Below are 286,143 nucleotides of genomic sequence, written 5' to 3'. Positions count from 1 at the left end.
AAAGCCGTCACAGTCATTACTTGGTGCCATTCACCCTGCTGTGTTAAAACCATAATACGATTATTTGATCATTAAATTGGTGAAAAATCATTTCTTTGTTAAGCGATAATCCTAAATGGCTTCTGAAAGATTAGATCGAGGCAGACAATGAACAACAACCAGTGAAACAGAGCCTCTGTTTGGCTATATATATATATATATATATATATATATATATATATATATATATATATATTACAGGTGACCCATTTCAAGTCAGATGTTGCAATTGCATAGCATGGATAATCTCAACATGAGTTAAAAATGTTCTGTCTTGTAGAACAAGCATACATTCGTTCATATCACAGCCCACCTAATGATTAATATTAAGTTGCTGTCTGCAGCTGGAGACACTTGTCATCTTGTTGTACTAAATGGGGGGAAAAAACTCACTTTTTTTGTCTTTTTCCATTTAAACACTACTGCAGGCCTTCCCTGTGGCAAAGATCTCCCCCTCACATCCAGCTGGGGACCTGGTGGACACTGCTGTGCGCCTGTCAGCTATAGTGAGCTCGCTGGCTCCTCTTGGTCCCAGACGACCCATTTACACAGTGGCCCTGCCAGCAGGACCAGGGCCAGCCTATTCTACAAGCCCTGACAGCCACAAAATAGATTCCTTGACCCAGAACACTAAAGTATATCCAATATGACAAAGGGATAGATGGAGCAGAGGAGAAACAGATCATACTGTACAGTTGTGTGTGGGTTGAGGATGCAAAGATCCCAGCACTGTAACTGAAACTGTGCTTCAGCTTTCAGATCACGTGTCTATCAATATGCCACAAAGGGTCACAGGAGAAAAAATTATTTTTGCTCTGGCACCTGCCTACATGCTTTTTTTTTAAATTTGTCAAATGCTGACTTCATTTGATGCGCAAAGAAACGATGTCACTTTCACATGCATGGGAAATTTCACATGTTCATGAACCAACACGAGGGGGAAACGCACATGTGCTTTGCATTAACATGTGGGTCTTCATGTGTGAGTCAGCCTATACTACCCTTTACCTTATTAAACATGTCTGTTTGGTACTGCGGGAAACAGCTGGAGAGAAAGAACTCGAGGATCATGCCTGTCGTATTCAATGAGGAATTTTAAATAAATGCGTGTTTTCAGTGGAGGAGAGTGATGATCTTACTCCTCCCCATGCAGCCCCCCTTTTGTTCTACACTCAGCTCGTCGCTCCAGCTGTGCTGCATCCATATAGAAAGTCAGGTGGTTAAAGGGTGTCACAAAATCTTTTTTTTTTTACTTTCACTTGCAGCTGGGAGTGATTAGGTCATCATGCTGTCCTTTTGTTAAGCACCACCAAGTGAGCTGATGGGGATCGTGCTGGGGCCGGGGTAAGCATGCAAACTGATGACATCAGGACCCTGCGAAACAAGATCATTACTACACAATATCATAATCGCAGTGAGTCAGACTGGGAGAGGTGGACTGCACACCTTAACACCACAGCTCTCTGCGCCCCCATCTGTGCCCTCCAACCCGCCAAGTGCACTCAAAATAATCGTGTTATGAAAGAATACATGCCCGTCTATAAAGTTTAATGGAGGGAAAATGACTCACTTAGCTCAGTATTCTGTAAACAAAGGAGTTCGTGGAAGCACTGCCAGATTTTTGGAACTCAAGAGGGCCATTGAGTTGGGGTCCCCTTAGTGTGTGCCGTATATTATGTCATAGTCGTATCCAGGCCACACTAAACTACACCTCTTGTCAATCTGGGGTCAGATTAATTTGGCCTCTGGCATGAAGTCTATTGTTGCCATTCCACAGAGGGCCGGAGAATCTGGGAAGCATTCTGATTTTGGAGGGACCCGCTGACAGCTGCTGTACTACTTGGGCAGAGTCCAGACCCCTATCTTGTGGTCTGTGAAAGCCCCTCCAAAGCCCTAATTGCACTTCAGATGTTCAGTGTTGTTTTCACTCAGCTCTCACCCAACATAAACTCGCCCAGGACCGTCCTAAAAGCCCGTTTACGGAATCACCTCCCCTCCCTCCCTGGTAAAGCTCTCACCGCCTGCAGTCTGCTTTGCCAATTAAAAGAGCGAAGGCATGTGACATAGCTTGATGTTTGAACACGTATGCCCATCTTTATGTGTTGTACGTGTATGCCTGCAGGTCTGAGGGAGTTTTGTGTCTCTTGATGTTTATCCAATTACTGCTGGAAGTCCAAGTAGTCCCATGCTAAAAGACGTAATAAGGGTGCAGCGACAGAAATCATGCTTTGTCTCCCAGGGAAACATTTGCTGCGGGACTCATTCCTCACAATGACTTGTATTATGATCGGACACACACACACATTGATAAGGGAACAACCTCATTGCAGTGTCTGAAAATGTTTGTACAGGAGGCTCTTGATCAAAGTACAATATTAAAATGCAGACAGCTCGGCCGTTCAACTTGTGCAGCTGTGCAGAGAACAAATGCTCTAAGGTAATTATTATCGGAGGTTTTTTGATTTTAGAAAGTTGTCAGTGGCCATAAAATCAGAAAACACTGCATAAGGTTTACGAGGCTATTACTGCATGCCTCTTGAAAGAGACTGGAGAAGCCTGGAAACTTAGAAAATGTGTTGACATACATTTAGGTTGCTGTTTCACAAAACTGTGAATTTATTAATGATTCAGCTAAACACATGGCATAATAGAATCACAGTTTACATAATGTGTCAGTTTGTCTCTTTGTCACTTTCTCAATGTCAGTCTGTTGGTCCACCGTTTCGGTCCAGACAGAAATACCCCAACAACATCGGATGGATTCCCATGATATTTCGTACAGACATTCATGGTCCCCTTGGGACCATTTAATGTGGTGATCCTCCTGACCTTTCCTCTAGTGCGACCATGAGGTTGACATTTGTGGTTTTCAGCGAAATGTCTCAAATGCTATTGGTTAGATTGGCATAAAATGTGCACCCTCATGTTGAACTGTAATAATTTTGTGATGCCTTATCTTTTCGTTTAGTGGCTCATTGTCAGGCCAAAGCTTAGATTTGTCCGATACTTTGTTTAATGGCCACAGACCTGCAAAACTAATGCGTTCTAAAGTCACCATGTTAGCATGACATAGCTCAAAGCTGCACTGTGCCTGAGTACAGCCTCACAGAGCGACGAGCATGCCTGTCGACCACTGACTAGAAAAATGCTCTTTGATGTCACTTTTATGCAATTAAAATATAACTTATTGCTTCAATTTAGGATTACTTTTGTTTTCCACCTCACTGAATTCAATTTTCCTCTCATCATGTCCATGCAACACACCCTCATACCTAGTCCACTGAATAAACCTGACTAAAATGACATATATCATCGTTAGATAGTATCAGCTACAAACGGGTACGATGAAGGCAGACATTTGTTGTACTGCACCTTCATCCTCACATGATTAATTGTAAAAAAAAACCCCATCATGGTGTAAATAAATATGCTGCTGTTTTGCCGTCCATTAAGTTATTTAACTGGTTGAATATTCACTTTTGGTTTCGTGCAGGACAGGAACAGCAGTCTCCATCCATCCACTCCATCTCCCTCCAAATGTAGACTTTCTTGCTGTTTATACTACATCACACAACTTCCTCCTTTGCACCTGTCATAACTACTATGGCCACTAGAGGTTGCAACCTAGCATTAAACATAAATATGGGTTGTAATAACCGGCTTGTACAGTTGACCAATACGGTCGTTTTTCTGTTGAGCATGGGCTCTGTCCATCATTTGTTCTGCAGTGTGTGCTGTACAGCACCATGACAAAGCAGGCTAGAAGGGGCTAAATGGTCTGTGCATTATACAGCTCGCTTTCCATTTGACCACACATGGATATGGCCTTGCAATGAAGACAAGTTCACTGGGCCAAGAAAGTCCACTGGGGTGGGTGCTGAGGGAGAGACAGAGTAAAATGAGAGTTTGAAAGCTCCACAATTAAAGTGTATCTCTTTGAAATCCCAGGCCAGGCTTGGCTACTTCATTCAAGCTTTCCGCTCCCTGTCGGCCTATTATCTGATCTGGAGGGGAAGTGAAGTTTACACTGCTGATAGCCGCTCTGAATGATGCTGCCTGCGCACAACCCAGGAAGGCTGACTCTGATGACCTCAATGACCATCCACTGAGAACACACACATATGCACACACCCACAGCTGTAGTGACTGCTCCATTGAGAAACATGGAATAAGGTCAGCTCACTGAAGATGGTTGCCACATGCTGCAGGTAAACGTGGAGTCCCTTTTTTAAAGCATTCTCCTCGCCACAGGCCGGCACTGACTTCATGGAATCAAATGGCCATTCATTGAGAAACTTGAAATAGTTATTCTTAGTTTGAAATGAAGGGTGTCTGTTACAACCAAACAGTGACTATGACAACCCATTAAAGAGGTAATGCTTTGTTTAAAATTGTATTTGTTGGACATCAAAACACTTTTTTTCCCCAACAGTTTTTACTTGCCTCTGACCCCTGTGCTGTAAAACATGTTTTATGGAGAGTTCTGGGAAAAGGGACTAATGGTGAATGAAAGGCTGTATTTAAAGGAGATTGTGACCTACAGCTGCCCATGTTGCTGTTTTAGATTGTACCCTGAGGAAGAATTTCTAAATAACAAGATGAACATAGGAAGAAAAACAGCTCCTGTGCAAAGGTTAGCAGATTTGGGATAGATTGCGTGGGCTATTCTGAGGACCTCAAGTGTGTGTAATTCATCATAACCACTGATCTCAAATGCTAACATTTCAGTAACTCCTACCTAATTAGTTCCATCATACTGGAAAAGAAGTGCTAACTGGTGCAAAATGCAGGGTGGCTCATGGCTATTTAGTTGCTGTTGTTGGTTTTGTGAGCAGCAAAAGTCATGATTATAAGAGTTGGTGTGAAATTTATTGAAATGATGTTCTCTCTGAAAAATGATTATGACTCTTTGTAACACCACAGGCCTGCACATAGTGACCACAATGACAGGCGACAGATCTGCTTTTGCTCAGTGAGGATGCAGGCAAAAATGTCCTTTCTTTGTGTTTTTGGATATGGGGCTTTTGCTTTAGGTGTGCACCTGCAAATCCAAGTTAGTCTCTGTAATGGCAGTGCGTGTTGATTGCACATAACAAATGAGCTGTAAAGTCATGTGCCAGCTGTTAGCGTTTATCACCACATAAGGTCTTGTGGGGCGGGAAACAACCACAGATGCCTGCAGTGATGTGGCTCCAAGTAGAGTGACGACATGGGGGCCGACTGAGTACAGCTCAGGACGGAGAGGCTGGTGATGCTAATGCACTGCAAAAAAGTTAGTTAGTTCTAGTTTTTAAAATTTAGGTTCTGTGATCAGTTTCACTTTTCAGCAATACATTCTTCATTTGTCAGACTGTGAGTTTGTGAACAGCAAGATAATACTCATAATGCGTGTTTACCAAGCTCGTAATGTGTTAACATTACATTCATTCATTCATTTTTTGAGACCCACTTATAGTAGCATGCAGTGCTCAGAAACTGGGAAAACAGACCCTGTTATTGCAGTGGGGTTACAATTGACCACTTAGTAAACTGCTGCCTTAGACAGTAGTACACAATAGTCTGTCTGTCTGTCTAGGTTCATCTCAGTGATCCAGATAGTACAACATCCATCATAGATCAATTGTCCACTCACCAATCACCCAAGATACATCTTCAGTTGTGTTTGAGCAGAACAATTAGTGTTTGTCCATTTATGGCATGTACATTTTTTAACTGCTTTAGAGTGACTAAAGGGACTTAAAGACAGAATCTGTTAAAATTGTTTTGCACCTATGAAGTAGGGGTATAGACTGTTGCAATATAGCTTCCAGCCACTAGTGGCAGCACTGAGTGCAGTACTGCTGAACAGAGTTTAGGTCAGTGAGTGAAGAAAAAAAACGCGCCATCTTTGATTTGTCATCGTAAAGGGACTCGCCCACCTCTTTTGTGCAGTCAGTGATGTTAGCCATCTGTTTCTGTACATCTACTTAACAGTGTTTTTTTCTCTTTATAAGCCACTAAGAAGACTGTCTACCTTCTGGTAAGTTATTATGTTCTAATTCGTGTAAGAACTGAGTGACTGAAATGTTTGTATTCTGTGATACGGTAATGTTTTGACTGCACTTAATAAGGTCTATGTTGTCTAACGTTAGCTAACCTTAATGTTGCAAGGCTAGCAACTTTCTGTTTGTCCCCAGTGTGTCTGGAAATCACCAAACAGCGCAATATGTTAAAAAAAACTATGTTAAATATTTGATTAATCCAGTTGGTTATTTTATTGATATCAAATATATTACATTGTTGAAATGTAACGTTAATGTAATTTTACATTACACAAATACATCTAGAAACAGTTGTTACAAAAGCAGGTCTCATATATAATAAGGGTAATTTTATGTTCAAGCTAACGTTGGGTATTGTGCATGCCCGTCATCAGCCTGGTTACTGGGACACCTGATTAGAATAGAGCAGTACACCTGTGCTTTCCCTGCGGTGACAGCTGTAAACGTCTGCTGTGGAAAAGGCCTAATATGAGTCAAATTTCCATTGTGCCATGGTAAGGAAAGATGGATATCATTTGTTGAAGTTTTCAAAAATTGGTCAACAGTTGCTTGTATTTCCACGATGTGTTCTAAGTGGGACCTTTTAATCTTCTCAGTGGTCTCTGGTGGACAAACTATGTAATGGCAACACTGTTTCGTCACAGCTTCAAACATATTTCTGTCATTTTTGTCCTGTTGAGTATCGGCCGACATGTACAATGATACTCATATATCTACAATGAGCTAATTAATAGCATTAGAATAGAGTTAGCAGAACCAGTTGCGTGTTCTGTCTGTAGCTCTGTGTGTATGGGTATGGAGTGGGGGGGTGCATGAATGTGGCAGGAGACAGACTGGATAGCCCTCTCTTTGATCCTCCACATAACAAAGGCACCTACAAAGGCTTCTATACAGCCTGTAGCATTGTTCTGCTGAGGAGACTATAGCTCATAAAACCATTACCATTATCCCTACACAATACCTTTTCCAGCATCTACTTAAGACCTCAAATCACTACTGTATGTGGCCACACTGCTTGCCAGTTTGCATTTTGTCACCCTGTGATCCCATGAACTTCTAAGTATACAGCCATGCCCAGATTATCTAGCTTGTGGCCCCAGGGCAGGCATTTCCTATATGGGCCCCACCTCACTGTCATGGTCGCCAATGTGTTCTGCACACTGTGCAGCTGCCCACCCCTCTGAAACCTGATTAACCAAAAACTACTGAAAGTTGAGTCTGTCAGTGTGTATAGCAGTGTATAACAATTCAGTCACCCCATAAATTAAGTCACTTGATTTGGTACTACACTGGGGGCCCTGAGTGTGGACCCTGAAACGGCTGGTGTTAACTCACATCACCAGGCCGAACAGACTTGTGAGCAACCCAGTCACTGATCATATCACATCATCCAAAGTGAACATATGTGACCACTCTTGTCACCGCAGTATATAACGGGAGTGGCTTGGTCGTAGCACCAGTGTACCTTGCCTCGCTGATCCCGCCCCTAGCTGGGGAGAAGCTGGTGCACAGGCTTGCAGCGGAGCCCATCGCAGTTGACTGTTTGAGCAGCCCACCCCTCTCTGCAGTATGCATGTTCGCCAGGGAATCCGCGAAGCGCTCACGTCCCAGCAGTGTACTTCACCCGCCAGAGACCATCTACTCAAGAGTCGAGGATAATAAAATTGGATGTGGCAGGCGGACCGGAGGCGGAAAGCCCGGAGTGACCGGAGGAATACAGTATTACTACAGGAATACAGGCTGCCGCTCTCCTCTGAACGCGGACAATCATGCATGTGCTCTTCTGGGGCTTGGGGTTCCTGCTATTCCCTGATTTCTTGAATGTAGTCGCATCTACGGGGACATTGCTTTTGAATTCAAGCACAGGTAAAGTATGCCGCTCTGACAACCCCCGCATTTTTCCCTCATGGAGCTATTTCCTAACTCTGAGGGCAGAGAATGAATGAGTTTTGATTTCAGCCAAGCACATGAGCTGCAGCGCTTTCTAGTACCTAAAGTTCACTGGTTATCATTTCCTTGCAATGCTGTAAAGCAACTTTTTTTTTTCCAAGAAAAAAAGACATTGATATGTAAATCATAATCTATCGATTAACACGTCCGGGCTCTTTGATTTGTACTGATGCGATTGGGCATCCTGCGTAATCCTTAACTGCATTGTTATTCTTTTGCCTTTATCCCCCAGTAAAAGAGGAGATCGGCGCTTATGAGATTGTAACACCGGTGCGAGTGAATGAAGCCGGTGACAAGTTTCCAACCAGTGTGCACTTCAAGAGGAAACGACGAAGTTTAGACGAGAGCACCGGCAATACTACGGATCACTGGGCCTCGCCAAATATCCACTACAGGATATCTGCATTCGGACAGAACTATCACCTCAACCTCACGCTGGATTCGGGATTTATTGCACCTCTCTACACTGTGACAGTACTTGGAGTACCCCGAGGAGATAACATAACGGATTTTGCAACAGATGGGGAGGTAGAGGAGGAGGAGGAGGAGGAGGACACGGAGTTAAGGCACTGCTTCTATAAGGGACATGTAAATGCACAAGCAGAACATGCCGCGGTCATCAGTTTGTGCTCCGGACTGGTGAGTTTTTACGCACGGTTACACTCGTCGTGCATGTAATGATTTTACGACAGTGTTTGACTTTTTCACCGTGAATTTTTAGGGGCCATTATTGGTTATACAAGTCTTGAAAAGCTGCCTCACCATTGCCTTAGAAAATAATAATAATATTTTTGAACTTTTTGCGCAAACTTTGAACCTAGTTTTTGTATTGATTATGCAAATATCAAACGTAGGCATGCATTATTGCACTTTTAAACATGTTTCTATTCAGAAATGACTGCGCATATCCCAGTAAAGAATAGAGTGTTGTATAAATGATTGGTCACAATCAATTGAAGCTAAACAATGTAAGAAAAGTAGCTTTGCGACAGCATGACTTGTCAAAGCTTTTATTTCTCGGAGGATCCTGTCGTGGGGAGCTCCACAGACTAAATAGCTCTTAAAATAGTGAGTGTGCTCCGTTCCAAGTCCACTGCTTGTAGTCAAGTTTAATGAAGACTCTTCTCTTACTTCCATGCCTCTCTCTGGTCTCCCGGTTGTCGGTGACGTCTTTACGCACGCTCGTACAGCGAGAGTACGGGTGGTACTGACGTCATCACAACTTGGTCCCACTCCCAGGCCTGCTGAAGCATGAGTTTTGGAGTGAAGCAAAAGTGCACTCTGAGTTTATACATACGACCCGCTGCTAGTTGACAGATTTGAGTAAGGGGTCAATTTCTTCCCAAATGATAAATCAAATAAAAAATGCTGTGAATGCTGCAGAGAGTTCTGCAGAGAGCTTCAGGGAGTTGAGCTGACAACTATGGAGCATATGTGGCTATTTATTCAGGACATCAGAGGGCATGTTTATCCTAAAACAGGCAATACTGCTGGTGGCTTCAGTTGCATCTTATTTGTCAATGATTTATGTATGTATGTACATCCTGAAAAAAATTTTTAAGTTACATTTTCTCCCTGCAGAGGAACTTGTAGGAGCTTCCCTTTTGTCTTGCCAGCTCTCCGGGTCAATCAAAGTGCAGGTCTGAGTGTAGTAATAGGAATAGCATCTTACAGGGAGCAGGAAGAACAGTCCAAATTTTGTTCCATGCAGGAGCATAATTTTTTTTTTTTTATTATATTTTTTGTCATACTTTATTATCAGGGATTATGAACATGACATGAGCCAAACATGTATCAGCCCCCAGGGCTGCCATGATGATTCTCCACAGCCAATGAGCAACAATTGAAAAGTGCTTGGGTTGGCGTGTACCTTATCTGGAACCTCATCATAGACCTCCAAGTCAGAAAGTCACACTAGGCATGCAATGTGAAATACATATAAAAGGCTTTCAGCACTCTTGCCAAGAACATACAGTCTCACTGTTCTCCTGATAGGCATCACAGGTCTAACTATTATCCTTTTCCTCCTGTTTGGGAACATTCTTACATGCATGCAAATTCGCTTATTTCACCTTTTAATGAAAGCCATCGGGTCTCTGCATTGCTTATTTTCTCTAATGAATAGTAAATGAGCCACATTCCACTGTTGCGTGCTATAAATACTTTTAAGCAAAACATACATTACATTGTGGTATGGTGGCTCACTGTATGCAGACAAATCTTATATTCCCCATGGTCATGTCTGGATAGACTTTGCAAGTCCCCCCCCATGTTTGCATATGTTGTTGCTGAAAAAAAGTAAGCGTTTGCAGAAAATGGACTAACTGCTATGCATTTTTTTCTGCTATCCAGCTAGGCACTTTCAGGTCTCCAGAGGGGGAGTATTTTGTGGAACCCCTACACAGCTATCAAGGAGAACACTATGAAGAGGAACACACAAAACCTCATGTTGTATACAGGAAGAGTGCACCCAAGAAACAGGCATCAGGGGAGAACTCGCCTTGTGACACTTCAGGTATGGTGCATGACATGACGGGTATGCATGCATACAGTTTACAAAGACAAGGTGTCACAAATATACACACACGTAGGTAACACAAACATACTAAGATACATTCTTGGCGCCTCTGCACATAGGCTTGTACATGCAACCAGTGTTGATTCAGACATCATCCCTGAGGTGCTCTAGCCATTCAGCTGACTTAAAAATCAACCCTCACCCAGTGTCCTCTTTCTCACTTGGCAGCATACTGCTGCCTGTAAGCACAAGTCTGTGTGAAAAGCAATGTATATGTGGTTGGTTCATGTGGGTGTAAATGCTTGCTTCTGTTTTCATGGGATACACGTGGATTGTGAGAATTTGCTGTTTGTGTCTCTTTGTGAATGCGTTATGTGACTGGTAAATGGGTTCCCACCAATGTAAGCAGGCCTAAACACTGCACTACCACCAAAGTCTCCACTATCAGGTGTAACAGGAATGGATTATGTAATAGTAACTGAGCTTATTGACATATTACAGTAATTTTAGCATGCTACTGTTGAATCATAGCAAGCAAAACCTTTGAGTGTGTCTTGATATTGTGCTAGATTTTGACAGGCAAAGATTAAAAAGAAGAAAATGACTTGGCCAGCTGGATTCTTTACTGTAAAATTGTAGAAAGGCGATGTCTTAAAATTACGATTGATTGATTGAATTGTGTGTGTATGTGTGTGTGTGCATAGATTTCTATTCCGGGATATTTATTGAGCTATAGTAATAAAATGTCATTTGGATTTTTTTTTTTTAGTGGGCTACAAATAGAAGCTTAATAATCAAATTTAAGTGAAAGTATGGTGTGGAACTATCTGGGATCATACATCATTTCATAGCCTGCACAGTGCAGCGCCTACAGCTGCAGCACAGTAGCGAGGAAGCCCTCCAACTCTCACACAGGAACAATCATTTGGAAGTTCACCCTTGTATCATCCCATCTTAGTTTACTGGCTGAACTTCCTGTTGACTCTTGTACTTCCTCTGCGTCTTTGATAAGAAAGTTTGGTAGACCCGCCGCCATGAACATGCAGTGTAAATTGTATGATTGCAAAGTCATGCCAACTTTAAACTGTCAAATAATCAAATCTATGAAAACAAATGTGGAAGTATGTTCTCTTTGTCAGACTGCAGATGTTTAGTTTAACCTTGTATGTAAATGTTTGTATGTGCATGCTGTTGTCCTTTGTATTTTGTGTGTGTGCTCTTATGGCCTATTCTGTAATACAGTACGTGTTTGTGTGTGTGTGATATCGTCGCCTGGAGGAACATAAATTTTACTTGGCCAAGAGGGATTCATCCTTATACAACGTTCCATTGTTACCTTGTTTTTTGAAGAAGCGCAAATTGTTCTTTTTGATCCGAGTCACAAATCATGAATACTGAAAGCAGATCCGCCAATCTGCTGTAGTCATGTGCGTTGTACTTAGGTGGTGATGTATTGCTGGTGGTCCAGAGAGGCTGATCTGCATGCAATGAGTCAACAAAAGACTGGCATTCAGCACTTTTGTTGCCATGTCATGATTAAAATCAGACTTAATACCCCCCAGTGTTGAGAAGTTTTGCTGCTCAGTTGTTAAACTGCCTTCTTTTGGTGTGTGCACTGCACTTTGTGCTCCATTTTTTTATGGCTGGGTGCCAGGTTTACCTAGCCTGAACTCTTTGCCCTCCTCTCTCCCCTCGTCTGAAAGAGGAGGGAGAAAGAAATAAAAGGCATTCCAGGCAGTGTTCATTTGTCAACCCGCTCTTTGAGCAACAATAAACAAGAGAGTAAGAGGCAGCAACATATTTTAACAATGCCCACTTGTTCAGGCGTCTCCACCTTAAAGACATGAACCACAAATTGTCATTCATATTTTGTCTGTTTTTCCACGCTGTATGTATTTCCCATCATCCCTCCATCTTTGTATATTTACAAATGCTCCATTTATTCTGACTTCTCTCTCTAGGACACAAACACAGACACAAGAGACACAAGCTTAAGAGAAGGCCAGTGGCTGGGGTGACCGCCGTGTCTAATGCAGCCCCTGTGGTCAGCGCTGGTATATTCAATGACGTGGAGTCACTGAGTGCCGGCCTGGTCAACGATGCTTTGCTCAGATCAGAGAGCGGCGGCAGTGCTAGCGCTAGACCATCAAATGATAGCAGCGGTGACTCAGGACCTCACAGGAGATCAAAGCGCTTCCTCTCCTACCCGCGCTTCGTTGAAGTCATGCTGGTGGCCGACAGCAAAATGGTGGAGCATCATGGCAGCAACCTACAGCACTACATACTCACATTAATGTCCATAGTAAGTTCCACTCCACCAAATGGCATCCTGGCTGCTAGTGGAGAATGTTTGGTAGTTGGCTGGGAGATGAAAGTGTGTTTATGTGTCCTCATAGTATGCACATAAATGGACAGAGTAGCTACATGTGTGCGTATTTGTGTAGTAAATGTATGTACCTGTTCTGCTGTACTGTTCGTGCTGCAAGTCAGTCAGCCAGTCTTCGGAGGAGGGCCGTGGGAGGGAAAAGGGCAGCCTAGGGCAGGGGTAAACACCACTTTCAAACGGCCAGGGGGAAGAGAGGGCAGCTTGAGGTAGAGCCTGCCTGACAGCTTTGATGAATGTTAAAAATAAGCTCAGGTATGTCACATAGACGGCATATTCTCGGCCACTTCAAATACCAAGTTCTGCAGGTGCCTGGGGCCGACAGTCCTCAGGGGGAGGCTGAGATGACCTATATTCTGATCTTGGCAAAGGCTGCCTTCTCCGTGGGGGTTCAGGCCATTATCAACTTGATCTTCCAATCAACCAAATTCCCTGGTACCTGCTTGAGACTGCAGGAAGGCATCCATGATAGAGTTACCAGTAGATATACTGTGTGTCATTTCAGATGGCTTAAGTTAATGAATATACTATCAAGACTAGCGTTTTCATCCAGAGATTTGAGTTCATGTTTTGTTTCCTTCATCCAGGTATCTTCCATCTACAAGGACCCCAGCATTGGCAACCTGATTAACATTGTGATTGTAAAGTTAGTCATAATAAACAACGAGCTGGTAAGAGTCCCAAATTAATTTTCGTCTCCATACTTGTACACTTACAAATAGTATGTACCAATGAGTCTATAAACCTTTGATTATTTCTCTTTGTGTGTTTCTCAGGATGGTCCAGTCATTTCATTTAATGCACAGACCACTTTAAAGAACTTCTGCATTTGGCAGCAGAGCCAGAACATCCTGGATGATAACCACCATTCCCATCACGACACTGCCATCCTAATCACCAGGTGCAAGAAAAATATCAAGTTGTCGAGTTCTTTGCTGCATGCAGTATGCACTTTGAACAGGGCTTAGGACCAAACATGCCGTGAACCAAATCACATTGTAACGAGTGCACATTCTTTGAGAATCACTTGCATTAAAGGCATAGATCAAATGGTTTCCAGATACCCGGTGAGAGGAACTGCTGAAAATGAACCTAAACAAGGAGGATCCCCTGAAGGATCCCCTGAAGGTTGGCGAAGTGTTCTTCTTTTTGTACAGTTCCACTGACTGTGACCCATTATCTGTGTCTTCACCACAGGCAGGACATCTGCAGAGCAAGGGATAAGTGTGACACCTTAGGTAAGTGGATTTGTTTCTAAGTGTGCTGACCCACTTAACAACCATAAACTAATACACGGTATACTGTACTGCACATGCTGATGCTATGATCGCGATGGAAAATGGTGAGCCTCTTTTTTTTCTTCTTTTTAAGGACTTGCAGAGTTGGGGACTGTGTGCGATCCATACAGGAGCTGCAGCATCAGCGAGGACAATGGACTCAGCACTGCATTCACCATCGCCCATGAACTTGGCCATGTGTAAGCATACCATGTTTCCACTGATTGTTTACTGCAAGTACTATCGTCACTCCGAGCAAGTGAAAGTTTTGGTTTCAGTGAGAAGTCTTTCTAAGAATCCACTCATGACTTACCAGCAGATGGAGATCAAGCATTCTTACTAGGACAATCAATGAATATTCTAAATTCAATTATATAATCGAATTGTAAAAAGAAAAACAGCAAACCTTCAACTTTGAAAATTAATATTCAATTTTTAAAAAAAAGGCAGCACTACCACGGCTGTCTGCCTCGCATGTGCCGAGGCTGCTGCGCTGAATGCACTGCATGACGGACAGGACTCACACAACGTCACCTTTATTGAGTGAAAGTGTAATGTAGGTCAAGCTGAAACGAGCGAATAATTCAACAACAGCCATGTGGTAACGATGGAGAGTTCGTAACCCAACTTGCGCTCCAAACAATGTAAAAAGACCTGTTTTGAATTACTTACCAGTGTGAATATTATCTTAATTAGACTACTGAATAACATCAATAACGAGATATTAATTTGATCTGACTCCAAGAGACAGCGCACTCTCAGTTCACAGTGCAGCACCAACCACAGCACAGAGAGAGAGCTAGAGAGAAAGCTGTACACTCCTTAAATTAAGTTTTATGGTGCGTATCTTATATATAGGAGGTATATAAATCTTTCAAAAGACATGTTTATGTTGAAGACAGACAGCTTATATGTCTCTCGTTATTGGTGTGCCCTCTTATGGACATATTACGCAAAAATAGATATTGGAATAGTTCAGACCTGTGTGTTTTTTAGAGGGAATAATGATATAGTTTTGGCCCTAATTCTTGCATACTTGGACAACACAACAGCCGACAGCCATGAGCATTTTCTGATGCTTCTTTATATTTCTGATCACCTCTGCCCATTTTTTTTACCCCTTTGAGAAGAAAGAGATAAAAATGTAAATTGGATTCTCTGAATTTGTTGGTGACTTTCCTTCAGCTAACTTTGCATTGTCCACTGAATCAGCCAGAGCTGGGGGGGGGGTGTTAACCCTCTACAGTGGAGACTGTTACGGACCTTAACAGCCCACTAAACAAAAGGTGGGATTGTTCAATTCTGAGTTTATCCCCATCAAGCGGTGACAACATACTTGACGGCCGCTTAGCCCCAGGGCTCAGTGTTATATGGTACCTGTCTGGTGGGTAGCTCAGAGCGAAGGCGGCAGGCAGCGTGGTGCTGTATCTGTCCACCACCATGAATTTAATACTTCAGGCAGCCAGTACATACGCTCTGCATTATTTTCAACTGCAACCTTGAATGTGTTTCCCAAAGCCAATAACACAGTGACAGCGAAATATAAAATCAGTGTTTAGATTTGAAACATGTGGCCGAACAAATGCAGTTTTCAATTGGAGTCCTGTCTATGTTGGTGTGAGAAACACTAACAAATTAAAACTTCTAAGTCCCAGTCAGAAGCACTATAGTGCTATTCATCACCATAATACTGGCTTTTGTTACATGTATCACAGCCAAAGTTTGGCGTTACAGAGCTGTGCATCTGCAAGGCAGAAACTACAGCAAACAGAATTATTTTGAGAAGAAGGAAGAAAAAAAAAATTCAGTCCTCCATATTTCTCTTGTTAATGGAATATTTTTTTTATGATATCTCAACTTCTTTGTTTTTCTCTGCTAGGTTCAACATGCCTCATGATGACAGTAACAAGTGTAAAGAGGATGGAGTTAAGAATCAGCAGCATGTGATGGCTCCCACACTTAACTACAACACAAACCCTTGGATGTGGTCCAAGTGTAGCAGGAAGTACATCACAGAGTTCCTCGAGTATGTCACACTCTTTTCTTGATGTTTTTCTGCTGTTCAGGAGGAATATTCTGAACAACTCAAACAGCCTGAAATGAAATGATATGCAAAGTAGTCAGGTCAAGTAAAAAGAATTGTACATTTTAACTGATAACTACATTTTTTACATTTGTTTTTACTTCAAAGCTCCGTTCAAATTTAATTTACGGATGATCTATTCACAAAACTGCATCATAAAGATTTCACAAGTATGTTTCCTTAAACATACAAATACACACAGCGGCATAATCATACTGTATAAGCATGCTGTTTATTTTTTTCCACTTTTGGCTGCAACAGACAAATTTTTAGGCTTAAATGTAAATAAACTGTCATAATTTCTCAGGGCTTTTGCAGCCTCGAGTCTTTTCTTTTGCAAACGCTCCACAACCCCCTGAGAAAGAGCAGGGAACCCCTAGACAGAATAAATGAGATACTATCTGGAAACTGTCCAGGATCCCTTTCCATACACCCAACTATCCAGAGTTCTCCCTGCATCCCCCAACTCTTGCTCGACAGCACTTACTACATATAGTTGAGTGAAAATAAACAGAAATCTGTCAAGACACTGAGAAGTATATGTGTAGAGTAGGGGATCTATATATGTACAGAAAAATGACCTCTCCGGCTGTACTGAGTGTGTTTTCTGTCTGTTTGTGTCTCTTGTTTTTTCCTTTTTTCTTTAAGTCATTTCATTTTTTTCTTAATAGCACAGGATATGGTGAGTGCTTGCTTGACGAGCCCGTTTCTAGGCCATACAGTCTCTCGCAGCAGCTGCCTGGACGGATATACAATGTCAATAAACAGTGTGAATTGATATTTGGGCCGGGAACGCAGGTGTGCCCTTATATGGTAAGTGGAGTTGCCGTACGAATCTAAACTGTCATGTTGCACATGTGGGTCTTTAAGGAAACCGCTTGTGTTACGATCATGTGCTGCAGAAGTTCCCAGCTGAATTTGAAGCCTATAAAGTCACTTGCTGTATTGAACAGCGTACTGATTCTTTATAAGATACAAGCAAAAGAAAACAAATTTAACGAATGTGATGTGATATCTGTATACCTATACAGATATATATCTATTGTTGTTAACTCTTTACAACATAAATATGAGGAAAGGTGGACTCAGACTGAAATCATTACATCAAACCATGACATCAGTTGCTGTGCTTTCATCTCGTTCAATTTTAAGTGAATACTGCAGAAAAATATGCATAACACCCTTAAGCACTGTGGAACAGTTTTCTTGGCTCATCCTGGCTTGTTTTCCGCCCAGACATAAAGGTCATGCAAGGCACTGGCAGAGACCCACCTGGCAAATGAGAAAGCTGATACAGCAACTTAGTGTGACACCTTCTGGCATAATGTTTTCTAATGTGCAATAAACTGGATCTCTGCCGACGGGTGTCCATATATTAAGAGTTGACTGCAGTGAGGTTATTTAACATGACAGTTATGTTATGTTATGTCTTGTTCTGATTGTCTCACTGTTCTATCTGGAATCTCAGGATTAACTGTATGTGCGTGTGTATGTGTGTGTGTGTTCCTCAGACCCAGTGTCGGAGGCTGTGGTGCACCAGTCCGGAGGGCGCCCAGCGGGGCTGCAGGACCCAGCACATGCCGTGGGCAGACGGCACTGACTGCTCCCCTGGAAAGGTTAGTGTCATCTGGAAATGAGGACGGATGCGTAGAGTGAGGTGCTGTTTACGAGCATCTGGAAGCAAAAAGTAAAGTTTTTTTCATTTTAAAAAAAGGAGCAAGAAGTAAGAAATTGAACTGTGTTTTAATAATGCCAAGTTAGTGATGAAAGTGTAAATGAAACAACATGCAAAGTGCTCCAATAGTTCATGGAATTGCCACATTTTGATCCATTACATTAGAGCTTAACTCTCATATGGTTCTGTGGTGTGAGCTGACAATCCTCACCCTTCCCTTCTTTTGATCTTACAATATTTCCAGTGACTCATGACCATAAAATTGCTCACAGGCGTTTTAATCTAGAGTGCAAAATGACAAAAGACAACAAGTTTCCTGAAACTTCCCAAAAATAAACTCAGCATTGCAACATATGTAAACTCTTGTAATTGAACATGGCTGACATGTAAGTAGGTGGCATCAATCTGTAAATGATGGAGGTTTCTTCATGACTGTCTTAGTTTAGCTTTTAATTAGGACTTTCTCACTAAGCCCTCACTTCCTGCCACTCAGACTTAAAGAACTTGAAAGCCACAAAAAGTCCAAAAACACACAGATACACACACATGTTGAAACCTTTTCATGTTTACACCAACCTCTCATCCCGTGCCATGCCAGAGTGCACCACATTAAACACGTAAACTGGAGTCTGTTTATTGAACAGCGTAAGATTATCCTCCTGTTATGAGCTGAGATATATTTATTGACTAAGCGTGTGATGTTTTCTTGTCTTCTGTCCAGCCGGACCCAGCCATGAAATGTCTTTTTTGGTTCCTCTTTTTTCCGTGTGCTTCACTGTATAATTTCTCCCAGATTAGCATCAAAGCACGAGAGAGCAGATAGATGTGTTGCCAGTTCCATGGATAATATTTCATGTGCTCACTTTGTTCTTCTCCCTTTTTAAATGTTTCTGTCTTCCACTTATTTTTCTTTCTCTCGCTCACCTCTGATTTCTGTCTTTTCTGTTTGCTTCTCATTGTAGCACTGCAAACATGGCCTGTGTATAGCCAAAGAGCACGACGCCACACCTGTGGAGGGTGCGTGGGGAGTTTGGAGTCCTTTTGGTACCTGTTCGCGGACATGCGGCGGAGGCATCAAGATCGCTGTGCGCGAATGCAACCGGCCCGTGTGAGCAGTCGCTCTCTTTGTAGTCATGCATGCCTAGTGGACCTTGTCTCATATTAGCTGCCAAAGTCAGTGTTCCATAGATCAAGCCTCCTTAAGGGAATTCTTTCCATAGCTAGTGTTCATCAAGACAGGCTGTCTGATGGCAGATCTTACAGGGTTGTTTCATGGTAAAAATAAGATCACTGAGGCTCCTTGGATGTTGTCTTTTATCCTTTTTTAAGGCACAGATAAAAAAAAGAATGAGGCGAGATGTGAATGAGTTTGTAAACAATGCAGATGACATGCTGTACGTGTTTGAATCTGTAGGGGATGCTTGCTAAAGCATCTGCTGAAGATCTTTACTAAATCAAACCAATGATTGACCCATTCGCTCGCTCAATCTTGCTTCCAGGCCCAGGAATGGAGGAATGTATTGTGTGGGTCGCCGAATGAAGTTTCGTTCCTGTAACTCTGAGCCCTGCTCCAAGCAGAAGAAAGACTTCAGGGAGGAACAATGTGCGGCTTTTGATGGGAGGCACTTCAACATCAACGGTCTACCTCCTAATGTTCGCTGGGTGCCCAAGTACAGCGGAAGTGAGAATCCTTTTTTCAGTCACTAGCATCCTGCTTTCTCCTTTTGTCACCCTTGTGCATTAAGCAGATATTGTAAGCTTGACATTGACGTCTATTAGTATTTTTGAAGTTTTTGTCTCTGTCTGCCTCCTGTCAGTCCTGATGAAGGACAGATGTAAGCTGTTCTGCAGGGTGGCAGGCAGCACGGCCTACTATCAGCTCAGGGACAGGGTCATTGATGGCACGCCGTGTGGACCCGATACCAACGACATCTGTGTCCAGGGCCTGTGCAGGGTAAGGTTCCCAACTCTAATTAACTTCAAGACACTCGACTGCACGGTCCAAATGCATCAGTACAGTTTATTCTGTTATCTTAACTAATAGCTTTTAACAGTGACTATTCTTGCACAGCTACTGTGTGGAGCGGATATAATCGTCTATTTCTTTAAAGCAGATATTTTCAAAAAGCATATCAATCCTTTGCCAAACCAGACTGTTTATTCCCCAAACCTGTGACAAATAGTTTTAGTTTGAAAGCTTGATTACTAACATACCAAATACATCAATATGCTTCTTGAAAGACGCAGCGGGTCGCTCCGTGTGTACTCGACACCACACACAGTGTTTTCGTTAGATCGTAGTTCAGTAAGTTTCCTTCCTGGCAATGTCAAGTGGATTTTGATACATGCTGGGGCACTAAAGCTATGCTCCTCATCCTTTAAAGACAATCAAAAATGTCTCTTGCTACAACCAATTACAAGCAGAGCAGCTCATGCCATTTCCAGTGTGGTATTTTGAAGGAAATTTATTTCAGATGGGTGTCAATGTGATATGGCTACAACTCAGTAAGTTCTTATGAAACCATTTTAAGGGTCACAGGGTTTCTTTCATGGTCAGTATTTCACCAAGAAGTAAACAAGTAGAAGTCACGTTAATATTGCAGTGTTGAACTTTTGCCAAGTAACTGGAATTAAAGGGTAAGGAGAAGAAAGTCTTTCTGCTTTTAAAACTTCTCTTTTCCTCTTATTGTCCCTTTCCTACTACTATTTATATTACCTATACATTTTCTTATTTTCTATTTTTTTTATCCTTCCTTCCTTCTCTTCACTGAGCAGCAAGCGGGCTGTGACCATGTATTGAACTCTAAAGCCAGGAGGGACAAGTGTGGCGTGTGCGGAGGTGACAACTCTTCCTGCAAAACTGTGGCAGGCACCTTCAACATCGTCCGCTATGGTGAGCTGCAGCCTTGTTTATTACACTATCATTTCACTTTCAGCAAATGTAAACAACACCTTCTCTTGTTACATTGCGTCAACATAAAATGTTTTTACATGTGCTTAGTTGTCAGAATGAATAGCACTGAGGGAGAGGCTCATTTATTAGGCACAGAATGGAATATACTAATGATCTGAACCATTCGCAGGTTATAATGAAGTAGTGCGAATACCCAGTGGTGCTACAAATATAGATGTGCGTCAACACAGCTACTCAGGGAAACCAGAGGATGACAACTACCTCGGTAAGACATCCAACGTTTTGTTTAAAAGAAACTACTGTTAATTTCATTTCCAGCCATTTCTGAAGCAATGTGTCGTTGAAAGCATCTACTTAAACCTGCATGTGTTTGTCTCTACCTGCTTGTCAATGCAAATGAATATGTTCAGCGTTAAGTGTAAAGTCATGTACTGCAAACCTAAGGAGTTGGCATATAGTGTGCATACTAATATGTTAATGAGGCAGAAGTAGGCCTGTGGGTACCATTCCAGCAGTTGGTTTATAAGCAATCGTGTCTTGTGTGTGTGTGTGCGCGCGCGTGTGTGTGCGCGTGTGCAAGTGTGTGTACATGTCTCGTTGGCATGAACATGCTAATACTTGAGCTCAGATACCCCTCTGGCTACCATTCCATTAAGGTCAATAAGTGTGTGTCTGCATGTATAGTGTGTATATGTCTTCATATTGTTGTTGTTGTGTTTCTGTTATTCTGTGTGTGTATGTATTACATGCCACCATGCAAATATCTGATTGGTTTTTCAGTCGTCACCCTTTATTTTGTGTGTGTGTTTATATGTATTTGTGTACGGGCACAGTCATTAGGGGCCCAAAGTGGAGACGAGTTTGCCGGAATGAGGGCCGCTCTCCACGGTCATATTAGTGTAATGTGTGAAATGGCGAGGAAAGTAAAGGCAGGAAATTAGCTCCATAATCGCATTAGGGTGAATGAGTGCAGCAGACTGGCTGTTGAACAGAACACGACGGCCCTGGATGGGACTTCTCCAGGAACAGAGGATTATTTTACCCCAATAAGGCTTTACTGCTGCCTACTGCATGTGCCTTACTGTAAATGAAAACATTAGCCGCAGTGTTGCTAAGCTGGTCACATGCAAACCCACACCATTTTATTTATTTTTATTTAGCAAGTTAGTTTCATAAGAATCATATTCACAAAAATTCGCATTTTTTCTACACTTGTTATGTGCCAATAATGCAAAGATTTTTTGATATTATATTGGGTACCACTCTTTCTGGCTGTCTGTCTCAGTGGGATCAAGCACAGTGAGTGAGTGTTGTTTTCTCTCCCCCTGCAGCCATATCAAATAGCCGTGGAGAGTTCCTGCTTAATGGAGAGTTTGTGGTCAGCATGTTCAAAAGGGAAATAAAAGTGGGAAATGCCGTCATCGAGTACAGTGGCTCTGACCATGTCATTGAGAGGATCAACTGTACTGACCGCATTGAGGAGGAGATTATTGTCCAGGTAAACTGTCCTTATCATGCTCACAAAGCAAGACTGCTTTAGAAGCAGTGGCATTTGTTAAACATATAAAGACAAAAGATATCTTGAATGCAGGAATGTAAATGCTTCAATGAGCTTGACCTCCAAAAGTATTTACTGTTACTCTGGAAGATGTGCACAATCCCTAATGTTAAAAACCCTTCATCTTACTGTATAATAATAATTACATTACCTGCATTTTCCATAGGTGCTGTCTGTGGGGAATCTTTACAACCCAGATGTCAGGTACTCCTTTAACATCCCCATAGAGGACAAACCTCAGCAGTTCTTCTGGGACGCCTATGGGCCCTGGCAGGAGTGCAGCCGGCTGTGCCAAGGTGAGGGGGAGGCTCAAGGGGTCGGCACAACGAGGTGATGGGAGTGCTCAGTGATAAACAGTGTGGTGAGAGTAGAGATGAGATAGAAAGGAGAGAGGAGACATGGGAACCACTGAGCCAGACGCATAGGAGAGAGAGGATTGTGTGGCTAAACTTGACAGGTTCATGCTAGACATATATAGGTTTGGAACAAGTGATTAAAGTTAGACCTCATAGTATGCTGTGGCAGATTACCTTGTTTGGCATGACTCTGGACATGCCGGAGTATGTGGGCATGCAGGGGTGGATCGCAGGTAAACTCTAAAACCTGTGTTAATGACTCAAACGTTTTTTTCTGAGAATTTCTTTCTCAACTTTTTGACACTGCTCTGCTTGAACAACCAACTGTAAATTCCAATGAGAAACGAATGAGTTCACACAGCAGGATAAGCAGCTAACATTTAATGCTCTCAGCACCTTTTGATTTTCCAGTTTATACAGCATTCTGAGGCACACTAAGCTCCCATAGACTGTGCTGAGCTGCAAAACTTGGTAACATGAGGGACTGATAGAGAATCTATTTCCTGGTGCCACATGCGGTTTAAATCTCTTTGCCCGACTGTATACTTGTTGCTCTGCGGTTCAGTGCAGGGATGTCAACACGAGAGCCAAAGTGAGACACACACACACACACACATTGTTGCTGGTATTCACTGCAGCCCCATGATGATACTTCAGCAAGTTGCTACGCCGCCTCAGACAACTACTTGCAGGATCTTATAGAAGCTGAGGTCAGTCAGGGGAAGGTAGTGGAGTTTCATTTAAGGATGAAGTTCCGTACCCTGTATTGTAACACTAGTCATTACATTTTGCATACTCCTGTTTCCCATCATAGAACAACATACAAATGGAGCAAAATACATTCTCTTTATCCAAAAGCCTAAATATTCAACAAATCTTCTTTAATATCTTAGCAGTTAGTATTGGTAGCTAGCAATTAACATTAACAGTATAGGTGAATCTAGCGTTATTGTCTTCTTCTGTTCCTCTTAGCAGGTAGCGGTTAGCACATAACATTAGCTAAATGGTAGCATCGGAACTGTATTGTCTTCTTCTGTTCTTCCTAGCGGTTAGCAGTAGCATTAGCAATAGTTAAATGGTAGCATCGGTACTGGCCACTACCTGGAGCATCTCTGGGTCAGTTGAACGTGGCGGTGCTGTTTGGATTGTGTAGGAGCAGTGTGAACTGGCACTAGGGGGGGTGACTCTGGGACGCCGGAGTTCACTGCCTAACCTCCTGGAGGTGTAGTGGGACTAAGTAGGCGAAACACTGTTGAAGGGAGGTTTCCACCTGATGACCCCCAGAGACGTGTTAGGAATCACTGCTCTTTGGCAGGTATAGAGGCAGATTAGAGCTCCAAGGTTCTTCACTGAGAATGAATCCTCTTTTTGAGCACAAGTATCTTGTGTTTAAATTAACATGTACATCACAAATGCACATAACAAAAAAAAAATACTCATGGAATAATTATGCTTAGGAGTTATATACTTTTCACTTTTTAAATTTAACTACTATCCAAACTTGTGTCATTGTGTCCTTTGTAGGAGAGCGCAAGCGAAAGATTCTCTGTAGCAGAGAGTCAGACAGGGTGGTGGTGTCAGACCAGAGGTGTCATGGTACAGCTAGACCTGCTGTCATCACTGAGCCCTGCAACGCTGATTGTGAACTCAGGTTTGTATTATGTATTGTATGTACCAGTTTAAACAACCTTTAGCCTACATGAACCGATTAACAGCATTCTTCACCTAGTCCTTTAAAAATACTGACAAGGATTTGCCCGATTAACCTAAATACAGGTGGCATGTGGCTCGTAAGAGTGAATGCACAGCCCAGTGCGGCCTGGGATATCGTACGCTGGAAATATACTGTGCCAAAATCAGCCGTACAGATGGGAAGACCCAGAAGGTTGATGACCGCTACTGTAGTGGTCAGCACAAACCTGATGATAAGGAAGGTTGCCATGGAGACTGTAACCCAGGTGGCTGGGAGTACTCGCCTTGGTCAGAGGTAAGGTTGTTGTAGGAAGCGTGGGGTTTGTGTGTGAGCATAATAATCCAGATGTTAGTCAAAGGTTTTCATAGATGGCACACATGTGTTTCCACTTGCTGATGTTCAAACATTTGTATTGCAGTGCTCCAAGAGCTGTGGTGGGGGCACTCGCCGTAGAGGGGCAGTGTGTCGAAAGGCAGCCGATGCTGGCGGTGATGAGAGCAAATGCAGTCAAAGGGACAAGCTGACCGTCCAACCCTGCAATGAATTCCTCTGTCCACAGTGGAAGACTGGCGACTGGTCTGAGGTCAGTTCAGCTCTAATTGTGTTCTCTTTGCCTGTTGAGGAAAACTAGTTCGATATGTACCGGTCACGTGCAGTGTTCTATGCAAAGGAAGTGGATAGATGGAGGCCATGATAGCATTTAATGTTTACATTAAAATGTTTCTTCTTTCATTTCCAATTATATACATGGAAAAAATTCAGACGAATGATGATGATGTAATTCGAGAGCTCTCTGTCAGGCCATACAGTTAGATAAGTGTATATACATTTATCGACAAGGAAGACATCCCAGTGTTTATGTAGCTGGGTTTAGACAATGTAAAGAGAAAGAGACTCCAGTGTAAATACTTTTACTTTTACTTTTAAGCCAGCAGTGATCTGGGTCAAATGTAAAATCCCAGTGATGATTGTGCATGTCTCAGCTGTGGGAGACTTACTCCCCTCCTTCCACTGTAGTGAGTGTTGGGAAATCGGTGATTGCAGGGTAACTTAACTGCGGCTCGGACTTAACTACTGTACAGTTTGCACACTGTAGAGCGAGGTGCTTGCAAAGCTTTGGGCTGCATTCCAGGAATATTTCAGATCTCCCATGTGGTGCTGCTAAATACAACCATCTACATTACACTGTATACATATGCACTGTCCTCACACATAAATAAACACCCTTACCCTGTCTTTTGGTCCCTTCCCACTGCCATTTGTTTTGTAATCTGCATATCCTGCTTTCCACAACACCAACTGAGCTTCCTCTGCCACGGACTGGAATTCCAACAGGCTCAATGGCTGGGAACAAGCAGTGCTCATGTAATATACTGTGTACTATACTACTGTACCCATCTCTAAACGCTGAAAATATTTCCCTTTCAGTGCCTTGTGACGTGCGGGAAAGGCTATAAGCACCGTCAGACGTGGTGTCAGTTTGGTGAGGACCGTTTAGATGACCGCTTTTGTGGGTCATCTAAACCTGAGTCAGTGCAGACGTGCCAGCAGCAGGAGTGTGCCTCTTGGCAGGTCGGACCCTGGGGACAGGTGAGCATTAACTGTTGTGTATAGTCCGCAGTATACTTTGTTCAAGGTTGGCAACAATTGACACAAATTATCAAAAGGTCATTTTGTGGGGAAAGAGGGTAGGTGCTGATGCAATGGACCTGAAGTTTAGGTGACAAATCAGGGGCATACCTTCTTAATATGTGATGGTAAAAAATCACTTTATATTCCAGACCAGGTGAAACAGCAGGAATTGTGCTCTTACTCTTATCGAGATATCAGGTATTCTTTTCTAAAATTTGCCCATAGACCACATGAGATAAAATTGTGTTTTTCATCTGTGCTTGATACAAGTCTTCATATTGGAAAATGACATGGTGTTTTTTAAGGCATATAAGAGGCTATTCCAGATATCTCAATTCACAGCCAGTGCTTTCATATGTTATATTAATACACAAGTCTATGCAGTTGATGGGAAGCAGCATAGAGGCTGACGTGTACAATTGCTGTTGCGTCTCTGATGAATTCTCCCCAGATGTAAACCAAAGGGAGTACACAGATAGGCTATGCTCATCATTTAGCACTCTCCCCTTTTTGCTTGTCTGTTTAGACACAGAGCACATCCTGCCAAAATAAATATACAAAAGCCATGGATGATCTGGATAGGCGTGTACTTCTGCAAAAGCATTATATAGGCTTATGTATACAGTATGCAGTGTCCGTGTGTGTCTGTGTGTGCAGGCTCACTTGTGTGTGTACACAGAGAGCTGAAAAAATGTGAGATATTTTTGTGCCCCCCATCAGAGGATGTGCCCATGTTAAGGTATATTTGAAGTCGTTTAATGAAGCGTGGTCAAATGGTAGTTGAAGTTGCCGCCACACAAGTTTGACCCTGTTTCACTGGAGGCAGTGAGGCAGAAGAGAGCGTGGGCCAGGGTAGTATCCTCTGACTTCGCTACAGTGGAAAAAAGACAAGTGCAATGTATATGAGCAAAGGTCCTCTTTCTTTTATATGATGTTTGAGACTCCTATCTACTTGGAAACTTGGATCTTAGGATGTTTCTCAGAGGAGTAAAGTGGGAAAAGAAGTCTTTTATTTGCTAAGCCTGGTTTACAGTTCTTTTTTTATTTGTTTGTGTGGGGGGTTGCTTTGTTGGCTCCGATGAACTGTGTTTTTTTTTTTGCTTGCCTTGCTTGCCTCTTTCCCTGTTTTCTCTTTGGCTCACTGTAATGTTCCTCCACCAACCCTTTTTTTCCCTCTTTGAACCCAGTGCACTACCTCGTGTGGGCCAGGCTACCAGATGCGAGCGGTGAAGTGTGTGGTTGGCTCTTATGGTGCTGTCATGGATGACACTGAATGTAATGCCGCCACCCGACCCACTGACACCCAGGTAAGGGGGGCATGATCTTCCTTCCTTCCTTTCCTCTTTTCTCCCTCTCTCTAACATCTTTCTTTTACTTTATGGTCACAGTATCTTTATCCCTTCCTCGCTGTGAGAGGAACAGTTGTTCCATGGTTGAGTTACAAACCGATTCATACTGTTAGGGGAGAAGCATCCACATTGATGCACGCCGATGCCCGACACTCACAGGCAATAAAGCAATGTTGTCTGATCTAGCCTGGTCGAGAGCTAAACGCAGAGGAGGAGGTTAAACTGGCTTCACTATCCCCACGTAGAGACGAACCAAATTCCCTAAAAGAAACCCCAAATGTTGCAGGTTTGCCGGACGGTGCTATTCCTAAGAATACTCTCATCCTCATTTGGTTGTCTTCCTCGTCTTGTCTTCGCTTCAAAACTTCTCTTCGTTGTGACAGCTGTTCTTGGACACCCGACTACAGACCTAAATATATCAGAATTTATAGAGATATCACAAGTTGCATTTAATGGGATGTTCTTCAAATGACTAATGACTAATATTTAAAGCAGGCGAGCTGAAAAGTGATTCTACACTTTCCAACATTTTGCTCTTATCCCCTCTACCCGCAGACTGAGAAAGTGTTTCATTCTCTCAGTTTTACACGTGAAATTGTTTGTGTTGTCTGAATCTCTTTGTGCATGTGTTTGTTAAGTGCACCACACACACAAAGAGACACAGAAACGGCAAAGAAACCTATTTTGAGCTGAATGAGAGTTTTGTTTGGTCAGCGCGGGGCGTAAACCCATTTCAGAGGGCTGAGCATGCAGACTCAGGATGAGGCCCCCCTTTAGTCGCAGTGGCTCTTAATTCCGGTGCCGGGCGGCAGAGCCAGTGACCCTGAAGCAGTCGCCCCACCTCGTTGTGATTCTAACCAGCCAGCCATGAAGTGGGCCACCAGGCCGCCAGTCCCACCACCACCAGCCACCAAGCAGGGCTTAGAAAAAGGGGCACAGATAGATGGATGGAGGTCTGAGTACAAGGAGGATAGAGGCGGAGGCAAGAGATGCCTTGCGCGGTACTTCCACACATAGACTGGAGGAAGGCTGAACAGTTATGAACACTGCTTTGGCTTCTTGTATAGTTTGTGTATAGTTTGTGACAATCTCAAAACTTGTCATATTTTTTATCAGGTTTGTACTGCATTAAATGCCAGCCTGAGAGGAAGTGCACAGAGGTACCCGAAGCGTTGCCATGAGGACTATTTGCTTCCGTTAGGTTTCAGAGTGTGGAATGTGGAGCCTGCTCAGAGCCTGTGCGACCTGATTAAGGCCCTCATTCCTAGATACTGGGGGTCAGAGGGCACCAGAGGGCATGGGGGGAAAAGAGGAAAGGGCGGAAGGTGAGGGACAAGGGGGTGGATTAGGGGTGGAGTTTACAACCACGCCAGCATGGGTATTGGAGCCCTGAATACCACTCCACTATGACCTGTTATGACAGGGATCAGGGCTTTATGCTGAGTGGCTTACTGCCACAATCCATAGTTTGAACTGACGGGGGGGACCCTGTTAATGTTGTTTTGGTAAGGTGGGGGGAAAGGGTTGATGGGAAATACAACTACTCTCAAACGCAAAGCTGAAGGAATATAGTTTAAGTTGTTAATGACTGTCCCATGTTGGAGGAGCTATCTCTGATATTCATGGTATTTTGTGGTCAGGGACAGATGTTGTTACAGTATATTCACTTTGTTAATCACTGCATGAATGGGTGTATGTGTCCTCCCTTCCACAGGACTGTGAACTGGCCCAGTGTCCCAGCAGCCACCCTGTTCCCCCAGGGACCAAAGTCCCCTCCCACCAGGGCCACAAAACCCAGTGGCGGTTTGGTTCCTGGACCCAGGTTGGTTGTTCTGTCAAATCTTCCATCGGAGTGTCTCTTGGTTGGTTTCCAGCCTCTTAACCTTTCTCATCTGTATAACAGTGTAGTGCCAGCTGTGGCAAAGGGACGCGGATGCGCTATGTGAGTTGCCGTGACAACCAGGGTGGTGTGGCAGAGGAGTCAGCGTGTGCCCACCTACCAAAACCCCCTGCCAGAGAAGTTTGCTCCGTAGTGGCCTGCGGACAGTGGAAAGTGCTGGAATGGACAGTGGTAAGAAAGCCACCCGTCATCATCATTTATTATCTCAGAAATGCAGCTGCGCCCACTTTCAGTATATATATTATCCAGTGCTGTAGAGGACAGTTTCAAATAAGTGGACATTCGGGAAAGAGTTTTCCTGCATTTTCCATCAGATCTGCATCTCATTACACTGACAGACAGCATTTGTTTATTAACCTAAATTGTGTGTCGTCAATATCGATGTCCAGATGTTTTTCTTCCTGCAAGTTTTATTTATTTCTGTGTACTCTGCATGATTTTTCACCTACACTTGCAATTAGTGTCTGCACACGCTATGTAGATGTTTGTGTGAGCGAAGATGTGGAGACAAGGTTGCAGCTGGAAGGCAAGTGTGTATTGAGGCTTGGAGGACTGCTGGAATGAGACTAGAGACGGAGTGTGTGTTTGTGTGAGAGAGAGAGAGTGAATTGAAGTTTCTGGAGCTGGGAGATGCAAGGGGCTGCAGTGAGGGGCTCCAGTCCTGTTTACAGATGTTTCTCATCAGAGTCCTGGTGATACAGTACAGCCACACTGCAGGTCTGGTCACCATATACACACATGCATGCATGCACACCCACACATGTACCACCAAGCCAAAGACACTCATTGACCCCCCCACCCCACCCCACCCCACCCCACCCCACCCCAAAAGGAAATAGTTCATCTTAAGGCCAAAAAAGATTTCAGAGTCCTATCCCAGCCACAGACACACACACAAGATTTACTAACCCAAAGCGAAACAGCCTTCTTAATCTTGTAGTGACAGAACACTCCAGTATGACAGAGATTTGTCTTTGTTCTCAGAGCCTTTACAGCTTATAGCATGTTATCCAACAGCTTCATTTAGTATCACATCATATACATCGACTTACTGTATGTTAACCTTCTTACAGTATCTAAAATCATGTGAAGTCCATAACATTATGACAGAGCAGTGTAAACCTCTGGACAGTATAATCCCAGGCGAGGTTTTAGAGTGGACAGCTGTTGCATAAGTGTAATAGATCGCCTTATGCAAGAAAGAAAGTGGACTCTGCTGTGGAGGAGCTGAGAGAGACGCCATTAGTGCTCGGCAGAAGATCTGCCTTGTGTTATTTTCCAAAAAAAGAGAGATGTGTGCTTGGGTCCTTTAAGGATATACTGCATGGTCAGCCAGTGCCAAAGCCAGGGCCAATTGCTTTATGCCATGTGTAACTGGAGTGAGAGCTGTTCCAGCATCATAACACCAAGTCAAGCTTGTTTTCAGTTAGTGGTGACATTGTTTTTGTTGAAAATTTTGGGCAATTTTAAGCTTCACTTTGGCATCAAGATTCCATCTGTTTGCAGTTGGCATAGTTCTGCTCTGGTTTTGGCCTTCAGCGGGCTCTGGAGTGACTTTACAGTGAAGTGTAAATGGGGTCAACACTTCCATAACTTTTAGTAGTTGCTGCCCCCCAGTGAAAGGGTTTAAGTGTCTTGGGGTCTTGAGATCTACAGTTGGATGTATGCCACAGCTGCTGCCGTTCAGGCCTTGTTGGGAGCTGAGCCTGAAAGTGAAGCTCTTCATTTTCCAGTCAAGTGTCACCTGTGGTAACAAACCTGAGTAGTGGCTGAAAAGATGAGATCAAATACAAATGACAGGAATTAGTTTCTTTTGTAAGACCTGTCAATATCTGGTTATGAAGAAAGGAAGGAAGAAATACATCGAAATATTTATTGAAATAAATCACATACAGATTCCAATAGTAATAATTATGAACCTTTCATACAGGAATTGCACCTCAAAGAGCTTTATAACAAAGAAATCACATGCACCAAGTGAATGCTTCACATGGAAGAGACAAAATGGGATAGAACATTTGATGTAAAATAAGATGGAGAATAAAACCAGGGTGCTTTTTTTATCCAGCCACACACATCACTTTCTATGGTGCAGATGCCTAGCCACATGTAGAATGTATTCTAGCCTTGCATGTTTGGAGGATATTCAATCCTCCACAATGCCTTGGAGAGCAGAATTTATGGTTGAGAAGACCAGGGATCACGTTTATTATATCATAACGCTATATTTGTTACAGTAACCCAGGTTCACCCTTTTATTCCAAAGTTCAAACCTTGGTAAAGTGCAGTTTTAAGAGCCATTCACACCAGTAGTGGGTTGGTGTAACTTCTTCACACCATGTCATATCCACTCTTTAGTCAAGTGTATGTTTTTCTGTCTGTTGTTTGTTTGCATCTAGATGCATGTGAGCATATGCATTTCTACTCATGACTGATCTGTTTATCCACTGTACGTCTGTGTTTTCAGTGCTCAGTCACCTGTGGCCAGGGGAAGACAACGCGGCAGGTACTGTGCGTCAACTTCAGTGACCAAGAAGTGAATGCTAGTGAGTGTGACCCAGATGATCGTCCTACCACAGAGCAGGACTGTGCCATGTCTCAATGCCCGTCCCGTTCCAGTGAGTCCCGACCTTTCCCGTCCTCACCGAACGCCAGCGGCAGGAACAACCTGCCCCGCAGCCAATCCCACCAGTGGCGGACTGGACCGTGGGGCGCGGTGAGCCACACGCAGCAGCTTCGCATCACAGTGGTCAACAAACCATTTCTTTGGGGCCTAACATTTGAAGCATTGTGCTTAATCTTGTGCAACCAAACCCTCAGCTTAAACAATAGAAGTCTGGAGAACATTTTAGCAATGATACAGTCGCTGAGTCGAGGCAGCACTGAGATGGCTTTTTTTGTAATGATCCTACCATTAGGAAACTGTTTGTCCACACCAGGAACTATTCAAGGCTTTTCTTTTCGTGCACACAATTGTTCCATGTCAGCTTTCTTTTGTTAGCGAACTAACTTTAGTAACTTTCTCTCCGGCACTGTGAAAGTAAAATAACAAGCACCAGAGGAATGCTCTGTCCAAGTAAAGTCAGACTACAGTCTCACAACACTTAACACAGCCACTGTCCGCATTGAACCAACCGTTGTGTAATATTTAGCCATCTATTGATTGAACCAATGATGAGTCTACACAGGATTAAAGGAGTAGTATGATATTTTGGGAAATGTGCTTATTCACTTTCTTGCTGAGAGTTCGGGATGAGGAGATGGAGACCACTTTCATGTCTGTATGCTGAATATGAAGCTTCAGCCATCAGCTGGTCAGTTTTAGAAATGGATTAAATAAATATGTCGTAACTGTAACGATAACATTAATTAGTAAGCTTTAGAGAGCTTCTTATTGCTAAGCTAAGCTAGCTAGCTTCATATTTACCATACAGACATGAGAGTGGTATAGATCCAAATAAGCATAGTTCCCAAAATGTCTAACTATTCCTTTAAGGTGTGCTAACAACATTTTTCTTCATGATAATGATTTGCTCATTAAGTTCCCTGTGCTGTAGGGGTTGTTTGAGCACTAATGTAAACTACAGTCCAGCAATTTCTTATAGCAGTTTTTGAAGCAGCTATTTTCCTCCTACAGTGAATTTTGTAATCTGATGCAGACTTCGACAAATGCTCATGAAGTGAGGCTCAGTGCTCTGGGTCCTTCACTCTTTTAAGACAAGGCCTCAGCAATTGTGATGTAAGACCAAAGGATAGTGTGAGCCAAGAGCCACAGGTTGCCCCCCCCACCACCATGCATCTCTTTCTTTGTATTGTTCAGCTGTTTTTTAGAAACTGGGTTAGTGATAATCTCAGTCCAAAAATAATTCTGACCTTGAAATAACTCTGGGAAGTGATTGCAGCTATTTCTGGTGAGTCTTCCTTCCTCTGTCCTGAGGATGTGCACTTTAATACAGGCTAGACATGCTCAGTCATTTGACTTGAGATGTCTCTTAGTATTGTTCTCTAATTTTTGGAAGAGTGGGTGTTTTGTGTGCAAACAACATCCTACATCCCATAATACAGTGTACCTCATAGTGCACATTCATTCCAACATGCTCTGTGTACAAGATTTAACAGTTTGCAGTAGTTTTACTTCGGCGGGTGTTTTATGTCATCGTGTCTAAACAACATGTAAATGATATGCAGTATATCCCTCTGGGACTGATTTACACCCCTACACTGAGCATCTATTTGTGAGAACCCTTTATTTGACACTGTGTACTCTTCGCTCTCTGTAACAGTGCTCCAGCACATGTGCAGGAGGTTTCCAGCGGCGTGTAGTAGTGTGCCAGGATGAGAACGGGTACCCTGCCAACAGCTGTGAGGATCGCAGCCGGCCCAGTGAGCAACGATCCTGTGAGTCAGGGCCATGTCCACAGTGGATCTATGGCAACTGGGGAGAGGTAAGACAGACACCACTTTACTGCTGTTTTCATCTTTTACAGCTTACAGATACTGGTCTGGTTTGGAGAGAAAACTGTAATGTCTGGGAAGCTCACATGAATAATTACTTTGACTCACGGAGAAGCTAGTTTGATAATGCATTAGAAATCAGCCAAGAGTCGGGCTCACATTCTCCAGTCTTCACATAAAAAATGGCCCTAGTTTTTGCTTCACACTCGAAAACCTTTTCCCCAAACCCATTTGTAAAACACAACCTCTCCTCCTGCTGTCTTCAGTGCACCAAGCCATGTGGAGGTGGGATAAAGACGAGGCTGGTGGTGTGTCAGCGTCCAAACGGCGAGCGTTTCAATGATCTGAGCTGTGAGATCCATGACAAGCCACCAGATCGTGAGCAGTGCAATACTCAGCCGTGCCCGTCTAGCCCCCACTGGAGCACAGACCCATGGAGCTCGGTACGCTCATAAAAAATACTCTATATTTGTTTTTCAACCTCACATGTTTTCAAATACCTGTCGTCTTCCTCTTTCACAAACAGTCTTAAACGGGCAGGATGACTGTGGTGCTTTTGCACTGGAGAAATCACACTCCCGCTTCTCTGCTTTTACTCTTAACCTCCTCCACTTCCTGCTCCCTGTCTGGTGCCTGTGATTGGTCAACGTTTCCTCAAGACATTCGGAAAGTTAATTTCTGTTGCACTTACATGGCAGAGATACGCTCACTTGCAATAATGCCAAAAAAGTACAACATCGCAAAATACTTCAGTGACAGCTGTGACCATAAGAACATTTTTTTGTCAGTCCTAGTTACCATAAAACTGTTGTTGAGCCTTGTACTAGCATTTGAAAAATTCAGGATCACTTTGTATCACAATCAAAGTTAGTTTTGTAAAATATTGTTTTTAAAGATAATTTATTAAGATATTTTTTCCTTTTTATCTTTTGTATATAGCATTAACTTTAAAAAGTGATTTATTTTGTGTCTTAGCTCTTTGTATTCGCACATTTAGCCAATCGTTGTTCATATGCAAATACTGATGAATGTTTTTGTATATCAGGAATATACAGTACGATGCCTTGTTCTTTATTATCCAAAGAATGGCCCATGATCTCCAAATATGCGGTGCTACACAATGTAGTTGATGTTATGAACATTAGAAGCGCCAGCTTACATAGGGCTGTGTACTATATATACATCTTTGTACTATATACATCTATGAAATGGCTATTGTATCAAGAATTCAATTTGTCTCAAGGCACATGTGGTTTTTTAGAGAAGTTACTAATCTTATTTAGACACTTTATTTTACAGTTTATGTATTTACCCTCTGCTAGGAGACCAACAGTGGTGTTGCCCCAAACATGACATTGACAATGAAGCATGAATATGTTGACTCAAAAGTTCCTGAAACGTCCAGTATCAGTAGTAAACACCAGCAAGCAGCAGCTGTACCAGCGCTGTAAAATAAAGTGTCTCACCGAGTTTGTGGTAATTAGAACTAATAGCCATTGTATTCCAGTTTGGCAGAGGGTTTTGACCCAGATTTCCTTAGTGTGGCCAAAACAATAGGTTTAAATCTCTCTGCTCCAAAGGTGCTTTGATATGAGTGTATTTATATTGTGTTAGTTGATGTTTTCTCTGTACAGTAAGTACTTGGAGTTGCTAAATATGCTATGCTCAACAATACCTCACTTGGAACAAAACACAACTCAACTAGCCATTAAACTATGATAACCTACACTACAGTGGTGCTTTGGCCAAACAAGGGAGATATAAGATAAATATAAAAAAATGAACCATCATATTTTGGTCGGTTAGGTGTGTATTGTGGCACATTGCTTTTTGGTGCTACCTTTTCTGTACTTTTTATTTCTTTCCATGCGCAGTTAGTGGATTGATCAGATTGATCAGCTAAATGCAAAGTGTATCACAGATTTGATGAAATTATGTTGCATTGTCTTCGAATGTACAGCAAACAACTTGCTCGACCTTTAAGAGAATGGGCTGTTAAAATGTCGTACTTTGAACACGTGATTCCTGTGACCACAGGGGAAGTTAATAGTGTTTTGTATCCAGAGCTCTTACTCTGAGCCAACCTAATGTGTCTACCTCAGTCTCTGTTTTGATTGCCCCCCTGCCGTATCTTTCTCTCCCTTGCACTGGAGGGGTTTTGGCTGGCTAAGATTAAGCATGAGTTGTTGAGGCTACCCATTGCAGTTGATGGCCCTAAACACAGATCCAGGGTGTGTGTCATCTCCCACCTTCTAATGCTCACCATCCTGCTGTGGACAGTGAAAACTGATCCAGAATCTGTGGTTAGGGGCAACTTTTGCCTGCAGCCCACCCAGTTGACTCCTCCTGGTCATAAATGTCTGTACTGACATCACACCTTATTTTAAGGGCCTGTTAACACAGCAGTGAGTACATTTTTTACCACACATCATTTACTAATGAGAACTATCGCTCGCAATGAGTCCCACATGTGAGATTGTAAGGCAGCCTAAAATCAAATCGAGGTTGAATCAGTGAAAGTCGAACATGGTATTAACACAGCATATAAACTATTAGTCCTGTTTAGTTTCATTTTTCAGTCTTAGCAGTTTGACTCTTTGTGGGCAACCTCTTGGTTCAAATAGCAGTACAGCTCAAACACCATATCAACAGGCTCTTGAAATAAGTATATTGTATGTCTCTTATTCACAAATGGCAGTATTCTGTAGTCTGTGTTTCAAGAAGATTTCTGTACATTTATGTAATTACTTGTATTTATTGTTTACTTCATTATAATGTTATGTCAATATTTAATTTTTTATGGATTTGTTGGATTTCTGTTCATTTCCAGAAAAGGTTACGATTAAAGTGAAGTAGAGGTACTATCAAAGGCTTTTTTCATTCTTATTGAAACCAAACGTTGTGGTCACTCTTCAGATTACGGCCCACAGTGTACAGCGTGATTCTTCCAAATGCACAGTGCAGTGTGGTGTGTACCGATACACACATGTATGTGCAGTGGAACAAGTGGAGTTAGGGAATAAGGGAGTAACAATCTGGGAACTCGACCAGCAAACGTTGAGGATGGATGCTCGTTTATTTGTTACCTGTGTGTGACACTCACTGATCACGCTTATGTAACCTGTTAGAATAGGTTAAAAAAAACCTACATGTGCCTACGTGTGTGTATTGGTACCTGCTGTACTGGTGCGATGTACAAAAAAAATGACACTGTAATTTGTTCAGACCGTAATCTAAAGCGCTACCAACATTTTTTGTCACATGCAGTAAGCAGGCTGAGGTCAATGCAAACTAAGAAAAAGGGGGCGTAAACAACTGCTTATAGCTTGCTGACAGCTTACATTGACTGGTTGTCCAAAAAAGTCGGAAACAAAGATATATGATGCAAGTACCAGCCTCTAACAACATTCATTACACCAATAGCCTGGCTGCTTGCAACATTGTAGTCCTGTATTAAAATGTTGAACTCCATCTTCATGGCATTTACAGTGTGTTTGAGGATAAGGAAGTGTCCTTTCTTATATGGTGTTTTACGTTTGACTAAGACTAAAAGATTTAAAAAGAAGGGCCTGACAAATAGCTTCTAAAACAGTCCTCCCCACAAGCCTATTCAGCGGGCTGTTTTTTCTGAATGAAAAGGCACAAATCACTGAGCAATATCCTTGTTATTTTATGTGGTCAGGGCCTCTGCTGACCCCTTTGAGCGACCATGCTTTTACCTTCTGCGTCAGAGGTTCAAAGCTATTTCCATCAAGGTAAATCTTTGTCCTGCGTGACAATGCCTCAGTATACCTCCCACTGCATTTACTGTGTTCATTCACTCTCCATGTGCCCGCCCCGGCTTTCTCTGGGACGCCTGGTGACGCGTGTTTGGCCATGAAGTTGCCTGCGTCCTTTGCCCCTTTCTGTCAGCCCCCTCTACTCTGGTCTAATGCGGGTTGATGATAGTGTACCAATGTGGGGGCCAGTGACAGTGACTCGAATGAGGGGGGCCGTCAGCAAGACAATGCAGTGGTGTATTGGTGGGTCAAGGGTCACGTTTGATCTGGGGAGGGGCCCCTTCCCAGTTCATCCCATCAGCACAGACAGACTTCTGGGAAATCGCTGTGATTGGGGGGGGCTGAGTTGAATGAGATTCCCAAAAACGCTGCTGACTGAAAAGTGGTGTATTGCAGGGGGTGGGTGGGGTGATTTCACATGGTGCTGTGCCTTCTGTAATTACCATTTGAACTGCACTTAGAAGTCAGTTCAAACCGATCAGACTGGTTATCGACTGGTTTGAATTCCATGCAGCATTATGGGATGGACTGCACCTTCTATAGCTCCATTCTGCCTTAATGGATTACAATTTGCCTCTCATCCACACACACTCACACACCGATGGCGACGAAGCTGCCACGCAAGGTGCTGGCCCGCCCATCGGGAGCAACTCGTTTCAGTGTCTCCACCAAAGACACGTGTGTGTGGATCGAACTACAAACCCTGTGATTATTAGACAACCTCCACCTGCAAATAAAATTGATGCAAATAAACTTGTTTACATAGTGTATTTATTATCGGACGAAGTAGGAAACGTTGAGTTCAAGTATGTGTGATTGGTGAACAGCTCTGGGTAATTACAGAACCCCTCAGAACTTGTGGGCAAAGTTAATGAAACCTGCATGTGGGGGTTCATGCACTGATAAAACACATGGTGTTTTAATGTGACCCAATTTGCACTGGTTCTCAAGGCATTCTGAGGGCATTTCAGCACAGCGCAACAGCAGGAAAGCCCTTGTAAAAAAGTATATAAAACTTTTGTGGAATGACCCGGCGTTTGAACAGTCTGGAAGACTGAAGGATTGTGGATGCTGTGCTTTAATGATTTGAACCTTTACTGGAAAGCCCAGTTTCACCACTTACTCTCCACAGTGCTTTAGAAACAAATGCGTTACCGTATATTGTGTTCATGTCATGCAACAACATTAAAAATACGACCTCTGTTGTTACAGTCAGTGGTGGTGTTTCATGTCAGACCTGTCAGTGACTTGTTACATCCGCCATGAAGTTAGTCTTCTCCTTTATGCTACAGTTCATCGTGGGTATCCCAAAGATGCACAACACAGTGCCATTTTTATTAATATGCAATCACAATATCAGCACAAGAATCACACAGTGTCAGTATGACTCATTTTCTTTATTTCTTGGCACAAAACAAAACTGAATCATCATTTTTCTGTCTTTACTGAGGAACAAATGAATAATTCCAATAAATCGAGTGCATTGCAGGTCAAAGTGGGATGTGAGGTTTGCCTGGATTTAAAAAGGAGAATAAGCATTTTATTAGCCCCTCCTTTCATGAGCCCTCCTACCCGTCCTCCCCTCTGAATGAGGTGAGGGGTCACGGCATGTTCCTGTCTAGTACAGTCCCTTGCTGATCAGGACAGCAGCACACGCTGGGCCGCGCACTCGTTCAACTCCGAGCCTGTCGCTTCCCATCCATCCTGACATGCAACGCCCTCTTTGATTATCCGAGCACAGTCCAGCCCTTCTCCACTCCCTCCTGTGTGTGTGTGTGTGTGTGTGTGTGTGTGTGTGTGTGTCTGCCTGTCACACCGAGTTAGACTGCCAGTAACTCGGTGAACCCGGAGGTGAAACAAACTGCTGCCGGGGTGATCGGGCGCTCTTTGCCATTGGATTAGCTGCCCACGTGGAACTGTCTCACATCACATTTTTTTCTTTTTTTGAGTCAAAAAAGATCCACAAAATGATCGAATACTTCTTTTTAATTCTTATGGCTGTGTTCTCATCTATTTTACACCATGCAGAATCAATTAAGCCTGACATTCAACACATTATGTGCACTGTGAATCCCCAAAATATCCCTTCATTTCACTAGTTTTGAGTGTGTACAGTTTTAACACAAGACGTACCTTTTGATTTCAATTCACCTCCTTCTTTCCGTTGTCATCTTGCAGTGCACTGCTGCCTGTGGAAAGGGAGTCAAGTCCCGAAAGGTGAGCTGCGTGACCGGGTCTGGCCGTCCGGTCCCGGAGGAAAACTGTCAGTCTCTGTCCCCCAAACCCAGCAAGCAGAGGCGCTGCCGAGGCGGACGATGCCCCAAGTGGAAGACTGGCAACTGGGGAGAGGTAGGACTCTTTGACCCTGCTATAAAACACTCCTCTTCGCTTGTTCTCACGCTGCCAGACATGTTTTTTTTCCCTCTTTTCACTTTAATGCTTCCCAGCTTGCTTGCAAGTATGTGCATATGTGTGAAAACATCTGCAGCTAAACCTGACTGTATTTATGCGCCGTGCCAGGCCACTAACTAAGGCAGGGTGCGTTTACACGTCACATGGCGGTTTGCTTGGACAGGCCTGGGGCGGCTGCTAACAGGGGTTTTCAGATAGTGTCTGCAGGGGCTGCGACCGCAGGAGGGATGTGCACCCCCTCTCTTTGATCTGAGCTTAACTGATGTTAAATCCAGCCAGTGTAAATCTACGCCTCTCACCTCTACATTTTCTCTCCTCTCTGTCCCTTTTATCCTCCTCCTCACTGTTGCTCTGTCCTCCACTGACCACTTTTCTTCCTCTCCTTTCCTCTCTGCCTCCCCAATGGGAACCACATGTTGGTCCTCTCTTTGAATGTACCACGAAAGAGGCTGTCCGCTAACATCGTCACGTCAGACACACTCACAACATGCACCTGGGCTGCTGGAGACCCCTTTACCTCTGCCTCGCTCTCGTTCTTTCTCTTTCCTCGTGTTTTCTTTCTCTGAATTCACTGCACCGACCAGGAGTCCAAGCACAGAGCCACATCTGCGCTCCATACGTCAGAAAGGATGTGTGTCCGTCTGCTCCAAACAGCTGTGGAGCAGGACACATGCCAGGAGGCAATCATGCTCCACGCGAGGCTCTTAGTCAAATATAGCATGATTACGCACGGCAAAGCAGGCTGCCTAGTGGTTCAACTGCTGAACCGACATGGCAGATAATACACAGTGAAATATAGAACATTGTGTCACATACGAAAGGACATGTAAACACGTCTGTGCCAGACTTGGTCTTTAGCTGCCGAACCTCTGGAACACATCCAGTTATCTGATGTCGCCTCAGCTCGACCATCTGGAGAGGTTTAGCACTTCCTGCCTCCTTAACCTGCAAACATATAAGCACTTATGATCGTGGCCTCCATCTCTCTCATATACACGAACACAAGCAGAGAAACGTACCGGTCATACTCTTTTCACAACGTACCCAAAAAACCCTTCAAAGCTGCACAAATGATCTATTATTAGGACTGTATCATGTACTTCATTAGCATTACATGAACATCAGTGCAGTGCAGGTTGTTCAGGATCGTCTGTGTGAAAGCAGAAAAGACCCAAGAGAGCTGCAGTTAAATCATCTCCAGAAGCATGAATGCAAAGTTTTAAATGGAAAAATGTAAATTATTTCATTTACTTAATTATTTATTTATTTAATAAATGCATATCTTAAATCATGTGACTGTCTCAGTTGTCTAACTTTCAAACAGAGTAATTGACAGGAAGCACAGCAGTCTCTCCATCTCATTCTTTGTGTTTTCTGTAGAAATACGAGCTCTATCACAGCAGAAGAGACGCGCTTTCATTGCGTCTGACTGACGCAGTTGCACAAAATCATCCGCTTTGCGGGCTGCAACTTGAATTTCTTCGTGTTTCTGTCGAAAAACATCAGTTTCAATCAGCGTTAATACAAACCACAGAACTTGAATGAATACAAACATGGAGGCAGGCACCTGGTGGCAGCTATTTAAACGGTACATATTTCCTCAACAGTGCTCAATAATATGCCAGTATGTCCTGTGACTGTGAGGAACAGCTCACATGCCCCACAGTTTAGTTAACAAAGAAAATCAAATAACTTGATTTACATCTTTAACATCTAATCCAACATTGATCACATTTAGACAAATGTGAGCACGATGACTAAATCAAAGGTGATATCTAGAAATCAATAGCCACAATAAAATTAAACACAATATAATAATATATGGATATACATAGTGCATAATATATAAAATAACATATTGGTTTTAGTAATGCATATTCCCTTAAATAAATGCTGTGGTCATTCTTCATAAAAATAAAACACCATAACCAGCAGAGTAGAAGCAGCTCACAGTCACAGTATTATTAGTAGCAGAGTGCATTAAAACAGCGCTGTAAACGCTGAACAAACGCTTTCACAGCTCCTACCTGTCCTGTCTGTCAGTGTTCAGCATCGTGTGGCGACGGGGTCCAGCGGCGGGACGTCTCCTGCCAGGCCGGAGACCGACGCAGCCCGCTGCAGACCGGCTGCTCCGAGCGCTCCAGACCGGCGTCCAGCCAGAGCTGCCGGGTCGCCGACTGCCCCTCTCGGTACCGGTGGAGGGAAGGAGAATGGCAGACGGTAAGCCGATGAAAGCCCTGGATGTCTGCGCACATGCAGCTCCGAGCCCTGAAAGCAGAGGATCCACCGCTCCGTGCGCGAGCGGCCGAGCGCGAGTTCGCTCTGTCATATCTGGTGAAGTGTGAGCCGCTGCAGCAGAGAGGCCAGAGGGGAGGAGAGGAGCTGCTGCGCGGCCCTGATGAAAATCAGATGATCAGCATGTTTTTTTTTTCTTTTTCTTTTCTTTCTTTTGTTTTTTTCTTCTTCTTCCCTGCAGGCCGAAGCGCCGTTGTGAAATGGATAACTCCAGTCTTAATGCTGATTGGCTGATGCGCTTTTTTTTTTTTTTTTTTTTTTTTTTTTTAGAAGCAGTTGAAAAGTAAACGCAGGAAGAGTAAAGGCACACCTGTGTGGAGTTAATGAGCCTGCTGCATGTTTACCTGTGCAGCACATTTCATACATAGAGCTCTTTAAGGGCCCTGTTTCCTCAGTCAGCTTCTTCATGTCCTGCATGGACACACACATTATTTTCTGCTTAAGTCAGGACAGTTTGGGATATTATGAGAGATTTCTGTTTTTCTGTTTTTCTTTTCTTTTTGAACCTGTGCTCTTCTGACTGGTATGAAGAGGGTGGATCTCAAGTTATGCCACGTCCAGCTGTGCACCGATCAGGATTTAGCAGCATTTGAGTGAAAATGTGATGGCAGTTCTTCGGTTGTTTTGCTCATTTTGTCAATAATGTTGAACGTTATTGAGATTTTTTTGCAATAGCAATCGAATATAGTAAAACATTGTCTGAATGCTGTTACCTATCTATGATGTCCTCTGAGAAGGACAGTTTAACGTAAGACTGCAGTCATACAGAGGCTATATTTAATGGGTCACATTCAGCAGTCCTCCATAGGCTAGAGGCTACGGATCCTTGTTGAGCTTATTCGAGCAGACAGCTGCAGCAGGAGGTTCATCTTCACTGTGTTCAAGTGATGCTGAATCTGGGTCACTGAGCAGCATGAAATGTCTTCAAGTACATTTACTCAAATTTGAGGCACTCGTCCTTTACTTGAGCATTTTCTTCCCGTGCCTCTTCCTACTTCTACTCCACTACATCAGAGGGAAATGTACTTTTTAACTTCACCACAGTTGTATGACAGCTTCAGTTACAAGTTACTTTCTAAATTCTTGCACACAATGCACAAGAAGAGCTTCTAAAATATGATTTTATGTTCTAAATTAAACTACGAATACAAATACAGCTGAAATGATTAGTTGATGCATCAATTAGTAGATTGACAGAAAAATTAATTGTCAACTATACTTATAATTGTTTCAATTATTTGTCATGCAAGAACATTAAATGGCTCCAGCTTCACAATTGGGAGGATTTGCTGCTTTTCCTTTTAATAATTTCCATTTATTTTGAATGATGATATAAATGTTTTGTTTGTAACTCTGGACTAAGAAGTACTTTATTAAGTCCACCTTCCTGATTATACTCACACTCAAGCAGCATTTTCAACGCAGGACTTGTAACAGAGTATTTTCACTGTGAGGTGTTTTACTTTTACTGAAGTAAAGCAGCTGAATACGTCCTCCACCCCTCATGTCTTCTCAAAAAGGAGGGTCTAATTAGTCTGGAGAAGTGTTTGGAGCTGAGTGTCCCAATTAACAGCTGGAGGTAATTACATCACCTGACAGGCGGGTTTTATACTCTGACACTGACCCCACACATCAGACAAGATGTCTTACACTAACACTTAACTATATTTTCTGTCTTTCAGTGTTCTTAAAACGTACGTAAACTCAGGCAGGGTTAGTTTCAATGCTGCACAGTACAGCAGCACAGCTCACTACAGCTCCAAGTATTTCAGTTGTTTGACATTGTTCAACATTTAAATAGTGATGAAGACCAGCTGGAGTCGGCTGCATTCGTAACAGTACAGTGTTTCTGACGTAAGTGGAAGCCTCTCTGAGCCCCTGTTAAAATGTTCAGTGGTTGAACCACAACTCTCGCAAGCTGGAATGTTGTAATAGTTAAGTTACTACATGTAGTAGTTACTGACCGATACGCCAAAAATTCTGTTTTCAGTGTTGTATGAAAGGTTTCCAGCTTTCTCAGCCATGTATTCTCCTCTTGTAGATCACAGAGGTTAGTTAGTCTAGGCCCTGTTTTGTGATGTTCTTTTGCTTTGGAAGACTGAAGACAGTCGATTGCTGCTTGTGAATTTGGGCTCTGATCGTTCATCAGGCACACTGTTGAACGTTTCAGGAGTTAGAAGTTGTGTGATCTGGTCTCAGGTCTTGGCAACGTCCTCGGCTCAGGTTTCTCTGCTCAACACCAAAGTGCTCTTATCTACTGTTTTGACATCTTTACGCTGCCGTCCCATGTGGTGCTGCTCTCAAGCTGGTCAGGCTGTTCGTCCTCGTTCTTTATTTGCGTCGATGGTTATTGAGAATCCTTACTTTAAAACCTTGTTGCACATGCAGCTTCCTGTTAGCAGCTGGACAAATGTGCATACAGAATTAGATCAAGTTAAATCAAAAGAAAATAGCTTTTTTTCCCCCAAATATCCCCAAATATAGGAATATTGTATGTTTCTCCACTAATACACGATTTGCCATCTTTGAAAAAGGCCGGTCTCCGTCTTGTCTCCACCACAGTGCAGTAAGTCATGTGGAGCGGGCCACCGACGACGAGCCCTGCAATGTGTGGACTACAACCAGCAGGAGGTCCATGAGATGTACTGTGTGAACCAGATCAGACCTCCGGACATAGAGAGCTGTAACACCCATGCCTGTGAGTTAATCTGGATCACAGGGGAATGGACCGAGGTGAGAGCCTTTAAAGGGTGTTGTCCCTCTAAAAGCTTTTAGTGTGTGAATTTTAAAAAGTGGGTCTGCTCTGAACAGACAATGCTTTACTCTTCAAAAAGACCGTTCATGTGAATCACCATCTTCAAATCCAGTGGTGCGGAAATGACAGAAATCACCCATGTTTCCTGTGTGGAATACTGTACCCTCCTCCAGTGTTCAGCCAGCTGTGGTCAGGGCTACCGCCAGCGTCTGATCTCCTGCAGCGAGGTGCATGTGGAGAATGACAACTATGAGTACGGCCATCAGTCTTTGTCCAACTGCCCCGGGACGCCCCCTGAGAGCTACATGCCTTGTAATTTGGACCCGTGCCCGCCTCCACAGGAGTGGAGGGTTGGAGTCTGGGGAGCGGTGAGCCAGTCTGTGCTTCTAAATGTTGTCCAGTCATTTATCAGTATTTTGTCAAGAGGGAGGAGGCATGTTTTTAGTCTTAGCTTCCTAAAATACATTCATGAGTAATGAGATCCATGAGAGAGAAAAAGTGTTATGAAGAAGCAAAGACACGTCAAACTACTTTTCACTGTCATTTGGTAAAAACAGTTGTTGCTGGACTTGATATCAGAAAGTGTGTTTCCATCCACTTGTCTTTATGTGCATTTTAAATTTGTGCATGAAAAACCGAAGCAGAAACACCAAAAATCTTTAAAAAAATCTTTAACCTCATGAAGTGGCCACGTATGCACAAATATAAGTTAGTTCTTGACATTAAGAACATTTTACCGTTGACTTCAACCTGTCATGAATGACAGATGCAGTTTTTGAAGGAGCCGCTTTGAAGATAAAAACTGCTGACAGACTGTCGTCCACGAGTTTTATTCTCACACTGTCACGGTTCTCCTCCTCCCCGGCAGTGTTCAGCGAGCTGTGGCGACGGAGTGATGGAGAGGACGGTGCAGTGCGTGGCGGCAGATGGTCAGGAAAGCAACAGGTGTTCCCGAGACGCCATGCCGGAGGCTAGAAAAGTCTGCAGGAATCCAAGCTGTGAGTACTGCAGGAAAACTGCTGTTCTTTTCACCAAAGGTCACGGCTAGCAGGGTTAAATGCAGGCCAGCAGAGTGCCAGCTTTAGGTCTGGCTTGACCTGAGTTCGGCCTCTAGTGAAATATTTGTGATCCGAGGCAAACATCAAAGATTCACCGTCCAGCCTATTTACTTCCCTACGGTGGGATGGGACTTCAAAGAGCGAGCGGCTTCTCGTTTTCTTTGATTCGATGCAGCGATTTGCCACACTTGACTTAACTCCTGAAATTTTTGTGTGCACGTGTGTGTTTACAGCCTAAGTGCCTGCCCTGCGTTAAATCTTTGCATAATACCATAATACTACAACACACTACTGCACACCTACTGATTTCTATTTCGTCTCCAAGGCCATTTGCCTTCAAGCTGTCAGGACGTCCAGAGTGTGAACGGCCCCCTCCCAGACGGCGAACACTTTCTCAGTATTCAAGGAAAAGCACTGAAGGTAAGATTTTTACCTCACAAATGCACAAAGTGCAGTTTATGAAGCCGTAACAGGTTTTATCTATGAGAGGGACAGTTGAAAAGTAGGTCTCTCTCATGCCGTCTGCACTACTTCTCTACCTTCCTGTCTTTCCTCAACCTTCCTACCACCTCCATCCCTCTTCCTTAACCCTCGGCTCCCTACTCCTCCTCCCTCTTGTTACCACCTCCCTTTTCCTCCCCCTCCTCCTCCACCTTTTTCTCCTCAGGTCTACTGTGCAGGAATGCAGACAGAGACTCCACAGGAGTACATCACCTTGACGACGGGGGAAGGGGAGAATTTTTCAGAGATCTTTGGCTTCAGGTAGACAGCTAAGAGGATAACAATGAGAACAGCCCGTGTCTTTACAAAATCCAGCTGACTCCCGGCAGTGTTTTTTCTCTGTAAACCAAAAAGCTCCATGGAAGTGTGAATTTGAGCTAAGATCTCGTGTGTCTGTGTGTGCATGTGTGTGTGTGTGTGTGTTTCCCAGGCTCAATGACCCCACCCAGTGTCCTGCCAATGGCTCCAGAAGAGAGGACTGTGACTGTCGGAGAGACTACACCGCCGCCGGCATCACCACCTTCTCCAAAGTCCGCCTGGACCTCAGCAAGCTGAGCATCGTCAGTAAGTGGCTCATACACATGCTAAAATCAGATAGCACGCACACACACACACACGCAGCATCCTGTGCCAGTGTAAACTCTACATTACTCTCAAATAAGAACTTCCTTTGCCATTTAATTATGTCCATGCTCATGAGGGTTAATGGGCTCAAGATGTCTTCAAGGTTCTTTTGAGCAACACACAATTACAAGCTGGAGGGGATTAAATGAAACTGCTCTAACTAGATGAAATTATACTGATATTAGACTGACCCTAAAACTAAGGAGAGATTTAGACCAGCTAAATAGCACAAGGCTCATTATGGCAGATGTAAGCTATCATTCTAAAAGTTCATCTGAGGTCCTGAGGCAGCAGATTTGAGGATGCACATTTACATATGCAGTATTCGTCACGTCGCACTTGACGAGCTTGTTGGTTTATCTTGTTGCGTCTTGTTCAGCGACAGATTGGCAGTTCGCTTTCACCCATGAGGGCAAGAATGTTCCATTTGCTACAGCTGGAGACTGCTACAGCGCCGCACGATGTCCACAGGTGAGAACCACAACAGCTGGATCGCAGGAGGGGAAATGGCCTTTTTCACAGCACGCTGTTGAATGGTCAGAGCAGGAAAAGCACAAGTGTAGCTAACAACATTGATGTTCACGTATGTATGTAAGTCATTCATTCAGAAAGAGAGCCTTGGAACAGACACACATAAATATCCAGTTATTAGTGTTATTACAGCTGTGCTCATACTGCTACCCTATGACATGTAAAAATGTATGCCATTAAAAAAAAGTATCCATCCTTTTGGGAATACGCCCAAAACACTGAGCTGCCATTAACTGATGAAGAAATGTTCATATGTGTGGCTTCTTTCAGGGGCGGTTCAGGATCAACCTCTCAGGAACAGGTTTTAAGGTGGCTGAGGACACCTCATGGATCTCCCAGGGCAACTACGCAGTGGCTGATATACAAAAGGCACAGGTATCGGTGACATATGTACACATCTGTAGCCTGGGAAAACTCCCCAAATTACAGCAAGTCTTATAGATTTTGAGTACGCCATTTAAACAGCTCTTTGGTTTATCAGTAGTCTCTTTGTTTTACTGCCTCATCTTCTCTGTTCTGTTCTGTTACCTCTTAAGCTCCCTCCCTGCCTCCCTCCCTCCACTATTTCTCCTCTCCACATGTCCCTTTGGCTTCGGAGCTCCTTAGTGGGCATAGTCCCAAGTGGGTTCTGTATTCCCAGCTCCACGTCTCCACATAAACTCACTGAGAAAGGACCCTTATTGGGCAGCTGCTCTCTCAAGTGCCCCCCCCTACTCCTGCCCCCCTCTGCTTTTGAAATGGAGATCAAGCCGGAGAGTGCTTTTTGGCAAGGCTAAAACAGGAGGCAGTTGTGATGCCAAAAAGTGTACATAGTCTGATATCCACGGCCAGCCGGCCCACTGTGGGCTCTCCAGGCAGCTTAAATAAAGCCAGGTTGTGACGGTGGGACGAAGAGAGCACTCCAGAGGAGATCAGACCAACCACTCAGCTCACGCTGTGGCTTTCATGTCGTGGGATAGTGCTTTTGGTGCACTCGCCTGCTGCAATTTCATTTTTGTCTCTCAGTGTTATGCCGCATGTAAATGATGCTGGTGAAGTGCTGGTGGTTAATTAGCTTGTAATTTTCGCTTGTTGCTGAGAGCGAGTATCCAATTCATACGTGGCGACAACCTGCCTGCGGGCCTCAGCCTTTGTGCGCTTTTTGAAAAGGCAAAACTCGATTCAGAGGCACCAAAACAAACCCGCCACAAATGGCTTTCAAAGTGATGAAAGTCTCAAACTGCTTCGAAGCAGCACAAGCAATTTGTTTTCTTGACAGATCCTTCAAACTAACATCTGTTTCAAGCTCAGATAGGTGACAGGGGGACGTGCTTCAGCAAAAGCTTTCTTGGACACAGGACAAATAAATTCAAGCCAGATGTGATCCTGACAAAATATTCAGCATCTGTTCAACTACATTTAAAAATGTTCTCGTGTTCACAGAACAGAATCACACATAACCAATGTTATTCCCCTTGTGTCCACAGGGTGGCAGCAGAGTGTCAGGAATGTGTGGAGGCTACTGTGGTAAATGTACACCGTCCTCTGGCTCCAGTCTGCCTGTGACAGTGGAATACATCTAATACTATCCAACAGGTGTGGGAAGCTTTCTAAATATGTCAACAATACTTCATGTTCAATTACAAAATCTGTACACAATCTGTAATCCAAATAAAGACAAGAGTTCAGCCTCTCCCCCAAAACTCAAAACACATGACTAAAATCTGCTGTAACTTACAAACTGATGAAGCTTTCATTATATACAAACAACCCAACAACTAATATCTAAGAAAGTATGTATGTTTTAATGGTCATATACAGTGCTGACATATGGCCATCATCAGCCACGTTACAGTGGCACAAGACAGTTCAGACATTTATTAACTAGCAAAGCTTGGCTAACACGTGCATCTACTGTCAGACAAGGCAACGCAAGACAAGTGTAATTTACAGGTAGGACACTAGTCGTTTCTGCCCTCTGGTGGTGAGGAGTATTAATAACTCCTATCAATACAGTGATAACGGGTACGATGGTAGATTCACTGACAGAGAATAGGCCATTAAGATCCAGATTTATAAAGGTTTAGTGTGTGTCACGGATGGAGGAGTGCAGAGATGATGGAGGAGGATCATGTGGGATGCAGGGGGAGAAAGTGGGATAAAGGGATGAGGGTCAAGGGATGAAGGGAATGAGGGATGAAGGGATGAGGGGGATGAAGGGAAGGAGGGATGAAGTGATGAGGGTCGAGGGATGAAGGGAAGGAGGGATGAAGAGATGAGTGGTGAGCGATGAAGGAAAGAGGGTTGAGGGATGGAGGGGTAGGGGAATAAGGGTGAGCGACGAAAGGACGAAGGGAACAATCCGGGTCATGGATGTCATCATTCAATTACTTTTGAGAGAGGAAACTAGACATAGTAACTAATTACTATTAATAATTATTAATTAATTAATTATTTTCTGTACCTTGCACAACGCTGCCCATACAGGATGGCTTACACCAGAAGTGCAGAGGACTAAAACAGGCTTATATTTTAAGTCTGTGAATATGCCTGTAACTTAAGTTACTGCTTTTAACTCCCAGAAACAGCATTATTTCATGTTACAAAGACATACAAGTAAAGTCTGCCCTTCAGTTGACTGAATACATGACTTTACTACAGTTTTTAATGAGTAACTGACTGAGTGTTAATGTTGTCTGCATGTGTGTGTTTGTTTTTTTTTTTAGCATCTGTTTCCAGTGATCTCTGTGCCTGTTTTGTCAAAGACATCCCTCCTCTCTGGTGCTACAGCCAACTCAGAGCTCGAACCCGTCCTTCACATGACCTCTCTAACTCCCACGTGTGTACAGTGTAAATGAATGTGCTGTAAGTACTGTACATAGCAGGATAAAAATGTCTTATTTATTGTACTCTCCAATTATTTTTGTATTGTAATATAATTTAACTGGTTTGTCGTCAATAGCAAACACCGCACAGTTGCCATTTTTCAGATTTTTGCCATAATGTGCTTTCCGATTTGGATATTTGCTTTTTGGACTTTGAAGCACTGTTATTCGCCCATGGTGCACGTGTTACAGCCATTCTGAGACCAATTCAGGAAGTAGTGTTCATTCCAGTGATGTTATTGTTGTGACGGGCCGGTTGTTCATATGCAGTGAGGTGCCTCCAGTCAGTTCGTCCTGTTTTAAACCTTAATCTAATCACTACAGGAAAAATCTGTGTACATATGCACAAATACAACCACAGTTCTGTCTTATACTCTGTGCCACTGAGTGACCTAGTGAAGCACCCAGGTTCTTATTGTGAATATATGTCCCAGTCAGATGTCCCCATTAAGTCCAGAGATCCTTCCTGTTCTAAGCTGTGTGCAGCTGCAGCGTGGTCAGGCTGCCTCACCTGCGTCTCTCCAGCACTTACCTGCAGCTGTGGCTCTTTGTCCAGCTGGGCTTGTGAACTGTACTACATGCTCATTAACTGGCGAGTACCAGGATCAGGTGCAGTGATAACACACTGCAGGAAAAAGCCAGGTGTTGCTGCCATGACAACCACACCTGCATTCTTAAAATGCACCCATATTGATACTGTAATTTGAAGTAGTTTCACTGAATGTGAAAAATCACTAATTTGCTTCATTTTAGTTAGTACAACATATAAGGTGAGACAGTTTCCTGCCAGTATGCGCTCTCTTTTTTCATTAAAATGGAATAAATTAACCTTTTTCTTATCAATGCATCAGCATCGTTTTAAATATGTCTAGATTGAGAAGAAGATCCATTCACGCCTGCAAGTAAAAGATCGCGACCACAGCCTCTCTGACGGCTGGTATGAGAGAGCAACTGTGGCGCATTTCGTGAATGTATTTTGTGAATTTTTCCCAGAATGAAGTGCATTTATGTCATGAAAGGGTGAGTGTGGAGGTGGGATTGACAGGCCAGACCTAAGTGAGACATTTGCCCATGCACGAACACACTGGAGCCCATTACTGGATCATAAAGAGAAGGCTGTGGGTCGAGATTATGCTGCCAGACACCAGAGAGAACCACATTCCTCTGTGTTCCTGCATATCTCTCAGGTAGCGTGCAGTGACCGGAGAGAGCCTTTAGCTTTCACAGAGCAGACAGGTTATCTTATCTGGAGCTACATGAAAGAAAGAGTTCACCTCAGGCCAATAAAATTCCGGCAGACACTCCTGGGATGTAACGCACTGGTCCGGCCCTGGAGACACCTCTCCAGCTGCAGAGCTCGCGGGCCCCGCAGCGCGATTCCTGTCCAGATGCTGCCTGCAAACCGCTGCCTTGTGTACCTCACATTCTTCTCTCCATCTTTGTTTTGAAGCATCTGTCCAAACTGTACATACTGAAATGCTCCCGTTTAGAGCAATCTGACTTGTTGTTTTTTGTGACAATATCAGGGTACTTTCTGTGTATATGTATGTTTTTGTATCTCTTCAGCCAGTCCCATGCAGTTTTGTGAGCAGACTTTTTTTTTTGCAGAAACAGGAAGAAATCAGACAGTCAAGAAGAAAACACAAAAATAAAACATTCTTGAAGCCTTAAGTATGTGTATGTAGAGTACATACTGTCTGCACAACTGATTAATAAGCCATGTTTGCTGTTATAAGCCTTTCTGTATATGGTGCTGCTTCAGTGCCTTGTGTGATAATGTGCACACTTCAGCCGAAGTGTGGGTTTTCTTAGTTTTACTCTGCAACTATTCAAGTAAAGACATGGAGAAGTGAACATTTTGTGTCTTACAAACAGTCGCAACTGATAAATGCACTTCTCATTGTGAATGTCAGATTTAGTTCAGTCAGCCAGACTTCTCAGGTGCCATAAATGAAGGGATTTTTTTTTATGATATTGAAATGTATGTATCTTATTTGACACATTTGCCACATGTTTATCAGATAACTGAAAATGTATTGTTTAACAACATAAAGTGTCATTGTATATGCTTTATTTTATATGCAAATATTTATTTTACCTTTTCTTTATGTGAATGTACATAGGCTTTGGCCATAAGTGACTATGAATTACCATGCAGTATCTCCTTAAAATGAACTGTCTGGCAACACATTTCCTGTTTTGTGAATACATGTATTTATATGTATGTTATATCGGCATAAACTGTGTAGGCAGAGTTTTGGCGCTGCCATATGAAAGCATGATTTATGTATGAGATGAGAAGGAAATAAAAAGCCTGACACATGTCATGCTTGTCTGTCTGCTTCTCACACTAATAAATCATTTTTCAATCAAGACTGTTTTGATGGATCACGCATGGAAGCCCATTTCTGCCAATGTGATGAAGAAATCCTGTAATTCATTATAACAACAAAATGTCTCAGAAAAATGACTCAAAATAAGGACAAGTCATTATTTGAGAACGTTTCTCATTATTCTGCAATGCTAATTCATTATTTTGCAATACTAAGTCAGTATTTTGATATGTCTTTTTTTTGATGAAGTGTCTCATTATAATGACTTACAGGATCTTTTTTCATCACATTGGTGGAAATGGGCTTCCATAATCATGCAACTGCGACACTGGCTGTAGCCTCCATATTCTGCTTAACTATGATTACACACCTTCCACCATAACAGTCTGGCTTGTGACCTGACAGATGGGTTTTATGGATCTAGCCTCTCTCTGTATGCATAATGGTGAATTATTAGGCTATCTACGAGGCACTGGCCTTCCTGGATAGACATAATTCATTGCTGAGCACATTTCAGCAGACAAAAAGGTCAATGATCTTTAGTGACAGCAGATCCAAACCCAATTAACAGTGTACAGCTGACTCTAACATGTCAACCAGCAGCAGTGAACACAACAGCATGTGTGGATTTGGATATAGATTACAAATAGGAGCTTGCACAGGCACAGATCAGCAACATTAACCCTTAGTGCTTTACTTCAGTGTGCTGATGGCTGTTCTTTACCTTAAATAACTGAATCATGTACAATGTCTGACTAAGGGAGTTAGTGTGATGGCCACACAGTGTTTCAGCATTTCAAGAACTATTAAAATCATTTCCCAAATACATTTAAGTGAGAAGATGCAACATTTGAAAGAAGAAATAACACGTTCCTGCTCTCACATATTCAAAGTTGAACTCCTAGTCCTTCTTGGTCTGGTATGACCAGTAACTTATGGTGGATAATTTTAGTAAACTTTTGGTAGATGTTGGACCGCAGATGTTACTGAGCCAGTTCACTGAATTTTGTACTACTTTACACAAGCGTACATGATCTTTTCTTCATGTTGTTTTGGTAATCTCAGGTGAGCCATAGCAACGTGATTCCTCAAACGTCTGTCAGCAGTTTGAATGAGCTGCTGTTTGAGAGCGGCTGTTATACGGGGGGATGAGTACAAGTGTGAAAAGGAAAGAGAGGGAAGGAGGGTCGGGGAGGCGGGGGCTTTCAACAGCTCCAGAGGGCTTGTCTAAACTGAACAACGTGATTCAAAAGTAGATTAGCAAACATCCCGAGGGCTCGGTTTGTAGAAGAACTCTGCGTTTGCCTCTGTCTTTCTTGCTCACACATGAAAGCTGTGAGGCAGCTCGTCTGTCGAGTGGATGGATGACAGCGGCTTGTCAGCAGGTTTGCGTAACATCAGATTTTTCCTGAAGAAGAAACGATAGACTTGCAGGGAAATCTTTTCCTCAGCAGATGTGGCCAAAAGTAATCCAAAGCGCTCCGCCTCGCCGCTCATCAGCAGCTGCATCACTACTGAAGGCCGTGGTGAATTTAACATTACAAAGACAAGTGTCCTCTGGCTGTGATGTCTACCTCTCACTTCAGGTTTTCAGCATCAGATCTGATCACATCAGACGGCGACACTCATACTTCCAAGTCCCACATGCAAACACTGAATTTGGGAAAACTGCTTTTTCACAGTTGTACCTTTAGGTCAGTTTAAAATCACAACTACAAACTACTCCAAGGATCAATGTGACTGTTTTTAACTGTTTTGTTTGCTGTCTCATCAATTATTATTGCGTGTATTCATTCTCTTTTAACTGTCTCGATGTTGTTGGAAATGAGAACATGACCTCAATGATTTGTCGAGGTTTTAAATAAAGGTTGAATGCATAAATGAATCAATGAATAATCACAGGTGAACCAGATCTTGGAGGATATATTCCAGTAATTTCATGTCTCCCATGACAGGAGATAATACAGTGTGGTGAGGAAATAATCTGACACATGTGGTTTATTGTGCAGGTATTGATGCTGACTCAAAGGGTCAGATGGCGCACTGTGTCAGCTGCGATTTAAACAATTGGTGACAGTGAAGCAGTGTGATAAATCAAATCAAAAGCCATTAGATGGACCTTTGCAGCTTTAACATCTATTTCATATCTGTACAATGCGTGTGCATGTGTGTTTATGTGAGTGCGTGTGGATTGTTGTGGGTTTCCATCTCCATGGAGACCTCGCAGAAGCGTGTCTGACAGCAGCTATCAGCACATGCATGCAGACTGGGCGGGTGGTTGAAAGTAGACACATAAATCAAATACTTATCACACCTCAGAGGTACCTGTCCTAACTTAAGACACAACATACCCCCATCCTGCCCACTGGCGTCCCTGAGGTGCATTTTGTCGAGTCTCAGAGGTCTTGTCCGTCTATTTGTTCCTCAGGACCTCATGTCTCTGTTTTCTGTCAAGTGCTCTTTAAAAATACTAATGAATTGGGGTCCTGGCTGCTTTAAAGAGGTTTCTGTCATCTTTAAATGCTGTTTGGTGTGTGTTAGTGTGTGTATAGGCTCGTACCTGTGAGAATGGGGCGGGTGGAGACGGAGAACATTCGACACCAGCGTTCCAAACAATAGCTCAGCAAACTGAGACAGGGGATATCAGATTTTTCAATTGGGACAAAACAGAAACAGAAACACGCACATGCAGGTACTCATACAAACACTTTCCATATTTGCAGTCAGGTGAGCACAGTACGCAGCTTTCCCGTGCTGGTCTCGCAGACCTTCCCACAAGGATTAGACCAGTGGTCTAAGCAGCTGTAGACTTCAGGCTGTGCTGGACATTCCCAACACCTCTGAACGTCATGTCCACCACCTCGCAAGCAACTGCTCATTGAAGCCAAATCAGCCCTGACAGACGTCTGCAGGTATAAAGTTCACTGGCAAGAAATCTGAGATAATGCAGGGTAAAATGTGCAGCATTAAAAGGCTTTTATGAAGACTGTGTTTTTCCACAGTGACAGCAGCAGAAAATCCCAGTACCAGCTCAGTGTACCGCTGACTGTAAACCAAAAAAGGAGCTTTTTCTTGACTTCTTTTTGCATTGCTCCTAGGAATAGCATGCAAGCTGTTTTCAATTCTGCCAACAGTGTTTAGACTCTTAACTTAAGACTTAATGAGGGGAGTTTTAAAGTCCCGAGTCCCCAGGGTCAGCTCCCCCTACCATCATTATCATCATCATTCCTCGAGTAATCTAGGATGACTTTGAACTGAGTCTTAGTAGTAAGCCTCAGGCCCGCATGCACGCACGAATAATGTGGATGCCCAGATACAGTGTGTGTTTATCTGAGTGTGGAATGATTGCATTTGTGTGTGACTACATGTCTGTTTTATGTGTATGTGTAGATTCCAGCATTTGTCCTCTGTTTCCTTCCCGCTCTCTGTCTCGCTGCCATCATTTGACTCCAGACCCCTATTATCCACCAGTGCAACTGCATGTCTCAAGGTTGCCGATCTGTCCTTGAGACAAAGCAGAGGTCTCACTGTTTCTCTGTCTCTGTTCAATTCAGTGAAGGATCATCTTGACACAGCAACACCTGCACTGCTTTGTTCTGTTTATCTCACTCCAGAAAAGTGCAAGAAAGTGAAACAGCAAAGCAAAATGTTGTGCATGGAAAGGCTTTCCTAATTTTCCTTTCTTTCAGAGCCATTTTTCATGAAGAAACATTTCATGATTCCAGCTTTACACTTGTGTGGTTTTGCTGACTTCCCTTATTTTTAATAATTTTGATGTTTGGACTGTTGGTTGGATTAACTGTTGTGACTACATTTCTTGCTAATTTTAGATTTTTTTACAAACCAAATAATCAATTGATTCATGGAGAAAACAATCTGCTGACGAACAATGAACATAATCATTAGTTGCAGTCCAATAATGCTTAAAAACAGGAGAATCCTGCTTCAGTCTGCATAAGTAATAATAAGTACTATTACTATTAAATAGAATTAGATAACAGCCACATGGCCATTTTTCTGCATTCGGTTCTTTTAAGTAACATTTTCATCAATGTGTTGAATTGGGATCAATGTATTTTCAGGAATTCTCATAGACAGCTAGTGTAATTTTGATCATTTATACAATAAATGGCAAAAGTATAGTGGCTCAAAATAATATAGTAACTACCAAGGTGTATCACTATGAACTATTTTAGTTACATTACAGTCCTATTTTAGCATCTGTGCTCTTTGTGTATTTTATGTCTTTCCTCATTTGTACTTGCATGACTTTCTTTATACACATTGTCTGAGCATCGTTGAGAGCAAAGAATTTCATTGCCAATGGTTACTTCCTTGTGATTGTTGTGCATATGACAATAAAAAATAAAAACAAATCGCAGCATCTGCTGGATGTGTCAACAGACAGCTGTTCTCCACCTTACCATTCTTTGATAATATGTCAGCGTTTAGGCTACAGCTCATTTCTGCTGCTCCCTAGTGGCCATAAAATTAGTTATTGCAGTTTTAAAGATTAGAAATGGTATAATACAACTGAAAGCTTCAGAGCAGGAATTGATCTTGTAGTGAGATTGAGAAATCAACAATTTAATGCATCATTGTGCAATGAATTCCCTTCACATACACGCCTTAGCATTGCCAGCTGTCTGTCTGTTTGAAGAGAAATGACTCTAGGGTTTACAGTCATGCTAAAATTCATTTCAGACATACGTTTTTATTCAAACTGTTAACTGATCCTGCTTATTGACAAAAAAATAAAAGTCCTTGTATAATAGGTGGAAGGTACTGTCGAACCACATTTATTCTTAGCGCCCACTCGGCAAAATTCACCTCAGCACAATCCAACATTAAAGCAGGAGAGTGTCTCAAAGGTCTGGACTGTCTATAGGCCACTATAACATTCAAACAAAGTGAGTGCTACTCCATTTAAAAATAACAAGAAAAAAAAACAGGTAGCTGGACGCTGTCCACTTCTGCGCATGGCAACCATCCCACAGCACTGTGCACGCCTGAACTTTAGAGAGGCTGACAGGGCTGCGAACGGCTGTAGAGTCGAGCAGAATGTGCGTCCAGAAATAATAACATAGTTTAAGCACATCTTAGTGAAGAGTGCCTGAGTCAGAGTGAGTCACAGCGAGGCTCTGCAGCTGAGCCTCAAAAGCCTTTTCTCTGGTGATAGATAGCAGGCACTTTCTGGACAGAATCAGCACTGTCAGACCACCGGGAAGAAAAAAAAAAACGCTGCATGGGGCCAGATGAGATGAGCAGAGGTTAGGAAATGCTCCTTCCTGAACAGGTTAGTGGATGCTCAGCGAGAGAGAGGGAGAGAGAGAGAGAGAGAGAGAGAGAGAGAGAGAGAGAGAGAGAGAGACAGAGAGATACTGGCATGAATGTTGTGTTAGCAACAGGGGGAAAGATTATTCTGCTGTCCCTGAGTTGTGCATTATGTTATATTGTGACTCAGTGGCGTTTTGTATTAAGCTGTTATGAATCTCCTGATATAATAACATTTACCTCATTGTCTTGCAATCCATTTAGTGAATAATAGGAAGCTGGTTATATTAAGAAAGGGTGTTTGAAGGAGAATCCAATAAAAACACTTATTTCCTCCATAATTACAGGCTCTGAGCTGTTCTCAGACTGGACGTCAGAACTCATCCACGCTGTCATTTTCCGCCGCATCACTGCTTTTATCCAAGTGTAATCATAGTTTGTCCATTGTTTTTTTAAAAAGTATTTCTCCAGTCCTCCATTGGCTGTGAGGAAACAGGGTGGGGCTGCCATCCGGAACATCGCAGCTCCATTCATTAATGAGGGGGTTAACAGGAGAGGACTGCCTCCAGAGCTCGGCGCGTTTGGAAAAGTCGTGAGGGATTTTTTTATTTGAACAAATACGCGCTGATCTCCGCGCGTCCCTGCGCCTCATTTATCTCGGTACGAGCCGGCGTTTTCTTTACTGTCCTGGGATCAGCCTGTCATGTTCAGTCGCAGCAACAAGAGGAGAGACTCCAGCAGAGCGGTAGGTAGGCAACACAAAGTTGTGGCTTTGGTGCTTTCCATATAGCGCATGTCTCCACTTGCTTTTGCGCACTCATTAGAAAAATACGCATGCCAAATATTGTTGTATGATGAGTTCTTTCTGTTTGTGTCTCTGTCCTGTTGCTACGGGCATCAAGTTCCATCTGCTCTGTTAACATAAAGCCTCATCAACAACACAGCATGAAACATGATCAAAGATGTGTTTTCATATGTGTTTGTTTTATAATCAACTTGGTGCCTGTGAGCTGTAATTGATGCAGGTGGCGTGAAGAAGTTCATTTAAAATGTGAGTTAATGAGCACATTACTACTGTATGTTGTGGTGCTGTGAAAACAACAGAGTCACAGGTATACAGCAGGTGAAGTACACCAGTCACCAGTTAGCCAGCGGTGCTCTGGCATTGTTGTTTAATTGGACGAAAGTACAGCAGTGCAAACGGTGACCCGCCATCTCCTGTTCCTGTTTGTCCCACAGGTTAACCCTGCAGACGAGCCACAGAGAGGACAGCCCTGCGTCACCTGTGGAGAACAGTGTCCTGGCTTCGCCCTGCACAAATGGAGGTACCAGCATCGCTTCACTCCATGCACCGGAGTCACATCGATGGCCACACTGTCAGCATCCTCTCTGATAGGCACATAATTCTGTGCCAAAGGTCACAGTGCATTTGACTACAAACCACTCTTGCAGTCTGATATCAGCTAAAGGATCCATTAGGGAATTTATACACAATGAGGTTTAAGCCATGAAGCGTTTGCCCTGCAATAGCGGCATGTGACCGGGCGATTAATCCAGAAGCAATTTGGCCCATTCTTCATTGTGATATACAGCACAAAAAATAACACTAGGGTTTCTTCCTCTGCATTCAGGAGGAACCCTTTCAGATCTCTGGTACTTTGAATAGAATCAGCCACCCATACCACTGTGAAGAAACCATTGTTCAGCCCCTGCGTGCTCTAAGATAATAGTTTTTACTGTAGAGACCATTCATGCAGCAGGGAGGATTCAAGCCTGCTGCCTTCACGGTCACTCTGTCACCAGTATGGGACAACTGGGAAATGCACTGCGAAACAAACTGTACATTGTGAAAAGAAGCGATCCGACTATTAAGTGCAGGCGGTTCGGGTTAGTGTGTGGAAGAGTGTGACTGACTAATGTGTGCAACTTTAGGAATGCAATACAAATAGCATCACACACGTTCTAGCAGAGCACGGTTAGTTGATCGGTGTCAACTGATTCCTATAACACTTCAGCAACAGACACTCCATTAGCAGCCTGACTTAATAGAGATGTTGTGAGCTATATTAGTGTTTCGCTCGTGTTTCAGTGTGTGGACACAATAAAGCCCAAAGGCACGTTATGTTCTGATTACTGATCCCACATTGTAATCGTGGAACAACAATAAGCTGCTTGAGGATTATTTGGGGAGAAAATGTCCAAAATTATAAGATCAACAAAACTGAGCAGTGTGAAGAAAAAACAATTCAGTTTTAATTTTAATTGCGTCTGGACACTTCTATATGTTCAATCATAAACGGAGAATCAATGGCACAAACTGCAGTATTTTGACAAAACAAAGTCAACCAGGTTGGAGCCAGCTTATTTGAAGTTGACATGGCAGCCGTGGGCTTGTCTGGCATTTTCTTTCTTAATGGGAATCCACAATAGAAGGGGAGGGTCTGAGCCCTAAACACCACCCAGCATGCTTTGCTGCAAAGTAAACTATTACAGGGGCAACAGTAAGCTCAGGAATGCAGCCTTTAATTGCCCGTCTTTGCGGTCTCACAATAAAAAGTCAACTTTTTCCCCGCCGACAAGCTGGAATTAAACGTTGTCAGTGGACACGGACTTGAGGAGCCAGAGTTTGTGTGCGGAGGCAAACGTCTGTTTTACAGCTGCAGCAGGTCTCCGTTCCTGTGGCGAAAACTTGCCAGTTTCACAAAGAATTTCCTGTCTTGTTCTTAAGTTAAAAAAAAGTGTGTTCATGCTAATTTAAGAAGGTATGGTAGTAATAGTGTGTTCTGGAATGTGCTGGACTTTATGTGACCCTGAGGTTAGAGATAGGGAGGTGGAGGATGCAGGTGTGCACGTACTCCATCCTCTGGTTACATACCAGATGTTGTTTGCATGTTGCTTAGTTGACTTAGGCAAAAACACCAGTTTCAAATAGAGTTTTAGTTTTCTAATCTAAATATAAAGAGTTATTTTGGTGCAGCATGCTATCACACTAAACTAAGATAGTGATTGCTTTCAGCGATCTAGACCACCATTAACACACATTCAAGTTTAGGCTTGCAAAATGTTGCGGCTGACAAATTTAAAGAACACCAGCTGCTGACATACATGAGGGTAAAGCAGTGATTCCCAATGTGACCCCCAACAAATTGGTTTAGTTTTGCAGTGTGGACACGAGCCATTAGCAGTTTGACCAAAGTATTTCGTGCCCTGGCCCTCTGGGTTGGGAGCCTTTGTGGTAAAGCATCCCCCTCTGCATGACACTAAAATTTGATGAGTGGAGTTTATGCGCATAATGGAGACAGTAAGTTCTGGCAAGCTTCCTGTGCATTTTCACAGCAGTTTTCCTGTAAAGCAAGCTTTGTGTTGACATTGTTTGATTTCTGAAAGGATTAGTTTCAGAGCACCATTATGAATTTTACTATGGCACGTAATCCATGCATATTCGTGTGTTGTTTGTCGAGGCATATCCAGCAGAATTGAGCTCCTGGAGAATACTGTAAGTTACAGTGAATGGTGCGAGGCTCGGTACACATTCACCACGCTTTTAGCATGTGTTTGTGTCAGAATTCACTAAAATATTGATAAGTTCTCTAAATATTAAACAGATGCATATATAGTCCAGGTACTGTTTTTCTCCCTTTTCCCTCTTCTTCCTCTTCCTCTCCTCTTCCGTACTGCCTCTGTATATGATGTCTCCACTAAGCTAAGCTCCTGGGGTGTTTCAGCCTGGTCCTTTATTGTAAGTTGACTGAGTGTGTTGAGGCATTTCCCATTCAGAGTCAAGAGAGGAGCGTTTGGTATTTAAAATCGCCCAGGCCTACCAACACATTACTCTCAAGAATTTGCTGTAGATGTTATTAGACTCAAATGTGCGGCCTAATAGCCCATGTCTGCAAACTTTAAAGAACAAAAAAGGTTCTCTCCTAGTGATTTAAAAAAATGTGATTGCAGACACAAGTGGCTGAAATTGGGATACTCTGCAGGGTGCACAGTCTCATCCTGTGTGACAGAAGTTTGCTACTTCTTAGTAATGACAGAAGCAAGCTCATGGTTCACGAGTCTGGATGGGTGCCCACTTGCTAACAAAGATTGGTCCACCTAGCATGGAGAGGCATGTTTAAAGGCCTGGCACAAGATTCAGGACAGCGTTCTTCTCTCAGAATCCCTTGAGATCTCTCGGGACGAGGTGGCAGAAATTGCTGTGGAAAAGGACACCTCTGCTCACGATGATGTGGGTAATAAAATGGACAGGTGAAAGAGGAGCCTCTGCTGCCTGGCTGCTTGTGTGTCAGTGGGCTTGTGTAAACTGAGTGGCCTTCTCTGGGCAGGTTTGGAAGAGGAGTAGTTTCTCCTTACACAACATGCTCCTTCTGAATTATTAATAGTTGCCTGTGGCTTGATTGATTTTCTTTGTGCTAATGAGACTCATTACCAGGCTTATTAACATGTTCCCTGAGTGTGAATGTGCTACCTGATCGGCCTGATCACATGACCCTCTTGTGCACCGTGCTGATGTGTTTCAGAGCTGCGTCTAATGCACGTTTAAAAGGTTACACTTGACCTGTTGGAAGGTTTAGGTCGGTCCAGACATGAGTCAGACCACAAAGGAGGATTTATGCTGTGAGATCTTGCCATTTGCTATTCCTTCATTTCCTCTGGCCAAGAGCGCAGCGTAAATAAAACTTCATTTAAAGCAGCGGGTTTAGTTCAGGTTGCCAGAGCTGACTGGCGCTGGACAAAGCCCGTCCTTGTATGCAACAGGGCCTTAGCTGAAACTTAAGCTGGGTAAGCACAGCGGTGAGGGGGCAGAAGAGGAGGAGAAAAGAGGATGGTTGCAGTAGAACAAGAGGGATTGGGGTTGAGTTTTAACCCGGCCCTGAATGGCTTGCTGACGTCTGTCCCCTCGGTAACCCAGTCCGATCTGCATAACACAGGCCGGCCCCGCTATTCACTGTGTTAACAAGGTGGCCTGGCAAATAAAACTGTCAGGGCGCCCAGGCATATGAATGGGCTCTGGCTATTCTGGCAGAGAAGAAGAAGACTCAGTATGAGGTGAGGGGAGGAGAGAAAAGAAGAAGCCATTGGTGGTCGCTGCCACACAATAGAAACTCAGCAGATTTATCACTAAAGCTGTGTCTGTGTATTTGCATGGAGATGGTAAGCCTCTGCGCTCGGTAGTTTCCGGGGTTGAAAACACTCCCGGCCCTGCCGTCCCCTGTCCCTCCCTGGGCTCGCTCGGAGCAGAAACCAGCGGCAACATCTGTGGTAGCACCCGTGTGGGTCAGGAAGCAAATGACTTGTTAAGCTGGGCTTTTTATTGTGTAAATGGTGTTCTGTCTTCGTCATTTCAAGGAGATTTATTTTGAAGGGGTTGTGTTTTGACAAGGCTGCGGGGTCGTGTGATGTATGGCTGATGTTCACAGATAATGTGAACCTGGAGAGCTGTGAAGCCCTGATATAAATCATAGCGTGACCTTTGGTTTCTCAGACAGTGCTGGGCTGAACTTGTCGCCTCCCTATCCCTCTCCTTTCACTCTCTTGGTCGTCCTTCTGCTTCTGCTTTCTCTCGTGTTCTCTCTCCCCCTTCTTCCTGTTTCTTTTCTCCTCATTTTCCCCCAGTCTATCTGCATCAGCCCCCCGCTGCACACAGGTAAATACACAAAGCGCTGCGTTCGACTGGCCTGCGCCGGCACAGTCTCTGTGAAGATTATGCATGGCGGCCACGGGAACAAAGATGGTCTACGCACGCAGTCGGGCGATATCCTGAGGCGCCCGATGGTCAGCTGCTGAATTCCAATGAAATCCCAGCATCAAAATTCAGGAGCCACGCTGACGTGACACCAAAACACACACAGAGGTCGCAGCTAGAGAACGCATTCACGGCTGAATTCCTGTAACATTCCTCACTTCCTCCCTCCCTGTGGTTAAGACTGGCTGGGTTTTTAATAATGAGCGCAGGTAAAGAAACATTTGTTCTAAAGAAAGCGCACAATCCTGAAATATTGGATTATGAGAATATTGAGCCGTTGTCATTTTGAATGCACACAATGTTCACTCCCATTGGCAAGAGAGTACACTGTGATTCCCTGATATAATTGTATTAGATATTCTGAATGTATGCTCAGGCATTGATAACAACCCATTTTATTGCTTTTTCACTTGGAATACTTCATTGTGTCGGCTCTTTTATTGGCTGGCTGTGTATTTGTAGATCCTATCAGCAGAGAGGAAATGGTCCCTCTCATCTGGTCTCGATACAGCTATTAGATACAATTATGCACATGTGACACCTCTGGAGCCAGAGACAAAGACGGTGTGCGTGTGTGTTTAGGTGCAGCATATTTGGTGCGTGTGTTTGTCAGCGTGTTAGAGAAAGATGGATGTGTCATCTCGTCCACCGGGTGGGTTCCTTACGTGTAACAGGAGATCCTGAGAGGTGTTGGGTTGCTCCTGGGCTTTATGCTCGTAGTTGCTTCTGTAACTTTCTGTAGCTCCTGTATTATCAGCAGTACACGGTGTGTTTGACTGCCTGTGCCCCCAGACAGCAGCATAGTGAAGGTGTATTGACTAAAACCACGTTGATTTCCATTTGTCATAGTAGTGCCGTCTGTAAAATGTAGTTCCATTTTCTTTAGCACCACATGAGGTAAAGGAGATGCCAGAGTGAGAGCTCATTCCTCCTCTCGGTGCCTCGGACAGGCCTGATGCCTGCACCCTCACCACTGAGACTCTTTTTTTGGTTCTACTCAAGCTGAGCTATTCAAAGGTCAGTGTGTCAGCCTGGCATTATAATAATAATAAATCATTTAGACTGTGGCAGTTCTGTTTGTTTCAGCTGTATTGTCTTTGTCTTTATTTACCCATGGTCAATCCAGACATCATATTTTCTATCAACTCTTATCATGTTTGTAGATGTCTTGTTTGTAGATACCAGATTTTTAACTGTGGTGAAAAGGATTTCAGGGATTTGATATTTCCAGTGAGGCATCATGAAGATTATTAATATTATCCCAAATTGATACTGAATAATATCTTCTCATTTTCTTTCTAACTGTGTCATTCTTTAAAAAAAGGAGTAGAGTAAGGAAGAGGCTCTCCCAAGCTGTTTCAAGGAATCTCTGCTGCTCAGCGCTCATCTGTTTTCCTCTGAGTCGGTGAAGTACCCAAACTGACCAGCAGGAGGCAAACATGTCCTGCTCAGACAGGCTGAATGCCAGTAGCCACTTTGTTTTCAACAAGGTCACACTGTTGTTCCAAGCTCAAAAACAAGATCAAAACTGAAGTTTAATTTGATCTGCCTGGATTTGATTCCATTTTTGGTGGGTGGGGGGTGGGGGAGTCTTAGATGGCAGTCACTAAACAATCAGTGTAGTGTGCAGTACAGAAAAAGGGAAATGGCAAATAAGAAAGCACATAAATAAAAGGCTCTGTCGGCATATTAAATTGGTGCATCCTCTCTTTCTTTCCTTTTTTCTAATGTAGGTGCCACTATCTCATATGACTACTTAGCAGACAAAAATAGACAAAAATAAGCATCCACATCATGATCCTCATAAAAAAAGAATACATTATCTCCTTAAACAGAGTGCACCACTGTACTTCAGCACTATTGAATAATGCAGTTATCAAATCAAACCCAACACATTCTCTTTCGTATAGTCTTTATAGAGCTTTATTATATAGGACAGCTGTGTAATGTTTTCTGGCAGCTTCTGCAGTGAAGCCAGCAGCTTTACTCTGATCCACATCTCCAGCATTTCTCCCTGCTTCCGTTATCAAGGTCATCTCTAACAGGTGCTCATGCATTTGGATTAAGACTGATAGGCATCAGAAAAGTCCTCTTAGTCACTCGCAGAAGATGGTGTCTGTGTGTGTGTGTTTGGTTGTGTGTGTTTTCAGCATAAGTGAGTGTTATTTAATCTCTCCCCTTTGCCGACTATCTATGAAATCACTCTTATGTCTCACTTATTCAGTTCAAACTTGTACTTCATAGAATAAATTTAAGTATGCAGGCCAATGTCATTATTTAATGTGATTTTTCTTTGATGCTTAAGTGTTTCTGTTCGTGTGAGTCATTCTGCGTGGATGAGAGGTACCCAGTGTTGTTCTGGAGCAAAACTGTGGTGCTGGAAACTCAGTGAATTGATGAAAAGTAGTGCTACCTTACAAATCGCTCATAATCATAAATGCATCAAAGGATGTAACTGACATTTGGTGTAAAAACTCTCTCCGAATTTCAATGCTGTTTTTGCACAATTGTGACGTTATTGCTGTAAATGAATGTAAATTAACACAACCTGGTTGTAGCCTTGTTTGGCTTATAGGTAGTTTTCACCCTTCTCAAATCAGCAGACCCCTGTAATTCCCCCTGACCTGTGCGCTAGCGATGCTAATTCACCCTGATTTTTGCCCTGGTGCTGATCCGTGCTTTAATGAAGGCTTAGCTTGCTAAGCTGCCTTTGAACTGTCACTGGAAATAAAGGGAGGCAGGCTCACTACCGTCATATGCACAGCAAGTTAACATTTACTGTGATCAGGCCTACAGTTCCAACCCGCCCACCCCGGTTGAGAGTTAATTCATGTCATCCTGACTGTTTCCGTGTGAGTTACTCCGTGCACTTTCGCTGGTGAAGTGTTCAGCTTTTGACTTTTTGCTAGCTGATATCATTGCTCTCTAAAGCTTCAAATTGCTCTTTGCTCTTTGTGCTTTGAACAAAAGCACATTTTCCAGCCATTGATGCACTCTGTGTTACTTTTGGTGCAAGCAATGGCAACACACACCATCGCTTCGCCACCTCTTTTCCTATCTCTGTCACCCCCAGTCATCCACACACAATGACTGAGAAAGTTTTCATTTTACGTTAGAATGCACACACACCTGCCCACCTGCTTAATTCTCATTCAGAGAGTCTGCGTTCCCTGTTGTGGAAGCTCGGTGGTCTCCCGTGGGTTGCACTCAGCTCTCAGCGGTCTTTACAGCTGCACACTAACTCACGGGTTGCTTGAAAACACTTAATGGATTAGATTGGTCTCGGAATCATTAAAGCCTCGCTCACATCAAACTCTGATTTCCTTATCGGCTGAATGAATAAGTGGATTTGGCTTGGCTCTGGACACATTGCAGGTGTGTCTGTTTGTAGTAGTGATGGTATGGAGTTGGAGGAGGTGGATGAAGGGCTGCAATTAATAATGAGTTTAATTGTTGATTAAAAGATTAATCTAGAAAATGTCCAAAAAAAGAGAAAGAGAAAAAAAAAACTGTAAAACACATAATACAGAGCCTCAGAGAGGTCATGTCTTCAATTTGCTTATTTTGTGCAACAAATTTTCCAAAGAAATACATTTTTATGCCATTTACATTGATAAGCAATACTGACCCCTAAAATCCACCGGGTGAGTGACTGGGCATGTTCGTCTCCGTCCCAGAAGCGTCTCTTTTTGATGGACATTTGATGGACACATTTGGTAATTAGCACTAAACACAAAGTACATCTGAAAGTGCAACTATCTAAAGTACTGGATAAAGAGACATTTTGACCTGATGATGATGCTAAAGATTAGAAAGATTAAGGTATCAAAACTCTCACTTTTTAAATCATCCTCTGGGCACCATGAACATCTGTACCAAATGTCACGGCAATCCATCCAATAGCTGTCGAGACCTTTCAGTAAAATCCAAAAAAGTCAAAACCTGCAGGTTGCGCTAGAGGAAAAAGTTACTCGTTGGGATTCACCAACGTCTCTTGAATGCATCATCTGGAAACCATGAACAGCAATGCAAAATTTTCAAGACGATCAAGACGATGCTGAGATATAATTGGAGCTTGAGACCTTCTGGGGACCATTAAAATCTTTAGCAAATTCCATGGCCATCCAGCAATCCAACCTCATGGTGGCGCTAAAGAACAAGTCAGGGAATCACCCAAGTTGTTAGGATTCATTATCTGGGAACCGTTAAAGCCTGTACAGACCATCATGGCAATCCATACAATAGTTCCGATGTTGCTGTCCCTCAAGACTTACTTATGGCGTGAAAAAAAAAAGCGAGAGAAATTCAACAAATTTTCACTTTTTATTAACTGGGATCAGCAAGTGTATTGATTTTTGCTTCAAAAATGACTTGAATCTTTTATTAATCAAAATAGTTCACAATTAATTCTGTGGCTGTCGGCTCATCAATGAACTAGCGAATCGCTTCAGCAGTAGATGGGAGAGTGCAGGGAAGACAGGATTGATGGAAAAATGATGAGTAACTGATGGATAGAGTAACTATTTCTTGCTATTATGTGCTTTCTTCTTACTTTTAGTCTGATTCTGACGTGGCCTCTGTATCACCACCTCCACCTCAGCTCGCTTACCCTTCGTCCCAGCGGCCCCCTCTCTCTTCCTCCCTGCATTTATCCATCCATGCATCTCCTCATCTATCCAGTTTCAAGGCCGCCAGCCTAGCGCAGCGAGGTTTAAGCAGTGCACCACTTCAAAGACCTCTTTGATTATCTCCTCCTTATGTTTTATCCCTCCCCGTTCTCTCTGTCCAGCCACCTGTTCCCATCCGGGGGCTGCGTGGAAGAGAAAGCCCTTGATCATGCCAACAGCGTGGTTTGAACACAGGGTCCTCGATGGATTTCACGTATTTGGAGGACTTCCTCAGTGGTGGGTTTTTGGAAGAAGAGTGTTTTATGCTGAAGGTTGCAGCAGCCAATAGAGGTCAGCATTGTACAGTAGTGTGTTTGCGGTTGTCATCTTCGTATCGTGGGCTGATGCACAAGCAAACTGAACAGGAATGAATACTGTAACTGAATGATAACAGATATTTGGAGCTGCAGTGCAACACCGGACAGAGATCATTACTTTGTTTATTAGGCTGACCTCATAAGTTCAGGAGATGCTGACAGCTTCTCTTTGATTCCCATCACTTTAATGACTTGTCCTATTTTCATTACAGACTCCAAATCCCAGTGGAGCTCAGAGCCTCATTTGTCCAAACTGCAAAAGAGGAGCTTGATGACTCTGCAGTGTTAAATTATTTGATTGGTTTATTGATTCAGCGCGCCTACTGATTATTGGTTGTCTTAAGTAGCATATTGGCTCAAGAGAATTGACTGTTGCTGTGTAATATTGAAGAAAGGGCCCAGACAGCCACTCCATCAAACAGGACTGAGCAGAAAACACAGGGCCTACGTGCTGTGTTGATGGATACCTCATGTTGCAAAGAACATACATGTGTGCATTGAATTTTGTTTGTGTGTGTGCTAAATTCCAACTGTTTGTGTTTTTTTGCCCAGTTAAACTCTTTCACCGTCACAGCGTTGACCCTTGTATATTCTTCTCACCCCCCTGTCTCTCTCCATCTCTTTCTCTCTCTTCCTCCCCCTGTCTGTCTCTGTCTGTCTGTGATTTGTCGTCATCTGAGGAGTGGGCGAGGTGTCGTTTTAGTTCTGCTCACAGTTCTGCATGAGTCAAGGCTGAACCTAATAGGCTGGATGAGCTGTGATGCTGTTCCTGCTTCTGTTCAGCTGGTTCACCGACACTTTTTCTCTGCTGTGTGTTTGCTGTTTGTCTTCAGCCTGTGTGTGTGTGTGTTTGTATGTATTAATAGCAAAGAGGCTCTTAAGTGAAGCTTCATGGATGAGAGAGTAGCCTGGCTCTCAGTGCCAAGCTGTACAGGTATCTATCAACTGATCTGAGTGCAGAGGGAATGCAAGGGGGCAGGAAGCAGAAGATGAAAAAAAGGCTCTGAAGCATGGCCAGCTTCCTCTGATAGAGGCCTGAGAGAAGTTACACACTGCTTCTCTGAGACATCAGGTCAGCACACACACACACACACACACACACACACACACACACACACACACACACACACACACACACACACACATCATAGAGACTATTGTAATGATTGTGGTTGTATTAGTGTTCATCGGAAACAATTCATAACCATTTTAGAGATAGATAAATAGGCCACAGTTCTGCTTCTTTGTGGATTTTTAGGCTATTACCAATATCAGTGTTTGAGTTTTAAAAATCTGCTAATGATATATTGCCAGATTTTAGCTGCACCTGTGATGTGACCGTTGCGATGTCGGTCAGTCAGCTGAAATATGTCTTGGATGGATAGTGATGAAATTCGTACAGATATCCCTGCTGTCCAGGGGATGAATCCCAATTTGATGATCCTCTGACTTTTGTTGTTGTGCCACCAACAGGCCAAAGTTTTCTCTCATCCAGTCAAATATCTCCCTCTATTACATGGATTGCCACAGAATGTGAATTCATGTTTCCTGAAGGATGAATTGTAATAGTCGGTGATCCCTCAACATATTTTTGACATTTCTGTGCAGCAGCTTCCTACAGCTCTAAGCTCTAGGCTGATGTGTCAGCTTGACTGATTTATCGGTCCGGCTCTCTGCATCCCAAGAGTTAACTTTTTAAGATGGCATTTCTGTACGGCTGCACAGCTCAGATTGAAAAGACAGATGGATAGATGGATGGCATAACGTGGCAAAGGTTGAATTTAAACACACGCAACACATTTTCAGTCTGCATGCTGCAGCCAGTTCAGACAGGAGGAAGTGAAGTTGACATGTACTTTTAAGGCCCGCGTGTTGCAAAGAGACAGCGTGGGCACAGACATTGAGTCATTTGGATTAAGATGGATGGAAATGGGAGCCAGTAATGCAGACACCTGACAGCGTTACTTCAGCGATCAGATTGAAGCCATCATCACCCTCGTTGCGCAAAGTAGAGTCTCTGTTGCTTCAGTTTAACAACTTAAAGCGCTGCATATTTGAATGTTGCACTCATCGTCTCTCTTCTCTATCTTTCTCTATCAGTCGTCGGGTTCAGGTTTATTTGTGCAGGTTGACTGGTTGCCAGGGCGATGAGTTTGCTGTAAGTTTGCCGCTGCCTTGACAACGGGCCAGACAAGCACTGCATTATCAGTGCGACAATAGGAGCAGAGCAAATAAGGATAGACAGAGTGAACTATAGGACAGAGAACTAAGAAACAAAGAGGCTGGTGCTGCTCACTTGATGTCAGACTTTTTTTTCTCTCACTGTGGTCACTCATACTGAGTAGCTAAGGGCTGTATAGGCAGAGTTGATACCCAGAGAGAGTTAAAATTGTTTTTGAGGTTGGTATTGGCGGGGGTTCAATGAAATGTTTGGATGTTGTTTCAAAAGCTTTTTGACCCCCACTAAGAATACAATTCTGTGGGAAACACTGCACCGCTTTTTTTTTTTTTTTCTGATGAAAAGTATCAAAAGATCAGCATTCAGTTGCTTCACCCCGAAGAAATTGAACTTGAAGCTCAGCTCCTAACCTGGATTTGATTCAGTTACCTAAGCTATTTGAAGTTCCAGATCGAGTGCTCATTTGCTTCCAATTTATTCTTGTCTTCACTCGAATAGATACTCTCGTCTGCTGCAAAGTCTGGTGCTTTGCTAGATTTCAAATTGTTTAAATTTTTGCCAGTGACATTTGATTGACTTCCTACTGGGAAACATAAAGCAGACACACACACACACATAAAAAAAAAAAAAAAACGAATCAAAACCAGACTTTTGTGGAGTGCAATACTGTCCCTGATCCATTCTTCACAGAGTCGTGCGGCCCCACGTGTGCTTGAGTTGTGGAAGTATGCCTTCCATTTGTAAAGTTTGAAAATCTAGTGAAACCAGAGAGCAGAGTAGCTGACCAGCAAAGTAGCCTTTCATTGTCAACCCCCTCTGTGATGTATTTCTCAACCTGATACTCTTGTAGTTTTGGCGAGCAGACAGACTGTAACAATTCTTGAAATTGATGCTGAAAGGGCTCAAATTAGCTTTGACTATAATTCTGATACCTAACACTGAAAACATGTATGGCCTGGGAAGTTAGAGTTAGAGAGAGAAAAAAAAAATAAACGTGCACCTGGAAATGTAATCAGAGTGAGAGCCTGCAGTCTCACCTCTGATTCACATGAACAGTGTGACTTTATCACACGTTAGTCTCAGGGGCTGACGTAAAGCCGGCAATATGTGATCGCACTTTCTGAGTCCCAGCCCGCCGCATCGACCTTCCCATCGGCCCTCTGTCACGGAACAGACCCTCCGTTAAGCCCGTGTTATCCTGTCCAGCCATGACGGTGAACGTGACTTCATAAGTGACAGCATGACTGCATAGTCCAGAGGCGGAAAGCAGAATGAGCTGATCTGTCGAATCAAAAGGCTGTTGTATGCATGTCAGAGGTCAGCTTTTAACCAGCAAATCCCCTTTTCTCCCGTCTAATCCTCTGCCCTGGGGTTTTCCCACACCACAGGGCTCATCTCGGACCAATCAGAGGGCAGACAGACAGGCGTGATGGCTCCCGATGGCTTCCACAAGCCTCAGACAAGACAAACAAGTCGTCGTATGTCCAGCATAGATCTAACTCATATTTATGCAAGTCTTAGAGTAAATTCAACATTTTATTATGTCAGATGATTGATATTCCACAATATTTGTGTCCATCTATTGTAATAAAAAGGACTGCTGTATTAAAACAACGCAGCATGTTTTGGAAGATTGACAACCATGTCATCCCTCTTTCCCAGGTGAATCATTGCCAGGTTTATTTTTGACAGTGTTTGAAGTTAACAACTGTCCACTGTGCAGCCATTTCTAGCTGTGCAGAATTTTCAGTTTGTGCTAAGTTTAAGTGTGTATTTATAATGAGTTATTAGTTAGCTGTGCAGCTGCTGCGAGTTGCCCGTTCCCCTGTTTTGGGGAGCTAGTTGCTATCGTTCGACATGGTGTAGCTTGGCTGTTTCTGTTTATATTGTTCAGGCCAGAATTGCGAGCAGCTAAAAGTCCTCAATTAACTTCAACCCCTACCTGCAATTCCAAATCTGAGATTTCTGACAGCTAAGATGTTTCTCAATCTGTGAAAAATGGCTGCAAAGTAACCATCACTGTCATTTGCATATAATATACTGTACATCATTTGATTAATTACAAATTTGTACAGGAATTTACAACATGATATTAACTAAGATGAGCACTGCATTATTGCCTAATAAATTGGTGCCGTCTCTGTGCCAAAATAAAAGTTGAATATTATAATTACTTTAGATTTCTATTGTTCTCACCTGGTGCCATTATGCTTAAATAAAGTTGAATTTAATCAGATTTCCTCAAACTAACTGACACGCAGAAAACCAGGAAGTATTTCCAGCATGGGGTTGACCGCAGCAGGGGCCCAGCAGCAAATCTCTTTTACTTCTCTCCTCTGGTGTTATCATCAGTCTGCAGTTGCTCTCGCAGAGCTTCAGCAGTTCGGGCCAGTAAAGCTGACTGGACTTGCTTAGTCAGGCCTGTGATCTGCACTGTGTATCTCTGCATTCTTTAACGGTGAGCTTAGCTTTGCCTCAATTCAACCCCCTCTGTAAAATAATGTGGCCTGAGGCCTAAGAGGTCCACATAACACACACAGACACACACACACACTCACAGGCTCAACATTTCCCCCATAGACAGAATTGCTCATTTGGTGTGGAGATCAAAGACTCCAATATTTATAAGTGGTCTTGGGGTGTAATTTGTTCCTCGTTTTATTCTGACGAGACCATTCCCCGGCTTCCCTTTTATTTATCTATATGTTTATTTATTTATCTGTTCAAACCAAACCTCTTCCTCCTCATTAGAGCCGCTTTAATGTCCTCGCTGTGCTGAAACTAATTGATATATAATGAACGCTGCGCGAGCACATTCGGAGTGAAATGTAAATTGTTTGCCCGGCAGCTCTGGTGATGAAACAGGAGGAAGACAGATTGGGTAACCCGCGGTGTATGGAAAGTCCTGAGTCCTGTCATGTGGGAACACGGCGCTCACGCTGCCTGTATATTTTTTATGGCACATTTTAACTCCCATCTGGTTGGCTTATGAGACTCTTGGCTTTGTTTGTTTGTTTATCTTCTAATGTGTTTCAAGGCCGTTTTCATCTTCTCGGCCCTTTATAAGCCGATGTTTGATCCGCATCTGTCACGGCCACTCGTAATGACGCCCCAGTTGTTTCCGGATCTGGTTTCCAGCCAGCGAGCTTGAGCCTCTTGTCTTTGATTGACACATGAGAGTGAATGTCTTGTAATGACAATGGGGTCTGATAGATAATTGCTGCTTTGTGTGTGTTGGGGGGGATATTGAGGTTATGTTTTGCCTCCCTCTCCTCCTGCTTTTTTAAATTGACATTGGAGTCCGCAAACAGGAGGGATACAGAGTGTGTGTGTTTGTGTGTGTGTATGTAAGACATGTGGGAGGTGACAGGTATGGGCTAGCATGTGTGACAGCAGGTGCTAAATGCTGGAGACTCTTTGTTTAACTAAGGGATGTCCTGAGGCAGGTGTAGCCCACGCAAGACCATGTGCACCTGTGTGTGTGTGTATAGCCCCACATGTCTGCCCGTGCTCGGCCGCATACGCAGAATGGCCTCAGCAGAGTTGTAATATTTAATAGCTTGACACCTGAGCCAGAACGCGTGCCTCAGTTTATGTCCCATCGTCAGATGGCGCTCGGCCCAAATATCCGATCTCATGTTTTAATCCGACACCGATGGAAGATGGGACGGACAGCAGTGGGACGTCAAACATGTGTGTATGTCGCAACCAACCAACAACCAACCACACTGACCTTATTAGTCCCTTTTATTATGACCTTTTATCATAAAGTCTGATATGTCAGTCACTGCTCCAGGCTTCTTGTGTGTGTGTGTCTATGTGTGTGTGTGTGTGTGTGTGTGTGTGTGTGTGTGTGTGCGTGTGTGGCTTGCTGTGTGTGGACATTGTGGTCATTCATTTAGAAGACACACACACACAGAAATTTTAAGTGAGCTGCTTCACTTTTTTTTTTTTTTTACCTCTCTCTCCATTTCTCACTAGGTAAGCCTGTCACGTCTCGGTGTGTTTGTGTGTGTGTGTGTGCGTGTGTGTGTGTGTGTGTGTGTGAAGGTGGTGTTGAAGGTATGTTAGATGTGGCTCCTCACTGAGTCCCAGCTCCACCTCTGGCCTGTTTGAATTGCAGATGCTCTAACTCAGACAAGCTGTGCTCCAAGTCCCTGAATAATGAATCTCGAGCACAAGGGGAATGGTTGATGGGAGTGTGTGTCTATTACTGTTTTTTGTGGATTTGCGTGAGTGTGTGTGTGTGTGTGCGCGCAGCCTTGTTTAGTATGCTGTGTGGTGTTTGTTTATTATGTTGTTGCTCTGGCTGGGACAGAAGACACCGGCTCACTGCTGATGTTTCTGAGTGTGTCACAGTTGATATATAAGAAAGATTGGAACGTTTTGATACTGATCACAGTAATTTACAATCTACTAATCATTCATTCTCTACAAACATAATGATTAAAGTGAAACTGTGTACTTTCCTATTGCTGGCAAATCCAATGAAAACACTAAAAAAAACAGATTGATCCTAGTCAAACTCTGGTGAGTTAGTCCTCTGTGCCAGAGACCTCCATTGTTATTAAAGAACTTGCTCAACATTTTGGGGGACGCGCTTATTTTCTTTCTTGCTGGATTTTAGATGAGAATATTGATACAACTGTTGTACTTGTATGAGAAGTATGAAGCAACAACCAGCAGCCAGTTATCTTAGCTTAGCATAAAGACTGGAAACAGGAGGAAAGAGCTAGCCTGGCCCTGCCTAAAGGCAGCTTGGCAACCTCGCCTCGTGACTGTAAGAGTCTAGGATATCATCGCTCCTGAGCCAAGAAATAGTACGGCACGTAGCGCTCAATAAAACAATAGCCTGTTGTTTTTACTCTTCAGTTCTTGCACAGATTAAACAAACAAGATGTAACATGTTCATTTTTTGAGATTCAGTGTTGCCTGCAGGAAGATTTAGAGCCAAGCTAGCTGTTTCTGCTTCCGCCCTTGTTCTAAGCTAAGCTAACCGGCCACACAAAGTGATGGATTTTATCATTTGACTTGGGCTACTTCTTTAAACAGAACAATTAAAAACACTCAATTACAATTGTGACTGTTGATAACGTGGGCACCGCAGGTTGCTTTGAATCAATCAGGCATGCTGTGTTGACAGAGTAGGACATTGTCACTGTCCTCGTTGGGTTAGCTTCAGAGCTAGTGGTGCATATTATTAGCACAGAGACTGTGTTCTGATTGGTCTGATTAATGATGTGGGACAGTAGAAGGGAGAGTGGATGGGTTTGCTTTCCACTCACCAAAGTGTTGCTGGCACACACACGCACACACGCACACACACACACACACAGTCAATTGATCTCGCCTCACTGCCTGCCTGCCTGCCTGATGCAATTGGACGTTGGTTAGTCGACACCTGTGTGCTCCAGCAGGTTATAATGGGGAGAGAGATAAAAATACAGTGTGTGTGTGTGTGTGTGTGTGTGTCTGTCTGTGTCTGTTTGTGTGTGTGTGCTCTTCCAACTGAGAGACCTAGAGGCGAGGAGAGACTCTAACCCATGCATATGGCTGCAGATGGAGACATCTAATCCTGAGAAGTCTCTGTACTGAACTGGAAATTCACCCCAGAAGGGACAGAATCACAACGACGGTCGACATCAGGCTTCGCGAGTCCCCGTGGGAGCGACTGCGATGATAACTGTCTGACAGCTGCGAAGCATCCGCAGAGCACTTGGTGGATTTGGCAGAGCTGCCGGAGCGTGAGCGTGCTTGGCCTAAAAAGTTTATAGGCTCGGTTGCACAACGGAGAAGAAACATCAATGCCTACACACGCTCATGTCGAGCATCACTTGCGTTGTAAGGAGATTCTAACCCCGCTGTTGCCTGGAAGTGTCAGTTTCATAACTGGTGAAATGGTGTTTTTGTTGTTACTGCCACTACCGCTCTGGCTTATTCTTTTACTGCACGGCTTTATAGTTGCACAATACCTATGAAGCTGTTTATTAGAATATCTGTCAAATCAGCTTCCTTTCCACAGGGCTTTGTGACAGACACTTTCCACTGATCAGCCCTCTCACATTGTTTCATGTGGACAGTTTTCAGAGGCCTAAACTATCCAGAATTTAAACAATGAGAGGCAATAATACAAGAGACATTAAAAAAATAAAACATTGTCATCTTGTGATGTATCAGATTTACTATTGATCCAGTTCCAGCGTCCAGTTTGTGAACCATCAAGTAGGGAGTGATAACATGTGTGAGACATGGAAGGACAACCCAGCCACTGCAGCTACTGTAAGTTCTTTTAGTGAGTTAAAATATGACATCATGCATGGGCATTGTAGATGAATTGAGCATTATTAGGAAATGTGCTTCATGTAATTACTTCTATAACACTGTAATACAACTGTGTGTGTGTGTGTTTCTGTTGTGTTTAACCAAAAGTTGACTGAGTTGTGCTAATCCTCCAGCTGCCATCTGTTGTTTGACCTCCTCCTTATCACACAACCAGCCTCCACTGGTCCTGTGTGTGTGTGTGTCTCCATGCCCAGTGATGTGGTGTGTTTGTTTGTGTGTGCAGACCATGGCTGTCAGTCAGCCATCGTGGACCAGACGAGGGAGGGCGGGGGTGTCATTAGCAAAGCCCAGCATAGGCCTTGTTTAGGGTTAATAGGGTCGTGCTCCTGCCAAATGTGCACATGTGGGACTTATTTCCATCCAGAGGTTAGCCTGGCAGAGGGGGGCGGCTAGTTTTGGGGTTCACTTGCTAAGTGGGCATCCGTCATGATCATATTTCAGAATGCTTTCATTCATTGATTCGGGGTATTTAGAGTATCTAAGCCATTACAATTCAGGAAGCTGATTGAAATTCAGCCCATGAACCTGAAAAACCAGTATGAAGGAATAATGAGCAGTTGGCTTTGAGAGATGAATTGCTCCGCAGGGCTTCACCCAAGTTTATTGACTGGAAAAGCAAACAACTCATAGGATTTTTGGCTTTGTTTGCTGTGTGGTCAGATGTTGATGACTCTCATAATGCTTTTGTGTGCCACTGACTTCCATTAAAACAAAGGTGGGGAAATCCACATCTATCTGTATGGAATTTATCTCTATAATCTGTACTGGAGTTCAGGCTTGGTGAACTTTGGGGCATTTGGGGAATATAAACAGTCTTTGCCAACAGCAGGGGTCTATACTCCTGGCGGTCTCACACCATTTGCTGATTTTACTGTATTTTCGTAGGTCTACTGTATGTCTTTTGATAACATACAAACCAAAGAGGAACAACATTTTGGGAAATATGTTTATGCGCCTCCTTGAAAAGATAGACACCACTCCAATGTCTGTATACCAAAATATGAAGCTACCACCAGTAGCCACTTAGCGTAGCTTATCATAAAGATGCAAAACTGGGATATAGCTTGTGCGGCTCCACCAAAAAGTAGTAAAATCAGCCTAAGAGCACCTCTAAAGCTCACACATTAACATATTATATCATATTTGCTTAATCTATAGAAAAACCCAAGTGAAAAAACACATTTTTGTTTTTTATGGGGGGGTATGTGACAATTTCATGGCTGGGCACAGCTACTTCCTGGAATCATGTCATCCATTTGAGATTTTCAGGCAACCATCGAAGACTCAAGAATTCATGAGGACCAGAGAGTGGCATCAATCTTCTCACCTAACCGTCAGCAACAAATGTGACTGCCAGTGCTTCCACAGAAGGCACAAGGGGTCATGAAATAGTATGAAAATGGGGTGAATCATATGCTATGATCTTGACTTTCAGTTGATCTCAACCTAGTTGGACACCTATGGAGGATTTTGGAGCGACATGCTAGCCCTCTCCAACACCATCATCAAAACACCAAATGGTATTCATCCCTCCAGGGGAGTTCAGAGACTCTATTCAAAACACTATAACACTCAGTGTTGTTGTTTTGTTCGGGATAGACACCGCAGTTTATTTGGACTTTATATGTAGTTTATTTTGACTGAAACAAAGCACTGGTGGGGTCTGATCTTCAGCCAGTAACAGACACCAAACCACACAAACACCTCTGGCCAGTGGGCACACAACTTGAAACCTTTGAAAGCACTTGTTTTCGTGTTCCGGTTTTCAGCGTGAACTTGACTTTAAGCAGTTTGCCTCAGAACCTGTAGTGATTAATCACAGTGCTGCGAGTGGGCAAGCTAACCTGACTGTCAGAGTCCAGAGTTGGAAACCTTTTTATTGTCTCGTGGTCAGTGTGCTTATTTAGAGCAATCAGCCCCCTCAGTCCAGTCAGTGGCGAATCGGAGCCATTCATCTGAAAAGCTTTTGCAGAGTCTGTAGGTGCTCAGCTCGTACTGTATGTAGATTGAGGTCAGTAGTCTTAATGAGACATGCTTATTCTCTCCCCTGTCGTCATGCTGAAAGTGATTTCTTCAGTTCAAGCCAGCGTCTTTTCACACCCACTCTGCTGCTGCTGCTGTTCTCTCTTTTTCCACTCTTGCGTCACTGCAGCTTGTTCTTCAACTGTTTTCAGTGATATTTCTGAAGGTCTTTGTGGCATGAGTCATCCCATTTCACTGCAATTTTGTCCTGAAATAGGTTTGAATTGCGACAGCATCAACTTATTCCTTTCGGGAGGCAGTTTTTAAGCTCCTTAATGGAATAAGGTTGAGGCAGAGTTGTGGTTGTCTGGAGGCGGGCATAATATGAGGTCCTGTCCTGGGTCGCTGTGTGGGATGTGTACCGTTTGCTGTTGACAGCTTTGCTTTCACACGTTCTCGTCTTTATGTCCTCTGAAGAAATGTTTTAAACACTTTGTCAAGGGGAAGACGCGGCTGCTATAGAACTCATGAAATACCTGTAGAAGACAGCTAAACACCACTTTTTCGCGCTTTGTAATGAACATATTTCACTTCAAGGCACAATATGTAATTTCTGCTGCTCGGGGTCTCTCAGTCGAAACAAAAACAAAGGACGCGGTATGATGGCGTCATGACGTAGCGTGGGATCATGGGAGTTGTTGTCTTCATTGCCGAACAACCACTGTAATTTGGGCACAAACATTTGGGATAATATAAGTACACAACTCAACAAAATATATAACATAGGTCTTGTCATTTTCAAACATTTGAATATGGAAATGTTGCATGTTATACCTTTAACAGGTTTCAAAGATGAGGTGAAAGTAATGAGTAAAAGACATGTTCCTTCCCGTTTTCAGAACACTATACAGAACATCCGGCCTTGACACAATAGCGCTACAGTCCTGGCAGGTACGGACAGTCCCGCTCTGCATTGTTTAAATCCCACAGCTGCACAGGCATCCAAGGCCAGTCCCGCTCAACACACCAGCCTTCCCACTGATTTGTGTGGTGTCTAATTTGTTATCCATATGGGACACACACACACACACACACGTTCATACACACAGAGACTTGGCAAAACCATCCAGACCTTTATTCTGTCTCTCTTCTGCAAATATAGCTTCAAATATAAACTGGGCCACAGGCGCTCTACATCTGCCTGTTGGAGCACAGTTTCTAAAGAAAGGTGCAGGTTGGCTGTCCTCATCAACTAGCATTAATCTGCTAGATTGGAGTTAATGAGCCGAAAGGGATTCATCTGGCACTCGCGCCTGGCTGTAGCTCTGCACAGCGTACACTTTCCTGGTTTAAGTAGGGAACTGGGAAGGCCTGAGATGTAGGTGGGAAACAAAACAGGGGTTTCCGTGGACGCCTGCTCACAGTGTGTTGGCTTCATTAGAGCGTCACCTCCGATTAAGCCACCTCTGAGGAGCCCTGGATTGTCTGGCCAGAGTGCCTCACAGGGGCGGGGCTTTGATGTAGAGGAAATGAGGCTTGACTGGGAGACACCAGAGAGGAGAGGTCACATCATCGCTGGATGAGTTTGAGAAGAGACAGGGGCGCGCTGAAGTTACAGAGCTGCAACTTCCCACAAGAAAGGAGAGGGAGATGGTGAGAAAAAGTGGGTCTGTGTGTGGGGGCATCTGCTGGGTTTCCAGGTGGTGTAAATTTGGCTGCTGAGAGTTGGTGACCTGTTGCACCACCACCACCAGAAGGAACGATTATTCGTCCACACAGCAACACTTTGAAGTCCCTCTTTCTCCGTCTTCCTCCCTCTTTTTTCTCTTGATCTCCTGTTTTCACTTTCGCATTGATTTACATCTTCATGTTTCCGCCCTTTGTAGTGCAAAAGACAACTTCACTTTAATTTTGGCTAATGAGTGCTGAATTTTAGAAAGGGATATTTTTCGGGATGAGGCAACCTTTTTCAGGTGGAAATTTGCAATGCAAGTGGTGTGGATAGTATCATTCGTAAAAATAGGGCAGCAAGGCACATTTAGAAGATTATTTTTGGTTTGAAGAAGCTCTTCTACAATAACAGCGCACAGAAAGAGGAGAAGTTTAAGACTTGGCAAAGATGATACCAATTAGAAAGTTATTGTAGCCTGACTTTCCAATGAGAACACGATCAAAGGACTGCAGTGAGTGGAACCATGGCAGCAGAGACTTTGTGAATGATGATTTAGGGGAAGAGTCACAATGTGATAATGCTAAACTAAACAAGTGCAAGGTGAAAGCTGGGAAGTCACTTTGCTGGAACAATTGACTGATCAGTGTGAAGTTATTAAAGTTTCCTCGCAGTGTGTAATTAATAACTTTTAAAGCTGTGTTGCATTCAGGTGTGCTTGTTCCAGGATCCTGGTAAATGCCTGGAGCCATATTCACAAACTGTCTTTGCTATTAGAGTCCTTCAAGATGGCAACAACAGAGTTTCTTCTTCAGCAACTTTTACTGAAGGACTGAGAGGACTTCTAGGCCAAGAGAAAGGGCGGGGTTTACCCTGTTGCTATGGATTACATCATGTTTCTGAATCAGGTCGCCTGTCAACTGATTGGTCGACATGTGACCGATCTGTGTCAGTGAATGTCAAATAAAAAGTTCTTCGATACACAGCATTGTGGAAAAAGAACTAGAGAAGATAATTTGATTTAAAATGTGGAAATGGAAATTAAAAACAAAATTATATATTAAGTTTAATGAAAAACAATTTTAATTTGACTAAACTTAGTTATTAATTAGGATAAATATGATTTTAAAAATTAACTATATGAAAATACATTTTGCCATTTAGTACATTTAATTTAATATAAATAATAATAAGACGTATTATTTATTATTTCAGTGCCATGAAAAGGGATTAAATCAACCATTTGCTGGTCTCTGCTTCTCAAATAAGATTATTTGTCTGCTTTCCTTCATTTAACAGTGTAAATTAAATAGCTTTGTTTTTTCAACTTGATCGATAAATAAAAAAGTAGATTAATCGATAAATGCTCATTTGCAGCCCTAGTACAATTACTGCGCTCCTCTCCTCTCTGTTGTAATAAGCAGCATCTCATGAGATCTAATCAAGCATCCAATTACTAGCAGTGCCTCAAATCAAGAAATTAATTGAAGCTTCACTAGTGCTCACAGAAAACATAAACAGTTCTCCTCATCTCCTGCTTTATTGTTTGCCTCAGAAGTAAAGTTTCTGTCTGCTGGTTTGTAGTGTTTCAGGCTCATGCATGCTTCCTGTGGCTTGATGCAGCTCTCAGTTCATTTTTGTAACAGCCTCCAGTGTATTTTATTACATATAAAGTAACAACAACAAAAAAAAACCCAACATTGATGGCAGTTATTTCCATCAGCAGATTTTCATATGTGCCATTCTTTTGAGGTTTCCCAGTCTGCCTTGTTTAATAAACTACGGCGTCCAATATACAGCTGACACAAAGCAGCGTGCAGCATGGCAGCGCTCCAAATGAATTGTGGGTCTTTCTGGCCATTTGTATTTTCTCTGCGTCCGAGCTCGGCTGGGGCCGGCCCGATGGTTGACAGCAGATGATCCCTTCTATAATGAGATTTTTTTCCCTCCCTCCTCTGTCTCGCTTCATGGCACCACAAGGGAATCATCTTAGGCAGATAGAAGCCATGAACCATGAACAGAGAGAGCCTGGACACAGATAGGACACCAGCACAGACGCAGACGGGGAGGATGAGAGGCAAGAAAGTGAGAAATTCTGGTCATGTTCGTCCACCGGCAGAACTCTTCTCCCCTCAGCTTAACTCGTTGTTATTCAAAGTCCTGATGTTCGTTTCACCTAAATATCGACATGCAGTGATACAGTTTGTTCTGGCAGATCAGCCCAAGCTGCATTTTGCTGTTTATGAGTGTTGTTGTGTTAGTTGTCACACTGAGTGACAGAGTCTATTTTTCATGTCATTTGGTGCACAATAACCACTCATGACTATACATAATTGATGTCTTTTAGTTCAGCCCTTTTGAATAATGAAGTGTAATACATGTACAGTACATTTCAGCTCCGTGGGTTGTCAAGGTGATGTTCAGAATTCATTCGCAAGATCTTAGATTTATAACACATGTCACGCTCCGTCCATCCAGCCATCCATTATTCATCCGTCATATCAGATTCGGTCTGGAGCTTGTGTAGTTGGACCATATTTACCTTCATCCCACCATCCATTATCTCTAACTGCTGTTCAGGTTAATGGAAGGCTGGAGCCAATCACAGCAAGCGTTAGGTAGAGAATCAGGCAGGCTGACAAGAACAGACGAGCACGTTCACACTTATGGGCAGGTTTAGATTAGATACTGCTCACCGAACATTTCTTTTGACTGTGGGAGGAAACGGGAGCATCTGCATAGCTGCTATACACACTGAGGTTTGATTCAACCTTACGATGCCGAAGTGGATCATTGGTTGTTTTACTTGCTCTGCATCTTTGAGTAATTTTCAGTTGTTTTATTTTCATATTTATTCTTTTACCTTGTTTTGATTGGTTTTCTATCTTATTTGTGCAGCAATGTCGGTTAATTGGTCAGTTCACCTCCTTGATCCAGACTCAAATATCTCAACAACTATTAGATGGACTGCCATGAAATTCATGGTCATTCATGGTCCTCAGACAGTGGGCCTTAATGACTTCCATGATCCCGCTGAGTTTTGATTTATCATCAGGTCAAATGTTTAATTTGTGCAATGTGTTTGACCAAATATCTGCAAAGCTTACGTGCTAACATGTTAAACCTATATGATGGACGTAAAACATTATTATTAGCATTGTTATCGTGAGCATGAGCACACCAGCGTTAGCATTTATCTCAGAGGACCACTGTACTACAACCTTGCAGTGTCGCTATGGCTGCAGACCTGATCATTAGACTCTTAGTTTGTATATATATTTGGCACAATGCACATATACACTTTAAATATTGACTTCATCGCTAATATTCCTCAATGTACCTCTGACTACATCTTGAATCGACTGATCTCGAATTTTAGATTTCATGCATTTTCCACTCTAACAGAGTCAATCTAATTAGAATCTAATTACCCAGAATTCAAGTTAACACCAGATGTATAGGGGTCATTTATCCGTCCCATTAATCTAGCTATCTATCTAACCAGCATCGAGCCGTGCAGATAACCAACCCCCTCCATTGTGACTGATGACTTCTGCTCAGCACCAGCATATCATAATGAGCCCATCTGACAACCTTTCTGGTGCCTTTTAGCCTGAAAGCAAAAGCACAATGGGAAGCCTCTTCGTGGAAACGTGTGTAAATTCACCAAGAATTTATGTTTTGTTTACCAGAGAAAGTCTGGAGACCGTGGTCGGGATGGAAGGGTGGAAAGGCGTAGTCAGCAGGGGTAAGAAGAAGATGATTTACAGGTAGTTGGGAAGTTGCATAATTGTGTGGTAACAACAACCGTCACCATTGTTACAGTCCGACTGTGTGTGTTTGTGTGTGTGCTTGCATTGTAGCTTGTGGGGTCTGACTGAGCCTGCTGCCTCTCAAAAGCCTCCCAGATCATTCCTTTGTTCCTCTCCTCTCCTCCCCACTCCCCCCATCCCTCCCTCTCTCTTGTAGCGTGGCTTCCTCGGAGAGAGGTTGATATATGACATCTGTTTGAGTAGAATTGGATTGTGGACATCCCTAGTGGCACACGGAAATGCATCTCCGGTATTTTCTTCATGCGTTGTGCATCTGGATTGAGGGATGGGGCTGTAAAGAGGGAGGAAGGAGTAGGCTTGGGTTAAAAAAGAAACAACTAAAACTCACTCATTCACCACTGGAACGGCTCCCTGAACTACCAGCAATCCCAGACAGAGAGAGAGGGAGAGAACGGAGAGAAGGAGGAAACTAGAGAAATGTGGAAACAGAGAGTGTGAGAGAATCACTCCATGAGAGATGGAGGGAAAGTGGGGCTATAAAGAAAGAGGAAGGCCAACATCAAGCCTTGTTAAACTGACAGGCTGCTGCCAGAGAGCTCATTGCCTTCTTTCCATCTGAGTGATAGACCGTCTTAAACTCTTGTCTTCCTCCAGTATCCACTTTGACTCTGCTTCCTGTCTAAATGTACATCCCCTGATAAAGCAGAGGAATTAGGCACTTTAGCAGCTTTCTGTTAAAGCTGCTAAAGAGAAGGGATTTCCTTTGTCACAGTGAAGTTATTGACCCCCTTTTACTCGCAGTCCTCTGTTAAATGTTAAGTCAGAACACAGAGGATGTTCAGACCATATGCCTTGAAAGCCTTCCTGATGGGACAAGTGGCTTGGCTTCCTCACAGAGAGGCTGATATACGACATCTGTTTAACTGGAACTGGATCATGTGCATAAGGGGAATTCAAGGAAGAAGAACATTAGCTGCAGCTCGGGGAATTTCTCTGTTTTTCTGTGTAGTAATGTGACTCACCGCCCCCTAATAAAGGACAATTCCATTTTTTTTTTACAACTTGGGTCCTCATTTGGTAGCTTCGGTCACAATTTTCTCTCAGTTATGACAGCAATGTCAGCATTAAAGCAACTGTTGAGATGGTGTCATTGCTGCATGGAAATCTGATGCACAAGAAACACAAGCAGTCAGATGATCATGCAAAATAATGAAGCCTAAACCAGGTAATAATTCCTCAATGCACAGGAAACGTGTGTGTGTGTGTGTGTGTGTGTGTGTGTGTGACACAGTTGGTCTGTTAACTTTCAGTTTCAGTAAAATTCAGTAATTTTACTATTTGCCTTTTGCATCCACATAAGTTTAGCTAACACAGAGATTTGCTTACTTTTCTTGCCCCTTCTTTTTATTAATGCTGCCAAATTTTCAGATCTCGGCAGCTGTGTTAGGCTGCAGGCCCACTTAGGCACAGCGGCGCTGTATCAACGTGCTAAGTTGACAGCGCTAACTGTCACTGTAAGCATGTTAATTGGCATGGTAGATGCTAATGTTTAGCAGGGAATGTTTACCACGGTCAGCATCTTAGTGTGGAGTGTTAGCATTTTACCAATAAACACAAAGCAGGCATACAGCTGAGGCTGAATATTTCACGACAGTAAGCCTATAAACCAACCGACAGTTGGAATGCTGCAACTACCAGCATCTAAACAAAATCTGCAAATTTGGAGCGATGATTGTTGCAGCAATCAGTGACCCTTTCCAATTTTCCACTGAGTTGAGATACACATGATGGTCCACTTAACACATCTTGTACAACACATGTGAAGTCTCCTCTGGATTAAAATGAAACGAGCGGCTCAGAGGCAAACTTTGAGCGTGGACGACGGGTGTTTGTGTGCAGACACGCTGTGTTCAAATTATGGAGCGATGCGCTGTTAACGGGTGCCATCTCATTTTCCGTTTAATTTCCAGGACTCCGCGCCCCCCAATGCTCATCCTTAAACACTGTCTGCATTATGCATGGACCAGAAAGTGTATCATTGTAGATATGCAATATGCATGAGCCCTTGTGCTCTGACTCCCCTCCCCATCCCCTCGCCCCCCAAAAGGAAGGAATCGTTTTGTGTTGTCTGATTGTGTTAGGAGCTGGGATCAATGAATCGCTCTTGTGGGTGTGTGCGTGTCTGGGTGGTTACGTGTGGTATTTTCTTCAAATGGCAACGGAAATGAAAAAAATAAGATAGGTTTGCACGGTGGATGGCGGTGACAGAGAGAAGTACAGGATGAAAGAGTGGAAAGAAAACAGTTTGGGACCTAAAGGTCGGTGTAGGATTGAAAGAAGGACAAAGGAGCCGAAGAGCAAAGAGTGAAGTAGGAGAGAGAGAGAGAGAGAGAGAGAGAGAGAGAGAAAGACAAGGGCAACAGATCATCAAACAGAAGGAGACTCCTCTGTGGACTGTCAATAGAAGCAATATCCACTGATTGATTGTGTCACAGTGGCACACAGAGCGGATCCCTGGAGACCTTGTACGTGTTTCTGTGTGTGGTGGGTTTGGGTGGGGGGCTCAGGGCCTCAGCTGTTGTCAGAACAGGGGGCCACGCGCCTGTTTTGGACACACTCCAGCAATCCCATATTGTGAAGCCACAGTCACCACAAAGGGAGCGCCTCCATTTTGTGGGAATTTTTTTTCTGTTCCTCCACCCTGTTCTCAATTTACGATTGTATTTGTTTCGGCGCACGAGAGAGCGAGGCGATGGCTTTTTAATGAGGCCGGGGAGCGAAGCATGTGTTGTGTGTATGGCGGGAGGTTTAGCTTTGGGGAGTTACGCTTGGAACCGGTTACTGGGGGAGGTTTCCACCAGTTTTTCTCCCTCCCGAGGTTTTGAGGTGGGTGAGGGCTCGTTGTTAGGATTTGCATGGCATGAGGCTTTCAGCCACAGTTCATCAATGTGGCTGCGGTGATAAACAAAGGCAGCATCTCGCCCACGCAGACCCACAGCTGTACACACACACACACACACACACACACACAATTAACCCGACACAGATGACACAAGTACAGCCATTTAATTGAGAAATTCGGAAAGAAAAATCTGTTTAGAAATTTGCGGTTAGATCATGAAGTACAGCTTGAGCGAGAGATGCCTACGTCACTCAGTTATTCAGAAAGTGGTGACTGTGTGTTGCACACACACACACACACACACACACAAATATGACCCCACACACAGATAATCCAAACAGGTCAGGGTTCACTCCGGTCACGGCCTAATCAGACATGGCTAGGTTAGTGTGTGTCTGATTTCATGATGCCCTCTTTGTGTGTGATGAGACTGTGTGTTTAATTCCCATCATGAAAAGCTACTGCAGATGGACTGTCTGCAATCACAGCCAGTGGGCGATTACTCAGCTAAGTGTGTGTGCACGTATGTGTGTGCGTGTGTCTTCAGGACTCCCGCTGAGGAGTGGTTGATGATGTGATGACCCTGACTGGAATCTGATTCAGTCGCAACTGACATTTTAGTCATTTTGCAGACTCCTCAAAAACAACAAAAATAGATCAAAAATCAAACATAAAAATATGAATATGAAAAAAACAAGTCTTAGATTAGATAAAGATTTAAAAAAACAGATGTAAGAGTTAAGATCACTGTATCTGATTTAACTACGACCTCTCCTTGTGATATGTTTGGGAGGATGAAGATTAAATGATTGAGCAGGAAGGAATCTGTGAATTAGTCTGAAAATAAGACATGAGTTGATCTGGAAGATTGAGTGTTTAAGTCTCAATCAGCAGCAGTTTACATTTATTCATATAAACAGGTGAGAGATAATTTATTTTTTCTTTTAAACAGTACTCTCCCCCTACACCTGTATCAAACTGAAATGTAGTTTCACTATTTCCTCATTATAACATCTGCAGAGGAGCAGATTTACATTCACCTCCCGCACTCTGTATCCCTCGCTCTCATTAACAAAGTTACTATAACAGACTGATTGTCTCACATCAAGCTGTCAGTCGGTGTTTGCTGTATTTGAAAGTGCTGTCTTCCTGTTTGGTTTGATTGACAGCTCTGACAGCCACTGTGTACAGGTTATTAGCTGCTGTGTACTCTGCTGGAGGTGGAAGGGACAGTTAATAATGACACGGTGGCTAACTGGGGAGACTATGAAAGTGCACGTTGGAGTGTGTTTGTGTGTGTGCATGTGTGTGTGTGTGTTGTGTGTCCACTCCTCCCCAGAGATTTCAGATCTATTGAGGGAATGAGAGGGGAACAGACTGAAAGGCGAGACAGAAAGAGAGGAGAAGGGATTAAAAGATACAGAGGAAACAAGAGCCCTTATGAACTTAATGACTTGATCTTCTGCTGCCTTGAGCTCATTCCCCTGTAAACTGCATGTGTGTGTGTCTTTGTGTGTGTGTGTGCAGCGATGCCTCTTCACTGTAAGCAGGAATTTTAATGGGCTTTACTTGTGCAAGTGAAACAGCTGGCCGTTGTGAAATCCAAGCCTTCGTCTAAGTAGAAGGATTGACCCTCTAGAGCTGTTGTTAAGGACTCTTTCTTTCTGTGTGTGTGTGTGTGTGTGTGTGTGTGATGGGGGAAATGCTGATTGGCTGTTGAGTTACTGTCAAAGTGGCAGACAGCATCTCATCTCTTTCGCTCTCTCTTCTGCCCGTGCCTCTCTCCTTCCTTCCTTGCTTTAGTTTCCTCTCTTTTCCACTCCTCTCCCCTCCTTTCCTCCTCTCAGTCCACGTGAAGCACAAATGGATCGGAAACAGCTGTGAAAATTATTCCAGCCAGTAAGGCCCGATCCTGGCTTCTCAGTTAGTTGCGGTGCGATGCCTCAGACTTTGTTTTTTCATCAAAAAAAAAGCACCCTGCCTCAAAAATCCCCTCAAAGTTTGCAGTGTTGCTTTAACTTTGCTCCTTTTGTGTGTCTGCAGGGTTACCCATATGCAATGGATACCACAGGTTCTGCCAAAAGGCTGACTGCCAGGCCAGAGAGAAGAGAAGAACGGGTGCAAGCTCCTTCTTCTCATCCCTCTCTATTTCAGTCTCTTTAATTCTCTCCTGGCCGCACACTCCATTTATTCTCCTCTCTCCCTCCTCACCGCTCTTTGTTTTTTTTCTCATTCAAACAAAAGCACAAGTATTTTAATCTCCCTCCGCTTTTTTTTTAATCCTCCTCTGTCTTTCTCTCTCTTTCCATGTCATTCTTGGCTGAAGCTCAGCTCGTGGTCTTCGGCCTCGACACCCCTCACATCAGCCGTCGCACTGTCTGAGGGAGAAATGCAGCCAAGCTAATAAGCTGAGGGAACTGACAGCCAGAAAGCATGAGATGATGAGTTCACTGGTGAGCCGTGTGGACATCCCAGGTCATAGGACAGATTCCAGGCCCTTTTGTGGCTACGTGTGATAAGCGTGGCCTTGGAGAGTGTCTAGACGACGCCTTGATTTCATGAAGCAGAGATTTCAAAAGGAAGCCTGAGTTTAAATGTTTTCATTATTGCAATGTTGTCTGTTTATCCAAAAGAATCCATTTCTATTTGAGGATTAGTGAGAAGGGAGTGTTTTTGTCTTACAACACAGAGCGTCATTTTGATGCTGATCGTTCTCTATTCTATCTGTAATTAGCCAAGGCACACTTTCAGCATCACACTCTGTGTACACCACGACTTACGTGCTGTAGCCAGCACATTCTTTGTCGCTTGGTAAGACCGCCAAAGGAAACTAGATTTACGCAGGTAGGCATGGCAACTGATGATTTTTGTACCTCTCTTACTCAGTTCTCTGCATTTGCACAGATTCCAACAAATTAATGTTCAGAACGGCATCTGGCTGCTCAGGGAGATATTGTTTTTACTGTATATGGTATTATGTTGTGTTGTCATGGTGGTGTGTGATTCTAAACAAAGTCCTTACACTGGCATACATACAACCACTAAAACAACAATAGAAAAGCCAGAATAGTTCTCAGACTTTGCAGCAACTTACAGTACATGTATTTTTTGCTTATAAATGACCTCCAGCAAACAGGGAGCAACATTAACATTCTTTTGGAGTCATGTTTGTCCATCTGATGAATGTAGATCCAATATTCACTCTTCTTTTAGCTCTGTTTTGGTCTTCACCAACTCCTGAGGCAAATATCTGGCTAATATTTTGCTGCTAAAGCTGCATGCTAATGCTGTGTGTGGCATGGTTACATGTGCAGATTTTCTAATCAATGACTCCATTGACACTCAAAGTGCTGATCAGCAATAGCTTATTTTAAAATCCATGACTATGTTTCAACACTTGGCCTACATGTGGTCACAGCAAGGTCTCATACTGTGATTTCCACTTGCATACGTACAAATGAGTGCAAACGCAAACTTGATATGTGAGCTGAGAGTCAGCTGTCTGACGCTGTGCTTTACGGGCTCTTCCTCCAAACAATCCGCTTGTATTCTTGCAGCGTTTTTGGCCGCTCTCTGAATGCCTCTGGCCCTCTCTTCCCTGGGACCGCGGGGTTGATTGATAACTTCATTTGTTCCTGAAGGGAAGAGGGGGATGAATACATGACTTATCCTTTCTGTGGTGGGTTGGGTGTGGGGGCGAGGGGGCGTTTGTTTTTTTCTTTCTTCCCTCTTCCTCGACGCACCTCAGGCCCTCTTCGCGCACGTCTTGTTTTTAACAGTGACAAATGATCTCATTTTTTGAAAAGCATTAGGTCGGTCATTAGGAAGGTGAGGTGTGAGGGCTTTTTTGTCGCAAGAGAGCTCTTGCATGCCGGTGAGGTGGTGCCTTTTTCCTGGTCATTTTAGCTATTTTCTCCAGTACAAATGGGACCAATTGTGCATGGCACAGCAGGGTGATTCTCAGCATATTTGGGGCGTGATGGTAAGCTTTGGTAGCAGATTTGAGTAATGTGGACTGCAGCAGTTCAGTTTCCATAGTAGCAGGAGAGGAAACATGAGATGCTGTGGCTTGTTGCCTGTAACTGATTTAATTTACATGAATGTTGTGAGACACTGAGCTTCATTTAGGCTGGTGACTGGCATTGTGTAAGCTTTATTTTCCTTGCCGAGTCGTTTCTTTTTGTTTCACCAGGTGTCTTTGCCTTGCTTCATTCGTGTGCTTGTGTCTGTGCTTGTGAAATGCAAATGCCGTGTGAATACCTGTGCATGTGCTCAGCAGACACAACACAGGTCTTTGTTGTGAGGTGTGGACGGGAGCTTCCCTTCTTGGCTGCAGCCCTGCTTGTTCTCCAGAAATCCCTCAAGATTTACAGCTGTGGGTCTGGCTATCCCGCACTCCAGAGAACAGTAGGTGCACAGTGTGAGCGCCACAGAAGGAGTGATGACATTCTGCCCACATCACAGTCGCTGACGGTGCCAGAAACCTCAACCTCGGGCTGCACGGAGATAGATCACTCTTTCCTGTGTTCACTCTGTGCCTCACCGTTTCTCTTCCTGTATTTATTTGACATATGACTGGCAGGGAGGCATGGGGGAAACCTTCCTTCAGACGCGGCCATTTTGGGCTATGGTTAGTTTAGGATTTGGCATCCAGAGAGCCATTACAAGGTCACAGTCAGCTTGGGCTGATTTAAGTTATCCGCTGCTCACTGAATGTACATCAGTCCAAGCTTTACAGAGGAGAGCTTTCGGAAAGTGCTCTAGCAGATGTTTCCATAGGCTGCTGTCCCTGTGGATTTACAGGAGGGAGAGTAGACTGATTGACTGCTGAAGAGGGAAAACTACACTAGTGCTCTCCATAAATGTAAAGATCAGTGATTATACAGCTGAAGACACTTAATTTGCATTCAAATTTAATTCAGTATAACAGTTTTTCTCACACATGCAGTGTACTTTAAGTATAATATCCATGCCTTCAGGCTCAAATACTGAGCTGCTGTGAAGAAAACACAGGACACAGCATCAGTCACTGTTTCGCACAAGACTTCCAAAGTCTGCTGGATTGATGCAATCATGTGCTACCACATAAATTAGGAAAATGAGGGCGCTAGCAAGACTATTTTGTGCTGTCTGTTAATGCAATAATATATTAATGTTAAAGTAATTCCTGTGATTTCTCCTCTGCATTACTTTCTCTGCATTTAGTTGAAGAATCCAGTTCTGGAAATTTAAATTGTGAGGCTGTGTTTAAAAAAACAAAACAAAAAACACATGGGGATTCTTGAGGTTTGGCTATTACCTGACAAATCAATGTATTTCAGGGCATTTAGGCCTGTAAATAATGATTATATTAACCGCTGATTCATCTGCTGATTGTTTTTCTTAATCAATCCATTGGTCTCTAACCAACAATCCTAAACCCCAGCATAGTCTGTTTACTGTCACATGAGGCTGAGAAAAGCAGCGAATTCTCACATTTGAGAGGCTACAATGAACTTTAATGGTTTTCAGCCAACACAGACGAGAAGTCATGATGGATGTGATGGATGAAATCACAACAGCTACCGAGTTCACATTTCAACAGGCTCGTCTTGATGACGACAAAACAGCCTTCATCCAATGAGGAGGACCCTGTTAAAAAGCTCGTAAGTGGACTTTGAGTTGGGATTGTTTTGTCAAATGAGAGTGGTCTTTACTTCTGTAGAAAAATTTCTCTTGCAGTGCCTATCGTCATATCACAGAACTCCCACAGCTCACTCTCTTGGTTGTCAGAGCTCCCTGCTGCTTGATCTGAACCTGTTGCACCTCTTGGGATTTCTTGCAGCCTGAGGAAATGTGATATGTAAGAATTTCTCCAATGTTTGCCACAGAATTGAGGTCTAATATTTGTGGAAATTTTTCTTGGTCCATTAACCCCGCTTACACCGAAATTCCTGTTCCTGTTCCCACATGATGTCAGAGCAGAAAACTACCACAATGTTTACGGGTTGAGCGCATGTGGGGAAGGGGCTCAGGAAAAACGCTGACTGCTGTTTGCAGGCAGTGGGAGGGGTTAATGTTGTGGACTGTTTGCCCTCTCGGCAGCCAGCTTGGTGGTCACTCCTGGTCTGTTGAAAAACTCTGCCGCTCTCTCCCTTCCTCTTGATCTTCTCCTCACCCGTCTGCGTGCGGGACCGCTCCTCTCCTCCTCATCACCTCAGCTCAAGGCAATCATTTCTTTTCCCTCTCGCACTCGCTCATCCGAGAGAGATGAAAACAGATTTTTTCAATTAGGGGGAGCCGTTGAAAGTGTTTGGTTCAGGCTGCCGCACTGCTGCTGTTCTCTCTCTGCCCCCTGTGAGATCCTCCTGACGTTTAGTGTGTCCCCCCCTTCGCCCCCCACCCCCCCAAAACCTCATTCCCAGCACAAGCCAGGGGGGAAGCGGGAAGCGGTGAGTAACTTTTAAACATTTTCATCCTTTTCATTCAGCTGCTGATTTGTTCAAGCCGGCGTCTGAGGCGCTGATTGGTGGAGAGGAGTTGTCTTTGGCAGGGAGTCAAGACTTGTCCCCTGGGTGGTGTAAATTCACCATTTTGACACCTTTGTTCTGGATATTTAATCCCCTCAGTGATTGGTTAGTTTTCTTAAGGACACTGTTGACTTATCTCGACGATTTAGACATCATGGAATGTTTTAATTTGGGAAGGCATGCACACTGTGCTGCGTGTGTCTTTTTATGTCTGGCTGTGTCTGTGCACGAGTGTAATTTTAAGCCACTGTGCAGCGTGCAAACCTGCCTCTCTGATTTTCACAGTGAATTACGACTGACTAGTGACATCTGAGTAAAAGCGTCACTTGAATCTTGTCTTTCCGTTCCCTCGGGCGCTGCTTTGTTGGGCTGCCAACGTAGTTGTCAGGAGTGGGTGGCATTATCTTTAGACAAGGGGAAAAAAGATGGAAGTGAGAAAATGTGTGTCGGGAGAAAGAAGGGGGAAGAGAAATGGCTAAAGGTGTAGTGATGGGTTGAGATAGAGCGAGAAGGGAGTAAAAAGCAAGTGAACGGCAGATTGGAGAAGAGGAAAAGGCAGTTGAGAGGCAGTGCCTTGTCATCTCAGCTGTTGTGATTTAAGTAGGCTGACAGCACACAAATCTTCCAGCATCTCACAGCTGTGCGACATGCCTTCCCCTTTTTATTTTTAACCTGGACACTTACGTATATTAGGCTACTGGGTCCAGGCAACGTCCAGACTATTGTCTCCCAAGCTCTGTATGTGTGGGTCCATGTGTTTGGGTCTACATGTGCCGGGGGGGTGTCTTTGTGTGACTGTATCAGCGCATGCCTACATATGTCAGTGCCACCAGTTTCGCTGCCAGACCAGTCGGGGGCTCCTTTCCCCAAAGCTCCCAGTGTGTTCTGCCTCAAGTCATGTCAAATGTGACAAGTTTAAGAACAGTTTACATGTGTGCGGTCCAGCGCTGGCTCAACAGTATTTATTGACCGTGTGAGTGTGTCCGTAAATTGCCAGAGTGCATTCCACACAGACGTGCTGCCAGCTCTGTTGATGGCACCCTTGTGTGAGAGTCTGGTAACAAACAGGGGGAGGGGGAAAAAAAAGATGGATTTAGAGCACAGCGAGTCCTGCAGCTTCCTGCTCCTCCTGAGCCCCATGCAGCTCGCGGTGGCTCTGCACCTGGGCTGCGAGCACCCACCCACAGCGACTGCACCTACAAAACATGGCCTCTGCGTTGACTGATTTAAACATGTTGCTAGGAAACATGCTGTGTATTTTCGTGTGCAAATAGGGAAATCATGTCATCACTGGAATTAGCAGATAAAATGGATTCGTGAGCAGTTGTGGAAAGACCTGCCCTCTCATCCTATCGCCGCTTCCTTCCAGACCTCGAGACAAACATCCCTCACTTCAAAGTTTCTCCGCTAAAAAGAAAGGCTTAAAATCTGCTGAGCTCGCTAAAGCAGGAGGAGGACAAGCATTTGGAGTCAGGCAGGGAGGAGGGGTGGAAAGCAGAGAGATGAATGAATTAGGTTCTGCAAGTGGATCTTTAGTTGCCCCTCAGGCGGAGAGTGTGGCAATTGATTTGGTAAGCGAGCGGTCGCTTCACCCACCCACCCACACCCCCGCCCCATGCTTCCTCCTGCTGCCAGACCTACTGCCTACACTTGTGTGTGTGTTAACCAATCGATGTAAAGGAGCTGGCTCACAGCGGTGTATCATCCTAGAGCTGCATTGATCAGTCCCATTGATTTCAATCCTAATTATGTTTCACCATCTGAATCTCTTAAAAGGGCTGTAATTGTCATTCACTTTCTGCTGTAGCTCCACTATCACCAGTATTTCTTCCCTGTTGTGCCATTATTTCTTTAATCAGGCCTCCTCTCTTTTGATCAGAATCAAATATATTAAATGACAGGGTCCAGGATCTGATATTATGAAGATTCAACTTAATAACACTTCACATTTTAGCTGTGAATTGTCACCTCCCACAGTATTCTTCACATATTCAGAATGAGACGTCATCTCCTGGCAGTGTAGTGTTCCAGCCTGGATGCAAGGACCATTTTAAATAACAAGACTGAGAGTCTGCAGTTATGCTACAGCACATCTGAGGCTGTTGGGAATGTCATTCGTTTTGCATTTAGTGATAATAAAATGAGTAAATTAAAAACATTGACGTGATAATGGCTCTAGATAAAAAGTCAAGGGATCACCAACACTATTACAATTCATCCTGATGGCCACCAACTTTCACACCGATCCATCCAATAGAGACATTTTACTCAAACTGCAAATGTCAACGTTATTATGGTGCTAGAGGTAAAGTCAGGGATCACTACAGTCAGTAGGATACATCGTCTGAAAGTTGACCATGAATTTCTGTACAAATTGTTTTTCCAATCCGACCAGTAGATGTTAAGATGTTTCACAGGATAAGTGAAAACTTTGTCCTGTCAGTGATGCTTGAGAAAAAGCGAGCGGATCACCAGAATCAGCTGGTTTCATCCACCGGGGACTCCGAATGTTTGTTTAAAAATTCATGGCAATCCATCTAACAGTTGTTGAGATATTTCAGTCTGGACCAAATCGGTGGACCAACCCACCGACGGGCCAAATGATCAGTTGACAGAGCCATGACACTAGCATCATTAAAATTGGATTTCAATTATTTAGCTTTTGTTCTTGAAACATTTGGACTGTAATGTGAGAACAGACAATATTGTATTAATTGTAAGATCGCAGGGAAATTTAGAAGATGACTTTGGAAAGAACAGAGAGTCTCCTTGTGTAGGTTCTCTTCATCTTGCTTACTGTTTTCTATCTAAGGGTCGTGGGACAGTACAGAATCTGTACTTCATCTCTATCCATCCGAGACAACATCAGTCTTGGGCCAGTTAGCCAGAAGTAGGCTCTCAAGCCCTTGGTCTAAGGGATCAGACAGGATGAAACTTAAATGAAGTAACGGAGAAAGTGGGTAATTGGGTTGTGTCACAGTTATGATAGACTCCATGGGGGTGCTTAAACTCAAACAAAAGCTCTTTCAGCCCCTCTGAAGCCACTGAATGACATCTGAAGGTCATGTCTAATAAAGAAAATAACATATCAGCGCTGGCATAATTTGAATTAACAACGGATTGCAATTATAGTCCTTTGTGTACTTAGACAGTTTTATCTGACTGGCCTGTTCTCAGATGTGTTGGAAAACACACACACACACACACACACACACACAGAGCGAGAGCTCTGGAGACTACCAGAGGCGAAAAGTGTAGCCAGAAAAAGCAAGCTGCCACTCAACTCTGCCAAGCTTGGGCACTGATAAGGTCGGCCACAGGGAGATGTCTGCACTCAGGACCTGTCCGTCAAACACAAGAGCCTGCTTCCCCCACCTCTTCATAAGAGAGTGAGGAGGCTGATTAGGGGGGAGGAGTGTGAGAGAGGAAGATGGAGAAGCAGGGAGACAGATATAGAGTGGCTTGGGAATAAGAGGATTGAGGCAGATGAGATGGAAGAGGGTCAGAGAGAGAAAAATGGACCAGGACAGAATCCATTAAACCATAAAAGATTGGTAAAATGAGGAGGAAGTGAAAAAAAGAAGAAGGAGATGAGGGGTTGGGGTGTCAAAAGGAATGTGAGCCTCCTGTTGTGTGGCAGCCAAACCAACCACCTTAAACAACACTCCTCACTGTAGCGTCAGGTCAAAACGATGTCAATCAAGCCAGCCAGAACAGCGTTCTCCAGTTCTTTCCATTTCAACCACAGCTTTGCCCGCTGTTCTCATTTCCTTGCTGTTTACTGCCTAAAACCTCGATTAGGTTACAGGGATTAACTCAATTACCAAAAAAATCTCATGGAAGTCAAGTCATTGTCATGCTGAGACTCGAAACAACAATAGCACTTTGTTCAGGGTTCACAATGGAAGACACTACCCAGATTCAAAAATGTTAAAAAAAAAAAAAAAAAAAAAAAAAAAGGCCTAATAGCAGCAATTTGTGAGGGGACGCAGGCCGGATGTGTCATGGAGAGGTGACTGGGCTGGAGCTGGAGCTGAACTTCTTCTGCCCGACCTTTTCTGTTGACTGGGGAGGAAATGAGTTTTTGCCGATGCTGTATTTTCAACAGCGGATGGCCACGTCACTCTGAGTCATTTGTGTCTTTGATAACACAAACACAAAGAGAGAAATATGTTCGGGCTCGCTCCACCTTTTCTTCATTTTCTTTCCTCACTCCTTTCCTCTCCCACGTAGAGTCATCAGCGATCAAAGGGGCCCCAGATGTTGTCCCTCACCTATCTGCTTTCACCATCTCTTGACATTGTTGTGAAAGTGGCCCCGCGCAGCGTTCGTTTAGCTGAGGGCCTGCACATCACACGTGAAGAGATGGATTGGAGTTTCATGGGATGCGGAGCGGCCTTACATCAACTGCGAGGGGTTAATAAGGAAATGAGGCGCACAGCTGAGCCTCGGCATTAGCAACGAGCTAATTTGATTTTGTTCCACACCTCGCTTGTTTTTCCGTCGTGTTCGGTCAGGAACACAGAGCCCCGTAACAGTGCGACACACCACCTCTGTCTGTGGAAAGAGTTTCACGGTGGAAAAGTTTGGCAGTGGAAATTCTTTGTTTTTGATCCATCTGCTGCATGCGCCACACAAAACAGAGCTATTTTTGGTTTCACAGCGAGCACAGGAAGTGCCAGCTCGCACACAGTTCATTAAAGTCCTGATGGAGGATAATTATGAACTGAATTACAGCAAGATCAATTCTTTTTTTCCTAGCATTTCCTCCATGTTTGCCATATCTCTGAGGGTTTGCTTTTCATTCACCATACGTGGTTCTCACCTGGAACGTCTGGTAAAGCGTGGTCGTTCATCAGGCTGTGTGAGGGCAGCTTCCCCACGCTGACCTCAGCCTGTGAGCTGAGGGTCATGTGTTAATGTTTCAGTGTCGTATGTCTTCTGCTCGGGTCACCCTGAGCTAGTCCCAGAGGTATGACTGCTATGTGGGATAAGCAGAGTGGAAACGGCTGGAGAAGGAGTGCTTTATAGCTATAACTCTCAGCTTGATCAGCGTCATGGATGGCAAGGCCGAGATGGGTCGAGGCACATCGGTTAGTCTAAAGAGTGATGCTTTACTGTCTTTACAATCCTTTAAATACATTCAAACAGACGTGTGTTAACTTCTTTTTGATCTCCATCTCATGTCCGTGTGACCAGACGTCAACGGAGAGATGATTAAAGGTGAAATCCAAGCAGTGTACGTGACAGTGGTACTATTTACGGTCACAACGTGGGCATGCGAGCTGGTATTGCTGGTAAGCTGCTGTGTTGCCTGGGAACTTTTCCTCTGTCTCTATGGTGACGTGCAGAGAAATCAGACTTGTCTCTGCTCTCCTTTTATCCTTGTTTATAATGCCAAGTTGCCATAAATACAGGACTTCAGGGAGCACTTATGGTAATACACCCAGTTTGTGGGGCAACAAAAGCTTTAATTAGGCTGAATGCCAACCATATGGGACAGCAGGTAGGCTTCCCACTCGTGTGGTCCAAGCACACATGCACGTGCACAGATTCAGAGGTTTAGGAAAAGTACTGTAAAGAGCCAAGCAGCAGATTCTCTGCTGTAGGCTTCTCTTTGTGTTTTCTATGCCATGAAAAAGATTAAAGTCTCTCCAGGTGATAATATATGAAAGGCTACCACCTGCTACCTCTTAAAGGAATAGTTCAATATTACGGGAAATACGCTTTTTAGGTTGTCTTTCCACAAGTTGTATATGGAGCTGCACTTCGGAGCCAATTAGCCTAGCTTAGCGTAATAACAGAGGGAAACGGTTCGCCTGGCGCTGCCAAAAGGTCACAAACACCTCCTCTAAAGCTCCCCCGTTAACACACTGTATTTCATTGTTTGATCCATACACAAACGGAAATATGAAAACAACAATTTGCGGTTGCAGAGGAAGTGGTGTAGCTATTTCTCGAGGAACAACAGTTTATTCACCCACCCAGGACCTCTGTGCAGCGTCTTTTCTGTGGCTCATGGCTCTGGGAAGTCGCTGTGCTCGCCAAGAAACACTTAACAGCAGGAGCAACTTCCTGTAAAACCACGAATTGTCATTTTAGCCAGATAGAGCAGACTGTTGCTCAAAGCATAGAGGCTGGTTAGCAATATGACACATTGATATAGCAGATTTAGCTGACTAGTATTACAAACGTTGTGTTTATTGGCACAGACTGGATCATCAAACTTCGGAGCTGATGTTGTTCAACAAGCATTTTTGTTAAATGATACTTATGCTTGTTCACCGCTGGTGAGGAGGTGTGTAATTCAGGGAGCTCGGATACAAGTAAAATTAGCCCCTGCTATCATTTTCATCTTTGTGGTTTCTATGGTTGCCATGGTTGCATTGCAAGCCACGGTACCAAGTAAAAACAAAAGTTAAAATAGCTAGCAGCCCTGCACGGAGACCACTTGATGTCCAAGCTAGGCTAATCACCTCCTGGCTCCAGATCTTAATGAACTTAATGTGCAGGCATGAGAGTAGTATTAACCTTCTCATAAAACCCATGGAAATCAAGTGTATTTGTCAAAATATCAAACTATTCCATTAGCACACATTAACAAAGTTATGCGTCAGTGGTGCTGCAAATCTCCCATACTGACATACATGCCCAGTGAGAGCAGGTGAGAGGGCAGCGGAGGCCGCAACTACGCTAATTCAGCAGATTGGGCTGCAGTGATAGGAGGAGAAGCAGGAATGAAAAGAGCTGAGTTTTTAAGTAGAAGCAGAGAAGAGGGAGTTAATGAAAGCCTGGGAGGATGGGTCAAGACAGAGGGACGCGGAGGTTTAGAGAGAGTTAATTAAAAAAAAGAGAAAAGGAAGTAAAGTGAGAGAGGGGCAACACTGGAGCGAAGCAGGCGAGCAGCAGAGCGAGAGGGGAGCATCTGAGGAACAAGCAGAGGTGCACTGAGGGAGGGAGATGAGGTGAAAGACGAAGAGGGGATGGCGAGCGAGGGACCTGTGAAGCTGTAAGCAGAGAGGTGGGGGGGGGGGGGGGGGGGGGGCTGGATGGAGAGCCGTGCCAAGCTGTCCCAGGGGTGATGAATGAGGCCATAATGAAGTATCTGTGCTCCTCTGCCTCCGCCGCTGGCTGGAGAATAACCGCAGCCTTGGCAGGGTTGCCAGACCCGCTCAATCATGCCAAGGAGAACACACACACACACACACACGCGCATGCACGCACGCGGATGCACAGTGAAGTCTGGATGAGCCACACACACAAAGGAGTTTGTGACAAGCTCCTGCACTGCACACATATTTACACACAGGAACTTATGACAGATGATATGTCTCTTCCTACCACCCACCATATCCCCAACACACACACACACACACACACTAAAACACACATTTTTACCTTCATCTTGTTTCTGTCTCTCCACTCAGACCAGGGGTGGCAGGAGTGTGGAGTGTGGGTTTTGTAAAACAACCTATTGTTCAGTATGACAGGCTAGTAATGCACAAGACACTGTGGTTCTCCACAGACACACACGCACGCACGTACATGCGCGCACACAGCGAGTGATGGATGTGGAGACAAATGGTAAATTCCTCCTCTGCAGTAAACAAGTCGTGCTGTCCTGCGGTTTCCGCCGCTGTCACCAGCACACCGGAATGTCAGCCTGCCAGTTTGTCACTGACAGACAAACAGTATGTCTTCAGTGTGCAAAGAAGACAATGGATAACAGTTAATGTGTCTCCCGTCCCTCCACGCATATGACCATGCATGTGTCCACATGCTCATTGTGTTCGACACCAAACACATCAGCAAAGACTCGCCGTGAACATTTCTGACTCGCGGTTTGCGGCGCCTTTCAGCCACAAATATCTGCACGTAGGTCAAAGTAAATAAAGAGTAGATGTGCTTCAGAGGAATCTGAAAGCATCCTTTTCTGCCAGTGTCTCTGCGTGTGGTTGCCTACCTCCTTGATTGTGCAACACCCGCATCTTAAATGTCGACAGATGAAACCTCTCGTTCACCCCTAAAAGGTTCCCATAATGACGCACACCTTTGTGGGGAGAGCTGTCTCCTGTTGAACGAAAGTGTTGAAGCAGTCTGGTGCTCTTCATCTGTGATCTTCTGAAAACCATCAGTTCATGTAACATATAACACAAACATATACTGTTTGTGGTGTATGTTCGCACTGATGCATACATATGCATGTATGTAATTGTTAATAGTTGCTATTTCGTGCCGAGCTGTGAGTCCTGTGAGTTGGTCTCTGCAGTAAAAAGTAAATCTCTGCTCCTCTCCATGGATAGTGTTGCAGGGGGGAAGCTTTGAATTAGGAGGAAGCAGCACTGGATGTACAGTATAGCCTGAACTTTGCTGACAGGCTGTTTTTCACTGATCCCTCCCAAAAGACTGGAGCTGGGAGAGCAAGAGGGAGAACTGTGGTGGAAAGTAGGACAGGGACGATGGATCTCTCTCTTACTCTCCTCTCTTTGTATGAATATCTACAGTATCTCTGTCTGTGTTTTTGTGTATCTATCCATGTGTGTGTCTTTCACACGCTTCTCTATGCAGCGTGGGCAGTGTATGTTGTGCGTACGTGTTGCATAAAATTCATTGCCTGAAATATGGTTCTGTCTCCCAAACATACCTGTGTCAGAATTACAAACCTCAGCAGTGTGAGGACCTGACTGTAAGGGTCAGGTTTTACATTAAGATGTGTCACATAATGTCTCCTACATGTGACATATAAACAGTTACCCAGTGAGGCTCGTGCCAGGTTTCAGCTCCTGACGCCTCATCCAGCTCCTGTTAATAATAGTTAATAATAAGATGCGTGGGATACGGTAGAGTACAGTTGAATGGAAATGAGTTGACTTTGACACAGGAGATCACTGTTTACTTCCTATTTCTGACAGACAGTCAACCTTTCCCTCACCATAACCAAGTTGTTTGGCACAAAAATGCTGGTTTCAGTGGAGAGTTTGTAAAATCCAGACACATCCACAACTAAGTGATGTCTGTTTGCAAATTCAGCGGATAACGTGCAAAATGAGCAGTCATTTGCAGCCATTTTTCTGGCCTTCCCATTAACGCAAGTCCAACATTGACTCTCCTTTGAACTCTTTTTTGCTCTCCACCAGCTCCTGGTGGAAATAGCTGGCTGCTAAATGCTCCCCTAGCTAGCTAGCTCGTAGCTAACTTTGTCTGCTGTCTGGTGCAGGGCATCATGTTCAGGGTGTTGTAGGTCAGTGGAGTGCTGCTGGTGTGTGTGTGTGTGTGTGTGTGTGTGTGTGTACTTTGGCTCAGCTTCATACAGACAGACAGCCTGTAGATTGGTCCTTTTCCAAACAAGTCATCTTTCCAGCGATCCAGCCTACATACTGCTTTCCGTAACTTGTTTCTCCTCCACTGCTGCAAGCTGTTCTTTTCTCTGCCACATATCCTCACCTTCTTTCTCTCTCGCTGTCTTGCCATCTCTGTTTCTGTCTCTCTGTAATTTGGCCACTAACGGTTTAGAGATCAATTCCCTGTAGTCTGTGATCCGTGTCTCCTCCTGCTGTGTTTTTGCAAAATCTATACAGAAAGGAATGCCGCAAAGCGACCGCACGCGCACACACACACATAAACATAGCATGTGCTGTTGTCACAGTGAATTGTTGAGGTTTTGCCGTGTCTCTTTTACAGGGAGAGTTTGCATGTTGGGTTGTGTTTGATTTGCAAAGAGAGATAAACATCAGCAGTGATCAAATACAAAGGAATGTGGAGCAGAAGAATGGGGTGAGGAGAGGAAATGATCAGGTTTAATGGAAGGAAGATGAAGAGAGACCAACAGCGAGAGAGATGGAGTGTGTGTCTGTGCTTGTGTGTTCATGTTTGTGTGTTTTTAATAGTAATATTGCGTCTGTAGCCTCCTGTGTGATTACAGAGCGTTATGACTGAAAATTGTGTTATAATGCAATTATCGTGCAGCATCTAACAGAGAGACATGGGAAATCGCATTCCATATTGCTCTCTCATTACAGAATTTGGCCACCAGTCTAGTGTTATTAGTTTATCCGTGACACACAAATGCAACACTAGCGCTTCCTTTCCATTTCCTTACTCTGTTTCCGTCGCTTATTAGGAATTCCCAGTCAGGTTCCCAAAAGGCAAAAATCTGAGAAATCAGTCTGGAAGCCTGCTTAATAATGAGTGAGCACTGCTGCCACTGTTGTTTTGGAGGACAGACTTTTCCTCTGTGTGTGTGTGTCTGTAACCCCAGCGGAGCGTGTAACATTAATGAGAGGGCCGGAGACAGGCCTTATCACCAGCTTTCCAGTCCTGGCCAGACCTTAATTAGCTCATAAATGCTTAGTGCAGACCTCGCTGCGATACTGCAGGGCCATGCAAAGTTACACATCCATGCACACACACACACACACACACACACACAAGCAGACAATGGATGTGAATGCTGATAGACACAAAGGTACCCAAAGAAATTCATGAAATCATCACCATTATGTGGAAGGTGACATCTGGATGACTTTCAAACCAAATGTGTGTTTGTGTGTGTTTGTGTGTGGGGACTATTTATGAAGTAGCTCCCTGCAGCCTAGCCTGCCACTAACCTGCCCTCAGCATTACATTTTCAGCCCCATTATTTCAAGTTAGACATTAAATTTTCTTTTTTTCTTCAGCAAAGGCTGATTTTCAGACCACCCCTGAATGTTCCCACAGTCTCTAACAGAGCCCACACTGCAGATAAGATAGCCCAGTCCTTGCTTCGGAAGGTTCTTATCATTATACGCCCACTGCCGTGCGACAAAACTGTCTGATTTCCTTTTAAAATAAAACTCATAATGTTTGCCTCTCTATCAGCTCTGTCCCTTTCCTCCTCCTTCTCTGTCTGTCTGCATTTTCTCACAGTTCTTTCATAGTTGTACCACTATCCCTCACACACACACACAAACAAACACACACACATATGAATGCTGGTGACATCGAGGTGTAAATGTTAGTTAATGGAAAAGGTTGGTTTTCCCCTCCTCTTCAGCCCATCCATCCCAACCAAGAGGAGACCTTCGCCCTGAAACATACACACTGTCAGAAAACTCAAAACTGTCTGTCTGCCTTTGCGTCGTAAAACAGCACATAAAGTCAGAGGGGTTTTCGGGGGGGGGGGGGGGTGGTGGACCCTTTGAAGTTGGACAATGACCTCCAACTTGTTGCTCTCAGACAACCCTCTTCCTCTATATTCATACACACACTTCCACTACATCCCACTCCCGCAAAACACCCCAGAAGCAGCCACTTCCTGGATGCACTGTCTGTGTTCGACTGGCTCGGAGGAGGCCGGATCTGTGTGTGCCGTTATGAGAAACAGTCCTCGTGTTTTCAACTTATTTTTACTTGGCAGCCTGCTGATGCTGCGGGCGATAGGGGCATCGTGGAGATATGTGTTTGAGATTTAGTTTTTTGGTCATTAAAACGATCCCTCGTGGCCCCGGCTCTGATGTAATCGGAGCAGACCGCACCCCCCACATAGCGCAGCATGTGGCTGAAGACCCCCATCTGCAAGCATACAGAGATAATAGACAACAGATTCAGGCTATTAATTAATCTGTATAATACAGTTAGATGCTCTGGTATGTGGCACACCGAGTTCCTCCTCTCCTCCAGACACACACACACACACACACACACACACACACACACACACACACACACACAAAATGCGATTGTGAATACTCAGTTCCCCTGTTCCTCATTGAATCTGTCAGTTATCTGTCCCTAAGTCACTGGAGGAATATTGCAGTGGGCTGCGTGGCTCCAGCAGAGAAAATTGATGTTATGAGGAACAAACACGACACACTGGTTGAACCCCCTGCAGGACTCCCCACAGAACACAGCTTTCATGTTTGGCTCGGAGTCGATGTATTGGAAGTACACTTGTCGCTCCTCTCGTTGGAGCCGCTGGAGGGTTTTGTGACAGGAAGGCTTTTTCCATTTGCCAGCAATTATGTTCTCCCTCCCTATTTTTCCAGCTCTACTTGTGTACATGCATGTGTTTATCCGTGTGTGTGTGTGTGTGTGTGTGTGCATGCATGCTGCTGTGTGGCGGGCGGTTGTTCTTTGGTAATGAAAGACGTTGAGGTGGGGCCACGGGGATGTGAATCCTCGCTTCTCGCCCCTGTCCTTTATTTATCTCCTCTGCGCTGACTGTCTCCCTCCTCTCTCCCCTTGCAATTATCACAAAGCCACTCACAATCACACTAAGGCCATTTCTCTCACGTGCACCTGCAGGGACGAACATGCACTCTACTGGCGCATATCTCCCCTCCAAGCATCTTATTGAACCCAAATCTGTCACATTCCACACTAAACAAAGATGCAGCCACCTGGAGCTTTTTTAGATCAGACAGCCTCACGCTTCAAAGTCAAAAACAAGGAGCAGAACCGGCGTTATTGCCAGCCGCTACCCGCTGTGAAGAACACATTCCTCACTGCAGCTCGGTGAAGCTCTGTCCTTCGGTGCCACCACTTTGCATCCTTCCTATTAATTGTTTGCATTCAGCACATGCCATACTTTGCTTACGTATCTTCCGATGCCAGATTTGATGTTTGCTCCGATATGACACATTAGCCACCACCTGCTTCCCGGCTTAATTGTTCACAATCTGTGCAATGACAGAGTCCAATTCTGGTCGCCGCATCTCTGTCACTCTAAAAATATCCTTATATTTCCCAGAGTAGTCCTGGCCTTTAGCCTGCTGTTCTGTACGGTTTGTTTCCATGTTGTTGTTTTTTTCAGCCCACCTCAGGTAAGGGGAACATGCCAGTACAGTGCGGTTCAGATGCATGTATGTGCCGAGCCAAATGTACTGCAGCACAGTTCCACTTTAAAGAGGACTGCTGACATATGGGAGCAGATACGACTTGCTCAAACTTCATCCTTCACTTTTGTGTCTTGTTGTGACACGTACTAACAGGTTTTTGTTGCAATATCCCTATCGTCACCATACCGACGACTGAAGGCTGCTGCACACTTGCTGCAAAAGTTTTGCTATTTTGTTTTGCCAGATTGTTCAGAATTCATTGATTTTTGGTGCACTTGTCTTATCTGGGTGACTGAATGGGAAATGCCATTTTTTCTTTTTTATTAATAGGCTACTGAATACTGAATTTATTGCTAATGCTTTTTCATCAATACCTACCCAGCTAGAATTACCATATTATACCATATTATTCATCACCTTTTTTTTTGGTTACACTCTTGTACAGGACAACAGCCTTCATCATTTTGCTGCGTTGCCTCGTATTCAGTTGCCCTCAGTGTGAATTGTACAAAAGCAAAAAAAACTGACTTCACAATGCCCATACACTATTGTAATCACGCTTTAAATTCTGTCAATAGAGGCTTGTTAATCGCGACAAATCCTGCCTTTGTCATCATCATGATGTCATCATCCTCTTCCCGTAGCTGGGCTTGTGTCATACACGACTGAATAATGTGTGAATCACTTGAACACACAGACATAACCGCACGCCATAATTACCATCAGAAACCATCAGAGCCAGCATCTGATTGAAGCTGAAGGTTTTTATTGCACTCTTTATCATAATTTTCACATCTGAGTGCGTCATATGAAGCTATTGCTTGCTGTTGTCTTTCATTACAGCAGATGTGTGACATCATGTGCTGGCGTTTGCGCTGTGACAAAGTGGTTTGAGGTGAAAGAGCTCAAGGACAGAACCTCCAATATCTCACCTTGATGAGTACGACAGTCTTATTCAGCTCCGCTGCATCAGTGCCTGCCTGCTCCTTCTTATTCTCCTTTTACTGAAACCCAGCCCACATAAATCCAAGTTAAAAGGGAGAGAAGTGGCAATCTTTAATCAGGCATTCAAATAAGTAGCTTATATTTGTTTAGGGCAGAGCACAACTGCTTTAAATTTACATCCAATTCCTATTTCTGTAGGATATATGGCAGGGTTAGGGGTATATATGCACACACACACACTTAAGTACACACACCCATTCCCTGGTTGTGTCCCTGACCTCTGAGGTTTGGCTGAACAGTAGACCATGGTGGAGCTCTAAGTGGGTGCAGGCAGACCAGATGTGGCTGTCTAACCCCACAGACCTAACGAGCGGCTGCTTGGCCAGTAGCCGGCTGCTCAGCGCTCGGCAGAGGAAGCCAATGGACACGGTAGTGGGCCACCAGTAGGGTGCTGACTCCAAACAGAGGCTGGCTGAGGTTTGCTCTGAGGTTTGGACGGGGGTTGGGCAGGCCATCCTAAAGCTTCATGTTGGCTAGGTTTATTAAAGCCATGTCCCTGTGTCTTTGTTGGTTTCTGTGCTGTCTATTAGGATTTAATGTGGCTTTGGGTCAGTGGTAGAACCTGGCAGTACTGAATTCATGCTGATTATTAACAGTATCACATTAATAATACATGTTCTAGCCGTGAATTGAGATTCATGTCTGATGGTTAAGTATGAAACTAGAGCCAGGAGATGGTTAGCTTCACCTCTGGACAGTTAAGCTTACCTCACATCACGTCACGTTCACCAAACAGGCACGAGAGTGGTATCGATCTTCTCATCTAACTTCTCTGAAAAAGCGAATAAGCGTATTTCTCAAAATGTCAAATTATTCCTGTAAGAGAGACAGTTGTTAACTGTCTTTCAGCACCCTCAACTCTCATTGTCCTCCTGCTAAAGGTCAGTGCCGGTTAGCCAGGCCTCCTCAAGTTGACGATCAGAGTTTGCAGGCCTACACAGGATCTTAAAAGTTTACACAGCCTGCCGACCATGAGGGTGACGAATTTCACCCCTTTGCTCTAAAACAGTCATTCTCAGCTGAGAATTCTGGGAGTTAGAGAGGCCTGGCATTGAAAAGAGCTGCACGGACTTGTACTTGATTCTTATTTGCATTGTAGTTTTTCAATTCTCTCCTCTTCATCTGACTTTCTCCACTCTTAAACCTCTATTTTCTTTATCCAGCTCCCCCCTCTCCCCTCCTCCGTCACCCCTCAGTCGTTCTCTGTCAGCTCCTCTCAGAAAAACTTTGCTTACCATGCTGAAGTCACAACAGACCAAACCATGAACAACGGGAATAAACTCCCATCAACAGATTACAGACTCAAGCGTGGCTTCGTTTCCAGAAATATGTAATACATTGCACATGGGCGCTAAATGTGTCCCAGATGCGAGGGGTTCATGTGTTGTTCAGGCTGTGCTGTCTGCACCCCGAGATCTGTGCTATGTCATCAAAAATTGTGCTCTCTCATATCCGCTTCCCAACACGGGAGACATTTTTATAACCTACTGTTTATGTCTACACATCTATCTATTCATTTTCCAATTAAGATGAAGAATCTTGGGATTATTCTGACTTAGACCCGCTGACTCATCCAGTGTATTGATCAGATATTGTTTGAGAAAAGCCTGTCCCAAAAGGATCCGTTGAAATGCTCTTCCCCTTATGTGCAATCAATGGAGTTCACGACGCATGGTGAAGCAGCGCTCTGATCTGTCGGTGAGATCCGTGGCCTTTGGAGGATCGGATGGGCGAGCAGGGTCAGCCACAGCAGTCAAATGCAAAATAGCTCATGATCAATGGAGATCATGTGGCAGGTTTTCTCTCTGCGTCTGTGTTAAGTGTCGGCTTTAAGGCTGGAAGCTCGCTATGGGCCATATTGACTGAGGATTGACTGTTTGAAGCCAGGTCACACCAGAAAGCTGCAGGGTGAAGTTCTGCATGCAGGGACTGTATACTCACAAGACCGGTTGTTGAACCACACTGGAGCTAATAAGCTAACACGCTTGGCAACCAGGAACACGACCATCCAGTGTCGCTATATACTGCACTGTATTCACTGTCTGCCATTTTATTTGACGGTCCGGAATCTGTGCGTGTAAATTTATGCGCTTCATAGTGCCGTTAAAACATTTAGACACAGCCAGTGTCTCTCAGAGCTAGCTAACTTGCCAACTTTCACTTAACAAGCTAGTTAGCTTGGTTGCTAATGGGACAATAAAAGTCTATTCTAGAGGTGTATTGTACCACAAGCTGCCGTCTCATAAACATCTTCAAACCATGCTGCTTTTGTGGTGCAGTTCAATAAAAGAGGATGGTGCAGCACAGCTAAGGAGCTGTGGCACCTTATTCTGTTTCGGACTCTCCGGCTCTAATGCACTAATTTACTTCACCCTCACATAAATAAGCTGTTTGCAGCAAGTCTGTTGAGATAGATTTTTCCACAAAATTCGGATGTTTAATTGCTGGTGTGAGCAGCTGTTAACTGGTGGCCACAGGCCATTTATCGGCTGATACTATTGCAGCAGCCTTGCGACAGTGTATGATGGATCAGGCCAGCAGGGAACCTGTGTGAACAGTACTCTCATATGCCACTGAAAGGTGTACATACAATGGGGGGGTGAACCAGCAAATAGACAATCCATAGGTCAAATCCGGAGAATGCATGACTGTATTGGCATGTAGCTTGGCTGCAGATGGATGGGCTTGGTGATACCATGTGCTCTCCCGCCCTGTCATGTGTTTTTTTTTTTCTTCTTCCTCATTGTGTTTCCCTCTCGAGCTTTGTCTCCCTAACCCTCCTACTTTTCACACTCCCTTTTATGTTTCCCTCTCTCGCTCGGTCTATCACCCATTGATGTTGCTTTTATGATCTGTTTTTATGATCTCTCTCTCTCTGTCTTTCTCCCTCTGCTAACCTCTTGGTATGCTGCAGGGAAGGAATAGCAGACTGACTGTGATTCATTCTGACGCCAGCATCAGTCTTGTGGCTGGCACAGTCTTGGCATGCAGATACACACACGCTGACACACACATGCACAAAGCAGCCTTTCCTGTCCAGAGTTTACTCTACTGGCTGTTACGCTGCCCCAGATACCAGAGAGGAGCCAGAACAGGCACCAACCATACTTGAGCTGCAGTGCTGTGATGTGATTAGACATGGAGGATATCGACTTTGCCTTTTCAGAGATTAGTATGTCGCTCTGTGTTGTGCTACCCATAGCTGATGGGTTTGCATGAATTTTGGAGAAAGCAGTAGCTTGGAAAGACGCTGATATGATTGTATGCATGGCTTTGTGTGTGAGGGAATGCGTCGAACGTTTGCTTTTTGGCGCAGGAGTGCCCAGTGCGTGACTGCGCAGCATCATGTGTTTGCACTGTCTCTCTGTTTCTGTCTGCTTAAAATGAGTGTTTATGTGGAGACATGTGGAGCCCAGCAACAGAGGCGAGAAGAATGATACACAGTGATTATCTGTTCCACGCTTCAGGGAGCAGCCGCAAAGGTTTTTTTTTTTTTTTTTCCTTTTTGTCCGTGAAATAGCTTCAAGTCAGTGATTTACAGGATCTTTGCTGGTCATTCTTGGCCATGTGTGAATATCCTTTAGGGAACTGATCCTGATGATCACTTATTTATCATCCTTTTTAACTCAAACCAGGCTTTGGCTGCTCCTTTTCTTCCCGTCTCCTGTGGTCTTCTACATGTTCATGCCTCACACAAGTTGGAATCTGATGAAAAAAAAAAAAAAGAAGCGATGTTATATCATCTGTATAGTCAATTTGATCATGAGAATGAATGGCGTGTTTATGGCCAGTGACGCCTGTGCTGCTAATCCAGAACCACCCACACATAAATGGAGCTGAAAGAGCAGCATCTTGTCTCCACCAATAGGTAAAGTCTTTCAGTACATTCAATTAGATAACCCAGTTCTGTGTGCACATATGTTGGTATGTTTGTGTATATAATGTGTTCTTATTTCATGTGTGTGTGTGTGTGTGTGTGTGTGTGTGTGTGTGTCTCCTCAGTGTGTGTCCTTGTTCCCGTGTCTGAATACTTGGCAGCCTTTCATATTCCTCGTCGCTCTCCTGGTCAGTCTGCTCCTTTTGAACAGTGCCTTCATTGATGCTCAGGTCTTCTTATCCTTACTTACTGTTTTAACCAATCCCACACTAACCTTACTGTTCCCCAGGTTGTGTGTGTGTGTGTGTATGTGTGTGCGTGTGTGCGTGTGTGTGTGTGTGTGCGCGTGTGTGCATGTGTATGAGTGTGTCACCGTAGAGTTCCATACATACAAAATAAGCATACAACTGCATGCATCCTTGCTCACATTTGTGTGTGCATGCTACCGGGCAGCAAGGGTGTGCATTGTGTATGTCTTTTTGAGCGTCTGTGTGTGTGTTTTTGTGAGCACCAGGCTGTGATGTCATATGTGTGGGTCAGCAGAAGGACAGGATTGTGTCTGGAGCTCGACGGGGGGTGTGAGTGGTCTGTTTTCAGCTTCGTTGTTGCCTGAGTGGTGCAGCACAGAGGCCCGTCTGTGGCCTGGAGAACCCGAGGAGCGCCAGGAGCCCACGGGGCAAATGAATACGCTGTGAAAAGTGTGTTAGGAGAGGTGTGAAAGAAATCGGAGGGCGAGACACTGGGTTTTGTGTGGAGCCGTTCCCTCCCCCTCGCCTCTGCAGTACACTTGCTCTCTCTTTCTTTCTCTCTCTCTCTCTCACACACACACACTTACAGTTTTCCTTTCACACACACCTCACACGGAGGTTCACAGTTCAAATAAACAGCGGCTCAAGCAGCGGGCCGGTCTGGCGTAAACAGCAGCGGGCCGGGGTGATTTAGTTTCTCTCAGGGCACTGCTCTCTCTTGCTGCTTCCTAATGGGCCGTGCCTTAAATGGGGGTACGTAGGGGAGCGGCAGTAAGTGGGGAACGAAGTGGGTGAAGAAAAAAGCTACTGATGGACAGAGACTTCAATGTGACTGCTTCGTGAGGAAGCTTGCTCAGACCTGGTATTCAAAACAAGTCCACAGCGCATATTAAAAGGCTTGAGAAGTGACAGATTGAAGGTCTGTCTTTGCTCGGAGACGTGTTCACGCCGAAAGTTTGACCTCGCTTTAATAAAAGTTGTTTAATGGGATTTATCTGCGTGCGATCGCTCAGTGTGACTCATTCCTCCTCCCGTGCCTTCTCCACAGCCTCGTCTGTCCTTGCTGCCTACAGACTCAGCAGCGATCAGTCAATAAAGCCTCGGGTTCACTGTCTCTATGGGTCCGTGATGAAACGCACCGCGAGGCTGTCACGTCCTGGAAATTGCAATTTCTCCTCCAATCCATACCCGCACAGGCCTTTGAGACCCCCATGGGGAGAGAGTTGCGGTGGCCTTATTGACAGGAACATGGTGTGGTGTGTGTGTTTCTGAGATCTGCTCATCATCCATCCTCCTTTGTTAGGGTAAACAGTGTAACAAGATGAAATAGGGGGGAATTAAATTGCCGAACCTGACAGAGAGGAATCAGGTCAAGATGAAACGCTGCTAGTGGATCAAAAGCGACCTTTGAAGAATCTCTGTATGATTTCAGAATATGTTCTTTGGTGTTTTACTAGTCTATCAGCTGAAAGGACTCTGTTTTTTGAGTTTAATCCCCCTATTTCCGATTCATCTGTTCATTATTTAGACTTCCAAATGACCTCATCCACAGATTATCTTGTTCTTTCTCCAGTACACTGCTGTCCTGTGAGGACAAGAGGCTGCAGAGAAGCTGCATGTTAATGAAATAAAGAGCATTTAAAAGCCCTTTCTCAATCAGCTCTTTGCTGTTTTGAATGTGGGCCCACATGAGCACAATATTCTCCACCAAAATAGGGAAAGTTTAGTTTTTTCTGTGTTCTTCTCACTCATTTGACGTGGGCGGGGCTGAGCCGGAAAAACACGGTGTCACGTCCTTTCCTGCACCAGTCAGGATTCAGCAGCATCTCAGTCTGTTCCGATGAAGTCGTGTTATGTGCTTATGTTGCCAGGAAACTGTCAATCAAATCTGAGCAAAGCATACCAGAAGAGTCCAGATGATGCAGATTAGTGTTCAACACTTAATAAATAACACTTAGTTTTTCAATCTTTCACTTAGATTTTTGCTCATTTACTGAATATTGAATAGTCAGCGTTTTAGAGAAGTACTTAAGATCTGGGACCCCGTTTTCATTTTTTGAACCATTAGAACATTAAAAATGTTAAAATACAATGCGCACGTTATATTTCCATATTTTCAACATCTTCACAGACGCTGTACCCACACCCTCCGCCAGACTCGTACTGATTCATTTAGCAGACTGTGTGTCTGAGTGTGGCTGTGCCTGTGTGATCATAGATCAGTCTGAAAGTGCACTGATGTGAACCAAATCGTCCTTCAAGTCTCAGTTGCTAATTAAATGCTATTCACGGAAAGACTAAATGCTTTGAACAATGCCACAATGCCAGCGCTGCTCCTCCCTCCACAAACGCGTTGCCACTTGTAGTCAGTCTTTAGGTACAGTATAAATAGCGCAAATTAAACCTGAAGGTGTATCATAAGTGCCTATTATGACTCATGTCCGAGTATTTTTGTTGTCATTAATTATTTAACCCAAAGCCACACGTGTAAACACAGACTGGTCTCGGGATGGGAAAACCCAAACGTTCCAATTAGCGTGTTGAAAGAGTCTCTTTTTTCCGTCCAGTTGAACTGTGTTGATAGCAAATTGCAAACCAAACTCATGGTGTAGTTTTGCACGAGCGTCCCGTCCGTGTACATTTTTCTAGTTTGTTCCAGAGTGGATCGGACGCCCTCAGGCCAAACTCTGTTTGATGGACTGATCCCGTCTGTTGCTGCTCTACCCACAAGTCCTCCAAAGCTAAATATTTAAACGTGACAGAGCAGAGTGTTGGGGTTTATTTAACTAGAAGTTTAAGCTTAAACCATTACTGGAGCGCTCTGGGGAAAGTGGAGTTCAAACACCTCCTTGCCTTGAAATATTTTTGCAAATGAAGACTATGTTTGGATCGCTTGGGCAAAGACTTTTTGCACTCTCCTCATTTTTCACCTTCTGTCACTCTTCGATCTCATGTTTTTCTCCGGTACTAACAGAACCTCTGTTTTCTTTTCCTTTATTTTTATCGCATATTATCTCTAGATTAAAAATTCATGGAAGTACTGGAAACCTTCTTTGCATCCGTCCTGCTCCAGAGGCTTACCAGCCAAATACACATTCAACACGTGTTCCCTTTGTTGCCCTTTCTCACCCCAGCTGGATGTATTGGTTTGACCTTGCGTCTCTATAAAGGAGAGTGCGTACAAACCCTCAAACTCCACATAAAGGCCTTTGTGCTGGCTTGGCTTTATGCAGCCTTCCAAAAATAAGTGGTAAGATCGTATATCAAGACTGCAGCGGCCGTCCCGCAATTGTGGTCCAGCTAATGAGTATGCTGATATCCATTATTAATGATGGAACATCTGGTCAGTCGGCATGTGATTGTGGCCATGGGCGGGGGCTGCAAGGTGATTTGTCTCTGCGAGAACACCAGAAATAAAAAAAGTCAGAAGAGGTTTAGTTGACGGGGCGATGTAGTGAATGAAACAAAAGCCTACACGAGAGAGATGGAGAGAGTCAGCAGATCAGCGCTGACTCCCACTCTGCTCATCTGGGTCATGATGACAAGGTGAGGAAGAGGAACATCAGTGGAGGCTGAATGAGAGAGTTGAGTCAGAGAAAAATGGCTGCAGGGTGCTGAATGTGGGAGGTTCGGTGGTGGGTGGTTCATTCATGGAGCCGCGCGATCATTCTGCATCAGAGCTGCGGCTTTATGTGTTGCTGGGAGAGAAATGAGAGATTCTTGTGCATGACTTCACAACATTTTTTTTAAAGAGATAACTTTCCAGCACAGATGGAGAGGTTGAGCACTCAGAAAGCTAGATCTTCCTCTGCCAGACGTCTCTATATTTCTAAGGCACAGACACAGAAATAATAATAATAATGTCAAAACTCATTTTTCATTCTCTCTTGTTTGCCATTCCTCAGATCCCACTGCGTCCGCTACAGTATTTCTTTACTTCCTACGACTGTTCCTCCCTTTTCCTTATTTTCAAACCAGAGCATGACCTAGTTATGTTTTGAATCAGAATCCACATGTAGAGTACGGCTGGGAAAAGCTCATTGACAAACCGCTGTTGTTGGGCACAGCATGCTGGAAATTGAGCTGCGCAGCCCGGGAGAGTGCTGTCCACAGTGGAGATGGATAGTCTAATGGAGAGATGAAGGTGGAGGACTTGGAGTGTGTTTTTCCCTTTGTGCTGAAGAGCCCTTGTGTAAGTGGGCCAGGAGGGGCAAAAAATAGCTCCCCTTGAGGAGTCACTCCACAAGGTCACCTCCTTGCCCTGGGCCTTGATGCGTGAAACTAAGTGTCCGTACTCTTTATTTCTCCCCCCTTTCCCTCTTTTTCTTTCTCTCTGTCTCTCTCTGTTTTCCCCTCCGTGGCTTAATGTCTTACCCAGGCCTCTGTATTAGCCTGGTCTCTGCGGCAAGAGTTGAGTTTGTGTGCTAACGAACCCCCGAGCTAATTAGAGTTTCAGCCAAGCTGGCTACTCTCCTCATTTCCTCGCCATTTCCCTCCCTTTGGACAGATACAATTTCACCCCTCAACCCGTGCAGAATTAATCCAGTTAATGTTCAACATGGGGTGAATAATGGCCACTTATCTGCAGGGAACACGGGTACAGAGGGGCTCTTGGGTGGAGGACCTAAAGTGAGCCCCTGGTCTTGATGTCACACTAAATCTGCTTTCTGGGCAGAGTAGTTCATTCAAAGTACTGCTAGTTCATGGTAAAAGGGAGGACAGTGTGTTTTCAGAATGACACTGCTCTCGCTGAATGTCAGCATTCTTCACCAGCACAGTGACCAGAGCTGGCTTGGGAAAACCTGTGAACCTTTATTCTAACTGGCAGCCATTTCCTCTCCTTTGTAACTGGATGCAAGTGCTCACATGAATCATTGCACCCTTAATGTAGCGGAACATCAGTTATTCAACAGCAGGTAAGCAAACAAGCCTACCGAGGTTATCTGAGGAGGTCGACAACAACTTCCACATCACCTCCAATGTGCCACTGACAGAGGCGAACGCTCCAGCTGCTTGACTCGTTGGTCTGTGTCCTCGTACAGAATCTAGCAATTACAGATTAACTCCATTCTGCTCCGGGTTTCCTTTTAGGCTGGTTATGCTTGAAAATCGAACGAGGTGCCGTCCGACCACATCTTATGGCAAAGGTGTTTCTAGCTGTTGTGAACGGCCACGTTCAGAGGCGAGGTGAAAATGCTGCCGTCATGGAGAGCGGCGGGACGCGATTAACTGTTCAGGAGGGATTTGTGTGTGCACTGTGCGGAGAAAGGAAAAAAGGGAGCCTGAGAGAAAAGTTTGAATCATGCTTTCTTTCTCGCCTCTGCACACCTTGCCAATCGCGGCGGGAAATGTGCATGCTTTTCAGATGGCTGGTTTCAGAAACATAGAACAGCTGACACCCCCACTCCCAATTCTAAAGCCGGAAAGGTGTATGAGGGCATTGGTTCAGACATTGATAAGGCATATTTATAGCTGTGAATTAGTGGGTTGCACAGTACCAGCTTGGTAGCTACACTGTACAGGTGATGTTCATTTCTTCAGAGACGTAGCTACATATCAGGTACATGGAGATACTGCATGAAAACCACAAGGACTGTGATTGGCCAGCTTGCATTTTCTCCTGCAAATTTCCAAAGTGAAGAATGCTGAAAGTGAAAACAACATCTAGGAAGTTGGAAGAAGCCTCATTCGCCTTCCCCCTCACAATAACACACATCTAATATAGCCATTACACTGCAAATCCGCTGTTCTGTATGTGAATGAATACACTAAGAGAATAGAATTTACCTGATGCACCTTCAAGCACTTTTCTTGAAGTCATACTGGCACCTTCATTCTCTCTGTTGGCACTGTCATTCCTCAACTTGTTAACAAAGTGTTGTGTGGTTCTCGAGACCCAATCTCAGCCCATATGTACACCCTCCAGTGTCTCTGAGAAAGGGGCTGCAACACGCTGATGTAGCCAGTCGGGGATCAGATTCTGGCCAGCGTGAATACTCTGAGAAGTTAGAAATGAATTTCCTTAACAAACCTACTGCAGCAGTGGGAAGAAAAGCTTCAGGAGAGGAAGCCGGTTCTGTCCCTCCCGCCCAACATGTCTGAGCTATCAGCTGTTGGGGTGAGTCCCAGCTGCCTCATGTGTTGACTCTAGAGTGATAGCCATCAGCATTTGCCACATGAAAGGAGAGGAGACTGGTGTTCCTAAAAAAGCAGATGAGAAATAAAGATGAGGAGGCCATGTTGGGATTTTGGCCTCATTTCAAATGAAGATAAAGGCATTGATTTATCAGGAGTGTTTTTGTGACCATGTCAGGCAGCATATACTGTAAATCAGTTCCTTCTCTGGTAGGATGTGAATAATGTTCTTGTAGGATAAGATCCTTTGAGGCAGTACAACTTTCTTGCAGATAGGGCTCCCGGCCCCAGGGGAACACGTATTTATGATATCGCTCATCCTGGACTTTGATAGAGACAAAAGCCTCAATATGCTTATGCATGCTTAGGAAGGGAGTAAACCTGTTTGGCTCACTGTCTAAAATTATCATCTCCGTGCATGCCAAGAGTTCATGCAATGCTATCTGTGGTATGTCCCCCAAGCTGCCCTCTATGCTTTTATTCAGCCCTCTCGTGGCACTAAAACAGCTCACTGCAGGTCGGGGAACAGTTTATTGGGGAAAAGGGAATGGTTTATTGGGGAAAATGGCTGGCCCCAAACCAGTTTATCCATTCTGTGGTCACTCCGAGCGGAGGACACTGTCACTTAGGACTCCTTGTAAAATCTTGTGGATAGGCCATAAGTACAGCCTGAGCTGTAATTGATATTCTTGTGTTTGTAAAAGGGCCGCGATTATATGTTCTAATGTATGAGCCCAGGACGTAGTGAGAGTCACTCCGCCACGTGTGACAGGAGAGTCCAGGGCAGAAAGACGGCTTTCATTAAACAGAAAAGCAGAGTTTTCGTGTGGCTGCAAGGAAGCCAGAGGAGAAAAGAGACTGCGGCACTGTGCTCAGAAACAGCACAGGTCGCTCAGAGCTGCAGCCCGTTTTCAGCAGCAAAAGTCTTCCTCGTTATTCCAAAGCTTCTTCTTTCTTTCTTTTTTCCCTTTCTGCATTTCCTTTTTTTTCCTCTTGTGTTTGGCCAGCAGACAGCAGCAGGGCACTTTGGGAAAAATATACACAAATCTTGATTTAATTACTCTCTAACCCACTTCCATGCTATCCATCCTCCAAGTTGCCTTTTGAAATCTTCCACAAATCTGTTAAGCTTTGATTGCCAGAAATCTTTTGGGCGTTTTTCCTTTTCCTCGACACATTTTGCGCTACACAAATAAGCAAATGAGGAGGCGCAGTGGGACGTTGTTTAACACTCCTACCACTCATTGTAGGAACAAGAGAAGAGAGATAGCATTGCCGAGTTTATTGCCTTGTGAGTGTTTGAGAGATTAAGAAGGAACTAAAATAGCTGTGATGGTGGCAATCTGTTGGGGAACAATGGTGCTGTTAATGTTGTTGATGAAGCTGATCTAAATGAGTCCAAGTGTTCGTCATATAAATCAGTGCCCTGCTTTAAATTCCTTATGGTTGACTATATTTTTGCTTTTTAAAGAAAAAGTGACACATATGAATAGATATCGGAGCATTTTCTACTTGTAATAACATAATAACAAATAATATGTAACAAACAAATGTATATACGGTAGTAAATTCTGTTTATATTATATTATATTATATATAATATAAACAACAGGGGCCCAGTAGGTGCACATGAGTTTTAAGGCTCTACTAAAATGGCTTTATATTTGTTTTTGATTCAGAGTTTCATTGGTCTGTAAGCCTTTCTTGCTTTCTCCTGCTAATGTCCACTTCTTATGTTAAACAGCAGTGTTTTGTTTGCAGGGGCTCACCTCCCCGCTTCCCCATGCAGGCCAGAGACTTGCAGGTCCTCTCTCCCTCTGCTCCCTCTCTCCCTGTCCCTGCTCTTGTCCCAGGCCAGTTGATTCAGGAAAGTGGTTTCATTCACATGCAAATCCTGCCATGAACACCACTCATTCACGCTGCTAATTACGCCAATGTTGGGACGCTGACTTGCTGACATCACACTGGGATATTAGCATGTAGGGAGGAGAGAGGACAAGGGTGTGTGTGTGTGAGAGAGAGAGAGAGAGAGAGAGCGAGAGAGAGAGGGTGAATGTGTGAGTGCGTACGTATGTCAAGTCAACCAAAGAGGGCTCATCAGACAGGAAGTGAGCGACTTTGCCTTAAAACAAAAGCTTGAAAATATGAGGAGTTTTCGCTTCCTGGAGAAATAAGAACACAGTGGTGTCTGGAAGGTCAGAAAATGTCCCCGGTGTGTCATCAATGAACTTATCATTTTGAAGAAATGTATAACATCTATAAAGGATGCCAGGCTTTCGTGGATCAGTGGGATATTCAATAGAGGAGTTGTTCGATTAAAAAAAAAACAAAAAAAACCTCTTATCTCTTATTCCTCTTATCCACTCTTATTACTCTTACCACTTAATAGCTTTTTCCAGGGCTTTTCATCTATTCTCATGGTCTTCCTCAGCTATTTCCCTTGGCAGCAAACTCACTCTTTTAATTTGGTGAAAGAAAAAGAAAATCTTACATGCCAAAATATTTATATATGATTGAAGTTACACAATCTAAAGACATATGTGGATGTATGTGGTAGAAAATAAAAGCACAATGTGTAGATTTAATAGATGGAATCATAAAACAAACAACATACTTCGTAAAGGATTGACAGTGGTGCTTTTATTTTGAAAGCTCACACCGGAAGTGTTTGTGTTATTTATTGCACTTGACTCCGGGTAATGATTAAAGCGCTGCCTTTCAGTGAGTCGGCCAGCAGCGAGCGGAGCAGCTCCGACGTTCCGTGTTTTTACGCACCGAAAGTCCGCTCGGATCTTCACTCTGACTCGACGGCAGTAACTCCGCGTCCAACGGAGAGTCCTGATTTATTCACCTGGATTGCACAGCGCTTCGGCGGGGTCTGCGCTCTCGTTTGGATCTGTAAAGGGGATCTGATTTCACTTACTTTTAAGTTCGTCTTCGCTCTCTCCTCGTTTGCCGAACTCCTGAATGTGTTCGCGGAGAGCAGGGGGCTGACAAAAGGCTTTTAAACGCAGGGGGTAGATGTGGCAGAGGGGCGCAGGCACCGCACGCAGCGGGTGAGAGAGGGGCTGTTTTCGTGGCAAAGCTGTGTCGTTGGAGTTGTGTGACAAATTCTGCAATGAGCCAGACTCATTTTAAAACCCGCACCAGCACAACCAGCGCCGAGGTCAGGGCCATGGCTTCCCCCCGCCGCAGCTTGTAAGAAGGTAAGCAGCTGATGATGCGTATTTTTTTTATTTTGGAGCCGTTATGTGGCGCGACCCGTCACCAGTGCTGGGACTTCAAACGCGTAATGGAAATGAGATGTATCTATCCATGAAATGTTGATCGTTTCTGACTTTAACCTCGCTCCTCTCTCTGAGCTGTGTGCGTAAAGTTGTCGCAGGACTAAAACACCAGAGCACTCTGCTGAGTTTAAAGTCAGTGGGCTTTTTTTAGACTCACTTTCACATTCTTCAAGCTTCTCCTAGTAGGTTTAACTCGCCGCTTTACGCATTCATGACTTAAGAGGCTGTTATTTGGATAAATTAAGAGCCAGAGTTGCTGGACTCGCCCTGTAGCGCTCTCCCTCTCTAGACGTGTACTCACCGGTTTACATCCCCCACCCCACCCCACCCCCTGCAGCGCACTGCTCATGCTACTGTGCGCGTCCCAGCCAGAAAGTCTTTGTTGTGCGGCCTCTGTGCCATATGGATTGTAGGTTGCTTGGTAAATAACCAGATGAACAAATGGGCATCTGTGAGATATTTAATTATTTTCCACTCCGGACTGTCATGTGTTAATTTGTTGTCACTATTTGAGCCTTCCTTGTTGAGAGGCTCTGTTTATTTCCTGGAGTTTGCTGCAAACTGCGTCAGGAACAAGTGGCATAATCACAGCTCTATGGAGGCAGTTTTGAGGAAAACATTACTGGACTCAATGCAGACTAATTGACCCCTTTAGATGGCCGCTTTTTAGCAGTGTAAAGGGTGACTGGATTAGCACATGAATGGACTGCCGGGGGAGTAATGAATAATGTGGCTTTAGCAGCTGGCTGAAGTGTCACTGGCTCCTCGGGTCTCAGTCCAAACATTAACTGAAGTGACAGGAGCCTAAACGCCACATCAACATGATTTCTGATGTCCGCCACTGCCTCTGGAAAAAAAATCAGTTACTGCTTTTTCCCACCGACACACTGAAAGAAAAGTCAACACAATATTCAAATAAAAAGTCTAGAAGGGCTGTTAGATTTGTTGAGATATTGTCTCCCCAAATGTATCATAAGATAAAAGCCTTTTAATTTTTTGTTGTTGATGAGTAAATTTGCTGGTGACCTGGCACTGTTACCGGCGTCTGAGTGTGGCCTGAAGTATGCACTGAGGCTTTCCAAGAAGCCGGTCTCTCCCATGACTGTGTGTTCACATCCAAAGTCGTGTCACTTCATGGAACGAGTCAACACTGAATGAATAAGTAATGTGATCTGGTCTCAAGTATGCCGTGGCTGCAGCTGAGAAGCGTCTCAGTCTGATGTTACATACATATCTCTCTCCCCTTTTTGCATCTCATCTCCCACACAAATCCTGTACCATTCAATTCTTGGAGAGTTATAGAGATGGCGAGAAAGGGAGAGAAATTTTGATACTCTTGGCTTTTTAAGTGACCTGCCTGGAGCAGGAAGAGCCCCGTTGTTTGCCATCTAAGTTAAATGTTTGCTGTACAGGACAAACAAAATAATTTCAACCAAGCTAAGAAAGCGATTGGCATTTAATAACTGCGTATCCCATAAGTCTTTAGGTGCACTATTAAAGTGGTAGTCCAGTGATATTGAAGAAAATAATTATTTTTAAAAAGTGATTCAAATCAAAGAAGTAGGACCTGAGCTATCCCAACTTTTTTGGGATAATATGGACCAAGCTTTTAAAAAAACTTTGACCCCTACATTTCCCACAATGCAACTCAGGAACATCTAAGATAAGACCCTCGCCTCAACCTCACACCTCCAGTTTGTAACACAGGCTTCCTGTTGATGTTTCAGCATGTTTCCAGAACAGTCTGAGTTAACCCTGATGACATCATCAGGGTTTTTTAAGGGTTTCATTTTACGAAATGTGGAAATCCTCCCTCAGAGCCACACAGTTATAGAACTATTTTCACTACCAAACTTCATGTGTACAAATGGTGAAGCATCATGGGAGCTGTCTTTGTTGAATGCAGATGAAATCGTTGTATTTTGGGAAAAACACAAAGGCGTGTATATTATTGTTGCCGTCCCTTCCAGCAGCAGAAAGTCGTCATCAGGTTGAGGCTGGAGGACCTGAGTCTAGTGTGAGAGAGGGCAGGACTTTGCTTCTATAATTTGTTATGACAGGTGGATGCAGGCCTAATCTCAGTCCTCGGGAACATGCTGCATCTGGCTCTTACTAATTGGCCACTAATGGAAAACGTCTTTGCCGAGCCTGATTCTTGTCGGGAACACCTCCAGTCATGTTTAACTGTGATTAACTCCTAATGGCTCAACATGCAGCCCCATGCAGGTACAAAGCCTTTGTTTGCTTGTATATTGGTCATCTGTGAAAAGTGGGCCTTTTTGTGAAAGCCCCTAAAAATTATGTCTTCAAAACACTGAGCGGAAATGTTGTATTGGCCAAACAAAAGGCCATTACAGAGAAAGGAGTGTGTCCTCCTCTTCCTCCTCTTCTTCCAGAGCAAACAAAAGCAGAGGCAGGGAAAAAGAAGACAGGGCTTGGCTGCACCGTGTGCGCCCAGCTGCTCTCTCTTCTGTGCCGTCCCCTCTTGTCGTTCAACCTTTGCTTTTGTGCAGAGCCTCCATTTGAAGATGGGATTTTAATCTGACCGTCTAGAGTGATGCCATGGAAAAGCTGCAGTGGTTTTGGGAGCCGCTCAGGAATGAGAGTGGAATGAGGCTTCAGACTCTCCAAGGCTATACTTTCTCGACTGGCTCTTGGATACAGTTGAGTCAGATGGTTTTCTAAAGCTCGAGTTGAATACAGTCTCCTTACGTTATCCCCTGCCCTGGAGTTAGGCTACAACCCTAGCCCTATTTATTGCCTCGCAAAGATCATGATCTATGAGTCAACTTTAGCTTTGCTTTGAAGCAATTTTGTCAGTTGGTGAATTTAATACCACTTCTTTGGCCAAACTTGATCTTACGGCAGTGACCCAAACCAACTGGAGCAAGTGTCCGTAACTGTCAGAGGGGCCTATCAGACCCCGGTTATGTATTAACGCCACCCGTTACCAGTGGTTACTGGTCTAATCTAGAGGAGCAGGGTGATGATAATTAACTCGAAATAGTGAATCATTGCCCGCTGACATCAGGGATTACTATTCAACAACATACCCCCCAGGTCTTCAACAAGCCTCAGACTCCAACTGGCCAATGATACAGCAGCTTTTACAGGCCAGTCACATTTAAAGAACAAGCCCTTTAACTCCCCTTTCTTTACCTCTGAGTCATTTATGAGGCGTCACTGATGTACTTGACTTGTATTACCAAAGTCCCCAAATCTCTCCTAATTGAAATCATGTACATTACAAGGGGAAGCTCAGGGATTCTGTTTCAGCAGAGGGGAAATCCCAGGCATGTGCATGAAGCGTGTTGTAAATCATGAGGCTAGAAGGGGAGGGGAGGAGCAACAGGCTCCTGTAGGTCCACAGTATCTTTGCCAGCGCTGATGTGGGGCGATCAGACATTTGTGAGGTGAATCACCGGAGGAAGATCATCCTCACACATCTGGACTGAGAGAGCGGGTCAGAGAGGTGCGTTTCTCCAGAGTTCACAAGCTTCTGCCTCCAGACTGAACTCCACAGACGCTCTGTAGGCAGAGTGTGGGGCAGGGACGCTGCAGTGTGTCCTTTCAGAAGGAATGTGGTGCGAAATGCTTTCCCCCAGCTCTGGCTATTTGTATACTCTTATCTCCAAGCGTCTCCCCTAAGGCAGAAATAGCTGCTAACCACCCCGCAGCATGACAGAGGACCGGAAGGTGTCTATACGTGCTTAATCCTTTTCGCCTTCACTTTCGGTGCCTTTGCCTCTCTCTTTCGATCGTCATCCTCGCTGCGAGTGTGTGCTCCTGTCGATGCACAGACTTTTGTGTGTGCCAGCCGGTTAATCAGTGTTATGATGATGGTGAAGGTGCTGGGCCGTAATGAGGCAAGCTGCATCGCCCCTGGCTATATTGCCACTGGGACAGGGATTTGGCAAACACCCTTCTGCCAATCTGTCTGCTCGACAACAACTTGATGACTTTGTCTCCTTGAGCTGCATCACAACTCTGTTTATCATACCAATCAATATTCATGACAATGATATCCGGCCACTTCATGTGCTTTGTTAATATTTATGGGGTCGGTTTGTAAAGCCTGCGGCTTCCCTTCCACAGTGACAGCAGACGCTGCAGAGGTCTGCCTCTCTGCTCAGGGTGGCGTTGAAAGCTGGAGCTGACAGTAATAGGCTGTTAGGCTCCTGGCGGATGGCGAGGAGTCTCGAGTGGTGACGGAGGAAGTGTTCAATGGCAGGCCTTTATATTTGCATCTTTTCTTTTTAAGGATTGCATGTCTTATGACCAGTTGTGGCATGTCAGTGGGATGTTTTATTTAGTGAGCTACAAGCAGTTTCAAAGTTTTTCCAGCGTCCGCTCTATCATCGAACCCCATCATCGCTAAGCCAGATAGACTGAAGTGCTTTGTTAACCAAGACTCAACCCTTAGACAAGAAATGCGCCTTTGAGCCACAGACAAGGTGAGACTTGGCCAGCTCTCCACATGGTGCTGTCTATGCTCCAAGCACTTTACGCTAACGGATCCTCGGCCAGCCAAGCTGTCAGTCTGTCAAACAGTGTCCTGAGTGTCCTTAAGCTCCTGCACAGGGCTGTCTGTCAGACATGCAGGCGGCCGTCTGGGAAGGTAATGGGATTGTCTCCCTGGTTTGGCCGCCTGAGGGGCAGCAAGGGTTAGTGGGATGCAACCTTCTGGCCACCCAGAGTTTCCTCTTCATGCAGGGACTTAGAGCTGTCAAGGACATGGGACTCTGTATGTATGCAGGGTCTTATCCCTTTGGTTCCTAGTACATTTATGTTGAAGGTGGCCTATGTTTTTGCTTAAAGCCATTGCTGCAACACCTCTATTCACCCTCTATCTGCAACCATGTCGGGGGCGTGGCTGAGGGCGGTGACATAGTTGTGACATCACAGCCATACAGAAGTCTTGACGGCTCGTTGAAAGGCACAGTTTCTGAATGTGCATTTCTTAGTGGATTGAGCATTTTTATATTTTTGCACTATTTATATAGCGCCTAGACTTGCTTTATAATCAAAAAAGAGCTAGAAATGTCACTTTCCACAATATGAGACCTTTAAATCTGTTCACTCGGGTATTTAACCGACATCCTGCTCTGCTTTTTGTAAGACATCACACGTGTTCTGTGTCATTTTACGGGGAGTCATTTGTGGTTGTTAATCCCAGTATTTTGTAAAACAACACTCCAGAATAGTTGTTTGAGTGTATGAAATATAACAACTCTCTTTATTTCTCTCTGGACACTGCTGGAGATGAAAGAGCAGCCAGCAGGAGGAGTGTCGGCGTCAAACACTCCCAGCCATCTTTTTTGTGGAAAGTCACACATGGATACTTTCCATTTTACAGCTGGGTGGGTCTGCTTGACTTTTGACAGTGGAGCACTGTCCTGGTTTAGCATCTGCTAATGTTTCTTGCTAACTTTATACCCAGGGACCTGTGTTTGTACAGCACTGCTGTCCATCGCTGTCATTGGCTGTATTCTGCTAATTTTTGTACCCTGTTTGTGATCATGTCCTTGCGACTGGTACCCCAGATTATTGTTGAACGTTGTTTTAGTGTCACCCACATCTTACCGTGAGAGCTTCAGTGGGAGGCCTTGACCTTTGCTCTGTGTCAAGTTCACATCCTTCATGGGTGGAGGGTCTGCAAACATGCACAGGCTCCAGGAGGGTTTGAGCAAAAGTCAACACTTTCACAGAATATTTACTGGCAGCTTTACTGCAAGCAAGTAGGTTTGGTGACAGATTTGATATTTTTTTTACAGGTTGTCTGAGGTTACCTTTGAAAAAAGCAATTTGGGTTATTTTTATTTTCTGTGATTAATGGCAGGCTTCAGAGGCCCAAACAGCAACCGCACTATGACGTCTTGTTTCTGCTGAAACCCTATAGCCCCAAATGTAGCTCTATTTACATCGTGATTTATTAAACTGAGTATTTGTGTTCACCCGCATGGTGGTGTATTCTGAGTTAAAATGTACAGAGGTCACTTTCAAACCACAAATCACACTTTTCAACAACACAGTTGAGAAGATCATTTAACTGCTGCCTTCGTCGTTTCTAATCTGCCGCTCTTATTCCATCAAACCGTAACCACAGAAGTGTAGCCTACATACACTGGCTTGACAGATGTTCTTTGTCTTGTTTGTGTCCACGCAGGAAGATCTGTGTGCACTGTAAGTGTCGTCGTGAGGAGCATGCAGTGACAGCCATGCCTGTAGAGATGGAGAAGACGGTCACGAAGCTGATGTACGACTTTCAGAGGAACTCTACCTCAGACGACGACTCGGGGTGCGCCCTGGAGGAGTACGCCTGGGTACCACCAGGACTCAAACCTGAACAGGTATTGGCATCTGACACTCATCCGGGCTATATCGCACTGGATGTTACAATTTTATACTGTACATTTACACACCCTCCACTATGGTGTAAAGCTAATAAAAGTCCCAAGAACCACACTGTTAGTGCAGCGGAATATAAGCATGAGGTGTAACTGTTCAGTTGTATCTCACTATACGATAGCTCACCAGTTATGCTGACGGCTGCTTCTGCAGGCTAATGGATAACAAGGATTGTGTGGCTCCAGCAGTCAAATTAATCTCCAATTCATCCCGCCAGTAAAATGTTAACAGTAGCTTCCACCGCCCTCACGACGACTAAGCTAAGCCTGCGTAATACACGAACGCATTAAATGGTTCCGTGCGTGTTGAAGAAAATCCTCTTCTACAATACCCATTGAAGCGTAGGTGTGCACATGAGGGAGGGTTTGCAGTTTTATAGGACAATAGAACCGTTTATGGGAACTGGTTTCATTTTGTTGATGAGCTGAGAGCAATGAACCGGTCAATACAGTGTTGGCACAGCCCCCTGTTTTCACCTCCGAGGACTGAGCGCAGCTATTTTTCATCCCCCTCCAGGGTCACCCGTCTAACCCCGAAGTCAATTAGGTTCTCGTCTCGTGGTGATATGACCTCAATAACAGCCAGGCCAGAATGGAAGCACGATCACAAGCACAATACTAAACAACATAAAAATAACTGTGGCTTGCTTTTCGTGTCACCGGTTTTTGGACTTGGTGGACAAAAATGTGCTTAAGAGCACTTCTAGCGCCCTAGATGAAAAGCGTCCACAGCTGTAATGATTTCTTTTTTCCTAACCTCACGTCCAAGTCATTCAAGCTGTAGAAACATGTTGTGTGACCTCTCGCAGAGGAGCGGAAGTAAGCCCGATGTGGGACTTTTCAACACCCGGCCTTCCTCTCCGCAAGGTAGAGACAGAGGGAGAGCGGAGGGAGATGGTAAACACAAAGCTAATCTCCAGGATCTACCCGGTGGGTTTAGGTTTCCCCCGTAGGGAGGCGGTGCTGTCTATGAGCGTGCTGTTCAACCAGCAGTGGTGTAAAGTCACCACTCTGTAACAAGAGATGTCAGACTTGGGCTGTGTATTCAATCAGATACATCTCAGGATTATGAGGGATAACTCAGCTCCTAGTAGGGACTGCTCAGCTCTCCTGTCTTTGTATTTCTCTCAACAATTGCTGAAATATAGCCGCACTGAAGGACTATGAATCTTAATCACCAAACACAGCCATTACTGAGTGTGTTGAGATGTTATTGAGCTGCAGTGTGAAGGAGGGCCTGCCAGGATCCTCTCTCCCACTGTCTCCTCTTGCTCTCCTCTCTATCCTTCTCAAATAAGTCCTTGCATGTTGCCAAGTTACAGCTTGTCATGGCCAAGTATGTTGCTCAGCAGTGGCCTGAAACTGGTGTTTTATTTTTATTTCTTTTACCATCATGTAGAGAGAGCTGCAGTCTTATGTGCAGACTCTGCTCAGCATCTACGGGGATCTGATTTTAATTTGCAGTCAAACATGAAGCATGCTGTTTCAGACCACTGTTTGAATAGAAATTTGGGTTATTCATGCAAACTAGAGGGCTTTCCAGGTTCTGAAAGGGACCCACAGCTCTGATGTGGATAAATAAGCTTTCAGACAACAAAGAGCTAGTCTAAAAGGCACCTGAGGCTAGTCTGACCTGTTCCAAAATGGACCTGAGGACAGATAGACCGGTTCCTCTTTGAGTTCGAGGACTGAAACTGTCAGCCCTTGAGCTGAATCTAGCCAGCAGCTGTGAATGAGAGATAAGTGATGAAGCTGCAAACAGAGATTGTGAGATGCAGCAGGTTGTTGGATGGATGCAAACTTTTGTACAGATATTCATGATCCCCAGAGGATGAAGCCTGCTGACGATACCATGCCGACACACCATGCAAAGATGGTGCCAATGGTAAACGTTATACCTGCTGAACACTGTCACATTATTGTTGTAGCTGTGAGCATGTTAGCATGCTAATGTTAGCACACAGCTTGAAGCCCCACTGTACAACCTCACAGAGCTGCTAGCTTGGCTGTGGACTCTCAGTCTTGTTAAAATGGCAGCTGCATTTTAATACATCCAGAGTAGCTTACATTTCGTGCTTAATTAACCCATCTCGGGCCTTTTAACATCCAGCCGCGTTGGATTTGCTCCCACGACTGTGCTGACTGCACTTGGACATCCCAGCAAAGACGTGAGAAGAACAGGACAGAGAATGAAAACACATCCATTAAATCTGCTCACTTTGCTGTGAAAACGCCATCCTCGCCACCATGTTTGGCTGTAACCAGTGTTTTCTCAACAATATAATATCTGTGTCCACCAACCGCTGCAAAGTGGCTTGTTGAGAGAATGTCAGGAGTGGTGCCTGGTGGTGTCTTTTCCTCCGGCCGTCTGGCCATTAACAGCAATAGAAACCAGCTGTGTGAAGCGATCACTCTTGTCACTCAGTTGCAGAGTCCTACCATTTGCCTCAGCTTTTAAAAACAATCCTTTCAGTACAGTTCGAAATTCCGCCCTGTCTTTAGTTTCATCTGCTTTCGATTACAGTTATTATCACAAGCTGCTCCTCCTGGCTCTCGCTGCAACTGCGTCCATTATGTGCATGTGAACGCGCGTGTGTGTGTGTGTGTCTGTATCTGCCTTTAGATCTTTTCCTGGGGGCAATGTGCCTTTCACCTCCAGATTGTAACCCTGTTGTTGTTGGAAGCATGTTTCGTAATTTATCATCAGGGTGTGTGTGTGTGTGCGTGCATCTGGCAGCGCGTGCGTTTAGGCGCTGTGTGATTTATCAGTTCTTGACCACAGTCAGTCTTTCATGGACTATCCTGAGATCCCCCCCTCCCAACCCCGGCGTCCTGAGCCGTGCTGCTGGACACAGATCCTGCGTCCCTCGCCAACACCGGTGGGAGCCAACAAAAGCAGAGCACAAGGAATTAGGTTACCCTAGCAAGAGGCTCCTGCTATAAATTCATCCCAACAACAAACATGCTCATATAAGGCTTGAAGGAAATGCTCTTGATACAGAATGACACTGCAGCTTCAGGGCAATTCAGCTTTTGGATAGGAGAGTTTAAAAAAGCGATGCGGTTTTCATTTTGCTCTCTATGCACCAGTGAGTGTCTGCGTTATTCATGTTAATCTGTTTTTGTGTGACAGACTCAGTGTTATTGCCAAGGACAAAGCTGATGGCTTCTAGTCAGGAGATCCATTCAGTAGACAGATAGGTCATTAAGATTAAGATTGGCGTGACCGAGTCAGCAGGTATCGATCATGTTTCTTTACGCTCAAGTCTTCATTATGTGTTCTGCTGTATTGTTCTTCTTTCATTGTTCCTACTTTTACTCTTTCTTCATCAATCCAACATGTTCATTCTGTCTTTATTTCCCTCCAGCCTCAAATCTCTGTTTAAACCCTGTGGCTTTCGTGGTTTGCACCCCCTCCAGTCACATTCATATACATCTGCCTGACCTCTATTATACCCCGGCCCCCTGTTACAGTGTAATAAAAAAGACCGCAATAAATAACACAGAGATGACACTCATTGTCTGCTGCTGCAGTGAAAAGAATGTCCAAGCAATTTGGAATGGCCAGATTAGCATTATTCCTGCTGTGGCACACATTTGCACACACACTGTTACATGCAAGTGTTAATCACTGTGTGTGTGTGTGTGTGTGTGTGTGTGTGTGTGTGTGTGTGTGTGTGTGTGTCAATCTCAGTGCACACACACACACATTTGACAGGGCAGTACATTCCCACGTCAATGTGCAAAGATAGAGAGGTGAGGTTCCATTAAGTCTCTGCTGGTGGGCCATAAATCAAAGTGATTTTAACTGCGTGTGTGTGTGTGTGTGTGCGTGTGTGTGTGTGTGTTGGTCAATCTCAGTTGTAGATCCTGTTCATTGTGTCTTCGGACAGTTGTACCTTTTAGTGCTGGAATGATTAATCCACCATGTTTTAATAGTAGTTTAATCACTTTGGGTGATTTATCAAATAAAGATGCCAAACATTAGTAGGCTCCAGCTTCTCCAATTGAGGATTTGTATTGTAATTTAAACTGGATCCATCTAGGTGTTACACTTGTACTGACAGAATACTCAATTGGAAAGAGCATTGGAGCTCTTGATGGCCATTTTTCCTTTTTTGGTGACATTTAACAATGAATTGATAATGAAAGTAGTTGCAGTAGATTTTGGGTTTGTCGACGAGTCGACATGTTGCAGGTCTGTTGTTGTTCATCAGTCTCATCCTCTCTCTGTCTCTGTGTCTCGCTCAGGTTCATCAGTACTACAGCTCCCTGCCTGAGGACAAGGTGCCCTATGTGAACAGCCCAGGAGAGAAATACCGCATCAAACAGCTGCTCCATCAGCTCCCGCCCCATGACAATGAGGTGAGAGTCCACGCTGACCCCCTCCCCCTCCACCTCTCTCCATCTATCTCTCACTCCCTCCCCTCCTTCAGGGCAACTCCGGGATAAAGGGAGAGAAGGGAGGACACAGACACAGGAAGAAACTGAGTCTGTCCTCTTAAAGGGCGGAAGTGAGATAGTGAGGCTTATATGTGTAGTTGCCTATTTAAGTTTTTTACATCAGTAACTCATTACAGCAATTAATCTGGAGATATTAGTGGGATTGTCAGCAGCAAGCTGTGACACCACTGAGAAGACTGGCCCCCTTTGGCACCTCCGAACCGACCTGATAATCTGACTGTGTAGCTGCCTTGTTTTCATGCGATTTTTTGGTGTAAACTCATGTTCATGTTAGCCAGTTTCTGCTTGAGAGGGCACTCGTTTTATTTTGTAGGGAAGACAACATTTGTCGCCATTTTTCTGCAGCTGTTTTTCATGAATGTAACTGGGTAGCTAGCTAGCTGTGTAGCTGAATCCTTCCTACAAGGCTGTTTCTCCGACCGGGGAAACCGCCGTCAATGAGCCCAGATGTATTTGAACTGATGTGAGCAGTGATTCATGCGGCGTCCAAGATGTCTTTTACTTAAATCATTGGTTTTATTGGCCTGGATGTTTGATGGATTCTTTATTCCTGGACTTTTATTCCTGCAGCACAGATAGAGCTTATCTCTATTTCTTGGAAATGGAAAATGATGGAAATAATGAAACGCTGATGACTCCCAGCACATGCATCCTCCTCTGTAAAGCCACTTGGGAAAACCCTTGGCGGATATACCATCTTTCCATTTGCGACAGTGAACACAGAGAATCTCAATCAGGAAATGCTAACACAGACAGTCCTGTCCACTTAAAGATAAATGCTGTTGCTGATGCTTCATTTTGGCAACAGTGTCGAGGTTTAATGGCGATTTATTGATTTAAAAAATGCAAACAACTCTCTGTATTAGCGTAACAGATCACTTTACACGTGGTGTGTGTGTGTGTGTGTGTGTGCGTGTGTGTCTAGGTACGCTACTGCAACAGTCTGGATGATGAGGAGAAGCGAGAACTGAAGCTCTTCAGTAACCAACGGAAACGGGAGAACCTGGGCCGCGGCAACGTCCGGCCGTTCCCCGTGACGATGACGGGGGCAATCTGCGAACAGGTAGCTGACGGGAAATACCAAAAAACATCATTTTTTTTACATCGTTTTCCTGGAAGACAAGCGATAAAATGAAAGCGGCCCATCGTTTCCTTTCTAAATGGCATGTCTGCATGACGTCGCGTGACGAGAGTGAGTTATGTGCGACAGGATCAAAGGCGCGTCACGTAGCCACGAATGAATGGAAGCAGCAAGTCGTGTGACGGACATGCTGAACGGCCTGCTGGCATTTCAGGTCTTTGTTATGATGTACGAGAGGTGCTTTATGTTGACATGTAAAGGGCAGAGACGCAATCGAAGTCTGCTTTTATAACAGCCTTGTGACCTTGTCAGTCTCACCTCAAAGAGTTGCTCTGGGGAAGATCTTGAGGTGGCGTACGTGTGTGTGTGTGTGTTGTGTCTCAGTTTCCCTCTGCCATAGCAGCTGTCACGCTCAATCACCGTGTTATCACAGCCTTGTGTTATACCTCAGGGAGCTAAGCTTTTCTGAAAATATACCCAATGTCACATCAAATATTTAATGTATTGTCTACATGTACTCTTACAGTAGCCTTATGGGACTGCAGAGTGCAGTGGAGAGTGTTGTTTTAGCACCAAACTAGCGCACTTCAGCATCCGCTAGCCATTTGCTACTGAGTGTACAACAAGCAAAATGGAGCGGCTCTCTGTTGTGTTGGTGCCCCAGGTGTATAGCTGCTTTACAGCTTGCGGTTCTCATTCGCTCAGCAGATGCACACACAAACACCTGCACATGAGGGAGCAGATTGTTGGGAGAGTGTGTATTGATTGAATCCCCCACCCCCCCCTTTGGCCTCCTTGCAGCAGTCGGCTTTGTGCCAGTTAGATAACCTGATTGTAACTCTCCCTCCGTCTCCATCACCCCACCCCTCTAAATCTAGTTTTCCTACCGGGCCTTTCCCTCCCTCTCGTTTATCTTTGCGACTTCTCTACCTTTACACCTCCACGTCAGTCTCACTCACCTTTTCGTCCTCCCATGCATCGCTCAGTTTTCACGTCTCCTCCTTTTCCCCAGCGATGTCCCTCTGCAGCCATTCAGCTTTATCTGCATGTCTGCGCTTGCCGTCCCCAGCCACACACCGCTCATCCTGTTAGTTTAGCCCAGCTTTCATGCAAAATTGTGTTCTGGTGAAATGCATCACTATCAGCACCAATACTGAGCTTATTAAAGATCCAGTGAGCACTTGAACTTTTCGGGAAATCACTGACTATTGGAAATCTTCACTGTAGAGCTGAAACCATTCATTGATGTGATTGTTAGCTGCTGGTAATATCTTCTACTGCAGTATTAGGTGTGACTAAACGGTCCGACAGTCTTGCCTTTCTTTCAAATCACGCTGCCTGTCTCCATAAGTGATAACCCATTGGTGTAATCCCTCAGCATCTTATGTCCTGTCCCAACAACCCGAGTTAATTCACTTTAAGTAAGTAATGATACTATGCAGTGTTTCAAGATGACACTCCATCCATTCATTCTAATGAACATTCCTCACAGGGTGGCCCGCATGCCAAAAAGTTTTTCAAAGTTCCTCAGATTTTTCTCGCTTGCGTGATTAGAAAGAAAATAATTTAATGATCCCTCTCTGCTGAACCTGAATAAATCATTTTCTTCATCTCTTCTTCTCCCTCCACCTCTTTTAGTGCGGAGGCCAGATAAACGGTGGAGACATTGCTGTGTTTGCCTCACGGGCAGGTCACGGCATGTGCTGGCATCCGGCCTGCTTCGTGTGCAGCATGTGCAGCGAGCTCCTGGTGGACCTCATCTACTTCTACCAGGACGGGAAGATCTACTGCGGCCGGCACCACGCCGAGAGGCTGAAGCCGCGCTGCACCGCCTGTGATGAGGTGGGCGCCTGTGACTTTTCACACACACACACACACACAAATACACACACACATGCGCCTGCACATGGATGATCATGTGTTAACAGACACATATTACCTGGTGATATCACCACCTGCTCATGGTCACAGGCTTCCCAACACACACTGTCACAGTTTAACACATGCAAGGGGTTTTTCAGCCTAATGGGGTCAGCTCTCAGGATGCTGATCTCCCAGCCATTAGCACTGACTTACTCACTCTGCAAATGGGTACACTGTTAAGGACACCCTTAGTACTTTAAAAGCACCCCAGTGTTTTAACACCAGCGTAATTAAAAGCAAATACACCATCTCGATTTCACCAGGTCCCCACACACATTAGCCTCCTACACAAAAAGGATGATCTAAGAATACTAAGAAGGAGAAAGTGGTGTGTATGGAGGGACAGGGGAGGGCAAGCCGAGCTTTTGTCCTGTCATTCAGCGCACAGTAATAACCCAACTGTGGTTTTACCTCTGAGGACCTGTGATAAATGATACTCTTTCTTATCTCTCCTTTCTTAGATCATCCTTGCGGACGAGTGCACCGAGGCAGAGGGTCGTCACTGGCACATGAAGCACTTCTGCTGTTTCGAGTGCGAGACTGTGCTGGGGGGCCAGCGCTACATCATGAAGGAGGGACGGCCCTACTGCTGCTCCTGCTTCGAGTCCCTCTACGCCGAATACTGCGACTCCTGCGGGGAACATATCGGTACGCTGCACCACCAGCCGGCATGTATCACTGTTCAAACAGCGTTAATCATCAGCAGGCTGTGCAAAGAAGCCCTTACAGAAAAAAACACAATAATGCTGGTAACATGGGGGAAAGTTTCGTTTTTTCAAGAAAGGTCAGAGAGCGACCTCATTTTTTTCATAGCAAGTAACACAGAGGAGAAAAGAGCTACAGTCGAGGAGATGTGGCCTGGTTTTTAGCAGTTCATCGCTGAATGATGTCATCCATGGTCATGCATCGAGGCAAGGCCACATAGCAGAGCTCCACTGAGGCCTCAGTTTACAGAGCACAGAAATATGTACAGTATATATCATGCAGCGTGAAACCAACCTGGAGCAAAGGCTTGACTGTATCATCTGACTTTTCAGCTTCTGGGTCTGTTTTTATCACAGCATCAAGTGTCAGTTAAATAGAAATTGTACCATCTCAGAACCTGTAGTGTCACCAACTGAGAGAAAACCGGGGTGTTTTCCAGCAGGATACCTTCACATTAGTGATTCTTGGCCCCCTGCCACCTCTTGTTAAAAGTGTGTGTGTGTGTGTGTGTGTGTGTGTGTGCGCGTGTGTGCGTGTGTGTAACCCCCGACAGGACGCCCAGGTGTGATTTTGGCACATGCCTCTCAACAAATTTGCTCTGTAATTATTTGTCAGACAGGATACAGAAAAATATTTGGCCCAAAAAACACAACTGATTATAAATTGAAAACATGCTAGAACCAGATGGCAGCCATTAGCAAATAGCTGGTTTTCTTTCCCCCTGCAACAACTGCAAGCATACTCAAAATGCAGTGTGTTTATACAATGCTGGGCAAGTTCCATAATGAGTGTTCCCCCACGAGCTGTTCAGTTACAGCCTCCAGCTCTATTTTCTCACTCAACAAGCAACTATGTAACATGCTACTATTTTCACATAAAACGGCATTTTTAGTTAAGACATTAAGATTTTTAATTTTAAGTTCTTTGTAGTTTCTAGTTATTTAAGTTAAACCTTGTGGATTCATGTGCTGTTTATCTTCCTTGCAGGCATTGACCAAGGCCAGATGACATATGATGGCCAGCACTGGCACGCCACAGAGGGCTGCTTTTGCTGCGCCCGCTGTAAACGCTCTCTGCTCGGTCGGCCTTTCCTGCCCAAGCAGGGCCAGATCTTCTGCTCGCGCTCATGCAGTCTGGGGGAGGAGCCCAACGGCTCAGACTCCTCTGATTCAGCCTTCCAAAGCGCTCGTTCCACCAGAGAGTCCAGACGCAGCTCCAAGACAGGAAAGAGTGGGGGAGGAGGGGGTGGAATGCAGACCGAGAGATTTTCAGGGGAAGTGGACCCACTGTCTTTACAAATGGATCTTCTGAGTCTCTCCAGCCAAACGCCCAGTTTGACTCGTGAGCCCCCTGCCTGGCAGACCCAAGAGCAAGCAGGTGACGGCTACAATTATGAACCCCAATCAGACCCAACTGTCAACCCCACCCCACTCCAGCTCCTCAGCCAGTGCAATGTCAGGACTGCCTATAACCCCACCTGCTCTGGACAGAACAATCAACAGCAGGATCACAGGATCAAGGAGAATGGAGGTTTGAAGAGACCACCCATCTCGGCCATGAAGGGCCACTCACTCAATGAGACATGGTTCCAGCAGCCAGCTCCAGAGGAGTACTATCCACCCAAATTAAGGACCCAAAAGAGCTTCACGGAGGTGTCCCATTGTTCTCAGCACCACAGCGGCTTCTCCTCTGACAAGCGCTCCATCAGTTTGCACGGCTTTCAGAGAGACAGGGACAGAGATGTGGGGCCTCCAGCACCAAGCCAGGTGGCAAGAAGCAGAAACCCCATCAATGCACTTAACTTCACTGAGCAACTGACCCCACTAGAGCAGACCCCAAGAGGATCCATGGAGTCTCTGGCCCTGTCCAATGCTACAGGTGGGTATGGTAGTAGTCATTAGACCTCTTCTTGGCCTAGTTGCAGGTTTGGCCCATGTTGGCACGGCTGAGGGAAATTGGGTGTTTTTACCCTTTATGTAATCCAAAATTCACAGCTTGACAGAAGTACTGCTAAAATTGAATTGGCTAACAATGAATAAAAGGCAAAGTTAACATTGACTTCAACTCTATTTCCCTGCAGGCAACTCAGCAGATGGAGGAGGAAAGCGTCAGGAGCACCTTTCTCGTTTCTCCATGCCGGACCTGAGCAAAGACTCTGGAATGAACGTGTCAGAGAAAAGTAACATGGGCACCCTCAACTCCTCCGTGCAGTTTCGTAGTTCAGAGTCCATTCACAGCCTCACAGCCAGTCAGCCCTACATGGAAATGGATCCTCCCAGGTCCTCCCAGTACCAGGTGCAGTACTGCGACCCCCCTGGCATGGGTGTGGGTATAGGTATGACTCATTTACCACCTGGCTTCACCTTCCAGGAGGAGGATAGGGTGAGTTTGGTGAGCAGTGCCAACGCTGCCCGCCTGCCACCCATTAGTGAGCGTAGGATGGGTGGTGTCAGTGCAGGAGGTGGAAGGGGAGCAAGTATCCGGATAGATGCTCCCGAGGAGACTCCCCAAAGGCGCCGGCACCACCACCACCGCTCCCGGAGGTCCCGTCGGTCTCGTTCAGAAAACGCTCTCAATTTGGTGGCAGAGCGGAGGGTGAGACCTCAAGAAAGACCACAGCTGCGCGTCCATGAGGACTACGACCGCTTCCCTCCACCCAGGAGCGCTAGGGACCAGTTTGGAGTAGGAGGAGGTGGGGGAAGGTACCAGCCCCAATTCTTCAGGCAGTGCCCCAGGACCACTTCAGACCTGACTCTTCAGAACCCCGGGGCTAGCCGACGCAGCGGCTTGAACCAATACTCCTGGGATGATTATGATGACGATGACTGGTGCTCCACCTGCTCGTCATCCTCCGAATCAGAGGATGAAGGTTACTTTCTGGGTGAGCCGATCCCCAGACCCATTCAGCTGCGCTACCTCAGCAACCAGGAGCTTGTCCATAAGTACAACAACACAGGGATGGGAGGACCTAACCGCAGCGGGCAGTTACACACCCGCAAACGCAGAAAAAGCAAGAACTGCATCATCTCCTAACATCCTGACGCCTCGACTCTTTGTCCAGCTTGTGTACACTAACATCCATCTGGAACAAGAAATAAATAAAACTCACAGTCCATTTATTCAGTATTGTTGGGTGTTGAATATCATGTAATTGAGAGTCAGTGATGAATTACAGTCGGTAACCAGTGAAAAAGCAACAGTGTTTGCATGTTTGTTCATTTTAATGTTTCGGAATATCTCCTGAGTGTTAAGGCTAACAGTTACATGCGCAGTTCTATCAAGTCACGACGTTTATCAAAAGCTGATGTGCAATTTCTTCACAACTTCATTTCCATGCAGCAACACATGTACAAGGTAGTCGGTTTGGTACAGTTTAGCTTTTTCATGCAATGTGATTTAGATTTAGGATGTACTGTACTATTGTATTCAGTTCATAGTATGTACATAGATAAATGAATTAATAATTTCACTTAAGTTAAGGAAGTCTGTGTAAATATGGTTGTAAATGAGGCCTCACATATTTTTATATTTTCTATGGATAGAATCATTTATGTATTAAATATCTATAATGTAGAGATAGAAAATGGCAAAAACAACTTATGCATGTTTTATTTGGCTGACCTGGTCCTGCATTTGGAATAAAAGAGTATTTCAGTGAGTATTTTGATTGACAGCTGGCGTTTCTCTCCAGAGAATGGCAACATGTGTGCACAAACGTTGCATAACAGTGACTTCTTGCCTACCAGTCACCTTCTCCATCTGTTTTAATGCATAAATGAATGACAATATGGCGTAGAGGTTGATTAAAGAGTCACCCTCCACTGGATTGACGGTAATGGGTGCCGTCACATTCAAACACAAAGATCTCCATTGTCCTGGAAACAGATGCCACTGAAGTTCTGCTTTATTGCATCAGCCTATACAAGTTGGAAACTGCTGACAAAGGTCTAGAGACTAAGTTATTGAAATCTGGTGATGCTTTGTCTAAGTATTTTTTCACTCATGCTGTCAGCATGGCAGTGGCAGTTTGGGTCCACCACGTCAGTCCAGACTGAAAAATCTCACCAACTATTTGATGAATCGCTATGAAATTTGGTATAATCATGTTCTCCTGTTTTACGACCAAATACATGCAAAACCAGTGACATTCCCATCAGCCTAATTGGCAACAACCTGAAATCAAGTGTTCAACATTTACCTGTAACATTATACTTGCTAATCATCTGCATGCTAGCATCATCATTGTGAGCATGCCATGCTGATATTAGCATTTATACCTCCAAGCACTGCTGTTCCCAAATACAGCCTCGGTTAGCTGCTAGCACGGCTGTAGCCTCTTAGTTTTGCCTACTTGTAAGAAACAAATCCGAGTCGAGCTCTATTGTTTAAATATTGGCATGTACAGACAGTATAACAGGTTGCATCTGCAAGTGTTAAGCAGTGTCATACCGTAAATTGGATTGCCTCCGACCATGTGGTCTGGGGATTACTGCTGCTGGCCCCCATAATCCATGCACAAACACACATATGTTTGGAACAAGGTGTGTGAACGCCAATCTCTTGATTAGAGGCGATGAAGCACTAATGCTGTTGACGTGCTTGGCACATTAGTGCGTTTACTTCACCTAACCTCAGCTTCCAAGGTGTGTGCTCCAGTTTTCATGTTTACTCTGGGACTCTCTGGGATGACTCCCAGGCGGGGTGGAAAGGAGTCTTCATTTAGTCAGCCATGATATGACAAAACCAGCTGCACAAACATGTGAAATACATTAAGTCAGACTGCTGATGGCCGGACCGTAGATGCTGACTTTCCCCTGCAAGTCTTCAAACTTCGGCTCAGCTGCAAGTTTGGATGAATATTACGGCAATCATTGTCTCTAAGTGTGATGACATGTAAAATGTAACACACACAAACTCCTGTCTTTAGTTATGTGGCTATTATTGTCCCTGACACATGAGCTTCCCTGACATCATCATTAACTTAGCTCATATTGGTTTGTTTCTTTATTAGTCCCTTGCCAGGATTTATCCAATTGTGAGGTGCCTCCATGTGTTTAATTAAAACCAAATGGAAGCCATACAGCGAGGGGTGGCACAGATTGCGGCCATATGCTTCCCGGGCCGTGCCATAGTCAAGGAAGCGGATGGTGGGGAGATAATCCTCGAGTTGCGTGGATGCTTCCAGTTGTGACGGTCATGTTGTCAGCCAAGCTGTGACTAGCAGTAAATTAGATCCACGAGTGGTTAGGTAGCTTCGCTGCACAAACAGTCTAGCGACACTGTTAAATTATCACCACCATTTGACGTGTGTGACACGCTGACTGAATGAATGTGTAACCCACTGTCAGTAATATCTGCTCGGAATCCGCTGCTTGAACAACTTTTTCCAGCGCTTGCGGCCTTCAGGAGGAAAACATTCATTTTTGCCTGCACATCTTGTTTTAGGATTGGATCTATTTTATATTCATCAAGTACAATAATCATGCTCATAAAATAGCTCAGCACTCAGGACATTTAACATCTGGGACAAACATATTTTGGAATGAGTTCAAATCTTAGCCTTCTTCCTACTTTTGCCTTCTCTGTTTTATTCTTCTGTAGTTCTTTGCACTTCAAAAAGTATGCTTACAGTGTGCTTAATTTATACTGACAGTTGTGTAAAAGGTTTGTATGAAACTTATAAAACAGTGTATTTTCATGAAAAATAAGGGGGCTGTCTAAAATCTAAACGTGTGCTTTTCAATCACAGCTGTTAATTACCCCTAAAATAGCTACTGAACAGCAGAACTGGAGCCTAATTAGAGGTTTAAAGCAGGAATAAGACAACTGTTGCATGGTAACACAGTTCAGTGTTATTTTGTGCAGGTACGTTTTAAGTAAGTTTGTGATTTTTAATTTTCAGCAGGAAAAGCAGCATCTGATTAGACCAATGGCAAAGCATTTTTCAGGATCTGGGAAAATAAAAATTGTCATTGGTTTGAAAGTGTAAAACGGTCACGGCACATCCAGTCGCATGACTTCCACCATGACAAAGCTTTCATGTGACCACACTGTGCTGTACATTGTTATATCACATAAACCAGTTGGAAAATTTGACACATTTTGTTTTTGTCTGTTTTTTAACTCCCACAATAATCGTCCATTGAATGTCATTGAATGCACTTTTTGAAGGCCTGACAGCAGACGAGAATCAACAGCCATCCTTTCGTTAACGTTGAGATATGTGTCTGCGCTGGAGACACAATGAGCAAATCAGGTGACAAAGTGGAAATAGACAGAGGTCTTAAAGGTTCAGATGAACCCGGTTCACTGGTGCTACAATAGCCTGAAACACATCCAAAAAATTAGAACATGGGGACAAAAAATCATCATCTACCTATCTATCTACACACCAAACTCCTTTTAATCTCCCTTAAATATAGATTCCCGTTTAGTCCACTTCAGTTTGAAAATGTACCACTTAAATTAACAGCCACATATATATTAGTGCTTGTATATGTGAGTGTGTGTATGTGAGAGAGAGAGAGAGAGTGTGTGTGTTAAGGCCCAGATGCACAGCTGTCATGAGTTGAAGCCGTTTGAGTTGTTTTGGGAGACTCTAAAAGCCATAATTACCGGTCCTTAAGAGCAGAACGGCTGCAAATTACAGCTGCGCTCTGAGCAAACTAAAATAGCCTGATTCAATTATTTACAAATGAAGAATGCCAATGGTGTGTTATCGCACACACAACCACCACCATGGGCACGCAAGTACACGCTCACTCTCCCACCACACACACACACACACACACACACATACACTCTGGGCTGGTGAGCAGGAGATGCGTGACAGGACTGACTGAGGCTTTACCAGCAGTCTCCCCTCCTGTAGCCTCATCATGTGTGTTCAATTACCACAGCAAGAGCGCACCAGAACAATGTCAGGAGATGCACAAACACAGTTATCACAGTATGCTACAATCTGACACTTAGAGAATTCTTCCAGGCTACGTGTAGCATGGAGTCTTTGTCTCCTCCCCAGAGTGTGAAATGCCCATACTCCAACACTACATGCGGATACGTCCGGGGCATTCGCTCTGCATGGCCCGTAATCCGCATGACAGGCAGCAGGGAACTTCCCTCCCTGATAGCCCACTCACAGAATCCCCTCTGTTTCATGACTTAGTCCCACTGTCCTGTCTGAGAGGCTCACTGAGGTGGATGTGTTAATGTTGTGTGACAGTAACCCCGTCATCCATCTGCTACTTCTCTTCTCTTCTCTTCTCTTCTCTTCTCTTCTCTTCTCTTCTCTTCTCTTCTCAATCATCTCCACTGTCTTAACTTCCTACTTGCATACCAAACCACCAGACCCAAAATGTAATTATCCAATTATCCAACAACTTCCCTACTGTTTACATTCAAGCAGCTCCTAATTGCCTGCAAAAAATGGATAGTGAATGATAGCACTCACTAAGTAAGTGAGTAGTAAGTAGACAAGCACAGTTTTAGACTCTGACTGAACCCACTAATCCCAAAATACGTTCCCACCCACTTAAGCATGACCTTTGTCATTCCACTTGGCTCAGCTGTGACCGGTCAACACTTTGTGTCCGACTCAGCTTCATTACTCAAACTAATTTCTTTCATTCAATAGACTTGACCTCAAGTTTTTGCAAAGTTTTTTGAAATAAATTAAATAGTGTAAATAATCATCACACACACTCTGCACCGTTAATTAGAGCTCATAATAAGTCTCCACGGGGTTCCTCATTAGGCCTGATTGTTGTCTTTCAGCCACAGTGAGAGAAAATAATGATTCATTTCCAGTGTTTGCTCAGTTTGACACGTGGCACGGCGGAGGGCTGCCAGGTTTGGGTTAATCCGCAGCTCCAACGGCCCGAGGGGCACCTCGCCATAATGGAGAATGGCATGCTGGGTACCTCGATGTTGCGCTGCCAGAGGGCCGTCTGGTTCATGATATCAGCCCGTTCCACCCCTCCTCACTGTGACTCATTAACAAGCTCAGGTCCCAGGAGGGGTCCCATCTGTGTGCCACCTGTACAAAATCACCACTGAGCAACATTTAATGCACGACACAGTGTTTCAGTGTTTCCCTCATGCATATCAGCAAAGCGACTGTTGCATCTATTCACATCTTTCCAGCCTTTTCTTCTTTCCTTTCTCTGCCCCCACCTCTCTCTGTCTCTGGCTGTTTTGCAGAGATGATGGATGGACCGATTAGTCCTCCAGCTGTAAATGAGGCAGAGAGGGTCTTTGATGTTGACTTTGCAGCGACACATTTTTCCAAGACTTTCCAAGACGTACAAATTATCAGAACACTGTGATTTATATAACGGCAAATGGGCCTTTTTGTCCTAAACCATTTTCAGTTGTAGCTCTAATAGATTGCAAGTGTTTGAGGAAAGCTGTTATGAATGGAGTTTTATGAAAACGTTGGTTTAATGGTTATTGATCAAACAATAAAATAAAGGTGTTTCAGTTATAAACGTTAAGACCTTCATTACTCAAACCTCATTTTTGATGCATTCTGTGACTCCAATTTTCTCAGCAATAGCTACCTTAGCTACCTCCTGTTATGTTTGGTAATCTATGTTTGGTCTTATTCCCATGGGGTCACCTTTATCAAACTGTGAGTGGGTCACAATCCAGCCATTTTAGGAGGAAGAAGGGGAGACCACACATGAGCTGTAGCTAAAACGGTTTATTTGAACTAACTAAAAGAGAAAAGAGAGAACCTCAGTTAAACAAAACTGAACAATAGAGTATCGTGAACAAACCCAAATGTAGCCAAACCCAAACAAATAGTGGAAGCCTGTGTAGAGAGAGAAAAGCCCCTTTCAGACGTGGTATCTGAAACATTTCGGCTTCATCCAAACAGTGGACCTAACAGGGAGTCAGACCAGGTGAGTCGAATTCTACCTGACGACCAGACTCCGGACTCCTGCAAGGTAGAGGGGAAGCATGTCCACAGAGGACCCAACCACATAGTTGGTTGCCCACATATTGTGATGTAGGTATAGTGGTAAGAAAACGGCCATTTAGGCTGAATATAAGGTACTTCATGTGTTAGCTATTTAATGGTTTATAATGAGGACTCCCACACAGTAACATTGCCATGTCTATAGAAAACTGACAGCTCTGTGAAATGCTTTTTACATTTAACTTCAAGACCAGACCCTCTGGCACAGACACATTGAAATCGTCCTTCAGCGAGACCGCAGACTAGTGTCAGTGTGACCTGCTAATTCCCCTGACATCTGCTACTCATCTTCTTCCACTTAGACAAAGTAGCTAATCTTCAGAGACAATGGACAGTGTAATCGAGTGGAATTTTTGTGCATCCTGTGCACTGACGGTGTTACATTTGATAATCATAAGCACATGGCTTACACAGAACAGCATGTGTGGTGCCGTCCACCGGGGAAATCAGCACAGTTATTGCATGTCCAGAAATCATCTGAGGATACCGATGTACAACTTGAGACTTATGAAACAGTGAGTCATTTAATCTGTAATGCATCCAACTGTGTTCGCTCTTCTCTGATTTGTAGCGCTGCCAGTGAGCTCAGTGTTGCCAGGCGGAGAGACAGAAGAATAATGGCCCTCATTTCACCTTTTCTTTGCTATGCATGGGTTCACCACTGGAGGAGGATTTTGCTTTCTGCTGGAGTCTCAGTGGAAGCTATAAAAGGCCTAAAAAGACCATTAGGCACTATAAAAATGCTGCCTTTATAGCAGAGCAGAGTCTTCTGATGTTGGTGTCTTGCCATCATGCAAAGGTTAGAATAGTATGAAGACAAATGTTAACAGTGGGTATTGAGTGTCTTTTGCACATGTGTAGAGTGCTAACATATTCTCAGGCAGAGGTAAAGATGCTGGTGAATAAACCTTAGAAGTATTATAGTATTAACATGTATTCAAAGCCTTGAACGCTGTTGAGTCATATGTGGTTAAAATACAATTTCCATATATAGTGGCAGATTGAAAGAGATTGCTTTAATGATAAAAACAAAGAAGAAAAACACAAAAGAGGAATCTGACACAATGCTGGATGGAAAGACACCAAGTTGACATTCTGTAACCCAAGAAGGCTACACTTTTTAAGTTGATCATGACTAATGCTAATAGCTACATTTTACAACTAACAGCAAATGCAATTATGTACTTGGAGTTGATATGAGTGTCTTTCTTCACCTTTATGTCAGAATAAAATGAGATAACAGCACCTGTCAGCCTTGACACTGTGAATTTAAATTCTTTAGCCTTTGTTGCTATGGGCTACAGTTACTGTTTTGTATTAAGGTGCATGCTGTGTAGACTTGATCAGTCTAGTGCATCTCTGCAGAGGATTAACATCGCCATCTGTTGATGGATCAGAGGCATTACAGCAGACCCAGATGCACACATAACCCTTCATTCCATTCAGTGTGTTTCTCACAAATCACAATTACAGATCCATGTAGTCTTAGATATGTTTTAAATTGGACCAAAATCAATTTGTTTTTAACTTTTCTTCTTATAATCTGTGCCATTATTTTTGCATCTCGTCACCATTTGGATACAGAGACTGGCCAGGTCTGCAAGAGTAAACCGTTCATGATGGTTTCTCCAATTAATCCTCCGGTTAATCCTCCTCCAGCGTTAACAAGGCACAGCAGGACATCGGTGCAGGATGATCAGCCTAGCCAAGACACTGCCAATCACAGTTCCAATCCCCAAAGTGCTGGACTGTGGACAGAGCGTGCTTAGCAGCTAATGAAGGCCCTGTGGCCGCTAGCAGCTGCTGGCTAGTGATAAGGAAGGGGAGACCTTCAAAGACTCAAATATATATCATTATAGGCAGTCAGCCACTCAAAGAGCCAACTGGGGGTGAGAAGGTCTCACAGGCCAGGACTTAAGTGGTTTGCAGAATTTACACTAATGATGGAGGAATGTGGAGAAGGCACAAGGATAGTGAAGAAAATGTCCAGTAGGCAATACTGATTCTGGTGTATAGAAATTTCTGACACAAGTGGTGCATTAACATAACACATACTGTATGAGCAAGCAAGACTGCACACGGAACACAACAAAAAACGGCAAAAGCATTTAGAATATGTCAAATACTTCTTTCTGAGTCAGTTAAGTAAATAGGCCAACCACCATACTGTATAGACTCTACATAGACACTGTTTACTGTAAAGCACGGCTGTATTTTATTTATTTATTTTATTTTATTTTATTTACTTTACTAATCCCAAACTGGGAAATTATTCTCTGCTTTTAACCCATCACTGATTCACTGAAACACACACATGCAACATGCAACATGCAGTGAAACACACAGGAGCAGTGGGCTGCATTCAAGCACCCGGGGAGCATATTTGGGGGTTAAGTGCCTTGCTCAAGGGCACATCAGCCAGCTAATGGAGGGGGAGATGATACTCCACCACACCCAATTTTATTTTATTTAATTTTTTTCTGCCAGTCCAGTCAGGGAATCGAACCAACAACCTTCCAATTGCTAGTCGCTTCTCCAACCTTTTTGTGTGTGTGTGTGTGTGTGTGTGTGTGTGGTTTTTTTTAGTACCTGTTGAAAGAATAAATAACGCATTCTTTCTCTAACAAGTGAAAAGTTGAATTCATGAGCAATAAATATATCATTGCTCAGTGTAACACACTCAGAAGATTTGCTGCTGCAGACTTGCTGGTCTGGTGCAACCACCAGATTATGGAGGCTAATGTTTTAAAGTGTTGGTAAACTTTAGATAACTATTACAACACACATTACTAAGTCAGCTGACTGCCTCTATGACTCTTCTCCACTTGTGCCACTGTTGAAGTACTCAAGCATGTGAGCTAAGTGTTAAATAGAGTTTAGAATTTAGTATGATCCTATAATGGTCACCAGTAGCCACTGTTCAGAAAAAGTTACACAGTCTCACTGACAGAATATGTTATAAGAGTAAAAAAAAACAGTTGATTTGAGTGTGATGGTGATTAACACTAAGGTTGCTAACATGTCTCCAAAAAACACAGCCCCCACCTTTGTGTGACCTCAATCAACTGGCCGTGAGAGAGACAAAGGAAGAGAAAAGAAACAATGTTGTGGGACAGTCTCCATTTATTTGGCCCCCTGCAGTGGTCAAAGAACAGACAGCAGAGCCTAAAGGGAGCAGTGAATGATTTATTGCTGGGGAGCCGAAGGAAGGAAACCTCTGACCTCTTACACACTGCAGCTGCAGGTGCACTTTAATCAGGTATGGGTAAGCTACATGACAGCAGAGCTGCAGTGATCTAAACTGGTTGCTCTCTTTTTGCAAGTGCAAATCCAAATTCCAGAAATACTGAGTAACATTACTTTGGTGTAACTCAGCCTGAGGTGCACAGGAAAGTACCCAGGTGCATTCAAGTATATTTAAGTGTGCTCAAGTAGTCCTTGAGCACCACTTGAGTATACCAGTATATAATCAGGATTCATGAGCATTCAAAACACACTTGCAATACAATTGTATTACATCACCAATGTGATGGAAATATACTTAAACTTCAAATGAAATTAAATTAAAGTGCATTTTAATTAAGCATACTACAAATGGCTTAAAAATACTTGATAAGTACACTTTATTAATATTAAAAGTATCTGCAATTTAGTCCACTATTTAAAAGTACGCTTAAGTAAAATTTCTAAAATTGTATGATGAGCCTTTGATCATTCTGTGACTTGGATTGGATGTTGGAGTACGAATTAGGAATTATGATCAAATGAATAGTAGATGGCTGTGATGGCCCCCTGCAGCTTGGAGACATGTAGGTGAAGAATGAACAGTCACTAGGACACAATTCACACAATGTATTCACCAAACAATTTAAACCTTTTAACACTTTTATTCAAATGTGGGTTGGAAAAGTAAATCTAGCTTCCTGTTACTCCAAGTAAATCGTTACCCTTTTCCTTAATCTCTTAAATCAACATTGCATTGGAAACAAGAGCATTTCCATCATACTGAATACTCGGCCATAAGAATCAAGTATTTTTTCCTAAATGGATATAAAACATCTTGAAAATGAATGAAAACCTTTATTTTGCCTTACACTCTTACATGTTGAGGATAGATAGCAGAGTTCTGATGTCCCTGTAAAGCACGGCATGCATTACAGAAAGTGTAAGTGTATCATTACTGCAAAACCTTAAGTAAGCCATTTCAATCTGGACTGTTCTGAAGTGTCATGTTTCAGTACATTGAGAGATAAACAAGAGATAAACAAGTTGGTGTTTGCGAATGTGGGATGTTGACAGTCTCTTGAAAAAATTCCACTATAGGGATGAACTGGAAGTCATAGAAGAAACAGAATAACATGACACACCTGTCTATGAATAATGACAAGCAATACAACACAGGTTTGTGTCAGTAATTTAGCTCAATTGTAGGCCTGTTTTCACTGTTTATTGATATTGCCTTTGCAGCTGATTAAAATACTTCAGAAAGTATAAATATTGTCCTTCTGGCCACACAGTCATTTATTGTTCCTCTAGCAATCTGTATCGACTCTATCTGGACTGCCTTAAAACCTGCTCTCCATTCTCTCTTCCTCTGAGAAGGATTTTCCACAGACGGTGATGGCTTTAAACTCCTCGGAGATCTCCAGCAGGGTCTTCCCTTTAGTCTCAGGCAGGAGGAAGAAGGTGAAAAGACAACCCAGCAGGCATATGCAGGCAAACAGCACAAAGCTGTATGAGTTCAGGGCTTTCTGGGATAGAGGAATAGGAGTGTTAACGTTTCATGAAAGTACTGAGATGGTTTTTGCCTTTCGGCCCATAATGGCATGATATTTAAATACCTGCTGCAAACTAAAAGATACTCATTCTGCCATTAATCAGAATCAATTTAAAGTGTTGCTGCGCGTGTCAAATACATGTGAAAGGTCTGGGTGAATACTTTTTTCCTGATTGTTGTACTCACAATAAGGAACGGAAAGGCTAGGCCCAGAATTGTGAACATCGACCAGCGAAGGATCCCCACGAGGACAAATGCCGCCAGTCGATCGGACTGGGTGAAGAGCTCACTGTTGAGAGTGGGTAAAGCTCCCCCTGATGACACAGGGGTTTCACTTAGCTATCTTTGAATAAAAGCATCTTATCTATGTGCAGCAAAACACAGTGCGCAATGTGCTGAATTTCTTTTTTTTTCCTCCAACACTCAGCGGAGTAAAGCACATACCAGGTCCTCCGCAGAAGAGGATGGTGAAGAGGATGATCAAACAAGTGGTAACGTATGGAGCCCAATTCATGGAGTCCTGCAAGAAGTCAGTTTTGTGTATTAAACTATTATGCTATATAGACAATTTTTAGAGGAATTATTTAACTTGTTCACTGCAGCAGTCAAAGCTAATACACATTTTATCTAGTATTCCCTTAGTGTCAAGCCATACAGACAGCTGTGGTTTTATCTGCTCTGGTTTTGAGATACCTGTTTTCTGAGGTTTCTGCCTTAACCCCAGTACAATGGAGGTCAACGGAATTTCATTTGTGGTGTTCGCAGGGACTGTTAATTTGGTAGAAATTTCCAGTGAAAATTGTCCATAGTCAAGTCTGTGGATTATGAAAAATTTCCATTCACTTCCATTGTGTTTTGGTACAGTCAGAAATCTCAGTGACAGATGTCTAAAACATGTGCAAATAAAACCAAACCTCATCGTTTGAAACAACTAGGGGCGCAAATTATATGAAAATATGGATTTTTTTGTAATTTGGTTGACCCCGACCCTTTAAAATAAATATCTTCTCAGCTCACATGTGGCTATATCTGTGTCAGTATTCAAAGGTAACAGGTTTACCTCCAGGTTGAGCGTTACAGTGACCAACACCCAGCAGACAGACATGAGACCGTAACACACCCAGAACAGTGTCCTCCTCCCCACACGATCAATCAGCAGTCCCTGAGAGAGAAGGAGGTCAAAATGGTAAACTTTAAAAATATGCTACCGTTTGCTGTCTTAAAAAAACACTCTGTCAGTCATTTACTCTGCTGTCCAATGCTACCAGCCCCAACAGAGCTATTACAGGTGTGAAAGCCATTAAATACTGTATGGCTATCGTATGAATTCAAATTGTATACAACTAGACATGATGCAATTCTGAGATTCAAGGTTTGTCATTATACAATACAAGGTTGCACAATGAAATACAAGTGTAGCCCCTGACATGTGACACACACAGAAAAATAGCAAATACTCTACCATAGCTTCTATTCGGTCTGAGCTGACTGTCTGAATTAGCTTGTAGGCTATGCCGCATTTGACAAATGGTCAGATTTTTGCTATACCTCGGTGTGTGGTGGGAAACTCTCGCAATCTCTCTATTAACATTCCAGGAGCTGAAGTGGAAAAAAGTAACATTTCCATGGCAAGAAGAGATGGCCTTTGCCAGGACTGCAGTGAAGAAGAGAGACCCTAAAGAGCTCAGGTAAACAGAGAGGGAGTTACTCACAGAGGTGATGTAGGTGAGGATTTCAGTTACCCCAAGACCAAGAGTGACATAGCGGATCTTGTCTTCCGGTATACCTGCCTCCAGGAAGATGTCAAACGTGAAGGTACTGATCTGGGAAGGAGAGAAGCATTGGTTTGACTCTGACAGGATACAATCTTCATTGTTTGGATGCTAAAACAAGCAAGAAATAAGGCGTTTTCATCCTCACAGCAGTCGTGCCCGACAGCTGGTTGGTGCTGTAGATGATGCACATGGTCAGAAGCTGCCAGCGGATAGTCTTGTCCCTCAGGAGCTGCAGAAGGCCTGTTCGTGGGGCTGCCTCAAAGGCCGCCTGCTCGGCCAGCATCTCCTCCATCTCCGCTTTGTAGTCACCTTGGCCCCACAGAGTCTGGAGAGCTGGGATGAGTCGGACCAGAGACACGAAAATCTGAGAAATGCACTCCTTTGTTCGCGTACAAAACATTGTTTATGATGCATAGCGATGAAAGTGCTCTATGAATGTGCTGCTGGACAACAACCTACACTGTCACAGGCGCTCCACAATGTACACAATATGAGGAAATATACCAACCTTTTTTGCAAGCCTTGTCATCACCTTTCTCTATGAATAAGTATCTGGGAGCCTCGGGAAGAAAAGGCAAGGCTATAATCTGAACCACTGAGAAAAAAGCAGGGACACAGAGGACAATGTTCCACAGCTCCTCACGACCAAGGATCTCACTGAAAAAAAAAAAAAAAAAAACAACTATATTTTTATTCACATTTCCTGATGTTGAGTTGAAGCCTTTTTTGCAAAAGTCTCGAAGCTTGAAAAATCCTCTCTTAACTCGTCTGTCTCCCTTAAGCCAAATCACCTTTTTGTAAAAATGAATAGGAGACAATGGCTTGTCACTGACATTTTGTATGTTCAGTGTACACTGAGCTTATCCTCTAAAGTACGGTAATCAAAACTATTGTCTCCTTATACATAAGTGCATACCTCAGTCCAAAGAACTGTCCAGACAGTTTGCCAACTGATGAGAAGGTGGCAAAGGTCAGAGTCACTGTGCCTCTTATCTTCCTGGGTGAAATCTCTGCCAGGTACATTAAATGGGTGCTCATTGCCACACCTGCAGGCCGTGAGACGATATCAATCAGTCCGGTAAAAACACGATGTGCATTGTGCTTGTCACAGAATATGACTTACCTGTCGAGCAACCATACAGGAACCTTGCCACAATGATCATTTCGTATGATTTGGCGCTTTTACTTGTCAGCATGATCCCTGCTGCAGCAAGGACAATAAAGCTGCTGCAGATCATGACCTTTTTTCTGATGAAGGAACACAAATCACCTCAAGTCTCTTTAGGCGGTAGGACAGAATGCTGCGTTAAGTCTCTCTCACTCACCTCCCCAGCATGGTTGAGACAAATTTGACACTGATGGTGCCAAAGAGACCCCCGACAGGATACAAGGAAACGATGAGGGACCAGATCATCGTGATCGTCTGTGGTGGTGGAGGCTCTTCATATCTGTCGTACCAGCTGCTGTTGATGAAGCGCTGTATGTACTGCAGAGAAAGTGCGTCTCTGTGACAATTGGAAAAATGATGCGAGAGCTTGGTGCAAGAGCTTGAAGACAGAGAGAGAGAGAGAGAGAGAGAGAGAGAAAGAGAGAGAGAGAGAGAGGATGGAAGGTGATGCATCTCACCGGAGAGGGAGAGCTCAGTTCAGTAAGGTGGTAGCCAGAATGGAAGCTTCTGCCAAATCCCAAAATAATGATGAGGAGCAGAGCTTTACCGTGGATCTACAAAGCAGAAACAGAAAGAGGACTCACAGAGGTCTAACAGAAGTCATTTGAACCTCCTTCATTCCTATAGCTGTACCGCCTTTTTGTCATCGGGTTTGAAGATGTTACGTTTTGGAGAAAGCTCTGCAGACACACTCAAAGGCACTAATAGTACTTCAAGGTGTTAGACTCTTTTTGAGATACACAAAAGGTAACCTCACACCTCAATCCCGTATTATAATGATGGTGATGATCATCTGCAGAGCCAAATCTGTAAGAGCAACATCATACCAGATCAGAACACCCTTCAACAAGACATTACATACATTACAGCTTTGGTAAGAAAATATGTTTTGTCTGTGTTAAATATTTGCTGAGAAAACAGGAAAGATAATTAGAAATAAATCACGTGATAGCTGGTTCCATAATTTCACGAAGGTGTTGGATTAGAAATCTCCCTCTCCCCTTGATCCTAATCTGAATCTGATCCTTTGAAGAACATATCAAAAAGACTGCATAATTCTACTCAGGAAAACTTTCCAGGATTCATTCATCCATCCATTCTTTGTCTGATGCTGAAACACTTGTTCATGCATTTGTCTCATCCAGGCTTGACTGATGAAATACACTTTACTCTGGTTTACCTAAATCAACTATTAGCAAATTGCAACATGTACAAAATACTTCTGCTAAAATATTAACTATAACTTAACTATATTAACTATAATTTGAAAATTTGCACATATCACTCTGGTTCAGTACTTATTTCATTACATTGCATCCCCTGTAAATGCTAGATCTGACTTAAATATTCTCATTACAGTTCTTATTGAATGTGTCAAATCGTCTGTTTGTTTTGCTTTGTATGTAGTTTATCTCACTTCTTTACAGTGATGAGGGTTTCATTTTCTTTTTCATTGGATGACGAGATTAAAAAATAACTCTGAAACTGGCAAAGTGGAATGACTCAGCTGAAACTGTGGTTTAGATGAGCCTCTGAGCTCCGACAGACTCAAGAACAACCTGCTCGCCTAAAGCTTCATGTTGTTGTGCTCTTCTTCCATTTTCCCTGTTAGGAAAAATTTGTTGGAGCTAAAGCATAATGTAGGTTTATACAGGAAAAATAGCAATGTCTACATATTTCTATAATATATTAACATGCTTTCTCACTCCCTCAACTGCCCTGCGAACATTTATGTATACGTACAAAAAAATTCTACAGTCTTCTATTAAACAAATTCATCAGAATTCAGAAAAAGCCTACCAGCTGTTGCAGCACAGTTTCCATTCTGTCTTGACTGGCATGGACCTCACAGTGCATGTGTGCACACCGCTCTGCTGACTCTGTTAAGTTTTTCAGGCTGCACATCGTTAACTTTTCAGACTTTGCCCAGAAATACAGTAACCAGCCATCAGCCCACAACCCTGACAATGACAATGACCCGTCTGAGTAACTCATCTGCCTGCTGGAGTGGACAGATGCTACTGTGCAGGATGATCGGTCTGATGAAGCTGGAAGGTGGTTTTAGACTGTGATTATGGGCTGTGCGGGGTTAGACTGGGCTGAAGCACAAACCATGTCGACTCAGTTTACACTGTTTTTGATTTGGCAGAAAAGGAATGGAAATGGAAATCACTGCTAGCTATTCAGTGAAAATGGGAAGATGTGGGAAAAACGTATCCTGTGGGGGAAAGTTTTTACATGCATTTCTACTTTTGATGTCACATTTAGAGTTTTACAACTAAAATTAATTTACAGGTCTACTGCTGCTTTTATCTGAAAACAGTCCTAACATGCAACTACACACAACTTTATGTTTGCGATAGTAGCAAACCAATGTCTTGGAGGAACTTCAGTGTTTCTTGTAACTGAATAATCCCAATTGTGGTTAAACATATGGAAGCCCATTAGGGGCTATATTAATATTAAAGTGCAAACTTGGAAGTGAAAATTATCACAATGTTATCAAACCAATATTTGACCCTGATAGAATTCATATAAATCAAACTGAACAGAAAAGAAGAAGCATTTTGTTTTACACTCTTTTCTTGCAGGTTGGGCTGAAGGACTCAAACTTGTTGAGCTGGTGCATCACAGCGGCACGTGGAGCTGGATCAGCGTTCCCCCTGTAAACATCTGCACAGAGGGCACAGAGCAGCAGTGGAACAAACAAAGAACTTTGGCAGGTCTGACAATAATGTAATTGTTGTTCAGCTACACACACATCATGTTACATACATTAATATTTAAGTACACACACACTTAACTGACATTGGTACATTTCGCTGGTATATTTTATTGTTTGTTTATTGTTGTTAGTATATTTTTATTGTCTAAGTATATTTTCATTTCTGGTAAATTTTTAATTGCATTTATGAATATTTTTACTGCATGTTGGTTTATTTTATTCTAGTATCTTAATTTTATTTTATAATTTTTCTTATCTTTCTTGCTATCCTGTTTCTGACATGGGGGTTGCAATGCAAATTTCATTGACATGTCATGCTCAATGACAATAAAGAAATCTTGAATCTTCTTCATCTCATCATTTCTATATCGTGCTTAATTACACACAGGGTGTTAAAATGGACTTTTTAGAGAAAATGGCTGTGATATCTAAAACAAACCCTGTTCACCAACTCACCTGTACCTGGGTTAACTGTTAAATCCTCCAGGCAAAGAGAACTGCTTCACTTTCAATGTAATAAAAAGAAGAGGTCTGTTGTCTTATCCCTTTGATCACGTCACTGTGCCTGTACATGTCTGGAGTCAGCGCATCTTCATCGACAACTGCAGCCCTGTAAAGAGTAGCTGACCTTGCAGCTGCCAGTAGTACACGTGCTGTTGCTTTAGCTCCAGTTTGTCATCCAGTTTGCATTTGTGTGGATAGTCAACATAGCTCTTGTTAGGACATTTAATTTCAACAAGGCAAAATTGAGGATTCTCTGAAAAAAAAAAAAAAAACCCATCCAGAGATGATCCAACTCATGAAGCATCAGGGTGGATTTCAAACATGCAAGGAAAGTAGCCGACCCTCGTGACCTGACCCTCCTGAATGAACTCTAGGTCTACTCTCCCCCTATTTGCACCCTCTATTTTGTCTAATAGGCTCGAACTTCACTGAGAACAGAGTCCATTAGTGCCACCTTGCATCTGACAGCCCTGGTACTGAAACAGATGTGAAGTCCTTGCAAATCTCTGGCACTTTGAGGACAGACAGATCCGCCCCCCTCCCCACTGATGCCTTTGCATAGTGTGCCCTTATTTGAAGAAAATTCACAGGCCCTGGTTTTACACTAATGGCAATAAGTTTTGCCAAAAAGTGTTTGCAGCACCTTGTCACTGAAAGGTTATTTATGCCTTAAACTAACTTTCAAATTTCATTCCAGAGGGTTATATTTTAAAGTTAACACTTTACCAAGTCCTCTTTACCTGGTTAAAATACCTTGAAAGGGGCATTAGATCCCTTAAAATTCAGCTCCTGATTGCAGCTCCTACCTTGTGACAGAAAGGACGTCTCTGCTTTTAATAACTCTTCATAGTTATATTTGACAGATTATAGCCAGTTTTTACCAGATGATCACTTTTTGGCCTGACACCACACAAGAGGCAGACAAGCTGTTAAAACCTGATGTTTTGAAGCCAACCGGCCTACCGATGCGGTATCTCACCGAGATGTGTCCCTGTGTGCCTGCTGGCCTGTACGCCACTGCACTGTACAAGTATGCAGTGTGGAGTAGGGAAACAGGTGCTGTTCATATTTATGTCCGCAGGGGGCAGTAGATGATAATTTGCCTGAATATCAGGCTGTCCTCCGCTCTTTTCTCCCCTCGCTGACTGACGCTCCGGCGGAAGCGATACTGTCCAGTGTTTTCCGTAGTCATCGTTGACTAGCTGGTAACGGCGAGTGTCTGCACAAAGAAAGCCTTCAGTTTGTGTGTTTGCTTCTGTATTTGGGACTAAAAATGCCGTTAGAGAATCTAGAGGAAGAGGGTCTGCCCAAGAACCCCGATCTGAGGATAGCACAACTCAAGTTTCTGCTCACTATGGACGGTCACCGACAGGATGCTAAAGTGAAGACAGAGCTCATGGACGCTATCAAAGCTAACAGTGAGTTAGCATATCACGGCACTATGTGGCTTGTAACTTTAATGGTATGGTCATTGTGTACATGGTGCTGACTTTAATGTACGCACGCAGGTTGTTTTACTGAGTGGATAATTGTCTCATAAATGCCGACAATTCCAATAACGTATTCGTTAACATAACGATTATCACGGCGAAATTAGCATGCTGGCTAACTTTATTAGCAAACGTCAGATAGCAAACCTACAAGGAATCTGATGAAGGGTTGTTTACTAAACTTTGTGTAACATTACCAAGTTAAAATGATCACATTTTGAAGTTCTTTATTTAGCATTATTCTCTACTTGAATTTGCAAGTTACGAAGTGAAATATGCTTGAGGAAAAATCTATGTAAAGCATTTCTGGGTCGTAAATGTAAGACGTGTTAGCGCTAACACTCAGAGCTGTTATAATGTAACTTAATCCACACGGTAAACAAACATGGTTTCTCCCTGCTTCAGATATGGCGCCGTATTATGAAGGTCTGTGCAAGGACCTGAAGTGGCAGCTGGACGGGGACCTGCTGAGTAAAATGAAGAAGGCCAACGAGGAGGAGCTGAAGCGCCTGGATGATGTGCTGGAGGATGCCGAGAAGAGCCTGGGAGAGAGCGAGATTCGAGACGCCATGATGGCCAAGGCTGAATATTTGATCAGAATCGGAGACAAGGTAACTGCTCCCCAGTCAGCACACAAAACATCTAGGAGGTTTTCTTGAGCTCAGTGTTCTGTAAGGTGTGAAATGTGAAACTGGTCACTTGTGGGTTTTTTTTTTTTTTATCTGATGTGGTAAATGACCTCATCTGTCACTGTGTGACACCTTGGCATACTTTACTTTTTGATGCAGTATTCATTGCAATACCTGTGGCGGATCTCTAGATATATACATCTTCTATCATCAGCTGTACTGCCTGTCCCTTTACTCAAGCAAGGATCACAGTGATCTTAGAATGGGAAAGGGAAGACGCGACACCATTAAAACCCATCTACAAATCCAGGCCAAACCTCATGGCCATATTGGTGGGAGTGATATGTAGTGCTTCCCCCATTTGGCAGAGAATCATCTGTTAATCTGTGGAAAGTGGCTGGCTTTATTTCTTTAGTAACAATTTACAACTACATATTAATGTCAGAGCTGCAAAGAGATACATGATTCATTTATAAGACAAACTCGTGTCATGTGTCTGCTTTGCACAAGCACGTTCCTTTCTTTATTAGACACTGGACCGAGTTCATAATGTAAAATATTACACACTGAGTTGCTCACTTCAGATGTTGATAAATTCACTTTTCGCAGTGCACATTTGTTTAACATTGGTATTGAGCCAGTTAACATCACAAACACTTAATCATGCTAATGCTACGTATGTAAAAATATTGCTCACTGATGTCTTTCTTGTCCATTAACACTGCTGTTTTATCAGAGCCCAAATCCTAAGTACAATTAAAGCACTCTTTAGCATGTCTGGCTGTCGTTGACTTTCAGTTGCAGTCTTGACTCCACATAATATCAGCTTCTTAGTATTTTGGATGTCAGATAATCTATAATGGCTACATTCTTTAGTTGCTGTACATCCCTCCTAAAGTGGCTCTTTGTCTTTTGTGTTTTTGAATGGCAGCAGATTCATTGACATTGTCTTGTATGTCCACAGGAGGGCGCCCTAACAGCCTTCAGGAAGACCTACGACAAGACAGTGGCTCTGGGTCACAGACTAGACATCGTCTTCTATCTGCTGAGGATCGGCCTCTTCTACATGGATAGCGACCTCATCACACGCAACTCGGAGAAAGCAAAGAGGTAACGGCTCAGATGTCCTCGTTCTGAAACATTTCCACCCGCACTTCCAGTGCTCATCTATGTATGCATGTCCATTTCCACAGCCTCATCGAGGAGGGGGGAGACTGGGACAGGAGGAATCGTCTGAAGGTCTACCAGGGCCTGTACTGCGTGGCCATCCGAGACTTCAAACAAGCTGCTGAGCTCTTCCTCGACACAGTCTCCACCTTCACCTCCTACGAGCTCATGGACTACAAGACCTTTGTCACCTACACGGTCTACGTCTGCATGATCGCCCTTAAAAGGCCTGACCTGCGTGAAAAGGTAGACGGCAGAGTGTTGAGGAAGTTTGCTTGCGTGTCTTGTGTGTAAGCAGTGAAAAGGTGATGAGTTCGACTAATTGCTTCGTCACTATATACAGTATGTAAACGGGATGTGTGAAGTAGCTTCACCCAGGTTATGGGTGGGGACACATATGTGTGTAAGTTGGCACTATGACTGTAATGAAATGTGTTCCTCTTCAGGTAATAAAGGGAGCAGAGATCTTGGAGGTGCTGCACAGTCTGCCTTCTGTTCGCCAGTATCTTTTCTCCCTGTACGAGTGCCGTTACTCTGTCTTCTTCCAGTCTCTGGGTGAGGAAGCCTCGTCTTTGATTGTCCTAAAAAACACTAAGAAACAAACGTTCTTTATCTGGTCACTTCTAGAGTGTTATTTTTCCATTTATTGCAACAAACTCATAAAGTTCCCTCTGTTTTTAATGTATTGCAACATTTATTTTGCCAGAATAGGATTTTACTCACAGGCCTTGTGTTCCATGCTACTGAATTTTGCCTGTTCTGCCACAGAAGTGATGCTTCAATAATGACTCTTGTCTTTGTGCCACAGCCATGGTGGAGCAGGAAATGAAGAAGGACTGGCTCTTTGCACCACACTACCGCTACTATGTGAGGGAGATGAGGATCCAAGCCTACAGCCAGCTGCTAGAGTCCTACCGCTCCCTCACGCTGGGCTACATGGCTGAGGCCTTTGGTGTCAGCACGGAGTTCATCGACCAGTGAGTGCCTGTACACCATGTTCATATGCCACGTCCTCTGGTGACATAAAACAAATTAATCTTGTACTCCAGTTGAGCCTTAGTGTGACCGTACAAATCCTCGAGGTAGTTCTCTCTAGTGTTTTCCTCTGGATTTTAGAGCAGGGTGGTGTTGGAGTGCTCACTTCTGTCAGATAAGTTCAGTTTTACATTTTTAGATGCAAAATGGATCAGCATTTTTTCATCCTTTTCAAGCACTGGGTTTAGCACAGATCTAGAGTTACAGGCCCAAATGACCTGAATCCTGTTCCCACTAAGCTTTACGTATGTGGTCTTTTGTCCATAAGTGGCCGTTCGCATTGTTCCACCACGAAATAGCGTTTAATTAAAGTTTCCTGGCAATGTTAAAGGAATATTTTAACATTTTGGGAAATTAAATAGTTAGATGAGAGGATTGATACTTCTCTCATTTTTGCAAAATAAGAAGCTACTGCCACTGGCCGGCTTGTGCAGTGGTTCCTGTCATCAACGAGAGAGAGTGTTATGCCACTGGTGGAAAACTAGTCAAGCCCACCCCACTGTACAACTGCAACATGTTGTTTTTGTAGAGATGAAGCAAAAGATATATATCATTTTATTTATTTATTTTGTCACCTTTAAACAGAGCCAGGCCTGTTCAAACTGTTACCATTCTTCATGCTAAGCTAACCAGCTGCTGGCTGTAGCTTGACATTCACCCTGCAGACATGAGTGTTATCAATCATCTCATCTAACTTTTGGCAAGAAATGATATAAGTGCATCTGCCAAAATGTTGAGCTATTCCTTTAAGTGTAGGTATTCCCTTTTTTTCCACACCATGCTGAGGTTAACATTTCAGGGAAGCGTCATGCTGTCGCTGATTTCTGTTCTAGCTAACTGAACCAAATCTCTCCCCTTTCCTCAGGGAACTGTCCCGATTCATAGCTGCTGGCCGTCTCCACTGTAAAATTGACAAAGTGAATGAGATTGTGGAAACCAATAGGTAATGTTACTATTCTTCAAACCTTAATGCCTCAGAAATACCTCAGTAACTATTGGCAGACCTCTAAATCTCTTCCTGTTCTTCTTTCCAGACCTGATAGCAAAAACTGGCAGTACCAGGAAACCATAAAGAAGGGTGACTTGCTGCTCAACAGAGTCCAGAAGTTGTCAAGAGTTATCAACATGTAACCACGGAGGCCATATTTTCTCATTACAGCAAAGGGGGACTCACTCCTTCTGATTGGTATATCCAAACCTGTAGTTTGTCTGACAAAGTGACTCTTATATTGTGTATATAATAAAATTTGTTTAACTGTTGGAATTACATTTCTCAGGGCTGTTTATTTGTTTTACATTAGGAAAGAGACAGAGACATCATTTCATATAAATAGCAGTATAAATTATTTTATTTACAGAAACTTGTTACAAAACAAATATACTATACAATCTTTTTTCTTTAAATATTAATTCTAACCTATGTTTTGTCCATGAATTACATAGCAGCCAATACATAAGTCCAGCTGAAAATGATTTTGATAATGTATACAAAAAATCTATACACGCTTTTACATAGTATGAATGGTGGATTTATTTTTTCCTCCCAAACACGAGCTGTATTCTCTCTCACTTTCACATTCCAAGTCTATGGTGCTAATAAAAAAAACATCCTTGCAGTGTTTCCATCTTCTGGGAAACAAAGCCAAGATGTCAGTTGAGTTTGAGGGTAAACAAAACACTTGATTGAAGGTTTTTACGTACAAATCCCAGTAAACCAGAGGGGGCTTAAGCCACACAGGCTGAGGCCAACAGAAAATCTCAACGTCTTGTCTGGAAAACTTGGATAAACCTGACCCCTCCCCAAAGAAAAAAACACAATACTAGAAGTGTTTCATAATGGGCAGCTGACATGCTCAGGTTATACCACATTTAGGGTTCATAGGCAGATTTAAAAGCTAACTCCTAAACACTTCGAACATTCAAGTAAGGTAAAACAACCTAAAGAATACTGTCCTCAAACAGTCAGGGTGAAACAAATTCAGGCACTTTCTTAATTTGATATTTCTTTTAAAAGCTGCAAACTACTTTAAAAGCTGTGATTCAAATTACGTGTTTGGCAACGATAATGCAAGCAGTTGGACTGTTTGAAGTGTTCCTCTTCCTTGCAGTGATTGCTTACGTCCCTTCTGCCTTTCATAAAAGAGTTTCAATCATGATGTGTTTAAGGTCTAAAAGTGTATGACTGAAGAGTCCATGGAAACTGTCAGACAATGGCTTCAAGCCTGCAGGACAGTTCAAAATCACAGGCTAATTGGGTCATACGGTAAGTTTTGTTGTTGTAGTCGTGTTGATTCATAGGCAACGTAAAATGTCTTGTAAAAGCACGTGTGATTGAGACCTTGAAAAGTGAATAAAGGTATCCTCTGTCAGACAGACACATGCTACAGTGGCAACACTTCATCTTTGTTCCTTAAAGGTTCTCAGTACATGATTCACGAGATGCTTCAGCTTCTACGTATAGGCGTATTGCATTATATAGACTTGGCAGTGAACCACTCTAACTTTTCATCTTTTTTTTTTTTTTTTTTTACTAAATAAATAATGAATTTTTTTTTTTGAAAATTGTACCAAAAATTCAGCGTGTACGAAAAATGCCTGTGCAAAAATACATATTTCACTATGTACAATTTCTTAACAAAATATGTATTCTCAAATAGGGATACTTCAATACTTGTTTGATACATAGGCTACAAGAAAAAAGCTAAATTAAGATTCTTTTTTTTTTTAAATGTCCCCCCTACTTTTCCACCCTATCTGACATCAGTGGAGGTTCCATAAATCAACAGGTGTTGCCAAAAGTTTGAATATGTCCCCTGAAGCCATCTCTATGAATCTCGCACCATAAAACCCACTCGAGACTACTCAAAAGAAGCAAATATCCCAACAAATGGGCAACTATTGCCTGATTTAAGACTCCATTTTGACAAAGGAATAGAGTATAAAGCCTGGCTATCCGTTCTACTGTGACAAATCTCCTGACACACGCTGTCGTAGTGTTACGGCGAGGCATTGAAACTTTAACACCCAGAGCTCGGGTAGTGGTTACACTTTGGAGGGACAATCAAACCCACAGAAGACAGGTGACGTGCATAAAGTTTGCTCCAGTTAAGACGTACCATACCTGATTTCCTATGTAGGAAAAATAAACATTACAATTCACATCTGCCCACGGCAGCTGTGGATTTCACACAGCTGTATGGGTAAAAAGTAGGTAAGTTGTGGCAATAACAATACGGTTTGCACAGATTTTCTTCATATCCACACAGGCAATGCACCATCACCGCTTCATGAGCAAGACAGCCCACCTTTTAGTTTAAAAAGAGAAAGTAGTTGGCAAAGCTGATAGCAGCTTTTGGCTAGCTTTGTGGACAACTAAGCAGTGCCTGTGAAGAAAGTAGTTATTTAGTGCTGTTCACAGTTGGGGGAAGGTCTACTGTGGCGATCATTTTGCACAATGAAAAGATTCAGAAAATTAACAGGTGTCCTCAAGAGCAAGCTATCTCTCTGACAAAAGATTCAATCGAATGGGCACATCAGGCATCCTTTTCACATTTGAAAGCATAACTGTCTCCACCACGTCTACAAAGACTCTTTGTAGTTCAGTGTAAAAAGCTCATAAGAAATCATGAAAAGGTAACACTTGCATAATTAATCTGGATAATAAAAGAATTGACCAGATCGTCCCTACGGGCTCCTCTCAGGCTATGGCGTGTAACCCGAGGTTACTCGACATGTCGCCAGAGAGTCAGACTAATGGAAAGTGAAACAACAAGGTGATTGTGTGTTGTTTAAGGTGTTGCAAGTAACAGTTTGCTGCTCCTCCTGCTCTCCTTCCAAGGCTTCTGAGATCAGGCGCTGGGTGTAATTAAGTTGGAAATTCCAGTAGTCCAGCAGAATCTGACATGAGAAAAATACTTGTGCACGCACGCACACTCACGCACTCATTCTAACAAACACGGAAGAGATCGGCTTGTTGTCTCCCCAGTTGCTCAGCGTCGTGACGGCTTGTCGCGGCAGCCCTTAACCTGAACCCAATGAGCTTTGAACCGCAGCTCAAGGGACCCATGGCTGTTGCTATTATTCCAACCAGACAGGAAGACCTCTCAGAATACTGGGACAACACTTGCATGGGGGGTCCCTGGCTCGCTCACTGGACCCCTGGTACTCCATGCTATTCCTATACAGTGCCACCCACCCCCCATTTACACACACACACACACACATGCACGCGCAAGCACACACGCACTGACACACACACGCACGCACACATGGCTTTGGGAGAAATAGTAAGGACCACATTGACTTCACTGGGCAGTCCAGATCATCTCCACCCTGAGGATTGTGGGAAGCTGAGAGTAATGTGGGTTTGATTTTAGAAGGCCTCGTGCAGCCCAGAGCAGTATGCGGACTGCTCCGGACTATTCCCCGTCCGCCTGCCGGTTCCATACACAGAAGCCGGACACCGCTGTCAGGGACGAGCCTTTGGCTGGGAAAGAGAGAGAAAAAAAAGAGTTGTTCAGTAATCTGTCCGTAGACTCGTTCTGTGCTAAAATATTAACTGCTATCAATCAGTTAAAGTAACACATTTTAAGTGAAAACAAAGAGTTGCAACGGTGTTACTTCACCATTTTGTACTGATTAAAAAAACCCTTGACCTCATTCAATAAAAGAAATCGGACTTCAAAATGTGTTTTGTTTGCCATCAAGCCAGATTGCTTTAGGGTAAACATGTGAAGCTCTAACAGTGGAAAGTTTAGGTCCATCAGCTTCTTCAGTTCACTCAGCTGACACGCTGTATTCCATGTAAAAGCTATAATTCCTGATGAATTTCCCCTCTTATAGCGAACCTGGGTGGAAAAACCACAACCACAAAAGTGAGAAAACCTCACTTAAAATTTCACTGAAGAGGTGAGTCGACAGAAAAGACAACAGAGCCGACAGCTTAACAAAAGTGAATTCAGGAGAGAGTTTTGGTGAATTTTATGAATATGGAAGAACAGTAATGTAAGTAAGTAGTAAGTGTGGGAGTTGTAGTTTTCTCTGTTCTCATACAGTAATGGTCATACGAGTTGGTCAATTCAACTTTCCCTTTTTATGAAGGATGTTATAATTTTACAATACTGTTCCCCTCGATATATTCAATCATTTAACTGACACATACACCTGACACTTCACAGTGGAAAAATCCCAGGTGTAAACAATAATATTAATGACAGTTGAATTCCACTAACTGCTTCAGTTTCAGGGTCCTGGTCTTATGAATTCTGGTTCACTGTCACGGATTACTGAAACACTTGAACAGAACAGAGCCATTGCTTATGTTCTTAGTAACACCTGAGCTTTTCCTACGACGACAGGTCAAAATTTCTGCAGGTGTTCATATTCACATATTTCTGCCTGAAACTAATCATCTTTTATATTAATCAATACATTTCCTGTTTTTTGGATTCATCAATTTGTTGATGAAGTGCTTAAACACTGAAAAATGCCCATCCTGAGGAACCAGACAAGGTGACATCAGAATGCGCCAGAGGTCACTGCTACATAATCCAACACTCCCATGACGTCCCGGCGATTAACTCGTTGATAAATGAATTGAACTACTACGGGATTTTCACAAATTAATCTTCTTTTAAACGAGTCGATCAGTTGTATTAGTAAATACTACACACATTTACCTACACATTTTTTGGTAACTCTCCACTGTTATTAAAATGCATCCCGATTGGTACAAAGCTCACCTGATGTAAATGGGAGTTGTTTGGTAGCCCTGGTGTCCCTGGAATGCTCCGCCCATGCTTCCCATGGATGTTGTTGATGGCAGGTGACTTGGCCACTTTGGGTCTACCTGGTCCTGGTCCTGGTCCCCCGCCTCCTCCTCCTCCGAGCCCCCCTACCCCGCCTCCACTATTAATGCTGCTGGAGGCAGGAGAACTTTTGCGCTTCTTGCCCTCCAGGCGCCCGTCTGAGGAGTGATGGCTGAAGCTGGTGTGGTGGTCGGATGAGGACTGGTGGTGGACAAAGGGCCCCAGTGAAAGGGTGGAGTCACTGCTGTTCATCATCACGCTCATGCGCTTGATGGACTCTGCAGGGCTGCCCGAGGGAGGACCTCGTGCTGGCGGCCCTGAGGAGCCGCCAGCTGAACCTCCAGAAGGCTCGGCCTTGAGGCTAAGTGAGTTGGTCCGCACAGTGGGGCCACAGTTAAGCCCCACGCTGTGGACTCCGCTGTGGGAGGAGGACAATGACGATGAGGATGAAGGACCTAATGAGCCATGGTGGTAGGTGCTCCCTGAGCTGCCGACATTTGCACAGTTCTTCTTGAAAGAGGAGGAGGAGGAAGAGTAGTTGGCATTAGAAGAGGATGATTCAGAGGGGCCATGGGATGAAGAAAGAATAGAGCTGTTCTTCCTCTTCTTCCCCAAGCCTAAGCTAGTGCTGCTACTGTTACTATTGGCTCCAATGCTGCCCCCGCCAGTGGAGTTGGGGATGACAGGTGTGGAGGAGCCAGAGGAGATCTCCTTGGGCCTGAAGGACGATGATGACTTGGTAGTGCTGCTGCTGGAGGAACGGGACTTAAGCGCCCGGCCTGAGGCTAGGGAAGGAGCTGAAGAAGAAGAGGATGAGGACGAGTGGGCTGAAGGCATCTGCGGCGACGAAGACACTTGTCGGGCCTGCGTAATGCCGTAGGCCGGGTGCTCAGCCCCGCCCTGTGGGGAGCTGCGGGCATTTAAGGTGGTCCCATAGGAGAGCACGGACTTGCCCTCGTAGGATTGGCTATAAGGAGTCTGGGGCAAGGTGGCAGGGGGGCCCAGAAAGCCTGAAGAAGGAGTGCTACCATGGGAATTTGTGCTTGTCCTATGGGTAGGTGCAAAAGAGGAGGAGTTCTCCAAGGCCAAAGGGATTTTCCTGCAACACCAATATCATTCATGAGCTATGACCATTCAAGTCAAGCATGCTGACCATAAATAAAACTTGAGCTAAACAGACTTACTTCCACATCTGAGAGTTGACGTGCTTGTCCATCATTGTGGTAAGGGCACATCGCACTCTGTCCCATCGCCGGTCAAAGGAGTAACAGCCTCTCCCAAACAGACGACTTCCAAACGTACAGTACTGGGAGAAAATAGAGAGCACTGATGAGCATTTTTTTTAGTAATACACAACTGTAAAGTACACTATAAATTTGTCATAAAATTTCTGACAGATTGAATTCTGAAACAAATAATGGATCAAAATCTACAGTCCTTCAAAGTTTAGCTACAGCAACAAAGAAGAAAGTTCAGGCTCTGGCTGATCAGAGACCAGTGATGTTGGAGTGCACTTACAGCTGCCGGTCGAGGGTGATAACCTGAATAGTGACAGTCCAGTTTGTCAGCGTTGTCCTCCCGCTCCTCATTCTCTCCCTCGTCGCTGGAGGGTCGGGAAAACCCATCGGGGGTAGTTTGGGGATGGTGTGGTGACTCGTGGACTCCTGCGGGGTCTCCAGGGGTACCACCTCCATGACTGCTGTTTAGTCTGATGGACAGACAGAGACAGAGACAGTAATTTTCAGCTTTATCAAAAATACTTTTTAAGGGAGTCATACAAAAAGTGTCAAATGCTAAACTGTAACTGTGGTTGTTTCACCTCTCGGTGATGAAGTCTCGGTTGTTTGGTGTCACCACTCACAACACATACACACAAGACAAAATAAAGACCTGGAGCAGGACGTACCGTGGAAGACCAGGGCTGTGAAATTTAGGCTTGCCGAGTGGCAAAGGCTTAGAGGCGTCTGGGGCGGGGCCGTTGCCATGAGCGACCGGGTGGGCGTCATGGGCAGCAGCGAGGTGGGAGGAGGGGTGTGGGTCCCTGAGAGAGGGGTTTTGCTGGGAATGGGGTTGGTGGAGTTCTCTCTCCCTCTCCCGCTCCCTTGCTCTGTTCTTGTGCTCTGCCAGCAGCGTGTCGAAGCGCTTCCTCCGCCCTGGCACCGCCCTCCGCTGGCTTAAGGAATGTGTCTGGTGGGACATTGGAAAGGTCAGAGGTCAGAAATGTTATTTATTTGCTTGGGTTTATGTGTGACTTTGCTGAAAAACATCAAACCATCCTATATATACTTAAATCTGGTAATATTGTGCATGTTTATTATTGTCAGCAAATTCCAACGACAGCAAGAATGAATTGATCTTAATGAAAAATATTGTCTGTGAATCTAAAGCTTAATGCAACTTATCCCCGCGTGCCACAGAGCTCCATTTTGAAAACTATTCAAAATACTTTAATGTGCTGGTCTGTTGCACTTGGTGACATATTGCTTCATCACAGTATGTTGAACTCAGATGCTGTAGTTTATTTAGTCTCAGTCTGTTTTGCTGCCAGAAACTACTGCACCAAACCCTCGGCTGAAAAAGTCACAGACAAATAAACAATTTATTTCTCTTTGAGTAACGTTTCCTAAAACCTACATGAATGTTTTAGCAAATTCTTCAGTCAGAGCAAAAACTGAAATTCATTCTTAATATGAAATCAATATGCATATCCGTGGTGTATGTTTTGCCTTGTGCAATTATTTGGTCCAAATTGTAATCACCAAATAGAAGAAATTGAGTTTTATTTATGACGGCGGCCCCTATATTACTATTCTCCGTGGGGTGTGAATATTTGGTTCTGACTAATAAAGTTAACACCGCTAATATGATTTGTGCAACATCTGTGTGGGCGGCCACAGAAAAGCATGAAGCCATTGCTTAGTGCCATCTATGATTTGAGCCCTCCTTGCATTACACATTACTCTGACTCCATACATTACTCCATACTTGGTGACATATGGAGTGATGAGGTTACTATCCGTTGCTGTGAGTACTGACACTCTTGTCATCACTACAACTGAACCAGTGAAACAAACAGTTAATACTAGCTGGATCCCCTCCCCTTCCTTCTATAATGCAGGGTAACAGCACTGAGCCGGGAGCTGCGGCTGTGCAGGAGCTGCCGATGACTCAGCAGGTGTTGAAATGAACGGAAAGTAACATCTAGTGGAAACCAGTTCTAACATTAGCAAGTTAGCAACTACTTTCCATTTTCTGAGTGAGCAATAGTAAACATAGCTAGCTAGCCTCCACGTTCTTAGAGGAATACACACTTAAGAGCATGACAGTTCTTCCATATGTTGAACACTGTAAAGGGGCAGATGGATTAAGCTGCTGGTGGTTCATGAACAAAGCTAAAACAGTGGGGAAAAATTTCCCTCATCACAAAGGTTTGCAGCACCACTCCCACAAACGGTGACTCTCTCATGTCAGTCAGCCACCGCTCTGGGAAACACCCATCCTGAAGATTGTTGCTAACTTGCTTCCACAGGTATGTCCAAAAACTGTCTTATCCTCTTACATATACAACAGCAGCAGTATTATTATAGTTTTTAGTTCCTTACACAAATAGTGAGAAGAGTTAGAAATAAATAGTTACACTTTAAGGATTTGGTCCTTTAATGGGATCAGCTGACGGTAAGAAAAGTGTAGAACATTGCCAGCTTTGCAACTTGAATGATATACAGTTTAAACAATTCAGATACGCTGGTTACCTTGCATGTTAGGGATCTTGTGCATGGTTTCCGAGCTGTCATATCCACAACGCCACAGTGGATATCTGGATTGAACTCGCGTTCTGAAGGCACAGGAGAGGAGTGAGGGAGAGGAACATTGTTATTTACATGCATTGTGACAAATCGCCTGCTCTGGTAGCTGTAAGTTGTGTTATGTAAATTACTACCCTTAAATGAAAGAATGCATTTAGATGTATGAGACAGTATCAAATACTATATTTCATAATCTAAAATGAATTCATGAATCAGACTTGACAATACAAAATATTGAGGGCACAAAACCGTACAGTAGTTTCTCTCCATTGCTGCCTCCAACTGACCTGTCACTTTCTTGTTAAGGTGGCGTCTGCTACTGGCACTGCTGCTGCTGTCCTGCTTCTTGTCTGAGAGGACTGAGAGATGGCCCTTGCCGTTGGGAATCTGACCCGGGGCCAGTAATGGGGGCTTTGGTATGGAGGGACAGTTAAGGCCTGGTTTAAGGGCTGATGAGGAGGAGGTGGTGATGGTGGTAGTGTTGGAGCTCACAGTGGTGCTAGAGGAGGATGTAGAGGAGGATGAGGTGGTGGCGGGGGCAGATGGGGCCTGCACCAGCTTAGCTGACGAGTCCACCCTCAGATGCATCTTCTCCACCTTGACAGCAGGGGTGAGGCTGGAAGAGAAGGTTACAGAGATGAAGAGGGCAGCAAGGAGGAAGCTGAGAGTTAGAAACATGGAGCCAGTGAGAAACGCATGGTAAGAGACAGATGTGTACGTATGGATGGGGCTGGGAGGACAAAACATAAACCTAATATGATCCATCATTTATCAAAGTTAAAAGAAACAGAAACAGTTGTCAAAATACATTACTGCTCTCTGACAGATCCTGAACACAAATGCTGGTTGAAATAAGAGATTTCGAAAATGAATGAGGCCACATTGCACTTATAGCTCTTCTCATTCATTTAGATTGCAGCTCGTTAAATGTTTAGAAACATTTCAAACACAAATTGACTAAATTAAATACTAGCCAGAGTTGAGGCAATATGATTATTAAAAAGAGAATTCAAATCAGAATTGCACCATTTTGTTCACTACACCACTGATTAATAATTACCCAAAGCAATGTAACACTGCTGGGTATAGATCAAAGACACTCATCATTATCGGTTTTTGGCTAATCCAGTGAATTAAATAAATAAAAAAGACATTTCATCACCTAAATGGCTTAATACGACCAGATAAAGGGATAGCAATCTTAGCAGAAACGGAAGCAAAATCATTTTTATCTGATGAATACTGTGTTTTAAACTGTGACTGTTTTCTATAAATCAAACTGCAGGTCTGTATTTGTGGTCTACCCAAGATATGATCGTACCAAAGGTGATCGAAAATTATGGTGTTTCTACATAATGCAAATCAGGTAAAAAGTCAACCTCTCAGTAAATTGGCCTGGTTTTATACTGAAACACATGAGAAATTTAGGCCACATTTTTTAAGAAGGGTGCAGGATAGTTATCGGGCTGATAGTTATCGGGCCGATAACAGGAAATTATGACGTCATTCCGATAAGTCCGATATCATGACGAACAGCCCCGATAACATATGTGTTTTTGACAGCACGGCAGTGCCTCACTCCCACTATGAGACCCGAATGGCCTGCAGTGAATGCTGTGTTCATGTGACATTGGCATAATCAGAAAAACTCTTTGTCACTCGGAAAAATCAAGAAAACCCCCTTATGCCAGACACAACTCGATAACTCGGTCATAATTTTGGTAGTTGCTGACTTGAATTAACATTCGCAGCATTTTTACACATGTTACACATGAGGAATAGAAACATGAACTTAAAAAGTTCGAAAGAACGACTGGCAAACGAGGGAACGGGGGAATGTACGTTACACCTTGAATGCAGCATGCGGCACAGCGTGCTTATGAAAACAGAGTTCAGACTTCTTCAAAGTTTCCGAAGAAGATTGTTCGCTGGTTATTCGTAACAAATGTTCCAAGCGAGTTCAACGAGGAGGGAGAAATTGCACAAGCTTTAATACTTCAAACCTGAGCAGCCACCTGAAACATAACCACCGCTTTGACGGAGTTTGGAAAGCGTATGAGGACGGCCGGCCTGCTAAAGACGCTAATGTTAGCAAGCCAGCCGCAAAGAAGCCACCGGGACTGTCACACATTGGCGAGGCTTTCAAAAAATCTAAGAAATTTGCCAAAGATGACCCACGGGCTGAGGTTATTGAAGATTTAATCATGGATGTGATGGTGCTTGACTTACTATGGACTGCCCTTTTTTTCAGTTTGTTTACATAGATAAGTCTAAGTAAGGGATAATGTATCTTTCTTCAGAATGACATAAAAGCCTGACGCAAAGCGGTGGGGTTTATTTCTCCATAGGAACCTGCTCACTATACGTTATCTCGCTTAGAACACGGCACTCCTAAAGCATTCAATAATGTGACATAAAATAGTGATTAAAACATATTTTATTGATTTAAAATGAGCCTACTCTCGTCTGTTGCATCTCTCACTGCGCAGCAGCTCTGAAAGTAAGCAAGTACAATGCGTAGCAACCGCCTCTCACTGTGCACCGCTGTTTTTGGTTTTGTTTGTGGTATTGATGTGATGATGTTAGGTATATGTGTGTGCTATCTGTTATCGGTTATCGGTATCGGCCTTTAGGAGCTGAAAGTTATCGGTTATTGGTATCGGTTTTAAAAAACAGTTATCGTGCATCCCTAATTAGTGTTAATGTTTAATTATGGCATTTACAGTAAGAGCGCAGTTATACTTATTGGTAACAGCCAGACAAAGTTGGACAGCTACTGTAACAATTACACACTGCTGGGAAGTCACATCTGACAATGTTTTAGATTGAAGACCCATGGTGATACTACTGACAGCTCTGCTCCAAGCATTACCTCAAGCAGCTCTGAATCCTGGAATTTTGAGGGGATGACCCATAAAATGACAAAATAATGTGTGTGAACTTTAACACACATTATTTTGTCATTTTATGGGAGACTGAGACAACACTGTTTACCAGCAGTCTACTAGACAACACTGCTGAGCTACCAACTGAAAATGGACGGGAGTCAATCACGCATCGTATTCAGCAGATAAGTATTCAATATTAAAGGACTGGGGTGCGGGCTGGGGCTTAAACATGACTGGGGTATTCCCACCCAGTCACTGAGATGACGGTCTGACCACTCAGTTTGGTAGTTTATGAACAGCAGCAGGACACAGCCCACTTCTTATTTTTTCAAACATCAAAATTGATACAGAATTGTATTTCTTCTTCCACAAAACCATTTTTGGCCGCGTGTAAACAAACACCAGAGAGCATGGTAACCAAGCAACAGCCAAGAACTCCCCGAATTAACGTCAAATAACTACAGCTGCATAAATTTACAGACAGCAGTTGTCAGTTACAGCTGATGAAATCGACAGTCCCTGACTTAAACTTTCATTTGCTACATTACACTCTTTTAACTTCAACACACAAAACTGCAAATATTACACAGTGAAACTTACATCTTGTCCGGCTGGATCATCCTGAACGGTGCATAGGGGGGTCTTCGTTGAATGCCTGGCAGCTTCTCTTTGGCTGGTTTGAGGAGTTTGGGATTGGCGGAGGACGTCGAAGAGGAGGATAAGCTGGATCCAGCGGCGGAAGGACGACCGAGGATGCCTCCACTTGCCACTCCAGCTACAGACCCCGAGCCTAGCCCGGTCCCAAGTCCACTGCCGCTGCTCCGGCTCCTGCCCGACACGGGGAAGGGCGAGGTGGAGGTGGGCTTGCTGGCCGAACTGTGTCTTCTCTCTGGGGTGACAGTATAAACCAGGCTGGTATTAAAACATAATAGTTAACTCAATTAGATGATCGCAATTAAGCATGACAAAGCTTTCAGCAAACACTATAACAGACTGGCCTATGTGGGTAAATGTGGCACTAATTGGGCCATGAGTCAGGAGAAAAGGCAAGACACATGGCAACACAAAAATCTTCCTCTGACAGTAGTAAACAGGTTACCTCGACAACAAATAGGCAGCATTTGTGATTCATGCCAACTCAGACTGAAATAGAACCAGCCAGCAGGTCAAGAGTTTCATTTCCTGCCTGAGCTTCTTAGAACAGCTACTGTGCAAACTGATAAAAGGCAGTATGACAGCAGAAAAGGTTAGGAGGAGTTGAGGAGGGAAGACAAAAATAGAAGAAAGAAAAAAAATGTTCACTAAATGCTTGCACCCATAACTAAATATCTTCTCCTTTGAGGAAAATTTAAGTGCACCAGGGTTTCCAACCATCATCGCACACTGGTCTCTTACGTGTGCTCCCACAATAAGCACCGAAGGGTTTGAGTTTTCAAAGGAGGCTCTCATCACTTGCTATTTTTAGTAACAGCATACAACAATGAAATAGCACACTAAAAATAATTTCATTGACATTCCCACTGCTGTTCCACAACATGGACCCATTTCATCACAACAAAGACTCATTTCAGAGAGTCTACAGGTAATTAGTTGCCAAAGAAGAAAGTATGAAAAGAATGAAGGCATATTTTTAAATCAAAGTTTACTGCAACTTGTACCGAGGCCTTGAATTTTGGTCAGGCAGCGGCTCCCTAACAAATACACTGGACCACGGGGGGGTCACACAGATGAGCTGAAGGTTAATGTGACCCTCTTGTTTCCAACATTTTGCTATATGAGAAAAACAGAAAAGGTACAAGGAGGAAAAAAACTACCAGCAAACCTGAAGTGAATGTAAGGAGCACAGGCTCTGAAAGACAGTGGGCCAGCAGCTAGCTACCGTGATGAGGTGTGGGCCTGGTTAGATACCCTTTAACTGGGCTAACGCCGTGGTGTAGCTGGGAACTGGGCTGCAGGCCAAAGCTCAGTCTCAGCTGGTGATCTGCAAACAAGCTTGTTGCTGCGGAAACAGTGGAGGAGATACTAACGCACATGCACGCACAAGGCTGCCACTCCCTCAGCCCCTAACACACACAAAAACACACACCTTCAGACTGTACAGCGTTGTTCTAATTTCCCTTGTAAGGGAGGAGAAAAAAAGCTTTGAAGAGTGCCCTCTTCTCATCTAAGGGTCTCTCTCTACACACCCATTCACGACACCCTCCGGATATCTTCCCTCCCTCTCCTCAGCAGCCTTTCTTTCCCTCCTTCCCTCCCTCCTTCCCCTGCTGTCTTATCCTGTCCCAGTCACAGTCAACAGCACACCCTGCACACAAACTCATACCGGGAAACCCCAGCGTGACACTAACAACACCAACACTTGGAAAAGAGAGTCAACACCAGCGGCAGTGGAAGAGGAGTAAAAGAGGAGTGAAGAAGGTGGGGTGGGTGGGGGGAGACAACAGACACAAGGAATAGGAGGAGTCTTAATATCCTATTTCACACTGTCAAACAGTTGGCTCAGTGCTAAGGGGAATCCCTGACTGTGGGAGTGAGAGAAAAACACCAACGAACAAGTGTGATGGCCTTACTACCATCTCCACAAGCTCCATGTTCAAGTCAGAGCTTGGCGTCTGTACACTAGCTGCATAACAATAATGACCTTGTTCTTGCAGTAAAACTAATAAATGCACTATGCTTGGTTGACATCGCTATCTAAGCTCAAGGCGAAAGATCCAAAAATGTGTATTTGTGTGTGTTTGCTCAGCCGAGGCAGTGCGTGAAAGTCTTTGTTCGACAAGTTCATAAATGAATGCATAAAACGGCGGGCGAGCTTGCAGCTTCCTGTTCTGCGGTGAGTGTCACCCCTGCTGGGATCAGCCTCAGCCGAAAAGCACAAACACCTCACGGGAGACAGATGGGCTCAAAGAAGCACGCTAAAATCAAATTGAGACCATCTCGATGGTGCCGTGATCAGCGCCTTCGCCCGTGTTAACGCCACATGGGGTCTTCCTGTAAAGACATCAGAGGGAGGAAGCCGAGAGGAAAAATCACAGCAAGAGCCCTCTACTCTGTGTGACCACATATATTAGCATGGCCACAGAATTTCACTTAAATTTGGACTTTTCCAGCGTGGAGCTAAAACGATTAGCCAATCAACAGAAGATGAAGTGGCAACTATTCTAATAATCTATATATTGTTTAAGTCACTAAAAATGCTAAACTTTTTCTGGCTGCAGCTTCTCAAATGTACAACTGTGCGACTTTTTCCATTTTAATTAACCATTTTAGCTCAATATAAATGGAAACTCTTTGGGTTTTGGACTGTTGGGCAGACAAAACAAGACATCTGAAGACATCACATTAAGTTGGGAAACTACGATCAGCATTTTCTGCTATTTTCTGACATGACTAAAGGATTAAATAATCCATCAAAAACATTATCGTCAGATTAATGGAAAATGAAAACAATCATTAGCCTTAGCCCTATTCAGCCTTTACAACTCCTACTTGAATGGAAGTCAAGGGAGGAACAAGTTTGCGGAAATTCGTCAACACAAGAATTCAGTAGCATACAGGCGATGGTGAACAATTACAGCTCTTACATATGCATCAAAGTCGGAATCGGTGGCGATGGTGACCTTACTGAGCGGACAGGGTGTCAGCCAAATGCGAGAGATGCCCAACATAATGTCATTATCAGTGTCAATATTAGATTTAATGTTTCCACTGTCATTTAACATGCGTTCAATCATGGTGGGCCGCTGACTTGATCTTTAGTGCCACATCAGTCTCTGGACCACAACATCGCTTCATTTTTAATTATACAAAAGTTATCGGATTGTTACTCTGTATTGGTAGATATTGGTAGATACCCCAGGCTTTAAAAAAGAAATTGGTAACGGCAGAATGAGTACGATTTGCCGGTTTTGGTTTGGCTTCCTTCACTGAGTCAATGGCTCCTCTTGGACACGTGTTTAAAATCTGGCACCTGCTCGCGGCGTTTTTACGCACACCCTGAGCGCCGTTATTGGCTGGGAGCTGCACACTGCACCTGCAACATCAGAGCACCACACAGTAAGAAAACACAGGCAGAGGGCAGGGTCGCGGCAGGCACAGACACCGCCACACACTACTCATGGGTCATAATTGATGATTGAGAGGGATTGCTTTTTTTTTTTGAGTCTATAAATCGTTTTTTAGGAAAATCCTCCTCATTCTGCCTTTCTGTATCAACACATTACGGACATTGTGCTCACATAACAGAATGACTCATCAATACATGTTTGAAGGAACAAATAGCTATAAACAGCTTGAAACCACTGTTCACTTTGGATGCTCGTAGTCCATATTATCAGATTGTGTACATCTGCATTCGCAATAGCACCCTGTTAAAGCCACCAGCTGGGATGTTGTCCCTACTGTTTTACTTCATAGCCTCTGTAATTCTCTCCAGTGTTTGCCTACTTCTCATTCAAAATCCCCAGACAGGTATGACAGCTCAACTGGATGCTGCAGGTCATACACCAGAGTCTGGTCTAGACAGGCTTGTATCAGTCTATATTGTTTAACAGTGTGGGAGGAGGCCTTTCTTTGGCTGTTGTTGACACAGGAGCAAAGGCAGTTCCTCTCAAAGCCATATGCTGTTATACCTCCCTCTTGTGGCTGACCTTGACAACTGCTGTCACTTCATGGGGGACGCACGCCACTGAATGGAATTCAGTGACAACAACTCAATACACATTTAGGACAAAAACAGATCCAAGTTATAAAGAGATTTCAGAGACTGAGAGTGTAGGATGGGACAAAAACTGACGCTACGAAGTCTTTATTAGCCATCAGATTTCCGAGGCCATCAGAGGCCACATGAACAGACTTTTAACAATTCCTGTCCCCTTAAATTGACTTGACTTACAAAGACTATGATAAAATGTTACTTTAAACAAACAGCCCTGCATGACAGAATATGGTAGGTGTCACTCAAACAGAGAGTCTTCCTTACCATTTCAAGGAAATGGGTTTGGGAGTGAACAGACAGCCTATTTCTTTCAGCAACTGTGGGCGTTTGTGAACTCGCCGTGAACACTGTCAAGTTTAACGAGATCCACAGTGATGCAGTGTCACTATATTCACAGATCTATAATTCATCCATTTACTTAAGCACTCTAGTCAGAGATCCAGCTTAGCTACCAAGCAGTGGAAATCCATGCTCTGAAACACACACACACACACACACACACACACACACACACACACACACACACACACACACACACACACACACACACGCGCGCACCTGAAGTATTAGCAGAACCAGAAATCTGATACGTACTTGTTAAAAAAAGTACATTACTGCAAAGACCCAAAGAGCCACATCAAATATTAACAGGGGAATTGTAAACACACACAGTGAGTTAAATAAATAAATAAATCAAAGTCTGTGGCGTCCCTTCTTAGGTTACTGTGTGAACAAGAAAAAGTGGTGAGGGAATACAAAGGCAGAGGGAGAAGTAATATCACAGTCTGTTAAAGTATGAAGTGTCAGCACCAGCCTTGAACTGGTATATGGTTCCTATTGGTGAAAATGACTTTGCTACTTCCTTCTTCACTGATCTGTCTCATCCTTCTTCTTGAAACTCATGAAACTAACTGCATGGTGTTTGCATGAATGATCACTCTGAATACATGCATGCACACTGGCGTACGTGTGTGTGTGTGTGTGTGCAGGAGCGTAAAACTTACCGTAGTGTGCTTGGAAGGCTTGGGGCTTGACTACCTGACCGCAGTGGCTGCACATCACCAGGTAGAAGTCGTCCTGTGCGGGACACTGGCCAAATATGGGCATGTCTGTACACAGGGGAAGAATCAACCAGAGAGGGCACAAGTCAAGGAGAGGCAAATGAAGTAGACCTGCGTTCACCTGCTGCCCCTATTAGCTGCACATAGTGAATCCACAGCGAAACAGCCATCATTTGTTGTCACAACACTGTGATAGCTCGAGATATTTTTTGTGTATAGGACCAAGAAGGAAATTTGCATATGTCCTGAGTGAAATTCAGTCAGCATTGCATTGCAAAACACGTAACCATATTAAGAATATTAACAATCTGAAGAGTTCACTCAAGGCAATCTGACGAGCAATGTTTGCACATGCTAATACAGATCTCTCCCAGGTGCTAGTCCTCATTCATCATAGAGATCACGTCCTAGTAATAAGAAGCAGGAAAAGGGCAGAGCCAGCAATCCAGAGGCTACCTGCTGTCGAAGAATTAACGTCTCTTCCAGATCTAAAAAAAACACAGTGCATTTAAGATCTATGAATGTGGATGATCTGTGCCTTTCAATCAAGAAGGACCTGTCACCAAGAAATAATGTTCAGTATGGTTTTCTCCTCATGTTTCCTTCATTGGTCTTCTACTGGGTAACTTCTCCATCTCTTTCCTACTCCCTGTGTTGAGTCTTAACTCAGTGACTGAAAGGATTTACAAAAAACTTAAATAGAGCAGCAGCACTAATTAAACAAAAGAAAAGCAACCTGCAACTTTTGGTAACTGATTAACTTTTGGAATGAAAAATTACATGTGTTGTCTGGTTTCAGCTTCTCAGTTGTGAAGATTTGCTGCTTTTCTCAGTTTTATGTGACAGCGAACTGAATATGTTTGGGTTTTTTGACTGCCGGTCAGACAAAACAAGCAATTTGAGGTCAGAACCTTCATCTTTAGGAAACTGTGGTGAACATTTTTTTTAAAAATTTTCTGACATTTTATGGACCAAATGATTAACTGATTGAGAGCGAAATTGAGAAAACACATAAACTGATAATGAAAATGATCAATAAGCAGCACTACAATCAAAACATTGTGTTGCTGGATTTCATGACGGTCTGTCAAGTTACAGGTTACAGTGAGATGTACCGAAATGTTTAAAATTCCTAACATTAAAATACTCCAATCCAGTAATGCTAGTCACATTCTCATGAGTCAGGATTCATCTGAAACCTCCTCCGCTAAAGCCAGCTCATGCTTAACACAAAAAGACGTTGTGGAGCAATGGAGTAAACTTATAGCAGCACAGTGCCTCTATTTAGGATTAACTGAAATTAAGGAAAATGGGAGGAAATGGCAGATTTCAGTGGTTCTGTTTTTCTTTCTGGTGAATGTACATGTTCCTGCAGTGCCACTAAGGCAGTGCAACTTTCAGGCGCATGATCATGGAAAGCACAAGATGCATGAATGCCAAGGTACACCAGCATAGCATGGTCTGCAGCTCCAGCATCTCTCGCCACCCAACAGTATGAACCAAGCCTCACGCTTCATAAGCCACTCTGAGGCAAATCAGAGGGAAGTGCCGCTCCTCACCAGAATGTGATCAAAATTTACCCTGGCGCGGAAAACCAGAAACCACCTAATTAAGGAGGCTAATTAAGAGATTGCCTGGGGCGTCATGATGAGATGAGCAGAAGATAGGATACAAGAGGATACAAGAGGAGAGAGCTGGAGCCCCTCTCCAATATGTACTCCACCAGGGCCGTCAAGGGTTCTTCAAACATCACCGGCTGAGTCTGCAAGGGATGAGGGCCATTAAGCAAAGACCATATAAAAAGGGCCTACCTGGCAGGTTCCCTCTCAGGGAGGTCAGTGGCAGTTTTGTGTGGATGAATTGACAAGCCCGATGCTACTTAGTGTGTGTCAATTGTCTGAAGCCACTTCACTAAGTGTCTCCTTCAACAGCAGTGGAGCGAAAAGAACTTGCTTTCACAGTGGCTGGGGTCTGCCTCAGAGAAAAGGCGAATGTCTTCACTGCATGGACAAAGGCACGTAAATTATATGGAACTTGAGTTGGGTAGCACACTGCTGATGTGCACAAGCAAGGGTCTGACTACTCTGCTAGGAGGACAAGTGTAGAAATGGGATGTGGAGGGTAGTATGCACTGGTTGCCACTTGCAGGAGCGTAAGCCATTAAAGCAGTAGTTGGAAGCTGGCCTGGAAGTTCTGGGTAACCTTTCGGTTCTGCCATGTCTGTTTTTGTCCAGTTCTCTCTATGAGCCATTCTCCTGTACCACTAGCAAATTGAAGTTATAATGAGAGAGCACATGTATTTGCTAAATCAATAACTTCCCATGTATTCTCCATTAAAACTCCACCTTCTCTCAGATCCTTTATTGAAACAGGCTAACCACATTTCCTTGCTGGATCAATAGCAAGGTCAAACGGGACTCATTCCCAAACTGCTGCTGTTGTTCACTCGGAGCGTTCTCCAAACGGGTTGTTCAACTATAAAAGCAGCTCTGCTAGATCGCCTTGCCACCCTGCATTCAACGCTCTGGCACCAACTGAACTGTACAGCTAAAATGGCCCGACTTGAAATGTGGTCTAACGCCACTGTGTCTGCCCCGTTCTCAATCTCCATTTTCTTCTTGTGCGAGCAGGAGATGAAAAGGATAGAGAGAGAGAGAGAGAGGGAGAGAAGGAAGTCACGGTGGAGGAGAAAGAAGAGACAGAGCAACCGAGCAAAGCCAAGAAAGGAGCGCGACAGAGAAAAAAACACGGCGAGAAAGAGAGCAGAGAAGCGGGCCGAGGCCTCAGCAAGACAAAGAGAGTGTGAGCAGAGGACCTGCACTGGAGGAGGAGGAAGAGAGCCTGTGAGCACGAGACAGAGGAAGAGAATGAGAGTCCAGTTAATTTCAGCATCCTCATCCGTGGCAGTGATGAATGATCTAGGTGGAATAGTAGCAGCTCTGGCTGCCTCTGAGCAGCACACACGCTGGCTGAATCTGACCTGTGGCTGACACTGGCTCTACATTTCCCAGCTTCCCTAACTGTGACAGTGCCACACTAAAATCTATAAAAAGCCAGACAAATAATGAGTGAATTCATCTGTCATTAATTGCCATACATTTGTACAATGTATTAATCATCTATGGGTGCTACAATGGCGGTTACACCACAGGAGGAATCTGGTTGTGAGTCATGCCGGAAAGGTGTAGTCATCCACTTGTAATACCTCTACTAGACACACACACACAGAATAACATTCTAGTATGAGCACTCACTTCTGCCACAAGCAGCATGTGTTGATCAGCCCCATGACACAAACAACAGTCACCGACAGACGATGCGACATGACGGGGACATGTTTCAAACCAGTTTCATGTCAAATGACCTCACAGCCTTGAATTTTAAACAATCTTGCAGCCTCTCTGCCTTTTTCTGTAAATGCTCTTCTTCACCTGGAGATACAATAATCTCGTCCTCTTTCAAACAGCCTTTCTTCAGCACAAAGCAGACAACATCTCTGTGGGTCAGCCACCACCCCAGTGTATGCAGTGTAATGTATCCCACACTATTTGCATAAAATCTGAAAGCTCTGTTTTTCTTGTCATTTGGAGTTTCACTTGCCTGTGACATTGTGCAATGGTCTCAGGGTATGCACACAGGCCATGTTGTTGACCAATGCAAATGCAACATTAGATAAGTGCCCTGTGAAGTAGCGTGCAATTAACCCTTTCCCTCTCAGCAACACGTGGAGAGAAAAAAAAAGACACCAACGCTGGACACACACTGATGACATCATAAGTGCAGGTCAAATTCATGTGACCAAAGTGAAATTCACCACATGACATCTTTCCTAATGTTCATTCCTCATTGAAGGCAGATGATGTGTTCTGCAAATACATTATTACACAGCATGAATGACATCAGAAATCAGTCATTCCAACAAACGCCTGCCTCCACAATGTTGGACAAATCTGTGTCCAAAGGTGTTCCACATCAGGAGTCACCAAAGTCCGAAAACTGTCAAATTCTATGACAATTATTCACACCACAGTGATCGTTTTCTTGTTGGCTGCAGAATTAATGATGATGTTGAGTGTCTGAATATGATCCTGGTGGTTTTTTGCTTAATTAGTACCATTTTTCTCTGCCAAATTATACCCACAGATAAAATTTCTGAACAGAAAACAGCAGAGAATACATTTATTTTCACGATACACTCATTGCCGCAGTAGAGCTCAAAGAAAAGGACGCATCTTAATCACTGTGTCCTAGTAGCTGCGATTGAATGTACTACAACACCAGGGTTGCATTTGACGTGCCCTGCTCATGTGTCCATGAGCAAGAGATTAAATAAAATCCTTACTTAAGTGATTGAAAGTAGCTTTGAATGTGTTGCAGAAATGCAGAAAATGCTAAACAAACATAGCATCTCTGTGAATATGCCCTTTCAAGAGGGTTGCCCAATTGACTACTTAAGACAGTGCACAACAATGGGGATGCATGAAACCTTTAAACAAGCTAGACTTCAAACTACAATCACTATATAACTGTGGTTGAAAGCTGACTCATCATTCATTCATTTGATTCCGGCTTAAATAAACAGGTTAGTTTTCAACTCTCCCTGTCAACTTGCTCATTCTGATGTCAGTCTTAAAGCCTGGTGAGGCTGGAAAATAGTCCACGATTGTGGATCTCTAATTAAACAAGATTCCATTTTCTTGTAGTAACAATTTACCTATGTGGTGAGGCTCATTCTAAATCCAGGCCCGCCAGCAGGACAAATCAGCTAATGCTAATGGAGGTGTTTCCAAAAATAAAATTGAAGTAGAAACTGCTCTGAAACATCACTCCGTGGCTCAGAAGCCAGATGATGTGTGCCTGTGACACTGTGGGTTTTATCATGCATTTATCAGATGATGTTTCTCTTTATTCTGCCATGACTGAACCTTTCCCTGAACGATTAAACAACAGCCTTAAAAACACTATTAGGATAACCTACAATATGCTTTAGTGAGAAAAAAAGGAGGAACATAATCATCCTAACATTATTTTATCGGAGCAGTGTGGTTGATTTCTTTTTAATCCACGGTGGTGGCAGACTTTCAGAATTTGCGTTCGTCAGGCCTGAATAAATCAGAAATTTGTATGACGTGCTGGTTGGTGGGCAAGTAATAAAAAGTTGCATTTAGCATTTCGATCAGTTTCAATGATATGAAATATATATTTAGATATGTGGTAACAAAAACATTTGTGTTCAAGCAGTGTGTGGAGTAGGAGCAAGCTGTAATGCAACTTCAAATCATTTTAACAGAACTATGACTAAGAAGGGACTTTTACAAAAATCCCCAACTGATGTTTTAACACTAACATTTTCCTTTGGGGTTCTCGTTTTGGAAATCACAAGTTTCTACTACACTGTTGTTGCCTTCACATTCCCAAGGCAACAAACCTTGTTCTTGTCTTTAGATAAGGGTTGACATGAAATACGGTGGATAGTTTCATATGTAAAATGGCAGAAATGGGGATGCTGAACAATAAAATCCAATAAATGCACCACTCAAATAGAATATGACATTACTATGTTTGGGCCTAAACCAAACTACAGCGAGTCTAAGCAAATAACCCTGAAGTTATTTTAGGGAGATATGTAAATGTAAACTACCACTCTAATCAGATACACATGTCTAACTTATTATATCCGGTTGTCCTGTAAATTCATAATGCGCATGATTTACAGTAGCTTTACATTCTGGCCGAACGCCGCGTGTGAAGTGTTTGAATCCGTGTGTGTGTTCGTATGTGTGCAAACCTCCAGAACCAAAATACACCTTTGGCCCTAGAGAGGAAAAAAAACACACTCACCTTCTCTGCACAAACGCATGGCTTCTCGATTTTTCCCGAAGTCTTTGAAACTTTCCTCCGATTCAGCACCTGAAAATGAGACGATCCGACACACAGACAAATAAATAGTTGCACTTGCTTGCCTGCCCGTGCTGTTGCTACCAGTAGCGTTTCTTCATATTCCACCAAAAACTGCATGCAATCGGCCAAAAAAAGGACAGGACTGGCAACTGCCGCGCTCCACCTCGCCTCCTCGCGCACATTCGGGACGCTGGGGAACTCACCGTCGTTGCCGTGGAGTTCGGCGGCGTCGACCCAGTTGCTCCAAGGCTGCCCCAGCATTATTTCTGGACTAGGCAATGATCGCCGCTCCGCAACCGTCGCCATTGCTGTGGAGCCTTCTCCCCGCTGGATCTGCTGCTGCTTCAGCTGCTGCCTGGCTGCTCGGCGCTGCTCCCCCCTGACGTCATCCTCGGCCCTTTCCGACATTCTTTCCGCTACAATGTAACAACACAAGAGTCAGCGTTGGTCGCGCTCGGGATAGGAGGACTTTTTCACTGATTGACACGGGCAAACGCGTGTTGTTTCAGCGCACCCGCCCCTCAAAAAAAAAAAAAAAAAAACTGTGTGTGTGGCCACTTGACAAGCAACAAGTACAAAGCTTATACAACATGTGACAAACAGCGACTTAACTGGCAATTTATCTGCAGGTTTATGAGCAGTTTATGGCTTGTTCGCTTTACTTTGATCGATCTTACATGCAATGCTTAACTACTTGGCTTGGTGGTTAATGTTAAACCTTGCTTATTAAATATGACATGCACATACATAAGAAGTATTATATAATTTATATGACGATGGTTATTATTACACACGATTTATATCATCATGTGTAATAATAATATAATATACTACACATTATATATATATATATATACCCTAGTGTAGAAAATATAAGCAGCACATATTCCTACAGCATATACTGTACAATTCTAAAATTTGCAGCATGTAAGTGTACCTTGCAAAGTACATCATAGCTGCTTGCATTTTAGAATACTGAGCTGAGCTGTAAATAGTTCACTGTCTGTTTCAATATCCAATCAATTACTGATAGGATGAAGCACAATTTTGATATTGGACTATATAAAGTTAGAAACCAAATAACTGACTATATTGTGTGCCTTCAAACCATCACGCTTAGACAAATTCTGAACATCAATTAACAAATAAATATTCAATTTCTCCCTTACTCTCCATGCTAAGGAAAAGCATTTAGAATATAAAACATGTGAGCCACGAGAAGGCACAACCATAGACACATCAAATCTCTACTTCACATTTTTGCATGATCTTGTAATGACAGCAGTATTCCTATGTCGTGTCTTGAGTCATAAAGGACTTAAACAAAACACTGTTGGAAAAATGTTCAAACAACATTTTTGAGATTTAATGATCATTACATAGACTTGTGGTACCACGTACGACAGTGTGATACTATGATGTGTATTATGCTTTGCCTGTGGATACTAACTTCAATGCAAGTCCTCACAGACAAGAATTAAGAAGAAACATATTCACAAATACGCTGACTTGATCTTCGTGGACGGTGGATCAGTACCTTATTTTTAGATAGAGACAGGCTCAAATTATATAGCTCACTTTACTGGTAATTCAACAAATTGTCTGGAAGAGAATGATGTAACACTTACTGAGATTTATAACTGACTTGAATAGATTCCCCTGTGGTTACTAAGCTTTTCAGATGTGTACAGACGGTTATCCACAGCCAAGGTGTTTTTACTTTCACTTTCAAAATGAAATGTTTGTGATTGACTCCAATAGTGCACATATTTAACTGACAAGCAAGAACACAAGAAATGGAAGCTCTTTATGTTGTCTTGCCACAGAGAACATTTAGTAGAGAAGCTGCTTTACAAAGAAACACACTGACTGACCTGACTTACAAATGGTATAAACATTTCTAGATGCTGTCTTTCCTATTTTCTATGAATAATGTAGTGACTGCTTCTATGCAACATTTTATTTTCCCATTTCAAATCACAACATTTTTTAAGACACAACTGTCTGTCAGTTTGACAGAAAAACAAGTTTTAAGAAGCCTTCTGTGCTGTTTTGCCAATATCAAATGGAGGGTATCTGAAAAAACTCTGGCCAATAAATGGCAAAAAATGCTGAATGTATTCCCATTTGCCAAGTATCCTGAAGAGCCTTGAGCTAAAATGACCTCGGCCTTCTGTTGCTCATTTTAAGTGTACAGTTCAGAAACTTGGCTTTGTCTTTAGACCAACACTATATTTAGAAATACAAATTAAGAAGCTTGTCCCGAAGATGTTGCCAGTGTCTCAAAGAAAATTTCCTTTCCTTTTGTTCATTGCACATGCATACACTTCACAACCTGTTCCAATGTATCAGTGTTCCAAAAGGTAAGATCATCTTTGATGTCACTCAAAGGTTTCTATTTGGATCATGTACTTGGGGCAACAACAAAACCGGCACCCAGGGTTGAACCTGATTGGAATACAGGTCACATTCAGGTTCCCTGGTTGGTCAAGAACATGTCACTAATTTAATATCTTTAATATATGGATATCTATAGCATGATGTTAGATGCTGTTGCTGTAGTTTGAGGGTGGCAAAATGTGTTAAGTTATATTGACTTTTACTGTCTTGTTATTTTCCTTTAAAAAAACACTATACCAATAAAGTTTGCATTACGTTCAGCTAACAGTGTATCAACATATGCACCTACATGGGAATTTGAAATGGCTCATCATGGTTAAATCAGTACACAGTATACACAACAGTGCAACCTATCAATTATTTGACAAATAGGCCAAACAGAAGCAGAGTTCCCACAATGACACAAAACACTGACAGTATTTTTCAAGAGGCATGCATAGCAAATCTTTGTTCATTGTAATATGTAACTTTCCCATTTAACTGTTGTAGCCTGCGGATGACATTTCTTGGTATGGTTAACCTACACTAGAAAACCATTGACATTATAGCATACTGATCCCTTAATATTAGTCCATCTGCGTAACAGGGGCTTTTGGTCTGGGCTGGGACCAAAAGTGTAGCCATTTTTCAAAAGGCAACCCAAATGTTTTTATCTTTAACAGATAGAAAGCACAGGAGTTCAAGAGTTCCAGCTAGTATCTTATTTGAAAAGGATTTTATGTATTTTTTGCAAAAATAGCTTTTTTAACATTGCTCAATTATGATTAAATTTATGATTAAATGTGAAATTACCAGCAATGTCAAACACAAGCGTGTGACTTTAAAACACATGGCATTTCTGTGTGCAGCATATGAACCAATCACTAGAGACTGAACATGACAGACTGATAACGTACATGTAATGACTGGAAAAAGAAAGACCCCTGTACAATACAAAAGTCTTATAAATACATACTGCCTTTGTAGTGCCCGACGTTTGCTGAGATGTTTGTGCTGTATCAGAATACATTGCATTAAAAGGTCAACATACGCAACCCAATACAGCACCAGTACAAACTATATCCTCAATTGCTGTAGCCTCAATAAGCAACACCTCCTATTTCTACTTACCTCAGTAAGCAGAAATAGTATTCATTGCAGGACTGTTGTACTGGACTGCACTGCATCATTTTTCCATGTAAGAGAATATATAAAAATGTAACCCTGTGTCTAGACTGCAAACGTCACGTCAGTTTCAGTGTCACTGGCGATGGTGATTGGAGCAGAGAGAGAGGTTAGCAGTGAGTAAATGTACAGTGTAGGGCCATGAATAAACACTGCAACTCCTCAATACCGAATAAGTTCCTGTATTTTCTCATCTGCTTGGCAAAAGTGAAGGGAGAGAGAGAGACACTGGCAACATCAAACCAGAGTACTGTGCTCCACCTAGGTTTCAAAAAGTAGATAAATATATTCATTCAGTACCTTATATATATCAGTCTCGCAGTTCCACACATTTTTTTGTCAAAAAATAGACCTGAAGCATAAATAAATGCTTCAGGTCGTGGTTACACCCATGAGACGCAGATGAGACGCAAGCCTGCACAGAGCCGGTCCAGACAGCTGCATAGGTTGCTGCGTAGGTTGCTAAATACTAACTACCTTTCCTCTAGCACACCAACTGCGTCATGAAAACATTAACAGTAAAATTCTGACATTAAACCAGTAGAATATACATGAGCAACTAGTCGTGTGTTTTTTACCCGTAGTTTCTGATATCGACAAACAGGCAAAACATGTTCACAGTAACTTGAAGAAAATCTGAAGAAAGTTAACTGAAAACATCACAGGTATACCTGGGAACCAGTACAAGAGGCTGCGTGGAAAATTACAGGGTTGTGTGTTCACTGAAAAGCAATTACTATAAAAGTGCTGTACTGGAGTGCAATGTGTCTCTAAGTAAATCACAACTGTAAGCATCTGTAAGCATTATACAACTACTTATGATTATTCTACAGCTATAAAAAAAACCAGTAACTATCAATAGTGTGCAATGAGTAGCAGTGAGATCTTACCTTGGCAAAATAAGAAAAAAGGAATTTATTTTTAACTCAATCAGCCGATCCTCATCAGTTTGGGTGATCACGGGCTGCCACACACACTGGAGAGGAAGTCTGGAGACACCCACGAGCCCATGCACACATAGACAAATATTGAGAGAAGACAAGTCAGTAGCAGGTTCTTTGTTTTGCTGTTTTTTGAAAGACTTAAGTGAATATGGAATCATAAGTCTATATCTGGAGGGCAACATTGTACTGCCTGGGCCTCGTCATGGAGTCCTCCACTCCAGTGCAGAAATCCAATCCATTAAGTACCATCCCTAACCAGCCTCTCCAGCCCCACAGTAATCCCTGTTAAAGACTGAGACCATACCAGGTTATCATTGTTGTTGATGTCTTAACTGATGCATACACATGTATTCATAGAAGTAGAAAATTACTTTAAGGAAAACACAAAGCGATAAATGATTACTGCTGTGTACGAATCACTACAACTTACTTTCAATTTGTTGATATTTGCATAACAAATGAAACGGTATTTGTCAAAAGCCTTTGCTGTTGCAAATTAAAGCCCAGGAACAAATTAACTAACTTTAAACTCAGCTGCATTTCTTAAATCTAAGGTAGGAAACATTTTCAATGTGTGAACACAACCAACCAGCTATAGACAGCAGACACTTTGCTTTGTTATATTGTTGCAGGGGTAAAGCTCAGGTGTTACTAATAACAATAAAGATGGCTCTGTTCCATGCAGGTGTGCTAGTAAGACATGAGATTGAGCCAGCATGCCCAATATCAAGGCCCTAGCCCTGGCAAACCTAAGATGAATTCTGAATAGCTATCACTACCTATGGTGCTGTGCATCTGAGTAAGGAATTTTTTAATGTAAAAAATGTAAATGTAAAAATATGCAATAAGTAAGATTTATTTATTTAATTATATATTATGGCATACAAAAACTGCAACTGTCTATCAGTATATCTTGCCTCAGCCAAATATCTTTCCTCTCAGAGAAGCTCGAGAAGTATAGATCAAAATCCTCAAAAGTAAACTCGAGCACTGAGCTTTTAATTTAATTGTTATAAATCGGGGGAAAGGTCTGACATTTCCTCTACTTCCACTAAAGAGTAATCATGCTTAATCAACCACACATTCTCAGGTCCACCTCTACCTTTCTCATTGGTCAAAAATCCTGCACAGTCATAGCTCATTCTGACTACCCTGAGGTTGCATTATGACCCAAATGGTAACTAACAGACCTATGTGACAGCAGACAGGCTACAGTTGCACAGGTCTTCACACAATACTGATATGAACATCATCAAACAACCTTGGGGCCAAAACTCAGAACTTTAACATAATAGTCACTCTGTCACTTGGCAACATTTGTTGTTGACAAATATATGTCACCATCCAAATACTTACAAACAGCATGGCCCACAGGAGAGTTAGCAATGACATTGACATTTGACAATTCAGAAGGCAATAACAAAAAACTTTATACATACACGAAGCTTTTAAAATTGTTGTTAAATAGTGGCTGTTCTGTAGTCGTACAGATAAAGACAATGGCTGAGTTGAGTCCGGCATATCCTTTCTTTTAATAAGAGACGGGTGATATTGTTGAAATCAGTGTCACAATATTATGAACTGTTGCAAATGCTTTTACAATCTTAATACACTATATTATAATATAGCAAATATATGGAGAAAACACATCAAATACTCAACTGATATTCAATGCCATGACCTCTGGCCTGCTGTTTACTGATTAAATCAAACAAAACGCCTTGAGAAAGTGCTTGTAACGAGGAATTTGAATGACAGAATTTTGTACAGCTAGACAATGAGGTGACCTTCTATCACGACATGATTCCACTGAAAGTCAACAAAGGGTCATACTGAACTGTCACCCAGCCCTTATACATTTCTGCATGCACTGACTATATCTAGGATGTCAGAATGAATGTTTTGTACACACTGTCACATTGTTCTTCCAAACAGCTTGCTATCTTGTAATTTAATCGTGTCTGTACTCGTATTTTAGGCTGAAAAAAATCATGGTTTGGCCTCTCCGAAGACAGAATGTCAAAGGTCATGATGACAGGCAAAAGATGACACTATGGAAATTCTTTATAAACGAAGCACTTGTCATCGACAAGTGGGTGCACAACTTGGCAGGAAAACCCAGTTAGCTAGCTATCAGTAGCTAGCAGAGACCATCCAAAGCCAGCAGTTCAACGTTAGTTGGCTGCTCGTGCCTGTACTACTTACACACTAACGTACATTAACATTTCTTTTTCTTTTTCAGAAAACACAACAGACAAAGTAAGCGTTAATCTGAAATACGATATGGGAAAGACATAATGCCTATCCGGAGTTATGTTGTGAAAACAGGCTCCATCCAGTGTGGGGCTGTGACTGGTACAACCGTTACTAGAGAGCAGTGGCGGCTACATTAGCCTGCTAGCTAAAGCCTGTAGCCAGCCATGACTAGCGTTAGCGAAGAAGCTGGCAGGAGCCTGACAGCACAGCAGAAGTCATTAGCAGTCGTCACGGATCGACAACAACTTCACTCTTACCAAGGCTCCTGATGCTGTAGACGTAAACTTGACACCAGGCAGATGTATATCAACTGGATGCACTGGGCGAAGGAGACAGAAGACGGTGGGAAAGAGCGAGTGCAGTGCTCAGCCTCTGTGGAGGTCTTCACCTGGTGCTTCCATGTCTGTTTACCAGACTGCATTCTGGGACAGAGACGTCACTGCGCCAGGATGCACGCACACTGATGAGTTAAAGCAGCTTCTCCACCATCGATGGCATAAAACTTGGAAAATTAGTGAGGTGTAGTGATACACAAAATTTGTCCTGTGAAAAATGTACTTGAAAGATTTTAAATTGCTGTGGGTCACAAGTGTTATTTTGTAGAATTCTCAGGGGTTACTTGTTCATTGTAGAACTGCAATCAGGACTTGTAACATTTGAATTGGCTAAATTATTGCCCTGCTGTTTAATTTGAAAGTGAAAGATACTCACTTTAAGTTTATCACAAATACAGTCTCTGCTGAACAAAACGTTTTCCTTAGGTCCTCCACAATGTAGCCTACGTTTTGTGTTAGTGCAGATGCTGATTTTTATTTATTTTTTCTTTTTTTTTAACTCATACTGTATCCCTGTTACATACATACATACATCCATGTTTTTGAATGGGAGGATAAGAGAATAAGACTCATAAACTGTGTCACAAAGTGACTTACTTAATTAATAAGACTGAACTAAATTTTCAAGTCCCTATCAAAATATTCAACGAAAATACCAAGAAATATTGCTTCATGTCTCTGTTGCTATTATTTTGATGCGTTGCCTATATTAAACATTGTTTCATCTGTGCCTTGTTGTCCACGTGTATGTCTTTTACCTTTTTTTTCTGCCCTTGAATCTTCTAATAAGTTGTGTATTCAGTTGCTGCTGTCGTATTACAAAATTCAACTGCAATTTTGAACGCTTCTTGAATAAAGCTTTTTTCCCTTGAAAACTCTAACCGTGCTTGCTGTTGCCAATCACCGTCGTCTGTCCTGAGAGGCGGGACGAGCTGCTTTGTTCACTTCCTGTTGTTCAATAAAGTTAATCCAGCTACCTACGGACATGGGCGCTGTTACAGATGGTAAGTAACTTTTTAATTCATTGATTTCGACTTTGTGGTAAAAGCTGCGGGTAGAAATGTGTGCCGCAGCCCTTAATGTATCTATATGTACCAGGTCGTGCTGCCAAAAATGAACCAATTTTACACGTAGCAGCAGCTCACTTTCAAAATAGCTAATGTACAGTAGCCATTAGCTAGCTAACAGTTAGCTCCGCGGCAATTTCCCTGCAGTATCTGAAATGCTGTTTAATTCCTCATTTCGACACTGTTTTAGATGAAGTTATTCGGAAACGTCTTCTAATTGACGGGGATGGAGCCGGTGATGACCGCCGGATTAATGTACTTTTAAAGAGTTTCACCAAATGGTGCAACTCGCCTCAGGGGACCCCGGAGGAAGGGTAAGTGAGTTATATCGACCCCAGCCGTAGACTTTGCCACCAAGAGTTTCTAAGCAAGCGTCGTGCAGAACTTGCCCTGAGACACAAACCGTCTTGTATTTTTTTGTTCAGGTTCACGCAGTATCACAGGATGTTGGGCACACTCGCCCAGTGTGAATTCTCCATGGGGAAGACGTTGATGGTTTATGACATGAACCTTCGGGAAATGGAGAATTATGAGAAAATCTACACTAATATAGGTAGGAAACTTTGTTGTTGTTGTTGAAAACTCATCGTCTGTCCATTCATTTACACCACAGAAGTATGTCCTTACATTTGATACTTGATACTTTGATATGTTACAAAAGTGTTAAGTAACCTCAACTCCATGTTGCAGAACAAAACATCACGTCTGCACACGAGAAGATAGCAGAATGCAAAAAAGAAATTCAGAGGGCAAAGAGAATACGAAAAAATCGCCAAGGTAAGAATGTTTTCAGTGCCTCAGATCAATTTAGCCAATTCTTTTCAGGAGAAATGTGCTCCTTGTGTTTTTCTATTGAAAATGAGAAAGCCCAAAGGCAATATTGGAGGTGTAGTACCACCATTTTGAAGAAAAACCAATACCACGTTTTATTAACTAAAAAAAGATGAATTAATCAAAAACGTATTAATTGGATCAGATTTCTCAGTACTTTAAATAATGTTAAATTGTTGTCATGGTTTAATATTAGAAGATGTGTCCTTTAGTCATCAAGGTTTTTTGGCAGAGGAATAGAAAATGCATTTCAAAATGGAAAATGGCCAAATTAAATTGATTTCTCTACTGAAGTCGTCAATCATTTTAGAAGAAATTGAATTTCTGCTTGTCTCACTTTTTTTTTCTTTCCTTCCAGAGTACGATGCTTTAGCAAAGGTTATCCAGCAACACCCAGACCGACATGAAACACTGAAGTAAGTCATCCTCTCATGTGTTTCATTAGGTATTAAGTGCTTCTGCTACACGTGTAAGAACAGTTTTGGCTTTTGGGTCAATCAGATTTTGTACTTAATTTTTAACTTGATCACTTACAGACAGTTGGAGGCGCTTGACAAAGAACTCCAGCAGCTGTCACACATCAAGGAGAATGTAGATGCAAAGGTACAAATACACTTAATATCTCTGCTATTCTAATCTGGAATATCTTCAATCTTTTATTTTTATACACTTTTTTAAAACTCTCCCTTTTGTCCCACGCAGTTGGAGTTGAGGAAGAAGCAGTTCCACGTGCTACTCAGTACCATACAGGAGCTACAGCAGACACTTGAGAGTGAGTAAACATTGACATTTTTTGATGCCATTTTTTGCAGTGTTTGTGCTTTTCAATGTTATCTATTCTCAGTAGCTGTTGATCTCTATGTTGTTCAATATATATATATATATATATATATATATATAGTATGCCTTGCTCATCATTTTTATCTTTCCTAGATGATGAGAAATCAGACAATGATGACAACAATCAGGGGAGCCCTTCAGAGAATGGTGAATGAACGTGTAGAGATCCTGGTTGAAATAAATTAAGTGAACCACTTTTAAATGATTGTTGTTGTTGTTGTTTTTTTGGTCTTGGAATACTTTTTGTATGTATTTTTGAATAAAGTTGACTTCTCCACATCTGTCTTGTTTGTTTTATATACCAAACTAGAGGATTTTTAGATGGCTATCTTTCCATTACTTCACCTTATTTGGAATAATTAACAGGTTTCCAGGCTGACAAGGAACTGATGATGGCAATTCGCTATATATGATGAAAATGATACTAGTTTAGAATTTATTCACTGAGTGAAAAGCATTGGTTAAAGGTTTTCAGGAAAAAAAAATGATGCTTTACTGGACTGAAGGTTGGGACTGAGTCAACTTTGTATTTGCATCATTGATGCAGTCTTCTTATTGCTGATGGTGGAAGACCACATTTGCTTGTTGATGAAATGTAAGATGAGAAGTTATGTAGTGAAAAATATCTTGCACATTCATGTAGTTATTTGTAAGTAAGGATTACATTACAACTTGTATTGTTTTTGGCCATCAACATGGGTAGTCTTTTTGCTACTTCCTCTGCAAAATCACAAGGGGGAGCAAAAGCACATAATTAAATTTACATATAAAAGAAGGCTTTATTAATCCCCAGCCGGGAAAATTCCGGTATTACAGGCAGCAGGTAATAGCAGTTGGGAAAAAAAAATAGCAACAGAAATAGAGATGGGTAGAAATTGCACATGGTGGGTGTGGATAAAGTGACTACAGCATTCGATAAATCACACATCAGTGCCAAAAGCAGTCTGAATATGGACCCAGTGCTACATTAAGCAATGCTGGAGTTGTCCTGCGGATGCGTTCTATCGTGCAGAGTGGATGCAGCAGTCTGTTGCTGAAGGAGCTGCTGAGGGCCCCTACTTTGTCATGCAGGGGGTGACAATGGTTGTCAATGATAGAGTTCAGTTTGGCTAACATCCTCCTCTCAACTACATTGTCAGTGGTATCCAGAGGGCAGTCCAGGACAGAACCAGCCCTCCTGACCAGTTTGTAGACAAGCCTGATCGCAGACAAATTGAAGTCTTCTTTGGAGGCATGAGTCATATCCCACTTCTGACATGAAGGTCACTGGAGCAACACCTGCGCTATAATGTAGTGGTAATTAGCATCGGCCCCTACCTGAAGTTACATACATGGTACCTGTTCATCTGTCACACATACGCAACCATGTGTTTCTATGTGGCAGCATTTTGGACCTATTTACTTTAAATCATCTTTTGCAGCAATTGAATAATTTTGGCTTTTCCCACTCTCTACTTGTGATAGGAGTGATAGGAATCGATGCCATCGCATGTGATGTTACCGATGTTACAGTTGTGCCATGGTGGAAGTTGATTGTTATCACTTTGATGCAGTGATTCAAGAATCTCGATGGGACCCAATTTTGAGAGAAGTGATGCAACACCTAAATCCCATAGATAAGTATATGAATAAAAAAAAAATAAATAGGAATCACAATGCAGTAGGTACAAAAAAGGCAAAAATGGAAATGCTATCGTCTCTGTCAGGATGGCCGAGCGGTCTAAGGCGCTGCGTTCAGGTCGCAGTCTCCCCTGGAGGCGTGGGTTCGAATCCCACTTCTGACAAGTCGCTTCTTTTTCAACCTGTACTCGGCAAACAATATGACTGGGACAGTCGTCTTCATGAGCTCAGTAATCCATTCATACCTCTTCTTCATTCACCCGCTGTCTATCGCGGCGGCAGCAGGACCATGAGCTCACCGAGCGTTCCCTTCCCGGCATCGACTTCTTCTAGCTCCCACCAGGCGATCGGCGAGAGAAACCAGAAAAGCAGAGACGCAGCGCTTCAGTATTGCCACGCGATTACGCTTTCAATGATTCCCCCTACCTGCTGCAAAATCACTGGCTTCACACACTACACTGGAGACACAGGCCCAGCTGTCAACACTGTTCATCGCTACTAACTCCCCAAAACGTCAACATGACTTCATAATTCTTAAACTTCACACACGTATAAACCTAGATAAATATCTCCCGATATTTCTTCGTAGTCTTAAGTCTACGTCGATGCCGAAATCAGTATTTTTGTATCTCCAATATATATTATATGCATAGTTTGGCTGTAACTAATGTGTGTTCTTGTTTTATTCAAATTTACAATATCTAAAATGCTAAATGTTAAATAAAAATAATATTGATATGATATGATATGATTGATATGATAACATAATAATAACAATAATAATAACAATTAACTTGATTTATATAGCACGAAAAACAACAGAAAGTGCTTAACATAAAAACAAATAATAATAGCATGTGTGATAGAACAATAACGACCTACTTTGATCGACAGATTTAACAACTTGTGATTTATTTGACACGGCTGTATGACCTTCTTCTGCTCCTTTGGGTAAATTGTATCATTTATATGCTGCTCTTTGCATTCTAAAACAAAAATGTTTGTTTCTGTAGGCTTGGACTCTGTCAGTCCTCTTACATGGAAGCACAACACTGACTTGAAATCTTGCCATCAAAAATACAACTTGGCAATGAGAGCAAAGCAAGACCTGAACTGAAAGAGGAAACATTTAACATCTTATATTTAAAAAAAAAAAGTTGCTTTAGCACTGATAAAAGTTCCACTGACTAAATAAGAGACGTTACAGTGACCTTCTAACAGATGTTATGCTGGTCTGGCAGAGATTGTATGCTATGCATGTACTACATCACATTCACTATCATACCAAAAACAACAGAGTATCTGCTATGGTGCATTCAGACCTACTGTATTACAGAACATAGTCCTCGCTTATTATGTTAATGGTCCCTGTTATGTCTGCATCTGCCACCCATCCTTGTTCTCCAGGTGGGAGGCATTAAAGTGTATTTAGTCTGCACTGCTCTCCTTCCCCTGTGAAATGCCAGCTGTGCTGTTTAAAAGTGACGGGTTCAGTAGGGACGGGAAGGTTGGCACAGTAGAATGAGGCTGGCATCCCAGCAGGAGTTCAGGTGGACTGCTGTGGGTACATGAGAGTCCATCTTAATAAGGATCTGCGGCCTTTTTGAGTAGATTTTAGCAGTTTGAACTGCCCATTAAGCCTATCAGTTGCTTTGGGGTTGCTGTGGACTGCTGGTCACATGTTCAAATCCGTAAACTGCAGCAAAGTTTATTGACACACAGGATCATCAACAAGGAAGGTTTTGTTCACAAAAGATCTCACACTGAGCAGTTCCATTTTTAAGTTGCATTTAGAGGCATTGGTGACAGATGCAGCAGGTCTAATATGAATGAGATTTTCTACGAGTTCCGTGATGGTTCACAGATTGTGTAGATTTTCTGCTGCTGATCCTGGCAAGGATCAACCCCGGCAGAGGACGATCTGATGGACTGGAAGAGTCAACACAATATGATTTCTATTGATATCAGCAGATACTTGTGCTTTCAGTATTGGTATCTGGAAAGTAAAAGAAATAAAAGTTGGTGTCTTGCAATCCATACTAATTAATTGTGTACATGTGATACTGAAAGAATTCACTGGTGGCGTTAGGTGTACAGATTAGTAACAAGGAATGTAAACAAGTCAACCCCTTTGATGATGATAGAAATAACTACAAAATTAATGACCCGGTTTTGTAAACTCATACTAATATTGAATCTCTTGTCAGTATGACATGTGGTTCTGCGACTATCAACCAGGCTTCTATCATCTTAAGATCAAACGTTCAGAATGCTGTATCATGCTGTCACAGTAAAAATAGGATGTGACCGTTATTTCCCAAAGGATCATACAATGAGAGGTGCCCAATATTTCAAGGACAGGCAGGCATTAATGTGCATTGAATGCATATATCAATGCAGATGTACAATCTATCAGCAGTACATTTCATGCATATCATAAGTGCAATATATGTAAGAAAGTTAGCGGTACACTTTAACTCCTCACTTATTATACAATTTAGTCTTCATGTAGATTAAAAGGGGCAGCTGTGGCTCAGGTGATAGAGCAGTCGTCTGCTTATCAGAAATGGGTGTTTGATCGCTGGCCCTCGACTGGTGTTGTAAGAGCACTTTGAGTGGGCTTCAGGACCAGAAAAGTGCTGTATAAATACATTTCATTTAGCATTTTGAAAAAGCTCAAGAAGTATGTAAAAATACACTAGTACCCCAATGCATTTGGACTTTATGTTAGATTTTATGAACACTCAAAGTCCAACTTATATTACATTATAAATGTATTTCAGTTGTACTTCAAATTGAATAGCATGAGCCAATGTAAAATGACTAGTGCATTTGCAGTTTATTAAGTTTCTTAAAATAGTCCCATTTAACACAGTCAATTACACTTAATATGACTTGTATGGACTTTTGCACAACTTGAATAATATCTAAATGTAATAAGTACAAAATTAGTTCTCCCAATTTAGCTCATTTTAACTACGCTACTTAATGGTCTGGATGCAAGTACACGCTATTATGCTCAGTATACTAATATTTAGTTTGTTTTAGTGTATTTTCTTTTCACTGGGGTTATCAAAGTCCACTAACCTTTATCAAGATGGAGTCTGGCATTCATGGTTCATTCTACAACACAGGGTTCCTTCATGCTACACAAGAAAAGCTTTTTTTTCAGGTGCAGTGTGGAGGATGAATTGAGGAAAGAGGCTGATGCTTCTGTATCTAATGGGGAGTTTGCTTCCTGAAGTTTTCTTAAGAAATACAGTACAGTTCCTGAGCTTTCTTAGCCAGAGTGTGAGATGTGAGATGACCATGACAGGTTCTCTGTGATGCTGATTCCCAGAATCACACCTTTTTGTTTTCCCTTTATTTTCATTTATTTAACCTGTCGTTTTGCCTCTTTCACAATGTAGTAATAAGGGCTTTTCCCACTCTCCACTTGTCGGTTAAAGCAGCATGACGAGCATGTTGTGAACGCCATATGTGTTTAAAAACATTTAATAACGGTGACAGGAAGTGATGTAATCGTCACTCACCGTCGTCACCTCAAGAATTACCCAACGTATGTGAATATTATGTTCATCATCGAAGGAAAGTCGGAAAATGACGAATAAAGTCACCATTAGAAGGAGTTATAACAGAGAGAATGTAAGAGCTAATGTGTCAGGATGGCCGAGCGGTCTAAGGCGCTGCGTTCAGGTCGCAGTCTCCCCTGGAGGCGTGGGTTCGAATCCCACTTCTGACATGACACTTATTGTCAACATTCATAACCCCCACAGCACTTCACGGTAACTCAAACGAGTCAGTTATATTCACGAAGTGTCTTGTTAATTCCACTAGATGGAGCTGTTCAGACAAGAACAATTGAATGAGGGGTTTTCTTACAAGAGACAAAATATAAAAAATGGAAAACGTATTTCTATTATTGTTATATATTAAGTACGTTTCAGGCACCTTATCAATGTCATACTGAGAGCATAACAGGAAAACAGTAGCAAATAAATGAATAATTATAACAAACATTAGTAAAAGGGGTTGACATTAAATAAATGTGATAATCTGGTATTTAAAAAACAACTAAATAATAATTCCGCAGCCTAATTGTTAATCACTGGTTTCACACATTACACTGGAAACACAGGCCCAGCTGTCACCACTGTTCATTGCAACAATCCCCCCCAAAAGTCAAATTAGTTCATAATATCCATTAAAACAGTCAGATAAATACAGTTTGTGGCTTGTTGCCTTAAGGAGTGTCCAGTGTCCCCCCACCCCTTTTTTTAGTTGGGCTCAACACAACTATTTAATTTTAAAATGAATACACATCGTGATTTTAAAAAAGTGCTTGGACTGCATTTCATTCATCCTTTAAAAAAAAATTCGGAGCAGTTGTTTTGGTTTTGTGTCAAATTCCCACTGGAGTCAGTGGCAGTGGAACTGCACAGCCAACTAGCATCTTTATATCCTAAAGTCAACTGAATGTCTTTGTTGATGATGAATTTTTCAGATTTCATCATCATCATTTTTATTATTGAGAGATATCCAGTTGCATAGAAATGTAGAACTACAGAAATAAATTGCTGCACAGTTGCAGAAAGCTGTTTGAGATCATTTAGACATTTAGGTCCAGGTGACAGAGTGTAACCCTGGACTGTGGGTAGATTTATTCACAAAACCTCAAAACTAAACCATTTATCACATGAAGAATTGGTTTACTGATGAAATTACATTGATAACACTTTTATTATTTCTGAAAACATAACCTAAGACATGAAAGACAACGAAACGAAACCTAAAGAAAGTTTTGAGAACTTCCCACCGTTTTTTTTTTTTTTTCTTTTTGTTTTTGTGGTGGCATCGCTGCAGTGCGATGCCTTTGCTTTCTGTGACTACTGCCTGAGGCAAGTCACGTGTCTCACCTGCTTGGCATACGGACTTAATGCACTGATTGCAGTAATTATCGCTTTAATCACTATGGGATAGTCGTAGATCAGTTTGTGTTTAGTCATTTTTTGTCTACAGCACAGTTATTGATGGCATAGTATCAGGCCAATCCATCCTCGAGGTCAATGGCATCATCTCACCCATTAACAAGAAACGAAACGGAAGATAGGAAAACGAAACTAACCTTAACTGTTTTTTTTTTTTCTTGTTACTAGATTCTGCTCCACCCGCAGCTTCCGTGTGCCGCACTCTGCAGCTGCTGCTGTGGGCTCCACACGGACGAGCCTCGTTTCACTGAGCAGGGCTTTGATCCAGAGGTTTTGTTCCGATTAAAGCACAACTTTTCTGCAGTAGACACGAAGTGCTCATGATGAACACTCTGAACCAGCAGTATGAGGAGAAGGTGCGTCCCTGCATTGACCTCATTGACTCTCTTCGCTCTCTGGGTGTAGAGAAGGACTTGGCGCTGCCTGCTATCGCCGTGATTGGCGACCAAAGCTCGGGGAAGAGCTCTGTGTTGGAGGCGCTGTCGGGGGTGGCCCTGCCAAGAGGAAGCGGTAAGACATTAACATTGACTTGATCACTGAGAAAAGAGGACCCAACACTTAGACATGTTTGTGTTTTTGTTCTCCGTTTTCCTTAAATAAGTAATGGATGAACTTCCACAGCGTGACTGAAACCACAAATGTTCAAAAATGTCAAGTGTCCTGTTTGTCTTGTTATGAAATCCTTTAAAAACTACTGAATGCAGGTAAAATCACATTCAAAACAAAAAAAAAAAATGAGGGCAACAAAATGTCCTATTAGCGACACTCGCATATAGATATTATATGTTGTTATTATAGATAATCATATATATTAATTCTAACACCCAATCATTTAAGATGGAGTTATTAAAGTTGTAGAAACCAGCAAGTTTAAGGCAGGTTTTGCAAGTATGCAAAGACAGTATTCCATCCCCTACCTTCAAGCCTCCCTCAAGCCGCTCCCCCAACAGAGGAACACACACTCCTGCTGCAGGAGGAGACCACCAGAGGGCGCTCAGCAGGGGATGAGAAAAGTGATTCTTTTAATAGAGACATAAATAAACAACTATTCCCATAACGGTCTTCGTCTTCATAATTTCTGTCTCTGGGCAGCGGGAAATATGGCTACCAGCTGACATGAAAGAATAATTATAACTTACCTATGTGAACAAATTGCTGCAGACCTCTCTTCTTTTTTCTCTCACGTGGTTAACAGCTTGACTTGTTTCCAGTTTCCAACATGCTTCTCCTTCTTCTACACTGTTTCTTATAGCCATGCTTAACATAGCTTTTACCACCAGCTTCTGATGAAACTACACTTTGCGTGGCCTAGTTTATTTGCTCCAAACCAGTTTATGGAAACGCGCGTAATTCACATTTTTGACATTTCAAAATTTCGCTTAAAAATCACTTGACAATAGATGGAAACACAGGTATTGTCCCCTGTTAAGGTATCTGCTCTGATTTTATTCACTTTTTGGACACTTTGCTGACCCTGCGTGATGATTGCCCTCACAGTGCAGGCACTTTGCTTGCTCTTAATCTTCTTCACACTCCCCGTAGCAATTGTCCTTCCCACAAGCTGCTATAGCCTTAGCAATATATCTGCCAAGCTTTATGGAAGACTCAGGTCATGTGCAATGAGTGCACAGGCAGAGGTAGGCTAGCCACTCCTATTTTCGCCGCACATCAAAATCCAGGTTGCGGCTGCCTTGATTTAGCTTAGCTCTGATAGCTGACATTAGCTGAGGTTAGCGCTTCATCTAGCAGACCTCTGGTGGTCCAGCATGGAAGACTGAACAACATGACTCGAAAAACACATCAAAATCCAAAACTATCAAAATAAAATGAAATCATTTTTTTTGTTTTTGTTTTATATGTCAGTGGAACATTTTTCAGGGCCAAATATCATTTTCGATGCCAGAAGTTAGTCACTGTCCTTGCCCCGTGGGTTTGCAGAGATCATTTTTCAATTATCTGAGATCCAGCTGTACATTGGATTTCACTTTGACTTTCTTCAGGCATTGTGACAAGATGTCCTCTCGAACTGAAGATGAAGAGAAAGAAAGAAGGAGAGGAGTGGTCCGGAAAGTTAAGCTACAAGGACCACGAGGAAGAGATGAAAGACCCTGCAGTTGTGGAGGAAAAGATTAGAGAAGGTACAGTATACACTATTCTTAAATGTCACTCTCAAAAACAAAACACTGAGGCAGGTTAAAGATCACATCATGTCCTCTCTCTCCAGCTCAGGATGAAATGGCCGGGGTCGGGGCGGGGATCAGTGATGACCTCATCACTCTGGAGATCGCCTCCCCTGACGTTCCAGACCTGACGCTCATTGACCTGCCCGGCATCACCAGGGTGGCGGTGAAGGGGCAGCCAGAGAACATTGGAGAACAGGTGTGGTTGTTCAGCATTCCACTTTGGTCCAGTGTAAAATATCTTGAGCTGGACAGGCTTTTCATGACATCGGGTACTAACAGTCATGGCCCTCAAATGATGACTTATAGACTGTGGTGATCCCCCAAGTTCTGTTTTACTTTTGAAACTCCTATAATCTGGAGACTTCTGTAAAGAGGAAGTATTGCTGTATCTTGTTAGGGTGCTCAGGTATCCCAGAGTGTGTACCCCATGTGTTACCGCTGTGTTCTTACTGCAGCGGCCTGGCTTTCACTCCAGCATGTGGCCCTTTGCTGCATGTCAGCCCCTTTCCACTCTGTCACTCTCCTCTCTGCCAGTAATGGTGAAAAAATAAGCACTTTGTTGCCATAGAGTCAGTTAGTTATCTGTGCTCCAACTTGAATCCACTTGAATTTTTGCAGAAATCTGTTGGGACCATTAAAAGTACAACGAATGAGCTATTAGCAGTTCCTGTTTGCAGTGTACCCCCGCATGCACAGATATATATCACTGTATTGCTTTGATACTAATACTAATGTGATGAATCTTGGAAGCTGCTTATCTTACATACTTGATACAGTGTAGTAAGATCCAAGACATGCTTTCACACAGTGGGGCAGTACACAGTCACCACGGTTTGAGAAAAAAAGAAGATCCTTCAAAACTTGGTACTCTATACAGTTGTGCATGGCAGTAACGTTGGGTTAGGTCACTACTGTCGGCAGCAGACATGATAACCAGACATGTTAACAGTTGTAGTGTATGTCAAAGCAGATAAAAATGCAGTTTAGTTTTGGCCATATTCCTACACTTGCTGCACAGCTAGTGGTAATACTTTTGTTATAATATATTTGTTCATAATTTGATTGCAACAACCCCAAATACAGTTGGGATTTGACACAATTTGTAACTGTGTGCTTATACTTGATGTAATATAAATTCGCATTTTCAGATAAAGCGACTGATCCAGAGGTTCATCACAAAACAAGAAACCATCAGCTTGGTGGTTGTTCCATGCAACGTGGACATAGCAACCACAGAGGCTTTGAAGATGGCCCAGGAGGTGGATCCAGATGGAGAGAGGAGTTTGGGTAAATAGAGCTGATTTTTTTTTTTTTTTTATTAAAAGGTCACTGAACCAAAGCCAAAGCTGCATGACAAATCACTGAATAATTACAATTTACACAAGAAAACTGTCAGGCCGATACTGGAATGAGGACTCAGCGTTCAGCAGAATTCACAGATTTATTTAACAGTGTTCAGAGATCTCTTTGTAGAGTGTAACCAAAAAAGCTATGAAATCACTCTAGGTTATTCTAACAAGGTCTATCATGAACAAAATAATGAAGTAACAAAAAATGCTCCACTAGGTGGATAAAGAAGTAACACTATGAATGTATAAGGAGAAAAAAAACAGAAACTGCTCCCGACGGAGGAACAAACAAAACGGCTATGAATAATCTAAAGACTAAACTAACAAAACAACAGATCAAAAGATCAATCCTAAAAAACAGAGGCTAAAACACTACTATGAGCTATAAATGAAACAAAAGCACAATCTAACAAAGAACTGAAAATTGGCTAAACTAGTGAGAAGAACAAACAAAGCTAGACTATAGAAGTTACAACGAAAAACACTCATGAAGAGGATCAAAAGACACGTAGGCAATAACTCTGTGGCTGTGAACAAGGGAAGCACGGGTGAATCGACCAAGGGACAAAGACACACTGGCACAAGACAAGGGACACGCCGACAATTTAACACGTGGAGGGTAATCAGGAACAGGTGGAGACAACAGGTGATCAGGCGGACACACAGGTGACACATGAGAAAGGGCAAGTGCTCTGAAATGAGAGGAGAGTTAGACCTTCAAAATAAAACAGGAAATGACAAGACAACAAACCCAAGACGAGACAAACCTCACCACTGTGTGACAAAAGCCAAACTGATCACACCACAACAAATGTGTGCTAAACACACACATTTTTACAGATGTCATCATTCAGAAACATTTACACCTGTTTCTCTTATTGTACGACACTCAACATATTTTGCAGATAAAATTGCACGCTGACGTTTCTCCAGACACGGAGTCGTTTCTGAGGATCAGGGAGATGGATGAACCCAGGATATATACAGTAGTTTTTATTTTTTCAGAGTCTCTCTCAAATCCGTGTGGTTATCACAGTATGGGAAGAAGTGAGCTTCTGTCTCACTGTTATGACAAAGTGAACACAGCCTGGCCACCCAGGGTAGACTGCTCTGCCTGTGACGGCCTGTTTCCATGGCCACACTGTGTCCACTCATTCTGTATGTTGTTAAATTTCTCTCTCTCTCTCAGGTATCTTGACCAAGCCTGATCTGGTGGACAAAGGCGCAGAAGACACAGTGGTTGACATCGTCCATAATGAGGTCATCCACCTGAAGAAGGGCTACATGATCGTCAGGTGCAGAGGTCAGAAGGAGATCACAGAGAAGGTGTCTCTTACTGAAGCAACAGAAAAGGAGAAAGCCTTCTTCAGAGATCACGGGCATTTCCAGTAAGTTCATCGTTTTGGGGTAATCATGCAAACAATGATTTGCAGGGTGACAGGTTGTGCAGCTGTACTCAGCAGCTTTTTTTTTTTTTGCTGGAGGATTCTCTATAATGAAGGCCACGCCACGGTTCCTAAACTGGCTGAGAAACTCACCCTTGAGCTGGTGCATCATATCCAGGTGAACACTTCTTAACGTTTCACCTTAACAGTTCACCACAGATTACTTTACCCACGTCATGTGATAAAGGTTTGACCCCTGTGCGACATGTAGAAATCTCTGCCTCGACTGGAAGAGCAGATAGAGAAGAAACTAATACAGACTCAGGCAGAGCTGGACGGATATGGCAACGGACCCCCATCTGACGCAGCTGAGTGACTCGGTTTCCTCCTCGATGTGAGTTTACTTGACACTTTTTACACTTACAAAATACTGCACCTTAAACTAATTCTTTTATCTGAATCCGTTATATTTTAGAGAGTGACAGCGTTTACACAGGATGCTATCAGCCTCACCACAGGGGAGGACCTCAAATATGGAAACAAGCTCAATATCTTTTCCTTACTCAGAAAAGAGTTTATGGTATGGAAAGAGATCATAGACCGCTCTGGGGTAACATGTAAGTGCATCAACAGCTCGGTCTTTACTTTTGATGTCTTTGTCTTCTGTACTACAAAACTGTAACCTGACACATTTTCAAATCTGAAATACTGCAGTCAACTGGAACATTGAGAGAGGGGTGGCTCAGTACGAACGGACGTACCGTGGGAGAGAGCTGCCAGGCTTCATCAACTACAAGACATTTGAGGGCATGGTGAAGGAGCAGATCAAACAGCTGGAAGAGCCTGCCGTCCTGAAACTCAAGGAAGTGGCAGGCACGTCTTATCACGATGCTACGACGATTGCAGCCTGGATTTGTACCACATCTGAGTCATTGTTAACACTGTGCCCGATTTTGTATTGTTTTGTTGTAGAAATTGTGAAGAAAGAGCTGTTTAAGGTGGCACAGAGCAGCTTTGTTGGATTTCCTCACCTCATCAGAACAACCAAGGTGTCATTCATTCATTTACCTTTGCGACTGCATGCACACGAATCAGCACTGATGAATATTTACTGACATGTTAATAAATGTTTGTCTTTTAGATGAAGATTGAAGCCATCAAAAAGCAGAAGGAGACTGTAGCAGAGTCCATGCTGAGGACTCAGTTTAAGATGGAGTCGATAGTTTACACTCAGGACAGCACATACAGCAAGAAGTTAGGGAAGAGGAAGAGGGAAGATGAAAAGGACCGTGTGCCTGCCTTCACTGTGAGCAGTAATGACACTGGGGCCACCCTGAAAGAGATGATCAAGCACCTGAAATCTTACTACCAAGTACGTGTAATCACACACATTGTAGATGCAGGATAAAGGTAGGGAAGAGTTTGAGTTTTATCATTTTCAAGGACTGCTGTAACTTGTTAGTGTACTCACAACGATAAAATCTTTGTTTCATTTATAAATAAAAAATGTTGTTGCTAATACATAGAGGGTTATTGCTGAATCAAACATTTTAATGCCTTTTTCCTGCAGAGATATATCACCACATTAAAAACTGATGCTGCTAATGACAGTCATAACTTTCTCCTCTCTGAACCACAGATTGCCGGCCAGCGTCTGGCTGACCAGATCCCCCTGGTGATCCGCTACCAGATGCTGCAGGAGTCTGTCGTCCAGCTGCAGAGGGAGATGCTGCAGATGCTTCAGGACAAGGAGAAGACCGATTTCCTCCTTCAAGAGGACTCTGGCATTAAAAGCAAGAGAATCCACCTTCAGAACCGCCTCAAGCGCCTGTCAAAAGCACGTATTCTGCTGACCGACTTCAGTATGAACATATACAACTTCAACACGACTGCAGAGCAAGATATATTTGTAGAATAGTTACTTCTCTTTACTCTTGTTACATTATATTTCATATCCATGTCTGATTATAGTTGAGATTTCAGTCATTCTCTTAAGTTTCATAAAGTATTTCCAAACTTTTATTCTATGTCCCAAAAAAATAAAGTTGTTTTTTTTTTAAGTAGTTGAATTTTAGATTTGGTCATTTTGAATGGAAACATGCATGAAACCATAAAGGCATCCTCTAAATCAGTCTATAGTGTCACTGTTGGCCATTATGCTAAGAGGGTTAAACAGTAGGGAGGTGTGTCTAGTCTTGTTGCGGCCTTTTGAAGCACTTTCCCCTCAAGAACTTTACGTGGCATTCATATAATATTGGGTAACAATCCAAAATATTATTCCTTGTGTGTATAGTGTGAAGGAAGCAAGTTAGCAAATAAATATAAATAAGGTGAAACTGGCTGATGAGTTCAGTGCGAATGATGGTGGCAGTTTGGAACACAGAGAGGTCATAATTTCGACTTCATTCGTTTTCACACATTGCTAACGTTGAGGTGCTATTGTTGGTTAGAAATGTCTAGAAAAATCCTGAAGATGAAGTAATATTTGCACAGCATCACTTGAACGTTCAACTGTCTGTTCTTACAGATAGCGTCATGCATTTCCAAGCAAGGACCCAAAAGCCAGAGCCAAGACAGAGTCAGGGAGGTTTACGACGAGCAACGTCTTTTAACTCAAATAGTGGTAGTGAAATGTGCAACAGAAGAATCACACAATCCAACAGTAGCTTAAGGTGAGAACCGGCAGGCAGGAGAGGCGTCCAGACTTTGTACTCACAACCGATGAATTCACGCCGAGGTCCACTCCAGAGCAGGACAGAGAGCAGAAAGCCAGAAAGTCACAAAGCGTCAGGCAGGCAGGTAGCAGGCAGCTGAAGAAGCATAAGCAAACACTCTTTTCTTCCTCTAACTTGAAGTTATTCTGCACACCTTATTGGATCTCTCACCAGAAACTTGGAAAATTATGCTGTTAGAGTTGATGCTTGTGTTCCCTTGGGAGCTCTGGAAGCCTCCATTGTTGGACCAGCATTTATAAAAATTGATGAGTCGGTGGGCTGCCACAGTGGCTTCTGGTGAAGACCCATATGCACTGTTTTACCAGTGCAATGCCACAAGTGTCATATAAATGATATTTGAAAAAGGAAAAGCTCAGAGAAAGTGGAAATTTGTCCTTTCAAATGCCTGATTAAAATTTAAATTCAATTTGTGTATTCAGTTATTTATTTCTCTGTATGTGCGTGTGTGTGTTCTGTTTTTGACCTCTATTTTATTTTTTATTCTGCTGCTGTAACAAGTGAAGTTCCCAGCGTGGTGTAAATAAAGTCTTATCTTAAACTAACAATATGTTTTGGCTGTAAAATGTTGATCTTTAAAGAAACTAACTACAGCAGTCAAATACATGTAGTGAAAATGCAGTGTGTGCAACCGGTATCATGATACCGGGTTGTGAGATGTAAGGAAGAATTTAGCATAAAAAAGTACTCAAGTAAAGTACAGTACCTCAAAGTTGTATGTAAGTAAGGACTTGAGTAAATGCACAGTTACTTTCCACCACCGGGTCCGAAAACCCTTTAAAAACATTATGAATTGATCCTAAAATAAAGACTATATGTCCATTCATGAAATTGAAGTAAGAGAGGAAGAAAGTGAGTCTTTATGATATCAGTTTGAATTCTAGTAATTTTTAAAGTTTCAAAAGATTATAACGAGAGCAGTATTGAGTATGAGTTATAGGGACTTGTAGAATAGTTAGTTTAGATAAAACTGTGAAAGTGCCCCTCCACTTAAAAATGTATTGTCCACTGTCACTTGCGTGTTTGAGCTTCACCGTGCAGGCCGATGCACGCGCTGACCTTGACGCTAAATGTTCCTCTTTCCTCTGCAGCTGAAGAGGAAATGTCTCTCCATGCTCACCTTACGTCTGACCTGCGCACAGTCAACAGGATTTCGTTGCGTCGCAGCCGGTCGGTGGCGGCTCGACGCGCTGCTTGCACAGGTGTGATGCGGAGACTCGAAGCCTCCAGCTGACACACACAGTGAGTGGACTCGTCAGTGAAACAGGAGGTAGCTTCTGTCTGAAAACACCTGAGAAAGGTGGATTTTATTTGAGGACATAGGAATGGAAAGTGGAGCTGGCAGTTAAAGAAAAACATGCAGGCTAATGCTAAAAAAAAAAAAAACGGTTCAGATGCAGATTCTTTTATTAAAGGCTTTTTTTTTACAGGTAGAAAGCTTTTTATGAATTAAGAGCACTTGTTTTGAACAAACTAAGTTGCTGGTGGGCGGAAACTGCTGAGTGACCGGGCAGGTTTGTCAATCAAATGTAAATCAGTGTAGAATAAATACTCCATCTCACCACGTGGCATGTAAAACAAAGCTTTAAGAGTTAAATGAAGTTTTTTTTCTCTCCTGATTGATCTGTCATCCGCCCCGGAGGCGTTCATCCCGTTTACAGAGAAAGGACTGAAAGGCGAGGAAACGAAACTTAACTCTATCACCGGGCTGCGCGCAGCTTCCGTGTGCCGCACTCTGCAGCTGCTGCTGTGGGCTCCACACGGACGAGCCTAGTTTCACTGAGCAGGGCTTTGATCCAGAGGTTTCGTTCCGTTTTAAACACAACTTTTCTGCAGTAGACACGAAGTGCTCATGATGAACACTCTGAACCAGCAGTATGAGGAGAAGGTGCGTCCCTGCATTGACCTCATTGACTCTCTTCGCTCTCTGGGTGTAGAGAAGGACTTGGCGCTGCCTGCTATCGCCGTGATTGGAGACCAAAGCTCGGGGAAGAGCTCTGTGTTGGAGGCGCTGTCGGGGGTGGCCCTGCCAAGAGGAAGCGGTAAGACATTAACATTGACTTGATCACTGAGAAAAGAGGACCCAACACTTAGACATGTTTGTGTTTTTGTTCTCCGTTTTCCTTAAAGGATTCATAAGTAATGGATGAACTTCCACAGCGTGACTGAAACCACAAATGTTCAAAAATGTCAAGTGTCCTGTTTGCCTTGTTATGAAATCCTTTAAAAACCAATAATAACTATAATAACTAATAGTCTATGTTTATTTATATTTAGAAAAGTAAACAGTAATGCCATCAGGATCAGATGATATGCATTCATTCATTGTTGGCCATGGAGCAGAAGAATCACAAGGAGCAACAAACACACATTAATGCTTTGTAAAGTTATTTTCCTTTCCTAAGAGTCTTGTTTTCATTCTCCTTTTTAGCTCCGTTTTTGTCTCCTCCAATGCAGTGGCTGAGAATAGGATTTATCTTGCTAGATGCTCCATACTGTTTACCACTAATTATATTATTTTTTTTTCTTCACTATTGCAAGGTCACTCGCCGCAAACATGACATGCATGAAACAATGTGTGTTTACGATCAGTTTCTCTGTGGAAACAGCCTGTCCTCACCAGAACATGGCTGTGTAGGTCAGTGCATATTTCCATTCATTATGAGGTGGCGACCTCTACTGGAGGAAGTGATTATGATAGGAGCAAAGGAGGAAGTCAGGTGATGAGGAATACAGAGACATTAACTTTGCATACATAAGAAGGTGAGGTGGATGGATGGTGTCTGTGTTATCTGAGACAACATGCTTCATTTCACCAAGCACACTGGATTTCATGGAATTTGCCCCTCTCATCATTCGCCCTTTTCTAATTCAGGCATTGTGACGAGATGTCCTCTCGAACTGAAGATGAAGAGAAGGAAAGAAGGAGAGAACTGGTATGGAAAGATAAGCTACCAGAACTATGTGGAAGAGATAGAGGACCCTGTACATGTGGAGAGAATGATTCGAGAAGGTATAGTATGAGGCGTTCTTACTCTGTCAAAAGCCAGGTATCAATAGAGCAACTGAGGTTTTTTAGGTTTCAGCCGTCAGCGTTTCCATCTGTTTTAATCATCATACCTCATGTCCTCTCTCTCCAGCTCAGGATGAAATGGCCGGGGTCGGGGCGGGGATCAGTGATGACCTCATCAGTCTGGAGATCGCCTCCCCTGACGTTCCAGACCTGACGCTCATTGACCTGCCCGGCATTGCCAGGGTGGCCGTGAAAGGACAGCCAGAGAACATTGGAGAGCAGGTACTTGTGGACAGTGTCCTGAAACATGCTGTCAGCAGTTGTCACAGGGCACATTCCTTTTGTAGAAAGTTACTATAAGGCGGGGTGGGGAACCGATTTCCTATAAATGGCCATATCAATTCTCATAATTTCCATGATGCATTGAAGTGATATCACCAGGTACTTACATGCTGCATTCAGGGATCACTGGGAAGGACGTGTTAGTCTTCTACTTTATGTCATTGTATTTTATTGCTAAAACTGAAAATATTAGGAACAGTATTGACCATTCTGCTGGCAGCCTACAGCCTCGAAGGGGCCGCTAACAAGGCTATAGACTTTTTGTCCTGTAATATTCCTTCATTATGTGAATAGAACTGACTTAAGCACAATTGATAATTGTACAAATTATGACCTGATGTACAATATGAATTGCTAATTTCAGATTAAGAGTCTGATCCAGAGGTTCATCACAAAACAAGAAACCATCAGCTTGGTGGTTGTTCCATGCAACGTGGACATAGCAACCACAGAGGCTTTGAAGATGGCCCAGGAGGTGGATCCAGATGGAGAGAGGAGTTTGGGTAAATAGAGCTGATTTTAGCAAAGGGCTGCTTGGCCAGGTTACTTGACTTTGAGTTTGTTCACTGTCTGTTTGTCTTTCTCTCTCTCAGGTATCTTGACCAAGCCTGATCTGGTGGACAAAGGCACAGAAGAGACAGTGGTTGACATTGTCCATAACGAGGTCATTCACCTGAAGAAGGGCTACATGATCGTCAGGTGCAGAGGTCAGAAGGAGATCACAGAGAAGGTGTCTCTTACTGAAGCAATAGAAAAAGAGAAAGCCTTCTTCAGAGATCATGTGCATTTCCAGTAAGTCCTTTCCTATTGTCATGGTGATTTATGCAGTTGTACATGTAATGACATGTACTCAGCAGCTTTGTTTCCTTGCTGTAGCACTCTCTACAGTGAGGGCCATGCCACTGTTCCTAAACTGGCTGAGAAACTCACGCTTGAGCTGGTGCATCACATTGAGGTGACTTCTTACAGCAGTACCTTAACAATTCACCATACCTTACTTTTTTGACTGTAGGTGCTAAAGTTTTAACCCCTGTGTGATTTGCAGAAATCTCTGCCTCGACTGGAAGAGCAGATAGAGGAGAAACTAGCACAGACTCGTGCAGAGCTGGAAAGATATGGCAACGGACCCCCATCTGACGCAGCTGACAAACTCGTGTTTCTCATTGATGTGAGCTCCCTCCCTCTGCTGGCTACAAAGACAAATACTCACCACCATGTCTGAACATTTGTTAAATAAATGTAAACAGCTGTGTCTGCTGCCATATGTGTGCTGCAGAAAGTGACAGCGTTCACTCAGGACGCCATCAGTCTGACTACAGGAGAGGAACTCAAGTGTGGAGAGAGGCTCAACGTCTTTGCTACGCTCAGAAGAGAGTTCGGGAAGTGGATTGCTCACCTGGACCACTCAGGACTAAACTGTGAGTGCAACATTTTGACGTGGTCTACAGATGTCTAGCAGCAGGGCTGTGAAACATGTGTTTCTGTGTCGCAGTTAACAAGAAGATCGAGAGAGAGGTGGAGGAGTATGAAGAGAGGTACCGTGGGAGAGAACTGCCAGGCTTCATCAACTACAAGACCTTTGAGTTTATGGTCAAGGACCAGATCAAACAGCTGGAAGAACCAGCTGTCAGGAGACTCAAGGACATTGGAGGTATATGATCGAATATAAGACAGATTGAGTGTGTCATTCTGTATTGTCTAAATCATACAACCACATGTGCAGTGCTGAGTGAAGATCAAGTTGCTGTATCCTGTCTTATTTCTGTTTCCTCCAGATGCTGTAAGGAAGGTGTTCATACAGCTGGCCCAGAGTAGCTTCACTGGATTTCCTAACCTTGTGAAAACAGCCAAGGTAGCCGTCTTTTAAGAGTTTGATAGCGACATTCAGATAGTCACTGTCAGTAGTTTTGCCTCTCTGAATTTTAATGATGTCATTTTGGGAGTGTTGATACCTGACCAGAATCTTATTTTCTAGGCCAAGATCGAAGCCATTAAGCAAGAAAAAGAGTCCACAGCTGAATCCATGCTGAGAACCCAGTTCAAGATGGAGCTGCTTGTTTACTCTCAGGACAGGACCTACAGCAGCAGTTTGAGCGACAGAAAGAAAGAGGAGGATGAGGATGAAAAACAGAATGTCCACGTACCACGTATTGTTATGCCAGCATTGCAAATCAAGGGTGCTGTGCACAGAATGGATAACCACGCAACACTTCAGGAGTTGTTGTTGCACCTTAAATCGTATTACAAAGTAAGTTTTTATTTAGTTTGATGATTCATGAACATTTTAAGCAACAGAACATCTGTTAAATTTTTCTTTGTTTTTTCCTTGTTCAGATTGCCAGCCAGCGCCTGGCTGACCAGATCCCCCTGGTGATCCGCTATCAGATGTTGCAGGAGTCTGCTGTCCAGCTGCAGAGGGAAATGCTGCAGGTGCTTCAGGACAAGGAGAATTCAGAGTTCTTGCTGAAGGAGGATCACGACATTGGCAGCAAGAGGGCTGCTTTGCTGAGTCGCCTGAAGCGCCTCACTCAGGCCCGTGCGTACCTGGTGGAGTTCTAGAGGAGGTCAAGGCCTGACAGCTTGAGTCTGCTGTACCTCTTTCATTTGTCAAATAGTACAGTCCAGTAGTGGCTGTAGGATCATTATACTTTTAATTTGTACTGTGTCAACTGTGTAGTAATAGCTAAGTCAGAACAGGTCAATGTGGCACACATGCACATGTGGAGTTATGTTAAATGTACTGTAACGTGTATTACCATTGCAGAACTTTAAATGGCTGTTATTTTGCACAGTAAAATTTGATGATAGGACCATACTGAGTTTCTGAGATATACCTAGTTCAATTCTTGCCAGGGAACTTTGACATCCCCAGAAAAAAATGTACAAATACTTCTGCTAATGGCTGGGCCAGCTGAAACAAACAGGTGAATAATGTTTCTTGATGTATAATTACCATGTTCACATTTATTTCAGTAAATTTTCAACCAGTTTTGCTGATCTTTGTTATCGTCATTGATTTATTTGCCAATGTTTTACTGTTCTGCTCTCAGTATGACATCCAGTTTTCATACTTTGTTTTGCAAGAAAAGTCCATAGACACTCTTGTTTCAACAACTCCATCTAGTGGAGTTATCAAGCCACTGAAAAACACCTCACTTTGTATTTGAACGACTTCATATAGAAATTTGTTGAGTTACCCGTAAACGAGTGGTATGTAGTAGGTAGTATGCTACTACGATGAAAAGTCGTTGTCAGAAGTGGGATTCGAACCCACGCCTCCAGGGGAGACTGCGACCTGAACGCAGCGCCTTAGACCGCTCGGCCATCCTGACTTAAATGGCCAAAGACACTATCATGATGAACTGACGTAATTCCTGAGAAATTGCACAGTGTTGACCTAATTCGTAATTTCCCGATGCTTCGATAGTGGATGTAATAATTAGTTGCTGGATAATTCTTCACGTCTCCCAAAATCAGGTCCCACCGAGATTTGAACTCGGATCGCTGGATTCAGAGTCCAGAGTGCTAACCATTACACCATGGAACCACATAAAAAAAAAAACAAGGACGATGACATCACTTCCTGTCACTGTGCTCGAGGATTAAATATTCCGGCCAACCGCGGAGCCTTATTTCAGTCTTTCCCCCCGGCCAATCATTGCCGGTTTCCCCCCACTATTAATTCACTATAAATAAATTCAACAACAACAACAAAAATAAATCGATTGGAAATTGTATTTCTGTTTGAAACTGTTTCTTTTCTTTTTCTTTGCTGCATAGCTGCAGATGTTTAATTCAGACTAAAGGTCTGCTGTTTGAAAGATAATAAGATAATGAGTTGTTATGAATAAACGAAGTTGACAGATAATTGTCAGTGCTGTGCCATCCGCTTTTGGAAGACAGCATAAAATTCAGTTTTAACAATGAAGTGTTCAGAGTGTGTTGGCAGAGTCAGCAGCAGTTCGGTCATAATGTGAGCTGCCTCTGTCCGAGGTGCTGAATGTTTCTGCTTCTAGTTCAGATTTTTGGTTTCAGCCAGAATAATCAGTTTTATCGGCAATAGGACGAATTTGCCCTGGCGTTTTGGTGCATAACAATAAACATGAAAGTAGGACAATATAAAAAGGGAGTACTGCAGGTGAAGATGCACCAACAGGACATAGGAAATTGACAACAAAACATGAACACTGTTGACATTCAGGGTTTGGATTGCCTACATTTAATCATACTAAAACGGATCAAACCTGATCTTTGAACAGTCATCTTCACTCACTCTTTCACTGGGCTTGAAGGCCTAAACATCCATTTGCTGCTTTAGTTATGTCAAAATGCATTGCATTCAATTAGGTCATTTGTTATTTATTTTTGAAGTTAGTTTTGTGTAGTGATTAAGGCCTAAACTGCATGTCAGTTTACTAAAAGGGGTCCACAGTCAGACTGAGATGCATCAGTGGTGAAAAGAAATGTCCACTTTTATTATTTCACCAGCAAGACTTCAACAAAACCTTCACATTCGGTCACATTTGTGGTACAACACGGATTAGAGAATGTGAATCACACGTAGTGCCATTATTTAAGGCTAAACAACGGCTACAAGCTGTGGCAAATGATGTCTTCAGATCTTTCATTTAAGTAAAAGTACTAATACCACACTGTGAAAATACCTCACTGCAAGTCCTACATTCAGTTCAAAACTTTATTTAAGTAAGAAAAAGTAAGCATTCGTCATCCCATGTAACAGGTGTGGTATTTCAGGAAAATCAGCATTAAAGAAATAACATACTGTATATACTGACAAATATTGTGTGTTCCTGGCAAAGTGTGTATTGTGTTTTGGTAGTTAGTATTGTGTTTTAGCTTTAATTATTAGATTTTGTATTCAGTTTATTCATTAAACTTATTTCTTTCATTAATTTCTTTGTGTGTGTGTGTGTGTGTGTGTGTGTGTATTATGGTTACATTGGTGTGCAAGAGAGAGAACAAGTTGAGTATTTTCCAATTAAATTTGAAATTTTCAGGTAAACTTAAGCCTTTTGCAAACTAGAAAGGAACCAAACAGTATTGCAAACAGTTCCACATTGTACAGTCAGCTAGAGAAGACAGATGCATTGTTGCAGTGCTTTATTCCATTAGTCATTAATTAGATTGTATCCTTAAATCGCATCTATTTTCTAAAGAAAACACACACACATTGCTACACATTTCCACATTATGTAACCATTAAATACAACAGAGTATTACTATTTGGTTGTATGCCATTCAGAATAACCCACGTTCCTATTTGTGTCGCTATTTAAGTGATTTTTGAACGATTCATAACACTTGGTCAGAGTTCGGATTAGTGGAGTGTTGACTTCATTCGTAAATTCCCGATGCTTCCATAGTGTATGTAATAATTAGTTGCTGGATAATTCTTCACGTCTCCCAAAATCAGGTCCCACCGAGATTTGAACTCGGATCGCTGGATTCAGAGTCCAGAGTGCTAACCATTACACCATGGAACCACGAAAAGGCAGCAACAAGGACGATGACATCGATTCCTGTCACTGTGCTCGAGGATTAAATATTTTTAGAAGCGCGATGGGGCTCCGGCCAATCTATTTGTACTATGTAGTTTCAGCTGATATAAATAAATAGCACTACCAAGTGTAGAAATACTCTATTACATCAGTATGTATGTTACATCCATCAGTATTTGCATCAAAATGGACTTAAAATAGCAAAAGTAAGAATATTCATTATGCAAAATGGCCCATTTCAAAAACAATAAATAGTACATTATTGGATTAGAATTATTGAGGGCTTAATGTGTAAGCATCAGTTAAATGTTGCGTCTAGTAATGGTCATTTTAAGGACTTTATGCTGCTTTTTTCTTTGGAGATTAATAAAATATCTATCTATCTGCTGGGTAGCCTCACCTATAATAATAATCACAACAATCATCATAACACAGCAACAGGCCTGTTTGTTGCTGATCTGTCTCAGCTCTTCGTGGTGCTGCACTCGTGATTTCTGGTCTCAGCCACTGACATCAGTTTGACCTGTTTCCCTGGAGGCAGCCTTTGATTTCCATCTGCTATTAGGAAAATACTTTTTGTGACTCTCATCCTTGAAATTCTTTAAAAGCACCTGTTGAAACAGCAAAAGAAGAACCGAAGGAAAATTCAGGTCCTTCTTCAACACCATGGCCAAGCCTTTCAGGCTCCAAAGAGTAATTATTGGGAGCGGGGGGGGGGCAAGTAAAATAAACCAATTGGAAATTACATTTCTGTTTGAAAATGTATATATATTTTTTTATTATTTGTGCATAGCTGTAGATGTGTAACTCAGACTAATGTTCTGCTGGTTAACAGATAATAAGATCACGAGTTGTTATAAATGAACAAGATGGATAGCCTGTGAGAACTTGTGATGGACTTTCATCATTTCATTTTATCATCACATTTTTGGCCACCTCTGCCTAGTTACGGTTGCTAGGTTGCTACTGATTTGTTGATTGGGGGCGGGGCTTAGAGATTCTCATTTTTGCCTTGAAGTATGACGTCAGTGGAGCAGTGGAGATCATATGAAAAGAAAAAATCCGTTGATCTGCCAGCTTCTTGACTTTATGTACGAGACAAGTCCAGAGTGTAGTTGAGAGTTTTGAGAAAACATTCGCATCCGAACACGAACACAGTCGATCTGCAAGTTTGTAGCTTTCATACGCGACTCAAGTTCAGAGTTTAGTTGAGTTGAGTTTTTCAGAGAACATTCACGTCGTTCCGCTGGCACAAAAACAGTCACCACAAACCATGGAAAACAGGTTTGAACCGGACAATGAGATGGCTGGAAGTGGGGACACATGGCAGACCCCCGTCATTTCTCTGGAAGGAGACGAACCAGGAAAAGTTTCTTCTGGCAGTAGCTTCAAAGACAAAACCACCGAAGCAGTCAAGAAGATCCTGGAGAACCAGCTGAATGATTTATTTGCCAGCAACAATTATGAGGACTTCACCACACAGGAAAGGGAGCTGCTAAAGACCATCTGCTCCCAGGATTTAGACGAGGCCGCGTCTGACATTGTTGAAGTCATAATGAACCAACTTCAACTGGAGACAGACGCCACACCTGAGATGCAGCTCGAATCAGAGGACAAATCCAGCGAAGCATCCTGCTGGAAAAGGGTGGGAAGTCAAATCAAAGCCTTTGTTTTCCGCAGATTTGCAAAGGAGTCATTCATTCACTCTCTGGCAGAACTGAGGAAGAATTGTGACCGCTTCCAAGCACCTGAAGAGACGTCCTCACTGAAGCAGCTGATGGATGTGGTGGACTGGATGGTGGAGGACATGATCTCGCCACAGAAAGATCAGGCGACGACGAAGGGCACAGATGACTTGTGCCTCTACAAAAGAATTGCCAGCGACATTTCCAACGAGCGGCACACACTTATGTCTCAACGATTGAGAGGGGTCACTTTTCGCCACCTCAATCCAGAACGAGGACAAAGGCTTCACGTTGTGCGCGAGGTTCAGACACAAGTGGACACTTTCATGGAGCTGACACGGAGTTGGCTCAAGCAGCAGGCACAACAGCCTGAAGGGAAGACAAACCTCGTGAGTGATGCTCTGAGGCAGATTACGGGACTAGAGGTAAATCTGCCAGCACTCACAGAGGGCCCCTCGGAAAGGGAAAGTGACACACCTGTGTCTGAAGCAGTGTCAGCGTCTATCACTGATGAACCAGCTATCAGAGATGAAGCTGCTGAACTTCCACGTGAGGACACAGCACAGCCCGGTGAAGCGTGGGACGACCTGGCCTTCACAATGATGGCAGCAGCAATGGTTGAGCGGGTTATGAAACATACATCGTTGAGAGTGTCACGCGATGTAACCGAAGACATCACGCTGACAACGAAAGCATTGCTCTTGGCAAAGACCGCAGACTCTTGCATCACTGTGAAGCCAGGACCCCGCCATTTCAAAAGGATAGCCAAGGCGGCGCACAAGGACCTGTGCAAGAAGACTGGCAGCCCCGGCTTGCTGCGAAGGCTCATGCTGTTACAGGATGAGGTCATAATAGAATATATGGCAGACAGCATGATTAAGTACCTGGTGAAGCCAAAAAAGATCAACATCAAAACGGCCATCACCGATCTTTTCAGGACCATGGCAAAGCCTTTTTCAACTTTCGCTTGTGGGCATTCTCCGAGTGCTTCGGTTTCCCCCCACTATTAATTCACTATAAATAAATTCAACAACAACAACAACAAAAATAAATCGATTGGAAATTGTATTTCTGTTTGAAACTGTCTCTTTTCTTTTTCTTTGCTGCATAGCTGCAGATGTTTAATTCAGACTGAAGGTCTGCTGGTTGAAAGATAATAACATAATGAGTTGTTATGAATAAACGAAGTTGACAGATAATTGTCAGTGCTGTGCCATCCGCTTTTGGAAGACAGCATAAAATTCAGTTTTAACAATGAAGTGTTCAGAGTGTGTTGGCAGAGTCAGCAGCAGTTCAGTCACAATGTGAGCTGCCTCTGTCCGAGGTGCTGAATGTTTCTGCAATCAGTTTTATCGGCAATAGGACGAATTGGCCCTGGCGTTTTGGTGCATTTAATAAACACGGAAGTAGGACAATATAAAAAGGGAGTAGTGCAGGTGAAGATGCACCAACAGGACATAGGAAATTGACAACAAAACATGAACACTGTTGACATTCAGGGTTTGGATTGCCTACATTACTAAAACGGATCAAACCTGATCTTTGAACAGTCATCTTCACTCACTCTTTCACTGGGCTTGAAGGCCTAAACATTTGCTGCTTTAGTTATGTCAAAATGCATTGCATTCAATTAGGTCATTTGTTATTTATTTTTGAAGTTAGTTTTGTGTAGTGATTAAGGCCTAAACTGCATGTCAGTTTACTAAAAGGGGTCCACAGTCAGACTGAGACGCATCAGTGGTGAAAAGAAATGTCCACTTTAATTATTTCACCAGCAAGACTTCATAAAACCTTCACATTCAGTCACATTTGTGGTACAACACGGATTAGACGGAGCCCGCCCCCTGGTGGCGAGAATCTGAATCACACGTAGTGCCATTATTTAGGGCTAAACAACGGCTACAAGCTGTGGCAAATGATGTATTCAGATCTTTCATTTAAGTAAAAGTACTAATACCACACTGTGAAAATACCTCACTGCAAGTCCTACATTCAATTCAAAACTTTATTTAAGTAAGTAAAAGTAAGCATTCGTCATCCCATATAACAGGTCTGCTATTTCAGGAAAATCAGCATTAAAGAAATAACATACTGTATATACTGACAAATATTGTGTGTTCCTGGCAAAGTGTGTCGATATTGTGTTTTAGTATATATATTGTAGAGGAGTGTTTCCTAGCTTTAATTATTAGATTTTGTATTCAGTTTATTTATTAAACTTATGTTATACATTTCTTTCATTAATTTCTTTGTGTGTGTGTGTGTGTGTGTGTATTATGGTTACAATTGTGTGCAAGAGAGAGAACAAGTTGTATATTTTCTAATAAATTTGAAATTTATTTCTGCAACAGTAGTTATGAATTATTTCTATGAAACATATCTGTGAAAACAGGAGTCAGGTAAAGTTAAGTGTTTTGCAAACTCAGACAATGAAATAACAAGACGGAACCAAACAGTATTGCAAACAGTTCCACATTGTACAGTCAGCTTGAGAAGACAGATGCATTGTTGCAGTGCTTTATTCCATTAGTTGTTAATTAGATTGTATCCTTAAATTGCATCTTTTTTCTAAAGAAAACACACACACATTGCTACACATTTCCACATTATGTAACCATTAAATACAACAGAGTATTACTATTTGGTTGTATGCCATTCAAAATAACCCACATTCCTATTAGTGTTGCTTTTTAAGTGATTTTTGAATGATTCATAACACTTGGTCAGAGTTCGGGTTAGTGGAGTTATGTTCCATGTTGGGATCGAATCGCTGACCTTTGCAAACAGAGTTCCCCTACTGTACACCAGAAAGAGTTCACGTTTGGATGTATTTCTCAAATTATTAGCATGAAAACTCGGCCTTATAACTTCCGGCGGGAAACAGAGCCAGTGGAGTCAGTACACCCAAATCACAATTTAATGAGCAGAGCCTAGCTTTCATAATTTGCACATGTGGACCAAGTGAGGAATGAAATGACAAACCTAAGGTTTACATTGTCTTTATATTGTCAGTGTATTTGAATGTGTAGAGGTGAATCCAAACATTTCCATGTCAAATTAAATGCACAAAAACAGGTTAAAGGTTTGTTTTTGCTTTTGAGATGATGAAAAATTATCATTCAGGTTATTTAGAAATGTTTAGAAATGTAACAGGAGCTGTATTATACACTTCAGTCAACGTACTGCTATAGAATGCAGCAACCCATGTTTTCCACACAGTCTCTCTCTGGACGATACATCCAGTGTTTAAACAATCACAGTGGCTGAGTGGAATCCATTTTGCCCTCTGCATGAATCTTCAGGTGTGTGCTTAAGTTGCTCTTCCTCTTGAAGCTTTTCCCACACACCACACACAGATGGGGTCTTTCCCCTGTATGCGTCACCCTGTGAGTCTCCATGTCGCCTTTTCGACTGAAGCGCCGGCCGCAGTCGGTGCACCGGTACGGCCTTTCCCCCGTGTGGATTCTCATGTGTAGCGTCAAAGCCCCACTCTGTCTGAAGTTCACGCCACACTCCTTACACTGGAACGGCTTCTCTCCCGTGTGGATTCTCACGTGATCCTTCAAATGGCTCGACTCTTTAAAACGTTTCGCACAGACGGGACAAGTGTGCCTCCTCTCCCTGGTGGGATCACTTAAATCTTCTTCCACGCCGACACTGTCCCTTCCTTCAGCGCACAAGTTGGAGTTTTGCATATTCTTTGACCTCGTTCCTCCATTCACCACACCTTCTGTATTCTCACCATAGTCGCTTTGATTTACAGAGCAGAAGTGGTGGGAAACTCTGCTCGGTCCGGACAGTCGGCAGCTTTCTCCTTCATCATCTCTTCTCCTGTCCTCTGATGTGTAAAATGTTTGGTTGGTCAGGGACTGGTTGTGGCCGGGACTTGAAGAAAGAGGCTCATCATAAACACTCCTCTCTGACTGCGCAGGTATTTTGTAGTCGTGGCCAGTCTCTTCCAGAGGAATGGTGCACTCTTCCACTTTGATGTGAGGGGGATCGGGGTCGTCGTGGTCCTGACAGGGGCTCCAGTCTTGTTCACTGTACGGCTGCTCATCGGGCCCATCCTGCTCACGAGTGACCTCAAGTGGATCTGCAAGGACAAGGGTCTGAAAACACAGTATACCACGCTTTGCAAACACCTCTCATCATTTTAGTTTTTATCGCAAAAGGACAAATACACAGACATGCTCACATCTAAGACTCTGTTCACCTTTTGTTACTGTTACCTGCACGTCAAACTAAAGCAAAGATGAACATCCAGTGTCGCATTTGGGAAGTTGTTTCCAGCTGTGACAGCATGGCTGGTGTTATTTTAAACTAGTTAGCCTGTGTGTGTGTGTGTGTGTATGTGTGCATGTGTGTGTGTGTCATCATGGCTCAATGTGGTCCTGGAGATACCCATTGTGATGTGAACTACTACAGAAGTGGTTTTGAGTATTCTGCCATGTCTGTCTCTCTGTGGATAGTGGACACGGCTGTGACACCACGATGCAGTCACAAAACTTCACAGGTGTGTAGCTGAGGCCAAGACAGGTGTAGCCCAAGCCATGAGCACTCAGTAACTTAGTAATAATGTAGTAACAACTACTGAGTACTCATGAATCAGAACGTCAACATGTTGACTGCTGTCGTGGCTGGTGTGATCCCATCACATGGTCTCTAGCTTTACCTTGGTGTTGACGGCCTGCAGTGAAAACATTAACTGAACGGACAAAATGAATATGAATTTATATTATATTACGAAAAAGATGATTTACTGTGATGGAGTTTGCTTTATTGTCAAATGGCCATGTGCAATCTGTCCAACCCTAACAAAATGTCTCAATATAGAGAGTAGTTTTAGTGTTTCACAGTGGCGTGCACAGACTTTTTGAAGGGCAGGGGCGAAAAGGACTTCACTTGAGCACGCGTTTTGGCGTCCAAGAGGGCACTTTTGCGCGCGTTTCGGCGTCCAAGAGGGCACTTTAGCACGCGTTTTGGTGTCCAAGAGGGCAATTGGGCCCCAAGGGGGGCAACGGCCCCCCCCCCCCGTGCACGCTTCTGGTGTTTCACCACACTCCAGCACACAGGTGGATATAATAAAATGATTTATTTTAGCTTAAGATAACCTCTGCTGGATGTGCTCTCCTCACCTGTCAGGGCTTCTCGCCGAAGTGCAGAGGACTGTGGATTTCTTCCAAGGCGGGGCCCATCACCAGCTCTGATATCTGCTGTCTGTTCAACAGTTAATATCCTGTAGAGGTGTGAGGGCGTCCCGGCGTGACCTTCTCCTCTCACAAACTGAGGAGACACAGTGGCATCGCTCTGCTGCCCACAGGCCCGCCCTCGCCGGTCATGTCCCTCTTTAATATGTGGGCTGCTCGGGTGGTCCGGGCTCACATGCGGGGTCCACTCCTCCTCAGGGCAGCTCTCCTGATCGTCCTGGTCATAGCGGTGAGGACTGAACTGATGAGCTGCTGAATGACATGAGAGCGGAGACTGGAGATAAAAAACAGACTTTAAACTCACATTCAAATCTAAAATGTGTCATGAACAAGTTTGTGTGTGTGTGTGTGTGTGTGTGTGTGTGTGTGTGTTAAAAGTCACACGTCACCTGACCCACAATACTTTCATTTATAAAATCTCCTCAAGAGAAATCGATTTTTACAGACAAAACTTGAAGGGGGCTGCACACCTCACAACAAGCTGAATGTACAGTAATTAATAGTCTTTATCAATGCGAGAAAGGCTGATCCACACACCCGATCTATGTAATCTGACTTCAGGCCAGAGCGCCAGTGTCCGCAGGTGATCTATCTCCTGCTTGGACCGGCTGATCTCTCCCTGGTACTCCATCAGCGTTTTCTGTACCGCCAGGAAGATCTCCACAGCCGCCGCCGCCAGCCGCTCGGAGATAAAGGCGTTCAGGTACCGCAGAGAGGCCATGATGTCTGCTCGGATGTTGCTCTGACAGATGGACGCATCCCAGTGGCAGACTTCCTTGTTGTGAACGGTTTCAGTGGTTTTGTTAAAAGCGGTGGAGCGCTGAGACAGACTGCTGTCGCCTCCTGCTGGTCACTCAGGAGGATGTCCACCGGACATACTTTAGTTCTTTAGTTAGTCTTTTTAAATAACAGTTTTTATAAAATTTCAATCGCTTTGAAGAACACTGGAGGTTGTATCAGTCAGAAGGGCTCATCATTTCCACTACCAACCCTTTGAAAAATGTCAGACCAATCCAGACCGGTCATCATACAGACACACTGCGGCAGGGATGTGCATCCTCACAAACCTCCAGATGTAAACAGGGTCTCATTCCTCCTCCTCTTCGTTATGACTGCACTTACAATACATCCAGATGCTGTCTCGCTCTAAAGGGAGCAGCTGCTGCAGACTGTGGGAAATGATCAGTCTCATGGTGTAGATGCACTGCTGCCACAAGATGGCCTCATGATTGCAGCTATTTTGTTTCTGTTTTCTCTTCGACTGTTATTTATGCACAGCAATAAATAATAAAAATATAGGTAAAATTAATTCTACATGTGGGAAGTAAGTATTACTGCCAAGCACATTACATGATTCATCATTATTTAATTCCCCTCAATTCAGACTCAGGAGGAACTGTAATATTACTGACCCCCATGTTGTTTGTTACCCACAACTAGCAAGTGATTCACCAGTGAGTAATGTTATTTTCCAGTGAGAATATGAACAATACTTTTCATCACATGCATTAGTTGGACGCTGATGAGGTTGTGTACATGAAGGCTCGTCCCGGCTGGAAAATACTGTTTCAGAAAGAGCAAACGACACACGCTGTCATAGTGGACCTTCCACTGTACCTGGACTGGACTCTCATGGTCCAGCAAGCACCCCTCTCAAAGACTACCCCTGCTTCTATGGAAACCTAAGCCACGGGTCAAAGCTCAGGGGTCAACCATTTCTCAGGGCGAAGCGATGATTAAACATCCGGTGTACAATCCAATGCAACAACTGAGAGAAGCAAACTCTTTTTTTTTCAGTTAAATGCACATTCTCACACGGATCAGATGAAGAAATCTGAGCAGACACATGACGAACAGGTCATTTATGGGCAAATTTGTGCTTTATTAGCATGAATGCCTGTGAAATATCCACACTCAAGAACTAATTGCAACTGCCATTATATGGACCCATACACATTTATCATGGATGTCAGACTATTGTACTTACATGGATGTTAAGTCTGCTTTATTACACCGATACAAGCCACATGCTTGGGAGGTCAAGAAACAGGGTTGCACAAGTCATATTAATGTAAACAAACAGCAACCGAGCATTATCCTTTGAATATTACCATACATGAATTGCACAGAGTTTTAAAAGTTGTACAAACCTGAATTGTGATTTTAAACTCAACAAAAGCTCAATATTAGTTATGTACAGATGAGCCCACCATTCACTTATTCACGTATCATCACTGTGGTACCAATGTGCTTTTTTGATGTGCTTTAGCAGTGCCAATGAATATCTGGACATGCTTTAGAGAGGTATAACTTATGCATATAATTTCCCAGTAGTCTGAGGATAGCATAGAAAACAGTCACAGTAATTTGTAGCAGGTGCGGCCACTTGTAAACAATGAGGGATACAATCTTCCTCTTCACTCCATTCAAATAAAAGTGTGATATCTTCTGTGCAGATGCAACTAAGAGGTGGAAACCACAGAGAAAGATATAACATGCTGCAATGGTTGCATACTGTACTTTTTTCCTGCACAAAGCCTGTTTAGTGTATCTGGCAGTATACAGTTATTGCTTTAAGTCTTTAGACTTTCTGACGTGATCAGCGACAGACAAGAGTTGGAATGCATCTGTATTAACAAACATGACATTAACAAATGTCACTACATTATATTCTGAATCTGCATCTGAATTAGAAATACCCATTATCAAAATATGCTGAAGTTCCAGTTAGATTAGAAAATAATGTACATGTAATAACAGTGATCTAAATACACTTTCAGTAATGAGTCATGGCAGTGTGAATTTTGTAAACTTTCAGAGATAAAATGCTTTTTTTTTTTTTTTTTACTAGTTTCACGGAGAACATATTAGCACACATACAACATCATGCACTTAGTTGTCACCATTTTAGAAACTTGAGAACTGTACAAACATAGAGGACTTTTTCCTCCCATGACAATGCAAACCAGTTTGAAAAAGACATCCAGTCGTAACAGTGAACGTCAGTTACCAAGCACAGAGAGAGAAACTGTCACGTGTGTGTTTCAACCTACAAGAAATACAACATTCAGCAAACAACACCTCTGACAGAGAAGAAGTGAAAGACTATAGCTACTAATTTTGTACAATACCCAACAATACTTGTATCTACAATGGGTGCACTTTGACACCTCTGATGCCTCTTTTCATCACCATCTTTTTTTGTTTTATGCACAGACAAACTGATGACAAACTGAGCAGAGGATGAAAGTTAATCCTTAGCCTCCCTCCTCCTTCTATCGCCTCCTGATTGGCCTGGTTTAAAATGCAGAAGTGCCACGGCAGAAGTGCCAAAGGCACGGCTACATTTGATTGGAGTAGGAGGTGGGTCCTCCCACCTGGCTGTACTCAGACGGCTGGCCGAGGTTCCCCTGGGCGTTGTAGCTCCCTGACTGGTCAAAGCTGTCCTGGTTGTAGGGCTGCTGGCTGAAGGTGCCGGCCTGTTTCTCAGACGCCCCGCCTGCGAACCTTGAAGCACCCTTGTGCCAACCGGTCTCCTTAAAGACAAACCAGATGTTCCCAGCCCATAGAACGAAGTTGAGAAAGCCAAAAACCTGAAGAGAAAGAGAATGAGACAAAGTGATACTAAGCAGGGAGGCACACTTGTGTTCTACCTGTATTTTCCTATTCAATAGGACCCATTGGATCCTATTTTGTTTTTCAATTACTTCAACTTACTTTCATGTAGAAACTTCATTCAAACTTCAGAAAGTTCAGTGTCTTTGGGAACTGTGTGCCTCTATACCTCTTTTCAAGTCATTTACTTTTCATGCAAAAGAGTATTTGAACCTTTTCAGCTTGTCTTCAAGCTTCACCAGACAATCAGCGTCTTTCACTGGCCACACATCACCTGACATTTTAACTGCTTTTATCTCTTTTTCTTCAAATGACGGTTGAACTCCTTTCATTGCTTACACTTTGACTGACTCTCCAAACCCTTTCAGGTCTTAGGTCTTCATCTTTGAACATCAACGACATTTCAACTCCTTTCAGTACTTTAGCTGATATTTCAGCTCCACTCAGTGCTTATACTTAAAAATTCAAGTCCTTTCAGTCCCTCCAATTTTAACTGCTATTTCAGCTTTCCAAAAGTAAGTGGACTTCCTTGAGTTTCTAGAAGACCTTTCACCTCTCATCCAAGAGGCCTCTTAAGCTCTAAGTGACTGGTGGGGAGGCATTTATCCTCTTGCAGGCTCATTGACCTGCCCAGCTATCGTGTAAGAAACTGTTTCAGTATTTCAACCATTTCAACTGCTAAATTTCAGCAGTGAGCACATCTACGTTTTCTTCAGAAAACTGACCGCTTGTCACACCGCGGTGAGGTTTGTCTCGTCTTGGGTTTTTGTCTTGTTATTTCCTGTTTTATTTTGTGAACCTAACTCTCCTCTCGTTTCAGAGCGCTTGCCCTCCCTCATGTGTCACCGGTGCGTCCGCCTGATTACCTACCTGTTGCCTATTACTCTCCATGTGTTTAAATAGTCTGCGTCTCCCTTGTCTCGTGCCAGTGTGTTTTTTGCCTGAAGGTCGTTTCATCCGTGTCACCCAAAGATCCACAGCCACAATTCAAGTCGCCTAGTAAGCCTTTGATCCTCTTCGTGAGCGTTTTATGTTTGGTAAAGTTTCAGTCTAGTTCTGAGTTTTTGTGTTCCATGGTTATTTCCTTGTAGAATCATAGTCCTCTTTGTGAGTGTTTTTTGTTGTTCAAGTTTAGTAGTCTTTTTTCTGGATATTTCATAGTCCTCCTTGAGAGAGTTTTCTGTTATTTAAGATTCATAGTCCAGTTCTGAAAATACCTCGTAGCCAATTCATTATCCTCCTAGTGAGTGTTTTTTGTTCTATTTATTTTCAGAGATAACTGTTGATAGCTTTGTTATTTTTCCTCCTTCTGGAGCGATTTCTGTTATCTAAGTTTTATAGCCTCGATTCCTCTTATCAGAGCGTTTTGTGTTTTTCTAAGTTTATTTTGTTCCCTTTGTGTTCTGACCAGGTCCAGGACGTTTTGATCAAGAATAAATTTCATAGCCATTGCTTTCACGTTTATCGAAGAGGTCATTGGTTGTTTTTTGTGTACAATTAAAGTCTGTTACGATTTAACTCTGCACCTGAGTCCTCATTCCAGTCCCGGCCTGACACCGCTTTTCTATCTTATTTATTCATCTATTCTCATTTCTTGGGACACACATCCTGTGAACCTACCACTGAGGTGTTGAGTCCAGACCAGTGCGGTCCATGCACAGAGCCACACTTGTTGCTCTGGACTTTGCAGGCAGAGATGAGGAGCTGCACCTCATCTGGATCAGTGGCCACTTTCACATCAGACAGAGCCTTGGCCCAAGCAGAGGAACTGACCAGCCACATGAAGGAGAACACCACTGTCACTACAAAGTCCTGATGGCACGTAAGAGAGGAGAAAAATCAAGCTCATTAAGTACATTGTCACTACTTTGTGAGTGGTGGCTGAATGACAGAGTCCACTGTACTCACAATCAGCGGTCCTCGGTTGTTTTCACGGTACTTGTTCTGAAAGAAGATGTAGACTATGGTGGCCACGAGGGAATACAGGAAGGCAAAGACCGCAATGGTGACGAAGAACTCCGCAGAGGATGAATAGTCTCCAATGAGGAACACACGCTCCCTCCTTATGCCCTCACATGCAGGCGCTTCAAAGGACACCTGGTACAACCTGGAACACACAGAGGAGGGTACAGGGGTCAACTTTACCAAAGGAGGTCCACGTAACTGATGACACAGTGATTGACTCTCGTCAGTCTTCACTGTCTTTAACTCCTGCCTGACTGGAAAGTAAAAATCACTTATGTGGCTCAGAGAAGTCTGAACTAACTAACGTCAGTGAGCACAATCTCATTTTTCACCTTTTCTCCTCGTACATCAAAATCACACCACTGATAAGATGTGGCTGTGTGACAACATCTGACTTAGCATAATACCTGTTACAGTATGTTTGTAGATGATACAAGTGACTTGAGAATTTCATTAGTTTCTTTACAGATTGCAACTGAAAGGAATTATATCAATCCTTCTTCTGAATATTCTGAACTGAATCCAACTTATTTGAACCCATATGTTTAAAGTCAGGTCACCAAAATCAGAAAAAAGCACATTTTCTTATTTACCCCAAGGGGTGTACTGCAGTACAAATAGTCTCAGTTTCATCTGCTGCTTTTACAGACATAGTCCCACACACACCTACACACATTATTTTTGAATTCACTACCTTCCTACATTATGCCACAGAGACCTGTGGATGTCAGGCTACAGTTTGCTGTCAATCTGAAAGGAACAACATTGCATTCAACATATTAACATTTTACCAAAAAGAAAATTCTTTATGCAGATTTCTGCATTCTCATATCTCCAGTGCATTGTGAGACCATTTCACTGTACGGTATAATCTACAAAAGAAGGTATAATATTTGCTGTTGAAGTATGCCTATACCTATGCCTATTCTGTTCAGATTATTTGTGCACCATCAGGAATGCATTATCGTGTAGATGATAAGGTGTTTAACACTGTTCCTACTCCTGCCATCAGACAACGAAAGAAGCCCACTCACCTGAAAGGATAAGCAAAGTCGATGCCAATGCTGAGGTTGCTGCTGGCCTTCTCCATGCAGTCCACACTAACCCGCAGCTGCCCAGAGTAGCCCCCACATGTCGCAAATGCAAAAATGGCAAAGAGCTGCACAAAGACAGAAAACAGCAGAAATCACTGAGAAAATGGACCCACGACTGATGTGAACTGAGACCATTGATGACAGTATTTGCATGCACACACACAACACACAGTCACAACCTGTTACTGGGTGTGAGTGATACTGCCTCAGTCCCTGTTTCAACACACTGTTTCTAAGAGGGCAACTGTGCGAACAGAAGCCTCAGCTCTAATGAAATGCATCATCTGGCCTGAGATCTGAGCTGCTCTTGGCTTTGAGATTTGCTGGGTTTCTATAGACACTGAGCAGCTCAATCAGCAAGGATAAGAGATGGGACCTACAAAATGCTGTGAATGAGATTTTTTTGTTTTGTTTTTGATGATGATGAGAAGGCACACGGTACACAAAAATGCTGATCTATGTTTTTTTTTTAGACTGCTTCTTACTACAAACATGTTTAGTTTGACATGCAATTTGAATTATATCTCGTTATAACAGTGCAACAACAGGCCAATAACACCTCTCTGCTACATTAAGTCTTGGTGGAAACAACAAGTACACAAGTTTTAGTTAAAGATGATCACACTACTATATATGTTTGGAAAAATAACCATAAATTATACTGATACCAGGACCAGCCTTTTGCATAAAGAGCTTTGACACTGCTGTTTTTACAATGCAAGTTGTCATGCACTCATGACAGGTCACTGAAATTAATTTAGATAATGTGTCAGCTAATGTGACACTGGGCTTATACAAACATGAAATTAGTCAGTTAAAGGCTCCATTTTGACAAGACTTTATTGGCACTGTCAACCAGGACAGGTTAGACCTAACAAGCCAAGCAACATATGGTTATAGAGAGTGTCTCCAATCATGACAAATGTGCTATTGTGTTTTTCAATTTTACTTCAAATCTGAAACTGTAGAAAAATACAGCTGGTGTTAAGACATGTGACTGGTACCTAAGTAATGGTTAAAACTGCAGACCAGCACAAAAATGTCAGTAAACCGCCACGTTCTGAAGAGACACATTACGAACATTCACATGCGAATTTGCAACATAAAACAACAAACTACTCAGTCTAGCATGGCATGATGGGAAATGTGGGTCGTCACTATTGCTCCTGCTTTCAGCAAAGATGGTGCAAAAGATGCGTGTTTGTTTGTTTGTGTGTGTGTGCATGTGTGTGTGTGTGTAGGATTTGGTCTTTAGAGCAGCACACATTGCTCTGCCTAGGTTGCAAAATGCAGACAAATGTATTTATTCAATGTCTGTTTATTGGGCATCAACCTTGTATTCACATGACTTTATCGCACTTCAAGCATAAATAAATGCTTCATGTTGCGCATACGCCCATGAGATGCAGCTGAGGTGAGCGCCGGCACGCAGCAGGTGCAGACTATAGATTAAAATGAGAGCCTTTTTGTTGTGTGAGACATGCAAGTGAAAACACTGCTGATATGTTTGAGGTCTGAACAGAAGTGGATGGGAATTATTTAAAGTCTTTTTACAGTGACTGTTGCAATATAGGGGCATTTGCAGGTATTCAGTGATTTGCACCTTTAAAAGAATCTGCAACAATGTTAAGTGGGGGACCGATGGCTCCTCGGTCCCCCGACTTCGAGTGCCCTTTATTACTGCACCTTTACCAAGTGATTTGTTGACAAATACTAGGACTTTTATGCTTCATAACTGAATCACAGGAAAAATTAAAACTGTAACTGGAATGAATTTCTAGTAAGCAGCAAATATTGAGACTCAGCAGTCCCATCATCCAAACATTTCCCTGACGGACATCTCAACAATTTCTGTGCTGTGAAGCCAATTTAACACCAACTGATAGCATTTTGGCCACATCAGCACATCGACTACAATAGCTGCAGTGAGTGTGTGGGCTGAGCAGAACTGGGAGTCTTGGAGTCTGGAGGAAGAGATCACCGTTTGTGCTCCCTTCACTGGCACCTGATGATGACTTCATCACCATGCTGATTAAAAAAAAAAAAAAAACAGATGTTCATTCTTCCTTAAGCATTTGCCTTATTTGAAATTGGCCTCACAGCACAAAAAATAGTTTTCCTTGCACTGCAAATACAAACAGAGCTTATGAACACTTTGTATGCATGCACACATTGACAGAGCAACGAATAAAAAGTCTAGTCTACAAAAAAGTATACTACCTGGAAAAATGCAAAAATGTATAATACAAAAAATACTATCTCACATAAAACTGGATTAGAAATGTGGCAGAGGATGTAGGAAATCACAATTAAACAAATACAGAATCCATTCTTAACTCTAATGAATCTACTTCAGACCTCACAGGCTGTACAACATTGAACTAATTCTAATTATTAGGCAACAATTTGATTTAAAATGCCCTATAATGTCATTACAACAACAGTTTCATGGCACAAAGATCAGGTAGAATGATCACCGATTGAAATATGACCCGCAGTTGTGTTGAAAAGCTGTATCCACAATAAAAAAATACACTTGAACTTACCGGAGCAAATATAACCATACACATTGAGGAGGGAAGATCTAATCCAGTTTTGTGATGCTACAGGGCTCCCAGAAGCATTCTGACACTGAAAGAGAAGCTGAAAGAGGCTGCCAGAGGAAAGCATGGCAACGTGTGTGTGTGTGTGTGTGTGTGTGTGTGTGGCTGAGTGTGAAATGTGTACTACTTAGGGAAGGGACGGTATACTGGCTTCGTCACTGTCACCGGTGTCATATTCTGCTGCCATGACACAGATTTCACAATACCATCATTACTGTGATAAAGGTTTTAGCGGTAGAGGGATACACATGTACTCATAGAACTGGAGTTACATCCAGTAACTAACATTTTGCTCGCTGTAAAGCCGACTCCAGCAACACAGAGATGTGGAGGGCAAGACTCCAAGAACCAACACAAAACTCTTGGGCGAACAGTTATAACATTATGTGAGGGTCATTATAAAGTAGGATTCTCTTCAAAACTGAAGCTCAAGGATGGATTGATGCCAACTTCAAGCTTAGAACCTGTTAGTTGAATTTGGCATTAGCACATTCTGCTAATGTGGCTAGAGCATCTATTTTAGACCCACATGCCGGAGTTGGCGTATGTAATATTGAGGGACCGTCAAGACAAACTGTGTGAACGTTAAGCCTCATTTGAAGCCAATTAAAAAAAACGAGTAATCGCTTGGATGTGTTTTTTTTACGTTGCTTTTCGTGTGGTCTCACATAGCCAGACCTGACCTTATCTCTACACTTCATACTGCAACTCAGCTGGTTTCATTGTTACAGGAAAGCCTCCTCCGCTGCATCCGTGACAGCATGTGTGTCCTTTGCTGCCGTATGTAACCCTACCATTCCACTGAACTACAGGAGGCAATAACACACCAGGATGTGCTGCAATACGCCAGCAAAGGCAGAGAAGAAGAAGCCTGCAAGCTATAAGCACCGATGTACACTACACTGGATTTAAAATCCTTAAAAAAAGCTTTGTAAATCATTTATGAGCAATGAAATGCATTCAACCCATTTGTTGAACGATATTAACACTGAATGTAAACATAACTTTCGTTTAAGGGCTCGTTTAATAATTACTGAACTACATCACACTTTGTCCCTAGAGCCTCCAAGAGGGTTTTTTTTCGGCTATGTAAGCAGCATTTACAGCATTTAATGTTGTGTCTGTTTGAGGTGAAGCAAAGTATTGGGTTGTTTATTTTTTAACAGCGCTTTTTAACAGCGCAGTGAAATCAAACTAACTGCAGTTGTAGAACACAGTGGGGTTTAAAAGTCCAACGTTTCCTTTTAAAGCATTAACTGTAAACCAGTAAACATACTTTCCACCACTGATAAACATTATAAATCACATTAACTGATGAGAGAGATTAATAAACAGAATTATGAATCAAATGAAGGAATGAAAAAAACAGCACCTTATCAGAAAGCTCAGGCAATTTTACAGAACAAATCACTGACAGCAGACTAATCAGGCTTCTGTTTGCTCAGACTGAACCTGCAGCCAACAAATGCCTTCGGTGAATTACAGCATTAATTTCAAATCTAATGAGACTATGGATCTATACGTTTCAATAGATTAGTTATTAGATGCAATTTCTGGAGGTGATACTGGACCACACTTTGCTGTTGACTTGTTTCACATCTTTTTTAGTATTCCTCTCCTGCTTATTCTACACTGATGCAATGCCAGTCTGCTTGTTAAAATTACATGAATCATTAATCATCCTCTGCATCTCACAGAAAAAGATGGCTTAGATGCTTGATTGCAAGACAAGAAGTTGTAAGAAGATTAATTACAAAAACTTTACACCAACAGCTGCAGATTATAGTTGCATTGTGTGTATAAAGCCAACAATTTGTTCCTTACTGTATGTAACGGGTCAGAGTGTAAAACAGTGGATAAAACAAGCTGTAGGAACAGTTTATGAGACTAAGGTTCAGGATGTTTAGTCACTGAACTAAACACATACTGTGTTCAGCAGAGACTGGGAAACTTTGCCACTAACATGCAAACACACACACACACACACACACACACACACACACACACACACACACACTTGGTGACTGTTCTCTTTCACGCTAACCTGCATTCTATGTGTCACTGTGCCAAAACAGTGCATCTTCTCTGAATATTACAACTGAGAAACTGCATGTAATTGAGCGAGTTCTTTAAAGTATAGTATATATTAATAGTATTACGTATTTTGGCATTCTCTCTCTTCCTACACATGCAGTCCCTGCCTCTGCTGGAATTAACTCAAGCTGTTGCCTGTGCTGCCCACTCCAACAGTGCTGCAAAGAAACATAATTATGACCCTGTATGCAGTAGTTTTGCCATGCCTGCCTCATGTGACAAACAGAAAAGAGATAATTAACTCTTCTCTCACCACTTTGCTCTTAAAGCAAGTGTAGCAGTTTTGAATGGTGGGTAAAACTGACACAAGCTATAGAAGTGTTGTGTAGATTTCAGTTGGAATGTATCAGTTTAATAAAAATACAACGGATTAAGAGGCTCAGTTTTAAATTTTAATTGTACGGCATTCTGTGATTTGGCCTCTGAATGGAGTGGACAGCTTGTACAGTGAAGAAGAGAACAGCGGGGCCAGGTTTGTAGTTGCTGAAAAGCAGGACACAGGCTTTGGAAATAGTGGATTTAACTACTGGATTCGCCCAGGGCAAAGTTGTTCTCGCGTAGATGTTCTCCTGGGTGGTCAGTAAACACCTGTGAAATTACAAATACTTCTGAGGATGCAAACCGCTGGTGGATAACAAGTTAAAAAATATTGTTTGGATTTCCCCTTAAGGTTTGTGCTAAGAAGTCTGTGTGAGTGAGTCGCAGAGTAATTTACTTAAGGCCAAGATCACAAACCCGGCTAGGATTGCCTTTGGTCGGGCACAAGCGGAGGCAAAATCAGTGATTGTGGCTGCATAGTAGGTTTGCAACTGTTAGTGCAACTTAAAATTGCAATGTAAATGCGACATGGATAGCTAAATGGATTGAAGATAATACAATAGTGAAAATCAAGCTGATGTGTGATTTTAGGATTCTGCACATGAGGAAAATTATGCCATGAGCTTTTGCCTTGAAATTTTCAACTTGAGGTGCACTCTTACTGTATTTTTTCCCAGAAGACTAAAGAATGCATGAAGAGGGACAATGGACTGGTGGGAACAGCGGCCATGAACAACCGGGCCTAGGCACGACTGCTGACCGTGCAGACAATAGCTGGTAAACAGGTTTATGTGTCTTATGAGTTACAAGTGAAGGACTGTAACCAGTAAGCATCAGGTAAACAGGCTCCTTCTTATAATCAACAAAGATGAAGATGACACACACATCCAACCCTCTAACACACACAACATGTGCCCTTAATATGCTCTCTCTCTCTCTCTCAGCCCAGTTTTCCATATAAAGCTTCAATAGCCTCAAGAGTTCTCACAGCCATGATCACCATAATCAGACCTGACGCCTGGTTAGCATGAGCCTCCCCCCTCCCATATTACAGGCAGCTGGATGAGCAGCTTGCCAGCAGCTGGGGAGGAGATATCTGTGTAGCTGGAATGCCATTCAACCTCTAGAGGGCGCTGTTTATTAAGCCTCAGCAGCTTATCAGATCAGTCAGCTGCACTACCCACACTCATCCCAGCAATATCCGTGAGTATGTTCTTGAAGTGCATAGAGATCAAGTGAGTGCACGCTGGTCTCAGCATGTTCACATTGGATAAGTACGCAGGAAGCAGGGCAGTGGTCACTGAATATGTGCCACAAGAGTGAGGATGCAATATTTCTAGGTGCTCTTGAGTTGTGTACAGATGACCTGTTCAAATAAACTCAATCTGACAGATGCCAATAAACACACACAACTCACACTGAGTACCTCATCAGTGTTTCATTCTCTGGGTGATATTATAGGTAAACACAAGATACGGTCCCTAAGACTGATCTGTCAATGTAGCAACCAAATTGCATGAAAGATGGCACTCATTTAAGCAACACACATGTTTTAATTCCACGCTAATAAAAGTTTAATATCAGCCATACAAAAATGACATTTCTGGATTCAGGATATAACTGCAATGGAAGATATATGTGGGCCTATTTCTGGTATCAAGGATATCACAGAGAGTCTCTGTCATGCCTACGGTGGCATGACATATCAGACTTTTAAGGAGGAAGATGCAACTTCTGGTAAGAAAGACTTAAACTTTGCATTTGGTTTGTTTTTCAAAAGACAATATGTTTTCTGCTCCAGCAACTTCAACTGGACCAATTTCATTCCCTTGGTCCATTTATGCAGTAAGTACCATCGCGTCTGCCTGCTCATTGGCCTTTTTGTAGAATCAACTGGTTCTTAACAGATTTTATGTTTAGTGAACACTGGCAGTGATGAAAACTGATGACAACGTGAGGCCCAAGCAGTGAAGAAGCACTCATGTGACATATTTTGAAACACTGGGAACATATTAGCCATCAAACTCATCTCACATCATCAGTTGCTTTATGCCACCTTGAGGCTGAATGCAGGCATTGAGTTGACTGGTTTTTTCTGATTAATACCTTAAAGTGCTTAAAACCCAACATATTGGTTTTAGTGACTCTAACACACTGAACGCAATGAGTTTGCAACTCAAAGTACCAGGCCAGGGCAGAGCCTTTTAGGCTGAGTTACTTTAGCAAAGTGAGGTGAGATGACATCAAAATAATCAAAATAAGATTTTTGTAAAGTGAGTTGGGTTAGTCAGTCACTATCTATTATCCAGTCTTTTCTGTGGTCCTCTTCACATTAATCCCAAGTGGCTACTGCTGAACTTTTTACTGCTCAGAAGGGCATAACTACACAATACTAGGTGATGCTTTGCGAGGCTAATCTGGGACACGAAGGGCTGAGCTAGCTTTGGCTGGGCTAGGCCGGACCCGGATCAAAGCCAAATGCTGTATGAAAAACCGAAGCCTCGCATTTCCAGTTGTTTTCCCTGCGGCTTCAGGCCTCAGGCGGAGGCTGAATGCTGCTTACCTGGCTGTCGCGGTACACGGCTGGAACCTCTGCAGGGAGTCCCTCTGCTGAAGAGTTTTTAAGTGATTCACTCTCTTTACACACTCGCTTCAGTTGGTTTTGAGGCAAGACAGGCCCCAAACAAACACGCAGAAATGCACTCATGCATCTGCACGCACACGTCAAATTCACACATGCAGCTAAGAGAAATGATAAATACTGTACATGAAGACTGTGGCGTGCGCTTATCTGCACAAACAAACGGTAGATGAAAAGTGACCAGAAGAGCAAGAGAATAAATACCCCCTCGTAATTATCGCAAACACCCCCAGATAAACATCTCTCTCTCTGTCTCTCTCTCTCTGCCGGCTGCAGCTGCCTCCTCTCCCTGTGATTTTCGGGTTGGGTTTAGCCACTCTCATTTCTGGCTGGGGCCTTTGAACAGGAGAGCGTGGCATTGTGGAAGGAGGGTGGGTGCTAAGCCCCGCGCCCCCGTGTGTTTATCTGCCTCTCCCAGCTGGGCTCCTCAGGGAACAAGAGAGAGAGAGAGAGAGGGAGAGAGAGAGGCCAGGGTACAGGAATGAAAACCGTCTGCAGTGCAAACAAAGCTCTGAAACATCTCAGTTTGCCCTCCTCTCCACTGACCTACATGGCATTGAAGAGCACAGTACTAATGTGAAGAACATAATCAAACCAGTTTAAGGCGTATTTGCACTGCAATCAAAGATAAAAAAAAGTACAACTTGTGATATTATCTGCAGATTTAGGTGAGTGGATGTGGATAAGAGGACTAGAGGATTCTGTCTGAGGAGATTTTAAAGTAACTCGAGCAGGGTTGGAGGCTCAAATGAAGACATGAATGAACACTGTGGCGGAGCGGAGGCTGGCTGAGGATTATGAAACCGATCCACAGACTTCAGGCTTATGCAGTGATCAGACCTATTGTCCAATACACACAGCCTCCACTGTGACACAGGGGAAAACAAACAGGGTGTAGTAAGGAGACGAGCCAGGCCAAGAGTTTATATGGACAGTCAAGTGGGCAGACAGACAGAGAATATTTAAGGAATGGTGGCTTTGTAAAATAAAGAACATTTGACTGTAAAATAAATAAAATAAGAGGGATGACAAGAGAAAATGGAGGAGCAGTTTAAACAAGAGGACGTGATACGAGCGGCAGAGGAAGCGATGGAGATTGCGGCGAGCGGGGAGGTGAGGATCACGGTAAGTGGCAGACGAGCTAAAAGGTGCATTCACTGATGAGCTGCACTTGACATTTTCGCAAACCTCCTCACAGATTCCGCACTTGCTCACACACACACACACACACTCACACACACAAACACACACACAGTCCACCTGCTCTATTCAAGTCGATCGGAATCGTTGTGGTGTCGAGTGGCTGCCTCAGGAGGAGAAAAACGCCTCAGATGTTCAGCCGCTCTCCCTGTCTGACTGGGAGGAGAGAAAAAAATCTAGGACACTCTTTATAAGACAGAAAGAAAGATGAAACAGAGAGTGAGAAAGAGATTGAGAGACGGAGGCACATCTCTTTCAAATTGCTTACCATAATTTAAAATCAAACTCCCCTTAAAAACCATACAAACCAACTGTATGGAGTGTGTGGTCTGAACAGGGAGGAGACAAAAAACTTTCAAAAAATCATGTAAGACTTTTCATCATGTAAGTTGCTAGTTGAACTATAAATGGAGTTTGAAAAATAAGAACTGTTTGGTTGTGTATGCTATGGATACAGTTGCAGTAAGAGCCATATTGCACAAAAATGTACTTCTGGAGCAAGTAGTCAGCTTACCAAACAAGCAACTGCTACACACACACACACACACACACACACACACACACACACACACACCCACACCCACACACACACACACACACACACACACACGTGATCTGTGGGGCACCTAGCTGTTTTCAGGATGATGAGCTTTATTCATGTAATATACTGTACTATTATGAATGTAGTCGCCTTTGTTTAGTAATAAACTTGTACGTCCCTCCAATATGGCGAGGCACTGACCTTGGTGTGTATGTACATGTTTGCGTTTGTCATTTGTATTCATGCGGTTGTATTCACAAACAGCATTTCCACTGACTTGTATGTCCATGTTTGTGTGTGCATGGCTGCATGTGTGTTTGTCGTGTTCAAGGACCTAGAAGCGAGTATGCAATGTGTGTGTGCGTATGTGAACTTAGAGTAAAAATATCTCACTCTCTCCACTCGGGCAGAAGCATTGGCCACACTCTGCACACACACACACACTCACACACACGCACAGTCTCACTTGCTGTCGCTGCTGCGGTCCGCCAGTGTGCAAGCATGAGCAATTTTATGCTAGCTAGTTAAGTACACAACAAACAGCAAACAGAAGCACAGTGGGGCGAGCAGACAGATGCACATTTAAACTGAACTTTGACATAACAGTGATGAAGGATACCACCCCTTTCAATTAGGAGTGACGGTATTTTACTTTTCAGCTGGGCAGAATAAATGTGTGAGTGTAGAAGACCATTACCTCCTTACTTTGGTCCCCAAAACAAAAGGTTTTTCTTGCTCATCAAACAGGTGATTTTTATCTTGGCTGCTACATTAGTGAGAAAAGCCCAACAACTCCATTCACTACAGAAGTCACACAAAGAAGTGAAGCCCACAAGCCTACATGTGAGCGCTGCCTGATCTTTGCTTCAGTGGCAGCACAGCACAGAACAAAATCAGTAGCTCATTTAGCGGCGGCTAATCCCTTCCTGCACGGGGAGCGCTTTGTACCCTGCATAGCCCAGATTCATCTTTCCCACTACTGCTCTGCTCTCTCCCTCTGTGAGCTTGACCGACCACAAGTAGGCAGAAAATCTCCATTTATTTTTGTAACACCGTCCCTTCTTGGTGCTCCTCTTCTCCCCATGGGGTTTCTATGGCTACTTAGTCAGGTGACCTAGCTGGAACCCGGCCCCTGTGCCTCGCAGGGACAGCCAGCGCACTTACGAAACTGGGGACACCCAGCGGAAAGGTAACACAACCCCACTGTGTGTGTCTGTGTGTGTGTGTGTGTGTGTGTGTGTGTGTGTGAGTGTCTATGATGGTGGGCCACGAAAAAACGTCCTCACAAGAATTCATGGAGGTTTGAAGTCCAGATTAAGAACCAGGATTGGATTGAGGGTGCAGAGTTAAGTGTGAATATCCAGCACACAGTTGCTTTGGTGTCAATATGGTGGTGTTTATTACTGGACTTGCTTGTCATAGACCATCTTTAAAATAACAAAAAACAAAACAAAACATTGCTTCTTTGTGACATTTGTACTTCTTCATGCTCGTGCCGTGTACATACTGACTCGATGCCTGTGCTCCTCATGTACTGTGTGTGTGTGCATGTGTTGTTGGTGTAGATGTGTCCGCCAACAGGAGAAGACAAACTAACCTTTCCCTGCCTGAGTCACAGACGGTGGGTCGTCGTCTCGGGGTTGAGAGGGAGACAGAGGTCCAGCTCTGACCTGATGGGTCAGGAAAGGCCACGTCACATCCAGGAGCTCATCAGCTACCACAACCCACGACCCCGGCTTATTATAAGATCACAAAATTAATTATAAAATATTTACAAACTTATAAAATAACAAGCTGAAAGGTGCTAAAACGCTCACAGAATGAGGGTCATAGCATGAGTCAGGGGATGGTTCTCTGTGGAGTTACAACGAGTGACTCTTTTCACATTACATGTAGTAATTTGATGTATTGTTAACATAATAATATTGATTACTACTTACTTTATTACGCCTTTTCTCTAAAATATGCCAATTTTGGGTGGACAACTCGGGAAGAGAAATGAGCCACTCTCTTCAACATGCACACATGTGCTGTCAGCCTGAATGGGTCTACTTTGGGGATGGGGTACAGTCAGTGCTTGGTTAGGCCCAGGGTCCAGGACCCTCCGGCTTTCTTTGAGTTTGTCCCAGCCCGACTTTCTCAAAGACAAACAGTGTCTTAACAGCACTTGCAGTTCAGGTTGGAATCTTTGCGTTTTCTCATTAGCATTTCAGACAATCGATAAAAAACATCCGCAGAGCGTTGAACATTTTAGCAGAATGAAAGTACTTCCTTAAATATCAGGTAAGCATCAACACATTTGAACCAAAAAAAGGATCAAATTTTAAAACAAGTTTTTTCAGAAGTGGGCGAAACGGTACCATTAGACAAAACTTTTCATGATATGAGACATTAGAGGATATCAGACATTTGTAGATAATACTGACTGACAGGGTTGACAGATATCATCACTGTAGAGCAATTTGTGATAGTTATAATGAAAGGTGTCATTTTTGCACAAGTTTCAGTCATGCTCTAATTTACCTGCCTCACCCAAATAGACGTCATGACACTAAGATGTCGGTTTAAATGGATACTCAAAGCTTAACATCATCTCTTGAAGCTTTTTAAAAGAGGCGTGCTTTTTTCCCAGCCTCGTGTCCCCTTGTCAACAGGAATTGAGTGATTTCAGTGCTGAAAAACAGATCTTTGACCTGGCAAGTCTCTTGTGATATCTGTCAGCAGCTGTCGCCAATCTCTCTGCTTCTGTGTGTGTGTGTGTGTGTGTGTGTGTGCTCGTGTCCAAATATTTATCATGAGCGGCGTGCAGCAATCTGTCAAAACCTACACTATAACACATTACCCAGGTGATAGGTCACTGAAGGAATGACACAGAATGTGACAGACTACAAGATAGAGAGAGAGACAGAGAGACAGAGAGACAGAGATATATAGAAAAACAGAGAGACAGAGACAGACAGAGACAGACAGAGAGACAGAGAGACAGAGACAGAGATATAGAGAGAGACAGAGAGACAGAGACAGACAGAGACAGACAGAGAGACAGAGAGACAGAGACAGAGATATAGAGAGAGACAGAGAGACAGAGAGACAGAGACAGACAGAGACAGACAGACATAGAGAGAGAGAGACAGACGGAGAGACAGAGAAATAGAGAGAGACAGAGAGAAAGAGACAGAGCGAGAGAGACAGAGAGACAGAGAGACAGAGAGAGACAGAGAGAGACAGAGAGACAGAGAGACAGAGAGAGACAGAGAGAGACAGAGAGACAGAGAGAGACAGAGAGACAAAGAGACAGAGAGAGAGACAGAGAGACAGAGGGAAAAAACAGAGATTGCTTTTCCAAAGAGACGATGCATCTCATTTTGCCAGTCTTACTGAATTCAAAGTATTCATTCCTAAAATGAATCTAATAATAGCTCTTACATATTTACCTTGACAGTGGCCAACAAGCTGTGTGCATGGCAGCTTCGAGGTCAGCAGCATTTGGATATGTTCAGTTTGCAGTTTACAACGGACATATGAGGTTTCATTGTTTACCAGTTTCACCTTCCCTCTTCATTTTCAGGCTACATTCATGAAAATGGCAGGAAACACACACATCAAGCTGGAGGACATGCAGAGCCATTAACCAGCTAATGGACAACACGTCAGAAAAATGTGAAAAACAACTTCTTAAAATAGCTTGTTTTATTGGAGCAACGGGTCTGAGCCCAAAGAGATTCACTTTGCAATGATACAAAACTGCGAAAAGCAGCAAATCCTCACATTTGAGAGGCTGGATTTTACTCGATAAATCAAATGATCAGATTTTCTGTCACTAGTGCACTAGTATGTCACTATGAATTATGCTCATAGTTTTTGTTGAAGTCCACCAAACAGCCATGTGCTGATTTAATGTTAATGAATATTATAAAACCAACCCAAACATGGTTTTATAGATAATGCTGTACTGTAATATCACTGTTAGCTAGCTTTACCCTGCAGTGCTGCTCCTTTATTTTCCAAGTCATCTATGGATCATCAGCTGGTGAGATGCTGACTTTCCTGTGACGTGTGTTTTCAGCCTCAGTTTTTTGCATAATCTCAACAATGTTTGTAGCCATCGTGAGCCTTTTAACAGCTTTTACAGCCATTTTGTTTGAAAACAAAAACACTGGAAACTTTAAAAGTCAAACTGGAGACAGTGTTTTAAAGCAACTCATAGCGTTTCAGCGTTTAGCATTAGCTTTTTAGACCCAAGGACACTTTTTTTTTAACTGAGAGAATTTCAAGTGGTAAATCTGATGGTGTTATCTTTTATAAAGTGCAAGTGTAGCACGAGAAATAACAACTTAGTTACCTAACAGTAAAAAGTAAAAGTATTTTATGTTTAAGTAAATAGTCTAGTAGTAAAACCCCTGTGACATATAATCCCTTGTGGCACAGGCTTATTTAGCACACACACAAACATCCACTGTATTCCTCCCACCCTAAAGCAAACTGCACTGGAGTACAGTAAAGTGCTGAGGATGACATCATGGGACAGTGGGTCAGGCCTGGGTTTTGGCTGAGAGGAGGACCGTTACTCATAAATTAAACTCATGATGGACTCATTGTTTGTGACTCATCAGTCTGAATGTCTGTGCGGTTCAGGAAGCCACTGAGTCGATACAGTACTTGTAAAATCGCCCCGTGTGAGAAGACACAAGAGCCACGACGATGCAGCAGCGCATGAAAAAATGCATGTATATCATTTGCATCATGTGCTCAATCAACTGTACAGCTTTGCTCTCATTCTCCTTCCATCTCTCTCACTCGCTTACACACACACACACACACAGGAAGACACACGCTCACACACATGCAGTGAAGAGTTTGGGCACATCTCAAAGGACAGCTTCTGCATGACTTGGTCCATGGTGGAGAGGAGGGGACCTTACAGCTGTTTGGAGCAGAATATGCCAGCCACTGACAGTGTGCCAAACAGGCCAAGAGCCTGCACACACACACACACACACACACACACACACGCACACACACCAAGTTGTCTTAGAACCTCCTGCAGACATGGCTGAATTTGCCTTATCCTTGTGCAGACCCAGTACTGACTGAAGATGTAGGAAACCTACTAGTCTGCTGCAACTATCTTGACTAAAGCAAACATAACCTTTAAACAACCCTCTGCTTGTCCACATGACCACTCAGCCATACAGTCAAGGGTTCATTATCATTAGCTACCCAAATGTCAATCGCTGCCTAAACTACAGCCCTTGAAGCCTGAGGGCATGTAAACAAACCAAACTGGCAGACGTGTGTTTCTTCTGGTGTCATAATGTGGGCAGAAATCTGCCGCAGGCTTTCTGATAATGAAGCATGATTGTCATAAGCACACAAAATACACTGGCTGACATTGTTTTTGTGCAAGGGCATAGGTTCGGCCTCAGCATTGGGACACAACCACCCACCTAGAGCGCTACATATTTTTGGAGTTTATGAATGATCCTCTGTCAGAATCAGCTGTTTGCAGCTCTCCCTCTCTCAGCGCTGTCCATGGTTCTGAAACAACAGTGACACAACAGTCACGTAGCCTCTGGGAGGGCACATCTGAATTATCGAATATGACTTCATTCCAAAGATGATGTGAATGAGTTCACTCAAATATTGGTCGGAACAATTATGTTCTCCCAAATACAGGTGGGGGCTCGTCCTCACTTTCACATGCAAACCTATGCAATTGTTTTTGTGGTGACTCTTCACAAACCCAGTCCAGTATCCCGAGGACTGACTTTTATATCGGGTGATTCTACATCCCTCACAAGTGTATGTGCAATACCAATGTTTACTGCCAAAGCAGGAAGCGGAGTGGCCTGTATGTAACAAGGTGCAACATGGTTGACTATCATGTGACAGATGAGAGTTCAAATCCCGTCACAGACCTGCAATTAATAATATTAATTCATCTTAACCACAATCTAACCTTTTCCACGTCCAAGTTACCTAACCTTAACCCTTCCATAACTGTGGTCTTTCCCTAACCATAATCGTAACCATAACAGTGCTGCAGCTGTCATGTAGAAAGGCAGAACTTTTAAAACTGTGGCAATGGACATAAAGAAAACTTTGTCACTGGAACATAATCTGGACTTTTGCAGAAATGTCCGATATCAACATTCTTGCCTGCTAAAAGCTTTGCAAAAAGTCTATTTACAGGTCTTGAGGTTACAACTGCATGTGTGATAAAAGTCGTATAAAGCCCTTTCTGGCTCCTGAGGGAGCTGCATGAAATACGATAAATTGCAAACAAAACAAAAATACGACTGTTCTTTGTGCTCTGAAACAATCGAACAGCATGTTAACTACAGCTGATCACCACCGTGAGCTGGGAAGATCTGTGGTGAAAATCATGCTCAACATAGCGCTCAACCAGTGCACTCTGAAAAGCAACGTAGTTTTTCAGCACGCATGCATATCTGATGCATGCATCAGATGCTACATCGCTACCTGTCAGAGCCTCCTGAGGCTGCAGCAGAACTGAGCTGGAGTCAGAGGCTAATCATGGGCCAAATGAGGGCAAACAGTTTTGTTACATCATTTGGGCTCCAGATGGAGGCAGAAAAAGTGATATCATTCTGAGACCGACTGAGGCTTCATGGAGATCCCTTTGCAATCTGATGTTAGAGGAAAAATAGTCTAACCGGCGCTGTACCACTGTGGATGCTGCAGAATACATCAGAATACCTGGGTCATAATTTGAATTGTTTGCATTTTTATAAGCCCACCGGCCAGCAGAGAAGTTGGACCTGCTTTTCAGTTGCGGGCGAGGAATAAAGAAAGGCACAGTGAGGAAAAGGTCACTTTTATAATAATGTCATGACGGTGTGGCGGCAGCACACCCTCCTCAGGTTTGTGTGTGTGTAGATAGGAAGGAATGTAAAGTTAATTGCAGCCTGCATAAGATCGTGTATGATTGCATCCCGGTGCACACTCCCAGGTGATCCTTGGATCAATACGTCATCGGGTGTTACAGGACAGTGTGCGATCATGCTCACACACTCACTCACACACACACACACACACACACACAGAGCAACAATAAGACACGCAGAGGGAGCTATTACAGAGTGTTATCTTAATCATACAGATGGTGCTTTGGATCATCTGCTTGTTCTTTGGCTCTGGCCCACAAATATCACAGTGAATCTGGTCACACGCAAACAGCCAAAAGGGACTCACCTCGCTGATAGACATCTCATCTCAGCTAAAAATGTCATGTGTGTGTGATGAAAGTGAGTTTGAGCAGGGTTGTTTGTTCATTTTGATTTTAATGGAGCAGCCAGCGCTGTGCTGCTTGAGGAGTCTCTGCACATTTGATGGCATTTATAAAAGTGGGAAAGACAAGCTCACACACGCGCACATCCTATCTGTGCAAGCTGAATACCCTTATGGCTACAGTAATTTCTCTAAACTCACATCAAAGAAAATCACTTATCTCTTTTTGCCCTTAGGCGTCTCTGCACTGTACAACAAACACTAGAGAGTACAATCGGCGCCCAGACAGAAAGAGGTAGTAAAGCTTTGATACAGTCAGAGCTGGAACACCCCGTTCTTATTGTTGATTCCTGTTATATCATTTCACTTGGAGTAAAATGGGGCATTTTTTTTGTGGACGTGCGCAAAACGCGCAGGTCTGGCACAACGCATCCAAAATACGCATAACTGAAACGCTCCACAGCGGCTTCCCCTGGCATGTAGTTCTCATGGAGCTATAAATCCCAACATACACTTGAGCCATTTAGTCACGGTGAAACGGTTCGCAGCCGAGATGCTTGCGTGCAGGGTCCCTGACACAAACGCCACTATTTGAGACACCAAAAGCCAGCAGATGTAATAAAGTTGAAGGTGCACCAGATGCGAAAGGTGCAGGGTTTTGTTTTATTCCAAGTCAGAACCAGTTGTTTACTCATCACATTAGCACACACGGACTCTCATCGCACCCTCCATTATATAATTCACTGATGGGTGCACACTGCATAATGAAGTTCCTGCATGCAAAGAAAACATCAAAGTTCCAACTCACCCATTCCAAAACACGGATAAATCCCAGAGGTAATTTAAGCACCTGAAATGTCCCCGCAGAGGCGAGCTGCATAAACACACAGAGGGAGGATGAAAGCTTTATCATTTCTGTCACCAATTAACGACACACTGGCCAATTTATAAAGCGGTAATCACACACGCGTCTGAGGCAACGTGGTGTTGCTGTTCGGTGCTCTGCTCACCTGATCAGCGGTGTCCATTTCAGCAGCAGGTCACTTTCTTTCGTACTAGTTTGACTGGATGTAAACAATCTCAAACCGCAAGCCAAGACCCGATTGATGTGTCTGTCGCGCGTCACAGTCAGGGGCTCTCGGCTCCGATTCCGACTACGACCGGAAAAAGCCGAGCCTTCTTCGTTTTTTTTTTTTTTTTTTTTTTTTATGCTGAGGAATATCGTTTGCCATGGAGACAGGGAGGGATTGGCCTCTGCAAGGAGGAGTGAGGCCAACACTTTTTATCATTGGAGGGAGCAGATTTGTTATTTTATCAATCTGGGTCGTTCAGTTTGTCTGTTGCACAAACATTAAGCATGACCCAACACCATTGTTCTGATTAGCTGAGCTGAAAAAGAAAGGCAACAGCATGATCAACTTTCATGTCTTCATTTTAAACGTCCGTATTGGTTTGTGCTGAAGTCAATGGAAGCTCACACTTAACTGTCCTGCTGAAGTCCACCTGATTGACCAAATGAACAGAAACGACTTTGCAAAAATCTGGATCATGCTGGAAAAACAGTGAATGTGTCATTTTGGCTTTGGGATACACAGGTATTCACTTTATGATGCGAGAGTCGATACCGCTCTCATTTCCTCATCTGGAGCTCAGTGATTAGCTTAGCTTAGCATGTAGTGGAAACATGGGGGAAACAGCTAGTCTGGCTCCAAAGTTAAGAAATGTGCTCACCAGAACCTTTGAAGCTCAGTAATCAACATGCAAAACAACGATCACTGCAACATCCCGTAATGTTGTTATCAAAGAAATAATAAGTAGTGACACTAACTACCCCATAACCATAAATTAAACAATACATCAGTAAAACAGTTGTGCTTGTGTATGGATTAAACAAATTAGTGTGTTAATTGGTGATCTTTAGAAGTGCAAGAAGACCCATTGTTGATCTTTGGATAGAGCTGCCAGCATTTTGCCCCTGTTTCCCGTCCTTATGCTGTGTTAGGCTGAATGTCTCCTGGCTCTGTAGCTCCATGTTTACAGTGCAGACGTTTTAATCGTATTGCCTAATAGTCAAAGAGTCCTTTAAACAGATGTTCATTTCCTGAGCTGCTCTCTGTCCTCTGGCCAGTTGCTCGCTCCCAAACTTTGGAGTAACGTCTCAAAAGCTGCAGTCCCACAAAATAAGTTGCAGCGTTTACCCCACTGTAAACGTGACTCACTTTGTGGAGACTAACATTACGCAATCTCTACTGCCAGGAATAAGGCAGGCTCCATTCATGCATGCTCACACACACAAAGACACACACACACACACACACACACACACACACACACACACACACACACACACACAGGTGACTCTGTGTGATGATCCTTGGCTGTCTGAAAGCTGTTTTTAACCAGGTCTACTGCAAGAGCTGGGGCTTTTTGTCATCTAATGAGTTTGCCCAGGCAGAGAGAGTGAGAGAGAGACAGAGACAGAGAGAGAGAGAGACAGAGAGAGAGAGAGACAGAGAGAGAGAGAGAGAGAGAGAGAGAGAGAGAGCAAGAGAGAGAGAGAGAGAGAGAGAGAGCCTGAAACTGCACTCACGATGATGGAGAGCGAGGGGGGCTTCCCTGATTCTGCTGCACTGATGACAATTCCTTTAAAGCCGAGTGCAAACCGCTCTGACAGCGTGGCTAATTTTACAACATCTCTCCCATCGTTCCTTCGCTTTTACTCTTTCATTTTTTCCCTCCACTGTCTCTTTCCCTCCTCTCTCTCTCTCAAGCGCATACACACACACACACACACACACACACACGCACACATGCACACACACACTCCCTGCCTGAAGGGCTCTGTCCATGCGATTAGGGAATAGTTGGATCTGATTGGCTAATATTTGCACCACAGGAAATCAAAAGGATCTGAGCAAGAAGAACGGAGCCTCTCTCATGTGGTCTTCATCCTTTTAGTCAGTATCTGTTTCAGATAATGAGTCGAGGCACATCTACTGGCTTTCATGGGCGCCTCTCTTTTGACCTGACTGCACCGTTTGACATCATGAAAATATTATGCAGACAGTACACCGCTGTAAAAGATGAGGTCTTACCCTCACTGTGGCTGTGCGCCACAATGTTTTTCTTTTTTCCAGATGAGGAAAAAAATTTGTTACCATTCTTCACCAAACTGATATAACATGATCACATAAGCATTTACCTTTTCTGAACATGCTGCTACATGCTACACACGTCTGGTAAGTTTTTCTCAGGAAAAGTCTCTGACTCATAGGAGGTGACACAAGACGCCTGAGCGGCGATAGCCACCCTTGATGAACAAAAGAAATGTTCACCAAAATTTCTGTAGTGCAATAACACCAAAAAACAGAACAGAAATGTGTAAATTCACACTTTTAAGTGAGACTCTAACACTTTCTGTGTCTGATCAAATGGCCTCTCATCTCCTAAGATTCTGTTGAGTTAGGTGTTTTAATCATCATTAGGTGGCCCTAATGATAGTGAGAGTGAGTAGAACCACAATGAGGAAGAAAGACAAACTCCCCAAGATGTGTTTGCTTCTTGTTTTACTTTTGGGGGAAAAAGTACAAAAATGTATCTGGGACAAATTAAATGTAATAGAGCAGTTGCACAAATAGAGAGGTCAGCGAACTGACTTGGTTTCAGCTACAACTTATTGGCTAACATTAGCCACCAGCAGCGGGTGTAGCAGCAAAATGCCTGAGTGAGTTGAATTTAGCAAGGGTGAGTTTTATTGCTTATAAATTAAACTTTTCAGTTATAAGAGGATGATTATGTTATTTCTTGTTTACTTACATATATTACATAAGAGCTTTTAAAACAATAAAGGAATAGTTTGATCTTTTGGGAAATATGTTCTCATATGAAGCTACGGCCAGCAGTGACAAGGTGCTCGCTTGCACACCTGAAAAACATCAAAATTTTCCTGTCTGTGAGATATGATTTGAACCGGTTAAAAACAGTACCAGAGATGCCAATTAAATTACAGAGTCTATTTAAAAGAATGGATAGACAGGATAAATGTGTGGTTTGGCCTAGTTTGAGTAGTGTAGTGGAATAAACATGTCATGTTAACTTCTGCAGAAGAAGATGTGAGAACATGAAGGCCTTGTGTTCACATTTGAGACTGCTTGGCATGCATTTCGTTGGTAGACATTATTCTTTGAGTTTATAGACATTAACACAAGGTGAGATGCATTCTGGTGTTACAGGTGGAACTACTTAGATCTCCTTATCTAACCCTCAACAAGAGAGCAGATATTGTTAGTGGTCCGCAATCTCTCACCAATACGATTTAGCGCAGTCTCAGTTCTGTTTCATGCTCATCTGCTGGCTTTGGCTCTTTATCCTATTTGACAGTTTGAAGCTCAAGTAACTGTCAACACACCCATGGTGAAGAGCTGCTGCCACATTTTAAGCATGCTGGGAAATGAGAATCTACAAATAGACACAAAGCACCTGAAGGGATCTCAGATGTAGCCAATCACTGCTCAACTTTCCCTCAGTATGTTACTGTAACATTTGGAGTCTAGAAATACAACTGGTACAATAATGTGGATAGAAAACTACTGAATGTATTTGGCTGGAAAACTAACTCGCTGTTCCCTAACTGTCCCGAGCTTTCCTGTATGTGTGTGACCTGAAATGACCTTGTTTTCTAGCTTGAGGAGGGAAATGGAGAATAACCTGTCACACACTGACAGGTGTCTAAACGCATCTCAAGAAACTGAAAGTGCACTGCAGACCCAGAGAGGAACGCACCTGGGTACAGTAGCTGAAGGCCACTGTGTGTGTGTGTGTGTGTGTGTGTGGAAAATAGAGAAAGAGCATGATAGGAAGCCAAACAGTTGGAAATAAGCAGGGAGAAAGATGCAAGGTGTGACTGTGTGTGCGTATTCACATATGTTTGCAGCAGATGCATGCCTTTTAGCAGCAAGCCTCGCCACACAGATCACCTTATTGCAGTTGAACCTGATGATGGCTTCAAATTAACCCGTGAAAAGCACAATGTGGCACCATAGTCCCTGTCTAGTTATATGTGTTGCTTGAATGGCACCCTGAGAGGAAAACTGAACAGATGGAGCTAAGCAGGTAGCGTCAGAGAAGCGAGAGAAGCAGTAAGAAACAGAGTAGAGAGAGACAGCAGAGCAACAGTGGGAACAATCGCCATTCTTCTCCTCTGCTTAAGCCTCTTTCATATTGCGACACACAGAGGAATTATAGTGCAGAGACTAGGTCAGCCACTTATCCATCTCATCCAACAATGCAACACGCCGCAACTCCACAGCAATTACTGCTCGGCTGGAACCGCTGCCAGAGCACGTCCACGTATCCTGGTGCTGATGCGGTTTCAAGTGCAATAATAAAGACGATGAATGTGTGGCAGAGGAGGTGGAGGTATTCCGAAACATCCATGACATTCAAACGGCAATGGAGAGCGCTTGTTGTGTTAGTCATTGGAGAACGAAGAGATGGGGGGATGCTTTCAGTTAGACCTGTCATAGATGCACATTAATGTAAGAAAAAAAAATAGAAAAAAGAAGCAGAAATATAATTTTTTTTGACAGATGTTCGGGCAAACCCGCTCGTTCTCTGCTCCTTCTCTGCAGAGAAATGTCACAGTCGACCGCATTTGGATGGATTCATACATTTCACACTCGCTTGTTAATTAAACCTATCCTCATATGCCTGTACCAACACAAAGCAATGAAACATGATTAGATACCGAAACAAAAGACGAGCTTTGGAAATGTTTCTGGGTAAAATGGCATTAGCCCTGGTCTCATTCTGCACCACTTAGACAGCGTACATAATCGGGATTAACTTTAGCATGATGGAGAGAGGGAGGAAGGGAGAGAGAGAGGGTCATGGAAAGACAGAATTCCCCCTCAAAGTCATCCATCCTGGCGACAGATAGCAACACTGCCGTAGTGATTACCATGCAATGAATGCACAAGAAGCACTTTAGTTTCCATGCTGACTAGAATTGTTTTATTTCTATCAAAACCCACAATATTTCTTTAGTCCAGACGTGCCTGAAGGTCCAGATGAAAATAAATATCTGAATACTATATAAGGTGTGCAAAAGATTTTGTGTGATAAGCTTCCAGATTGTTGGTCATTTCAATCCGATGCAGACGTGCTGGTTTCAACAGTTATGGTATGAAATAGATAAGGGTGATATGTCTTACTTTGTATCGCACGTGTAACAGACATGGAGCATTATTTCCCCTCATCTACTAACATTACAATGATAAGTGCTTGACTTTTAATTTGTACGTAGCAAGGAAAATGTTGTTATGTTTACTACTGCTGGGGTCTGCTGGGGAGACCTGAAGTTGCTGATTTAGCTGTGTGTGGATAATGAATGTGAGAGCGCGTGGAAGGAAATGGTTCTTTAGCCTGATTGCTGTGGCGTACATGGTGGGAAGGTTGGCGCCACTAACAAACCTCCAGCGTTGTCATCTTGGCCTTGGAGACTACAATATTTTAAAACTGGTGCTGGTGGAGGTGAACAGTTTTACCAGGTAGGGAGGGGCTAATGAAACAGTGGTATTGGGTGTTAAAGCCATACTAGAGACTACAATCAGATTATGTCAGTCTTTGATTTTGAGCATTAATTTTTTAAATCTGTCTTTCATGGAAACGCTGGAGTTGCTACTGTTTTAAGGCTTCTTCTAACAAGACCGCCTCCCCGCTATTACATCAGCTGTCATGGAGGATATGTGAGAAGTGGCTTTTGCTATGATGAAGACTGCAAATCTTCATACACAGTGTTGTTATTGGTGCCTGATGAAGATCAGCACAGTTCTCTGATACTTTTTCCTGTTGCTTTTTGCATCCAAGTCGTGAAGGACAGAAGGCTTTCCTTCACACTCACACTAAGTGAGAACGTGCTCAAGCTCACCAGGCTTTGAATAATTTTTCAGCGTGGTGTGAACACACACACACACACACACACACACACACACAGAGCAAGAGAGTCATGTTCCCAACACATTTGGAGACATTACATAGACTTACACTTCGTGGAGACTTACCCTAACAATAACCATAACCACTATTTACCCTTAACCCAAGTCTTTTTGCATTTGTCCCCATAAGGAGTCCCCACAGTGCGACTGCGTAGAGCAATACATATACAAGTACACACACGCACACGCAAACGCACACACAAATAAGCTCCTCTCAGGGTGTGAAGCATCAGGGGTCAAGTGCACTTTCTTACCCAGAGTCCCTGTCTCTTGTCCATCAGTGGTTGGAGAACTGATGTAAAGGAAGGGGAATAAACACCATGATGACACTTATCCTATGCGTTGCCATGCAACTAATCCAGCAGGCATGATTCTGTATGTTGTGACGATGGTGGCCAATTATCAGCTGCCTATCTTGTAGTGAATTCTGCCTACTCGGTGCACTGTTTACAAGCCTCACACGCTGCACAGTGCTTACCGGGTGCGTGGAGAGTGTGAATCTGACTGGTTACAGCTATGTCATTAACACGCTCAGCCTTTTATAAAAACACAGATCCACACCATAAGCAACGTTCACTCATGCACTTGGTCAGAGTGGACAGGCATTTCATAATACGCAGAATTTGCCGGTGGCAACTTTTGTGTCCTGCGTGGGATGATTTATACCTTGTATCAAGTGTTGTCACCAAGCCTATAACACGATCTGAGGTTTTCTGCCCAAATCTTGGCTAAAATGTAGCACCTGGTTTCTAGCTCCCTCTGTAGTTTATCTGACAGCATGACACTTTACAACTGTTGGATGACTGCTCAGTGAAACCCCCCAGAACAAACCTGAGGACATGATTCACACAAGGTTGAAAAGCACCTGAGCAGTTTTTCACAACCTAATTAAAGCCTGTTCAATGCATGTTAAACCTGGTGGGTCAAGTGACTGATGGTCGTTTTTGAACAGGCCACCCAGGTAAGTCATTAAAAAAACATCAAATACTGAGTTAAATATCTTAGGCATTTGTCCCACATTGTGAACACGTGGAAAAGTAAAAATGATGTGACGAGAAATGTTTTCTAGTACATAACAACACATTAAATAGGATGTGCACCTTTTATTCCTATATGAATATACAGTATAGTACACTGAGATTTGACACTGACAGTTGAAAATAGATCTGCATGTTTACAGTTCAGTGCAATATATACAGACACACCACGAAAGCATCACCCTCTGAAGCTTTAAGAGGAGCACAACAGCAGTTTTCATCCATCTACTGTCAGACAAAAGTAGATTCCTGGAAGCACTAGGAAGCACTTTCACCTCATATTTGCTTCATCAAAGAAGCTGCCATTCTTCCGTCACATGTCAGTTTTAACCAATCAAGAGCCAGGTGGTGAAAATCTAAATCAACAAAGTAAACATGAGAGAAAAGTGCTCTGAACTGGCTATTCTGTGCTTAACTGAAGACCGTGCCACACTTTACTGCTCCATGTCATTATCATTCTGCAGAGTTTTCATTGCCAGGCCCCACAGAGTTACACTGGAGATAAACTGGCCCTCACTGGACCTGGAGGACCCACTACTGGGCCTGCTAGAAGATGTAAGGGAACTGCAGTGATTATCTGAGGGGGGCAGGTAGGGCCTCCCCACCAGACTTCTGCCCATCTCCACTGACATATTCCCATTCTCCACATACGGACCATACACAGCCTCCTGAGGCAGTTGGTGTTTGGCCAGCTTCATGTGGTCTGTGGCAGTCAGGGCTGCACTTCTCTCCTGGTGGCTGGATGAAAGGAGGTGATGGGGTACCAGCGAGCGCAGCTCTGGAAGAGGGGTGGGGGTAGAAGCTGGGCTGAGATGCATGCTGGGAGGTGGAGTCTCTATGTGTGGTGTTGGTTGTGTTGGTGAAGTTGGAGGCGGTGAGGGTTTCTCTAACCCCGCATGGGGCATCATGCTGGGGAAATGCTGCTCACTGGCCGCAGCAGGACGTTTACTGTGGCTGCTGGGTTTGGGGAACGAGGCCGCTCCATCCGAGCTACGAGGTGGGTCAGAGCTGTCGGTGACCGGGCTGTCGGGTGGAGCCCCCTTGCAGTGCATGTTGCTGTGCCTCCTCAGCATGGCGGAGCGGGTAAAGCTCTTCCCACAGGCATTACAGATGTAGGGTTTCTCTCCAGTGTGCGAGCGTATGTGACGCTGCAGGTCCCCTGAGCCGATGAAGCACTTCCCTACATTAATTAACGACATTTATTGAGGGGAAAAAACATTGTGAATTAGTTGTAATACATACTGAATAAAAAAACACTTAAAAAATACTGAAATACCTACAACTAGGTTACGTTTTACGGCATTCACCATGTGTTCTCATACAATTTTATGCCTTCATTTTTGTCTGTCTCTTTTTTTCTTTTAGGTTGTGCCAAATAAAAATTCCTAAGGGACTGATTCATCAAAGGTCAAAACCATTATTGACCACATAAAAAATAACACAACAAATGAATAAATAATAAACCAAAGCCAAATAGCAGTCAAAACTTGCTCATGTGGTGTGATCAGTGAAAAGGTTAATCATGGTGTAGATGGGTCCATCATGTGTATTTAAAGCGACGGGAAATGGAAGTGGATTATCTTGCACCAGGTTTGATTTCTTTCAATATAAAGTGGAATATTGTTTTAATTATCATTTTTACTTGAAAAATAACTTACGTGACTTTTCCATCAATTATTTAAATAGTTGCTGATTAATTCTCGGTCAACTGGCTAATTGTTTCAGGCCTAGAATAACAGTGCTCTCTGCAACTATGTCTACAGAGGAATCAATATGAAAAAACTTCCAACATGACAGGGACTGTTCCTTACCACAGGTGGCACAGCTGTGTGGCTTTTCCCCAATGTGACGGGCCTTGTGCTTCAGAAGCTTTCTGTGCGTGTTGAAGGATTTCCCACACTGGTCACATGTGAATGTCTTGTCTGTGGCATGAGTCCTCTTGTGCTCCTTGAGATTGCTCAAGTTGTTAAATCCTGAGCAACAAGACAAGTAGAGCAAAAAAATAAAACAAACAGCCTTCTAAACACAAAATGTGTCCCAAGCTTCCAGCTGCCTCTGTGACCTAAGCAGCTCACGCTACTATCAATAATTTGTAAAAGTTCAACTTAAGAACGAGACCACTACGTAAGAACTACATATAGATGATGGATTAAGGAAATAATTAAGGAAATTGCTTCTGTTTAGAACAGTTATTTACCTCGACCACATATATCACACAGATGTGGCTTCTCTCCTGTGTGGACCACTTTGTGACGATGGACATCTCCTGATGCAGTGAAGCTGGAAAACAGAGACAACTATTCAATTTATAGGTAACTGTAGGGGCCATTAGGGCTGTGTAACATAGGGAAAATATCACATCACTGGGGCCTAAACTCAGGTATAGTCTTTTCTTATCCAGTCAGTGAGTCATAACCACAAATTCTTTATTACTATCTCAATATATGCAGTTAAGACAGTATTATAAAAATGCTTAATTATTATTGGTATACACTACATACTGCAAAGCTTTGGAAACTATCAAGCAATTTGTCTTCATAGACACAGAAACCTACAATAAGCAGCAAACCAGCAAAATCATGCCTATCAAGAAATATAAATGAGGAAAAAGCATACATGGAATGTACTTCACCTTTTACCACATAACTCACAGATGTACGGTTTCTCTCCAGAATGTCGCCGCAAATGTGTCTGTAAATTCCCAGCCTGCAAAACAAAATCAGTTGGATATGTCAGTATAATTTTCCCATCTAGGAATAACTGTGGCAAATCAGGACAATACATCAGACGATACCTGTGAGAAGTTTCTCCCACAGACATTACACTGAAAGGGCTTCTCACCTGCAATGAAATATGTACGTTTGTCTGACAATTGTATTGCAATTAAATAACAATCATTACCGAAGCATATTATTATAGAACATATGCGATTATAAGGAAATGCAGGAAATACCAGTATGTGAGCGCTTGTGCAGCTCCAGGTTGCTCGGGTGTTTGAAGATCTTCCCACACACCTCACAGCAGTACTGCTTGTGTCCTGTCTGCTGCGGTGGCTCTGGCACAGTCTTCAGATTTTGCTCTTCTTGGTTCACAGGTGGAGGACTGGGAAGTTGTGCATCTGTTGGCGTCTCTGGAACCTCCTCCCTGTCTGCGTTGAGGCCCTCAACAGGAGCTTCTGAAGCTCCAGTCTGGACCACAGACTCTTCTTGGTGACTCTCTTTGGGACAGCTGAGGACGGGTTCACTGACTGATTCAGCAAACATCTCCTCCAAAGCCTTCTGAGATCGGAGGTAGTTGTACTTCTTCAGGTACACAGCCTTCTTTGGACGCACTGGCTTGTTAAGTATGGAGTCTGCTGAGTTAGAGCTGGGAGTGTTTAAACTATCAGAGGGTGTTAAAGAGGAGACAGGGTTCTTTTCAGCTGCCACAGATGTGCAGGGAGGACTGGGCTGAACTGTGTTTCCTGAGCAAACAGGAGTGTGGCTGCCTCCCTGGCTGACCCCGAGCTGACACTGCTGCTCCTCCACCAGCACCAAAGGACCTGGGCCTTGATTTGACGCTGCATTATTAGTCTGAATGGCACTTTGTTTGAAGTACTGCTTACTGTAGAAGTTACGGAGCTTGTAACCATGGACAAGCTGTTTTTCAACAGGCGCCTGAGTGCTGCTAGCTGCGTCACAGTTTGAGCTGCTATTAGACACAGCAACAGGCATCCTTTTGTTGTGGTCCATGTCACTGCTGAAGCCAGGCCTCTGGGTTTCAGAGGAACAGTTGAGGTCAACATCATGAGGAAGACTGCTCCCCAAGAGGCAGTCATGCTCAGAGCTCAGCATGCCTGGGAGAGAAAATGATGGGATTTCCACTGGTGCAGGACAAGGCTTGAGGAACGCATTACACATGCTCTGAATGTTTGGAACCTGCAAACACTGAGCAATGTCCAGGAGTGCTTGGACATTATCTTGGTTGATGTCAAGATGAGAGGTGTACATGTAGTCCAATATTTGGCCGATGCCACTGACATCCTGGATGACCAAATTGAACACCTCATTCTTCTGACTGGGGGAATTTTGGAATAAAGACCTGGAAAGATCAAAGTAGTAGTTTTGACACAGTGTTACTCTAAAACAGCAGAGTATGTTTACTTAGCTAAGTGACAAGGATGCAAATATGCCATTGATTCAATGTGTTCACTGTCACTGCATTAAATATGTAAAGACATAAAGGCACCTGAAATAGGAGCTGAAAGCAGCCAGGACATTTTTGTGAGCTTTGAAGCAGACACCCTTGACCATCAGCATGCAGTCACAGAGCAGCCCCTGAATCCTCTGCTCCTGGAGCTGCTGCAGCAGGTAGGAGCTGTGGCTGGACAGGGTGTCCATGATCACTCAGCTGCTGGACCACTCAGCTCCAACTTCTCCATCAAAAAGCTACCCATGGGGATACATGTCAAAAACAACAAATGCCTTATTAGGGAGATGTTAGTTAATTATTCCTCTGGTTAGCTAGTCGTTGAAATGCAACCAGATTAAAAGTGATGCAAGCGAGTGCTGGCAACACTGTTAAGATGGTAACATTCATACAGTACATATGATTTAACAACCGCGCAGAATCCAGTGTGGCTGTGCTACGAGACCACCCATGCAAAAATTGGACGAAAAACTGCTAATAGGCTAACTGCAAAGCTATGCTAATCAACCACAAGTGGTACGTGGTGTGAATCGTGAAGCGCCGAATCCCTCAAAATGACATTTTCTACCGGGAATGTAAGTCCTAAATAATGCTAGCTCAGCAACGTTGGTCATACAATATAAGTTAAACATACATCTGAGGTGTCCACCTTTTATATGGATGATGGGTCACTTTTCGAGTGCAACAACAACGCGTCACTTCCTAGTACAACCCGTATTTCGCGCAGCCCGAACACGAAACAGATAACATGATGAAGGATTGTTTTAAGAAGCAGAGGCAGAGTAATATATTACTATATGTAAGTTGTCAGGTTAGTGTAGCTAGCGGCCATGCGTAACGTCGCTATACGCATTTAGCTCTTGTATGCCAAAAAGTAGGAAGAAAAGGCTTTGAACAAGATTCGTTGCCACTCTGCTCGGAACTTCTGTTCGGGTGCATTTTCACACGGAAGACTATTAATGTAGCTGCCTGATGTCGGTGAGGTCACGTGTGTTTTGAAAAGTTTATACGCATGGAACAGAAACAAAACGAGTTTCACGCCGCGGCTCACAGCATTTGAACGTGTCGATAAATCCTCCACTGCTTCCAGCCTTTGGTTTATTTTAAGACTTGCTAGGTTTTTGGCAACGTTAGCTATCTTTTTTGGCTAACATTATCTTGTAACTTCCTGACGCTGTGGACAGTAGGGGCTCGATTTCGCACGAGGATTGAACCGATTTCGGTTTATACGTTAATTTCAGTTACACGTTGTGTTAGCAGATTCGGTTGAATCCGAGTTGTGCAGCGTGGTCAAGCAGACGTGTCGTTAAAAATGGTGTTCTTCACCTGCAACGGCTGTGGTGAATCCCTGAAAAAGGCTCAGGTTGATAAACACGTGAACATGTGCCGGGGCTGCCAGGTCCTGTCCTGCATCGATTGTGGAAAAGACTTTTGGTAATGATCGAGTGGCTACTGTACTCTTCTGTTTAGCTAACATCGGCTAGCTAGATAACCTCATAGCATCAGTCACCAAGCTCTCAGTGCTCCATATGTGCAATGGCATCTCTGTATATGTTGAACAGGGGTGATGACTACAAGAACCACATTAAATGTATCAGTGAAGATCAGAAGTATGGAGGCAAAGGTTACGAGGCCAAGGCAAACAAAGGAGATGTGAAACAGCAGCAGTGGATACAGGTAGCATGTAGTGAAACGATGCTCATCGATGTAAACGTGTCAGTAAGTTTTTTCCTAACTCGACATTTCTTCCCCTATAGAGGGTCCACGAAGCCATGAACAAACCTGGAGTCAGTGCGAAGCTAAAGGATGTGCTCAAACAAGTCAGTACGTATGATAACGTCCCAAGAAAGAAGGCAAAGTTTCAGGTTGGTTTCACCTTAGATTGTGCTAATAATTTGATGTCAAACTGTGTGTGTGTGTGTGTGTGTTGATGTTGATGTTGATGGTGTTGTTGCTGTAGTAGTAGTAGTAGTAGGCGCTTGCATGCATAACCTAATTCATTTTCATTTTTTGTCCTTCTCCTTAGAACTGGATGAGAAACAGTCTTAAAATAGCTAACACCAATCTTCATGAGGAAGTGTGGGACATCCTCGCTGCAGCTGACAGTGTAAGTTACTCTGCTTAAACGCACTTTCATTGTGTTTGTTTAACTGCATTCCTTTAAGTGTTAGAGCAGACAAGTTGAAAAAGTGGTTGTAATTTATTTAGTTCAAATGCAAAGGAATTAAATTCAATAGTTAATGGCTCTCAGTGTTTCTGAATGAAGTACAATAGAAACATGCCACTGTTATTTACTTGATCTTAAGTTAATGCCATATCTATATATCTAATGTCATATCTAGGTTATTGGAGCAATTTTTCAATTTCTAAATGCAAATGTTTCCACTTAAATAATTTCCCCAAGGTTAACGCATGTATTAGCTATGTATGTAGTTCTGCTCCAGTAGTTGTGAGATTAAAAGAAAGCATTGCATGCTCCTTTATACCATTTTCCTTCTGCTGTCTGCTTGTAATAAATTCTTTCGTAAGTTCTGCATGTTTTCAATGTCCCTGACTTTCATTACCCATTCATAATCATACAGCCTCCCGAGGCCCCCCAGGAGACTGCAGAAGCTAAACAGACCGTGGCTGAAGTCACAGCGGATACTAATGGAAATGGAAAGCAGAACGGCCATCCAAATGGCGAGAAGAAGAAACTGAACAAACGGGAGCGTAAAGAAGCCCGTCAGCAGAAGAATGGGAAGGCTGTGAAAGGTGCTGAAAAGACAGAGGAAGAGGAGGCAGGCAAAAAGAAAAAAAAAGACAGAAAAAGGAAGCACAGCTGTGAGGAAGATGGAGATGAAGAGCAGAACAGACACAGTGCTGAAAATGAGACGTCCAGCAAGAAAAAAAAGACAAGTAAGACAGTTTTCCAAATGTCTGCCTGCAATCTGTTTCTGGATGCTGTTCACCTCACAGTAATATCTAATCTGCCGCAGTGTTTTTATTTCTCAGTATTCTTATTAACAGCGGTGCAACTTTGTGTCTTTTAATAAAAGCTAATAAAGCCTTGCTTCACTGGTATGAAAATATGAAATGAGTAAACAGTATCTTTTTATTAGATTTTATAATTACATACGTTTAGCTCAGGGGTCGGCAACCTGCGGCTCCGGAGCAGCATGCGTCTCTTTCATCCCTCTGATGCAGCTCCCTGTGGCTTTTGAAAATAATTAATGAGTAATTAATTAAAATGTATTTTATTTTAGTTCATTTGTTTTCAAAATAAACATCACGCACACCTCACAGATGACAGCTTACGATCCTGTGTAAAGGCGAAGGTGACGGCATACAGCCCTGATGTGCAGGCGCTGTGCACAAATAGCCCTTTGAGTGGTAAAGGTTGTCAGCCCCTGGTTTAGCTGAATATATAACTGTTCTATTACCTTTCTTTCAGTTGACCAAGCTGCAGAGGAGACTGAGGAGACTGAGGATCAAGCCGTTCCCAAAGGTCTGATGGTTTGCTTCATGACTTTGATTGAGACCTTTTAGAAAATATCTAATGATGTAAAATAATAATGCCACCAGGGGTCAGTGTTGTTTTGTTTTGTTGCCAGTGAGGAAATGGATCCCTATGAGGTGTTCCTCATGCATTGTACTGCCCAGCTCAACTTGAACCTACTTGCTTTTTTCGCTTTCCACTGGCAAAAGTTTGTACCTGGTGTTTTTTTTGGTATCACCTCAGTTGAGTTTGCAAGGGAGATGAACACACTTCAGACCACTGGTCAGAGAATCATCAGTTAGGCTACACGGAGTAAACAGAGTTATCTTGTCTTGAGATCTTGCTGCTTTCAGCCTTTCCTGAAACAAAGTTTGCCTCCTTGCTGTGACAAACAGCCACAGACAGAGAATCAATAGCGCCATCCCTCCTTATCCTCCATTCTTCCTGTATTTGTGTCGCGTTGAAGATGAAGTCACAGCAGTTTCACGCTCCATGGCTGTGAGCTAAGACTCTCACCTGCCTTGATGGGATTCTATCTGCAGTGAAAACAAAAATTGGGAAAATAACTGCCACCAAAACGAGTAGAGCCGAGCCGTACCATGCAGTGGAAACGCGGCTCTAGTGAATATTCTCCCCCACTAGCAGCTAATTTATGTTTCTCATTAACTTTCAGGCAAATTTAACTGGAAGGGAAATATCAAGGCAGTACTGAGAGAATCACCTGACCAGGAACTGCCAGTAAAGAAACTCAGGAAGAAGGTGAGGCATAAAGTGATTTAATTACTCTGTGGACTCTGTAGTTCTTTGTTTGCACACAATCCCATTCAACTCTGAAACCCAGCATGCTGTTCCTGTAAATAGTATTTAAAATTTGGTCCAATATGATGTTAAGAGCTTGTTCCTCTTTTACAGGTTTTGGCAGCGTACTACTCTTTCACTGGTGAGAGAAATTTTAAAACCGAGGAGGATGTGCTAGCACTTTTCAACAAGAAGATCAACAACAATCCCAAATTTAAAGTCTTGAAAGACAGAGTTAGACTTTTAAAGTAGATGTGTTTGTCTCACCTGTCTGGCATGAAATGTATGTTGTCCATAGACTTAAAAAAATGTAAAGGCTAATGTTGTCTGTCATCCTCTGTTGGATGTTTTTATACAGGTGACATAATCTCTGAGATTAAATAATTTTATAACTGAATTACGTGTCCTGTTCCTGTTCAGTTGTTTTGCCAATTGCAGTGGTTAAATCAGCATGAGGAAGACTTTTACAAATTACCTTACGACTTGTCAGTGTTGTTTAATGTATAAAATGACAATTGTGACAGACGGCTGCTCTGTTCCACATTCCAAGCCCACAGTAAGGCTGGGAAATGGCACCTTATCTGTGGGATTGGATGTTGGAGTGGGGGAAGGGAAACGGGAGAGGTGCACCTGAGGTGAATTTGACTCTCACACGGGACGAAGCTAATGCACATTCCTCGGCACCCCGAACGGGGTTCACTTGGCCAGGGACACAGAAGCTCCATAGAAGCAAGACGCTTGGTGTCAGCCTCAGGTGAAGTTTTAATGCTGTCTGATTTTCCACCGCTAGAATGAGCAGCCTCTTTACCCCGTGTATACACACACACACACACACACACACGAGGAGCTACAGGAGGAAATGTGCCCAGCTTTATGAAGCTCTGCTAATCCCAGTAGGTTTAACACAGATGCTCATTCATCACACTGCTTACCTGTAATTGTATATTGCATACTTTGGGTATTAGTCAAGCTGTTACTCGAGTTGTCTAGTATTGAAATAGTGTTTTCTAGTCCTCAGTGGGACCCAATATTGCTTAGTGCTTTTGTTTTAATCTAGACCCCACAGGACACTCAGAAAAACTAAGCCTGTCTTTACTACTGCAAGACAGCAGATCGACATCGTATTTATGTGACATTAGATACTGCAGGATTAGTGTGGCCACATGTTTTATACAGAGCAGTTTCATCCCTGAACTTTGGTCTTGGTTGCAGCCATAGCTATCTGAACAATGTCATTTTTCCAGTAAGTAGGTACCATGTGTTTTAGAGCGAGAGTATGTGATTTTGAAAGAAGAAATACCACATTTTTTTCCTCACAAATTAAACATTTAATTCATAAGTAATGAAACATAATCTTGCTCATGTGAATTTCACTACAGGTAGCTGGAATGACCATTAGCTTCTAGTGCTACTGTTAGCTATGGCAAGCTTGAGATCGATGGGTAACTGGCATTATTCAGCCAGTCTGCTGACTTGATCCTTTTCTATTTGTGCCACTGTTATGTTTGATAATTTTATTTTTTTCTTAAATTGTCAGTCAAGTAATAAAATGCACCCTTGCTTAATGTAATACACGTGGGTTTACAGCCTTTATTCGCTCTGGTATGACCAGTTTCTTCTAGTGGCTATAGCAAAGCTTAGATGCTGTGCTAACATTATTCAGGTTGTTTGCTGTCTCTATAACTCTTCTCTGCTTATTTCAAACACATGCTACATCTTAACTGTTATCCTGTAATTGCCACCTATGGCCACTGTGTTCAGCAGAAGTTCAGTCTTACATGTTTTTATTACACAGAAAACCCTGTACAGCAGTGAGTACTCCTATAGAATGTTGCTTGTGCTGTTGTAAAGGGGTGGTACACATGACCAGTTATTTCTTCTCCCACTAATCCCCAGAGTAAGAACCAGACTTCTAAAAGATGGCATCAGAGTATTGGGTAACACTCCTATCTGGTGCATCCGCACAGGAACAAGAAATTCTCGTGGATGCAAAGTTTTTGTGTTAGTGAGCAAAACCTCACTTGTTTTCCCTGACTGCATGGCAGAGAGGTTCATTTACCTCATTTCAACAAGGGTATTTGAATGTTAGGAGTATAATGCAACACTGTCCAGCTGTACCACAAATTACAGGCTCCAACAAAACAAACACTTCCAGCAAAAGCCTAACGTTACACCTCCATAATGGTAAGATTCAGTGCAGGACACTTATACTGGACTGCAATAATTTTAGATGTGCCTCATAAACAAGCGACATAATGCAGACTGACAGAAGTGAGAATTTGTAACTATTTGCTCCAGAACAGGTGGTCACAACCAACAATAAAGTATTATTCGCTTCTCTGCACCGCACATGTCTCTGCCTTGTTGAAGAGTTTTCAATTGAGAGTGAAATGGGACTAAGGTATCAGCAGTGTCAGATTCTTGCCAGCACCATGTAAAGGTATACATTCAAGATAAACTCTGGATTACAGCCAGCCACTATGCATTATGCTAAGTTTATGAGGGACGGGAGCAAATGTGCACTGTCAGACTGTGCTGGTCAAGTATCCTCAGCTACTCTTTTAAGGGTATATTTCACTGCAAACCTGGGGTCCGTTTCACAAAGCAGGTTCAACAAACTCTGAGTGTAACCCTGAACTCTGAGTTGATCTACTCTGAGATAGGAAACTCTGAGTTTTCGATTCCACAACAGCAGATTTGAGGTAGTTTGATTAACTCAGAGTAGGTTCACCTCGAGTTAAGCGCGTGCACCGCAACTTTAAAAAGACAGCATCAATGGAACCCCGATTTGAGGAGTCACCATGGCAACGGGGAAGCGGGAGGCTGCCTACTTCACGCCACTGGAAATTAGACATTTTAATGCGCTCATACAGCGAGTTTGAACACGTTTTTAGACGGAAGTCCAACACCGCTGCAGCTGCGAAGGAGAGGGAGACGGCGTGGGAGAACATTGCTGCTCGGGTCAATGCGTGAGTATAAATGTAGTCCTTTGAAATCACAATAATATTACAGGGCAAAACTGCTTGAATGGTTGCCTATTAATTTATTTCATTTAGGTGGAGAAGCGGGGGAGAAGCGCACTTGGCAGCAGCTTAAAATGAAATATAAAAACATTGTTCAAACAGGTAAGACCTCTGCATGATCTCATGGAGGAAGCTACCTCATTTTGATCATGTTTTACATTGTAAAGTAAATATTAAGTGGCTCCCTTTCATTGTAAAATTGGTTTTATTGTGTTCATATAATGTTTTGTTTTTTGTTAACGAATGAAATAAAATTTAAAAATGAAAAAACAGTGTTCTCATCTATATCATGTTATGTTAAATAATTAAGCTTATATTTAAACTAACACAGACTTTTACTCAGCCAACAGAAAGAAGGCAGATGCACGAAGAACGGGTGGTGGCCTAACACCTAACTGTCTGGAAAAGCAAGAACATCGTGGTCTGATAACTATCTCCCCACGAATATTTAATTCTCTGCGCAGTATCGCTGCACCTTCATCCACGGGATCATGATCAAAAGACGTTAACATGCCATGTTAACGAAAAAAGTCGCCACCTACTGTGCCTAATGGACTTCCACTGACTGATATTTTAAATGATTTTTTTAAATAACAGACGGCAGAACTATGCCAAAACTCGTCTGCTGACTGAATGAATGAATGAGGAAGTGAAATACGGTGTGTGGTTGAAAGAGGGCGGAGACACAGAGAAACTCGAGGTTCCTTGAGTAAAACCTGGTCCCGACCAGGTTAGGTTCATAGAGTCAGTTACTGCGGTAACTGACTCAGAGTTTAACTTACCTCTGTCTGTGAAACAGGCTTGAGTTACCCCTCTTTCTCTGGTTTGACTTACCTTCCTATGTGAAACAGAAAACTCAGAGTTTCCCTCATTTCAGGGTTAACATACTCGGAGTTTTCAGTAAACCTGCTTTGTGAAACGGACCTCTGGTGGTCCAGTTTGTCTCATACTATTTGTGCCAAGACGGTCTTTGTGCAGGAGGTACACAAAACACACTTTGACTTGAGCTATACCTACTTATTCTATTTATCTCAGGCAATCGCATCAGATATCATTGTCTGTGGCCGGGAACAGATAATGAACCAAATGAACAATAATGTTTCCCCTCTAGTAAATGTTGTGTTTAGTTGTTCATGTGTGTAAATGGAGGAAAACAAAAGCATTGTTTTCTATAGAGGCACCTTGTCGTTATATATATTTATTAGCAGAAGTAACAAAAATATAAGAATACAATACATTGAAAATTAACAATAATTGAAAATGTACTGAAGTTATTTTTTATGTAATTGTATATATTTTTAACCATTTGAATTTATGTTGCTTCCTAAGCCTTGACGTTTGTTAAACTCAGTCGCTTCTTATGCAGAAAAAACTACAATTGTCGCTTTTAGCGCGTCATAAAAAAAGCGACGCGTGTCTAGCAGGAAGTGCCTTCTAATCACTAGTTAGCCCTGAGAGCTGGTGGAAGTTAATAACAGCGTCAACACAATGCTGAATGACAGTGAGCTTGCAACGTTACGAAATAGATTTAAGCGAGATGCGGAGTTTCTCATGCAAACGACGACTTCGGGTGACGAAGATGAGAAGGGTAAGCTTCAGAAACACTGTGTTGGCTAACGCCACTAGCCAACTTTAACGTTAGTGCTAATCGTTACCAGTTGAAGGTGATGGTCACGTTATAAACACAGCGGTATATAAGGTTAGCATCCTTTCTTTAAGTGCTGGTGCCACAGTGTCAAACAAGCACAGCCTGACCAAGGCAAACTAAACACAAGCTAACTTTTCCGATCAACTAAATCCGTTGAATGGCCAGAGTGTTGTCCACTCACTACATAGACTTTAAACAATCTTCATAAAGCTAAAGCAGAAAGATGTCTGCTATGTGTGGGGGGTGTGGGCAGCTTGTACAGTGGACAATTGTCCAACTTTGAGGCCCTCACTGGCAAAAATCCAGCAATTCTTGATTGTTTTGACTGTGAGCAAACGCTGTGTCAGCTCAGCAACATAATACAGGGAAACTCAACCCCGACACTGTCCCCAGTCCAAGAGTAGTGTCTATGCCAGTGTAAACCGATGACTGTAATACGAGCAACAGACACAACATTTGTCCAGTGGTCACCAGTTTTTATTAATGGCTGCCTATATTCCAGTTTACATACCATCACTAGTCCTTCTGGCAAGAGGACCATTTTATATCTTGTACCCAGATGGACCACTAGGTGCAACTTTGATTAAAGATGTAGGCCAGCTCCTTGTTTGGGTCATGGAGTTCATTGTGAACTCTGCACAGAGTAAGACCAGCATGCTGAAGCACTTCAGCAGCCAACAACAGCCTCTGATACATTTAATCAACCAGTAAATTATAGAGATTAATAGCTCTCTGAGAAGTAAGATTATCTCAGAGAAAGCTATCAGTTTCACCTCAAAAGCTCCTTAGACCTGAAAGGTGGGGATTTAGCACATTCTGATAAGGCAAGACAAATCTCATATTTGGTAGTAAATTCTATACCAAACTGTCACCCTTTCAGTGCCACTCACAATGAAGTTTTCTTTAAGTCAGACAGTGTGTTAATGTTGAATTGTACAACAAATTGGTGGTAAAACACTTTTAAGGGTATAGTCACGCTTTTGTGTGCATGTGAATCGTTGAATAATAATTCTGTGTGACTTGGCAGGATTCGATCTGTTATAATTTGTTCTTAGATCTAGACTCTTCGGAAAACCTCATGGGACGAAGCGTCTTTTTCCACCTAACTCTTTATTTTCTATAACTTTTCAGGTCAGGAGGAAAAAGATGCTAAACCTCTCCCTCGCATTAACAGACACTCCATTTTCTGGATTGTGGCATCTATAGGTGTGACCTACTATGTGGATTTCCTCCGCAACATCATGGAGAACGATGATATCAAAAGGTGACTGAGTTATGAGGAAGACAAAAATACTTTCCTTGTGTTTCTTGTTCATTCTTTATTCCCTACATTATAAATGGACAAAAGTAAATAAGCATTTTTTTATAGCCTAAGTAAGTTTTTATAGATTGCCTTCAATACATTTTCCTCCTCTCAACCTGTATTTTTCCAGCTGGTGGTTCAATGTGGGTCTGGTACTCCTTGGCATCTGCCTGTCTCTGGCCATGTTTTGCATTGTGTACCTGGAGTGGTTCAAAGGCATCCAGAACTACGACCACGTGTACCCTGCCATTCCTCCCATCACTACTGCAGCCTTTATTGCTGCATCTTGCAGGTAAATCAGCAAAATAAATAAAGTGCATGCTGTCTTAGCGTGCTGTAGTCCTTCCAGTTTCATAAAAACTAGGTATACTATAAAACAGTGTTTCCAATACCAAACAAAGTAGAACAAGATTGAATTTATCAAGTAAAAACTTAAGAACCCCTGACATATTGTACCTCTCCTGGCACATTATTGCAGCACAGAAATGAGATATGTTCGGGGTAGTTAATAAACAGTTCCACCAATCCACACCAATTCATACTTTTTTTTTTCCACTAGAGAAATGTGTAAAATGTCCCACAATTTAAGGACTTCTCATCTAAAATATTTGTAAAGTTCTAAGAACAATTTCATCTGATATGTAATTATCAACCAACAAAGCTCTGTACCTATAGAAACTCAGATATTAGGTACACTTGTGCATATACATCCACTGTTGGTGTGTTTATCAGTGAAGATCAGGACAGACTGATGAAGTAAAAGTGATCTCAATCTAACACGGTGTGGGGTGGGATCCTTACCATCGTGTGTTTTTAGCCGTACCTCTTCATGTCATCACAGTAGGATTGTCTGGTTGATGAGGGGCCGAGGAGGGCAATAATCACTACTGTTAATGGCGTAGTGATCAAATGTGAATTGAAATGGCCCCATTAGCTTGTTTGGCTAATGCTGAGTATTTAATCTTTGTTGTCTCAGGTCTCAACGATTACATTAATTGATGGGCCGCTTGGCTGTTTTTGTCCTTTGATTAACAAACACACATTGTTTAACTCATGGAAAGCATTTACATATGAAGCTGTGTTGATTGGAGTCCCTGATTAGAGGAGAATTGGAGGCTGTCAAGTACAAAATGCTGCTTTAGGAAGAGCGCCAAGCTTGTACTAGTTTTGAGTGTTTGTGTGTTCTCACCTCCTCTTGATTGCTTGTAATGTTAGCAGTGCTTGAATAAATTAAAAATTCTCTATCAAAAATCCTCAAACCTTCTTCCTCTGCCGTGGCTGTGACAACATGACAGCGTTGTCTTTATACGATTAACATTTTATGGTTGATCAGCAGTGATTTACTAATTCAAACTGTGCATATTTGTAAGTGTCATTGTGCTTCCCTTGCAGCTTTAACTTGGCACTGTGGCCAGTGTGGTCCTTCTTCACTCCACTCATCCTCTTCACGCAGTTCATGGGTGTGGTAATGTTCATCTCTTTGCTTGGATGAATGTGACAGGTGAGGATGATACACTGCCGTTTTAGTTTTCACAAAATGTCTTCTAATGAGATGAATAACACTTTAAATTGTGACCATTTTTTTCAAGTGAAATCTTTATGTCATCAAACGTTAGATATTCAATACCAACGCTTAATGCTTGAAAGATGTGAACTTTACATCATCTTGTTAACCACAATGTTGTGTTTTGTTTTTATAGTTTGTATATATTTCTTAAAACACAACTCATGTGTAACATACTGAACAACATGTGCACCAAACACGTTAGCCATGGCATCGCCCATGTTTACATGTAACTGTACATTCATACTGCAGCTATTCATGGTTTAGAAATAAAATGGCCTAAATGTAGAAAATACTGTAAAATTAAAACTAGAATAGAAAATAAGGCCAATCACATTCCTTCCCTTTGAACTCCTTGTGTTTCGGCAGAATCTGCCTCAAGTTCAAGTATTCTCTGCATATAATAAAGAGTCAACAGGAGAATAATCTGTAAAATACACTGATGTCATATATACCTGACATAAAAACGACCTATAACTCAAGGTAACTACACTTTGACGTATTGCTGTCCCATCCAACATGGTGAAAGTGTGCTTCATTTGTAAAGTCTGAATTGTTGAAATCACTGTAAATCTGCTGAAATGTGTCTGGACACACTGGCCAGCTTCCCTGAGAGCATGGGTCACCACATGGTCAACAACAGTGGCTGGAATTTCATTCAAACCTCACCTCCTTGTGCTCCTCTGCCCCTGCCGTCCTCTCCCCTCTCTGTCTTTCACACCTTCTAGAGACTGCTTGTTGTAGACCTGCACCTGCAGCTGACTGATGGAGTTGTGAGGATATCAGACCCTTCTCCTGAAAGCACACAGCTGTTGTCGTTCGGTGTTGATGGTCTTTGGCAGGGGCAGCTGAGCACTGTACTGTAGCACTACTGAGATTTAAACCATCTCGCTTAATGTTTCGTCACTGCTGTGCTTTACCAAAGCAACAACGACGACTGTGTAGAGAAATGTGATGCATTGTGTTGAATGTTTGGCAGCTCTGGCACCAAACTGTAAGTTCTACCATTTCTAATTGTTAATGAAACCAACAAAGTTTTTAAATTATTTTTTAATTTTTTTTAAGCAGTTTGTGGTGAGGAATGTGAAGACTGCTATTATTCTGTATTTTTTCTTTAATAAACTTTCACAACTAATTTCACTACTTGCTAAAACTGTCATCATTTCTTGATAAAGTACAACCTTGAACAGATCCATAATTTAAAAACTGCAACAGTACAGGACAGAAAGTTGGACCTGAGACTGCAACTAAAACTTCTTCTAAATCCAGAAACCTGACACCACTTGATGAAATGCTAATAGGTCACTATTTCATTTAGAATATATTTTTGCACTTTCTGACCTTTTACATGACATATTATATATAAATAACAGACTCATTTACCCTTGTATGCTGCTGGCAAATCTCATGCAATCCAATCCAATATCTCTGCAGTACATTTGTGAATCTCATAATGCTCAGTTTATTTTAAACTATTAGAGAAATGGTGATGCAGACGTATGTATGTATTTGTTGTTTCTATTTATTTCCATTTTACACACATGACAGAAGAACCTTTCTATACAAAAAATAATACTACAGCTGCAGTTGACACCAATGGAAAGTCTAGCTGTATTTAGTGAAGAACTTCCTTCTTGATGTTATCTGAACTTTGCAGACTGCATTTTCTGTATGTGTGTATGTATGTATGTATGTATAGACCTGTCTGTCATAAGGACTGACTTTTCTTTAATCTTCAGTACACAGACAGAAGACAGAAACACTGTATATACAACACTGATTCCTAAAATGATGCTGAGCAATTGAAAACAGTACAAATACAATCCATTTAATGTTTGACCTCATCAGCTTCATTGATTTTTGTAAATATCTGCTTATTCTGAATTTGATGCAGCAACACGTTTCAAACAAGTTGGGACAGGAGCAACAAAAGACTGGGAAAGTTGTGGATCGCTCCTAAAACACCTGTTTGGATTATTCCACAGGTAAACAGGTTGATTGGTAACAGGTGATAGTATCATGATTGGGTATGAAAGGAGCATCCTGGAAAGGCTCAGTCACTCACAAGTGAGGATGGAGCGAGGTTCACCACTTTGTGAACACATGATTGGATAAAGGATGTTACTACAGGGGCTCAGGAGCACTTCATAAAACAGTTTGCAAATGATTGCATTCTGTTTTTACTTATGTTTCACATGGTGCCCCCACTTTTTAGGAATCTGGGCTTTACATAATAAATGTTTGACATCACTGAAAAAATTAGAGTGCAGGTTTATGAAGGAAAAATGCTTCAGTATCAGGAGTAATCATGCAGAATGGCTCCTTTCAGAGTGTCTTTACTTTAGATGTTTTATGTTTTTGGATTATGGTGATGCATCAATAGACACAATTTCAATCGTGTAGCTAATCGAGCTACATTTAACCATTTGTTTTGCACTTAATCTGTATTACTGTATCATATTTTTAAAAGATGACAACATGTTTAATCCTGCAGCTGAGTTGAAGTAGAATTAATTTTAATCATATACTGTTTGGCATTATAATCCATAATCCATCATATTGTACAAAAAGTAAGTACTCATTATTCTTGTCAGTTCAATGTGGTGGAGTGAAAAGCAGCAAATGTAGAGGGGCAGAAGTAAGAAGCAAAAAAGTAGAAGTAAACATTCTTTCTGAAGATGACAATAAAGCTTTTACAGTGATTCACACTATTATTGATTAGTCCTCAAACGACAATCAGATTCACTCAGGTTGTTCTCGGGCCGCTCCTGAAGCACAAACAACAGAGCGCGTGAACACTTCCAGATTCAATCAAAATGCTCAGACTTTAATCAACCACGCGTTAAGGCGCTCTGATAATGAAAAGATGCGACTCTTTCTCCTTATCGCGCTGATTCTCAGTGATCAAGAAATCGATGCTAAGCGGATGGTGCCGAGATGTGCTGTTAGGGAGCATAACTTGATCATCTCGCGCCCCTCGCGACAGGCTAATGGGCCGCTCGTTCCGTCTATTCGGAGACAGAGAGATCCCCGAGGTTGAAAAAAAGTTGAAAGAAATAATTTGTCCACCTCAATCCGCTGTTAACAACTCCAAAGCGCATTTCTGGCGCACGTTCAACCGGCAGAAGTGAAGCAGCTGCTGACTGTGCGCTCGCGGCGCCACGCTCGCGTGCGCAATAACACACACTTTCCTCGCGCTCTGTGTCTTGTGTGTTTATAGTACAGACTTCACGCAGGTTATCTCCTCTAACCCTCTCACAGGGTGTCAGGAAGGTGAGGCTGAGCAAACAGCAAATAATATGAATAAAAATGGTATTTCATAAAGTGAGAGGCTATTAATAAATCAGGCCTGCTAACCACCAAGAATCCGTGCGAGGATCTCAACCATCCGCCAACCACCTCCCCGCACTGCGTGTTTTTCTGTGTTTTTTGAGTTGCTCGACCAGGCTGACTCAGGCGTCCTGAGGGACTGACGAGGCTCCTGAAGCAGAATAGGAGCTATTGTGAAGCCACCGCCGCCGCATATATCCATTTCACTCACTGTGTTTCACTTTTTAATCAGGCGCTTTTTCTAAAAAAGATGCCATATTTAACAAATCACAAATCGATGATTCAAAGTTCCTGAATGACATTCTGGTCCCCTCCTGAATCACATCACCCCTGTCACCTCTCAGTCTGGGCCAGCGGCCCCTCTTTTGTTATGCTAATCGAGCGCGTCCGCCCAAGCTATTTATGTTGAACCAGAGGTTACATGGTCACATCTATAAGAACTCTCGGTGCTGATGGCCTCAGTGCTCTCCTTCCTGACGTCCACTCACAGAAAGCCTTTGTGAATTTGGGGGATGGAATCTGATTATTAGTCTTTTTCACCTTGAAAGCAGAGTTTTTAACCCTCCGCAGCTCGAGCGCAAGTTGGGCATCGGGCTCTGAGGAGGTGGCACTTGGATCTGGAGCGCTGTCAGGACAGGTCAGTCGCCCCCAGCCTGTAAAAATCGCAGGTTTGTGAAATGCCATCTTTCTTTTCATCTCATCCAGGCCTGCATGCTTAACACCTGATAGCCACCCTGAGAGGATTTCAGCTGACTTGGAAAGACTGCCTGGCAGCTGCTCTGAAGAGGTGGATTTGGGCGAAGCTCGTTTTTTTCTGTTATTGTGGATCATTCCGTGCTTAGTGTTTTTGCTTCTTTAGGCGGTGAATGGTTGGCACAGCAAGCCCTGTGATTTCTCTGAAACGTATGGGAGTTTCAGGAGGACGGGGGTCTGGGATCACCAAAGACTGAAACGCAATCTCCCATTTTCAGTTACACGACCTGATATTTCAGTTTCAGGGTTACAAGATGACAATGGCATCTATCAAGTCCATCCTCAGCGAGGCTGGACATGAAAACTATGCGTGACCACTGAGCCGGACCTTGAAGATTGAATGAGCATGTTTGGCACAGTACCTGTTGGGCTGAATCCCCACCTTGTAGCAACAGGTTACGCACCTGGCCTCCCTCAAATGCACTTATAGCGCGCGGCTTTGACTTGACTCTTCTCTCGGACCTGCGATTTTTCCACACGTTTGCCACCATGGTGGAGCACAGTGGCCTGGATATTATGTGTCTGAACAAGTACTGTCACAGTTCCTCCTCGTCGTCCAGCTCCGAGCAGGACAAGAAGATTTTCTCCAAACTAAAACGCAGTTTGTCGGGGGACTATCCGAGGAAGAACGCAGAGTTCCTCAGCGGCCAGTACGGGACCAACCTGCTGCTGATCGGGGCGGCGTTGATGCTGGCTATTGCGCACCACGGCCCGTCTGTCAAGGAAGAGCACCTGTTGTCCTTTGTGACCTGCCTCATGATCCTCCAGCTGATCTGGATGATGTGGTACATCCTGGTGCGGGACAGGCAGAAGAGCACGCGGACCGAGAAGGATGTCCACGCCACCACATGCTGGATAAGAGGTGAGTTTGTAAGATTACGCACGAATGCGCAAAATAGCAAATTGATGTTATTCTTTTCCGTGTGTTTGGAGGTTACAGAGGTGTAGGCTATTTCTTCAGGCACGTGATCATCCAAAACCACAACATTGACTAGAACTAAGGGTTTGTGTTTGACAATAAAGAAAACCATTTTTTTCCATATTGCCAAAGCAAACATTGACGCATAATCCTTCATCATCGGCTGTAATAACTTGATCTGCATTTCTTCTTCTCTCGGTAGGTGGTTTGACTCTCCTCGCACTCCTTTCACTGATTATGGACGCTTTCCGCATTGGGTATTATGTTGGCTATCAGTCGTGTGTGTCGGCTGTGCTCGGAGTATATCCTGTCATCCATGCAACTCACACCATAGCGCAGGTAAGTTTACAACCCCACTTTAATTTCAATAAAGTGATAATCTTTCAGTAGCGTTAGACACTGTGTCTTTTTAACCAGGTAGGTCTTTGAATAATGTGCTCTTTGTTGCTGAGGCAAGTACAGAGTTGCTGCAACAATATAATCCTATCATTGTCCATGTTATTTGAGTGTGACTGCATATGGCAAGAGAAATCCTTCTGGTAAAGGGACTAATTCTCAAGTAGATTTTGCCGTTTTTAAAAGAACTTTATTAAGTTCCTTCTCATAACGTTTTCAGCAGGTTTTAATATGAAGGTTTTGTGTCTTGTTCTTGGTGTTTTGTTCAGGTGCATTTTCTCTGGTTTCACATCAAAGATGTCATCAAGAGCTTTGAAACATTTGAGAGGTATGGGAAATACGTGATATTATGATTTAGCGAGACTTTAATTGTTGTTATATCATTTTTTTTTGCACCCATCAATCAATAGAACATGTTTCAATGTCACAGTCATGACACATCTCACCAAAGATTAAAGAATATGCATGATATAAAATCTAGATGCATGTAAGACAACCTGTATCATGACACTGCTGCATGCTCTGGGATGACTGTTCGCTGACCTTGTTGTCAACTGTTTGTCTCCTCAGGTTTGGAGTAATCCACGCAGTCTTTACCAACCTCCTCCTGTGGTGTAACGGTGTGATGTCAGAGGCAGAGCACTTCTTGAACAACCATAAGAGACGACTCTCTGCCCTGGGCTACGGAAACCTCACTATAGGTAAGGGCCAAGGGGTCGATTGCTGACTTGTACCTAGAAGAAAAGTACAATAGTCCACTTGAGAGCTCACTTCAATGGATGAAAGAAAAAGGACGGAGAGGGGGGTTTGTGAAAGGGGAAGCGAGGTTAGCTCTGCAGCCCAGTGGGTCTTGTTTGTGTCGAACGTCTCTCTATTAGGTTTCAGGAGACACACACTGTTGCTAGTGCTGGGGCCCCCTCCCCAGCCTTTTCCCCACACTTCAGCCACCACCAGCCCTCCTTGGCAACCCCCAGCTTGACCTCAGACGGCTTTGTCCCCAGGCTGCTTACTCCCAAGGGTGCTGCAATTACAGTAACTGATACAGCTAAGCCTAGGGTTGGGGGGTTCGGCTGCTCCTCCTCATATCCGGCTGACTGTGAGGCTGGCTGCACCCTGACTGCCGTTCCCTTTTTAATTAAAGGGCGCAGTACCATAGTGGTGGCCTTTAGTGGGTGAGGGGTAGGAGAGGGTGAGGGAGGGGCACACGGCAGGGTTTTGTTGAGATGGTTTCATGGGGGCAACAGCATTACCACAGCTTGTTGTGGTGGGCTTGACAAGGAGCATAAAACGTGCATTGTAATCAACCTCTAAGATGCTCAGGCATTCAGCTAATGAGCGAAATTTCAGATTCAGATCAGTAGAATATGGCCAATGAATACTGACCATCAAGTGGTATGATAGAAAGTTGTAATGGATTTTTTTTTTTTGCTGCAAAAGATAGCCTATATCTTTATTAATAAACAAAACATGATTCAAACTTTTTATTGGCTGCTGCCATGAAAATAATTCTAATGTATGAGCTTTAAAAAGCTAAAAAAAGGCCAGCTGGGTTTATTGACAACAAATTTCATACACAATCATGATGCTATCATCTGTTACCATTGAACCTGTTTACCTGTGGTATATTTCAAACAGGTGTTTTGTTGCCTCTGACTGTCCTGATAGAAGCATGTGGTTTTGTTAATGCTGATGTTGAAACTATGTTAGACAAACAGTGTTAATGTAGGGCAGCATAAACACAGATATATTTCTCATGGGTCTCCATCTGGCTTTATTTGTTTTTGCAGTGCACTCAGAGCCTCACTGTAACTGCACCACCAGCACTTGCTCCATGTTCTCCAGCAGCCTTTACTATCTCTATCCATTCAACATCGAGTACCACATCTTCGTCTCTGCTATGCTCTTCGTCATGTGGAAGAATATTGGAAGGACCATTGACCTTTCATCAAACCAGAAAAGGCTGGCCACCAAAACCCAGGGCCTGACCTTAGGCCCTATTCTGGGTCTACTTGCACTGGCCAGCACTATCGGGATCCTGGTGGTCTACATCACCCATGTGGAGGAATCCCTCCGAACGCGCCAGTCAGCCATTTCCATGTTCTACATCTACGGCATCGTCATGCTGGTGTTCATGTGCAGTGCCGGTGCTTCAGGTCTGCTCATATACCGAGCGGACCACATGCCGCTGGACACCTCCAAGAACCCGTCCAGACAGCTGGACACAGAGCTGCTGTTTGGGTCCTCTATCGGCTCCTGGCTCATGTCCTGGTGCAGCGTAGTGGCTGTGTTGGGCACCGACAGCAGTCCTCCTTACCGCTGGACCAACCTTGTCTACTCTCTGCTTATTGTGCTGGAGAAGTACATCCAGAACCTCTTCATCATAGAGTCCCTATACCGCCAGCAAGAGGATGGGGAGAGGGAGGACCCTGAGTTACCAGCTGCTCCAGAAATCTTCTCAGTGACTTCCTCTCTGGCCCCACCGTACAACGGCATCATCAACAGAGCCTATGAGACCCCCGACAGGCCCTGTGTTACCATGGAGAATGAGCAGGAGGACAGCAGACAGGTGTACAAATGTCCAAGGAAACCCTCTGAGGTGCCGCTGCCCGTGGGAAACAAAGTAGTGGAGCCCTCAAATATAAAGAGGCAAATCCTGAAGAACATCGCTGTCTTCCTGCTAATGTGCAACATTTCGGTAAGCATTTGTACCTGTTAAACTGATAACTGAATGTAGATACGACTAAATGACTAAAGGATTATCTAATCTATTATAATGTAATCTAATCTTCTAATTATATTTTGTCGTATTTTATTAGATTGAAGAAAGTTTTGTTGTGTAAAAAGTCTAAAGAATAGCTATACTAATGGCAACTATCTGGAACATATTTTTTTTATCAATTGAATTCCTACTTAAAATTAGAACCAGGCCAGGTTTTACAGATTTACTCCTTTACTCAAATTTCCACCGATCATTTATGTAGAGTGTCTTTTCATTCAATCTGTCTTCATATCAGAAGCTGAAAATACATGCTGTTGTTTTAGCTGCTTTAATTAAGACTTTTTTTATTAACACTTTATAAAATAAAGATTTGTAATGTGACAGGTGTTGCTCCCAGAGACACACCTAGAGTAAGAGTAAGAGTATTATCATTCAAATCTGATTTGGGTTTTATTGCCCACTGTTTTAGTTGACTTTCACTGTCGAGTTGTGATTCCAGACAGAGATGGCAGTTGTTTTCAGCAAAAAAAAACCTCACAAAACAATGCACACTACCTGCTCAACAGTTTCAAAACGAATGCTCCATGTCTGCTGGATGTGTAAATAGGTAACTGCTTGCCAACAGTCAGCCACAACAACTTTATGATGATAATATGTCAGTGTTGTGTGTGCTGCTTGTTGCGCTGCCCCCAAGTGTCTGAAAAAGGAATGAAGCAAGGTTTAACTTAATTTCTTCCTTCCTTTCAGCTGTGGATCCTTCCTGCCTTTGGCTGCCGGCCACAATACGACAACGGGTTGGAACAGGAGACATTTGGCTTCAGCATATGGACCACAGTTCTCAATTTCGCCATTCCTTTGAACCTTTTCTACCGCATGCACTCAGTTGCTTCTCTCTTCGAGGTGTTCCGTCGGGTCTGACAGAATAGCAGACGACTGACAATGCCAGATAACATGCACAGGAACACTTGTCACCACCGGCTCCTGAGAGTGTCTCACAGCGCAGGTCAACCGTTCAGGAGGCAGTCTGGGTCACACTCCAGCAGACTTGAAAGCAAGTGGTGGAGACAAACAAAACGTAGATCCCTCAGTGTGGGGATCACAGAGGGAGACGAACCTATTAGCCTACGTTCCTTGAAGAATTACATTGTATAATTTGAGGCCTATTCAAGATGGCAATGAAAAGAAACTTTGGTTTCAAGAATTTTAAAGGGGACCTTTGTACTTTGTGCTGTAATCATATTTCAATAGGTTTTCCTCACTGGTGCATCATGTGAAATGTATATGCTGTATCAGACATGCATATTTTGTACTGTTCCATATTAGTAATTTAAAGTATATCACAAAATACTCCAGCTCAGCCACTGAAACACCTGTTAGTCTCAAATATCTAATGAGGTAATAGTACTGTATTTAACAGAGCCACAAGTGCATTGGTGTACCACTTGACATATTTTATCTGCATGTGAAATGTTCATACTGTATATGGATGTTGTTCTCATTTACTTCTCTTAGTAGATCAATTAGTTTAATGGAACTCTATGTAACACTTGCGCTACAGCAATAGGGACAAGTTGGAGTAATTGTTATGAGCTGGACTATAGTTCTCAGAAGTAGGACCTGCCTCTCAGTCATTTAAGGATCATCAGTGTCCTCTGTACACTGATTCTCTGTTCTGTCCAGTTGAGTTATGTTCAAAATTATGTTACTAGGTAGCACTGTTTTGATTGTACAGGAGTCCTGTGATCCCTAGCCGCATTATGTTGAGAAGTGCAAGGTGAGGTGAGAAATGTCCTGTGAAAAAATGTTTTTCCTTCTGTACGCTGATAACACTTAATTCATGTGTGTTGACGTGAAAAGGCGCTAGTTTAATATTGTTAAAATCAGGCGCATCCATATTGTTAAAGGTGGAAATTTGATATCCGAATAGTTTGAGGATGATTCCACCAATTTTAAATATATTGGTGAAAAACACATGTTGCTGTGATGACAACTGCTACGCCAGACCAGAGATTGTATGTTCACACCTGAAAGATCAGCAATAAAAACCCTCCCAGCCTGTGACACTGTTTCTTTTTGATATCAAACACAGATATACTGTATACTTGTACTGTACAATTTTATATCAAAATCAATGTATAGCTTCAGTCAGCAAGTTCTCAGCTTGGTGCTAGCCACTGTATGTGTTCTCACTATGTGCCAACAAAATCCTTGTTTTTTAGGTGCAAACTGCAATATTATATCATTTTTGTAAATACTGTCATGCTGATCAAAATCATCATTCAGACACTGTGATACGATTTTGTGAAATTCCAATGAAATGGTGCTCATTTGAAATCACGTTTACATTAGTGATGAATGTATATATTTCGCCTATTGAAATAAAGAATACTTTTCTTTTTTCATGTTCAACACCTGTCATTTCTCTTATGTTTTATCTGAACATCGAGGATCTCTTTGCTGTTTCTGAAAAGGCCTCAACTGTAGTGGAGCTTTCCACCACAGGATGGCGCCACATATTTATGTATTTTTTAAGGCGCTTAATAGGACGGTCCGAAAGCTCCTGCGCTACAGGCATCTACAGCTTGGATCATTACTCCAATACTCCTTCATAGAGCTGGATAAAAGGCAGTGAAATTTAGGGAAAACAGAAGAAAACTAAATAACAGAAATTCTCACAAAAACACAACTGTGTCTTTAGGTTGTGTCTTCAGAATATAAATATTAAATGTAACAGTTTTCTATATAAGACATCAACGTCTGTGGCCACGGTCAGACAAAGAGGTATATGCATCATACTTTTGATCCTTTAGTATTGTAATTCACTGGCAGTGGCAACATCTGTAGTGTCTGTATGCAAATAATTCAATATTGCGTCGGACACAGGTTGCCTCCTGACGTGAGTTTATAGGCTACTCCAGAGAATTTGGCATCGGGCGTCGGGAGATTATTTTGACGTAATGTCAGAACGATTTGACAGGCACGCGGACACATCTAAAAATATCCGTGACGTTTCAAACGGCGCTGCGGCTGCTGCACGGACGCACGACGACGCACAGCGCGCGCGCGGAGCTACTGGTTTAACATGCCCTCCGAAAGTGTGAATGTGACTCACCTGTTCAGACAACTCTGTGAAGTGGGTGAGCCATGACCTCCTGTCGGCGGTCGTCAGAGGGCAAACAACCAGTAGTATTCACTGACCTCCGGAAAAATATGATTTTTTCCATGTTTAAAAAGACCCATTGGCCTTTTTCATTAAGGCGCACGCATTAAAACTATACAATCAAGATGATGATTTGGCGGCTTTACTATGCACTGGAGTCCTACTTTCAGCAAGGGGATTATGGTGCTGCTAGTAAAAGAATGAATTAAATTCGGGCTCATTCATGCTTCAAGGCAGTTGAGCAGTTTTCTGATCCTGTAGGAGTTTTCTAAGATAGATAGATAGATAGATAGATAGATAGATAGATAGATAGATAGATAGATAGATAGATAGATAGATAGATAGATAGACTATGAAGGCATTATTACTGCAGGGCTTTTTCAGCACCATGGACAGCTCTGTCAGTGCTATCACTTTAAACCGCACATTGCGACGACAATGCCTCTTACTGATTAGAATCAATATGTGAACTGATGTGTCTGCAACATGTATACAGCACGTGGAATACATACGCACCCAAACGCTGTTTATTAGTATTTTTGTCGATACAGTCCAACACACTTTGATCCGGCACAAAAACACTCCACATCTTCACTCCCGTCGCATAAACAATCCACTCGACTGATTTAGAGTTTGTCATGATGCACAATTAAAACTAAACGACGCGAAATCCCTTAAAATGTTGAGGGCTTCCTCGCACCCCTTTTCCAGCGCAGTGCACTGTCGTGCGTAACACTACGCACAAAAGAGGCGTGATGTTGTCTGCGCGCAGCCCTGGTTAGGTTAGTGTGTAGGGACTCCCTCCTCACCCACACCCCGCTCAGGATACCTCGTTCTGGAGAGATTCGCAGAGGTAGCCAGGTCAGACGACCGGACCGGCACGGCGGCAACATGCGCTCGCCACCGCTCGCTGCGTTTCAGCCCCTCAGCGCACCTGGCACGCCGCTCGGCACAGTTTTAACGCGCTCCATTCTCTCTTTCCGTCTGTTTTGCGCTTCACATCAGGCTGGCAGCCGAGCGGGTCAACGGGGACAACACGGTGAGTGGCTGATAACTGCGCCCGTCCCCGCACATGGAGCAATGGACTGCAGTTTTACTTGAAGAGAGGCACATGGAGAACCCAGCCAAGTATCTGTCATCGGTGCAGGGGATTGACTCTGTGCCGGCACCCCTTGGAGAGATTATGTGGAACAGCACCGAAACAGAGGCAACAAACGACGAGAGGAAGGATATGGTGGTGCGCACGGTGACGGGCTGCCTGCTGTCCCTGCTAATCCTATGGACCCTGCTCGGGAATATCCTGGTTTGCTCCGCGGTGCTGCGCTTTCGGCACCTACGGACCAAAGTCACCAACATTTTCATCGTCTCCCTGGCTCTCTCGGATTTATTCGTGGCCGTCCTGGTGATGCCCTGGAAAGCTGTGGCAGAGGTGGCGGGGTATTGGCCGTTTGGCACTTTCTGTAACGTCTGGGTCGCTTTTGACATTATGTGTTCCACCGCCTCCATCCTCAACCTCTGCATTATCAGCGTGGATAGATACTGGGCCATCTCGAGCCCTTTCCGCTATGAGAGGAAGATGACCCAGCGTGTTGCCTTCGTTATGATTAGCATCACTTGGACGTTGTCTGTGCTCATTTCATTTATACCGGTCCAGCTAAACTGGCACAAAGCCAGCGGTGACGATGTGGCTGGGACGCACAACTCCTCCGCGAGTCGGCAGATGGAGGAAAACTGCGACTCCAGCCTGAGCAGAGAGTACGCTATATCCTCCTCCTTGATAAGTTTCTACATTCCCGTGGCAATTATGATTGTGACTTACACCAGAATATACCGAATTGCACAAATACAAATTAGAAGAATAGCCTCTCTGGAGAGAGCGGCCGAACACGCGCAAAGTTGCAGGACCAACAGAATAGAGTGCCAACACCACAACACCTTGAAAACGTCGATCAAACGGGAAACCAAAGTGTTCAAAACTCTGTCGGTGATTATGGGTGTCTTTGTGTGTTGCTGGTTACCTTTCTTCATCCTAAACTGTATGGTCCCGTTCTGCGACAGACCGGCCACAGACCGGGACGCGGGTCTGCCGTGCGTCAGCGAAACCACTTTCGACGTCTTCGTGTGGTTCGGCTGGGCCAACTCCTCCCTGAACCCCATCATTTACGCCTTCAACGCCGAGTTCAGGAAGGCCTTCGCCAGCCTCCTGGGCTGTCGCCATTTCTGCTCCAACACACCAGTGGAAACCGTTAACATCAGCAACGAGCTGGTCTCATATAATCAAGACACCCTCATACACAAGGAAATCGCGAACGCCTACGTCAACATGATCCCCAACGTGGTTGAATGTATTGAGCATGAAGAGACTTTTGACAGGATTTCAGAGTTTTCTCACAACAATGAAAACGCCACCGACTCGGTTTGTGACTTGGAGGACTGTGAGGCAGACATCAGCCTTGACAGGATGTCACCGTTCACACCCAATGGATTACACTGACTCCAACCGTATGTCTCCCCGTGCGTAATTGGATGTATTGATAACGCCATCGTTCATTCAGCTCCTATACCCCGCAAGCTCATCTCCGTGGGGAGCCCACAGATCGGGGTCGACTGAGCTACTGAGCAGCGGCCCTCGTAGCCGGTGAGGGATCAGGTGACTTGCTCGTGGACACCTCAGCAGGGCGCGTGCCTCTGTAGCCACCAGGCCACCCTGCCGCCGCTATGCGTCATATATGCGATGTGATGTTGTTGTCCTGTTCTGAAAAAAAGTGATGTGTAGGTGTTTATTTACATGACAAGTGAAGTCTGTGTTCATTTGTTCAAAGGTTCAGTGTAGTTGAAGCTGTTGTTTACTCGGAGGGTCCCTCACTCATGTCCGTCCACTCAGAGGGGGGAAAAATGTTTGTAGAGACTCACCTGAGGATTCATAATGGAAACCTTTTGCTGCTTAAAAACCTC

General features: G+C 43.2%; 15 protein-coding genes and 5 non-coding genes across 27 annotated transcripts; 12 read left to right on the top strand and 8 right to left on the bottom strand.

Moving 5' to 3' along the window:
- Positions 1 to 12,757: 12,757 nt before the first annotated feature.
- On the top strand, positions 12,758 to 52,872 carry adamts9 (ADAM metallopeptidase with thrombospondin type 1 motif, 9). The gene is made up of 37 exons (XM_041946490.1): positions 12,758 to 12,850; positions 13,519 to 13,602; positions 13,708 to 13,832; positions 14,129 to 14,169; positions 14,303 to 14,408; positions 16,088 to 16,234; positions 16,963 to 17,104; positions 17,803 to 17,907; positions 18,929 to 19,074; positions 19,466 to 19,647; positions 19,784 to 19,920; positions 20,742 to 20,859; positions 21,050 to 21,145; positions 22,212 to 22,378; positions 22,605 to 22,734; positions 24,319 to 24,445; positions 24,571 to 24,781; positions 24,906 to 25,070; positions 25,916 to 26,077; positions 27,307 to 27,426; positions 29,183 to 29,290; positions 29,372 to 29,539; positions 31,836 to 32,084; positions 33,652 to 33,813; positions 34,090 to 34,266; positions 39,781 to 39,951; positions 42,058 to 42,234; positions 44,872 to 45,042; positions 45,238 to 45,432; positions 45,933 to 46,062; positions 46,448 to 46,542; positions 46,790 to 46,884; positions 47,054 to 47,187; positions 47,627 to 47,718; positions 48,049 to 48,153; positions 49,245 to 49,353; positions 50,484 to 52,872. Exons 1-36 carry the CDS (start codon positions 12,773 to 12,775, stop codon positions 49,338 to 49,340), a joined length of 4,914 nt encoding a protein of 1,637 aa, XP_041802424.1. The 5' UTR covers positions 12,758 to 12,772; the 3' UTR covers positions 49,341 to 49,353; positions 50,484 to 52,872.
- A 6,080-nt stretch (positions 52,873 to 58,952) lies between these two features.
- prickle2b (prickle homolog 2b) lies at positions 58,953 to 139,932 on the top strand. Of its 2 annotated transcripts, XM_041946469.1 has the most exons (9): positions 58,953 to 58,994; positions 59,489 to 59,574; positions 127,852 to 128,035; positions 132,344 to 132,457; positions 133,482 to 133,619; positions 135,276 to 135,479; positions 136,022 to 136,208; positions 137,253 to 138,143; positions 138,346 to 139,932. In XM_041946469.1, exons 1-9 carry the CDS (start codon positions 58,953 to 58,955, stop codon positions 139,296 to 139,298), a joined length of 2,799 nt encoding a protein of 932 aa, XP_041802403.1. In that variant the 3' UTR covers positions 139,299 to 139,932. The 2 variants fall into 2 exon arrangements, with proteins under 2 accessions (XP_041802403.1, XP_041802411.1); XM_041946477.1 differs by lacking the exons at positions 58,953 to 58,994; positions 59,489 to 59,574 and adding an exon at positions 121,128 to 121,604.
- A 9,878-nt stretch (positions 139,933 to 149,810) lies between these two features.
- Positions 149,811 to 154,822, bottom strand: slc2a9l1 (solute carrier family 2 member 9, like 1). Its single transcript, XM_041946107.1, has 12 exons — positions 154,766 to 154,822; positions 153,424 to 153,519; positions 153,123 to 153,283; positions 152,921 to 153,045; positions 152,714 to 152,843; positions 152,306 to 152,454; positions 151,943 to 152,130; positions 151,735 to 151,845; positions 151,083 to 151,184; positions 150,467 to 150,542; positions 150,209 to 150,336; positions 149,811 to 149,996 (listed from the first exon to the last, which is right to left on the bottom strand). Exons 1-12 carry the CDS (start codon positions 154,820 to 154,822, stop codon positions 149,811 to 149,813), a joined length of 1,509 nt encoding a protein of 502 aa, XP_041802041.1.
- Positions 154,823 to 157,355: 2,533 nt separating this feature from the next.
- On the top strand, positions 157,356 to 161,775 carry psmd6 (proteasome 26S subunit, non-ATPase 6). The gene is made up of 8 exons (XM_041955338.1): positions 157,356 to 157,612; positions 158,090 to 158,295; positions 159,278 to 159,423; positions 159,507 to 159,726; positions 159,927 to 160,035; positions 160,289 to 160,457; positions 161,381 to 161,458; positions 161,550 to 161,775. The coding sequence occupies exons 1-8, from the start codon at positions 157,468 to 157,470 to the stop codon at positions 161,644 to 161,646; spliced, it is 1,170 nt and encodes a 389-aa protein (XP_041811272.1). The 5' UTR covers positions 157,356 to 157,467; the 3' UTR covers positions 161,647 to 161,775.
- A 66-nt stretch (positions 161,776 to 161,841) lies between these two features.
- LOC121619433 (ataxin-7) lies at positions 161,842 to 191,859 on the bottom strand. The gene is made up of 13 exons (XM_041955159.1): positions 191,717 to 191,859; positions 189,150 to 189,248; positions 184,899 to 185,111; positions 184,636 to 184,704; positions 178,738 to 178,842; positions 173,617 to 173,905; positions 170,416 to 170,744; positions 170,075 to 170,157; positions 168,229 to 168,509; positions 167,841 to 168,030; positions 167,507 to 167,628; positions 166,257 to 167,421; positions 161,842 to 165,001 (listed from the first exon to the last, which is right to left on the bottom strand). Exons 3-13 carry the CDS (start codon positions 185,101 to 185,103, stop codon positions 164,984 to 164,986), a joined length of 2,856 nt encoding a protein of 951 aa, XP_041811093.1. The 5' UTR covers positions 185,104 to 185,111; positions 189,150 to 189,248; positions 191,717 to 191,859; the 3' UTR covers positions 161,842 to 164,983.
- An 835-nt stretch (positions 191,860 to 192,694) lies between these two features.
- Positions 192,695 to 194,809, top strand: thoc7 (THO complex 7). The gene is made up of 8 exons (XM_041955394.1): positions 192,695 to 192,798; positions 193,052 to 193,175; positions 193,287 to 193,414; positions 193,552 to 193,638; positions 194,051 to 194,108; positions 194,229 to 194,295; positions 194,395 to 194,464; positions 194,626 to 194,809. The coding sequence occupies exons 1-8, from the start codon at positions 192,780 to 192,782 to the stop codon at positions 194,685 to 194,687; spliced, it is 615 nt and encodes a 204-aa protein (XP_041811328.1). The 5' UTR covers positions 192,695 to 192,779; the 3' UTR covers positions 194,688 to 194,809.
- A 1,424-nt stretch (positions 194,810 to 196,233) lies between these two features.
- Positions 196,234 to 196,316, top strand: trnal-cag. Its single transcript has one exon. It is a non-coding gene; the product is annotated as a tRNA-Leu (tRNA).
- A 3,495-nt stretch (positions 196,317 to 199,811) lies between these two features.
- trnal-cag lies at positions 199,812 to 199,894 on the top strand. The gene has a single exon. It is a non-coding gene; the product is annotated as a tRNA-Leu (tRNA).
- Positions 199,895 to 201,318: 1,424 nt separating this feature from the next.
- LOC121619470 (interferon-induced GTP-binding protein Mx-like) lies at positions 201,319 to 209,331 on the top strand. The gene is given in 12 exon segments (XM_041955213.1): positions 201,319 to 201,650; positions 203,141 to 203,278; positions 203,365 to 203,519; positions 204,472 to 204,610; positions 205,862 to 206,060; positions 206,157 to 206,235; positions 206,329 to 206,451; positions 206,533 to 206,674; positions 206,772 to 206,930; positions 207,030 to 207,106; positions 207,199 to 207,429; positions 207,697 to 209,331. Coding segments are annotated over 12 exon segments (1,911 nt in total). The 5' UTR covers positions 201,319 to 201,460; the 3' UTR covers positions 207,976 to 209,331.
- Positions 209,332 to 210,505: 1,174 nt separating this feature from the next.
- Positions 210,506 to 215,133, top strand: LOC121619481 (interferon-induced GTP-binding protein Mx). Its single transcript, XM_041955224.1, has 12 exons — positions 210,506 to 210,831; positions 211,665 to 211,802; positions 211,930 to 212,084; positions 212,509 to 212,647; positions 212,738 to 212,936; positions 213,021 to 213,099; positions 213,190 to 213,312; positions 213,421 to 213,562; positions 213,637 to 213,795; positions 213,920 to 213,996; positions 214,120 to 214,392; positions 214,479 to 215,133. The coding sequence occupies exons 1-12, from the start codon at positions 210,642 to 210,644 to the stop codon at positions 214,701 to 214,703; spliced, it is 1,899 nt and encodes a 632-aa protein (XP_041811158.1). The 5' UTR covers positions 210,506 to 210,641; the 3' UTR covers positions 214,704 to 215,133.
- A 260-nt stretch (positions 215,134 to 215,393) lies between these two features.
- trnal-cag lies at positions 215,394 to 215,476 on the bottom strand. Its single transcript has one exon. It is a non-coding gene; the product is annotated as a tRNA-Leu (tRNA).
- Positions 215,477 to 215,619: 143 nt separating this feature from the next.
- On the bottom strand, positions 215,620 to 215,691 carry trnaq-cug. Its single transcript has one exon. It is a non-coding gene; the product is annotated as a tRNA-Gln (tRNA).
- Positions 215,692 to 217,576: 1,885 nt separating this feature from the next.
- On the bottom strand, positions 217,577 to 217,648 carry trnaq-cug. Its single transcript has one exon. It is a non-coding gene; the product is annotated as a tRNA-Gln (tRNA).
- A 4,954-nt stretch (positions 217,649 to 222,602) lies between these two features.
- LOC121612892 (adult enhancer factor 1-like) lies at positions 222,603 to 225,276 on the bottom strand. Its single transcript, XM_041946058.1, has 3 exons — positions 225,112 to 225,276; positions 224,484 to 224,829; positions 222,603 to 223,441 (listed from the first exon to the last, which is right to left on the bottom strand). The coding sequence occupies exons 1-3, from the start codon at positions 225,274 to 225,276 to the stop codon at positions 222,603 to 222,605; spliced, it is 1,350 nt and encodes a 449-aa protein (XP_041801992.1).
- A 2,620-nt stretch (positions 225,277 to 227,896) lies between these two features.
- Positions 227,897 to 248,905, bottom strand: LOC121619568 (synaptoporin). 2 transcript variants are annotated; one of them, XM_041955371.1, is made up of 6 exons: positions 248,888 to 248,905; positions 248,686 to 248,751; positions 231,170 to 231,294; positions 230,079 to 230,277; positions 229,791 to 229,982; positions 227,897 to 228,148 (listed from the first exon to the last, which is right to left on the bottom strand). In XM_041955371.1, exons 1-6 carry the CDS (start codon positions 248,903 to 248,905, stop codon positions 227,897 to 227,899), a joined length of 852 nt encoding a protein of 283 aa, XP_041811305.1. The 2 variants fall into 2 exon arrangements, with proteins under 2 accessions (XP_041811305.1, XP_041811315.1); XM_041955381.1 differs by lacking the exons at positions 248,686 to 248,751; positions 248,888 to 248,905 and adding an exon at positions 233,776 to 233,799.
- Positions 248,906 to 255,944: 7,039 nt separating this feature from the next.
- On the bottom strand, positions 255,945 to 260,775 carry zbtb49 (zinc finger and BTB domain containing 49). Of its 3 annotated transcripts, none has more exons than XM_041955183.1 (8): positions 260,732 to 260,775; positions 260,137 to 260,336; positions 258,863 to 259,989; positions 258,704 to 258,750; positions 258,542 to 258,615; positions 258,107 to 258,189; positions 257,721 to 257,882; positions 255,945 to 257,089 (listed from the first exon to the last, which is right to left on the bottom strand). In XM_041955183.1, exons 2-8 carry the CDS (start codon positions 260,286 to 260,288, stop codon positions 256,344 to 256,346), a joined length of 2,391 nt encoding a protein of 796 aa, XP_041811117.1. In that variant the 5' UTR covers positions 260,289 to 260,336; positions 260,732 to 260,775; the 3' UTR covers positions 255,945 to 256,343. The 3 variants fall into 3 exon arrangements, with proteins under 3 accessions (XP_041811117.1, XP_041811126.1, XP_041811135.1); XM_041955192.1 differs by having other exon boundaries at positions 260,747 to 260,775; XM_041955201.1 differs by lacking the exon at positions 260,732 to 260,775 and having other exon boundaries at positions 260,137 to 260,469.
- Positions 260,776 to 260,840: 65 nt separating this feature from the next.
- lyar (Ly1 antibody reactive homolog (mouse)) lies at positions 260,841 to 264,896 on the top strand. 2 transcript variants are annotated; one of them, XM_041955359.1, is made up of 9 exons: positions 260,841 to 261,075; positions 261,358 to 261,531; positions 261,660 to 261,774; positions 261,855 to 261,962; positions 262,124 to 262,204; positions 262,680 to 262,995; positions 263,531 to 263,584; positions 264,249 to 264,334; positions 264,488 to 264,896. In XM_041955359.1, the coding sequence occupies exons 2-9, from the start codon at positions 261,410 to 261,412 to the stop codon at positions 264,623 to 264,625; spliced, it is 1,020 nt and encodes a 339-aa protein (XP_041811293.1). In that variant the 5' UTR covers positions 260,841 to 261,075; positions 261,358 to 261,409; the 3' UTR covers positions 264,626 to 264,896. The 2 variants fall into 2 exon arrangements, with proteins under 2 accessions (XP_041811293.1, XP_041811284.1); XM_041955350.1 differs by having other exon boundaries at positions 260,841 to 261,531; positions 264,488 to 264,895.
- A 3,927-nt stretch (positions 264,897 to 268,823) lies between these two features.
- tmem128 (transmembrane protein 128) lies at positions 268,824 to 273,047 on the top strand. 2 transcript variants are annotated; one of them, XM_041955414.1, is made up of 5 exons: positions 268,824 to 268,984; positions 270,251 to 270,308; positions 270,478 to 270,639; positions 271,740 to 271,848; positions 272,640 to 273,047. In XM_041955414.1, the coding sequence occupies exons 1-4, from the start codon at positions 268,885 to 268,887 to the stop codon at positions 271,837 to 271,839; spliced, it is 420 nt and encodes a 139-aa protein (XP_041811348.1). In that variant the 5' UTR covers positions 268,824 to 268,884; the 3' UTR covers positions 271,840 to 271,848; positions 272,640 to 273,047. The 2 variants fall into 2 exon arrangements, with proteins under 2 accessions (XP_041811348.1, XP_041811339.1); XM_041955405.1 differs by having other exon boundaries at positions 270,176 to 270,308.
- A 3,436-nt stretch (positions 273,048 to 276,483) lies between these two features.
- otop1 (otopetrin 1) lies at positions 276,484 to 280,946 on the top strand. Its single transcript, XM_041955260.1, has 6 exons — positions 276,484 to 276,856; positions 277,116 to 277,252; positions 277,579 to 277,637; positions 277,880 to 278,010; positions 279,097 to 280,004; positions 280,776 to 280,946. Exons 1-6 carry the CDS (start codon positions 276,484 to 276,486, stop codon positions 280,944 to 280,946), a joined length of 1,779 nt encoding a protein of 592 aa, XP_041811194.1.
- Positions 280,947 to 283,576: 2,630 nt separating this feature from the next.
- drd5a (dopamine receptor D5a) lies at positions 283,577 to 285,682 on the top strand. Of its 2 annotated transcripts, XM_041955304.1 has the most exons (2): positions 283,577 to 283,594; positions 284,411 to 285,682. In XM_041955304.1, exons 1-2 carry the CDS (start codon positions 283,577 to 283,579, stop codon positions 285,680 to 285,682), a joined length of 1,290 nt encoding a protein of 429 aa, XP_041811238.1. The 2 variants fall into 2 exon arrangements, with proteins under 2 accessions (XP_041811238.1, XP_041811228.1); XM_041955294.1 differs by lacking the exon at positions 283,577 to 283,594 and having other exon boundaries at positions 284,300 to 285,682.
- The last annotated feature ends 461 nt before the right edge of the window (positions 285,683 to 286,143 follow it).

Source organism: Chelmon rostratus, chromosome 2 (assembly GCF_017976325.1).
Source record: "Chelmon rostratus isolate fCheRos1 chromosome 2, fCheRos1.pri, whole genome shotgun sequence".
Classification (NCBI taxonomy): domain Eukaryota; kingdom Metazoa; phylum Chordata; class Actinopteri; order Chaetodontiformes; family Chaetodontidae; genus Chelmon; species Chelmon rostratus.
The sequence above is the reverse complement of the archived record's forward strand: the minus strand, read 5'-3'. Positions and strand labels throughout refer to the sequence as shown.

Bases quoted from the DNA above. Each gene is read 5' to 3' on its own strand.
- adamts9 (XM_041946490.1), top strand. From the start codon at position 12,773: ATGCTGGTGGCCGACAGCAAAATGGTGGAGCATCATGGCAGCAACCTA. The intron at 24,446-24,570 runs GTTTGTATTATG...ACCTAAATACAG, and splicing joins AACGCTGATTGTGAACTCAG to GTGGCATGTGGCTCGTAAGA. The intron at 39,952-42,057 runs GTAGGACTCTTT...CCTGTCTGTCAG, and splicing joins AGACTGGCAACTGGGGAGAG to TGTTCAGCATCGTGTGGCGA.
- prickle2b (XM_041946469.1), top strand. From the start codon at position 58,953: ATGTTCAGTCGCAGCAACAAGAGGAGAGACTCCAGCAGAGCG. The intron at 132,458-133,481 runs GTGAGAGTCCAC...GTGTGTGTCTAG, and splicing joins TCCCGCCCCATGACAATGAG to GTACGCTACTGCAACAGTCT. The intron at 138,144-138,345 runs GTGGGTATGGTA...ATTTCCCTGCAG, and splicing joins GGCCCTGTCCAATGCTACAG to GCAACTCAGCAGATGGAGGA.
- slc2a9l1 (XM_041946107.1), bottom strand. From the start codon at position 154,822: ATGCACTGTGAGGTCCATGCCAGTCAAGACAGAATGGAAACTGTGCTG. The intron at 152,455-152,713 runs GTATGCACTTAT...TTTTTTTTTCAG, and splicing joins GGACAGTTCTTTGGACTGAG to TGAGATCCTTGGTCGTGAGG. The intron at 152,131-152,305 runs GTTGGTATATTT...GACTCATCCCAG, and splicing joins TGACAAGGCTTGCAAAAAAG to CTCTCCAGACTCTGTGGGGC.
- psmd6 (XM_041955338.1), top strand. From the start codon at position 157,468: ATGCCGTTAGAGAATCTAGAGGAAGAGGGTCTGCCCAAGAACCCCGAT. The intron at 157,613-158,089 runs GTGAGTTAGCAT...TCCCTGCTTCAG, and splicing joins GGACGCTATCAAAGCTAACA to ATATGGCGCCGTATTATGAA. The intron at 159,727-159,926 runs GTAGACGGCAGA...GTTCCTCTTCAG, and splicing joins GGCCTGACCTGCGTGAAAAG to GTAATAAAGGGAGCAGAGAT.
- LOC121619433 (XM_041955159.1), bottom strand. From the start codon at position 185,103: ATGTCGGAAAGGGCCGAGGATGACGTCAGGGGGGAGCAGCGCCGAGCA. The intron at 184,705-184,898 runs GTGAGTTCCCCA...TCTCATTTTCAG, and splicing joins CGAACTCCACGGCAACGACG to GTGCTGAATCGGAGGAAAGT. The intron at 170,158-170,415 runs GTCAGTTGGAGG...CTGTGCCTTCAG, and splicing joins CCTTAACAAGAAAGTGACAG to AACGCGAGTTCAATCCAGAT.
- thoc7 (XM_041955394.1), top strand. The intron at 193,415-193,551 runs GTAGGAAACTTT...TCCATGTTGCAG, and splicing joins GAAAATCTACACTAATATAG to AACAAAACATCACGTCTGCA. The intron at 194,296-194,394 runs GTACAAATACAC...TGTCCCACGCAG, and splicing joins AGGAGAATGTAGATGCAAAG to TTGGAGTTGAGGAAGAAGCA.
- LOC121619481 (XM_041955224.1), top strand. From the start codon at position 210,642: ATGATGAACACTCTGAACCAGCAGTATGAGGAGAAGGTGCGTCCCTGC. The intron at 213,100-213,189 runs GTGACTTCTTAC...TGTGATTTGCAG, and splicing joins AGCTGGTGCATCACATTGAG to AAATCTCTGCCTCGACTGGA. The intron at 213,563-213,636 runs GTGAGTGCAACA...TCTGTGTCGCAG, and splicing joins GGACCACTCAGGACTAAACT to TTAACAAGAAGATCGAGAGA.
- LOC121612892 (XM_041946058.1), bottom strand. From the start codon at position 225,276: ATGGCCTCTCTGCGGTACCTGAACGCCTTTATCTCCGAGCGGCTGGCG. The intron at 224,830-225,111 runs GTCAGATTACAT...TTTTATCTCCAG, and splicing joins CACTGGCGCTCTGGCCTGAA to TCTCCGCTCTCATGTCATTC. The intron at 223,442-224,483 runs GTGAGGAGAGCA...TTGTCCTTGCAG, and splicing joins TCGGCGAGAAGCCCTGACAG to ATCCACTTGAGGTCACTCGT.
- LOC121619568 (XM_041955371.1), bottom strand. The intron at 229,983-230,078 runs GTGAGTACAGTG...ACGTGCCATCAG, and splicing joins ACAACCGAGGACCGCTGATT to GACTTTGTAGTGACAGTGGT. The intron at 228,149-229,790 runs GTAGGTTCACAG...CTTTCTCTTCAG, and splicing joins CTGGACTCAACACCTCAGTG to GTTTTTGGCTTTCTCAACTT.
- zbtb49 (XM_041955183.1), bottom strand. From the start codon at position 260,288: ATGGACACCCTGTCCAGCCACAGCTCCTACCTGCTGCAGCAGCTCCAG. The intron at 259,990-260,136 runs GTGCCTTTATGT...TGATCTTTCCAG, and splicing joins GCTTTCAGCTCCTATTTCAG to GTCTTTATTCCAAAATTCCC. The intron at 258,751-258,862 runs GTATTTCCTGCA...ATTTCATTGCAG, and splicing joins GCACAAGCGCTCACATACTG to GTGAGAAGCCCTTTCAGTGT.
- lyar (XM_041955359.1), top strand. From the start codon at position 261,410: ATGGTGTTCTTCACCTGCAACGGCTGTGGTGAATCCCTGAAAAAGGCT. The intron at 261,963-262,123 runs GTTGGTTTCACC...CCTTCTCCTTAG, and splicing joins GAAAGAAGGCAAAGTTTCAG to AACTGGATGAGAAACAGTCT. The intron at 262,205-262,679 runs GTAAGTTACTCT...ATAATCATACAG, and splicing joins TCCTCGCTGCAGCTGACAGT to CCTCCCGAGGCCCCCCAGGA.
- tmem128 (XM_041955405.1), top strand. From the start codon at position 268,885: ATGCTGAATGACAGTGAGCTTGCAACGTTACGAAATAGATTTAAGCGA. The intron at 268,985-270,175 runs GTAAGCTTCAGA...ATAACTTTTCAG, and splicing joins GGGTGACGAAGATGAGAAGG to GTCAGGAGGAAAAAGATGCT. The intron at 270,309-270,477 runs GTGACTGAGTTA...GTATTTTTCCAG, and splicing joins GAGAACGATGATATCAAAAG to CTGGTGGTTCAATGTGGGTC.
- otop1 (XM_041955260.1), top strand. From the start codon at position 276,484: ATGGTGGAGCACAGTGGCCTGGATATTATGTGTCTGAACAAGTACTGT. The intron at 277,638-277,879 runs GTATGGGAAATA...TTGTCTCCTCAG, and splicing joins AGCTTTGAAACATTTGAGAG to GTTTGGAGTAATCCACGCAG. The intron at 278,011-279,096 runs GTAAGGGCCAAG...TTGTTTTTGCAG, and splicing joins CTACGGAAACCTCACTATAG to TGCACTCAGAGCCTCACTGT.
- drd5a (XM_041955294.1), top strand. From the start codon at position 284,300: ATGGAGAACCCAGCCAAGTATCTGTCATCGGTGCAGGGGATTGACTCT.